The 268837-nt window shown below is 56.0% G+C and overlaps 14 protein-coding genes across 28 annotated transcripts; 7 read left to right on the top strand and 7 right to left on the bottom strand.

Moving 5' to 3' along the window:
• The first annotated feature begins 14677 nt into the window (after positions 1–14677).
• Positions 14678–72047, top strand: TNRC6A (trinucleotide repeat containing adaptor 6A). Of its 8 annotated transcripts, none has more exons than XM_068147038.1 (26): positions 14678–14865; positions 15591–15638; positions 18023–18058; positions 28354–28444; positions 30980–31001; positions 42373–42705; positions 47999–48046; positions 51837–54416; positions 55158–55322; positions 55489–55664; positions 56338–56418; positions 57032–57083; positions 58561–58703; positions 59045–59191; positions 59356–59493; positions 59972–60100; positions 60212–60286; positions 60534–60744; positions 64037–64168; positions 65807–65965; positions 66946–67086; positions 67994–68101; positions 68308–68526; positions 69195–69265; positions 69396–69535; positions 70213–72047. In XM_068147038.1, the coding sequence occupies exons 1-26, from the start codon at positions 14861–14863 to the stop codon at positions 70586–70588; spliced, it is 5826 nt and encodes a 1941-aa protein (XP_068003139.1). In that variant the 5' UTR covers positions 14678–14860; the 3' UTR covers positions 70589–72047. The 8 variants fall into 8 exon arrangements, with proteins under 8 accessions (XP_068003139.1, XP_068003138.1, XP_068003144.1 ...); XM_068147037.1 differs by having other exon boundaries at positions 68305–68526; positions 70213–72046; XM_068147043.1 differs by lacking the exon at positions 47999–48046.
• A 4616-nt stretch (positions 72048–76663) lies between these two features.
• LOC137445566 (collagen alpha-2(I) chain-like) lies at positions 76664–84067 on the bottom strand. Its single transcript, XM_068147407.1, has 11 exons — positions 83983–84067; positions 83084–83203; positions 81242–82945; positions 80950–81062; positions 80819–80877; positions 80540–80697; positions 80240–80402; positions 79974–80165; positions 78604–78831; positions 77425–77578; positions 76664–77228 (listed from the first exon to the last, which is right to left on the bottom strand). The coding sequence occupies exons 1-11, from the start codon at positions 84041–84043 to the stop codon at positions 77154–77156; spliced, it is 3027 nt and encodes a 1008-aa protein (XP_068003508.1). The 5' UTR covers positions 84044–84067; the 3' UTR covers positions 76664–77153.
• Positions 84068–85547: 1480 nt separating this feature from the next.
• Positions 85548–89593, bottom strand: NDUFAB1 (NADH:ubiquinone oxidoreductase subunit AB1). The gene is made up of 5 exons (XM_068147045.1): positions 89408–89593; positions 89187–89309; positions 88904–88991; positions 87419–87530; positions 85548–85717 (listed from the first exon to the last, which is right to left on the bottom strand). Exons 1-4 carry the CDS (start codon positions 89558–89560, stop codon positions 87439–87441), a joined length of 456 nt encoding a protein of 151 aa, XP_068003146.1. The 5' UTR covers positions 89561–89593; the 3' UTR covers positions 85548–85717; positions 87419–87438.
• A 759-nt stretch (positions 89594–90352) lies between these two features.
• PALB2 (partner and localizer of BRCA2) lies at positions 90353–100146 on the bottom strand. 2 transcript variants are annotated; one of them, XM_068147047.1, is made up of 13 exons: positions 100025–100146; positions 99880–99939; positions 99694–99778; positions 97366–99243; positions 95840–96651; positions 95179–95262; positions 94915–95076; positions 94373–94458; positions 93957–94118; positions 93671–93787; positions 93253–93340; positions 92127–92275; positions 90353–90744 (listed from the first exon to the last, which is right to left on the bottom strand). In XM_068147047.1, the coding sequence occupies exons 1-13, from the start codon at positions 100100–100102 to the stop codon at positions 90513–90515; spliced, it is 3993 nt and encodes a 1330-aa protein (XP_068003148.1). In that variant the 5' UTR covers positions 100103–100146; the 3' UTR covers positions 90353–90512. The 2 variants fall into 2 exon arrangements, with proteins under 2 accessions (XP_068003148.1, XP_068003147.1); XM_068147046.1 differs by lacking the exons at positions 95179–95262; positions 99694–99778; positions 99880–99939; positions 100025–100146 and having other exon boundaries at positions 97366–99561.
• Positions 100147–100262: 116 nt separating this feature from the next.
• DCTN5 (dynactin subunit 5) lies at positions 100263–105068 on the top strand. 2 transcript variants are annotated; one of them, XM_068147048.1, is made up of 7 exons: positions 100263–100354; positions 100516–100584; positions 101053–101171; positions 101566–101677; positions 102249–102351; positions 102547–102638; positions 104706–105068. In XM_068147048.1, the coding sequence occupies exons 1-7, from the start codon at positions 100307–100309 to the stop codon at positions 104724–104726; spliced, it is 564 nt and encodes a 187-aa protein (XP_068003149.1). In that variant the 5' UTR covers positions 100263–100306; the 3' UTR covers positions 104727–105068. The 2 variants fall into 2 exon arrangements, with proteins under 2 accessions (XP_068003149.1, XP_068003150.1); XM_068147049.1 differs by lacking the exon at positions 104706–105068 and adding an exon at positions 103280–104036.
• A 1502-nt stretch (positions 105069–106570) lies between these two features.
• PLK1 (polo like kinase 1) lies at positions 106571–112603 on the top strand. The gene is made up of 10 exons (XM_068147408.1): positions 106571–107083; positions 107194–107362; positions 107480–107624; positions 107943–108036; positions 108563–108782; positions 109159–109317; positions 109513–109586; positions 110082–110240; positions 110626–110808; positions 111851–112603. Exons 1-10 carry the CDS (start codon positions 106694–106696, stop codon positions 112055–112057), a joined length of 1800 nt encoding a protein of 599 aa, XP_068003509.1. The 5' UTR covers positions 106571–106693; the 3' UTR covers positions 112058–112603.
• A 560-nt stretch (positions 112604–113163) lies between these two features.
• On the bottom strand, positions 113164–126571 carry ERN2 (endoplasmic reticulum to nucleus signaling 2). 2 transcript variants are annotated; one of them, XM_068147050.1, is made up of 22 exons: positions 126469–126571; positions 123174–123291; positions 122805–122838; positions 122236–122308; positions 121845–121917; positions 121625–121747; positions 121438–121539; positions 120939–121200; positions 120753–120831; positions 120526–120676; positions 119364–119485; positions 118994–119167; positions 118256–118505; positions 117897–117987; positions 117239–117428; positions 116527–116626; positions 116233–116432; positions 115430–115577; positions 115210–115337; positions 114829–114952; positions 114429–114496; positions 113164–114357 (listed from the first exon to the last, which is right to left on the bottom strand). In XM_068147050.1, the coding sequence occupies exons 1-22, from the start codon at positions 126562–126564 to the stop codon at positions 114166–114168; spliced, it is 2898 nt and encodes a 965-aa protein (XP_068003151.1). In that variant the 5' UTR covers positions 126565–126571; the 3' UTR covers positions 113164–114165. The 2 variants fall into 2 exon arrangements, with proteins under 2 accessions (XP_068003151.1, XP_068003152.1); XM_068147051.1 differs by lacking the exons at positions 122805–122838; positions 123174–123291; positions 126469–126571 and having other exon boundaries at positions 122244–122790.
• A 1056-nt stretch (positions 126572–127627) lies between these two features.
• On the bottom strand, positions 127628–140258 carry UBFD1 (ubiquitin family domain containing 1). The gene is made up of 8 exons (XM_068147052.1): positions 140155–140258; positions 139704–139964; positions 139404–139612; positions 138233–138298; positions 137954–138059; positions 135490–135572; positions 132213–132635; positions 127628–130263 (listed from the first exon to the last, which is right to left on the bottom strand). Exons 1-7 carry the CDS (start codon positions 140177–140179, stop codon positions 132525–132527), a joined length of 861 nt encoding a protein of 286 aa, XP_068003153.1. The 5' UTR covers positions 140180–140258; the 3' UTR covers positions 127628–130263; positions 132213–132524.
• Positions 140259–140472: 214 nt separating this feature from the next.
• EARS2 (glutamyl-tRNA synthetase 2, mitochondrial) lies at positions 140473–149283 on the top strand. Its single transcript, XM_068147409.1, has 9 exons — positions 140473–140620; positions 142034–142189; positions 142631–142820; positions 143070–143542; positions 144301–144409; positions 145269–145422; positions 146517–146647; positions 147770–147905; positions 148800–149283. The coding sequence occupies exons 1-9, from the start codon at positions 140533–140535 to the stop codon at positions 148881–148883; spliced, it is 1521 nt and encodes a 506-aa protein (XP_068003510.1). The 5' UTR covers positions 140473–140532; the 3' UTR covers positions 148884–149283.
• Positions 149284–149373: 90 nt separating this feature from the next.
• GGA2 (golgi associated, gamma adaptin ear containing, ARF binding protein 2) lies at positions 149374–166069 on the top strand. 4 transcript variants are annotated; one of them, XM_068147413.1, is made up of 17 exons: positions 149374–149503; positions 150027–150111; positions 150755–150830; positions 151294–151392; positions 153361–153484; positions 155424–155527; positions 157069–157149; positions 157968–158105; positions 158958–159039; positions 160645–160764; positions 161483–161650; positions 161903–161958; positions 162217–162395; positions 163123–163292; positions 163940–164112; positions 164981–165091; positions 165673–166069. In XM_068147413.1, exons 1-17 carry the CDS (start codon positions 149470–149472, stop codon positions 165781–165783), a joined length of 1911 nt encoding a protein of 636 aa, XP_068003514.1. In that variant the 5' UTR covers positions 149374–149469; the 3' UTR covers positions 165784–166069. The 4 variants fall into 4 exon arrangements, with proteins under 4 accessions (XP_068003514.1, XP_068003511.1, XP_068003512.1 ...); XM_068147410.1 differs by having other exon boundaries at positions 163943–164112; XM_068147411.1 differs by having other exon boundaries at positions 150045–150111.
• An 880-nt stretch (positions 166070–166949) lies between these two features.
• COG7 (component of oligomeric golgi complex 7) lies at positions 166950–189180 on the top strand. The gene is made up of 17 exons (XM_068147053.1): positions 166950–167216; positions 168510–168658; positions 169136–169252; positions 169899–170067; positions 172480–172562; positions 173314–173436; positions 175347–175545; positions 177562–177689; positions 178594–178748; positions 180684–180800; positions 181296–181361; positions 182007–182193; positions 184036–184176; positions 184914–184997; positions 186699–186813; positions 187329–187472; positions 188864–189180. Exons 1-17 carry the CDS (start codon positions 167051–167053, stop codon positions 189028–189030), a joined length of 2310 nt encoding a protein of 769 aa, XP_068003154.1. The 5' UTR covers positions 166950–167050; the 3' UTR covers positions 189031–189180.
• A 3967-nt stretch (positions 189181–193147) lies between these two features.
• SCNN1B (sodium channel epithelial 1 subunit beta) lies at positions 193148–211579 on the bottom strand. Its single transcript, XM_068147054.1, has 13 exons — positions 211521–211579; positions 205959–206277; positions 204535–205153; positions 203047–203240; positions 201733–201836; positions 200891–201054; positions 200333–200440; positions 197398–197515; positions 196551–196626; positions 196336–196393; positions 195687–195748; positions 194849–194924; positions 193148–194766 (listed from the first exon to the last, which is right to left on the bottom strand). The coding sequence occupies exons 2-13, from the start codon at positions 206267–206269 to the stop codon at positions 194401–194403; spliced, it is 2256 nt and encodes a 751-aa protein (XP_068003155.1). The 5' UTR covers positions 206270–206277; positions 211521–211579; the 3' UTR covers positions 193148–194400.
• Positions 211580–220281: 8702 nt separating this feature from the next.
• On the bottom strand, positions 220282–232084 carry SCNN1G (sodium channel epithelial 1 subunit gamma). Of its 2 annotated transcripts, XR_010988393.1 has the most exons (14): positions 232041–232084; positions 231512–231842; positions 230402–230696; positions 229688–229881; positions 228686–228789; positions 228075–228238; positions 225194–225292; positions 224252–224369; positions 223724–223802; positions 223583–223640; positions 223183–223244; positions 222917–222992; positions 221748–222564; positions 220282–221683 (listed from the first exon to the last, which is right to left on the bottom strand). XR_010988393.1 is itself a non-coding variant. In XM_068147055.1 (13 exons), exons 1-13 carry the CDS (start codon positions 232069–232071, stop codon positions 222175–222177), a joined length of 2001 nt encoding a protein of 666 aa, XP_068003156.1. In that variant the 5' UTR covers positions 232072–232084; the 3' UTR covers positions 220282–222174. The 2 variants fall into 2 exon arrangements, 1 of the variants encoding a protein (XP_068003156.1); XM_068147055.1 differs by having other exon boundaries at positions 220282–222564.
• A 562-nt stretch (positions 232085–232646) lies between these two features.
• On the top strand, positions 232647–268345 carry USP31 (ubiquitin specific peptidase 31). The gene is made up of 17 exons (XM_068147057.1): positions 232647–233294; positions 247938–248075; positions 248490–248578; positions 249798–249890; positions 250989–251124; positions 252069–252213; positions 252944–253127; positions 253775–253886; positions 254463–254557; positions 254994–255071; positions 255785–255914; positions 256120–256239; positions 256410–256635; positions 257414–257572; positions 257956–258108; positions 259799–261354; positions 268257–268345. The coding sequence occupies exons 1-16, from the start codon at positions 232692–232694 to the stop codon at positions 261337–261339; spliced, it is 4002 nt and encodes a 1333-aa protein (XP_068003158.1). The 5' UTR covers positions 232647–232691; the 3' UTR covers positions 261340–261354; positions 268257–268345.
• The last annotated feature ends 492 nt before the right edge of the window (positions 268346–268837 follow it).

Consider the following 268837-nt stretch of genomic DNA (forward strand, 5'->3'; position numbering starts at 1 on the left):
AGCACTGAGAGAGAGAGCAGGGGAAGGCTGCTGCATTGCTGAAGCTTTCATTAAAATAAGATGAATTAAGTTTTGATTGCTGCACGAGAACAAACGAGTCCCAGGGCTGGCTGATCACAGGCTGCCATCGAGAGGGCTGGGAGAAGGTGTTTGCTGGTGGAATCGGTGGGGAGGGGGCTCTGCGGCCACCAGAGCCGCGGCACTCGCAGCCTGCTGCATCACAGCCCCCTGCAAGCAGCCCTGCTCCATCACAGCCCTCTGCAAGCAGCCCTGCAGATGCTGTGAGCTTGCTGTAAACGGAGAAATACCTGCCTGGAGGTGCCAGCTGCCAGCAGGAGTTCATGCCACCCACGCTGCAGACACTCTGCTTGCTTTTGCTCTGCCTTCCCGGGGTGCTGCAGAGGGTACCAGGGCTGGGCTGAGCTGCTTCCTCTGCAGGAGCATCAGCAGCTCAGGTAGAGCTCGCTGCTTGCTTTTATCAGCAGCAAAGCTGAGCAAGACATTCTGAGGAGTAAATGTCCTCCCTACCTTCCACCAGCTCTGGCTGTGCCTCTGGGAGCTCCCCCAGGGCTGCCAGGGCAGGGCATGGCTTCCCTTTTCCTAGCTCCGTGCCCGATGCCTCGGGAGGAGTTGGCAAAGCTGTAGATCAAAATGGCATTTATTGGGCAAGTGCCTCCCCAGGGACTCTCACCCTTCAGTTGTTTGTTGCATGCTGATGTGGTGCTCTGCCCTGTCTGTCTGCCCAGCTCCTCACACAGCCCTCACCACAGCACCACCCCGGTGCTCCCATTGCTTGTTGGCTTCCTGCTCCCTTCCCTGCCTCACCACAGCACCACCCCGGTGTTCCCACTGCTTGTTGGCTTCCTGCTCCCTTCCCTGCCTCACCACAGCACCACCCCGGTGTTCCCATTGCTTGTTGGCTTCCTGCTCCCTTCCCTGCCCTGTGGAGCCGAGGAGGGAGTTGGGTGTAATGAGAAGTGCCAGGGATGTGTTTTCCCACCTGAGTTACCTGTGGTGAAGGGTCCACCTTGTCCCACACAGCCAAGGGGTCTGGCCCCAGGTGATGTCCAGGAGCTCTCCCCACTGCCCAGGATGCTGTTTTCCCATCTCAGGTGAGCAGACATCCCTGAGTGGCCCTGGCATCCTCTGCATCATGTCAGTCTTGGCTGGCTTTAGCCCCTGCCTGATTTGGGTCTTGGGCAGGCAGACAGTGAAGGCAGGGGGGCTGCTTCCATGTTCTCACCCAGCAGGAGCCATTTGTGTGGTCTCAAGTTGCCCCAGGGGAGGTCTAGGTTGGACACGAGGAGCATTTTCTTCCCCTGGAGGGTTGTTGAGGCCTGGCCCAGGCTGCTCAGGGCAGTGGTGGAGTGTTCATCCCTGGAGGGGCTTCAGAGCTGTGGAGCTGTGGTGCTGAGGGAGATGATTTAGTGGTGACTTGGCAGCGCTGGGGCAAGGGCTGGACTCCAGGATCTTAAAACTCTTTTCCAGCCAATATGATTCTGGGAAGCTTTTGGGTAAGTTCCCTTCCTGACTCTGGGAAGCCTTCCATAGGATTTCTGTCTCAGCTTTAATCACTTTCTGCTGCTGAAGCGTTGGGAAGCTGTCGCTTGGTCAGGCTGTGAGGATGCTGGAAAGCCACTGCTGCAGCTCTGCTGCGGGCACCCGGCAGCCTGGCTGCTCTGCTGCGGGCACACGGCAGCCTGGCTGCTCTGCTGCGGGCACACGGCAGCCTGGCTGCTCTGCTCAGGCACACGGCAGCCTGGTTGCTCTGCTCAGGCACACGGCAGCCTGGCTGCTCTGCTGCGGGCACACGGCAGCCTGGTTGCTCTGCTGCGGGCACACGGCAGCCTGGCTGCTCTGCTGTGGGCACCCGGCAGCCTGGCTGCTCTGCTGTGGGCACCCGGCAGCCTGGCTGCTCTGCTCAGGCACACGGCAGCCTGGTTGCTCTGCTGCGGGCACACGGCAGCCTGGCTGCTCTGCTCCGGGCACACGGCAGCCTGGCTGCTCTGCTCAGGCACACGGCAGCCTGGCTGCTCTGCTCAGGCACCCGGCAGCCTGGCTGCTCTGCTCCGGGCACACGGCAGCCTGGCTGCACTGCTGCGGGCACACGGCAGCCTGGCTGCTCTGCTCAGGCACCCGGCAGCCTGGCTGCTCTGCTCAGGCACCCGGCAGCCTGGCTGCTCTGCTGCGGGCACACGGCAGCCTGGCTGCTCTGCTGCGGGCACCCGGCAGCCTGGCTGCTCTGCTCAGGCACACGGCAGCCTGGCTGCTCTGCTGCGGGCACACGGCACCCTGGCTGCTCTGCTCAGGCACCCGGCAGCCTGGCTGCTCTGCTCAGGCACCCGGCAGCCTGGCTGCTCCGCTGCGGGCACACGGCAGCCTGGCTGCTCTGCTCAGGCACCCGGCAGCCTGGCTGCTCCGCTGCGGGCACACGGCAGCCTGGCTGCTCTGCTCAGGCACCCGGCAGCCTGGCTGCTCTGCTCAGGCACCCGGCAGCCTGGCTGCTCTGCTCAGGCACACTGCAGCCTGGCTGCTCTGCTGCGGGCACACGGCAGCCTGGCTGCTCTGCTCAGGCACACGGCAGCCTGGCTGCTCTGCTCAGGCACCCGGCAGCCTGGCTGCTCTGCTCAGGCACCCGGCAGCCTGGCTGCTCTGCTCAGGCACCCGGCAGCCTGGCTGCTCTGCTGCGGGCACACGGCAGCCTGGCTGCTCTGCTCGGGCACATGGCACCCTGGCTGCTCTGCTCAGGCACCCGGCAGCCTGGCTGCTCTGCTGCGGGCACACGGCAGCCTGGCTGCTCTGCTCAGGCACCCGGCAGCCTGGCTGCTCTGCTGCGGGCACACGGCAGCCTGGCTGCTCTGCTGCGGGCACCCGGCAGCCTGGCTGCTCTGCTCAGGCACACGGCAGCCTGGCTGCTCTGCTGCGGGCACCCGGCACCCTGGCTGCTCTGCTCAGGCACCCGGCAGCCTGGCTGCTCTGCTCAGGCACCCGGCAGCCTGGCTGCTCCGCTGCGGGCACACGGCAGCCTGGCTGCTCTGCTCAGGCACCCGGCAGCCTGGCTGCTCCGCTGCGGGCACCCGGCAGCCTGGCTGCTCTGCTCAGGCACCCGGCAGCCTGGCTGCTCTGCTCAGGCACCCGGCACCCTGGCTGCTCTGCTCAGGCACACTGCAGCCTGGCTGCTCTGCTGCGGGCACACGGCAGCCTGGCTGCTCTGCTCAGGCACACGGCAGCCTGGCTGCTCTGCTCAGGCACCCGGCAGCCTGGCTGCTCTGCTCAGGCACCCGGCAGCCTGGCTGCTCTGCTCAGGCACCCGGCAGCCTGGCTGCTCTGCTCAGGCACCCGGCAGCCTGGCTGCTCTGCTGCGGGCACACGGCAGCCTGGCTGCTCTGCTCAGGCACCCGGCAGCCTGGCTGCTCTGCTCAGGCACACTGCAGCCTGGCTGCTCTGCTGCGGGCACATGGCACCCTGGCTGCTCTGCTGCGGGCACACGGCAGCCTGGCTGCTCTGCTCGGGCACCCGGCAGCCTGGCTGCTCTGCTCGGGCACCCGGCAGCCTGGCTGCTCTGCTCAGGCACACGGCAGCCTGGCTGCTCTGCTGCGGGCACACGGCAGCCTGGCTGCTCTGCTGCACCCCTGGAGAGCTGCCCAGAGTTTGGAGAAGCTGCTTCTCCTCCATGCTGAGCCTCGGGTTGCCCTGTCCACATGCGAGCTGCTGTGGATCCTTTATGCTCAGCCTGCTGCAGCAGATGACCCAGCCTGTGCTCCTGCCTGCTCCCACAGTGCAGAGAGCAGAGCAGAGAGCCACGCTGAACACCTGCTGAGGCCAGCCCAGTGCTCAGAGGCAACTCAAGGGCCTCGCCCCGGGTCTCCACCTTCCTGACTCAAGCACAAGTGCTTCTGGACGAGCCCTTTGTCCACCTTCACCTCCCAGGATAGCCCAGCTCTGGGGCACCCACAGGAGAAAGAGGCAGCATCTGGTCCTGCCTGTGGGTGCAGCCCCCTCTCTGGAGGTTCGGCTGGGTGCTGGAGGGAACAGTGTCCCTGTCTCTCGGCTCCTGTGTCTCCCGTGGCTCCCAGTGCATCCCAGCACAGGTCCCTCCTTGCCCCAGTTCGGCCGCCGCGTCTCCATGGCAACGCAGCTCTCCCTGCCGCAGAGGCGTGCAGGCATCCTTGGCTCTCCCCTTCCAGCTGCATTTGTATTCCCAGCCTTTGTCTCCTGCTCGGCTGGCAGCCGGCCAGGCCAGGCATCCATTTCAAAGCAGCCTTTGTTTTCCCGGTGAAAGGGCCGGTCAGAAGGACCTGGGCTTCAGGCAGGGCCAGCACACTTTGTTCCTTTGCCTGTCTCCCTCCCCAGCCAAGGTGAGGCTGCTCAGTGGAGCTGGCTGTTACCTGCGCCCCAGGAAAAGCCCCAGGGACAGAAAGCCAGCCTCAGGACCCGCAGAAATGGGTCTGCACCAGCTGCAGAGTGTCTGACTGGCAGGGGGAAGCAGCAGGGAGACATTTTCCTCCCTAACTCCCTGCCCAGAGATGTCCTTCCCCAGCCAGATGAGTCCTTCGTGGGTGTCTCCTCCCTGGAGCTGTTCAAGGCCAGGCTGGAAGAAGCCTTGAGCAACCTGGGCTAGTGGGAGGTGTCTCTGCCCATGGCAGGGGGTTGGAACTGGAGGATGTTTCTGAGGTCCCTTCCAACCCAAGCCATGCTCTGAATCTATGATTTCAGAGCCATCCTGCCCAGGGGGTCAGACACAGCTGCATTAGCTGGAGTGCAAACCCCAGGAGCTGAGATCCCAGCCCCTGGGCAGGGGCAAAAGGCTGCCTGGAGGGAAGGAGGAGCTCAAAGCCCAGATCCTGCCAGCAGCTTATTGATTCTTGCCTGCCTTGGCTGCCTTCTTCAAGCCTTGAGCTGCAGCCTGGCTGTGCAGCTGGCAGGGAAGATTTTGACCTCCAAGGCCTCATAGGAAAGACCTTTTGGTCTTGCTGAACCTCAGACAGGCTTCTAAGTAATTTGGTACATCCCTGTGGGGACATCTGAAGCGCTCTGGCACTGCAGGGCCTGTGCCACCTTCCCCTGGAGTCACGCTGCCAGCCTGGGGGTGTTTGCTATGTCCCAGCACAGGACTCTGCCCCTGTGCAGGAACAACTGAGGGCAGTGCTGTGGGCTTGCCCTCACTCCCCTCTCAGGCACGTGGGGCTCATGGGTGCAGGTCAGTGTCCCCAGGGAACCAGGGCAGAGGCACTGCAGGGACAGCTCAGCTCTGTGAGTAGCCCAGGCTGCTCTGAGGGACCAGCAGAGAGGCTGTGTGGTTGCTTGGTGGAGCACTGTGGTGGGTTGAAGTTATCCCCCCCAAAACCAAAACCAAAATTGCCAGACCAGCTCAGATGGAAGCAAATGAAGCTATATTTATACAAGCAAAACTACCACCTAGAAATATGGAATGCAATGGAAAATGTACAAACCAGACAATATTTGCAGGTACTTACAACTTATAAACAACACAAGAACCCCCCCTGGGCCAAACCAGGGGGTTACCAACAGCTTCCCCCTCCCTGCTCCCTTCCCCCCCGTACATAGGGCAAGAGAAAGAAGGAGAAAAGCAGAGAGAGAGCCTGTTAGTACTTAGCCACAACCAGAAATGCAGCCCAGGTCAGCAACAGCTAAGCAAAAGCCACCAGCTAGCACCTGCCAGAGTGAAGACATCAACAAGAGAGAGAGAGTTAGCTTACACAGCTAATTTTATCTTAGCTATCAGACCAATGGGATTGTTCAGACCTTATCATTGCTCTCCTTTTGCATCCCAATGGTAATTTATTTACATTCTATCACTGTGGAAAATTTTCCTAGGCACAGCCTAAAACTAACCCAAGCACCCCTGGGAGGTGGGGAAAGCTGCTCTGGGTTTGTACAGATGGGCAGAAGCAAACCCAGGCCAGCAGGAGCAGAGCCTGGATCAGAGAATCATAGAATTGTCAGGGTTGGAAGGCACTTCGAGGCTCAGCCAGTTCCAAGCCCCCTGCCATGGGCAGGGACACCTCACACTACAGCAGGTTGCTCACAGCCACATCCAGCCTGGCTGCAAACACCTCCAGGGATGAGGCTTCCACCACCTCCCTGGGCAACCTGTGCCAGGCTCTCACCACTCTCATGGGGAAGAACTTCTTCCTAACATCCAATCTGAATCTATCCATCTCTATTTTTGCTCCATTCCCCCCAGTCCTATCACTCCCTGACACCCTCAAAAGTCCCTCCCCAGCTTTCTTGTAGCCCCCTTCAGATACTGGAAGGCCACAATTAGGTCTCCTCGGAGCCTTCTCCTCTCCAGACTGAACAGCCCCAACTCCCTCAGTCTGTCCTCACTTAGACAGGGCTGAGGATTAAAGTCACCTTCCTCAGCAGTTGAACTTGTTTGCATGGAAAAGGGACTGGAGAAAGGCAGGGGGGTTGGAACTAGATGATCCTTGTGGTCCCTCCCAACCCTGACTGATTCTATGGTTCTAAAGCTGAGGGAAGATCTCATCAATGCTGGTCAGTACCTGAAGGGTGGGTGGCAGGAGGATGGGACCAGGCTGTGGCCAGTGGTGCCCAGTGCCAGGACAAGGGGTAATGGGCACAAGGTGGAACATCAGAAGTTGCAGCTAAAAATGAGGAAGAACTTCAGTAGTTTAAGAGGGATGGAGCCCTGGAGCAGGCTGCCCAGAGAGGTGGTGGAATCTCCATGTCTGGAGATGTTCCAAACCCGCCTGGATGTGCTCCTGTCTGACCTTCTCTAGGTGACCCTGCCTTGGCAGTGGGACTGGACTGGATGATCTCCAGAGGTCCCTTCCAGCCCCCACCATGCTGTGGTTTGTGTGCAATGAGCTGCAGAGCAAAACTTCATTTCAGTTTTTGCTCTTCAGGCCGGGCAGTGACCTTTGCAGATACAAACAAGGTGAGGTGCCCTGGGTGTTTGTGAGGTGTGGTTGACCAGGGCCATGTACAGCTGGGAGAAATGGGATCACAGGAGGTCAGAGCTGCACAGAAAGCTTCTGGCAGGTGCCAGCTGTGACCCAGACACGATGGCTGCTGGCAGTTGCCTCCCTGGCAGCACCAAAGTGACTTTGCATGAGGACACTTCCCCACCTGGAAGCAGTCCCAGGAGGTAACAAGGGCCAGAGGTCAGGCTGTGGGCTGTGGTGGTGCTCCATGCAGTGTGTCCTGCCCCTGTTTTCTTCACTGCAATTAGGAAATTCAGCAGCTGAATCACTTTCTGAAGCCTAAACCAGAGAATATTGCTGGCACAAAAAGAAACAGTGTGTGGCAGAGTAGAAATCGTTTGTGCTATTGTCAACGGGAAGTGCAAAAGGGAGAGGAGAAATTTTCTGCTAATGTGGTGCTGTGTTGAGAAAAGGCAGTTGCTGAGTTAGAGGATCAATAGGCATTGATTCCAGAGCAGCTCCCTCCTGTTAAACACCATGGAGAACAGCAGAAATATCCACAGACAGCAGCACCTGCCTGGGCAGGGGGAGAGCTGCCCAGCTGCGGGCACAGCGCTTCTGTGGTCTCTGCCCCAGGCCAGCACATCCTCCCACATCAACCTTCTGTGCTGCTCACCACTGCAGCTGCTCCCATCCCTCCTCCTGGCTCCCTGAGTTTCTCTGGAGCAATCCTGGAGGAAAGGCTGAGCTCTGCTGGTTGCCCAGGGGCAGAAGTCGTTTTCCTCCATGAGTTTGCACGAGTGTTTGCAGGAGTCTGTGGCAAATTCTGGGGGCTGGAGAATGGGAAGAAGAGGGAAGCACTTTTCCCTGCATGCTGTCCACATCTTCTTGCTGCTGGTGAAGGAGGACAGCGGTTTGCAGCTCCAGGGGCTCTCCAAATGGTGCTTCTCTGCTTCCTGAGGCTCTTTCTATTTATCAAAAGTCTACCTTTCTATTTAGCAAAAGTCTACAAACTAGCTGAAAAGAGCCATGCCTGGGAGGGGACAGCAGCCTGGGGGGGACTCTGTGCGAGCAGAATCAGCTGAGCCAGTGGCAGGGGATGCCCAGGGGGCACGGTGGGCAGAGCCTAACACTGTGGCAGCACCTGGAAAACGACCTTCTAAGAGCCACGGGTGTGATTTGCTTTTGAGGTGCCCTGCAGCCCAGGGAAGCCTGGAAAGCTCCCTTGCACTGCCCCACTTAAGGGAGCAGGGACTTGAGGAAGGTGGAAGTGGCTGGCTGCAGAGTGAGATCAGGCTCAAGGATTCAATTTTGCAGCTGGCAGCCTTCCCAAAAGCAGATCAGGGGCAGGCAAGTTGGACTGGCTTTAAAAGGCAGGGCAGTGCTTTATCTCTCATCATTTTTTGCTGATTTGAAGGGCAGGATTAAATTCTCATTTAATAACCCCAAGTGCCTGCTCTCCCCTGCTCTGCTCACCATGTGAGGGTGGTAATGCTGTAGAGGCATCAGGAGCCTGCAGGGGAGGTGCTGCATTTCCTGACCCCCAGCACAGATCTGCTGCTGCTGCTGCCACCTGTGCAGCCAGCACCGACTGAGCTGTGGAGTCTCCTTCTCTGGAGGCTTTCAAGACCCATCTGGATGCATTCCTGTGCAACCTGCCCTACATTCTATAGTCCTGCTCTGGCAGGGGGGGTGGATTTCCAGTTCTGGGCCCCTCAGTTTAAGAAGGACATTGAGACTCTTGAACGTGTCCAAAGAAGGGCAACAAGGCTGAGGAGAGGCCTTGAGCACAGCCCTGTGAGGAGAGGCTGAGGGAGCTGGGGTTGCTTAGCCTGGAGGAGGCTCAGGGGAGACCTTCTTGCTGCCTACAACTACCTGAAGGGAGGTTGTATCCAGGTGGGGTTGGTCTCTTCTCCCAGGCAACCAGCACCAAAACAAGAGGACACAGTCTCAAGCTGTGCCAGGGGAGGTTTAGGCTGGAGGTGAGGAGAAAGTTCTTCACAAAGAGAGTTGTTGGCCATTGGAATGTGGTGCCCAGGGAGGTGGTGGAGTCCCCATCCCTGGAGGTGTTCAGGAGGGGATTGGATGTGGCACTTGGTGCCATGGTTTAGTCATGAGGTCTGTGGTGACAGGTTGGACTTGATGATCTCTGAGGTCTCTTCCACCCTTGGTGCTTCTGTGATTCCATGATCTCCAGAGGTCCCTTCCAACCCTCTGCACAAGATCTTGCTTGCTGCTGGCCAGCTCTGCTTGGAAGGCAAGCCCAATGCTTGCTGTGAGCAGCTTCCACCTTGGTTGGTGTATTTTCCTCCTAATGAAGGTTCCTACAAAGCTCCAGATTGCTCCTGGATAGCAGGAGCAGTTGCTTTGACTCAGCTGAGCAGCAGAGTTGTTCTCCTGCCTGCTCCCAACCTTCTCACCACCACCCAAGCTCTTTTTAAATCCCCTCACTGAAGCCTCTCCAATGGCCAAGGAAAGGAGGCTGTCTTAGGTTTAGGGAGCCAGACAGATGCTCTTTACCCCTCCCCCAAAGGAGTACAAGAAAATGCTCCACAGGATTGGAGAGAAGTGGAAGTCCAAATGGAAGTACCATTCACAACTATTTATGCAAATATGAAATACACAAATCCACAGTCAAGCCTGGCCCAGTTCTTCAATCTGGGCTTACCACAGAACCTCATTAAGCCAAAGCTTTCCACAGCCTCCCCCCACAACCAGGCCAAACAAACCCCCAGCCCTCATACGCCCCCCGCCATACCTCCCGTACCTCCCTACCCAGCCCCAAACGATGCAGTAACAATTAGCTCTGGCAAGGTCTAGCCAGACCCACAAGAGCAGGGTGGCTCCCAGGGCCTATGTGCCAGCACAAGGCTCCTTTTCCCTGGCCTGGCAGAGCAGCTCCCCTCTGTTCCTGAGCCGAGTGCAGCCTGGCAATCGATCGGCGCTGCTCGTGCCAGCGCCTGCCTCCTGAGCGGTGATGCTGAACAGAACAGGCAGCAGAGGGTGGTGGATGGCAGATCCTCCACACCCCTGTGCCACCAGGAAAAGCTAGCCCTGTGCCTGCTTTCCCCCCACCCCAGACACCCAGCACAAAGTCCTCTCCAACATGTCTGCTTCCCAGCTCCAGGCTGGAGCCTCCATTTCTTGGGAAGCCTTGACAGCAAGCTGCAGCTACAGGGGAAGGGTGGAGGGGATGGGGAATGCTGAAATGGTGCCAGCTCCTTTTTAACTCTTTTCTCTCAGAGGGCTTCTCTCTCTCTCTCTCTCTCTCTCTCTCCTGCAGTTTATCCTCTTGCTCTGATGAGATGAAAAGCCTAATGAAAAAGTTAATGGGGAGGTGAGGAAGGGAGGACTGGGGTGTGTGGCAGGGGGCAGGTGGTGGCTGCTGTTGCTGGGAAAAGGTGTTTGGGGAGCAGTGCCCAGAAGGGCATGTTGACAGAGTGGTGAAAATGTAACAGCAGAGAGCCACCTGGGCAGCTGCCTGAAGGCAGGGCAGGTTGTTTGCCCTTGAGTAGCTTTTCCCCTTTCTTCTGACACCCTGGCTGACCACAGTGACATTTAGATGCACCGCAGAGGAGTGGCTGGCAGCCCAGCCATGGTGCCAGCAGCCCAGCCACGGTGCCGGCAGCCCAGCCACGGTGCCCACAGCCCAGCCATGGTGCCAACAGCCCAGCCACGGTGCCAACAGCCCAGCCACGGTGCCAACAGCCCTTAAATACAGTTCCCCACATCTCCTGCTCCTTCCACCCAGCTGCCACCACTCTTTGCATGGGTGATGCTCAACCTTCTGTTTCTTCTTGAAGGAAATGTCCTCCCTGCTTGAGGGGCCCCAGATGCAGCCAGTCCCATCTGTGTGAGAAGGTGGCTGAAAAGAAAATGTGAGGGTGGAAGAGGCAGGATCAGGATGTGGATGGGAGGAGATGCTGAGAACCAGGGGGTCAGTTGATGCAGCAGGTTTGCTGGCAGTGTTCAGGCAGCTGTAACACTTCCAAGGCAGAAGGGAAGCAGTGGCTGCAGCAGTGGAGTGGCTGGGAGCATGTGCATCAATAAAATCAGAGGCCCAGCTAAAAGAGTACAGGGATTTGACTGACAGGGACACAATACAGTTCAGCTGCCACAACAGGAGTACATCAGGCACTTATCAGCCTTTTCAGCTGAGGACAGACTTAACAGCAGCCCTCCTACGCTGAGGGTAGTGTCTTTACAGCCAGCTAAAGCAGGAGTGCCATGAATGAGATGCTGACAGGACACTGAATCAACTGTCAGGAGATAAAGGCTTTCAGTTACCCTCTCTGACATGGCAATGCAAACTTTTGACATGAAGAGAAATAAACAAGACCACAAATAGCTTAGGAGTTATTTATAGGAGCTGAGAAGCCCTTTTCAAATTGTCAGTGCCCTTTGGAGTGCCTCAGAGAGAACCCAGGCCCCTGAAGCATGTCTGTGTGGCCAAGAAGGATCCTGGGGTGCATTAAGAGGAGTGTGGCCAGCAGATCCAGGGAGGCTCTCCTCCCCTTCTACTCTGCCCTGGTGAGGCCACACCTGGAATATTGCATCCAGTTCTGGGCTCCCCAGTTCAAGAGGGACAATGATCTGCTGGAGAGAGTCCAACAGAGAGCTTACCAGGATGATGAAGGGACTGGAGCACTTCCCTGTGAGGAGAGGTTGAGAGCCCTGGGGCTGTTTAGTCTGGAGAGGAGAAGACTGAGAGGGGATTTAATATATGTCTATAAATATCTGAGGGGTCAAGAGGGAGAGCACAGGCTCTGCTCACTTGCACCCTGTGATACAACAAGGGGCAATGGATATAAACTACAGCACAGGAGGTTCTACCTCAACATCAGGAGGAACTTCCTCACTGTGAGGGTCACAGAGCACTGGAACAGGCTCCCCAGAGGGGCTGTGGAGTATCCTTCTCTGGAAGCTTTGAAGAGCCATCTGGATGTGTTCCTGTGTGACCTGTGCTGGATTCCATGGTCCTGCTCTGGCAGGGAGGTTGGACTCAATGACTTTCAGAGGTCCCTTCCAGCCCCTAACATCCTGTGAGCCTGTGTGCATGCTGTGTTATCCAGCTTCTAGGAAAAGGCCCCAAATGCCCTTCCTGGTTCTGCTGCATCGTCATCAATGCTCAGCTTTAACAACGCAGAATCATCTTCAGCTGGAAAACACTTTCACTCCATTCATGCTGGCAGAAAGACAGCTGCTGCAGCACAGAGTGCCAGAGACAGCTGCTCATCTGTGCAGGGCATGCATCAATCCCACAGGGGGATAAAGCAGTGCTTGGTTTTGCACTAGCATTAAGAGGAATGGCAAAGGCCCAGGGATACTGGGCTGGTAAGTGCTTGTGATAACGTGGAAGCCAGATGCAAAGAGAGAGCAAGAACTTCCCTATGCCACCAAAATCACTTTTCTCAGTAGCCCTTGCAGCAGCAGACAGCATGGTGTGGATTTCCATGTGCACAGCAGAAGGGAGCAAGGAAGAAAGTGCAGGTCCCCAGCAGTAGCCCAGGCACATGGAGCAATGACCACTCCCTGGAACAGTGGCTGTGCAGGGGGCTGCCTGTGGTCATCCAGAGCTTTAGAACACACCACAGCAGTGCCACTGCACAACCACCTCTGTGACAGGCACTGGAGCATGTGCCTTATGAGGAGAGAGAGAGAGATATGGGGCTTTTTAGTCTGGAGAAGACTGAGAGGAGATTTAATGCATGTTTATAAATACTTGAGGACTGGGGGTCAAGAGGGAGGGGACAGGCTCTGCTCACTTGCACCCTGGGATAGGACAAGGGGCAATGGATATCAATGGATATAAACTACAGCACAGGAGGTTCCACCTCAACATGAGGAGGAACTTCTTTGCTGTGAGGGTCACAGAGCACTGGAACAGGCTCCCAAGAGAGGTTGTGGAATCTCCTTCTCTGGAGACTTTCAAGAGCCATCTGGATGCATCTGGAGCCATCTGTGTGACCTGTGCTAGGTTCCATGGTCCTGCTCTGGCAGGGGGTTTGGACTTGATGATCTTTGGAGGTCCTTTCCAAACCCTAACATCCTGTGAGCCTCTGACAGTCATGCTGGGCACTGGAGTGACCCAGCCCTGGCACCAGACAGCACACAGCAAAAGCTAAGATCACTCAGTGAACATCTTAAAGGAGGTTTTGCAGAGCTACAGCTACAAGCATGATACAACCTCACTGCTGGGGTACCTGCTGTGGCACCAACTCCTTCTGGGTTACATTTTCAAGCAGAAACTCATCATCTGCATTCACTCTTTGATTACCAGTTTGCTAGGAGAGGTGCATTTGTGTCTTCACCATTTTACCCTCTAGGTGTTGGAAAAGGGAAGCAGAAATCAGCCACAGTGTTTGGAAGTGCAGGAACATTAACTGGAGGACGTTCTGCACAATGAGAGTGGTGAGACAGTGGAGCAGGCTGCCCAGGGAGGTGGTCGAGGTCCCATCCCTAGAGACATTCCAGACCAGATCTGATGTGGCCCTGGGCAGCCTGATCTAGTTGGGGATGTCCCTGCTGAGTGCAGGGGTGGGGTATGGACAAGATGACCTTGGAGGGTCCCTTCCAACCCAGGGCAATCTGTGAATCTGTGACTCAGGAGTTGAAAAGCTGTGTTGTAAGCAAGCTGCTGCTTCTGTGTTTTGTGCTGCTCTCTGTAGCAACAGTTTAAGAAGTTAAAACCACGTGAGATATTTAAGACCCTTTCCATGCCACCATTTATTCTGTGGGCTTGGATGAGGGAAACAATTGCACTTCCATGCCGAGGCATTTCCCGGTTCCCACTGCTGGCAAGCTGGGGCTGCAGTGGGCTCATGGTGACACCGTGGGGACACCAGCTCCACCTGCCCCACGGGGAAGTGCCCTTGGCAAGGCAAACCTGGCTGCTGCGGGGCATGTCTGCTCTCAGCTTTGCTCTTTCTTCCCACTACCATTCTTAACCCTCTCCCATTCCTCCTCTAAGTGGTTGCAAGGTTCTAGATGAGTTTCTGGGAGATTCCTCCCGAAGTCAAGCCCAGCAGCACGGCTGAGACATGCTTCGCTCTTCATCTGGTGTGTTTGAAGTTACAACCTCCCTGTGTGCTTTGGGGATTAAGCTGTTTGTTCACACAAATCCATTTCTAGCTAGGTTTGCAAGTGCTAGGTACTCCTCTGCTCCCTCCCTCGTCCCAATGAAGTCAAGGGGAGGGTAAGAGCAAGGCCTTTCTGGCTCGGTGGTGTTTACACGTTAAGGTTTCTTTTCCATCGGTGATCGAGCCCCCACAGCTCAGCAGAGAGCTGAGCATGCCCGCAGCGCCCGAGGCTCGGGGGAGCTGCCCCACGCAGGGCAGAAAAAGCAGAGATGGCTGCAGCGCCGTGCTCTGTTCCTGCAGCGCCTGGGGACGCGGCTGGTCACGCCTGTGGGGTGTTTGATGGCGGGGCGAGCGGAACCCCGTGTGTGCTCCGGGGATAAGTAAGAAGCACAGCGATGCCCGAGACCCAAGAGGGATTCCCCGGCCGAAGGGGTGGGCGCACCCCCGAAGGTCACCCTGCGGCCGTGCCCTGCCGCGGCAGCCCCTGCCAGGCTCGAAGCTCTCGGGAGGGGGCAGGGGGTGGCGGCGGAGGGGCGCCGCCGGTTCCGCAAGAGGGCTGGGCCGGGCTGGGCCGGGTCTCAATGCCAGGGCGCCGACGCTCGGCCATCCCCGCCCCGCCGGCGCGGCGGTTGCTAGGGCGCCATGTTGGGGCTCGCGGCGCCCCGGAAGCGCTGCTCGGGGCGGGGGTTCACTTCCGGTACGGCGGGGCCGGACCCGGCCGGGTTAGGAGGCAGGAAATGGCGGCGGTGCTGCAGCAGCAGCTGCCGGGCCCTCCCGCTCCGCAGTGCCGGGCCCAGGCCGCCTAGAGCCGCCGCGCCAGCGCCGGGCCCGGGCCGCAGCCTCGCCGGGCCGGTCTCCGAGCACTTTACATACATGAGGTAGCGGGCGGGGCCGGGCCGGGCGGCGGGAGGGGCGGGCGCCGCCGAGCAGAGGCGCCAGCGGGGGCCCGGGCGCCGGGGGCGGGGGAGGGGCCGGGCGCCGGGGGAGCCCCGCTCGGCGCCCCGGGGACGGCGAGGGGAGCGGCGGGCCGGGCTCGGCGGCTTCTCCGGTGGAGGGAGGCGGGGAACGGGCTGCGGCGGGCGGGCGCCCCGCAGGAGCGGTGCCCGCCCGGGCGGGAGCCGGCGGCGGGGACTCGCCCCGGAGCGGCCGCGGCGTCGGGCGCAGGGCAGCCTTCTCCCCGCGGAGCCGAGCCCTGACCCGCCGCGCTCGGTATTGTTCGCGGCTGCGGGGCTGGCGGCGCTCTGTAGCCGCCGATGCGGGCGGGCTCGGCGGGGCGCGGAGCGGCGGCTCGCTGCTGGGCTCGGAGCTGTCTCTCGGGCGAAAGTGATGCAGCAGAATCCTTGTCCTTAAAGTGCTCGAAAGGCTCCGGCGGAGGGTAGCTGGCGGCGGGGGCTGGCTGGCCTGGGCTGTGCTGGGCTGGGCTGGCCTCGCTGGCCCGGGGCAAACGCAGCCCTGGCTCTCCCGGCGGGCCGTGGTCCCCCCGTTTCCTCCTGCCGGCTCCCCAGATGGAGCTCGCTCTGCTTCTTAACCCTGCTCCAGCTTCATTTCTTGCTTTGTGCTGCATGAGTGTTGACATGGAAACCAACACCGCTTTCTGTTCCAGAGAATTGGAAGCTAAAGCTACCAAAGAAGTCGAAAGAAAACTAAGCAGGTGAGATGCTCATTTAAATTCCCTCCTACAGCTCAGGAGCAGAGTTGGCCCTTGGGCTAGGAATCGTTGTGGGCTTTATCTGCAGCTTTAATCTCATGTTAATTGGGAGGATGGGAAAAAAAAACAGAGCAGCAAAGCACACAAGCCCAACAGCCCAGCAGCCAGCCTGGCATTTGGAAGTGGCCTTTATTGCACAGGGCAACCTCTGCAGGCTTCCTGCATCCTGGAGCCTAAGCACCTTCTGGTTCTGCACAGTGACAACATCAGGCTGTGTTACTGGGGGGGGGTTGGGGGAAATAAGGCAGGTCTTTGAAGAGCTTATTCTGTCCTGAGTTGCAGGACCTGACTGAATGAAAGCTCTGGTTGGGTTCTTGGTTGGGGTTTTGGTTGGGTTTTTGCTTGTTTTCCTCCGTGGAGCTCAAGCCAATAACGTTGGGAGGGCAAGAAGTGGTTGGTTTGGGCAAGAAAGGTGCTTTGAACTCAGCTAAGCTAAGCTAAGCTCCACATTGCTCTCTAACTGCTAGGCCTTTGCCTCTGTTTTTCCCCCAGAGGTCAAGGTGGGGAACTTGCCCTCAGCCTGAGAGCTTTGTGGGGTGGGCAGTGCCTGTCTGGAAGGCCTTAGCTCAGGGGCAGAGAGTCAAGGGGGATGCTCAGCCAGGGTCCTGGGCCAGTGCTGGGTGTCGCTCTTGCCTTTGAGAAGTTCCTTCTTCTGCACCCCTGCTGTGTAGCACAGAGGCTTCTTTGCACCTGTCCACCCCTTCTGCTGTTTCCATTCCTGGGCTGGGGCTCTCCTCCTGCTTTCCTTTTGTGCCCTTTTGCACTCAGACCCTGCAGAGAGTGGGTATTTTTTTTAGGGGAGTTGTGTGAGGGCTGCTTGCAGTCTGCTGAAGCCCTGAAGGTGCCCAAGAAAATCAGCTTCTGGTACCTTGCTCTGAGTCAGACTCTCAGCTTCCAGCCTGATTGATTGCTGGTTGCACTGTGAAAACTGCTTGGCTCTCCCCTGCTGCCAGTGTGTGGTGGTTGTGGTGGTTAGTATGCTGAAGCATGGAGAGTTCTCTTCCATTCCCTAGCTGAAGTCCAGGGAACCCTTAAGATCCAGATGACTTGTGAGAGAGCACCCAGGTCAGTAAATGGCTTTGACTTGAAGAGAATGCTGTCAGATTGCAGCTCTTGAAGTCACCTCTCCCCCAAAGGTACCAAAGTGCTGTGTGAGGAAAGCCAAGCCAAGCCCAGCCATCAGCTCAGGGTTGCTGTGTGGAGAGCCCTCAGGGCTTGCTTGATGCCAGAAGGAATCTCAGAAGTGTTGCTCAGGTGGGCAGAGTGCAGAGCTCACAGCAGAGCTCTGGGGGGGTGTTGGGGAGGCAGCAGAGCCTCACACTGCCCTGCCCTTCAGAGGGATCTCCTGTCACACTGGCAGGCGTGGCAGAGGGTGACACAAGTGGCAGAGGAAGTGAAAGTAAACTCTGGAGCTGCCTGAGCTGAGAGCTCTGGGGGCTGGGGACAGAGCAAGGGTCACTGAGAAGGGCTGCTGTGCCTTGGGCCTCTGGCTTTGCTGCCACAGAGGAGGGGTTTCAGTGGAAAGCTTCCCAGCTGCTGTTGACATTCACCCACCAGGGGCTGCCTTTGAAGGGGCTGATGTTTAGTGAGGGACTTCTCCTCATGTAAGCACACAGCCTGCTAAAGCCATGGCATGCCAGCTCTGGGCAGAGCTGCCCAAGGGTTGTCCTGGTGAACTCCACAGGACAGGCTTCATCCTTCCTCTCTTCTCATTTAAAACCTTATGAAGCCCACAGTCAGGCTGGAAAGGGGCAGAGCTCTTCTCTTGGGAAGGGCAAACAGCCCCAGCCTGCAGCTTTGCCCCATCTGACGTGGCAGAGGTGCCTGGAGTGGAACTCCACAGGCTGCTGGCACTGCTCATGGCTGTTCTGAGCTCACCTTTGGAGTTCAGAAGTGCCTGGGCAGCAACTATTCTTTATCTCCCCAGGGATGTTGGGCCAGGCTGTGGGTTTGTGACAGGAGAAGTTACTGCAGCTCCTCCTGCAGCTTGCTTGGCCAGTGGGAGTGAATCCTGCTTTGAACTCAGCACTTTGCCCCTGGAAAAGAAGCTTCCTGTGCTGTGGTGTGGTGTGTTTGACTCCCACCCATGCCCAGTCCTCTGGACTCCAGAGTCAGTTCAGTGCCTGGTCTGTGAGGGTGGCTCCAGCAGCTCTGTTGCATAATGTGCCAAGTGAGGTGTCAGCTGTTTCACTCTGCCAAGCCAGGGCTGCCCCTGATCAGCTGGAGGAAATGCCAGAGGGGGATTTGGCTCCAAGCAGGGGCAGTAAGTGGCACCATGCAGTTCCTCTGCTCTCAGAAATAACCTGTCCATTCTGTTTGGTGAACAGGGCTGTCCTGCCTCATTTATGTGGAGCTGAGAGAAGGTAAAGAACTCTCTTTGCAATTCCTCCCTTGAAGAGTTTGCCTCTGCCTTCCCCATGGCAGGGCAGCTTCACACACTGCTTGCATTCACCTGTGTCCCACTTCAGAGCTTCCATCCCATCAGCTGCAGCCTGCCCATGCTCTGGGAGAGCAGCAAACCTGTTTTGTTTGCCTGAATCATGATTCCATCCATGTGTGCTCCACTCAGCTCCTGCTCTGCAGTTTGCTTACTTTGCCATCTTGGAGGAGCTTCTCCATTGCCACCAGGCTTTCCTTAAGTGCTGTAGAAGGATGGGATGGCTCAGTGATAGAGGCAGAGGCAAGCAGGGAGAAGGGGAGCTGTCTCTGTTGGTGTTCCAGCAGCTGACTCTCTGTTGGGGTTTTAGGGGGTTGCTTTTCCTGGGAAAGCTCATGGGGATCATAGAATCCTGGGATGGCTCAGGTTGGAAGGGACCTCAGAGCTCATCTGCTCCAACCACTGCTGAACTGAGCTGTCTGCAGGGACAGGGTGAGGGACAGTGGTTTGAAATGAGAGCAGAGCAGCTTTAGATTGGATGCTAGGAACAAGTTCTGCACCATGAGAGTGCTGGAGCACTGCAACAGGTTGCCCAGGGAGGGACACCTCTCAGCTAGACTCAGCTGCCCAAGGCCTCATCCAGCCTGGCCTTGAACACACCCAGGGAGGAGGCAGCCACAACCTCCCTGTGCAACCTGTTCCAGAGTCTCCCCACCCTTGTGCAGAAGAGCTTCTTGCTCAGACCCAGTCTAACCCTGCTCTCCCTCAGCTTCAAACCATTGCCCCTTGTCCTGTCTCTGGACACCCTCATGACAAGTCCCCCTGCAGCCTGCCTGTAGGATCCCTTCAGGTATTGGAAGGCAGCTCTGAGGTCCTCCCATGCCAGCAGAGCAAGAGAGGGGATTCTGCCCCTTGCTCTGGTGAGATTCCACTTCAAATGCTGTGTCCAGTTCTGGTGTCCCTGTCATAAGGACACAGAGCTGTTGGAGTGAGTTCAGAGGAGGCCACAAACATGATCCAAGGGCTGGAGCACCTCCTCCATAAGGACAGGCTGAGGGAGCTGGGGTTGTGCTGCTTGAAGAAGAGAAGGCTCCAGGCAGACCTTGGAGCAGCCTGCCAGAACCTGAAGGGGGCTGCAAGAAGGCTGCAGAGGGACTGTTTGCAAAGGCCTGCAGGGACAGCAGGAGGGGCAGTGGTTTGAAATGAGAGCAGAGCAGATTGAGATTGGATGTGAGGAACAGATTCTGCACCATGAGGGTGCTGGAACACTGCAACAGGCTGCCCAGGGAGGGAGCTGGGGCCCCATCCCTGGGGATCTTCAAGGTCAGGCTGGGCAAGGCTCTGAGCAACCTGATCTGCTGGCTGCAGGGGAGTTGGACTGCATGAGCTCTGAAGGTCCCTCACAACCCAAACTGTTCTGTGGCTGTTTAGTGTTGCTGCTGGAGTCTGCTGTATTTAGATGATAAAGCTCCTGGGAGGGAGGTTTGCCTTTTGCCTGCTCAGGGAGCAGTGAGCATCTCAGATGAGACTTCAGGTGGAGCTGCCAGGGAGATTCCCCCCAGAGCTGGAGCTCATTTCTTGGTGCTGGTGCTTTGAGCCATGCTTGGGCTGAGTTAGCTTCTGTGGTTGGGCCATGAGCAAGCTGCACTGGGAGTGGGAGAGGTGGTGGTTGGAGTCCTGTCACTGCACTTCCAGGGTGATAATTTAAACACTGAGGCATTGAAAAGCAAAGGGAAAGAGAAAGTAGCTGACACACATTTACTAATCAATTATTCATGGCAGTAATTGGTGCAGTTGTGAGCCTGGCAGCACCTCCTGCATGCACTAGTAGCTGGAAGGAATCAGCCCAGCCCAGCAGCTGGGAGTGAGTGGAGCTGGTGTGTGGCAGTGCCTGAGGCTTGCCTTGCTGCTGGGCAGTGTGCTGGGAGGGATTGGTTGGCAGAGCATTTCCATCAGCCAGCATCACAAGGTGCTGCCTGGTGCAGAGCAGCCCCAGAGGGGACCTGCTCAGTGCTCAGCTGAAGGCTGGGGGTGCAAGAGGCTGGGGCCAGGCCCTTGTCAGGGGTGCCCAGGGACAGGACAAGGGGCAGCAGGCACAAACTGGAACCCAGGAGGTTCCATCTGAGCAGGAGGAGAAACTTCCTTGGTGTGAGGGTGCTGGAGCCCTGCAGCAGGCTGCCCAGAGAGGATGTGGAGTCTCCTTGTGTGGAGAGCTTCCAGCCCCTCCTGGCCATTGTGGTTGCCCTGCTGGAGCAGGGTTTGGACTGGGTGATCCCCAGAGGTCCCTCCCAAGCCCACCTGGACCTTGTGCAGTGTACTTCAGAGTGCTGCTTTCTGTCTGATGAGCTTGGAGTGCTCTGTGTTGTGGCCTGCAGCTGCCTTGAGGGCAGCATTGATGAAGGAGTTGGAAGAGGTGTTTTTAATGCAAAATCCACATCTGCTGATTGATTTGTGGTCATGCTGGGGGGGGTGTGCATGCAAACAGAAGCTGCTGGCAGTTGTGTGCCCTTGCATCATTTCCAGACACTGAAGGAGCAGGGAACTCCTGTAGGTCATAACACAAGTTATCAGCACTTCAAATTCACAGCCACAGGCTGCATCAGGCTGGGAGGGACCCTCCAAGGTCATCTTGTCCCATCCCCCTGCACTCAGCAGGGACACCTCCAGCTGGAGCAGGCTGCCCAGGGACACCTCAAGGCTGATCTTGAATGTCTGCAGGGATGGGGCCTCAAGCACCCCCCTTGGGCAGCCTGTTCCAGTGTCTCCCCACCCTCACTGTGCAGAACTCCCTCCTGATGCCCAACCTAAATCTGCCCTGCTCCAGTTTCCAACCACTGCCTCTCATCCCATCACCACAGGCCCTTCTAAACATTCCCTCCCCAGGTATCTCCCTTCAGATACTGAAATGCAGCTCTGAGGTCTCCTTGGAGCCTTCTCCTCTCCATGCTCACTGATGGTGACCACCTGTGCCCAGGAGCTCTTCCTGCCCTCCCCTGCCTGAGCAGGGAGCTGGCAGCTGGCTGTGTGCCTGTGTGGATGCACTGCTGATGGGGAGGCCACAGGGACCAGCAGGAAGCCAGCCTGCTCTGCCCTCAGAGCCCCAGCTCCCCCAGCCTCTTCCCACAGCAGAGGTGCTCCAGCAGCCTGTCTGAGGGTTTGTGTGGAGCACTGTCACAGGTTGATTCCATCCTGTTTGCATCCACCCAGTTACTCTCCTTGCAGGCTGTGGAAGAGCCTTCCACTGCAGATCCCTCAGTGAGGCTCTCTGGCACTGCCCCAGCTGCAGCACTGTCAGTTAATGTGTCACCAGAGCAAGGGCAAATGCTGCCCAGGGTTTGGTTCTGTTCCCCAGAAGAGTTCTTGTGGCTATTTGGCTCTGGGACTGTTCAGAGTGGTTTGAAAAGCCATCCTGGGTGGGCACTTCTGAGTCTCCCTTGTGTGGGTACCCCATGTAGTGTGTGGGTAGAAGGTGAAGATCCATAGGTAGCTCTTCAGCTTCAGGCAGTGACACAGGGGCAGGAAAAGTTTGGCCACTTCTGTACCTGCTCCCCTTTGCCAGCAGCAAGGTGCTTCCCCTGCCTGCTGGTGCTGGGACCCATGTGGTGCTTGGGCTCTGGCCACTTCTGTACCTGCTCTCCTCTGCCAGCAGCAAGGTGCTTCCCCTGCCTGCTGGTGCTGGGACCCATGTGGTGCTTGGGCTCTGGCCACTTCTGTACCTGCTCTCCTCTGCCAGCAGCAAGGTGCTTCCCCTGCCTGCTGGTGCTGGGACCCATGTGGTGCTTGGGCTCTGGCCACTTCTGTACCTGCTCTCCTCTGCCAGCAGCAAGGTGCTTCCCCTGCCTGCTGGTGCTGGGACCCATGTGGTGCTTGGGCTCTGGCCACTTCTGTACCTGCTCTCCTCTGCCAGCAGCAAGGTGCTTCTCCTGCCTGCTGGTGCTGGGACCCATGTGGTGCTTGGGCTCTGGATGGGTTGGATGTGGAGGCCACCACAGCCCTGTCCTGCTCCAGAGGACACTGGGAGATGGGAGAATCCTTCCCAGCCCCAAGGCTGGAAGTGAGCTGCCTTCAGAGCTGTTCTAGCAGCATCCTGTGGGGCCCTGTGCCTTGGGGTGGCTGCTCCAGGAGCTCTGCTGCAGGGGCAGCTCCCAGCCTCAGTGCTTGGGGGTGCCAGGGAGTGGTTGTGCTGTGGAGGTAGTTTGGGTTGGCTGAGCCCTGGGGAACTGGCCTGGGAGCTGTGCCTTGTTGTACTTCAGTGCTGAAGTGTTGCTGAGTGCAGGTCATGGAGGAAATAAGCCCTGAGCTCAGGACAGCAGTGGAGTGCTGGGGCTGAGACCTTCATCCATGTCAGGCTTCTCCTCCTCACCATGATTTCCTCCTTGGGGGGCAGAGCTGTGGTGTTACTGTGGCACCCCAGGGTTTGCTGGTGTGTTAGCCCAGCACAGGGAGCACTGACAGCAGCTCCTGTGCCCTCCCTGCCAGGGAGTTGTGGCTGTGCTGGCTTCTCCTCATCTCTGAGGGAAGGACACAGCCTCAGTGTTCCTTCCAGCCCAGGTGGGTTTGGCAGTGCCCAGCTGGGAGCTTTGGGACTTCAACTTTCCTCCAGGATGACTCAGTTCAAGGTGATCTGCTAGCAGCATTGCCTGAGCTGGTGGCATTGGAGCATTGGGTGGCAAATGGAACCACACAAAGCCCAACCTGGCACTGGCAAGGCTTAAGGATGCTGGCTGCAGGGCAGGGGAGAGCCTGGCTGCTTGTCATTCAATGGCTTGTGGTGGTGACAGTCATCATCTGAAAGGCTTCATGTCCAAAACCACCCAGCATCACAAGGTGCTGCCTGGAGGAGAGCAGCCCCAGGGGGATCTGCTCAGTGCTCAGCAGCAGCTAGAGGCTGGGGCCAGGCTCTTGTCAGTGGTGCCCAGGGACAGGACAAGGGCCAGCAGGCACAAACTGGAACCCAGGAGGTTCCACCTGAACAGGAGGAGAAACTTGTTTGGTGTGAGGGTGCTGGAGCCCTGGAGCAGGCTGCCCAGAGAGGTTGTGGAGTCTCCTTGTCTGGAGAGCTTCCAACCCCCCCTGGCCACTGTGATCCTGGGCAGGCTGCTGTGGGTGCCCTGCTGGAGCAGGGGGCTGGAGTGGGTGATCTCCAGAGGTCTTTTCCAAGCCCAGCATGCTGGGAGGCTGGACTTCTGTCTTGCCAAAGTAGTAGCTTGTCCTGGAAGATTCAACCCCCCCCAAGCCCCCTCTATATTTGACAGCTGAAGGGATGGGTTGAGGAAAATGCTTTGGGGGTTGTTTTGTTCCCCTTACACAAACACCTCCAGCCCTGGAGGTGTGCAGGAGGGGATTGGATGTGGCACTTGGTGCCATGGGTTAGTAGCCAGGAGGTGCAGGGTGGCAGGTTGCACTGGATGGTCTCTGAGGTCTTTTCCAGCCTTACTGATTCCATGCCAAGGGGCAGTGGGTGCAGGCTGGAGCAGAGCAGGGCCCACAGGAGCAGAAGGAAAAAGCTTCTCACTGTGAGGCTGCTGGAGCCCTGCAGCAGGCTGCCCAGAGAGGCTGTGGAGTCTCCTGCTCTGGAGGCTTTCCAAACCTGCCTGGCTGTGTTCCTGGGTGAGCTGCCCTGGGTGATGCTGCTGGGGCAGGGGGCTTGGACTGGGTGGTCTCTGGGGGTCCCTTCCAACCCTCTGTGAGTCTGTGAGGGACCAGCTGTGCTGCTGCAGACACTTCCAGCACCCAGGCCTGATGGATCCAGTCCACCCAGGAGCAGGGTAGGGCCCCACTAAAGAACTCTGTCAGTTGATGATTTGCCTTTCCCTTGCTCCTCCCTGCATGGTGGTGTGTGCTGCAGGGTGGAGCTGCTGCTGGGCTCTCCACACAGCAATGCAGCAGGAACAGGTAGCAGCTGGTGAAGCTGAAGGTGACAAATGGCTGTTCCTCAAGGGGCAGCACTGGAACTGAGGCTTGTTTGGTGCACGTGCTGGGGGGGGTGGGTGGGATCTGATGCATCAGTACTGGCATTTGTTGTCTGCTGAGAGCCCCCTGCAGGCATGGGGCAGAATGAAGGAGACTGCTGCTTGCAGCTGGCAGAGGTGGGAGTTGAGGAGCTCTGCTCCAGGCTGAAAGGGCCTCAGAGGCACAGCTGAGGCTTGTGCAGTGGGAACAGGACTGCCTGCATTGAAAGGTTCTCTCCTGGGGGTGCAATGTGGGCAGGAAGGGCTTTGCTGTGTCACCCAACTGGACAATGAGTTCCTTCTGTAGCACAGAATTCTAGGATGGGGTGGAAAGGACCTCCAAAGGGCACCCAGTCCAACCCCCTGCAGGCAGCAGGGACATCCTCTGCTAGAGCAGGCTGCTCAGAGCCTTGTCCAGCCTCACCTTGAAGACTTTCAGGGCAGGGGCCTCAGCCACCTCCTAGGGCAGCCTGTTGCAGTGTTCCAGCAGCCTCCTGGGGCAGAACTTGTTCCTCACATCCAATCTAAGTCTGCTCTGCTCTCATTTCAAACCATTGCCCCTCCTGCTGTCCCTGCAGGCCTTTGCAAACAGTCCCACTGCAGCCTTCTCCTAGCTCCCTTCAGGTTCTGGCAGGCTGCTCCAAGGTCTGCCTGGAGCCTTCTCCAGGCTGCACAACCCCAGCTCCCTCAGCCTGTCCTCATGGCAGAGCTACTCCAGCCCCCTGAGCATTTGGGCTGCCCAAGGAGGTGGTGGAGTCACCATTGCTGGAGGTGTTCAGGAGGAGACTGGATGAGGTGCTTGGTGCCATGGGTTAGTTGGTTGGGTTGTGTTGAATGATAGGTTGCACATGATGATCTTGAAGCTCTCCTCCAACCTGGTCTATTCTTATTCTATTCTATTCTCATGGCCTCCCCTGGACCTGCTCCATCAGTTCCATGTCCTTGCTGTGCTGAGGGCTCCAGACACAGCACTGCAGGAGAGGTCTGACCAGAGCAGAGGGGCAGAATCCCCTCTCTCCATCTCATTCCAGTCATGGAGATTTAACACCACTGTGCAGGGGCTTGGAGTGACAGGATAGGGGCAGTGGCTCTGAGCTGGAAGAGGGGAGACTGAGACTGGAGAACAAGTTCTTTATATTGAGGGTGGGGGAGACACTGGGAGAGGTTGCCCAGGGAGGCTGTGGATGTTCCCTCCATGGAGGGGTTCAAGGCCAGGCTGGATGAGGCCTTGAGCAGCCTGGGCTGGTGCGAGGTGTCCCTGCCCATGGCAGGGGGCTGGAGCTGGATGAGCTTTGAGGTCCCTTCCAACCCAACCTATTTTGTGCTTCTCTGCTAATGGCAGCACTTGGCCTGAGCTCCAGGTGAGTTGTTTCACTGCAGGGGTTGCCTAGGCTCCTGATGCTGGTCTTAGAGAGGTCTCTGTGTGCTCTGGGCTGCCTTTGTCAGGGTTTTCTTAACCACATGAAACCAGAGGAATCACAGGCTGACAGTTGAGTTGTTTGATTGCTCCTGCATGGAACCAGCAAAGTGATGCTGTGGTGGAATGCTCCAGGGGTCTTGGTGTGTTGGTTGGTGCTGTCTGTCCTGTACAGGTGCAGGGTTCTCTTGTTGACTTGGCTGCAGCTGGGTTCTCTTGTTGATGTGGCTGGGGCAGGGTTCTCCTGTTGATGTGCCTGGGGCAGGGTTCTCTCTCTCGTTGGCCTGGCTGCGGCAGGGTTCTCTCTCTCTCACTGGCCTGGCTGCGGCGGGGTTCTCTCTCTCGCTGGCCTGGCTGCGGCGGGGTTCTCTCTCTCGCTGGCCTGGCTGCGGCGGGGTTCTCCCTCTCGCTGGCCTGGCTGCGGCGGGGTTCTCCCTCTCAGTGGCCTGGCTGCGGCGGGGTTCTCTCTCTCGCTGGCCTGGCTGCGGCGGGGTTCTCTCTCTCGCTGGCCTGGCTGCGGCGGGGTTCTCCCTCTCGCTGGCCTGGCTGCGGCGGGGTTCTCTCTCCCGTCGACGGGGCCGCCGCGGCGGGGTTCTCGCTCTTGTTGGCGGGGCTGTGGCAGGGTTCTCCTGTTGATTTGGCTGCTTGTCGATTTGGTTCCTGAGTCCCTCCTTCCTTTTTTAATCTCCAGGCCAGGTGCTGCTTTGCCCTCTGCCTCTGCTTGCTTTGTAGCCTGCTGCAGCAGAATGCTTCCTCAGTTGGTGCAGCTTCCCTGTGTGGCACTGTCACCTGTTACACAAACCCGGGCCCTGGTGGCTGTCTGCACTCCTAGGGTTCTTCTCAGGTGGTTGGAAATGCCATCAGTAACCTCTTGTTCTAGCCACAGCCCCTGGCAGTGCCCCATCCTGCAGCAGAGGTGGGGAACCTGTGCCCACAGCCCTTGCACAGCTTGCTGCCACAGTTCCTTCAGGTGGCAAGCAAGCAGGAGCTGGACTCTTTCCCCAGTGCTCCACAGCCTAGCAGGGCCAAGTTTCAGATGGGCTGGCTGCCTCTGGCAGCAGCAGCCTGGCCCTGGGTGTCCCTCCTGCTGAGGGCTGGCAGCACAGCCCTCCTCCTCTTGATGTGCACAGCCAGTGCTGGACAGCCCTGGGGATGGCAATCACCTGGGCTCAGGCTGCTGCTTCCCAGCCACCACTCTGGCTCACAGCTTGCTCCCTTCTTGGGTCCAAGCAGCCCTTGGAAGAGAGGCTGTCATGGGAAGGTGCCAGGAATCCCCACTGCACAGCCTGCTTGTGGTAGCGCTGCCTCCTGGGCTGAGCTGGGGCCAGGGGGAGCAGGGAGCTGCCCACAGGCAGTGCTGGGAGGTGGCAGCCCAGCAGCACATGGGAGCTGTGTCACACACAGGGCTGTGGGACTGGCAGAGGAGGGGGGCTGTGGGCTTGAATTCTGGCCATGGGAGGAAGAGACAGGACATGACCTTTCCAGCCAGGGTAGATGTGTCTCCCTCTCAGTGGTGCTTGAGGAAACAGTGTCCTCCTCCAGAGCAAGGCAGTGACTCCTGGCACAAAGGCCACTGGAGGTGGGTGGTGTTCCTGTGAGGGACGTTGGTTCCTGCTGACCCTGACCCTGCAGTTCCTCCTGCTCCCTGTCTTCACCTTCTCCCTCTTGAATTGCCTTTGCTGCAGGCTGTTTGTCAGCAGTGGAGCTGCTGCTGGGCTGTCTGCTTGGGCACAGAAAGCTTGGTGCTAAGGGAATGGTTAGGGTTTGTTGTCACTTCTGTCACTCATTGAAGGTGCCAGCCAAAGCTGTGCTCTGAGGGCAGAGCAGGCTGGCTTCCTGCTGGTCCCTGTGGCCTCCCCATCAGCAGTGCATCCACACAGGCACACAGCCAGCTGCCAGCTCCCTGCTCAGGCAGGGGAGGCCAGGACGAGCTCCTGGGCACAGGTGGTCACCATCAGTGAGCATGGAGAGGAGAAGGCTCCAAGGAGACCTCAGAGCTGCATTTCAGTATCTGAAGGGAGATACCTGGGGAGGGAATGTTTAGAAGGGCCTGTGGTGATGGGATGAGAGGCAGTGGTTGGAAACTGGAGCAGGGCAGATTTAGGTTGGGCATCAGGAGGGAGTTCTGCACCATGAGGGTGGGGAGACACTGGAGACATTCAAGATCAGCCTTGTTGTGTCCCTGGGCAGCCTGCTTTAGCTGGAGGTGCCCCTGCTGAGTGCAGGGTGGTTGGACAAGATGACCTCTGGGAGTCTCTTGCAGCCCAGAGCAGTCTGTGGCTCTGTGATGCAGGTTTCTGCATGGCTGCCCAGGAGCCAGAGTGGATGTGTGGCTGGGGGAACCTTTCACCAGGCTGGGCCCAAGTGCAGGAAACTCTGTGGGTTACAGCTTGCACAGACTGCATCAGGGAAGGGACCCTCAGAGGTCATCTTGTGCAACTCCCCTGCACTCAGCAGGGACACCTCCAGCTAGAGCAGGCTGCCCAGGGCCACATCAAGGCTGATCTTGAATGTCTCCAGGGATGGAGCCTCAGCCACCTCTGAGGGCAGCCCCTTCTCAGTGCTGGCTATGTGTGCCTGGGGAGCTGTGGGGGTGAGGGCTCAGTCCCAAAGCCACCACAGCAGGGAGAAGTTAAGTAACAGCTGAGTTTGTGCTGGCTTTTGAGTCAGGTTCAGGTCTGCTCCTTCCTCCTGAATCCTGGAATCAGGGGGCTCTCACACTGCAGCTGCTCCTGGAGCTGTCCCCCTTGTGCTTTGCAGTGGCAGTGCAGAGTCTCTGCAGGAGCAGGATCCAATTAGCAGGGGGAAGTCCCCCAGCTCCTTTTGTGCCTTTGTGAAATAATTGTCCTGAAATGAATCTTGAGTGTGTCTGGGTTGTACTGTGGGAGAGTAATGACAAACTGTGTGGTTCAGGGATTTAGTGCAAGAAGAGGAAGAACAGTTGATGGAAGAAAGGAAAAAGAGAAAAGAAGACAAGAAGAAGAAGGAAGCTGCTCAGAAAAAGGTAAGTGGAGCATGAAAGGGAAGCCTCCTGCTTCAGCACCAGGAGCTGCTGCTGCTGCTGCCCTTGCTCTCTGGAGTGCTTCAGGCTCTAAAAGCTGTGCCAGTGGTGCCCCCACAGCTGTGCTGGCTTCCTGGACAGCTCCTGCAGGTGCTCAGTGTTCTCCAGAGGTGACTAATGGGCAGTTGAAATGGTTTCCAGAGGGCAAACTTTCCCAGCCTTGGTGCTTGCATTGGCAGAAGAAAATGGCCTTTGTTGTTTGGTTTGAAGATGATAGCTTTGAGCTGTATTTTAACTGCCTCCCTTCTCTCCCTTCCTTCCCTTCCTTCCCTCCCTCCCTCCCTCCCTTCCCTCCCTCCCTCCCTCCCTCCCTTCCCTCCCTCCCTCCCTTCCTTCCTTCCCTCCCTCCTTCCCTCCCTCCTTCCCTCCCTCCCTCCCTCCTTCCCTTCCCCTCCCTCCCTCCCTCCTTCCCTTCCCCTCCCTCCCTCCCTCCTTCCCTTCCCCTCCCTCCCTCCCTCCTTCCCTTCCCCTCCCTCCTTCCCTTCCCCTCCCTCCTTCCCTTCCCCTCCCTCCCTCCCTCCCTTCCCTTCCCTCCCTCCCTTCCTTCCCTTCCCTCCCTCCCAAAACCACAAATGTTTTGTGAGCATGGAGGGAGCAGAGCTTTGCCTGAGGTGGGAGGGTTTGCTGTGAAGCACTTCCTAGGCTGTTCTTCAGGAGCTCTGGGGCCTCACTGATGTGCTGGTGGACTCCCAGAGGAACAGAAGCTGGAGTTTGTCAGCTTCATTTGTCAGGAGCTAAAGCAGCTTCTGTGGCCAGAGGAGGAGGAGGAGGCTGCAAGGATGCTTGGGTGCACTCCTGGTGGAGTTTAACCTTGATCCAAGAGAAGATAGCTCTGCAAAGCCATGGCAGCAAACAGCTGGGCTGGTAGAGAGGACATCCTAGTGCAAGTGTGACTGTATCTAGGTGGAAATGAGAGGCCCCAAGGAGAGCAGCTGAGGAGGGGTCAGTGGTAGAGAGGAGTTGAGGACAGGCAGAGCTGGCCATGAGCAGGGTGAGGGTGTTGTGTAAGAGGCCAGGGGCTTGATTTCTGCTTCCTTAGTCCCAGGGGCTGGTGCCCTGCTGGTGCTGGATCTCCTCAGAAGAGGTTCCACAGGCATCTGAGCCTGCAGCTATTTTTAGCAATCCCTAGGAGCATAAATAAAGAAATAAAATCTTCTGCTCAGGGCTCCTGGGCAGCAGGATCCTTTGCCAGCTTAAGGTGATGGAAGGGAGGGGGTTCTGTTGGTGTGCTTTGGGTTTCCTTAGGAGCAGGGAGGCCACAGCACTGACGAGTCACTGATGACGTTGCAGCAGTCAGCCCTGAGGTGCTGCTGGCTGAGTGCAGCCTGGTCTTACAGCACCTCAGGCAATCAACACATTTGGGTTACATCCACAGCTGCCTGGGTTTTTTCCCCCCTCCTTCTCACAGCTCTCATTGCAGGCAATCAGAGCCTAAGCAGTGGCACAGGGCTGCTGCATACTCTGAGCAGCTGCAGTGTCAGAGTGAAATGGGCTGTGCACAGCTACCCCAGTGGCTGAATTCAGCCACATCTCCTCTTGCTTGGGATGTGCTGTGTTTCAGAAGTGCTAAGAAAACTCCCAGGCAGGAAGATCCAGAGTTGTGCTTTTGAGAGGCCCTCTCTGAAGCACATTTCCTTTGTTTCAGAGCTGCACTCCCACAGCAGGAACGTTTCTCTCCCCCTTTCTGCCCTGTGATAACCTTTTACTCCAGCAGATCGCTCATCTTGGCCATATCCCAGGTGTACCCAGGGCAGTCTTAAAGCTTGAGGAGGGGAGATTGAGAGTGGAGATAAGGAAGAAATTCTTTCCAGTGAGGGTGGGGAGACACTGGGACAGGCTGCTCAGGGAGACTGGGACAGGCTGCTCAGGGAGACTGGGACAGGCTGCTCAGGGAGGCTGTGGCTGCCCCCTCCCTGGAGGTGTTCAGGGCCAGGCTGGATGTGGCCTTGAGCAAGCTGGGCTGGTGGGAGGTGTCCCTGCCCATGGCAGTTGGTGGGGGTGGGACTGGATGATCTTTGAGGTCCCTTCCAACCCAACCCAACCCATTCTAGGATTCTGTGAATCTTGGAAATGAAAAAACTTGAAGCTTTGCCTTAGCTCCTCCCAGTCTCTGAGTCCCTCCCTCCCCCCCTGCCCTCTCCTGCAGTATCAGTGGCGATGGCTCTGGGCTTCCAGGCACAGCTTGGAACTGCCTTCAAACATCTTCATTTGCAAGTTTAATTCAGGGCTGTTTCATGTAGTTATCTCTCAAATTAATTTTTGGGCTCCTCTACCGTTTCAACAGCTTTCTAGGCAGGAGAAATAAGAGGCAGGGGGGGGTGGTGAGAGAGGCACTTCTGAAGCAGATAATTAAATAACTCTGAAACACTTGAAAAGAGGAAAGGCAGAAGCTGCTCTCTGGCACATGTGGCTTTCTCTGCACCAATCACTGACACTTCTTTTTGTTTTTTTCTTTCTTCTTTCCCCCCCTCCTTCTAGGCCATTGAACAAAAAATCAAAGGTAAGTTACTTGAATTTCTATCCCTTGTGTTATTTCTGTGGGTGGAAGTCTGGTGAATCAAAAGGGCTCACCTGAAAGCTCTCCTCAACATCAAAAAGCTGGGCTCCTGGAAAACTTCAGCTGCACTTTCTGAGGCCACAAAAGGCCAGAAGAGGAATGGAGCAGGGTTTGTTTCAGGGCTTGGAGTCTCTTGTTCTTCCCTTTTCCCATTCTCAATGACATCCTGGCCTGCATTAGGAATAGTGTGGCCAGCAGGAGCAGGGAAGTCATTGTGCCCCTGTGCTCAGCACTGGTTAGGCCACACCTTGAGTCCTGTGTCCAGTTTTGGGCCCCTCAGTTTAAGAAGGACATTGAGACTCTTGAATGTGTTCAGAGAAGGGCAACAAGGCTGGGGAGAGGCCTTGAGCACAGCCCTGTGAGGAGAGGCTGAGGGAGCTGGGATTGTTTAGCCTGGAGAAGAGGAGGCTCAGGGGTGACCTCATTGCCCTCTACAACTACCTGAAAGGTGGTTGTAGCCGGGAAGGGGTTGGCCTCTTCTCCCAGGCAAGCAGCACCAGAACAAGAGGACACAGTCTCAAGATGCGCCAGGGGAGGTTTAGGTTCGAGGTGAGGAGAAAGTTCTTCACTGAGAGAGTCATTGGTCATTGGAATGTGCTGCCCAGGGAGGTGGTAGAGTCTTGATCCCTGGAGGTGTTCAAGAGGGGATTGGATGTGGCACCTGGTGCCATGGTCTAGTCATGAGGTCTGTGGTCACAGGGTGGACTCGATGATCTTTGATGTCTCTTCCAACCTTAGTGATACTATGAGACTGTGACTTGAGCAGCACCAGGCATATCCAGAGCACCCTGACTTCTTTTCCTTACTTGCCTTTTTCCTTCCCCTTTTTAGCTTTGGGCAATGCCCAGACACCCCAAAGTGTGCCCATGTGGAGATCCCACAGTGAGGCTGTTTGAAGCTTCATTTCCACAGGGTCCCAAGTGCAGCTGGGGTTGGGAGCTCTTGATGGACAATTGCTGTACCCAGTTTTAGCTACCTAGTGCCCATGGAGGCTCCATCCTGCTCCACCAAGGAAGTGCCTGAGAGCACAGCACAGTGTCTGAAAGCTGTGATGAGGATGCCCAGTGGCAGACTGGGAATGCTGCAGTCACTTTGAGTTGTTGTGGAGTGGAGATCTCCTCCATTGCCACCAGCTTCTGTAAAGGATGCTTTTCACTTTCTCCTTTCACTCTCCCTGCTCCTAAGCTGTTAGTTGGGATGTGGATCATAATTGCCTGAGTGTTCCCATGGAGTGCTGCTGAATGCCTGTTTTCTGGGGACATGGGCTTTCATTCAGTACTTTCTGGAGCAGTGGTGAAAACAGAAGCCTTGGGAGCCCTGTGTGGCAGAGCTGCAATTACTGCTGGAAAATCAAAAAGTGTTTGAAGTGCTGCTCTGGCATGAAGGTAATGAGAGGGTTGAGGGCATCCTGTGCTTGAGAAGAGGCAAGGGAACAAAGGAGTGACCATCACAGACTTGTGATTGAAGCAGCATCCTGGTTTGCATGTGGTTGAAATGGAGGAGGCAGGTTCTCCACATCACAAGTGGGCTGCTTCTGCTGCCAGGGCCTGCAGCACCAATTACAGCTGCCAGAGACACCTTCAGCTCTCATTGATTTCAGTGCAGTGGGGACTGCAGAGAGAGCACTTCACTGGGGGATGAGCAGGGTTTGTGTCTGCCACTGCTCTGCAGAGGGAAGAGGGCAGCCTGGGTTCTGTGTCTGGGGGAGTTCTGCTGCTGCTGTTCTGGTCGTGGGGTGTTGATGGCTGGAGGTGCAGGGAGCTGCTGCAGCATGGTGGCTGCTGCTGTTCCCATTGCTGCTGCCAGGCCTGGACACTCACATTCCATCTGTGCAGCCACCATGTGGCTTTCACTGGGCTGCCTTTAGCTCCTGGCCCTTCCAGCCTGGCTCTGGGCAATGAAATCAGTTGGGATGGCTGTCTCTAGGCACAGGTCTGAGTAAGAAAGTAAGTTGCTGGGGGGTTGTTATCATTAATCAATAGGTTTGGGTTGAAAGCTCTTTTGTCATGGAATTGCATTTAGAGGTACAGGTGAAGTGGTTGTTGGAGTCAGAGTCATGGAGTGCTTTGGCCTTGGAAGGGACCTTAAAGATCAGCCACTTCCAAACCCTTGCCATAGGCAGGGACACCTCCCCCTGGACCAGGTTGCTCAAGGCCTCACCTAGCCTGGCTTTGACCACCTCCAGGCATGGAGCCTCTCTGTAACTTCTCTGGACAGCCTGTTGCAGTGTTTCACCACCCTCATGGGGAAGCATTTTTTCCCATGTCTGACCTAAACAGAGCTTCTTCCAGCTTGAAGTCATTGCCCCGGTCCTGCCACTACAAGCCCTTGTCAGCAGTACCTCCCCAGCTTTCCTGGAGCCCCTCTAGGTGCTGGAAGACTGCTCTAAAGCCTCCCAGCCTGTCCTCTTAGCAGAGGTGTTTTCTTCTGTATTCTCCTGCCCTAAGGCTTCCAAGCTAATCTCCCCCACTGAATGGAGTGTGCAGGTGCCTGGGGTTATTCTGAAGCAATCAAACACATCTGAGAAGCTTGTGAGGCAGGCAGGTGGGAGAAGGCTTCATCCATTTGGAATGAACATCTGACCCATGTACTGGGAGCAGCCTGGCACCCACGTGGCACAGCAGGGACAGGCCTGCAAGAGCAAGGGGCTAAAAATAGCCTGGGGAGAGCAAGGCAGCCATGCTCAGTAGCACCTGGTGGTCATCTCCACATGGAGGGAAAATGCCTGCCTGTGCTAGGACTCAGGAGATCTTTGGGCTCCTTCTCTTCATTATTTTCACTCTCTGTTCTCAGGCCTGCTCTTTGACTGTTAAATTCCAGCTTTAATGCCCCACCATTGCTAATGGCACATTGCAGGAAGGGGAGCAGCAGCCTGCAGCTGTCACAAGAAGCAGAGGCTGGCAGGCCCGAAGCAGAGCAGCAGGGTCAGAGCCAGGACTCCCTGCAGCAGCTCCAGTAGGAGCAGAATTCCTTGCTCAGGTTGCACAGAGCACTGCATGGGTTCACCAGGGCTGCCTGCTTGTGTTCAGGATGCAAATGAATGTTTCATTAGCTTCCAAGTTTCCATCACGGTGCTGGCTTCAATAATTGATTCTGTGCATGGGCTGGAGGTAAAACACAGGAGTGTAGAAGCTCTGAATTATTCAGAATCAGCTTCCTTCCTTCAGAAAAGCAGCTGGTTAAGTGGTGGAGGGAGCTGGTGCCTTGGGTCTGAGCTGATGCCATGGGTCTGAGCTGATGCCGTGGATCTGAGCTGGTGCCCTGGGTCTGAGCTGGTGCCTTGGGTCTGAGCTGGTGCCTTGGGTCTGAGCTGGTGCCGTGGGTCTGAGCTGGTGCCGTGGGTCTGAGCTGGTGCCCTGGGTCTGAGCTGGTGCCCTGGGTCTGAGCTGGTGCCCTGGGTCTGAGCTGATGCCATGGGTCTGAGCTGATGCCGTGGGTCTGAGCTGGTGCCTTGGGTCTGAGCCTAGTTTGGATGGTTCCAAGGATCAGTGCTGGGCCCCATGTTCTTTAATATCTTCTCTGATGGTCTGGATGAGGACATTGAGTCCATCGCCAGTAAATTGGCAGATGACACCAAGCTGGGGGCAGGAGTTGATCTGTTAGAGGGTAGGAGAGCTCTGCAGAGGGACCTTGCCTGGCTGGACAGATGGGCAGAGTCCCAGGGCAGGAGATTTAACACATCCAAGTGCCAGGTTCTGCACATTGGCCACAACAACCCCATGCAGTGCTACAGGCTGGGGTCAGAGTGGCTGAGAGCAGCCAGGCAGAGAGGGACCTGGGGGTGCTGGTCGATGGTAGGCTGAACATGAGCCGGCAGTGTGCCCAGGCAGCCAAGAAGGCCAATGGCATCCTGGCCTGCATCAGGAACAGTGTGGCCAGCAGGAGCAGGGAGGTCATTCTGCCCCTGTACTCAGTTTAGGAAAGATGTTGAGGTGCTGGAAGGTGTCCAGAGAAGGGCAACAAAGCTGGGGAGGGGTCTGGAGCACAGCCCTGTGAGGAGAGGCTGAGGGAGCTGGGGTTGCTTAGCCTGGAGAAGAAGAAGCTCAGGGGAGACCTTCTTGCTGTCTACAACTCCCTGAAGGGAGGTTGTAGCCAGGTGGGGGTTGGTCTCTTCTCCCAGGCAAGCAGCACCAGAACAAGAGGACACAGTCTCAGGCTGTGCCAGGGGAGGTTTAGGTTGGATGTTAGGAAGAAATTCTTCATAGAGAGAGTGATTGGCCACTGGAATGTGCTGCCCAGGGAGGTGGTGGAGTCACCATCACTGGAGGTGTTTAGGAGGAGACTTGATGGGGTGCTTGGTGCCATGGTTTAGTTGATTAGGTGGTGTTGGGTGGTAGGTTGGAGTCAGTGATCTTGAAGGTCCTTCCAACCTGGTCTGGTCTATTCTATTCTTTTCTGTAATCAGTGCTGGTTTTAGCTAAGGCAGAAGTTGCTTCTGGAGCAGCTAGCAGTGTGCATGTGAAAGCTACACAACTGCCTTCCAGGGAAGTTATTGCTGATATTTTATGATTTTTTTTCCCCTGCTGTTCAGGACTAGGAATAAAAGTAGATAAAAGTGAATGGAAAAGGCAGTGGAAGTCACAAAGCTGATGGCAGAATGAACGCTGCTGCTCCAGGCAGCACCTGAGTGCTGTAGGACAGCGATGCACAGTGCCTGCCTGCCGTTCCTCTGGCCTTCAGATGCTCTAAACCTGCCTGCTTTTGTCCAGCTGGTTTTATTGCAAAAGGGAAGAGGAAGTTCCCAGAGCTTGGAGATGAACATACCCTTGAGTAGCTAAGTGGAAGGCTTCTGTGTTGCAGCAGCCAGCAGCACAAACTCGTGCTGCTCGTCCACAAGTGCCCTCCAAGAGCTCTTGTACAGCGTGTTTGGGAGCAAAGTAAGCATCACTTGAAAGTCCTTGTTTGTGGAGAACACTGGGGAATTGTCAGTGGTTGTGGTATGGCAAAAGAGGTATTTTTGCTGTGTTTAATGCCAGTGCTGTCAAAGTCCAACCAACCCTTCCATTTGCCCAACCAACCCTTCCATTTGCCCTGACATTCCCCTCCAGCAGGACGCTGCAAACCGCTCTGTGGCCACCACGAGCCAAGCGCTGAGGAAGACGCTCTCCAGGAGGAATGTTGGGGGTTTGGTTGTGCACACTGCAGCAGTCCTGGTGTGCTTCTGCAGGGTGGGATTGCACTAGGAGGTGAAACAGCTTTCTGCAGGCTTGACTCTCTGCACACAACTCCCCTAACACTAAGCAGGAGCGCTGATGGGGTTGGTTGTTCTGAGGGTGTCTGTGGAACAGAGCAAGCTGGAGCTGAGAGCAGCTCTGAGCTCCCCAGCTCTGCCTTGGTGGAAGCAGAAGGCACTGCTTTTATTGCAGGAGAGAATCATCTTGGACTCACTCACTGCAATGGAAAGTGCTTTAAAAATAGCTGGGTGTGGAACTGAAATCCTTGACTCACATTTCCCACCTTGGAAACTCGGTTTTCTCCTCGGCGGAGCAGAGCCGCCTGAGCGCACCGAGCCTGGCCGTGCCTGCTCCGCTGCGGGGGCTTTCCTAACTCTGCTTTTCCTGCTTGGAAAAACTCTTCTGCGAGCTTGAGAGCCTGGGAAGCAAACAGCAGAAGGAGCAGGAGGGCAGCGGCTGGGGCGGGGAGCGCCGCCAGGGAGCTCACCTTGGCGCGGCTCAGCAGGGGTTAACGCCTTGGCAAACAGCGAGAGAGATTTTCCAGAGCCGCTCTCCCGGCTTCCAGCTGCGGCCATTTTTCCAGCACGAAAATTCTAGCACCACATCTTCCCTGGGGCAGCTCGAAAAGCAAGCAGGCAGGCAGGCAGGCAGGCAAGCAGCCTGCCTCCCTGTGCCCTGCAGCATTCCAGCACTGACAACTCTTTGGGGCACGGCGTGCAGGGAGAGAGAGAGAGAGAGAGAGACTGAGCCGGAGAGAGACTGAGCCAGAGAGAGAGAGAGGCTTTGCAGAGAGCCCTTTGGAAGAGCTCAGCTCCAGCAGCGAGAAGAAACCTTTCAGTGACAGCTTGGGTGCTGCTCTTTGTGTGGTTTAGGAGGCGATTTGAGCTTTGTCCGCGGGGGTTTTGAGCGAGCCAGGAAGTGTTTTCCAGCTGCATTAAAAGTTCCTGGAGCAGCTGCTGCCTTTTTTTTTTTTCCTCCCTTTCTTTTTCCTTTTTTTTTTTCCCCTTTTTTAAATTTTTTTCCTTTTTCTTTCCTTTTTTTTTTTTTTTCCTTTCCTTGGCTGGGGAGAGCTGAGTCCTGGGCCCCCTGCCCCAGGAGGAGCTGGCAGGCGGCTCCTGAGCCGTAAAATGACACCATGCTGCTCCTCCATTTTCTCACGAAGTCCGCAGAGTGGGGAAGCAACACGAGTTGGAAGCGCCTGGCTCTGGAATCTCTAGCCCTCTAACTTCAGCCACCCCCCCCTCTCCTTGCTCTGTGGGTTTGCAGCAGGTTTGTTCTTTTCTGGGGGGGGGGGTGTGGAAAAAAACCCAACCAAAAAACCCAACCCAAAACCCAACCCCAACTCTTGTCCTGCTTCTAATCCTGGGAGCGGCGGAGGAAGTGAGCGGCCAGGGGCTCGCAGGCTGCTGGTGGTGTGTTTGCTGCCTTCAAATGACAGCTTGGTGCTGTGCAAGGGGCAGACTTCTCTGGAGCCACTTGCCTAGGAGAAAATGTGGCAGAGCCTGTGGAAGGGCTGTGGGAATAGGGATGTGTTAGTTAAGGCTCCGGAGGAGCTGTTGGGCCAGCAAATGTTGGGCGGGAGGAGCGGTGCAGCTTAGAGCTCCGTGGTGCCTGAGGGGGAAGCACCGGCGAGGGCATTCTGCTGGCACTTTGGTAATTGCAGCTTGCAGGTGAGCAGAGGAATGGAAATTCTGCAGATTCCCTGGAATCCCTGTGGTTTTTGGTCCATTTCTGTTTTGCTTGCTGGTAAAAGAGCTCCCATTTGCTAAGGAATGAAGAAGCAGGATGTGGGGAGTAACATTCTCTTAACCTGCAGCCTTGTGTGTGTGGTAGCCTAGGGGCTGCCTGGGTGGAAAGCAGCTGCTGTAGTTGCACTCTGGTGTGGTCTGAAGTGGTTGGATTCCCTGCAAGCCCTGTGCAGCCTTTTCTCATGCCCACTTTGCCCTAGCTCAGCTTCAGTTAGGAGGGAAAATCTGGATGTTGTGTTGCAGAGCTGCCCTCAGTGTGCTGCTGTGGCTCTGGATGTCCTGTGGGATGGCACAGGGAGAGGATTTCAGCTGAGAGGGGAGTTGTGAGTGGAGGAGAGCTGGATCTCTTCCAGTGCCCATGTTGGGGTGGGTGTTGTGTGCTGGGTTAACAGGGGCTGCTTTCCACTCCAGCTGACAGCACATAAAACCCTTTAAATCCAGTGTGCAAGGTTGAGGGGTGTCTGTGTCCAAGTGGTGCCGTTCCTGACTGCTTTGGTGGCTTGGTAGTGTCACGCTGGCAGCAGAAAGGGGCTGGCTTCTGCATGTGACTGTCAGCACCCCTCAGGTGTGGGCTGAACTCTGTTTGGACTTGTGCATGTGGCAGAGCTGCAGCAGAAGGCATGGACAGAGCAGAAAGTGAAGCTTTGGGCAATAGTGACACAGCTTGGGGTATGCAAAGAATTCCTCTGTTTTTGATTTCAGAGCCTGCTGCGGTGCCTAGGCCACAGCAGTGTGCTGAGGGCTCCTGCGTTCACTTGGTGACCAGTTCTGAGCTGCTTGCTGAAGCAGCCCCCCAAAGGCTAAGTCATTGCCAGTTCTTCCCATGCCTCTGAAACCAGGAGAAGCTGAAAGATGATGAGTGGAAGGGGGTTTGTCTAGGGCTTCTTCGTGGTTGTGAACCTGGGGGTTTGATTGGGGTTTGTTGTGGTGTTACATGCACCAAAACATTGTGCAGGGGATCCCTGTCTGTGCATGCAGGGAACCCGAGCTGCTGGCAGCTGAGGGGGAGGTGGTGAGTTTTATCAACCTGCCAGTTTCTCTCACAGCTTTTTGAACACCTTCTCTTCCCCCTGCTCCCTCTATTAAATTGATGGATGGCTTGGCCATGCCTCTCCTCAGCTCTGGCCTTCTTCACTCAGCTGTGAAATGGAGAGCTCTGGGTCACTGCTGGCGGGGCAGGGGAGTCAGCTGGGAGCACCTGAAGCTGGGGCTGTTTAGTCTGAGAGGAGACTTGATCAGTGTCTATAAATATCTGAGGGGTGGGTGTCAGGATGGAGGTGCCAGGCTCCTTTCAGTGGTGCCCAGTGATAGGACCAGGGGCAGGGGGTACAAGCTGGAACCCAGGAGGTTCCTCCTCAGCACGAGGAGAAACTTCTTTGCTGTGAGGGTGCAGAGCCCTGGCGCAGGCTGCCCAGAGAGGTTGTGGAGTCTTTTTCTCTGGGGACTCTTAGGACCCATCTGGATGTGTTCCTGTGTGACCTGCCCTAGGTGATGCTGCTCTGGCAGGGAATTTGGACTGGATGATCTCTGGAGGTCCCTTCCAACCCCTAACTTTCTGTGATTCTGTGAAGCAGGATCCTCCTCCTCTTCCTCACCCCTTGATGACCAAAGGCCTCTGTCTGGCCCGTGGGTGAAGTAAGGAGGTCTGTCAAATCTTTCCTGCTTCTCTTGAATAGCCTGAACACAAATACTCCATTCCAGCCCAGCTCAGATGGTGACCCCTGGGTGATATTCTATTCCATGCTTGTGCCTTTCAAAATGGGGAATGGGATGTTAGAGCAGAAATAGGAAGACATTCTGGTCCTAAGTGACATTCTGGTCCTAAGTGACAGTGCTCCAAAAGGGATTCCTTAAGCAACAGCTTCAGGAGTTTGTTTATTACTTTTTTTGTGCTGTGTTCAGGTGAATGCTGAATTCAGCTTCCTTCAGGGGAATGCTAAACTGGTCCTTAAGCAAATGTGAAGAGTTGCAAAAGGCCCAGAAGGGCCATTTTCAGTCCTGTGGGAACCACATCCCTGTTGGTGAAATGGGGCACAGCAGGGGAATGGTCTGAGGGTGCTGCTCCAAAGCCTCCAGGTGGGGGTGGTGAGATGCTGCCAACCAGCAAAATTACTCTTGAAAGTTAAACCAGCCTTGGAGCACCTGAAGTGTAGCCCCAGCTGTGCCTGGGAGCCACCACCCCAGTGGTGCAGGGCAATGGCTTTGCTGCTCCTGCCTGCCTCACTGTCCCTCTGTCCCAGCACACAGGCTCAGGCCTCTCCCATCGCTGTGGAGCAGGCTGGTGGAGCTGTGTCCTGAGCTTTTCTCTGAGGATCTCAATGGAAAACAAACGTGGGGATGACTTTGACCTGGGTCACTTCATCCCTCTGGCTGTAGAGGCCCAGAAGGGTGATGTTACTGTGGAGGGAGTGACCTGCACCCAGGAGGAACCTCTCTGTTTGCCACCAGAGGAGTAGTATTACCAAGCTGTGCCCTTGCTGTGGGCAGTGGGAGTGCCACACAGCTTCTACTGCTTTCCTTCAGGAGCTTCTCCAGCTGCCAGCTTGGTTTTGTGAAGCTCAGAGCACCTGGGTGGGTCAGTGCTGAGGGAGGGCACCGCCTTAGGCAGGTCATGGGACGTGTGGACATGCTTTGTATGGCTCTGTCATCCAGGAAAGCTGGAAAGTATCAATCATGTAAGAGGCTGGAGGTGCAGCTCTCCTGTCAGGGTGCTGGGGGGGAGTGGCAGGAGCACCAGGAAGCACACATCCAGTAGCTCCCAGTATTCCTTCCCACCTGCTGAGCCCAGTTACCTGCACCTGAACACCTCCATTCCTTGCACCTTCGCTTCTGCCCGGGGGGGAGGTGTTGAGCTGAGCATGTTGTGGTTTTCCCTTCATTCAGCATCTGATTGTGGGGGGAGGGGATGGCTCACAGCTGACCCCTGCAAATGCCATGACCTTCACCTTGCCCTGCAGAGGCTGAGCTGCCAGAGCTGAGGGGTGCTGTAGGGCTGTGCTTGGCACTGGACCAGTGCTGGCAGCGTCCTGCCAAGCTGTGCACAGGGCTCCCTGTGCTGCTGACTCTCCTGCTGGCAGCAGACTGGCTTGGGGGTGGGGTGTGTGTGGGGGTCCTGCATCTCTCTCTGCATGCTGGGGGCTTCACAGAGCTTTCTGTAGGGCCTCTGCACCTCCCTTTCTTTTGGGGCAAGAGCAGGACACATCTCTCTGGGTAATACTTCACTTTCCCACTGCAGTGAGGTTATGGGCTGTAGCACCTCAGTGTTTGGTGAGGGTTTAAATGCTGCAGGAGCCTGGCAGAGGGGCTGCTTTGCCTGAGAAAGGTGCTCAGAGCTCGTTAGCAGGAGCAGCCTTTAGCTGGGGTATCATAGGAGTGTCAGCAAGGTGGTTCTGCTCCCAGGGCTGTACTGCTAAAGCTGGGGGCTTGGGGAGAATTCACAGATTGAGAGGATTGGTTGAGTTGGAAGAGACCTCAAAGACCATCCAGTTCCAGCCCCTCTGTAATGGGAAGGGACACTTCCCACTAGACACCAGCTTGTTCAAGGCTTCATCCAACCTGGCCTTGAACACCTCCAGGGAGGAGGCATCAACAGCCTCCCTGGGCAGCCTGTTCCAGTGTCTCCCCACCCTCACTATCAAGAATTTCTTCCTAATCTCCCTTCTCAAGCTTCCATCCCTTCCCTCTCATCCTGTCACTCCAAGCCCTTATGAAAATTCCCTCCCCAGCTCTCCTGCAGGCCCTTCAGGTACTGGGAGGCTGCTCTGAGGTCTCCCTGGAGCCTTTTTTTCTGCAGGCTGAACAGCCCCAATTCTCTGAGCCTGTGCCCATAGCAGAGGTACTCCAGCCCTTGTGGCCTCCTCTGGACCCACTCCAGCAGTTCCCTGTCCCTCTAGTGGAGCTTTGGATGGGGAATGGGATAGAACCCGAAGCAGGACAGCTTCTGACCTTGCACAACCCAGACGTGCCTGCGGAGCTTTGCCTTAGCCCTGGAGTTCTGAGTGCTGGAGTTGTTGTTCTCCTTCCAGTGTCTGAAGGGGGCCTACAGAAAGGCTGGGGAGGGACTTCTCAGGATCTCAGGTAGTGATAGGACTAGGGGGAATGGAATGAAGCTGGAGGTGGGGAGATTCAGATGTGAGGAGGAAGTTCTTCACCATGAGAGTAGTGAAGCCCTGGAATGGGTTGTCCAGGGAGGTGGTTGAGGCCCCGTCCCTGGAGGTGTTTAAGCCCAGGCTGGTTGAGGCTGTGGCCAGGCTGATCTAGTGTGGGGTGTCCCTGCCCATGGCAGGGGGGTTGGAACTAGATGATCCTTGTGGTCCCTTCCAACCCTGACTGATGCTGTGATACTATGAATAACTTTGTCCAACTTTTTCTTTTTCCTGGGGGTGGGGGCAGTGCCAGAACAAACCAAGACAAGCTCAAGCCAGCCTCAGCCCCTCGCCTCTGCCGGCACTTCCCCAGTAACCAGCAGCAACAATAATGCCAAGCGGGCCCCAGCCAGCAGCCAGCAGCAGCCCTCGCCTCGGTACCCTCCTCGGGAAGTGCCGCCTCGATTCCGACACCAGGAGCAGAAACAGCTGCTGAAGAGAGGCCAGCAGCTGCCAGGCATCGCTGCAAACCTGGGAGCCGCTCCGAAGGGACTGGGCGGCCAGGCAGGAGGCGGCGCCGGCGCCAGTCAGCAGCCGGCGGCCAACGGAGAAGCGCCCAACAGCAGCAAAAAGCAGCCAGGTGAGCGGCGGCAGCCCGGCGGGCACGGCAGGGGGCGCTCTGGGAGCTGCCGGCGTGGGAGCCGCGAGCTGGAGCGTGGTGAGAGGGTCTCCTTAGCTTCATATGGGCAGCTGGAGCGTGGTGAGAGGGTCTCCTGTGTCCTTAGCAGGATGGGGAGCTGGAGCGTGGTGAGAGGCTCTCCTGTGTCCTTAGCTGGATGGACAGCTGGAGCATGGTGAGAGGCTCTCCTGTGTCCTTAGCTGGATGGAGAGCTGGAGCATGGTGAGAGGCTCTCCTGTGTCCTTAGCTGGATGGAGAGCTGGAGCATGGTGAGAAGGTCTCCTGTGTCCTTAGCTGGATGGACAGCTGGAGCATGGTGAGAGGCTCTCCTGTGTCCTTAGCTGGATGGAGAGCTGGAGCGTGGTGAGAGGGTCTCCTGTGTCCTTAGCTGGATGGGGAGCTGGAGCATGGTGAGAGGGTCTCCTGTGTCCTTAGCTGGATGGGGAGCTGGAGCATGGTGAGAAGGTCTCCTGTGTCCTTAGCTGGATGGGAGCGTGGTGAGAGGGTCTCCTGTGTCCTTAGCTGGATGGGAGCGTGGTGAGAGGGTCTCCTGTGTCCTTAGCTGGATGGGGAGCTGGAGCATGGTGAGAGGGTCTCCTGTGTCCTTAGCTGGATGGAGAGCTGGAGCATGGTGAGAGGGTCTCCTGTGTCCTTAGCTGGATGGGGAGCTGGAGCATGGTGAGAGGGTCTCCTGTGTCCTTAGCTGGATGGGCAGCTGGAGCATGGTGAGAAGGTCTCCTGTGTCCTTAGCTGGATGGGAGCGTGGTGAGAGGGTCTCCTGTGTCCTTAGCTGGATGGGAGCGTGGTGAGAGGGTCTCCTGTGTCCTTAGCTGGATGGGGAGCTGGAGCATGGTGAGAGGGTCTCCTGTGTCCTTAGCTGGATGGGGAGCTGGAGCATGGTGAGAGGTTCTCCTGTGTCCTTAGCTGGATGGGCAGCTGGAGCGTGGTGAGAGGGTCTCCTGTGTCCTTAGCTGGATGGGGAGCTGGAGCATGGTGAGAGGCTCTCCTGTGTCCTTAGCTGGATGGAGAGCTGGAGCATGGTGAGAGGGTCTCCTGTGTCCTTAGCTGGATGGGGAGCTGGAGCATGGTGAGAGGGTCTCCTGTGTCCTTAGCTGGATGGGCAGCTGGAGCATGGTGAGAAGGTCTCCTGTGTCCTTAGCTGGATGGGAGCGTGGTGAGAGGGTCTCCTGTGTCCTTAGCTGGATGGGAGCGTGGTGAGAGGGTCTCCTGTGTCCTTAGCTGGATGGGGAGCTGGAGCATGGTGAGAGGGTCTCCTGTGTCCTTAGCTGGATGGGGAGCTGGAGCATGGTGAGAGGTTCTCCTGTGTCCTTAGCTGGATGGGCAGCTGGAGCGTGGTGAGAGGGTCTCCTGTGTCCTTAGCTGGATGGGCAGCTGGAGCATGGTGAGAGGGTCTCCTGTGTCCTTAGCTGGATGGGCAGCTGGAGCGTGGTGAGAGGCTCTCCTGTGTCCTTAGCTGGATGGGCAGCTGGAGCATGGTGAGAGGCTCTCCTGTGTCCTTAGCTGGATGGGCAGCTGGAGCGTGGTGAGAGGCTCTCCTGTGTCCTTAGCTGGATGGGCAGCTGGAGCATGGTGAGAGGGTCTCCTGTGTCCTTAGCTGGATGGGCAGCTGGAGCGTGGTGAGAGGGTCTCCTGTGTCCTTAGCTGGATGGGCAGCTGGAGCATGGTGAGAGGGTCTCCTGTGTCCTTAGCTGGATGGGGAGCTGGAGCATGGTGAGAGGGTCTCCTGTGTCCTTAGCTGGATGGGCAGCTGGAGCATGGTGAGAGGGTCTCCTGTGTCCTTAGCTGGATGGGGAGCTGGAGCATGGTGAGAGGGTCTCCTGTGTCCTTAGCTGGATGGGCAGCTGGAGCATGGTGAGAGGGTCTCCTGTGTCCTTAGCTGGATGGGCAGCTGGAGCCTGGTGAGAGGGTCTCCTGTGTCCTTAGCTGGATGGGCAGCTGGAGCATGGTGAGAGGCTCTCCTGTGTCCTTAGCTGGATGGGGAGCGTTGCAGGGCGGTTTGGGCCCTCGCGGCATGAGGTCCGTGCCCACGTGTAAGACCTGGCAGCTGCTCCTCGTTGCAGTGCTCTAGAATAGGCTTGGCTGGTTGGGTACAGGTGGTGAAGCCAACACAGAACCACAGACTGAGTTTGGTTGGAAGGGACCTTAAAGATCATCCAGTTCCAACCCTCTTGGAATGGGCCAGGACACCTCCTGTTCGAGCAGGTTGCTTGAGGCCTCATCCAGCCTGGCCTTGAGCACTTCCAGGCTTCTCTGGGCAGCCCGTTCCAGCGCCTCGCCACCCCCATGGGGAGGAATTTCGTCCTACTGGCTGATCTAAATCAAACTTCTTGCAGTTTGTAGGCCCTCTGGAGCCAGGTACTGCATGGACAGCAGCTGGCTTGAGCTGGTTCCCAGCACATGTGGTTTGTGCCAGCTGCTGTCCATGCAGTCCCCAGGCCCTCAGAGATGACCACTGCTGTCTTCTCAGTTTCGAGTCTTGATCCAAATGATCATCCCAAGCACAGTCATGGTGGGAACCATCTTCTCTGCACCCAGTTTTGATGCACAGGTCTCACAGGGGAGGGTCTCACTTCCCCAGGGTGTTCTGAGCAGCGCCTCAAGACTGTGGTAGGTTTTTTAGTTCCTACCTGGAGACACAGCCAGGGTGCAGCTTGTTTAGAATGTCAGGATTGCTCTTTGTTGTTGGGTCAGAGCTGTCCTTTGTTCATCTACCTGAAGCTTAGTTGTCTTTACAGAATGGATCCAACTTTCCCTTTCTTCCTGTTTGAATGTAGTTGGCCTTTGTTCTTCTGGCCTGCTGTGCATTCTCTTCAGACACCCTTCCAGGAGCAGCAACTGTATCTGTTCCAGGGGGTTGCTGTGAGTGCCCCAGCACGCAGTGCTGCTCATCTGGGGGGGAAGAAGGGCAGGCTGTGTTGGGCTGGGGGGGGAAAAAACCTCCTTTTCTTTGTAGGGAGCTGGATTTCCCAAGGGATTTGCTCTGGAAGCATGCTCACACATGGTGGTTTGGACACACACTTGCCTAGTTTCTGGGGTGCATATAGCAGTAATGAGTGAAGCTGTTCCCACAGGCAGTTTCTTCTGGAGCTTTGCTGAGTGTTCCTCCAAAGGATTGGTTTCTCCACTACAAAGGATGGGACTCCAAACCCCTTCACCTCCAAAGAGATTCCTGGGAAACAGCCTGAATCTTTCAGGTTGTAGTTGATGAGCTGCCCTGCTTGCTGGGTCCTGGAGCAGCAGTGTTTGAAGTGAAGTCAGCAGAGCAGTGGAAACACTGCAGCCACGTGGCTCTCCAGGAATGTTTCTGATGCTGCTCTCCTGTGTTTATTTTTGTAATGCACTGGCAGGACTCTCCATTCCAAGAAGGAGTTTTGAAGTAGTCAGTTGGGTTGTACTGTGTCATCTTGTTCTTGTCCTGTGGACAACAGGATGCCCAGGAGCCAGCAATGTGCCCTTGTGGCCAAGAAGGCCAATGGCAGCCTGGGGTGGATTAGAAGGGCTGTGGTAAGTCTAGAGAGGTTCCTCTCTGCCTCTACTCTGTCCTGGTGAGGCCACATCTGGAATATTGTGTCCAACTCTGGGCCCCTCAGGTCAAGAAGGACCTCAGGGAACTGCTTGAGAGAGTCCAACACAGAACCACAGATGATGCTGAAGGCATCTCCCTTGTGAGGACAGGCTGAGGGAGCAGTGGAGCCTGAGGGGTGCCCTCATTCATGGTTATAAAGAGGTGCAGGGCAGTGTTGGGAGGATGGAGCCAGGCTGTGCTCAGTGATGTGCAGTGACAGGACAAGGGGTTTACTCCAGGAAGTGTCTTGTGCCTTGAGCATCTAGTGGAGATGTCCTGCTGCTGCCCTCCTGAGCTTCACCTGATGGCACAGATGAGCAGAGGCTGGAGGTGGTGGTGGTGGCACTCCAGCTGCAGGTTGTGTTTTCTGGATAGTATTAGCAGTTTGATCATGGAGTCGAGAGGCTGGGGCCAGACTCTTCTCAGTGGTGCCTAATGACAGGACAAGGGGCAGTGGGCACAAACTGCAGCCCAGGAGGTTCCACCTGATCAGCAGGAGAAACTTGTTTGGTGTGAGGGTGCTGGAGCCCTGGAGCAGGCTGCCCAGAGAGGTTGTGGTGTCTCCTTGCCTGGAGACATTCAGAACCCTTCTGGATATGTTCCTGTGTGGCCTGCCCTGGGTGATCCTGCTCTGGCAAGGGGGTGGTGGACTGGATGGTCTCTGGATGGCCTTTCCAAGCCCTATCATTCTGTGACTCTGTGATAGTCACCTTTCAGATACTCTCTTGTTTCCAAGGTGAAGCTTTCCCCAGTCTATATCCTCTGCTGATCAAACTGTGCTGCCAACTAGGGGTTGAAATCTACTCATTTAACAAGTCTCTGTGACCTGTTAAACCTCCCAGAAGACTTCTGGGTTACACCAGCCTTCATTTCACTGCTTTTGTGACCACCAGCCCAGTATTTTCTCAAGCTGGGTCCCATCTGCATTGCATCCTGCCCAGTTTTGCCTGACTGTGCTGGTGTGGCTGGGAGATCCAGCAGGTCCCTGTATGCTGCAGCCACCAGGCTCGACTGGGAGTTGAGGCAGCTGCTTGACTGGGAGTAGTTCTGTGGGTTAAAGAGTACCTGAGTTAGTTGAATAATATCATGGGTCCAGTTCTGGTGTCCCCAGCATAAGAGCTGTTGGACAAGTCCAGAGGAGGCCACAAGGATGATCCAAGGCTGGAGTACCTCTGCTGTGTGGATAGGCTGAGGGAGCTGGGGTTGATCAGCTTGGAGAAGAGAAGACTCAAGGGGGACCTTAGGGCTGCCTTCCAGTACATGAAGGGAACCTGCAGGAAGGCTGCAAAGGAGCTTTTCATGAGGGTATCCAGAGACAGGACAAGGGGGAATGGTTTGAAGCTGAGGGAGAGCAGGGTTAGACTGGATCTGAGCAAGAAGCTCTTCAGTACAAGGGTGGTGAGACTTTGGAACAGGTTGCCCAGGGAGGTTGTGGCTGCCTCCTCCCTAGGGATGTTCAAGGCCAGGTTGGATGAGGCCTTGAGCAGCTGAGTCTAGCTGTGAGATATCCCTGCCCATGGCAGGGAGGTTGGAGTAGATGATCTCTGAGGTCCCTTCCAACTGAGCCATTCTAGGATGGCAAAGCAGGGAGTGGTTTGGGGCTGTTCTCAAGGTGCCAGCTCACTGCAGTGACTCTCCTGTGACTTTCTTGCTCTCTGTTTTTTTTAGGCATGCCTCCCATTCGGGACTTGGTGAGCCACTCCCCTAACCAGTCAGGTCAGCTATTCCCATCTCACCCTTGGTTTGCTCTCCCTCTCTGTAGCAGTTCACTTCTTGCACACCACTGTGTCTGAGTTTGAACTGATTTGGTTTGTTCTTTGGCTTCTGTTTTTCACTGGCATGTGCTGTGTGAGTGCCTGACCTTCATTGTGCCATCACATCCTCCACTTGGCTTCACATTGTGGGTGTTTTTCAGTCACCTCACAACTCATCCCACAGCAGATGGTTTGGGCTGTGACACCTCAGCTTTAAAGGACTAAGTGCCTTCATGTCCCCTCAGTGTGGTACTGAAGGGATCTGTGCTGTGCACCAGGGACACCTCACAGCATTGTGCAGGATGTTCTGGACCTTTCTGTGGTGAATGTGGAGGTGATGCTGGGGGAGAGTAGCAGGGAGGTGGAGGCCTGTGTGGTGCTTGCTGGATTTGATTGTCAAGACCATTTGCTGGTGAACATTTTGGAGTGGATGTGCTGCCTGAGGGCTTGGGGACAGGCTGGATGGAATGAAACACTGCAGGTAGCACTGTGGCATGGGTGGCACTGGCCATGCCCTTCAGGCTGCTCTGGGCACCTTGCTTAGGAGAACATTTCTTCTTGCATCTCTTCTCTTTACCTTGAAGATGGACTGATGTTCAGCACTCCCCTCCCTTCTTTTAACTTGGCTTGAATTTGGCCACTGCAGGGGTGCTTGTTCCAGCACAGGATGGGGCCAGAGCCCTTGGTGGGGGAGAGAAGGAAGATGTGCAGCACCCCTTGTGCTGGGTTAGGCATGAGGGACACCACATCCTTGTCCTGGCACCTTTCCTGTCCTGCCCTTGCAGTTAGGAAGCCATTGTGGAGGCAGCTACAGCTACTTGTTCTTGATTTGGAGTGCTTTGAGAAGACAGAGACTTGAAGACCTTTTTCTCTTCCCTAGACAAACCATTCTGTGATGGTAACCAGCAGGTCTCAGCTGTTTGGGTTTGACATTTCATACTCAGGGTGCTTTTGAGCTTGCTTAGTAGAAGCTGCAAAGCTTCTTTACCTCCAGTGCATTTCTTCATGAGGAGCCATGGGATGGTAACTGACAAGGTACTGCCACTCTGGGGGTGCCAGGATGGGCTGGGGCTGGAAAAGGAGACAGAGGGGGTAAGGTTCAGGTATTCCTTAACTTACCCTTCTCAGTCCTGCTGGTTCTATGAGGCTGTGTGCAGACACTTCCAAACAAAGCAACCACCTTAGAAAATCCCTTCAGTTTCTTGCAGGCATCTCCTGGGGGGTCACTCCTAGCTAGAAGGCATTAAAGTGCTGCATTACAAGTTGCTGAGCACAACCTTCACAGCTCACTGGCACTGCAGATGCTCAGCTCTGTGTAAACAAGCTTGATTTTGGTTGGGGTTTTTGGTGCATGTCCAGGATTTGAGCAGCAAAAGTTGAGTTGCAACTTCTGAGTAGTCTGGGGGAGTAAGCTGAGTGTAGGCTGTTCCTGGCTTGTTTTGCTGTGCACCAAATGTTGTCAGCTGGAATTGTTTGCCTTTGAAGGTGTTTTTGTAGTGTCTGCCAGATCAGGAAAGTCAGAGCTAATACCTTGTGTGTGTGCTCGATGTCAGAAATGGATGGGGTGTGGAGCTTCAGCTGAGGATAGTCCTGAGCAGAGGCTCCCATTTCTGTCCAGCAGGAAAATGTTAGTCAGAGGAGGTTTGTGTGTGAGAGGATGAAGCTCTGAGTGCCTGGGAGTGTGAATCACCACTTGCTGTTTGTGTGTTGGCTCCTTGCAAACCCTGCATCTCCTCTGAAGCAGAGGCAGAGGATGTCCCTCAGTATCAGTTTCTTTTTCTCTCTTCTCTTGTTATGCAAATTAGGTTTCGTTTCCCTTCTGCCCCCGGCCTGGAGTCGTGGCCTCTCTCCCTGTCCCTCTCTCCACACACAGCCCAGGCTGTTGGCCATCTCTGTGCTTTGGGTTTGAAGCTGATCTCCTGTTCCTGGGGTGATGTTTGTGTAACCAACACTTTGGGTTCCTAGGGCAGCATTAATGCTGTTGATGCTCTCCTTGGTGAGTGCAGGCACCTCAAGTCTTGCAATTTTGGTTAAATGCCTCCCTAAAATAGCATGAAAGTTGAGCTCTTGGGGGTTGTTGGCATTGCTCAGGTACTGCAGGGTTTGTCCTTCTGAAAACATCCAGAAGCAGGTTCTGGGCTGTGTTCAGCTGAAGGTGTGACTCCCAGCTCTGGGCCAGGATGCTCTGTGGATCTCTCCTCCAAGCCCATGGAGCTGCCAGGCACTGTTTGTGCTATTGGGGTCCTTTCCTCACTCCCTGTTGCACTCTTCTGCACCAAGATCCTTGTTTCTCACCTTGTGGTTACCAAGTGAAGCTTAACTGTTTGCTTGGCTTCTCTCAAGCTCCCACCAGCCTGGTCACTGGAGGAATGGAATGGAATGGAATAGTATAGAATAGAATTAACCAGGTTGGAAAAGACCTCTAAGATTGTCCAGTCCAACCTACCACCCAACACCATCTGATCAACTCAACCATGGCACCAAGCACCCCATCCAGTCTCTTCCTAAACACCTCCAGGGATGGTGACTCCACCACCTCCCTGGGCAGCACATTCCCATGGCCAATCTCTCTTTCTATGAAGAACTTCTTCCTAACATCCAGCCTAAACCTCCCCTGGCACAGCTTGAGACTGTGTCCTCTTGTTCTGGCGCTGCTTGCCTGGGAGGAGAGACCAACCTCTACCTGCCTACAACCTCCCTTCAGGGAGTTGTAGACAGCAAGAAGGTCTCCCCTGAGCCTCCTCTTCTCCAGGCTAAGCAACCCCAGCTCCCTCAACCTCTCCTCACAGGGCTGTGCTCCAGACCCCTCCCCAGCTTTGTTGCCCTTCTCTGGACACCTTCCAGCAACTCAAGATCTTTCCTAAACTGAGGGGCCCAGAACTGGACACAGGACTCAAGGAGCTGTGGGTGATCCCCACTCCATGTGCTCATGGAGGCAGGGGCTTTGCCAAGATTCTCTTTTATTGTAGGATGAATAATGTTGATGTTGGTTACAAATGAATTACCAATTGACCAGAACTGGTGTGGTACTCAGCAGTCTGTCCCTGGTAACTTTGGTGTAAGCTTTCTTGCTTTGCTTCTGCCTGTTTGCTCCTAGATCATCAAGGTCATGCATCCCAGACTTGAGCAGCTTATTTATGGAGACAGCAGTGGTAGTGCTTGGGTAAATGAAAAGGAGAAGTTCTGGGCTTCTGCAGCAGCAGGACTTCAGGTGGCTCTGGGGGGTTTGTGTCTTGTTGCTGCTGTCTAGAAGGAGAGGGCTCAGATCCTCTGTGCCTCAAGCAGTGTCCTTAATGGGGGTGGCAAGATGTGTGTGGTCTGCTGCCACAGAGCAGCTGGCACTCCCAGGTCACTTCAGTGTCCTGCCTCTATTTAAGGAGGTCTTGGGTTTTACCTGGGTTTAGTTTGCAGTGTGTGTACCCTTTAGCAGATGCTTTGCATGTGCTGATGCAGAGTCTTTGTAAAACCCTCTCTCTCTGGCCAAAAACTGTCCCTTCAGGGGTGCTCCTTGGTGCTCTCTGTGAGAGTGCAGCTCTGCATGGTGTGGAGTGCTGGAGGTGATGTGTGGCAGTGTGCTGAGCTGCTGGACCTTTCTCTGGCACCTTCTGTGCCTGCAGCATCAGAAGCAGCAAAACCGTTCCTGGCTTAGTATCTTTATGCTTCCCCCTCCTCTCCCCCCCCTACTTCTGCTCAGTGCAGTAATAATGCCAAGTTTATAATAATGCCCTTGGACTTTTCCTTCTTCCCTTTAGATCTGAACCACAGTGGTCTAGGATCCCATTATGAAAATTCTCACTGGGGACCAGTCTCTTCGAACAGCGACTCCAGCACAAACTGGGATAAAGTTATTGTAGACGGCTCTGACAAAGAAGCATGGCCATCAATCACTGGCAGTGACCCAGAGCTGACATCAGAATGTATGGACACTGACTCTGCCTCTAGCTCTGGGTCAGAGAGGAACCTGGTGATCATGGCTTCAGGGAGCGCAGGTGGTGACGGCGAAGGCATTCGGAACGGCGTCGGACACGGTTCTCAGAACAAGTTTGTGGTTGGTAGCAACAGCAATAATGTGGGCAATGGAAGTATCAATGGGCCCTGGGGGTTGTCCCATGGAACCATAATAAGCACATGTCAAGTTTCTGTGGATGCTCCTGACAGCAAATCTGAAAGTAGCAACAATAGAATGAATGCTTGGGGCACCATAAACTCTTCATCAAATGGAGGGTTAAATCCAAGCACTTTGAATTCAAATGGCAACCATGGTGCCTGGCCTGTAGTGGAGAACAATGGACATGCCCTGAAAGGGTCTGTAGGGAGTGGTAATCCTGGCACAAGTATTCAGTGCAGTACCATAGGTCAGATCTCTACCAGTCAGAGTATTAGCTCCAAGGTGGGTGGCTCAGCCCATGGTTCCTGGGGAAGCCTTCAGGAAAGCTGCGATGCTGAAGTCAATGGTACAAGGAAGGTTTCATTCAGTGGGCAACCTCAAAACCTTAACACTGAAATGAATGGACCAAATAACACTAACTTTATGACCTCTAGTTTACCAAACTCTGCTGGTTCAGTGCAGATGAACGAGCTGCCCAGTAACGCAGGGCACGGGGCCTGGCGCTTGAGCACAATGAACCACCCTCAGATCCAGGCCTCCCCGGTTCCAAACGGCACTTCCATGGCTCACCTGAGCAACGGGGAGGCCAAGACTGGCGGCTCTTACGGTACTTCCTGGGGTGCCTACGGTTCTAGTTACTCTGGAGACAAATGTCCAGGCCCCAACAGCCAAGCTAATGGTGACACTGTGAATGCAACTCTAATGCAGCCGGGCGGCGGCGGGCCTGGCAGCACTAACTTTCAGCTCAACGGGAGTAAAGCAGGAGGGGTGTGGGAGGCAGGGCCAGGCGGCTCCCAGAACGTGCCCTGGGGAAGTGGAAACGGCGGAGGCGCCGGCGGGAGTCGAAGAGGGTGGGGAGGCCCTGCCCAGACCGGCGGCGGCGCCGTTGCCAACGGGGAGTGGAGCAAAGCGCCCAGCGGTCAGCACTCCGGCGAGAGCGCCGGCGGCAGGAAGTTTACAAACGGCTGGAAGGCTGCTGAGGAGGACGAGCTCAGCGGCCAGGGCCCCGCCGCTCCTCAGCTGCCGGAGCAGGGCAGCGCCTGGGCCAAGGCCGGCGCAGGGGACGGCGAGGGTAGTTCAGAGAGCACTGGATGCCACGAGGAGAGAGGCGGCGCGGAGGGGCAGAGCCGCGAGAGGAGGAAGGTCGACCAGCACGCGCTGCTCCAAAGCATAGTGACCAGAACTGACCTAGACCCACGTGTCCTCTCCAACTCGGGCTGGGGACAGACTCCGATCAAACAGAACACTGCCTGGGACACCGAGATGTCACCGAGGGGGGAGCGAAAAACTGACAATGGGACAGAGGCCTGGGGAGGCTCTGTGACACAGACTTCCAGCTCAGGGGGATGTGTGGATAGACCTAGCCCTAATAATAATGATACCTCATCTGTGTCAGGGTGGGGAGAGCCAAAGGCTGCCACAAGGTGGGGAGACTCCAAAGGGTCAAACAGCCAAGGGGGGTGGGAAGAAGATTCTGCTGCTACAGTAATGGTCAAGAGCAATCAATCGTGGGGAAGTGGCAAAGAGGAAAAGTCATCTTGGAATGACTCCCAGAAGATCAAACAGGGATGGGTAGACGGGCAGAAGGCCAGCCAGGGTTGGGCAGTTTCTGCCGGCGATAGCTGGGGTGAGAATTCGAGAAGCAACCATTGGGGTGAGTCGAAGAAATCCAGTTCAGGAGGTAGTGACAGTGACAGATCAGTGTCTGGTTGGAACGAGCCAGGTAAATCAAGTTCTGCTCCTTGGGGAGGGAATAACACAAACCCAAACAGCTCTGCAGCGTGGGATGAGCCCGCAAAGCCTAATCAGAGCCAGGGCTGGGGAGAGCCTCCTAAAGCCAACCAGCCTCAAGTCTGGGGGGATTCATCAAAGCAAATCAACTCTCCAGAATGGAACAAACAAGATGCTGGCTCTTGGGGGGCCCCCTCTGCCACGACCAAACCCCCGGGGTCGGGCTGGCTGGGCGGGCCAATGCCAGCAGCAGCGAAGGAGGAGGAACCCACAGGCTGGGAGGAGCCGTCCCCGGAGTCCATCCGCCGCAAGATGGAAATTGATGATGGAACTTCTGCTTGGGGTGACCCAAGCAAATACAACTACAAAAATGTGAATATGTGGAATAAAAATGTCCCAAACAGTAGCAGCAGTTCAGACCAGCAAGCACAGGTACATCAGCAGCTACTGTCTTCAAGTGCCATGTCTAGCAAGGAGAGCGGTTCGGGTTCTGGTAAGGCTTGGTTTTACGCACCTCTGCTTTCTCTTCTTTGTTCTTGCTTCAGTGGAGAGGATTGTAGCTGCAGGGTGGTGAGGGGAAAGTGCCAGTGAAGTGCTGTTTATATTTCTCAGCAGCAGCAATAGTGCTCATAGCCATTTTTATCCCAAGTGGAAGTGCTGTTGTAGTTTGAACAGCTCCAGTAATAACAACTGGACAGCTCAGCTGGAGCTCCGGGCTGTGGGGAGAGGGGAGGGCCTCAAATAGAACCTGAGGAGCAAAAGTGGGGGTTTCCATTTGATTCTAAACCAAAGAGCTGCCTCTAAATGAGAGAGAATGAAGGGGGGGTGGTTGTAGGTGGGTTCCAGATCAGCCTTTCTGCTCTTGCAGTTGTGGGAGCAGTGAATGGTGAGCCTGCAGCTGAGTCTGTGTGGTGGCCTGGAGGAGCTTTGTGCTCTCTTTTCCACATGTGAAGGGGAGCAGCTTAAATACAATGAGCAGCTCTTAGGAACTTAATACCTTAGACATTTCTCTTACCAAAATGCCAGCCCTTCCATGTGCCATTTGGATTCTTGCAATTACTTTTGTTACTGGAAGGGCTCCCAGCTGTCACAGTTCACACAGCAGATCAGTGCCCATTCCTGTGCCCTTTGTTGTGTGTTAGGATGTAGAAAAGGCAAAGCACCTGAGTCTCTCTAGACAGCTTGTTGGAATCCTGTTTAAAAACATGCCAGTAACTCATGCTGCTTTCAAAAGGTTGGGGAGAGCCTTCTACTCCAGCCACCACTGTAGATAATGGAACTTCAGCGTGGGGGAAACCCATGGATACTGGTACTAGCTGGGGAGAACCCATCAGCGATGCAGCGGGCACCTCTGGCTGGGGAAATGCTTCTCTTGGTCAACAGGCTTCAAATAAACCTGGTGAGTGCTTCCTGCATCATCTTTGACTAAGTGAGGATGGGGAAGTGAGGAGCTTGACATGATTGAGGGCTTTTTGTCTTGCACATGAAACCAACTTTGTGTTAAGGGCAGTTGGGTGCTACTGGAGTGTTAATGTGCCGGGTTGCTTTTTTTTTTCACTGCCCAGGGCCTAAATCTATGCAAGATAGTTGGTGTGGAGATGATATGCCATTGGCAGGCAATCGTCAGACCAGCTGGGAGGAAGAGGAGGATGTGGAGATTGGAATGTGGAACAGCAGTTCTTCACAAGAAGCAAACCCATCTTTGAACTGGCCACCATACATGAAAAAAATGCCCACAAAGGTAATCACAGAGTCACAGAATGGGTTGGGTTGGAAGGGACCTCAAGGGTCATCCAGTTCCAACCCTCTGCCATGGGCAGGGACACCTCCCACTCATCCAGGCTGCTCAAGGCCCCGTCCAGCCTGGCCTTGAAGGCTTCCAGGCTTGGCCCCCCCCCCACACTTCTCTGGATGACCTGTTCCAGTGTCTAGCCACCCTTGTGGGGAAGAGTTTCTCTCTAATGTCTGACCTAACTGGAGCTTCTTCCAGTTTGAAGCTATTCCCCCTCATCCTGTCACTCCAGGCCTCTGCCAAAAATCCTCCCCAGCTCTCTTCTAGCCCCCTTCAGGTACTGGAAGGCTGCTCTGAGGTCTCCCTGGAGCCTTCTCTTGTCCAGGCTGAATGACCCCAACTCCCTCCACCTGTTCTCATAGCAGAGGTGCTCCAGCCTCTTATTATCTTTGTGGGCACTCTCTGGATTTGTTCCCACAGTTCCATGTCCTCCTTGTGTTGGGGTGAAGACTGAGTGAAGCCTTCTGCACCACTCTCATTTCTGGAAGCTAGGTCAGAGCAGATTGCTGCACTCAGTGAAGCTCCACCAGTCTTTGGCCTTCATCCACAGCCCTTTGTGGTGTGCTGGAAGCAGCAGGTAGTGAACATCTGAGTCTCACAGGGATCTCTTTCTGTTTTGAAGGGAATGATGAAAGGTGGAAACAAGCATGATGAAACATGGATCAATCCATTCCTTAAGCAATTCACCAATCTCAGTTTCTCAGTAAGTATTTGCCTCAGCCTTGGCCTTTACTGCCTGCACCCAGTGCTGCTTTCCATGCAGAGCCTGAAAGGCTTCATTGCCTAGAGGTCACTCTCACTGTCCCTTGTCTCTTTACCCTCTGTCACCCATCCATCCCTCTTATTTGCATCCTCATTACAAAGAGCCTCAGTTATTGATCAAAAGTGGGGCTGGAGACACTGCCCAGGAGCTCATAGAATCCTTGAATGGTTTGGGTTGGAAGGGACCTGAAACATCATCCAGTTCCAGCCCCTGCCATGGGCAGGGACATCTCCCCTGGAGCAGGTTACTCAAGGCCTCATCTAACCTGGCTTGAACACCTCCAGGGAGGGGGCATCCACAGCCTCCCTGGGCAGCCTGTCCCAGTGTTCATCCAGCAGCCTGGTGGTTTACCTAACACTTCATAGGGATTTTGGTGGATCCCTGTTTGCAGCTGGGTAGCAACTAAAGGGAGAAAATGCTTTCAAATAGCATCTAGTTAGTTTCAAGAACTTACTTTATTTTTCCTTGCAGGTTTGCACTGAAATAGGGTGTAGGAATCTTTGTTTAAGCTTACATTATTGCTAAATAATTGTCATTGCTTCTATTACTGCAGAGAGAATCACCAGAAGAAACCATACAGAGCAATAAGATGGACATGTCTGGAGGTAAGAAGAGGAGAACCTAGCTGGGGGGGGGTTATTGGTTTCCTTTTCAGTCTCTCTTTTAGTTTATACACTGCATGTTGCCTTTAAAAAAACATATATAATGTCTGCAGAGCTGCCTATAAATGGTTAAACAATTCCCCTAAAAACCAGGAGTGGTAAAAAGGGAATAGAGTGGGGAAAAAAAAACCAACTGTGGCTGTGAGCTGCTGCACAGCTGCCTCACCTGGCTGCTGCAGTCACATCATCTGTAGGTCAAGCTGAGCTGAGCTGCATTAACCTGACCAGAAAGGATGTCTTCAGGCTGTGGTGGGTTTGTTTCATGTAGTATAAACATCTCAGTTACCTTCTGGACACCTGCACAAAAGAGCACATGGCTCAGCCTGGGAAACACACTTTTAGTTCCAAGAGCTCACTTAATACTGAACAGTTGTGTTAGAGATGTGTAAACCTGGGTGCAAAATGATCTGTGAGCAGGTTTGGGTTGGTTTGGGTCCTCTGTGACTGTCAGGATTCCTCTAGCAAATCAAACCCAGTAGAATTCTTTCATAGATTAGTAACAGTATCTCCTGATAACAGACTACTGAGTTCAAAGGAATCATAGCAATGGAGTTTTTCATGTAGTTGCACTCTTTGTTCCAGTTTCAAATGGGGTGTTTGCACTCTATTCCAGTTTAAAAGTGAGGCTGGAAAAGATCTCAAAGATCAGCAAGTCCAACCTTTATCTCAGCACTGCCAGGTCACCACCAAACCATGGCCCTCAGCACCACAGCTCCAGGGATGGGGACTCCACCAGTACCCTGGGCAGCCTGGGGCCAGGCCCTGACAACCCTTTTGGGGGAGAAATTTTTCCCAATATGCAGCCTAAAACCTCAAGACTGAGAGGAGATCTCATCAATGTGTATAAATACCTGAGGAGTGGGTGTCAAGTGGTGGGGCTCAAACTCTTTTTGGTGGTGCACACTAATAAGACAAGAAACAACAGGTTCAAGCTTGAACATAGAAGGTTTCACCTCAACGTGAGGAGAAACTTCTTTACAGAGAGGGTGACAGAGCCCTGGAACAGGCTGCCCAGGGAGGCTGTGGAGTCTTCTCTGGAGACTTTCAAACCCCACCTGGATGCATTCCTGTGCAGACTACCCTAAGCGATCCTTCTTTGGAAGGTGGGGTTGGACCCAATGATCTCTTGAGGTCCCTTCCAGCCTCTAATGTGCTGTGATACTGTAAAGCTCTCCTGGGGCAACTTGAGGCCATTTCCTCTCATCCTGTTGCCTGTTACGTGGGAGAAGAGCCCAGCCCCACCGCAGCCATCAGTTCGTGGTGTCTCCTCTCCCTTCCCGGTGGAGCCCAGAGAGTTCAAAGCTAAAGGGATGGGCTTTTAGTCTCAGGCTTGAGAGCAGGAGCGGTTCAACTCTTGCTGAGCAGAGCCTGGCAGAGGCAGTAAGGCCTGGCTGTGGCCCACCCCTGCTGTCCCCCCCAGGGTTACTGCAGGAGAAGCGGCTGGAGCTGGAGAAGCACGGGCTGGGCGCTGGAGATTACAACCGCGCGGTGGGGAAGGGCCCCGGCTCGCGCCCGCAGGTTCCCAAAGAGTCTTCCATGGAGCGCGGTCCTTACTTCGATAAGGTCAGTCTGGCTCTCGCTGCTGGGCGCCTGTGGGCACGCAGGGGCGATGCAGTTAGGCAGCTGTGTGCTCCTGGGCTGCCTTGCCTGGAGTGCAGAGGACAGCGCTGGGTGGGGGCGTTGGTCAGTGCCTCAGGCAGCTCTGTTCTCTGATAGCTAGCCACTAAACACTTTGGGTAGCCCCTTCGCGGTGCCGACGACTAACCTGATCTCTTTTGTTTTCTGCCTGTCTCCTGCTGGTGCTGGACTGTCCTGTGACTCTTCCCTTCTGCTCCTGGCAATGGTTTCTCCCTTCTGCTTGCTTGCTGGCTGGCCCTTGCGCATCGGTTTGTGTGGCCGAGCAGGATGGCATTGTAGCAGACGAGTCCCAAAACTTGCAGTTTATGTCCAATCAAAACCTGAAGCTTCCCCCTTCAAATAATGCACTACCTAACCAAGCCCTGGGCTCCCTAGCAGGGCTGGGTATGCAAAACTTGAATTCTGTTAGACAGGTAAGGCTGGGGGCACATCCTTGGCATGATACTGACAGCATTCGATGCCTGTTGGTGTCACATCCCGGTCCCTGTGGGGTTGAGGCCTGGTTCGTTCAGATGTGTTGGGGTGGGAAGAGCAGCAGCAGAGGTCTCTTGTCACTGACTGTCCATCTTTTCCCTAGAATGGCAATCCCAGTATGTTTGGTGTTGGTAATATAGCAGCACAGCCCAGGAGCATGCAGCAGCCTCCAGCACAACCTCTTAATTCATCTCAGCCTAATCCACGTGCTCAAGTGCCTCCTCCATTACTGTCCCCTCAGGTAATCGAGTCCATCAGACCTTCTGTGTGTGAGCCACCAGAATGCTGCCTCAGAGAGTGGGGCTTGCTTTGGTGGTGCTGGTTGTTTAAGTCTTTGAAGCCATGCTTGGTTTGGTGAGGATTTCAGAAACTGGACAGCTGTGGGCCAGATGTTCAAGCACTCCACATCTAGTATGAACATTTGAACATCAGGAGTTCCATCTAAACACAAGGAGGAACTTCTTTAGGTTAAGGGTGATGGAGCCCTGGAGCAGGTTGCCCAGAGAGGCAGTGGTGGAGTCTCCCTCTCTGGAGACATTCCAAACCCACCTGGATGTGTTTCTGTGTGACCTTCTCAAGGTGACCCTGCTTTGGCAGGTTGGGGGAGGGGGGGTGTTGGGCTGGATGATCTCCAGCAGTCCCTTCCAAGCCTCCCCTCCATTCTGTGAGGACTAGCTGCAGGTTGCTGTTGGTCACTCCTCCTCTGGCCCCTTTTGCAGGTTCCAGTATCATTACTGAAGTATGCACCAAACAACGGTGGCCTGAGCCCACTTTTTGGCCCACAACAGGTAGCCATGTTGAATCAACTGTCCCAGTTAAACCAGCTTTCTCAGATCTCCCAGTTACAGGTAAGCTAACAAAAGCCTCCTCGCCCTCTGTTGGGTTTGAAAGTCTTGAGTAGAGACTTGTGGCAGCCGTAGCTGTTCCTCCAACACCCACCACCACACACTGTCTCCTAGCGGTTGTTGGCTCAGCAGCAAAAAGCCCAGAGTCGAAGCATGCCTTCTGGTGGTCGTCAGCAGCAGGAGCAGCAGGTAAAGAACCACCTTCCTTTATTCACTTCCTCCTGGGCTGCCTTTCTGCTCACCGGTTGTGTTAAACGCGTCCCGGAGCGGCTGGGAGGGGTTTGACCGCCTTTGAAGGAGTGACTCAGCCTGAGGCTGGCCTGGGGCTGTGCAGAGGTGCACGGAGCCCAGGGCTGTGCTTTGTGACCTTCTGGAGAGGTGGAGAAGCTGCTTTGGTGCCTGTTGATGGTGGGACTGCTCTGTTCTCTTTTCCAAGGGTCGATCTCTTAGTATGCAGCAACAGATGATGCAACAGTCCCGTCAGCTTGATCCAAACCTGTTAATGAAGCAGCAGACTCCACCCTCCCAGCAGCAGTCACTCCATCAGCCCTCCATGAAATCCTTCCTTGAGAATGTCCTGCCCCACGCTACTCCTGAGCTGCAGAAAGGCTCTTCGCCAATAAATGCGTTCAGCAGCTTCCCTATAGGTAGGTTCTCTGTCCTCACAGCCTGCTGTGGCACAGCCTTGCTCTCCTTGGGGCCTGTCTCTGGGAAACAAGCAGCTGGAGAGTCCTCTTAGCACCTGGGGGGTTGGTGGCAGTGCTGGTTCCTTGTGGGGTGACCTGGTTACCTTTGTTGACCAAAGAATGTTTTTCACAAGGGCTTCTTTCACTGTTGAGGAGGGGAGGTTGAGACTGGAGATTAGGAAGAAATTCTTCAGAGTGAGGGTGGGGAGACACTGGAACAGGTTGCCCAGGGAGGACATGGATGCTCCCTCCCTGGAGGTGTTCAAGGCCAGGTTGGATGAGGCCTTGAGCAACCTGGGCCGGTGGGAGGTGTCCCTGCCCATGGCAAGGGGTTGGAGCTAGATGATCTTTTAAGATCCTTTCCAACCCCAGCCAGTCTGTGATTCTATGAATCCTTCTGTCTCCTTTTTGTCCTCTGGGTCCCAAGGGTGATCCAAAGTCCTTCTGCAGTTTGTATTCCCTAGAGCTGAAGGACTTTTAGAAGCAGAGTGCGCTGCTGTGGCCTCATTTCATTAGATTGTCAGATCCTTGTCAGTGACTCTGCAGTCACACAGGCAGAACAGACCCTGCATCTCCCCTCTGCTGGTGTCCAGGAGAGGAAGCTTTTAGCTCTGCATTTTTAAAGGTTGCTTATCTCATTCAGGCAAAAAGTCTGCACACTTCTGAGCACAAACATCTCCTCTTTCTTTCTCCCTACCTTTCCAGGCTTCTGTCCAATTTCTACTTCAGAAATTCCAGGCTTGTATATTTTCTCCTTACTTTAGGTCCCTTTTTAATGCTGTCCTGTACTTAGTACAGCCATGCACCATTTGCTTCCTGTTCCTTATCCTATTCTACTCCTCTTTGGTTTGCTTTTCTCCTCCATTGATCTGATTCTTTCTGCTGGGCTGACTCCCTTTGCACTCTCATTACCCTTTGTAGAAAGGTTTGTTTAACACAGACTGCTGCTGCCTTCCCCCTGCTTAGGGAGGATGCTGTGGAGCCAGTGGGTGGCTGCAGGCCCTGCTGCTGCACTGCGTGTGGCACCCTGCAGTTCTGCTTCTGGCCACTTCCTGCAGGCTGCTGCTTAACATTTGCTGCTGCTGCTGCTGCTGACTGGCATCAAGAGCTAGCTCCTGCTTTCATTCAGAGGGCAAGGCAGAAAACTGGAGTTTGTTTGGCTGTTGGGGATCCTATGTTAGGACTGAAGGAAGGGATATTTGTCACCAAACTTCCTGATGAGCACTTGCAGCCTGCCCACCCTGGGTTCTCCTGTGTTGCACTTCTGCAGTTGCACTGTTGTGTGCCACTGTTCAGTAGCTGCTTTCTCACCTTAATCATTGCCACGTTTCAGGAACCTGCAGTTTGTGTAGGGTTGCTTTGAGGTCCCTCAGGAACCTGCTACAGTGTGCCTCAGGCTTCTTTGGGATCCCTCTGGAGTAGTGCTGTAGTGATCTGAGCAAGTGGAGCCACACTCAGCCCACAGATAAGAGCTTAAGGGTAGAAACAGGAGATTTCTGGAGCTTCTTCACCCTTGAGTGACACACAGAGTCCAGAGGAGTGTTAGTAGCATCCTCCAAGTGCAGAGTGTAGTGGCCTAGGAGTGAGGAGAAGCTGAACTTCCCCAGCTGTCTTCTGGAAGATCTCAGAGCTTTGTTGTTCTCTCCACATTCTAACAACAGACCAGGAGACCTAGCAACAGAAGCAGGAGGTCCTGTTGACACGCTGGGGAGCTGAGCCTGTGGAGTGTCTATGGGTGTGTGTTCCTCAGAAGCAGAGATTGGGGGTGGGTGGAGGTCTCCAGCCAGCCAATCCTGCAGCCACATCCCTACCTCCTGTATAGAGTTCAGTGTTTCTCATCATAAGAATAGTCTTCTTCCACCAGACAGTGAGCAGGGGAAAACCTTCCACAGCTGGCTGTGAAAAATCCCTCCTGGGAGGGCTTTCACTGACAGATTCTGCCCAGGGACTGATGTTCAGCCCCCAGTCCACAGGTTTCAAATGTGGAGCCCTGGACAGAGGCCTGTGCCTGCCAGGGGGCTAGCATTAACCTGGTCAGCTGGCTGGGCCCATCTACCAGCTTGTCATCTTCCTCACTTTCCTTCAGATCTCTGACCTGTGCAGGCTTCTTCAGAGGCAAGGTTGCTGTTGTGCTGATTGCTGTGACAGCAGCAGAGTGCCAGAGAGAGAGGTGTCAGAAGCTGCACTGGGCTGACTTGCCCTGCTTCCTGTGGCAGCTCTTGGTTGTTGTTGTATTTCTCAAAACTCAGCTGTCCTATCCCTGGGCACTTCCTCTGAGGCTTCTCCAGGGGCTGCTTTCCTGGCATCAACCTTTGCTGGTGCCTTTTTGGCAGCTTCTGCAGCTGCTGCAGCTGTGGGCTCAGGAGCTCAGCTCAGCACTCATTTGCAGGGCTGTAAAGGTGTTCCTGGTAGATCTGAGAAGTTCCCTGGGTGGCCCTGGCCCTACATTGAAATCTGGGAGTGGTTTGGTGTCAGAAATGGAGTGAGTGGATCTGAAGGGCTGGAAATGTAACCAGCTCTGTTGTGAATGAAGGGCTCTTACAGCCCTGGAAGGAGAGCAGGTGTGCCAAAGCCCCACGTGTGGGCACGTTGTCCAAGGGCAGAGTAGCTGATCCTCACAGGTACTTGGGTTGGCATCATGTAGATTCTCTGGCAGATAAACTTGCTGGAGTACTACAGCTTGGAAAGGCCAGGGCAGGTTGGGTTTGTTTCCTCTTAGTGAGGCTTTTCTCCAGGGTGAGCAGGCTGAGCAGAGGAGGAGCAGCAGCATGACCTGTGCGGTTCACACCAAGTGCTGCTGCAGCTGTGCTGGTGAGGTCCAGCAGCTGGAGGAGCAGAACTGGGGTGGTGTCTGTAGATACTGACCAGGGTTGGGTACAAACATCCTCCTGCTGAGGAAAGTGTCTGCTGTAGGTGAGCACAGCTCCTGCAAGGCCAGAGCCCCTGCTTTGCACAGATGGGCTCAGCTGTGCTGCTGGCACATCTCCAGCTGCTGGCATTTCCTTCAACCTCCTCAGTGGCTTCTTCCTCTGACACCTTTGTGTGAAGACATCATCTGAGAGCTCTGAGTGCTTTGCATTGCTTAGCTTAGCTGCTCCCTGTAGCAAGCTGACTGTGTTTAGTGCTGGAACCTTTCTCCAAAGCAGGCTTGGAAGCATGAGGCCACCCCAGCAATCTGCTCTGCGCTGTTTGGGAGGACAGCAGCGGTGGCGGTGCTGGGGGTCTGTGTTTCTGAAGCTGTCTCTCTTTCCAGGAATGAACTCAAACTTGAATGTAAACCTGGACATGAGCAGTATTAAAGAGCCACAGTCTAGACTGAGGAAATGGACTACAGTGGACAGCATCTCTGTGAACACCTCGTTAGAGCAAAACTCCAGCAAACATGGTAAGCTCAAGCTGTCCTCAAGACGGTTGGACACTGCACAGCAGATTGGGATACTGCTGAGGGTATTGGGCTTGTTCAGACTGGAGAAAAGGAGGCTGAGGGGAGACCTGGCTCTCTGCAACCCCCTGAAAGAAGGCCATAGCCAGGTGGGGGTCAGGCTCTTCTCCCAAGGAACAAGTGATGGGACAAGAGGAAATGGCCTCAGGGTGCCCCAGGGGAGATTTAAGTTGGACATGAGGAGCAATTTCTTTCCCTTGAGCAGTTTCAAGGCCTGGCCCAGGCTGCCCAGGGCAGTGGTGGAGTCCCCATCCCTGGAGGAGTTTCAAAGCCATAGAGATGTGGTGCTGAGGGCCACAGTTCAGTGGTGACCTGGTCAGTGCTGGAGTAAGCGTTTGACTCAGTGATTTAAAGGTCTCTTCCAAGCCAACCATTGTGTGATGACACATCAGGTGTTCACCCTTAGTGTAGAACACAGGTTTGCTGTCCTCCAGGTCTGTAGTTGTAGCTGGGGTTGTTGTCTTGTCTGTGACAAGCTTGCTGCTTGTCTCCTGCAGCAGCCCAAAGCTGGCTTGAAGCTTACAGCAGTGATCTGATGAAGAGATGTAAGAGAACTGTGAGACACAATTGCTGTCTGGAAGGGTGGCTGCTGCCCCTTCTTTCACCTTAGTCTGGCTTGGAATGCTTCATACATGTGTAAACCAAGAGCTTTGCATTTCCTAGCTTGCTTTCCCCCCACCCTGCTGGTTTCTGGTGGTCTAAGGGGAGTTCTCTCTGTGTCCAGGTGTTCTGGTCCTGTCTGCTAGCCTTAGTTGCAGGTTTTAGTGGTGAATGTGAGCAGTTGAATTGGGAAGGTGGGGAGAGGGCAGAGAGCAGTAGCACTGCTGTGCTTCGTTGGAGAGGAGGTAGGTTTGAGTGCTCCATGGTTCCTGGCAGCAGTCAGGACTCAGATGACATTTCAGCTGTTTCAGTTGCTTGAAATCTCATCCAGTTAAATCTGAGTCTGTGGCACAAAGGTTCTGTGTCTAAAGATAGTCCCAGAGTGTCTCTGGGCTCCTGTTTCTGTCCACTCTTCAGATGGTTTGGGTATTTTTAGCTTTGCCAGCTGGTTTACTCTTGGCTTGTGCCTTGAGCATCTAGTGGAGAAGTCCTGCTACTGCACTTCTGAGCTTCACCTGATGGCACAGATGAGCAGAGGTTGGAGGTGGTGGTGGTGGCACTCCAGCTGCAGGTTGTGTTGTCTGGATGGTATTAGCAGCTTGATCATGGAGTCGAGGGGATGGGGCCAGGCTCTTCTCTGCTGTGCCTGGCAGCAGGACAAGGGGCAGTGGGCACAAACTGGAACCCAGGAGGTCCCACCTGACCAGCAGGAGACAATTCTTTAGTGTGAAGACTCTGGAGCCCAGGAGCAGGCTGCCCAGAGGGGCTGTGGAGTCTCCTTCTCTGGAGGCTTTCAAAACCCATCTGGATGTGTTCCTGGGTGGTCCTGCTCAGGGTTTGGATTTGATCTCCATAGGTCCCTTCCATCCCCCACCATGCTGTGATTCTCTGCTGCTCTGGCTGGGCCTGGGTTCCTGTAGCTGGAAGAGGCTTGCCTGTGTGAAACACCTGATGCTCCTGGCTGTTGTTTCTTTTCCCCAGGTGCTATTTCAAGTGGTTTCAGGCTGGAAGAGTCTCCGTTTGTCCCCTATGACTTCATGAACAGCAGTAACTCACCAGCCAGTCCTCCTGGATCGATTGGGGATGGCTGGCCCCGTGCCAAATCGCCTAATGGCTCTAGCAGTGTTAATTGGCCACCAGGTGGGTGACACCCGGGGGCCTTGCTGCCCAGCTCTGCCCTCCGGCTGCCTGGGCTCTGCGTGGGGAGGGACCTAGAAATGGCCTGCAGAGAAGCATGAAGGGAGGGTTAGAGCAGGGCAGGACTGGGGGGAGGCTGAGAGAACTGGGGCTTTTTAGGCTGGAGAAGAGCAGCTTGAGGCAGAGAGCTTATCAGTGCTTCAAGGGTGGGTATCAGGAGGATGGGACCAGGCTTTGTTCAGTGGTGCCCAGTGAGAGGACAAGGGGCAAGGGGTGCAAAGTGGAACATCAGAAGTTCCATCTAAAAATGAGGAGGAACTTCTGTAGTTTAAGGGTGATGGAGCCCTGGAACAGGCTTCCCAGGGAAGTGATGGGAGTCTCCTTCTCTGGAGACATTCCAGCCCCACCTGGATGTGTTCCTATGTGACCTTCTCTAGGTGAATCTGCCTTGGCAGTGGGGCTGGACTCACTGTTCCCTCCAGGGGTCCCTTTCAGCCTTCTTCCCCTCCCTTGTGGTGGAGTCACCATCACTGGAGGTGTTTAGGAAGAGACTGCTGGGGTGCTTGGTGCCATGGTTTAGTTGATTAGATGGTGCTGGGTGATAGGTTGGACTCAATGATCTTGAAGGTCTCTTCCAACCTGGTCTGCTCTCCTCTGCTCTCCTCTGCTCTCCTCTGCTCTCCTCTGCTCTCCTCTGCTCTCCTCTGCTCTCCTCTGCTCTCCTCTGCTCTCCTCTGCTCTCCATGACTCTGTGGAAGCTGATAGCAGTAGTTTCATTGTACAAAGAGAAGTGAGAGAGGTTTTTGTCCTGGTAAGATGGGACCAGAGAAACTCGGAGGGAAGTGGGTAAAGTAAGAAGCCAGAGTGTTAACAGTGCTGCAGAGGGCTGGGATCTTCAGGCTGTAGGAGAGGTGTTGCTTAGACAGCTGTTTCCTGTCCATGAAAACAAGCAAAATGAGCTGCTTCTCTGAATCTGTTCCTAGAGTTCCGTCCTGGTGAGCCATGGAAAGGTTATCCAAACATCGACCCTGAAACTGACCCTTACGTCACTCCTGGCAGTGTCATAAACAATCTCTCAATTAATACTGTGCGGGAAGTTGACCACCTCAGGGACAGGAACAGTGGTATGTGGGGTGCTGCCTTCTCCAGCTAGTGCTGTGTTTACTTGGAGATGGGTTTGCCTCCCCCCCGTCTCCTTGTCCAAACATCTCTCTGCGTGGCGGATTGGCTGCCGCGGAGCTCATCCCTGGCTCGCGCGCCGCCGCTCGATGCAGCGCCGCAGCTGTGGCAGGAGTGCAGCCTGATCTCATCGTGTGCAGGGACAGGCAGAGCCTGGCAGCCACTGCAGCAGATGGAGCTGCCTCTGCTTGCAGCCAGTCTAGGGGGCTGGGGGCTCCTGGCTGTGCTTCTCAGCAGTGTCTTCGACAGCAGGGATTCTGCCCCTCAGCTGTGCTCTGCTGAGACCCCCCCTGCTGCGCTGGGGCCAGCTCCAGAGTCCTCAGCACAGGAAACAGGGACCTGTTGGAGCAGGGCCAGGGGAGGCCACAGCACTGCTGGGAGGGCTGGAAGCTCTCTGCTGTGAGGCCAGGCTGTGAGTTGGGGTTGTTCATCCTGGAGAAGAGAAGGCTCCAGGAGACAGCCTGGTGGCCTTTCAGGACTTCAAGGGGCTGAGCAGAAAGCTGGGGACAGACTTTTATGCAGAGCCTGATGTGACAGGACAAGGGGGGATGGTTTGAACTAGAAGAGGGAGATTGAGACTGGGAAGAAGGGAGAATTTTTTTTACAGTGAGGGTGGTGAGACAGTGGCCTAGGTTGCCCAGGGAGGTGGGAGATGCCCCATCCCTGCAGCCATTCCAGATGAGGCTGTTCAGGGCTCTGAGCAACCTGCTGTAGTTGGGGATGTCTCTGCTGACTGCAGAGGGTTTGGATTAGGTGACCTTCAAAGGTCCTTTCTCACCCAGACCAGTCTGGGATGGATGCCTTTTAGTTCTCCTGCATTTGTGCTGTGAGTGACTGCTGTCTGTGTCCCAGGGTCATCCTCATCTTTGAACACCACGCTGCCTTCAACTAGTGCCTGGTCATCCATTCGTGCCTCCAACTACAATGTTTCCCTCAGCAGTACAGCACAAAGCACTTCAGGTGAGGTCTGCTGCCGTTGCTCAGAGCTGGTGTCTCTTCCCCTGCTTCAGGGGGGTGTTAAATGCAGCTCTGAGGTCTCTGCTGTCCCTTCCCTGGTGTCAAAGGGGCTGTCCTGAGTTCACTCCGGTTTAGCAGCTTTCATCTGTAGCCAGGTGCCAGTTCCAGCAGCACACTGATGGTGGTTGTCTCTCTTTGTCTTTCAGTAGCCAGAAACAGTGATTCCAAATCAACATGGTCTCCTGGATCAGTCACTAACACCTCTCTGGCTCATGAGCTGTGGAAGGTCCCTTTGCCACCTAAAAGCATCACTGCTCCGTCCCGGCCCCCTCCGGGGCTAACAGGCCAGAAGCCACCGTTGTCCACTTGGGATAATTCCCTTCGTCTGGGTGGAGGATGGGGGAATTCTGATGCCAGATACACCCCTGGTAAGATGTCTGCCTGTCTGTGGACAGCCTATGGGCTTGTTGGCAAGCTGGGGAGTGTCCCACAGGTTTGGTTGGATGATCTGTCACCGTCAGCTGGCATCTGGAGCCAGCGCTGGGCTTGCCAAAAGCAAAGGCTGCTCTCTACATCTTGCACTGCACTGCAGCAGATGTCCTCCTGGGTGGGAGAGGGAAGGGACAGGTGTGTGTGCAGTGGCAGCACAGGTGACACTCTGGACTGCTCTGTCTTTAGTATGAGCCTTGCCTCCATGTGTTAGGGGCTTAGGTGTGAACACCGTTCCCTGTTCAGAGCAGCCCACACCAGAATGAGCTCCCTCAGGGCAGCTCAGCTCAGGCAGGCTCCAGACCTGTCCTGAGCTTGCAGAAGAGTCAGAACAAGTCTCTTTGTATTCTGGCTTCATTATCTGACCTCTGGCTGCATTTCCCTCATCAAAACACTTCAGAAGGTAAATGAACAGAGGGGATCCAGACATGGAGTCCTACAGCATCCCCAAGCAGCCTTGCGATGGCTCCGGGTCTGCAGAGGCCTGGCCCCGCCTGGGGTTTCCTTTGCTGTCAGTGCTGCTGTTGGCTGCCATGCAGCTTCTCATGCTCTTACACCCAGTGTGCAGGGTGGCAGGGCATTGACCCCTTCCTTTTCCCTCACTCAGGTTCAAGCTGGGGTGAGAGCAGCTCAGGGAGAATAACAAATTGGCTTGTTCTGAAAAACCTTACACCTCAGGTAAGGCTGCAGGGTGTGGGCGGGCACGAGGCAGGCTGGCAGAGGGCTCTGGGAGCCCAGCAGCTGCCCTGTGCTGGAGCTGGGGCTTTGCAGGAGCTGTCCTCATGTCCTGCCTTGGTTTCCTCCTCAGATTGATGGCTCAACCCTGCGTACTCTGTGCATGCAGCACGGCCCACTAATTACATTCCACCTTAACCTCCCACATGGGAATGCTTTGGTCCGTTACAGTTCAAAAGAAGAGGTAGTGAAGGCACAAAAATCTCTGCACATGTGAGTGCTTTCTTCTGTATCCACCCTGAATGTTACAGAGAAGTGTTTGGTGGGGTCTGAAGCGCTGCCCAGGGCTGCTACAGGTGCCACATCCTTTGTCTTCAGGTTTGGGCCCCTCACTCCAAGAGGGGCTGGTGGGGCAGGTCCAGGGAAGGGCAGTGAAGCTGGGGGAGGGTCTGGAGAACAGGGCTGGGGAAGAGCAGTTGAGGCATCTGGGGGTGTGTATTCCGGAGTAAAGGAGCCTGAGGGAGGACCTCATTGCTCTGTACTACTCCCTGAAGGGAGGCTGCAGCGAGGTGGGGGTTGGTCTCTTCTCCCTAGCCTGAGGTGATAGAAGGAAAGGAAATGGCCTGAAATTGTGCCAGGGGAGGGTTAGGTTGGACACGAGGAAGAATTTCTTCACTGTAAGAATGGTCAGGGACTGGAACAGGCTGCCCAGGGAGGTGGTGGAGTCCCCATCCCTGGAGGTGTTCAAGAAACCTGTGGCCATGGCACCTGGGGATGTGGTTTAGCGGCCTTGGTGGTGTTGGGTTGAAGGTCTGGGCTGGAGGAGGCCTCTGAGCATCCAGTCTAAGAGTTCGGTGATCCTCTCCACGGGGCTTGCGGCAGGGGTCTGCTGGCCTGGAGGGGAGGGTGGGGGTGCTGCCAGTGTCTGAAGTGGCTCTCATCCCCTGCAGGTGTGTTTTAGGGAACACTACCATCCTAGCTGAGTTTGCCAGTGAAGAGGAGATCAGCCGCTTCTTTGCACAAGGCCAGTCCCTGACTCCGTCTCCTGGCTGGCAGTCTCTGGGGTCCAGCCAGAGCCGACTCGGATCCATGGACGGTTCCCACTCGTTCTCAAACCGTAATGATCTAAATCACTGGAATGGTGCTGGGCTGTCGGGAACTAGCAGTGGAGACCTTCATGGCACTTCACTTTGGGGGAGCCCCAACTATTCCACGAGCCTGTGGGGCACCCCGAGCAGCAGTGACACCCGGGGAATCAGCAGCCCGTCCCCCATCAACGCTTTCCTTTCTGTTGACCACCTAGGTGGAGGTGGAGAGTCCATGTAAAAACCTTCCCCCTCCTCCTCCCCCCATCCCCCCCTCCCCCCACCTCCCGACCTCCCTTTGGGTTTTTTTTTCCAGCTGAGAAACTGTGACCTCAAGATGTAACAAAGCAGCACTAATTTGGACTTCTCACCTACAGCCAGGGGGGGTCACCTGTGGAAACAGTTACCTTTCTGCACATTTTCCACTTTGTTTTAGCCCAAAACATATCAGTTTGAATACTTGAATCATGCAGGCCAATAGTATAATGTGAAAAGAAAAGACAAGACAAGACAAGAAATGCTCTATATTTACACTTCCAGATAGTGCTATCCGTATGAAACCGCTTGGAATGAGCTCATCTGTGGCTGTTCATCATGGGTTTGAGTCTTCTGGGGTTTGTTCTTTTTCTTTTTGGGGGTGGTGTTTTTGTTTGGGTTTTGCTTTGGTTTTTTCCCCCCCCCCCCCCTTCATGTGTTGGATTCCATTGTAGTTTGGTTTGTTGTTTTTTTAGTTTCTCTTTTGTTTTGGGGTTGGGGTTTGGGGTTTTCAGTTTCCTTTCGGGGGGTGTGGGGGGAGGGGGCGGGGGTTTTCGTTTGGGTTTGGCCGACGTCGGAGTTTTCTGAGCTTTGTACCTTTGCACTGAATGATGTCCTCTCTGTCCCAGTTGGCACCAGGGAGGGGAGGCAGCAGTTCATGTGTAAATGTTTACTCAAGGATGTCCCTTAACTTACAGGCAGTTTTGTGCTCTCTACTATTGCCTTGCTGTATTGCCTACCTTCTCGTGCTGTCCGTGGCGTTGAAAGATCCCAGTTCCCCCAGGATGCTGACCCAGCGTTAATGAATGAAAGTATTGCACCAGTTGTTGTTCTTCTTCTTCTTCTTCCTCTTGGGTTTTTTCCCCCCATCCTCTCCCTCCTCCCCCTCCCCTCTCCCCCCCCCCCCAAAACTTTGCTTTTATTTTTGCCATGTATTAAAGAAGAAAAAAACAACAAACAAAAAAAAAGAACCCAACCCACCACAACTAAAGAATTTTAGCTCTGCAGTTGAAAGTAAATGATTAAAAGAAACAGAAAAAAAAAACACCAAAAAAAAAGGAAAAAAAGGTAAAAAAAGACAAAAAAAAAAAGACAAAAATAGAACACAAAACAAAACTGTGGCCACAGCTGTGACTTTGCAAACCCAGCCTGCAAGCCAGGGGGGGTCCTGCACTTTCAATAGGCTTTCAATATTATTTTTGTTGTTGTTGTCGTCGTCGTTGTTTGGTTTTTTGGAGGTGCCTGTGGTTGGGAACCACCTCCTTGTTTACAGACTATTTTCATTTATTATTGTTTGGTTGGTTGGGTGGTTTGGGTTTGGGGTTTTGGGGTTTGGGGTTTGTTTTTTTTTGTTCGGTTTTGTTTTGGAGAATAAAAATAAAGAAGAAAATGTTTAAAAAAAAAAAAAAAAAGGAAAAAAAAAATGTTTACTCTTCCATCATTTAGAAAAAAAAACTAAATGAAAAGGCAAAAAAAAAAAAAAGAAAGAAAGAAAAGAAAGAAAAAAAAAAAATAAAGGTGAGTGAAGAAAAAGAGGAGGGGGGAAAAAAATGGTTAAAAAAAATAAATAAGAGAAAAATGGAAAGAAAACCACAAAAAAGAAAGGAGGGAAAGAAAAAGGAAAGGGACAAAAAAAGGAAGGAAAGAAAAAAAGGAAAGAAAAAAGAAAGGAAATTAAAAAATATAAAATAAAAAAAGGAAAGGAAAAAAAAGGAAAGAAAAAAGAAGGAGAAAAAAAAGGAAAGAAAAGAAACAGAAAAATATGAAAAATATTGAAGAAAAAGAGAGAAAAGAAAAATATTAAAGATTTTTTTTTAAAAGGAAAGCAAAAGATTTTAAAAGAAGATTTTAAGCAGAAAAGGAAAAGGGTTTAAAGAGAAAAGGAAAAGATTTTAAGCAGAAATGGGAAAGGGTTTAAAGAAAAGGAAGAGGGTTTAAAAAGAAAAGGAAAAGATTTAAAGCAGAAAAGGAAAAGATTTTAAGCAGAAATGGAAAAGGGTTTAAAGAAAAGGAAAAGGGTTTAAAAAGAAAAGGAAAAGATTTAAAGCAGAAAAGGAAAAGTTTAAAAAGAAAGGGAAAAGATTTTAAGCAGAAAAGGAAAAGGGTTTAAAAAGAAAAGGAAAAGGGTTTAAAAAAAAGGAAAAGGGTTTAAAAAGAAAATGAAAAGATTTAAAGCAGAAAAGGGTTTAAAAAGAAAAGGAAAAGGGTTTAAAAAGAAAAGGAAAAGGGTTTAAAAAGAAAAGGAAAAGATTTAAAGCAGAAAAGGAAAAAGGTTTAAAAAGAAAGGGAAAAGATTTAAAGCAGAAATGGAAAATATTTAAAGCAGAAAAGGAAAAGGGTTTAAAAAGAAAAGGAAAAGGGTTTAAAAAAGAAAGGAAAAGGGTTTAAAAAGAAAGAAAAAAAAAGGGTTTAAAAAGAAAAGGAAAAGGGTTTAAAAAGAAAAGGAAAATATTTTGAGCAGGAAAGGAAAAGATTTAAAGCAGAAAAGGAAAAAGGTTTAAAAAGAAAAGGAAAAGATTTAAAGCAGAAAAGGAAAAGGATTTAAAAAGAAAAGGAAAAGGATTTAAAAAGAAAAAAAAGGGTTTAAAAAGAAAGGATTTAAAAATAAAAGAATTAGGAAAAAAAAAGGTTTAAAAAAAAGGAAAAATTTAAAAATAATAAAAAAAATAAAAATTATTAAAAGTGTTTAAAAAAAAAGGAAAGAAAAATAAAACTATTTTAAAGAAAGATGCTTTTATCTCTGGGAATAATGAACAGTGTTTGGCCATGTCCTTTTTGGTTTTGTTTTTTTTGGTTTTCTAGTCCTGTATCCTAAATCAAAGAGCATGGCTCTCAGGAAAACCAGTTCCCCCAGCTGAACAAAACAACAGAAAAACGATAGAAAAACTGACCAAAAAAAATTTAAAACAAACAAAAAAATAATAAAAAAATATAAAATCAACTCCTTGTAGTTTGTAGAAAGAGAAACAAAACAAAACAGCTTAAAGAAAGACGAAAAAACACCAACTCGACTTTTAGCACTGATCGCTCTTATTGCTCTGTAAGACTTTTCTCTGCCAAAAAAAAACAAAAGAGACGTTAAAAAAAGAGAAGAAATCTGCTTGAAGCTCTGGAGTTTGACCGTTCTGCTTTCTTGTCCTTAGTGGTGAGTGGTGGTGGTGGTGCTGGTGGTTTGCTGATGATCTGTAGCTCCCTTGTCTTCCCCGCCCCCCCCCCCCCCCCCCCCGCCAATCCCCCTTTCCCCTCCCCTCCTTGGCCCCGCAGCGGCTCCGTTCCTCGCTCTCTGTGACTGTGTTGCCGTTAAACTCTGTCGTACCTTAAAAGCCCACCCGAACTATGCAGACTGTAACCAACCTCTGGGGGCTTGCAGCAGCCTTCGGGTTGGACCCCGACTCGGAGCTGGCTCTTGCAAAAGTGTAACGAGTTACATCTCCCTTTGTGTTTTCTTTTTTTTGGGGGGGGGAGAGGGGGGCTGTGTTTTGCCACGCAAAAGTGGGGTGGGGGTGGGGTTGTAGCTTTTGTTTGGGGGCTGTTATTCCCCCCCCCCCCCCCCCCCCCCCCGCCTCCTCAATGAAGCTTGGCTGGTCCATGAGCTTTTTCTTTTTGTTGGTTGATGTTCGTTTGGTTTTTTTCTCAAGACCAGGCAAGGGTAAAAACAAAAAACAAAATAATAAAAGAAAAAAAAAAAGGAAAAAGTTATAAAAAGACTAAAAAAAGAAAGAAAGAAAGAAAGAAGAAAAGAAAGGAGGAAAAAATAAACCCACCGAGCTGGACCAGCGCAGCACTCGCCATCATTTCATTGCCTTGATTCTAACTGTTTCCTTGTGTCTGACGATGCAAAAGAAGTCAGTGGCTTTTTTAACTGTTTACAAATAGAATGTGATTGTAAAATGTACAGTTTGGTTGTGTTTGGACTATGAAGTTTTGGGTTTTTTTTTTTGGGGGGGTGGGGTTGTTTTGGTTTGGGGTTGGGTTTTGGGTTTGGTTCTTTTTTCCCCCCTCCAGATATGAATAAAAAAAGACAAAAAAATCATGATGTTTTTGGCTGCTCAGCATAGAGCTGTCTGGTTTGGTCCTTCTTCTTGTTGGTGTTGTTCTCATGGGGCTTTTCTTTGTAGGCTCTTTTCTATGGGAAGATCTCCAACACACACACCCCCAGATGATACAGTAGCTCTGTTAGAATAGAGGAGTTTGGAGCCCAGCCCTGTGAGGAGAGGCTGAGGGAGCTGGGGTTGCTTAGCCTGGAGAAGAGGAGGTTCAGGGGAGACATTATTGCTGCCTACAACTCCCTGAAGGAAGGTTGTAGACAGGCAGGGGCTGGGCTCTTCTCCCAGGCAAGCAGCACCAGAACAAGAGGACACCATCTCAAGCTGTGCCAGGGGTGGTTCAGACTGGATGTTAGGAGGAAATTCTACACCGAGAGAGAGATTGCCCATGGGAATGTGCTGCCCAGGGAGGTGGTGGAGTTGCCATCATTGGAGGTGTTTAGGAGGAGACTTGAGAGGGTACTTAGTTGCCTGGTTTAGTTGATTAGATGGTGGTGGATGATAGGTTGGAAAAGATGATCTTGAAGGTCTCTTCCAACCTGGTTTATTCTAAGAATAGAATAGGAGTAGAATGGAGTGGAGGGGAATAGAATAAACCAGGTTGGAAGAGACCTTCAAGATCATTGAGTCCAACCTATCACCCAACACCATCTCATCAACTAAACCATGGCACCAAGCACCCCATCCAGTCTCTTCCTAAACACCTCCAGGGATGGGGACTCCACCACCTCCCTGGGCAGCACATCCCAATGGCCAATCACTCTCTATGTAGAATTTCTTCCTAACATCCAGTCTAGGTCTGTTCCACTCCCTACCTCCCTGAGTTTTGTTGTTTTATTTTTTTCTTCTAGCAAACCCCTGGTTTTATCCCAGGTGGCCAAGAGGGTCAATGGCATCCTGGCCTGCATCAGGAACAGTGTGGCCAACAGGAGTGGGGAGGTTGTTCTGCCCCTGGACTCAGCACAAGCAATAAAACTTCATGTAGACTTTTAAAGGTCAAATATGTGTTTTATCTCCTAGGCTGGAAAAACCCCGTGCAGTGCTACAGGCTGGGGACAGAGTGGCTGGAGAGCAGCCAGGCAGAATGGGACCTGGGGGCACTGGTTGGTAGTAGGCTGAACATGAGCCAGCAGTGTGCCCAGGTGGCCAAGCAGGCCAATGGCATCCTGGCCTGCATCAGGAACAGTGTGGCCAGCAGGAGCAGGGAGCTCATTCTGCCCCTGTGCTCAGCACTGGTTAGGCCACACCTTGAGTCCTGTGTCCAGTTCTGGGCCCCTCAGTTTAGGAAAGATGTTGAAGTGCTGGAAGGTGTCCAGAGAAGAGCAACAAAGCTGGGGAGGGGTCTGGAGCACAGCCCTGTGAGGAGAGGCTGAGGGAGCTGGGGTTGCTTAGTCTGGAGAAGAGGAGGCTCAGGGGAGACCTTCTTGCTCTCTACAACTCCCTGAAGGGAGGTTGTAGCCAGGAGGGGGTTGGTCTCTTCTCCCAGGCAAGCAGCACCAGAACAAGAGGACACAGTCTCAAGCTATGCCAGGGGAGGTTTAGGAAGAAGTTCTTCCCAGCAAGAGAGTTTGGCCATTGGAATGTGCTGCCCAGGGAGGTGGTGGAGTCACCATCCCTGGAGCTGTTTAGGAAGAGCCTGGATGGGGTGCTTGGTGCCATGGTTTAGTTGATTAGATGGTGCTGGGTGATAGGTTGGACTCAATGATCTCAAAGGTCTTTTCCAGTCTATCCTATCCTATCCTATCCTATCCTATCCTATCCTATCCTATCCTATCCTATCCTATCCTATCCACAGCTCTGCTTTATATTCTAGTGGAGAGCTCCTTTCCAGGAGGAGAGGAGAGCCTTAAGTGTGAAAAAGAAACGCAGCTTTGCTTTTTCCTTTTCTATTGGAGCCCCTTTGGGGACCCCCTTGCCCTCCAGCTGCCCAAACACTGCCCCCCCACACACACCCCATTTGTGCCCAGCTAGAGATGCTCAAGAGGACACCTGCAAAGGAGGAGAGCATTCTGGAAAATAAACTTTAATGCTGACAAGGTCCTGGTGTTGGAATCGATACCGCATTGCCAGGGACCGTGGCGGACGATGCAGCGGCGCTCACCTTGTGCCCGGGGGCTCGGCTCAGCTCAGCTCTGAACTGGCTGCAGGGCAGCAGCCCCTGTGCGTACAGGAGACATCCAAACAGCTCCCAGCTGCTGGATGTGAGGCCTCAGGTCTGTGGGCTGCCAGCTCCGTGTGTTCCTGGACACCGCTCTGTAAGCAACCAGCTCTGCCCACGCTGTCCCCGGCCAAAGCCTGGCTCCTGGGGGCTGCTCCCAACGTGGTGCTGCAAACCTTGGCAGATGGCCCTGGGGGCCCTGCCCGGGGTGGAGCTGACATCACACCTGCCTCTATTGTATTGTCCAAGTGTTTGAGATCCCTTCACCCAGCTTGGTAGGTGGAAGTAAAATGTGGTTGGTTTGAAAAGCTGAACCTTGTCCTGCCCCTGCCTCCAGGCCGTGGCCTTCAGGCCGTCCAGCTCCTCTCCAGGTTGCCCAGCTCCATCCCCTCGCAGTAGGAGTGAGGCCGCCTGGCTTTGTGCTGTGGAGAGAGAGGTTCTGTCTCATGCCACACGCCTGCTGCCCTCCAGCCAGGCTCTCAGCACTGCCTCTGAGCCTGCTGTCACCCTCCCACCATGCAGTGGCATCTGCACCCTGGTGCTGGAGAGGGTGGGCACGACCCTTTCCACCCTCCCACACCTACAGACCCAAAGCCAGGGCCCCAGCACTGCACTCACGGGTCGCTGCCTGGACAGCTGGTGGAGGAGGGGAAATGGTGTCCACTGCAGGGGCTCCATGGGCCAGCTCGACACCGAGATGTCACTGGCCTTCCCCGAGTCCACCATGGGGTCATTCATGCTGCTGGAGCTTGTGTCCCACTCGTAGTGGAAGCTGGGAAGACAATTAATTGGTCATTCAAAGAAGGGGGAAGAGGGCAAGAAAGCCAAGGTGCTGCTGCAGCAGCAGCCTGGGGAGCTTGGGAGCAGGACCCTGCTGGCAGGGCTTTGGTTCCCACGGGTGAGGAGCTGGCTGCTGTGCCTGGCTCTGCCTGCAAACGGCTCTCAGTCCCCAGAGCAGCACGGGCAGTTGCTCCCCAGCCATGACTGAGCTCCTGGCTTGCCTGGCTGCAGACTGGGAATTTCCAGGGCCCTTTTTCCATTTACACCCCTGGTAGCTGATTGTGAAACTCACACAGCCACAGTTTCCTGCAGATGTGAACCCTGCTCCCGTTAAACCAGCTCCCACCACACAGAGCTCCTGGCAGGGAAGAACCCACTCCTTTCTCCTTGCCCACCAAAGGACCCTGCAGCTTTTAAGCTCCTAGGTGCTGCCCATCAGCTCAGGGGGACCAGCACGTGGCTGGCAGTGGCTGCAAGGTGCAGAGGTGCCAGGCCAGGCTGTGGTGCCTCACAAATCCCCATGCTCCTCTGCTTACAGATTCAGGCTGCATTGGGTTGGAGAGGACCCTCCAAGGTCATCTTGTCCCAACTACCCTGCACTCAGCAGGGACACTTCCAACTGGATCAGACTGCCCAGGGCCACATCAAGTCTGAGTTTGAATGTCTCCAGGGATGGAGTCTCAACCACACCCCTGGGCAGCCTGTTTCAATGTCTCACCACCCTCATTGTGCAGAACTTCCTCCTGATGCCCAACCTAAATCTGCCCTGCTCCACTTTCAAACCATGGTCCCTTGTCCTATCCCCACAGGCCCTTCTGAGGAGCCCCTCCCCAACCTTCCTGCAGGTCCCCTTTGGATAGTGAAATGCAGCTCTAAGGTCTCCCTGGAGCCTTCTCTTCTCCGGGCTGAACGGCCCCAACTCTCCCAGCCCATCCCCACAGCAGAGGTTCTCCGGCCCTCTGATCATCCTCGTGACCCTTAAACCCCCCAGGCGCGGGGAGGGGGAGGTTGGCAAACCTGGGCTGGCGCAGCGGGCGGGCAGGCAGATCAGGGTGCTGCTGCTTGGTGCCATCGGCTGTGCCCGAGTCCTCCTGGCAGCCGCAGCAGCCGGCGTCCAGGACCTGCAGGTGAAGCAGCTCCTCCGAGGTGCTGAAGGCCGGGTTGTCCAGGGAGCTGGCCGAGGGCAGCCAAGAGCGCGACCAGTACTGCGCCGAGACATCGTCCAGCCGGCAGAACCGCCGGTAGCTGCGGGCACAGGGGGTGGCTGTGGCGGTGCCAGGGACACCGGGGCACGCACAGCTGCAGGGACTGCTCCACGAGCACGGCTTGCAGGCGTCCACCCGAACTGGCCAGCGCTGGGACTGGGTGGGGACGGAGCCGTGACACCAACCAAGGGCTGCGGCTGCTGGGGTGGTTTCCTCGGGAACGATCCCCACGGCCCCTTACGCAACACCCTGTCCTGGAGGGCAGCGGGGCCAGGACCGGGTGGCCCCCAGCCCAGGGGAGCTGCATTGGTGGGGCTGTGCTGGAGCCCAGCTCCCCACCCACAGCCCTCCCAGTGTGCCCAGCCCAGGCAGCTGGGACACTGCTCAGCAAACAAGTCCTGTGCTCTCCACAGGGAGGTCTCTGGAACCATGACAGGCCGAGAGGAACCAACCCCAGGCTGCCCCAGCGGGGGTTTGGGTTGGACATGAGGACCAATTTCTTGCCCTTAAGAGCTGTCAAAGCCTGGCCCCGGGCAGTGGTGGAGTCCTCATCCCTGGAAAGGTTTCAAAGCCACGGAGATGTGGTGCTGAGGGCCATGGTTTGGTGGTGACCTGGCAGTGCTGGGGTAATTAAAGGCTGGACGTGATGGTCTTAGAGGGAACTGTTCTGTGCATGGGCCGACAGCAGCAGAGTCCTGTGTCTCTCCACCACAGGCAGTGTTCATTGCCTCAGGCCACAGCACTCGGGCGCAGCCATGGCCCCACTTAGCCCTGCAGCCTCCATCATCCCTTTCCTGCCTGCACACCGGTTCCCTGTAGCCAGCGAGCATGCCCTGGGCACCGCTGGCACAGCCAGATGCACGTGGACCACCCATACCCAGACAGTGGCACTGCCAGGTCTCCACGAGGTGCTGGGGTCAGCCCCTCCTAGCCCCTACACGTGCTCCCCCCTGCCCCGACACCTCCTGCGTGCCGCTATCGGCCCCCGCAGGGTGTTTGTCTTGGCAGAGCTCAGCCCGTCCCAGCCCTGCTCCACACCCAGCCCCACTCCACACCCAGCCCCGGCCTTCCCTGAGTCCTGGTGGGCGCCACGCGTGGGGCCAGAGCTGCTGCCCACTGCCTCCCTCTAGAGCCACGCTGCCCCCTGCGCCCTCATGCCCCCCGCCCCCTCATGCCCCCCACCTGCTGCGGGTCTGGTCAGCCCTGGCCTCCAGCAGCAGCACCTTGAAGCGCCGGATAGCGACGGCGGCGATGACGGCGGCCAGGAGAACGATGCTGAGCAGGATGCCCGCGGCCATGCCCAGCAGGCTCTGCTGTGTCACTCGGTAGTCACAGCGCAGCCCCACGAACCAGAAATCGCTGCCAACGGGGCACCTGTGCCAAGGGGGAGCATCAGCTGCCGCGGGGGACAGCGCCTGTCACCCTGGGGCTGCTCTGGGGACACTCACTGGCAGAGGGGCCCGCGGCCCCGGGGGTGGGTGCAGATGCCATGGTTCTTGCAGTAGTCACGGTGGCACAGCGAGGTGCAGGTGGCATTCCTGCCCTCACTGACCACGCAGACGAAGCCGTCCCGGCAGGAGAAGAGCACAGAACAGGGGTCCAGCGGCCACCCTGCAGAGGTTGGGGGGGGGATCAGGCTTTGCCACCCCTCCCCACCGCGCAGAGATAGGGCCAGGCAGGTGCCCAGCCCCCGACCGGCCCCAGGAGGCTCTGGTGATGGCACAGCCCCATCCAGACCCCACACTCACCCAGAACCACGTTGCTCAGGACAGGGGCAGTGCCCACCACCAGCTCTGTCTGAGCACCACCAGAGCCCAGCACGGCATCGAGGAGCTCGCCCAGCCCTGGCACCAGCACCTGCTCTGCTGCGAAGAGTGCATCGTACTCCAGCACCACGCTGCCCTCCCTGCAGGGACGCCCACGATGTGTCTGGGAAGGCTCAGACCCTCCAGGGCCAGCACCCCTCAGCGTGAGGGTCCCCACGTCCCCCGTGACAAGGAGCATCCGGGGGCTGTGCCGGCACCCACCTGATGCCCGTCACCTCCAGCCGCAGGAACCCTGGCACCGCCGCGAAGAGGGGCGAGACCTGTGCAGGGGGGAAGCTGAGCGATGCGGGGCGGCCCCCGGCCCCCTCCCGGCGCCCCCGGCCCACACTCACCGTCCGGTTGAAGCTATGCAGCAGCCCCTGGCGCTCCCGGGACGCCGGGTCCCGCAGGGCGGGGACGAAGCCCATGTCCAGCACCAGCTCACAGGGGATGCGCAGGAGGGAGGCTGAGGGGCGAGAGGTGAGGGGCGGCACAACAGAGCCCTGCACTGCTCACCCCGGTGGCCACTACCAATGCTCCCCTATCCCCCCAGCCCCCCCCACTCCCCGCTCAGGCTGATGGCTCCCGGCTCCTCTCCTCCTCCGCGCAGTGCCCTGGCAGAGCGTCCCGGAGCCCCAGACCCACCTCTCAGGACAGGCGGCTGATCCTCCACGACGAACACCCGGGGCGCCGGCGTCACTCGCAGGGTGCCAGCGCCCGGCCGCCCTCCGGGGCTGCTCGATGGCTGCGCCGGGTCTGTGTCCCCGGCAGCTGAGGGGAACCCGGGATCCCCACGATGGGCCAGGGTGCCGGGGCGGTGGGTGGGCTGCTGGGGGAGCTCTGTCACCGCGGTACGCAGATGAGTTGGCGGCCCCCGTGTCAGCCCTGCCACATCCCCCCGCAAGACCACAGCGCTGGGCTCTGGCGTGGCGGCCCCCTCGTCCCCGCGGGGAGCTCGGATGGTGGCGGTGGTGACATCAGGAGCTGCGGCTGATGCCAGGGAAGATGCAGGCTGAGACGGAGCTGGCTGCTGGAGGGGCCCAGGGGCTGCTGTGGGTGCCAGGCTGTCCGGCTGCCAGCTTGGTGGGGCAGTCACTGCCCAGAGCCCAGCATCACCCACCAGGATTTGGGGGCTCTCAGCAGGATTCCCCCCTGAGCCAGCCTGGGGCAGCTGATACCCTGGGGATGGCCTTGCCACAGGGGTGCCCGCAGCAGGGCTGAGCCCCGGGACCCCTGTGGAGGGCTGTGGGGTGGGTGATGGGGGTGCTGCAGAGCTGTTGGTTGGAGCTGGCTGTCGGGACAGGGGCACGGGGGAGGACTCCGGGCTGGTGTAGGGCATCTTGCCCTGTGCCACTGCAGTGCTGCTGGGGGTCACCGAGGTAGGGGGCTGCCCTGCCATGGCTGGCAGCTGCCAGGTCTGGTCCAGAGGGACATGGCTGTGCTCAGGGGGACCCGTGGTCGGGTCCAGAGCTCTCTCCAGGCCAGAAGATGTCATCCCTGGGGTGCCAGCCATGGCAGTGGGGACAGGCAGCCCCGACCCCTTGCCTGCAGCTGGCAGAAAGGTTTTGCCTGTGCCCATGGCTGGCTGGGCTGTGCTGGCCATAGGACCCCCATGGCCACCAGCCCCCAGAGAGGAGTGAGGGGCAGAGAAGGGACCCTGCTGGTCAACATCCCCCCACGTGGGGCTCAGCACCCTTTGCAGTTCCCCTGCCACGGGTGACGTCCCCACCGTGCCCAGGGCAGGGCTATCGGCAGCTGGAGCAGTGCTCGGACGGGTCCCTGGATTGCTGCCACCCAGCAGGATGGTGGCACCCAGACCCTCCCCAGCCCATGGTTCTGGGGATGAGGGTCCGTGTGAGCCCCCCTGCCTATGCACAAGCCCTGTCCCCGTGGGGCTCCCTCCTGGCAGGGTGCTGGAGGGCTCCCACTGTCCCCCAGCAGAGCTGGGCACCGTCGTGAAGGATGGCAAATGCGAGAGGGTCCTCTGTGGGGCTGTGGCACCTTCTGCTGTCACATGTGCCCCAGGGGCAGTCCCAGGGGCAGACCCCACGGCAGGAGCAGTGCCCAGCTCCAGAGGCACTGGGGCAGGAGTTGGACGGTCGCTGCCCACAGCTGCCAGCTCAGCAGTGCCTGCAGAGAGCCCCAGGCTCTCGGTGGCTGTCCCCTCCTGTGCCACAGGCGTCGACCCCTCCCCACCTGCCCGGGGACCTCCAGGGTTCCCCTGTGGGCTGGGGAGCTCGGCAGTCCCGGTGTGAGTCTCAGGGGAGGGCAGCAGCTCAGTCTCTGTCCGCAGCTGCCCCACAGCCTCTGGTGTTGGTGCCTGCCCCGTGCCAGCTTCTTGCTCTGGATCTACAGTCAGACGCAGAAGGAGAGGGATGCTGAGCAGGGCTGACCGCAGCTGGCACCCCACAGGTGCCAGCTTGCCACTCTGGGCCCCAGCATGCCCAGTGAAAGGCAGCAGGAGGGACAGTCCCAGCCCGCTGGTACCTGTCTGGCAGCGCTCCCCCGTCACAGTCCCCAGGCGGGCACAGGGGATGGCAGTGCCCAGCGTGGGGCCCGTTTCACTGCCAAGACTGGGGCAAAGCCACGAGCAGCACTCCACGATCACTGAGGAGAGAGGGGAGTGGGCAGCGTGCACCGGTGTGGGGCATCACGCACCGGCACTGGGCACCGGCACCGGACACGCCCCCCCCCGCCCCCCCCCCCAGGCTGCGGGCACAGGCTGGGAGGCTTTGCACTCCCCACTGCTACCCGCAGGCAGCTCTGCCCAGGAGATGCTGGGGAGTCACCCAGACCCGGCTGGACTCCACCTGCCTGCATCCCAACAACAGAACCAAACCCAGTCCCACCGGACCACGTGCTGGGAGCGCCGGGATCGCCCTGGCCCAGCCATCGCCCGGCAGAGTCGCCATGTGCCGGCGCTGGCACCGCCAGGTCCCCGGGCAGGGCACCGCACCAGCGCCAGGCCGGTGCCGGACTGGTGCCAGGGCAGCGCCAGGCCGGTGCCGGACTGGTGCCGGGACGCCGGGTGCCCGCTGTGGCCCCGGCCGCTCTCCGGGGGGTGCGGGCGGCTCAGCGGGCAGCGGGGCCGGGGCCGCCCCTCTCCCCGCGGGCACAGTGCTCCCCGCTGCGTGCCCGGTACCCGCTCTCCACGGCCACATCCCCGCGGGGGGCCGCTGACGCCCACCGCAGCCCGCCCCGGTGCAGCCGGGGAGCCCAGCCCCGCCCGAGCCCGGTGCCGATACTGGCTCCGCCGCAGCCCCCGGACCCGGTATCTCCCACCGAGGCACCGTGCCCGCCCCGCCCGCCCTGCCCGCCGCGCCAGTCGCCCTCCCGGCCGTGCCGCCGCCACCGGAGGGGTGGAAGCGGCGGCCCCCGGTGCTCACCTGCGGCGGCCAGGAGCCGCGGGAACCAGGAGAACCGGAGCCGAGGCCGGTACCGCTCCATGGCGCTGCCGAAGAGGCGGCAGGAAGCCCCCGCCCGCCCCCGCTGCGGCGGGGCGGAGGCACCGGGGAGCCGCAGCCCCCGGCCCGGTCCCGCCCCACCGGTACCGGCACCGGCCCTGCTGCTCCACCCACCGGGCCCGGCGGCGTCTGCGGACCCCGGGGAGCATCGGGCGGGTCGGGGCTCGCCGGGCGCAGAGACCACTAAGGGACCCGGCCCCCATCCCTGGCCGCGGCTCGGAGCGGTCCCGCAGGGTCAGGCACCGAGCACCGGCACGGCGTGGGGCCGGGCCGCTCGCTGCTCCGCAGGCTTCCCACCGCGCTCCTCCAGCGCCATCAGCCCAGAAAAGCCCCCCGGGGACTGCGGGGCCTTGCCCCTGCCCCAGGCTGTCCCCAGGGCCACCCCCAATCCTGCCCAGCTCTGCCCCAGCCTGGCCCCATCCTCCTGCCCCCCACCCTCCATCTCTTGCTGAACACTGATCAGATCCCCTCTGGGGCTGCTCTTTTCGGGGTTCAACAGCCCCAGGGCTCTCAGCTTTTCCTCCTCACAGAGATGCTCCAGGCCCCTCACCATCCACTGGACTCTCTCCAGTAGTTCCTTATCCCTCTTGCACTGTGGAGCCCAGAACTGGACCCAGGACTGCAGCTGTGTCCTCAGTGGGGCAGAGCAGAGAGGAAGAACCTCCTGGCCCTGCAGCTGTGAGCAGCAGTGAGGAGCTCCCGGGGGCCTTTCTCACAGCGAAAGTGAAACTTGGCTCCTGGAGGCCAGGGCTGCCCTGGCTGGGAAGCCTCGGCACGGGGCTGGGGGGTTCAGAGGAGCAGTTCCAGGGGAAGCCCCAGGAACACCCTCCCCATGGTCTGGCCCCACAGGCTGCCCAGCAGAGCCAGCTCTGCCCTCCATCCTCTGCCGGCCCTGTTGCCGGGAGGAGCTGTTATGGATGACACTTCCTTGGCTGGCAGCACCTCTGTGACCCTGGGAAGTGTTTCTTGGCTCAGAGGAAAAGCTGAGCAGTGTTCAGATAGCACAGGAGTGAGTCTCAGCAGAGAGCCCAGGCACGGCTCCCATGTGGGGATGAGCTGGGCTCACAGCAACACCAACTGCATTCTGCTCCTGGCAGCAGGAAAAGTCCTTCCCTGCTCTATTTTCCATCAGGAAGGCAGAAGCCTTTCGACTCCCCTGGCTGCTTGCTCCCAGCAAGCATGGGGAGCAGAAGGGTGGATGATAAGATGGGTGGACACCACCCACAGTGAGGTCAGGGAGCAGTGGAGTGCCAGCAGCACAGGATGTGCTGGTGCTACTGACACACACACGAGGGAACAGCAGCAGGACGTGCCTGGAGCCCCCCACCCCTACCCAGCAGATGGTACTGCTGCCCCCAGGGGTGACAGAGCCCTGGCTATGCCACCCACCAAGGCCTGGGCATGCCTGGTGAGGGGAGCCACCCACCCCCAGGCACAGCAGCAGCAGCCACCCGCAGGATGGAAGGCAAAACACAGCCACAGCAGCATGGCCTGAAGGTGGTTTTATTCCTTTTTCTCTGGTTGGTGAGGAGGAGCTCCTCAGACAGTTTAAATACAGTGGCCATGCACAACTCTCAGGTGAAAGCAGCAGTGGGCAGCCTGTGCCCTCACAGCTTGCCCGCTGGCACCAGCCCGGCCTGGGTGGTGGAGACAGCTCCTGCAGAGACACAAAGGCCATGGGTCAGTATTCCACCAGGAGAACAACCATCTCAAGGCACAGAAGTGGGGCTGGGCAGAGACAAGATGAGCTGAATGCCAACCAAAGCCCCTGGGTCAGTATTCCACCATGAGAACAACCACCTCAAGGCACAGAAGTGGGGCTGGGCAGAGACAAGATGAGCTGAATGCCAACAACAGGCACAGGAGGAGATAGGAGGAGAGGAAATGGCCTGAAATGGAGCCAGGGGAGGGTTAGGTTGGAGAGGAGGAAAAATTTCTTTGCTGCAAGGGTGGTCAGGGATTGGCACAGGCTGCCCAGGGGGTGGTGGAGCCCCCATCCCTGGAGGTGCTCAAGAAACCTGTGGGACCTGGTGTAATGGCCATGGTGGTGCTGGGCTGATGGCTGGGCTCTTAGAGGTCTCTTCCAACCCCAACCATTCTGTGACTCTAAGGAGCCCATGGGCCCCTCACTTCCCCCAGCCTCTCCTCTTGGCACAGAGAGCAGCAGAGGGGCACAGCCCCCCCTCCCTGAGCGAGGAGGGGAGCGTGGGGGAAGCCAGGCGGCACACACAGGAACAAACAGGGCCACGGATGTGGCCTGAGGCCACTGCTCATTTCCCCTGCAGCCCCACAGCCCCTCTGAGCACTGCCTCCAGTAACCCTTTCCTGCCTGCTTCCTTCCCTGCTCCAGTGGGGAGGGAGGGAGGGAGGAAGTGTGGCAGCTGGGAGCTGTGTGTCACACCCCTCCGGAGGTGCCTCCCCACAGGCCCTGAGCAGCACAAAACGATGGACCTGCAGGATTCAGGTCAAGCCCTGGGGAGAGGCTGAGTGCTCCAAGGGCCACATGGGGAGAGATGGGAGGTCACCAAGCCCCACAGCCACCTTCTGACAGCAGATTCCTCAGAATTCCCAGCATCCCAGCATGCTGGGGTCGGAAGGGACCTCTGGACATCACCCACTCCAACCCCCTGCCCCAGCAGGGCACCCACAGCAGCCTGCCCAGGATCACAATGGCCAGGAGAGGTTGGAAGCTCTCCAGAGAAGGAGACTCCACAAGCTCTCTGGGCAGCCTGCTGCAGGGCTCCAGCACCCTCACACCAAGGAATTTTCTCCTCCTGCTCAGATGGAACCTCCTGGGTTCCAGTTTGTGCCTGCTGCCCCTTGTCCTGTCCCTGGGCACCACTGACAAGAGCCTGGCCCCAGCCTCTTGCTCCCCAGCCTTCAGCTCTTGCTGAGCATTGATCAGATCCCCTCTGGGGCTGCTCTTCTCCAGGCTCCACAGCCCCAGGGCTCTCAGCCTTTGCTGCTCACAGTGATGCTCCAGGCCCCTCAGCACTGGACTCTCTCCAGTACTTCCCTATCCCTCTTGACCTGGGGAGCCCAGAACTCCAAATGTGATCTCATTAGGGCAGCCACAGAGGGAGAGAATCTCTTCACCTGCTGGCCATCCTCTTCTTCATATCCCCCAGGAGACTATTTACCTTCTTGGCCATAAGGACACATGGATGGCTCATGGGCCACCTATTGTCCACCAGGAAAACACCCAGACTTCAGCCTTCCTGCTTGGAGAGGGCAGCTGTTCCAGACCTGCTGGACTCCCACCCACCACACAGCCACACCACGAGCTGCCACCTCACACCAGGCACCCACCACGTGCCATCATCACCCAGACACTCACAGGAGCACCTTTCTAACTCACCTGGCTTTGCAGAACTCTTCCTACTCATAGACATCCTTCTTATCTGCAATGTAATCTACAATCTCTTGTGGACACATCAACTTCTCTGCATCTCCATCAGGAATCTCAAAGCCTGGAAGCAAAGGCAGATGTTCAGCCCCACACAAGGGAAGCACAGCTTCTGCTGGCTCAGGGGCTGCTCAGAGCCAAGGCTGCAGCACTGCAGCTGCTTCTGCTTCTCACCACACTGCTGCTGCACAGGGGACCAGGCAGATGGGGCAGGCAGCTGGGCTGCTGCTGCTTTAAAAGCCACCAATGCCCTCCCAGAGCTCCAACAGCCATGGTGTGGGACAGGATGGGATGCTCCTGGTAGCTCCAAGCAAGATGAAACCTGAAACCCTCAGGTTTGGAGCCTGCTCTTGAGGCTCACAGACCAACAGCTCACACAGAACCACAGCCAGAGGACAGAAGAACAAAGCTCTTGGAGGTGGAACTGGTCAGAAATGGATTGGAGACAATGAAAGTTGAGGCCCCATCCCTGGAGGTGTTTAAGCCCAGGCTGGATGAGGCTCTGGCCAGCCTGATCTAGTGTGGGGTGTCCCTGCCCATGGCAGGGGGGTTGGAACTGGATGATCCTTGTGGTCCCTTCCAACCCTGACTGATACTATGATGATACTATGATACTAAAGTTCTTCTTCCTAGTCCTCAGGGAAGGAGAAGTCCACCCACAGTACCCAGTGATGGATTAAACACAGTGCTAGGAAATGCTCTGAAAGCTTCACATCTGCCCAGGCTTTAGAGTGACCAAACCCCAGGGGCTCCTGTGCCCCAGTGTGACACATCAGGCAGCCACACCAGAATGTCTCAGCTGTAGATGACAGCAAGAAGAAAGCCACAACAAATTAAAAGAGAAACCTGGAAGAAAAGGAAGGGGAAAAGTCCAAAATCACCTTTCCCCCCCAGCAGCATCAAGTGTTGCAGGAAATTCTGGTGAGGGAACATGTGGAATACCTCTGCTCTCACAAGGAGAAGCCAGGACCACCACAGCCTCACCCTGCACAGCAGATGCAACATCTGCTGGCCTCACAACACACTGCTGCTCCCACTGCCCCCCTCCCCAGCACCACAAGGGGTGATGCCCAGGGGGTGTGGGGAGGAAAGCACCCAGTGCTCCCAGGGGCAGACAGAGGCCTTCTCCTGACTCTGCTGGTGCCCCCAGCACACATTCCTGCTGGTGCTGCCCAGGCAGGTGGTGGAGTCACCATCCCTGGAGGTGTTCAAGAGGGGACTGGATGTGGCACTTGGTGCCATGGTTTAGTAGCCATGAGGTGCTGGGTGACAGGTTGGACTTGATGATCTCAGAGGTCTTTTCCAACCTTACTGCTTCTCTGAATGGCACTGTTTCCTGAGAGCCACACCAGAGACAAGCCAACGTGACTGCTCACATGGAGCTGCACCCCAGGGCTAGGCAGGAGGTGGTGGTGAGAAGGAACAACTCTGAATTACCAAATTCATCTTCCATAGCCATGATGATTTCCACTTGGTCCAAACTGTCCAAACCCAGGTCTTTCATGAAATGGGATTCAGCTGTGAGCTGGGGGAAGGAAAACCGAACATCATCTGGCTGCAGCCATTTCAGTGCAGCAGCAACTACCCTCACAACAGCCTCTCGCCTTCCCGGCCCCTCGCTGCCCGTCCCCTCCTCAGAGGCACCGGCTGCGCCTCCGAGCTCGGCCAGCGCGGAGCGGCTGCCCGGGGCCGAGGGCCCCCCGCCCGCGGCCCCACTCGCCTTCTCGGGGTCGATCTTGTCGTACAGCTTGAGGACGTAGAGGACGCGTTCCTTGATGTCAGACAAGGTCAGCGGCGGCAGCTCGGAGAAGCGGCGGCACGTCGGCCAGGCCGCCCGCGGTACCTACGAGAGACCGGGCAGCAGCTGGCGGCGGCGGGGGGCGGCAGACCGCCCTCCCCTCGCTGCCCGCCCGCCCCGGCCCGCCCCGGCCCGGCCCTCACCTGTGCTAGCAGCTGCGGCGGCGGCGGGGCCGCGCGTGGCGGGGCCTGGGGGCGGCGGGCGCAGAGGGTGGCGAGCGCGGCGCGGCGCGGGGCGGGCGGCGGCGGCCGGGGCAGCAGGCGGCGGACACAGGCCGAGAGGACACGGGCCGCCATGGTGACCTGTTCCCAGCGGGCACCGCGCCGCGACCGGCAGCCCCCGCGACCGGCAGCCCCCGCGGGACGCGGCCGCCACAGCCGCCACAGCGGCCCCTGGCGGCCGGAGGCGCACACACCGCCCGCGGCGCCTCGGGCAGGGCGGCGGGCACGGACCGCAGCGGGGCAGGTCACTGCGCATGGCACGGCTCTGGGCAAAGCCCCGGGTGCAGCACGGCTCTGGGCAAAGCCCCGGGTGCAGCACGGCTCTGGGCAAAGCCCCGGGTGCAGCACGGCTCAAGCACAGCCCCGGGTGCAGCACGGCTCAAGCACAGCCCCGGGTGCAGCACGACCCGCAGCGGGGCAGGTCACTGCACATGGCACGGCTCTGGGCAAAGCCCCGGGTGCAGCAGGGCTCAGGGCAAAGCCTCGGGCACGGCCCGCAGTGGGGCCGGTCACTGTGCACGGCATGGCTCTGGGCAAAGCCCCGGGTGCAGCACGGCCCGCAGTGGGGCAGGTCACTGGCATGGCAGGGCTCTGGGCAAAGCCCCGGGTGCAGCGCAGCTCAGGGCAAAGCCTCGGGCACGGCCTGCAGTGGGGCAGGTCACTGCACATGGCATGGCTCAGGGCACAGCCCCGCCCTGAGCACAGTTCTGGGCAAAGCTCCGGGTAGAGATGGCACAGCCTTAGGCATGGCATGCTCTCGAGCAGAGCCCACAGGCAAGGCCTTGGGCATGACAGGGCACTGGGATAATCCCAGCAAAACCCCCAGGATGGTATGGTCCTGGGGAGCCCTGGGCATGGCACAGCAGCAGGCACAGACTCATTCCAAAGCCAACAGTTTTAATGTCATTGCACACACCACAGAGCGCAGTAGCACCCTCCTGCTGCCCATCCCGACTCCTGCCCAACAGCCCCTGTTACCCTGAGTTGAAGTGCCAGGCTCCCCCAGCAGTGCCTGTACTCATCTCAGTCAGGCCACCCGCGGCCAGGGCTGCCGGTAGCGGTAGAGGCAGACGGTACCATCCTGCTGCCCAGCCAGCAGGCAGGCACCAGCAGCGGCCCAGCGGGCCAATGCCCAGTTTCCTGCTGGGCCTGGGGGCAGCAGGGCCGTGCACTGCCCCAGCAGCAGGTCCCAGACCACGATGGCACCCGAGGTCAGCACGGCTGCAGCCAAAGCGTCCTTCACGTCCCCCTCCAGGTACCTGCGGGCACACAGAGCGTCAGCCGGTGCTGGTCAAGGCTCTGTCACATACTTCCTGAGGGTGAGGCAACTGGTATAGGGATTTGAGCCAGCTGCAGGGAGCCAGGTTATGGCACCTGCTGTGCCTTCAGGACAGCTGGGGGTGAAGAAGGTCAGGACAACCTGGACAGCCCTTGGCACCCTGCACTGCCAGCCCAGCCCCAGCCCTGTTCTGGGCTGATCTCCAGCACTGTGGGCAGCAGGGGCAGGAAGGGGATTCTGCCCCTCTGCTGTGCTCTGCCGAGACCCCAACCTGGAGCTGGCCCCAGCACAGCAGAGTCCTCAGCACAGGAAACAGGGACCTGTTGGAGCAGGGCCAGAGGAGGCCACAGCAACGCTGGGAGGGCTGGAAGCTCTCTGCTGTGAGGCCAGGCTGTGAGTTGGGGTTGTTCATCCTGGAGAAGAGAAGGCTCCAGGGAGGCCTTCTGGAGGCCTTTCAGTGCTGAAAGGGGCTGAGCATAAAGCTGGGGACAGACTTTTGTTGTGACAGGACAGGAGGTGATGGCCTGAACTGAAAGAGCGAGATCCAGACTGGAGAGAAGGATTTTTTTACAGTGAGGGTGGTGAGACCCTGTGCAGGTTGCCCAGGGAGGTGGGAGATGCCCCATTGCTGGAACTGTTCCAGGTGAGGTTGTTTGTGGCTCTGAGCAATCTGCTCTAGTTGCAGATGTCCTTGCTGACTGCAGAGGGGTTGGAGTAGGTGACCTTTAAAGGTCCCTTCCCACCCAAAGTAGTCTGTGACAGTCCTCCCTCAGCCTCAGCACACAAAGTGCCCAACAAGCCAGGATGTCCATCCACTCGTTTTTGTGCACATCCATCACCTCGCTTCCTACGTCAGAGCATCCCAAGGCTGAGCCCTCAAGCCCTTACTCTTCAAAAGTCTCCTACTCTTCCTGCAAGTCATGGGAAGGAAAAGGTCACCTCCCTGCAGACAGCTGCTGAACTCAAGCAAGCTGCAGAAGCACAGCACAAAGGCTTAGCACACCTCACCCACGGACCTTGTCTTGAGGGGGTTGCCTGATGAACCCAGTCACAGCATTTCCACAGCAACTTTGGGGGGGGACACAGACAAAAGCAGCAGCAGCAGAGCACTGCTGTTTGTGAGCAGAGCCCCTGGTGAGGCCAGAGCACAGGGGTCAGCCCACAGCTGGGCTTGGGAAGCAGGCAGGAAGCAGCCAACTCCCTCACCCCATGCCCGCAGCCACGGATGCGGCCTCCTTATCGCCAGCGAGATGGCAGCTGGCTCCCTGCCAGCAGCACTGCTCTGCTCCTGGGGCAGTTCTCCCCCCCAGCACCTCACAGGGGTCACACAGCCAGCCCCAGCAGCGTCCCCCAGGTACTTGCCTTCCCCTGTGGCCCTGTGGGAGGGAGGAGGCCATCACCCCCCTGCTCCTGGCTGTGGTGGGGTTGAAGGCCAGCAGGTGGAAGGCAGGGTTTCCACAGGACTCACTCTCTTTGGCGTGGGGGTGACTTACAACAACAAACAGAAGGCCCTGGTACACAGAGGGGGGGGAAAAAAAAATACATCACTCAAAACAACAGCAGGAGGGGGGAAAAAAAAAACCCACAGAATTTTCCAAAGCTGAATTGCCAGCTTCTCTCTACAATCACAGCCCAGGGCACAGCGAGGCACAGGACAGAGCTGGTTTGCTTTCCTTATCAAATTAGATAACTAAGCCAAAGCAGCTGCTGACTGATAAGGGCTGATGCAATACAGCAGAATGACAGCTCAGGCCCCAATGGATTTGGGCACTTATCTTTCTGCCTGAAAAAGCTAAACCTGCTGGAGGATGAGAGGGACATTCCAAGTGAAATCTCTGGGCCTCACTCTAATCCCGAGGCGCTTGGAAAGCAGCAGCTCTCAGAGCAGCCACACGACACCCTGGGACAGATATTCCAGGGAAGTTTCCAAAGAGTCTGACACAAGCCATCATTATCAGGCAAGACATTCTTGTTCCCAGAGGTTAAAATGCCCACTGAAAACAGTCAAATCCTTGATAAACCCCAAAAATTTCCTCTGGGGATCACAGCACGGGGGGGAAGTGAGCAGCAGAGAATCGTGAGCAGCAATCTTGGTGCTGAGCAGCTCCGGGCCTCAGGGAGGTTAAGTAGATTACAACCACTTCCCATCAGCTTTCCAACAACAGCAGCTACCCACTGGGAAATGGAAGAGATTTCCCAAGCTTCTCAGTGCTTCCCACATGCAAGATGCTGCTGCTTTGGGCCACTCCTTGATGCCTCACTCTCATTGTGTTAGCTCACTGCAGCAGGGCCAAGGATTCCAGGTGGCCGCTGGTTAACCTATTTGCCTTTGAAATCTCTTCAGTGTATCTAAAGAGAGGTGGTGCTCTCCCCTCTAGAGAGCTGGTGCTTCACCCCCCTCCTCTAGAGAGCCCAGGCCCTCCAGTGCCCACCACAGCTGGCCAGTGCAGCACAAGCACGGCCCCCCTGCCAGGCTCCAGGTACGTACAGAGTCAGAATACGCTCGATGGCAGACGGAAGCTGGGTAGGAATAACCAAGGTGCATCTTCCTCAGGAGCTGGCCTGTCTTCAGATTCCTGCAGTTGGTGAAAAGCCAATTGCTGACTACATCTCCATCCTCTGCTTGTTTTCTAAGCACAGCAACACCACTACACGAGACAGGGGCCGCACAAACCAAAGCAGAAGGGGCCAAGGGAAGAGAGGTGATGCCAACGACTGTGACGCCCAAGCAGGAGGAATTCTAGCTGTGTAGCTCCCTCCCTGTCAGCCTGACTGCTCAGAAGTTAGGGACCTTTGTCAACTGCCATTCACAGGTAAGTCAGCAGCCCCCCAGCACCCCTCTACACCACCTACAGCTGTCACAGCCCCCCACATGCTGCATCCTTCAACGGCAAGGGAACACTGACCAAACGACGATGCTGTTCACTGCAGTGGTGCCAACCAGGGCCTCTCTCATCCCTTCCACTTCAGCAAAAGCCAGAACAGTTTCTTCAGGGGGCATCAGGGTCTGTCCATCTGTGCTCCTGAATGGATTAGCAAGGGAGAACAGGCAGTCAGAACAGTAAAGTACATGATCCATACTCAGCACAACTCCAGGAAGAAGAGGAAACTCAGCTCTTTACTACAGCTGGAACGTTTCCTGACTTGCCTTCTGCCTGCCACATGGAGACACTCCAGAACCAGAGGACTCACCTCCCTGTCTCTGTAAGTGACACTATTTCCACTTGCTGCTCTTGCATGGTCCTGCTGCTGCTGACCAGCCTCCTGTCCTTCAGCCCAAGAGCAGCTTTTATGGTCCCAGTTTTGACTACTGATTGCTTGAATGAGTCACTCTCAGCAGAGTAATGCAAGAGCCTGCACGAAGAGAGAAGCACACCTAATAACAGAAGGAAGAGTAACTCAGAGAAGTAAGCACAAAGGCAAGCAGTCTGCCACCCCTTGAGGTAAGAACAAGTCTTTAGAGTTGATTTTAGAAATCCCTCTCATATTTTCCAACTGTTAAAGCACCTGAAGGGGGTAGCAAGAGATAACTTGAGCCACTACACAAGAGGAGAGTTAAGCTGCAGCTTTTCAGGGTGCAAAAGGTTTGCAAGAAACAAATACAAAACCTTATTTCTCCAATCTCCAGCTCTCCCAGTGCTACACACACGAGATTGCAGGTGTCTGGCAGAGGAACAATCTGGATTACAGAGACCTGGGACAGCAAAACAGGAATGCAGTGTCAGCCACAACCTCCCTTTGACTTCACTTCCATTTTCTAGTGTTTCAAGCAACATGACACAGCAGAACTCAAATCCCTCTCCTTGAACAGCTGAAGCCTCTGGTGATTCTTTACCTAATTAAACAATCCTTGTTGGGTCAAGAGACAAAAGTGTCCCCAGGGAGCACAAGGGGAAAGAGCAGAAGCCAGTGGCTGTAGTGCAGCCACCATTCAGTACATGGAACACCTAATTGCAGCAGGAAACACACAGCCACATGAGCTGCTGGCCTTCTCCAGCAGCCCTGCAAATCTTCCTCCTCTGCTGCCTGATGGAATGAAAAAGTCCTGCTACCTATAGAACTTAACTTGGACCCAAGACTGCAAGTTCCTTGTAGATCTAACCCATGGGACAAGAAAGTTGCTCTATAGAAAGAAGGGTTATGTTTGTACCTCTCCAAGCTGCCAGGTGTGGACCTTTCCCCAGCAGTCAGAGGCCAGAGGCTTCCACAGGGAGACACAACTCTCACAAGCAGTCACCACACACAGCTCCCTGCAGCCAGCTGCTTCCCACCACGTGGTGCTCACATCCACGGCACAGGAACTCGAAGAATCCTGTCCAACACAAAGCCAGGGCTGGTGTTCATCTGACACACATGGTTATCCAACCTGGAGCTTCAGTCCCACCCACTCAACAGTTCTCTGAGGAGATCCCACCTTTAGCTTGGATACAAGCTGCAGGCTCTCCTCTGCAGGGCCATGATGCAGCTCTGCAGCCAGCTCTTCTGCTTCATCTGTCCTCTGCATGAACAAGTAAAGAATGAGGATAACTCAGCTTTAAAACTACATTCAGCACCTGCAAGAACAAGGCACAAGTGGGAATTCAGGCTGCATGCCCTGCCTAGCTGGAGAGCTGTGGCAGGAGCACCTCTTTCTGTACTCTCATGTCTTGAGAAAACAAGAAACCCCAGGCAAGGTATTTCCTGGTTTCACCTGAAAATTGTCTCTTAGCACCACTTTGCATCTCTCAGCCTCCAGAGAGAAGTCATTCCCTCAGCACCCCCCTGCATGTCAGTCATTTCACCTCCTTCACCAGCTCCTAGTTGAAAACTTCCCTTAAGGTCCCACTACCACCACGTGGGATCAGAAACTGTCCTTGTTCATACACACATTGCAGAGATGCCTGCTGCACTGAAACCCCAGATCCATCACACAGGACTGCTCTTGGGGGTCAAAAGATGAAAGCAAAAACAATGACTAAGTCAGCCAAAGGACAGCCTGCAGGGCTGGCCTGCAAAGAAGTCAGGGGAGGCTCTGGAAAAGGGAATTCACCCTCAAAATCAATGATGTGCTCCCCTTGGCAGAGGCCAGCTGTTACCTGCCCAGGAGACGCTCTGCAGGAGCTCTGCTGTTCATCCTCTGACAGCTGATCTTTCTCCAAGGCCACAACCTCACCAGGTTTATCATCAGGACCTCTTTCATCTTCTGAAGGAAACCTTGTGCCTTGTTCCTCCTCTTTTCCAGCAGATCCCACAGCACAGCTGTCCAAGGGCAGCAGGATGGTGGAGTCTTTGCACTCCCCATCACCCACAGCCTGGACAGATGCTTCTCTGGAGGAACTGGGGCTCACCTGCCAGGGGGGTGCAGAAGGGGCAGTGGGGAAGAGCTCACCCTGCACTGATGATAGGACAGCTGGGGATGCCCCCAGGACAGGGAAAATGGATGAGGAGATCTGAGTCTCAGGCTGGGTGGGAGCACCAGGCAAGACAGTCCCCATGGGAGTGAACAGCAGTCCATGGGTGGAAAGCTCCTTCCTGGAAGTTGGGCTTTCTGTAGGGGGTAACCTGGGCAATTGATGTGTGAGAGGTGAAACCAAATTACTTGTGGGAGTGTTCAGTTCTGGATTCATTTGTGCATCTTGCCTGTCCTCTGAAGCCACACTATCCCCAACCACACTAGGAACAAAACCCTCCAACCCATTCAAGGGGGAAGATTCTAATTTCTCAAGTTTTAGTTGTCCAAACTCCTCATCTGGCAGGTGGAAGTCTCTGATGCCCAGCTTGGAGGCCAGCCACTGGGGACTGCGGAAGGAGAAGGGAGAGCTGCAGGTACTGGAGTCCAGAGCAGGGAGGCCAAGGGAAGCAGGACCCTCTGAACCTGCTGGAAAGCTTAGTCCTCTTTTGCTGGCATCTAGACAAGGAAATGACAAGAACAGAAGAGAGAACATCACACCATGACATCACCAGGAACAAACCATTCCAGAATCCCTCACCCAGGGCCATTTCATCTGTTTAAACTAAAATAAACCAAGCTGTGCTCATCTTGGCACGTGGCAGTGGCAGTTTTCTGGCAGACACCACCCCCCACAACTGCTCTGCATCAAGCCTTCAGCTAAAACAGCATTGCCAACGCTGCCAGGACTGACCAAGCGCTTGGGCAGTTTGTTTGCTTTGGATTTCTCCCCACTCTCTCTTTCTACAACAGCCACAGCCCCTCAGGCTGTGGTGCTGCTCTCTGTAGCACTGAAATCCCCCCAATCACTGATGGGCAGATTCAGCTAGAGAGGCAAATTCACACTCATGTGCTGGAAAAAACAGCTCCAGCATGCACCAAAGATGCTGAAGAAGCTCCCAGCCCTGCTCCTCACCCATGCACTGCTCTTCACTCCCTGTCACTGTGCCAAGGCAGAAGTGTCTGGAGCTGTTCAAGGCTCATGGACACCACAATCATCTACATTAAAAAACAAACCCAAACCCACAACTCTTTTTTAAAGAGAGAACCCACATCAGATTTTGCTGGAGGAAAGGCCATGGCAAGGTGTGAAGAGCAGTGCCCACACTGCCTGGGAGGCTTCTCTGCTTGCTCCTGGGCTGTAGTTTTAGGAGTGCTGCCATGTGAAGGTACCTTTGGAGGCTTGGCTGGCTCTCTGCCTTGTGGAGGAACGTAGAGAGCGGCGTGGAGGGACAGGAATCAGTAGTGGCTGCTCAGCCCCACAGGCTCCTTCCATATGGTGATCCCTAACATGCTCCATGGGCTGTTCAGCAGCCTGACACACAGCTGCGTTGGCTTCCAGATCTCCAATGGGGTTGGGAAAAGTTTCATTCCCTGGCTTCAGAGAATCTCTGCTCTGAAGTGGATTTTGGAGCTGTTCTGACAGAGTCCTACAACATTTGCCAAGCTCTTGGCTTGCCCCAAGAGGATCAGAACCTGCCAGCTGTGCAGCACAGGTCCCTCCTGCCTCTCCAGCCCCAAGAGCTCCAGCAGCAGATGGCCTTCTCTCGTCTGAGGAGGGTTTCTCAAGGTTAGCTTCCCAGTTTTCCTTCTCACTCTGACCCTCATTTGACAGCAGACTGCTGCATTCCCCCGGTGCCAGGAGCTGCAAACTCCCCAGAAGCTCCTGTGACAGCTGCTGCACAGGAGGGCTGCAGGCAGGCCTTCTGCTGCCCTTCTGCCTCCGCTGCGATCGTCTGCGGTCTGGCTTGGCGCTGCTGGCGCCGCTCGGGGAAGCTGCTGCCAGGGAAGCGCTGCTGCCGCTGGACACAGGAAGCGACCCGTGAGGACTGCCTGCGTCTGCTGGCTCATGTTCTGCTGCACAAAAAGGCAATGGCGTCTCCACATTGGTTTCAGCTCTTTCCTGGGAGGGGAGATCTGAACTCACATCTTTCTGCTTGCCTTTGCTTCTCTGTCCTTTCTTACTTCTGCCCAGCTGGCTGAGGATCACAGCCTCCAGGTCCGGTTTGCTCTGGCAGCTGGACATGCGGCGCGTTGTCCTGACGTAGTACTCCACTGGAAACAGGAGTCCCTCAACCACAGTGCAGGAGCTCAGTGTGCTTTCAGCTGCCACCTCTTCCGGGCCAGAAAGCTTGGGCTGAACTTCAGGCTGTCGATTCCCTGGCAGTTCTCCAGCAGTGCCCGCAGAAAGATCTGCGGGAAAGGGATTTAAGCTCTCAGCGCCCCTCTGATTTCCTGGGTGGCTTTTGCTCTCATTGGTCATGGTGCTATCTCCATCAGAAGGCAGCACTTCATTTTCTGACATCAAATCCAAGAGCCCCTGCAGCTCTCCCTGACCCTCACACACACTCTCACCACCTGTTTGGTTTATTACACTGGAGGATTCTTTTCCTCTGTCGTCCTTGGTGTCGAGTAAAACAGAGTCTCTGCTCTCTGAACACGGCTCACAGTGATCAGCTGTGGGCACAGCACTGGGGGACTCAGGCTGCCAGCCATCCCTGGGTGCAGACAGGAACAGCTCAGGCACTCCTAGGTCAGTATCATCAGTCACATCTTGGGTAACGCCCAGCGCCGCCTCAGGAGGTGTGGAGCTGCTTCCTTCGCTCTGCCTAAGCGCTGTGCTGGAAGCACTGTCAGTGTTTTCCTCGGCCTTCAGGAGGCTGCTTTGCCTGAAGACAAGTGACTGAAGCTCCTCTGTCCTGGCCATTGGATTGCTCACTGCTCCATCAGTGCCGATGCAATCCACATCAGGTGCTGCTTCCCTTCCCTCCAGTACCACAGCCTTTGGCCGTCTCCTCAGCTTCAGCAAGCTGCTGGAGCTTTGGGGTTTCTTCTCCTCAGGGATAGGCCTCACAACTCCCCAGCGGAGGCTTTGCTGGCTGGGCTCTGAGCTGGCCTGCAGCTTAACCTCAGCCTCATCACTGGAGCAGTCAGGAAGGCCTTTAGACGTGATGGATGTTTGCTTCTCTGTGTCAGGATCAGAGCAGGCTTTAGTCTGTAACTGAGAGGTTTCATGCTTGTCAGCAGGAGGAGATACCTTATCTCTAGAACCTGTGGGAAAAATGTCACATGTGCCAAGTACTCCCAGCAAAGTCCTGTCCAAGAGAAACATCACACAGCAAATAAAAGGCAGTTTGTTAAGGAGGGAGAGAGTGGGGCTGTGCAATGGGGATCAGAGAGGATCGAGAGCTGAGGAGGACAAAAGCAGAGACGTGATTGCTGCTGATTCAGGAGCACTGGAAGGGCTGGGGGTGGGTTTGGGGACAGTGGATGTGGCAGCAGCCACAGAAAGGACAGCAAAGCAGAGCTCGGGTCTCTCTTCTGCTCGTTAGCGCGGACCACGGAGGCACAGAAGTGAGATAGGGGTTAGACTGTTCCCCCCCCCATGCCTCGCCCGGCCCCACCGCTGGCCGAGCACAAGGGCAGCACAGGGCGGCTGGCAGGGCCTCCGGGGATCCCCCTGACCCGCCCTGGAGCGGGCGGCCACCTGCCGAGTCCTACCTGCGGGGCTCCGCTCCTCCCACCGGCCTCCTTCCGCCGCCGTGCCCTGGCCATGGCTCCTGGCTCGCTCTGCTCGCCGTGCCCGCTGCGGACACAACACCGGCGCAGAGCTAGGACCGGCTTCCCGGTACGGCCTCCCGCTCCCGGCTGGGCCGAGCTCCCCCTGTCCCAGCCTGTCCCGCTCACCCGCAGCCGGCTGACGGTCTCGGTGTACTCCCTCCGCAGCAGCGCTAGCTTCTCCCTCAGCTGCAAGAAGACACAACGCACCGGGCTCGAACTGCCGCCCCGGGCACGCCGGAGCGGCCCCGCTGCCTCCCGCCCAGCCCCGCACCTTCTCCTTCTCGGCGCCACTGAGGGAGCCTCCGCCCGCCGCCTGCCCTGGCGCCTCTGAAGGTGGCGGTCCCGCCATGGCTGCGGCCCCCCGCGTAGCCGCCGGTTCCCTCAGGACCGCCGGTCCCGCCATGGCTGCTGCACGCGGGGAGCGCGCGGTACGTGGGCAGTGCGTTCCCATAGCGACCGAGCCGCCATAGGCCGCGGCGGCGGAAGTGACGTCTGTGGGCGGAAGTGACGTGTCGGAAGGCGGGAGTGGCTGTGCGGAAGCGGTGCAGCCGTCATGGAGCTGAGCGAGATGCTTTACAACAAGTCCGAGTACATCGAGACGGTGCGGGGGGCTGGGGAGTGCTGGAGGGGGCCGGCTGGGGTGGCGGGAACAGTTGAGGGGACAGGACCGGGCCCTGCCAGCCTCGTCTCGTTGAGGTGCTGGGGTGTCGGGCTGCGGGAGGCGACAGGGCCCAGGCAGTGACCCGCCCGTTCTCCCCACAGGCATCCGGCAATAAGGTGAGCCGGCAGTCCGTACTGTGCGGCAGCCAGAACATCGTTCTTAACGGCAAGGTAGGTGGCGAGGAGGGAGGGAGCTTCAGGATCCCCCCGCCCTGGTACCTCGCGCATTCTGGCAGCTCGGGTGGGTGGGAAGGGAGCGGGGCCGAGCCGGGCTGTCCCTGTCACCTCTTCATTGGCACCCACGCTGCTCCACTATCCGCTGACAGCCACTGTAGCTGCGAGGTACCAGAGCTCTGCTCACTAAGAGCACCAACAGGGTTGCTTTGCTGTGCAAGCAGATCATGGTCCTTTTATCCTGTTGGTGCTTTAGCCTTCCTTTGTGTCTTGGCTCACTTTGTGCAGCTTACTGGCCAGGACACAGCTGATGGCCCCAGGCTCCTTTGCCTTTGCTTTGTTCTCACTTTTCTTTTGACTAAAAGAAATAATCTCGCTGGAGCGGCCTGATCTCTGCAGAATTCTGCATGGTAACTGGTAACAGGGGTGGAAGCTGGAGCTCACTTGTCTCTTCTTCTCCTCCAGACCATAGTTATGAATGACTGCATCATCCGTGGTGACCTGGCAAACGTTCGGGTTGGCCGGCACTGCGTGGTGAAGAGCCGCAGCGTCATCAGACCACCCTTCAAGAAGTTCAGTAAGGGGTAAGAGGTTCCCTCCTGTTCAGGAGACTGAAGTGAAAATCCATACACCTACAAAAATACACCAGTTTGGCTGAGATCTGTGCTCCTTTTGCAGTGATTTGCAGAAATATGTCCCTCTGAAACTGCCTCTGCCCTTCAGCCCCTGGGAGGGAAGGGCTGGGATGTGTGAAAATAGAGAAGTGAAGGACATGTCTCACTTGTTCTCTGTTTATCCTCAATGTCTTCCTGTGGCTACTTTAGGTTGGCCTTTAGACACAGCTGAGGAAGAGCAGTTACTCTCCTAGGCACCTCTGTCAGTCCAGCTGGAGGTGGAAGGCTCCACAGTGTGATTTGGGCCTGATAGTGAGGTGGGTCAGCCTGGTGTACCCCTGAACAAGTAACTCTCCTGTCACAGGGTGGCTTTTTTCCCTCTGCACATTGGTGATCACGTCTTCATAGAAGAGGATTGTGTTGTCAACGCAGCCCAGATTGGCTCCTACGTCCACATAGGCAAGAACTGTGTCATTGTGAGTGCCATTTCTCAGTCTCTCCTTTGAACTCTGAGTACTCTTGAGGCTTTGTAACAGCAGCAAGAGGTCTCTGCACCGGCTGTGCTGTTTCTTCTCCTTTTCCTTCTCCACAGGAAACGATGCTTTCAGTTTGGCTTGTCTAAGGATAGTGGGTTCAGCAGAGTGTTGTGTGGAAAATCCACCCCATAATGTTGTCCCTCTGGCTGAGGGGGCTGTCTGGGGAAGGCCTCTCCCTGGAGTACAAGTGCAGCTGTTTGTCAATAGCACAAAATACTGAAGGTTGCTGGCTGCTAAGGCAGAGAAGGCTTTGCTACCTCACTGCATGGCTCAGGCTGTAGGCTGCAGTTTCATAGGCTGTGTTAGTGGAGAGCAAAGGGAAGGTTCTCCTCAAGAAAGAAAACAGTTCCATTCTGCTGGGAAGAACATTCTGCCAGGGTGATTCTTCCTGTGATCCCTTAGGCAGAACACGTTCTGAGCAGTTCCGCTTGCTGAAGTTCAGCTCCCTTCAAAGACTGAGTGCTTCAGCTTGTTCCTGATAAGTAGTAACTTTGCCTAATCCCTGGTGTAGGGTCGGAGGTGTGTTCTGAAGGACTGCTGCAAGATCCTAGACAACACAGTGCTACCTCCTGAGACAGTGGTCCCACCTTTCACCGTCTTCTCGGGCTGCCCAGGTATGTTGCCTCCAGCTTCCCTCACGTGGCAGCATGGCTAACATCATATTGCTGTTTTAAGAGAAGGCTGTGACAAACTTGCCTGCTGGCATTTAGTGCCAAGATGTGAGGATAGAGGGCTGGAGAAGTCAGCTTATTTCTGCTGTCTCCTGTGTAATGCTGATGGTCAAACTCTTCTTCTTCTTCTTCTTGCAGGACTCTTCACTGGTGAACTCCCGGAATGCACCCAGGAGCTTATGATCGATGTTACAAAGAGCTATTACCAGAAGTTCTTGCCTCTCACTCAGGTCTAGTAGCCTCTACCACCTTTCAGAGCAGTAAAGTCACACAGGAGCATCCTGGGGGCAGGGAGGGAGATCTCCTTACTGGGACCAGGGCATGACCCCTCCACTGGGTGTCCAACACTAACGGTCTGGCCAAGCCGTCCCTGGTGAAGCTGCTGTGTCCTGTTGGTTAAACTTTGTACACCCATCTGAATGTAACTCATCCCATCCTGTCTGAACTGTGCTGTTAAGTGTTCTAGAGCTGAGGAAGCTGATGAATTCCCTGCAGGGCAGCATCTCCTCCTTGCAGCTGGGGAACAAGGCAGTTGACAGCATCTACTCTGCAGCTTAAGTCTTTCATGCCAGCTCTGTTCCTACCCCAAAGCCAGGGGCTTGATGTGTACTGGAAGCAGTCTCACCCTAGTGCAGCAGTGCTGTGGCTGAGGTGTGGGTTATAGGCAGTTACTTGCCAGTGCTGATCACATCCAGGGCTTTCCTTTGGGAAAATACTTGCTCCTTTGTAGGCCTGCATGGGAGGTGGTTGGATAGGCTCTTCCTTTTTTCCCAGTGGACTGAGATTCTCTCCTGTAGGGACAATTCAGCATCCTGGGATTGACTTTAGGACTTCTGGCTGACATTAAAATCTTTCTATGCCTTGCTGACAGGACACTACTTAGCTTTGAGCTCTTCAAGCATACATCTGTCCTGTGCTCTCCTCCACCACCTTCTTGTGGCTAGTGCATGTTCTGCTTCCTGAATATTGCAGACCTGAAAGAGCCAAAGGGCTCTGAAAAGAGGATTTCCATGTCTCTCACAGAATTCAGTGCAGCAGAAAGTGGAGAATTCAAAGCGGAAACTGGAGATGGGGTGAAAGAAAGCTGCAGTTGCTTCCAGTTACTACCCACTGTGTGTATTTGCAGCAAGCCCTTTGGTGCTTCTTTGCATCACAAAACTTAAGAAAGAGAATCAGACTTGGCGGAAAGAGTGAACATTTCACTTTGGACTTGCAGTAGTGCAGGAATAACTCTTGCTGGGAGCAGCTCTGTGGAAGCTGCAGGCCACTGACTCTTGTGAGTCCCTGACTGGGTGCCAGACAAGTGGATCTGCCTGCTCTGGATGTGTTCCACTCAAGCTTAGCACTGTCCTTCTCTAGCTATTGAAAAGGGGGCTCCTGCGTGTTGTAGTGTGGCAGTGTGGGGCCAGGAGGTGTAATAGTTCTGTGGTAGGAGTGTGGCTGAGGACCAGCAGCCCTGGAGCTTGCAGCTGCTCTGTGTGATGCAAAGTGCTGGGACACCTTCAGTAGGAAGAGCCCACACGTGCCAGAGTGCGTAGTGACCTCTGCTCGTCCGATGTAATCCCCCTGACTGGTTTGTTTGTGTTTTTACTGTATGTAAATTAAAGCCTCCTCAGTTGTTCAAGTGACTCAAGGTTGTGACTCTTCCAATCAAACTCTAGAGTGAGGTCTCTGCTGTGCTGAGGCACATGGGCCACAGCCTCTTGGGCATTCTTGCAAGGTTTATGGAATAGAATGGAGTCACAGACTGGTTTGGGTTGGAGGAGACTAGATAGTGAAGCCCCCAGCAGTGACCAGGGACAGCTGCAACTAGAGCAGGTTGCTCAGAGCCCCAACCAACCTGATGTGGAATGGTTCCATGGACAGGGCATCTCCCACCTCTCTGGGCAGCCCAGGCCAGGGTCTCACCACCATTCCCTTTGGGAACATTGCCATCAGCTGTCTCCTGTGGCCGGGCAGCCACCTGTGTCAGTTCAAGGGGACTGTGTGTGCCATGTGTCTCACCTCAAAGTTTCAACACCACATAGCACGTTTCACTGGGATTGCTTGAGGAGCAGCCACATCTGGGCAGCATGGAGCTGGGTTGGGACAGGGGTGGGAGAAGGCTGCCAGGTTAAGGGATGTGAGTCTGAGAGGGGGAATGGGCTGGCAGCTGTAGAGTTCTGAGTGATGCCTTTCCACAATCCTCAGAGCTATGTGACTGCACCATTACTTGAGCTTTTCTTGGCCTGCTCTTCCAGCAGGCTGAGCCAACCTGACTGGCTGAATTAAACCCCTCTTCTGTTGTCTCTGTTAAGGTGGCCTCGGCCAGGGCCTAACACCAAGCCGCCACTGAAGATCTCAGGCACCCAGCACTGTTAATGTTCCTTAGCTTTGGCCACTTTGTCCTGTCCTCTGAAGCGTCCCTGTGACCTGGGCTCACCTCTACGCCTCTGCCAGCTCTGGAAGATGGAGAGTCAGTGGGTTGCAGCATGCTGCCCAGTTCCCCACGGGCCATTTCCTCCAGTGCAGCACACTAAACCCTGACTTCCAGGGGAGGCCTCTGTGTAGCCACAGTGGAGCTGCAGCTGCATGGGGTGGCATGGTCCTCAGGGAGGGAATTCCCAGGAACCCCCTTCCTTCAGGAATCCTGTACAAACACTGAGCACTCCAAACACCAACTCGCTGTTGTTGCGTCATCGATCCTGTGCGCTTGGCTCCAGTCGCTCGGAGCAGGGCTGATCATGGAATCCTGCTGTGGTTTTGCTTGGAAAAGACCTCTGATCAGCGAGCCCAGCTGTCAGCCTAAGACCACTGTGGCCATTAAACCATGTCCCCACGTGCCAAGTCCACATGTGATGGGCTGTGCTGCTCGTACCTTGGGACGTTCTCACGCACCGCTTCCTCCATCCCATGTCCACTCTGGGCTGTGAGAGGCACAGATCCTGATGGCTCTGTAGATTTGCAGCCCTTGGTGTAGGAACAGGCTGGGTGTAGGAAGGTGAGGAAGCTGCCAGATGAGTGGAGGCCACATGTGCTTGGTGTGGAGCAGATACCAGGGAGTGACAACTCAGCTTGTCCCTGTGGCTGAACTCTCTAAACCACCCCAGAGCCATGGATGGCTCATGTCACTAGCTGAAGGCCAGCTGGGTGGCAGCAGCAGCACCCACAGGTCCAACGCCTTGCCAAAGCATGGGAAGTGCTGGCCAGGACCATCTGTTCTTGTTAGCCAGGGATGAAAGAATTTGCTTTCACTGCTGGGCAAGGGAGGCCATGTGTGGTGAAGGCACTGTCGTCATCCTGGTGACAGCCCTGTGGATCACCTGTCCCTGGAGGCTGAGAGGCCAGGGTGCTGTCACTGGTGCTGTGCTGGTTTGGGTTGTTTTTTACTGGTGTTCTGCTGTGCAGCGAGACCAGGTGAAGTGCTGAGAGCATCCCACTGGCACTGCCCGTGGTGAGTGGTGTTGGGAGCGCAGAGCTCCGTAAGGCTGAGGCAGGCCTGGGTCACCGGGCAGTGCAGGGAGTCTGGGGAGAGGAGGCGGAGACACGGTTCATGAGGTCAGACACGGCCGTGTTGAACTGGGAAATGTCACCCTGGGTGACGAGGGAGAGGCTGAAGGTACCACCAATGGTGTGTGTGTGGGTTCCACAGAATGGAAATCAGCCGAGTGGGGCCTGGGGTGAACGAGGAGACCTGCTAGGGGTCTCCCCGCTCCGGATCCCGGCCTGGCTCCTGTCACCGGAAGCCGCGGGGAAGCGACCGGGCGAGTTGCAGCTTCTCTCCGATGACACTCACGTCGGGTACAGCCCTATCACGAGTGTCCCGACGCGAACCGCCTCTCGCCATGCGCTCGGGACCCCCCGCCGCTGTCCCGGAGACTGCGGGCTCCCACTTCTACCGGAGCCGCCTCCGTGTGTGCCGAGAAAGGGCCGCAGCCGGCGGGGCCGCGCCGACCCGGGCTGGAGCCGGCCCACGGAGCTCGCGCGCCCGCCGGTGGCCCCGCGCGCGACCCGCTCGCACCGGAAGCACCAGGCCGCGAGCGGCCGCCACCGGCGGCCCTGCGCGCACGCGCTCGGCGCTCCCAGCCCCGCCCCCGGCGCTCCCATGGTGCCCCGCGGCGGGCGGCGTGGATTTTAAATCGTCTCAGCCAATAGGGAGCGGCTGCAGGCGCGTAACGTCCCGGAGCCGCGTTTGAATCGGGCAGCGCCTGCCGCTGCTGCGCCCCTCTCTGCTGCCGCTGCTCCTGCCCCTCCTGCCCGCTCCCGGCACGCAGCCTCTTCCTCAGCACCCCGGCCTGACCCAGCCATGAGTGCGGCGGTTGGGAAGGCGGCGGCCGTGGTTCGACCTACGGCCGTGGTGGAGCCGGCCCGCACGGGCAGCTCGGCGGCGACCGGCGGGAAGGAGGTACCGAAGGTTCTGGTGGACCCGCGGACCCGGCGTAGCTTCGTGCGCGGGAGGTTCCTGGGGAAGGGCGGCTTCGCCAGGTGTTACGAGCTGACCGAGGCAGAGAGTCAGGAGGTGTTCGCGGGCAAGGTGGTGCCCAAGTCGTTGCTGGTGAAGCCGCACCAGAAGGAGAAAATGTCCATGGAGATCGCCATCCACCGCAGCCTGGCCCACCGCCACGTTGTCGGTTTCCACGGCTTCTTCGAGGACTCCAACTTTGTCTACGTGGTGCTGGAACTCTGCCGCCGCAGGGTGAGGGGCTGGGGCCGGGGGTGGGGGGCGGCGGGACACCCCTCGGGGAGGCGAGCGTGTCGGCTTCCCCCGGTACTGACCGTTCCTCCCGGTACTGACTGTTCCCGCAGTCGCTGCTGGAGCTGCACAAGCGGCGGAAGGTGCTGAGCGAACCCGAGGTACGGTACTACCTGCGGCAAACCATCCTGGGTTGCCAGTACCTGCACAGCAACCGCGTCATCCACCGCGACCTCAAGCTGGGCAACCTCTTCCTCAGCGACGACATGGAAGTCAAGATCGGTAGGCGCTCCTGACACGATGACCCACCGGCCCCACCGCGCCCCCTGGCTGCTCCGTGGCAGAGACCCCAGCCCTCTGGCCACCTCCAGTCATGCCCTATCTCCCTGTTTCTCCCAGGTGACTTTGGCCTGGCCACCAAAGTGGAGTACGATGGCGAGCGCAAGAAGACCTTGTGCGGGACTCCCAACTACATTGCCCCAGAGGTGCTGGGCAAGAAGGGGCACAGCTTCGAGGTGGACATCTGGTCCATTGGCTGCATCATGTGAGTCAAAACACCTCATGTGGCCGTGGGGCTGGGCAGTCCCTGTGATCATGGGTTCCTTGGGCCTTCTGGGTTTTGGTATGTGCCAAAGCTTTGGGTGTGCTGTCTCTGGAGCACCAGCCCTTTTGTCAGGGAGCACCAGATCCCAGCATTCCCTCTCTGGGGGCAGGAGCCAGGCACACACCACGTGTGTTTGTGCTCCTGCATGGCCGATGCAGAGTGCATTCCTTCTGCCAGGAAAACCCTGGGGTGTGCTTAGGATGGGGTCTTTCTGCACACAGACCTCATCTGCAATCACATTTCCTTGTACACATACAGGTACACTCTGCTGGTGGGGAAGCCACCCTTTGAAACCTCCTGTCTGAAGGAGACGTACATCCGCATCAAGAAGAACGAGTACACGATCCCCCAGGTATGCTCCTTCCTGTGGGGAGGCTCTTTCTGTACCTTCCTGACCACCTTGCAGCAATTCCTGGCACCTTCTACTGCACAGTCCTCTTTCCTGGCACTTAGTGGGCTCTCACACGTTGGTGAGATGGTTCCTGTTGTGCAGTGTTGGGAAGGGGAGGTCTCAGTTGGTGGAGTGACTCCATAGGGCCACAGCTTCCTCTTGGAGAACCAGCAGCTCCTCCATAATCCAGCAAAATCCCAGCTGGGCAGTTGGTATGTGGGGTTAAATGGGACGTGATCAAGACCATGAGGTCCAGGCCATGTCTCCAGCTCTCCCTGCTGCTGTTGGTATGGTTTTGCCACAGCTGATTTTTAGGCTTTGCCAGCTCTCTGTCTCTGCCCATTCCCTTTCCCCCAGTGTGCATCCTGCTCGCCTAGATCCCCCCAGGAGCTCTGCTCCAGGCACAGCTTCCCCCAGGTTGCCACACTTGCTGCCGGTGCAGGTCGTCCCCCTGAGCCTTTTCTGCCACCTGCTTGTGTCCCCTCAGCACATCAACCCTGTAGCTGCTAACCTCATCCAGAAGATGCTGAGGTCTGACCCCGCCACACGCCCCACTATCGATGAGCTGCTGAGCGACGAGTTCTTCACCTCGGGCTACATCCCCACCCGCCTGCCCACCAGCTGCCTCACCATGGCTCCCAGGTTCTCCCTTGCTCCCAGCGGGCTGGAGCTGAATGGGAGGAAGCCACTGACTGCTCTCAACAAAGGTGAGGGGTGGGACTGAACCATGGTGCTGGTGAGAGCCTGCTGGTGCATCCAGCACCATCAGTGGGGGGATGTGGTGCTGCCTCCCCACTTCTTCTGGGGAAATTGGAGCATTTTGTGAGTGAGGAGGGAGGTCTCCTTGCCCCAGAGCCAACACAGGGAGAAGTGGCAGCACTAGTTTTAATACTATGTGACCCTGGGCAGCCTGCTCTAGTTGAAGATGTCCCTGCTGACTGCAGGGGTGTTGGATGGGATGACCTTTGAGTGTCCCTTCTGCCCCATGAATCTACGGTACCTAACATCTCTCCTGTAGTTCAGGTAACTCTGGTGCCCTGAGGACCCTGCTCACACCTCTGTGTGCTTCTCTTTCCTGGCCAGGACCAGACAGCCCTGCACTAGAGAACCCGCCTGAGAAGGAGGATGCAGTGGGGCTGCAGGAGCTGGGAGATGCTGTGAACTGTCACTTGGCAGACATGTTGCAGCAGCTGACTGCGCTCAACTCGGCCAAGCCCTCTGAGAGAGCTATAGTGAGGCAAGGTGGGTCTGGGGACAATCCCACAGCTACTGCCCTCCCTGGGGAAGTTGCTTCTCTGTCTCTGAGAGACAAGCTGACCTCCATCTCAAACTGGAAGGCTGAGGGGCACTGTAGTAGCTGCTTGTCTGTCTTCTTGCCCTGCTGGGATGTACAGGGTGCTGTGAAATATCTTCTAACAGCTCCTTTTCTCTTTGCAGAAGAAGCTGAGGACCCAGCCTGCATTCCCATCTTCTGGGTTAGCAAATGGGTGGACTATTCAGATAAATATGGACTAGGTAAATAGCATGGGGCAGCACTTCAGCCTTGTCTGGCTTCTGAAGAGGCGGGGGGGGAAGTGTTGAATTGGGCATTGCAATGGTTTGGTTCTTTAATCACAGTATTCCAGGGTGTGTGTCCAAGATCACCACTAGGAATGTTCCCAAATACCCAGTGAATCCAGAGCAGTGGTCACTAAACATCAGCTCTGGTCACTTTAAGGTGGAAAATGGCTACCTGCTGTATGAGATGGCTGCTCTGGCTCCACAGTGAGCTCAGGTACCTGCTGAGGCAGCCCAAGGTGCTTCTGCAGCTGGTGATGCAGCAAGAGAATGACAAATCCAGTAAGGAAAAGTGCCCCCAGATCCCCCACAAAGAGGAGATTCTTTGACCTGGCAGGGAATCAGTGGGGTGGCTGTTTGGGAACCCCTAGAAAACCCACCCCTCTGCTGTTGTTTTTCACACCACCAGTGGTTCCCTGTGTCTGAAAGCCTCATGGCTCCCTTCTGACCTAGGTTACCAGCTGTGTGACAACAGTGTGGGAGTTCTCTTCAACGACTCCACTCGCCTCATCATGTACAACGATGGGGACAGCTTGCAGTACATTGAGCAGAACAGCACTGAGTCCTACTTCACTGTCAGATCCTACCCCTCTGCCCTCAACAAGAAGGTCAGTCCTGGGGACAGGAGCCCTCAGCCTGGGGGATGGATGCTCCTGGTGAGGCTTCTGCCATGCTGCTTGGGCTTTGGCAGGGTGGGTTCCAGGGAGAAGCATCTGCAAATTGGAGACGCTGGTGTTCTGTGGGCATCCTTAGAGCTGGTTAAAATGTGGCCCTAAGGCCAGACACTGTCAGCTCTGCTGGGTTCTACCTGAGGCTCCTTTGCGAGCAGCTTCATGGAGCTGAGCGCTCACAAGGCTTGCACATGGCAGAGGCTGTGCAGGAGTGCCCACAGGTGTGCAGTGGCACCTCTGGCAGAGGGGATGGTGCCAGCAGCCCCTGTGGGTGGGTCCTGCTGGGCCTGCCTGCTCACAGCCCTTGCCACCCTCCCCACAGATCACACTACTCAAGTACTTCCGCAACTACATGAGCGAGCACCTGCTGAAGGCGGGCGCCAACATCACGCCGCGGGAAGGGGACGAGCTGGCACGGCTGCCCTACCTCTGCACCTGGTTCCGCACCCGCAGCGCCATCGTCCTGCACCTCAGCAACGGCACCGTGCAGATCAACTTCTTCCAGGTGAGCCTCTGCCCTGCCAAGGCTGCCCAGGGGCTGGCTCTGTGGGAGGGCAGGACCTGAGCTGGAGCTGCCCCGTGAGCTGGGCACCGGGAGGTTCCTCATTCCCCCTGCTGGTGCCAGCCACCACTCCTTGCTCAGCAAAGGGCTCTGTCCTTCATTCATAGATCCATAAAATGGCTTGGAAGGGGTCTTAAAGCTCATCTGGTTCCAACCCCCTGCCATGGACAGGGACACCTCCACTAGACCAATTTGCTCAAGGCCCCATCCACCTCCAGGGAGGAGCATCCACAACCTCCCTGGGCAACCTGTTCCAGTGTCTCACCACCCTCACTGGAAAGAATTTCTCCCTAATCTCCAGTCTCAAGCTGCCCTCTTCCAGCTGAGATCCATTGCCCCTCATCTTGTCACTCCAAGCCCTTGCCAAAAGTCCCTCCCTAGCTCTCCTGCAGCCCCCTTCAGGTCTTGGAAGGCTGCTCTAAGGTCTCCCTGGAGCATTCCTTTCTCTAGGCTGAACAAGCCCAAGTCTCTTGGCTTGGCCTCACAGCAGAGGGTTTCCAGCCCTCCCAGCATTGCTGTGGCCTCTGCTGGCCCTGCTCCAACAGGTCCCTGTGTCCTGTGCTGAGGACTCCAGAGCTGGCCCCAGCACTGCAGGGGGGTTTCAGCAGAGTACAGCAGAGGGGCAGAATCCCCTCTCTCCCACTGCTGTCCCTGCTGTAGGGATGCACAAACAAGCAGAATGCAGAGAGATGAGGAGCCAGAGAGGGACTCAATAAGACAAGAACTGTTTCCCAGCCAGAAAATGTCAGCCCCAACTCCCTCAACCCTAGGAGAGGTGCTCCAGCCTCTGCTGGTCTTTGTGGCCTCCTCTGGCCCCACCTCAGCAGCTTGATGGGAGGCTGCTGCACAGGCTGAGTTGGCCACTCGCGGTGCTTTGCCGGCGCACTCCTGGGTGCCCCCGGGATGCCCCAGCTGCCGCCCTAGATGGCTCCCCGCGAGCCAAGGCGGAGTGCTCCGGGGATGACTGCGTGTTGTCTCCCCACAGGACCACACCAAAGTCATCCTGTGCCCCCTGATGGCTGCCGTCACCTACATCGACGAGAAGCGAGACTTCCGCACCTACAAGCTGAGCCTGATGGAGGAGCACGGCTGCTGCAAGGAGCTGGCCACGCGCCTGCGCTACGCCCGCACCATGGTGGAGAAGCTCCTGGCTTCCAAGTCTGGCCCCATCCGTGTCAAACCCACCGCTTAGCCCTTGCTCTTCAGGGACTTGAACATCTGTCTGTGCCAACCTGTCCTGGCTGTGTGGATGAGGGGGACTCTGGTGGAGCCTCTGCTCGTGTCATAACCTCCCCTCGCGGCTGGGCTCCGCTGCTGGTTCTGATCCAGCTGCCACAAGGAAGCTCCTGGTGCTGTGGGGGACAGCATTGTTCATTCTGACTGTTACCCAAAGGGTTTTTGTTTCCCCACTCCTAACAGTCTGGTTTTTAATTGCATCCACAGTTCTTTTTCTAATACTCCAAAGCCTGATGCCAGCACCGAGCCTCTGGTGTGAGGCTTCTGGCCCCTTCTGTGCTTTGTTCTCTCCAGAGGAGAGCAAGGACTATCATGTAAGTTATTTGTGTGTGGCCATGCTCCTGCTCCAGGCCTCTGTTTCCTCTTGTGGATGTTCAGGTGAGACCTTTTAAACAGGCCCAGGGTGAGACTGAGCAATTAGCCTTTTACTATTGAAATTTATCTACCTGGAACCTAAACAATTTTGTATATTGCATTACTTGATTAAAGATTGTTCACTGCAGTGCCTAACCTGGTGTGGCTCTCTTCAGCTTGCAGGGAGGGAGCAGCCCCTCACCTCTGGCTTCTCCTCCATGCAAGAGCTGTCCTCATGCTGTCTGATTGCCCTTGGCTGAGCTGAGCCCTGCCCCACCTCATCATAGAGCAGATCCTGACAGGAGGTTACAGGTTAAGCTTAGTTGAGAGATATTTAGCTGAAGGAAAGAAAGGTCTGTGAGCTGTCAGAGCTATGCTGCAGCAGGGCAGACCTTGGAGGTGTTGCAGGAGGTGTGCTGAAGCTTTCAGCCTCACTGTCCCATGTCCTCTTTCCCTGTCTTCATTTACTACACAAGATGCTCACAACTGTGACTACAGAATTAGTAGGAGACTTTAGCAAGAGTCCAGTACCCTGCTCTGTGTCCTCTCCCAGTGCTCCTCACTGCCAGCACCCTGTGGTGCTCTAAGGCCAGTTTATTTTTAAGCAGACAAAGCTTTTTAGTGTTTTTTAATCACAGTTTGTATAAAATGTTCTAGGCCAGCCAGTGTTCTGAGCCCCAACCACATACAACACCCCCCCCCGCCCCGTCCCCCCTTCCTTGTGTAGCAACTTCCCCAGCACACAATCAAAATGTACAAAATCATTGCTGCTCTAACAAAGAGCTCCAGCTGCCTAAGGCCCTGGGGGGTGATGCTTCTGGCTGCTGGCTTCTGTGAAATATGCCTGTGGGGATGCTTGGAACCAGAACACCCATGGGACACCTGCTCTGGGGCAGCAGGAGTGGTGGTGGGAACTGCAGGCACAAGAAAGGGATTGCTGAAGGAGAGGTTCCCTGCCTGTGTGTCCTGGGCTGACTGCTCCTGAGTTGCTGCACAAGCTGCTGGGGGCTGCTGGGCACAGGAGCTCTGACCTGGCATGATCACAGGCTCCTGCTCACCACAAGGGAGAAAAGTCTCAGCCCAGCTGAGATCAAAATCTTCCTTCTCAGGATGGTGCTGGGGGTCCCAAGCCTCAGCCCTGATGCACACAGCAGGTCCAAGCCCTGAGGCAGCTGCACAGAGCCACCCTGCTCTGCCTCAGCACTTGCTGGGCTCCAGTGTCAAGACTGCATCAGTTCTGGTCAGGAGCAGGTTTGACACTGCTCAAAGAGCTGCTTTCCCAGGAATGTGGCTCAGGAGGATGCACAGGACCAGGCTTCACTGCTGCCTGGTGGAACCTAGCTCCATCCAGCTGCCCTCAGGAGAACAGAAGGTGCCTTTTCTTCCTTCTTCCCAACCACTGTGTCCACCACTGGGAGCTTTCCTTCTCTGACACAAATGCCTCCTGGATGCTGGGTCAGACTGTGAGTGGTTGCGCAGGGGAGTACCCAGAGGGTCCCTCTTTGGCACAGGAGACCTCAGGTGAGAGCCCAGTGCCACCCTATGCCCACCTCTTCTGGACCTGTACCCCATGCTGGGTGACCAGCTGTTCCTGGAGCTGTCCCCACCTCACCCCACTAAGGGAGAGAAGGACACTAGAGAGTCCAAGGGGCTGTGGGTCTGGGCAGGGAGGAACAGCCATGCAGGTGCCATCCTGGTGTGTGTCCATGGTCACATGCCATCATTCCCTGGTCCCTGGCAGTAGTAGGGCTGGAAGAGTCGCTCGTGGGCACAGACCCTCATGGCCCCGTGCGTATGCAGCAGCAGCTGCGGGAAGCGGGAGGTGAAGTACTGCACAAAGCCATCGGGGACAGAGCCCAGGGCTGCCCTGACCTCGGCTGGCAGCTCGTGGTAGTGGTGCTTCTGCAGGAGAGAGAGGGGGGTGAGCAGGGGTGGGGGATGCTGGGGACAGGGGGGAGCTGGGGTGGCCCTACCTTGTTCCTCATGGCCCGCAGCAGGTCCCGCACCGAGCCCCCCTTGTAGGTTCGGAACTTCCTCAGGTCTGGGGAGAGCAGGAGAGACGCTGAGCGAGGCAGGGTGTGGCTGAGCCAGGGGCTGCCAAGGCCCCCTTGGTGCCAGCCCGACCCTGAGCCCTGGCAGTGCACTGGCAGGGCAGAGTGAGCACCACAGCCTGCAGTGAAGCCGGGCACTGCTCTGCGCCCCGGCACGAAGCCTGCCACGTTTACCCGGCCTGGTTTTCAGCTGCCTCCTGCCCCGTGAAAGGCACCAGCCTGGGAGTCCCAGCTCCACGTGGGAGGCAGCGGCAGGATCGGGCTGCGGCAGGGCCGGGCTGCGGCAGGGTCAGGCTGCAGGTGAGGCTGGCCCCACGCTCACCTGTCTGCAGGGGGAGGGAGATGTGCATCCTCCAGTTGGTCCTCACCACCGCCCGTGCCCCCCGCTCCAGGGCAGAGACCATGGGCCCCTCGGCAGGCTCCCTCTCGATGCGGTCACTGACGTCCTGCATCAGCAAACGCAGGCAGCACGGGGGCTACATTGCTGGGCCTCACCCCGTGACACCCCATCCAGTGCCAGGGAAGAGAGCCAGTGCTGAGGCTGCACAAAGTGGGTCTGGCCCTGACCCCAACCCCAGGGAGCCTTCCACCCCTTCCAAAATAGCTCAGAATGAGCACAGTGACCCAAACAGGACTGTTCCCTGCAGATGGTTTACAGAGCCCCTGGAGCACACCTGCATGCCCTGATGGTGGGACAGCTCACCTGGAAGAACTGCAGCTGCTTCTCCTGGCTCCAGAAGAAGGGGTGCACAAGGACCATGGGGGCCGAGGGCCGGCGCTGGGGCTCAGGGCTGATCATTGCCGCAATCAGCTCTCGAGCAACAACCTTGTCTGTAAGGAACAGCACAGCAGGGAGCTCACCCCCAAAAGGGCCCTGGGATCGGGGCTTCCCGTGGGCACCTGTCTGTGGGGCAGTGTCTCACCATGAGTTTCCTCCTGCAGGCAGCTCAGCTGGTAAGAGCCCGCCAGGATGTTGGCCTGGCGCCGCAGGCTGTCCCCGAACGGGTGCTGCCCCTCTGACACCACGTAGTAGAAGATGCAGCCAGCTGAGAAGATGTCCACAGCACACGTCTGCGAAACACCAGCGAGGAGATGAGCCCCTGGCAGCAAAGGGCAGCAAAAGCTTTCACCTCCCACTTTCACTCACTGATGTGAGCACTTGGTCGCTGGCTGGGGCATGCCTCATGCCAGGCTCCTGCCTGCCCTGCTTAGTGCTGCCAAGTGGCTCCAGACCAGGGCTGAGGGTTTCAGAGGCACAGACAGAAAGAAGGACTCCATAGTCAGATGGACACACCAGGGCTGCTGGTGTCTCACTCAGCTCTGCAAACTGACCCCAGTACAAGGGCATGTGGACCATGCTGCCAGCACCAGTATGTGCCCTGCCAGGGACCACTACAGCAAGTGGCTGCCAGCAGGAACAGGATTCTCTGTGCTAAGTAGCTGAGAAGATGTCAAGGGCTGAGCTGCTAAGCCAGCAGAGGCTTCCTTCAACCTCCCACCCTGGCTTTCCAAGGACTGCAGCCAGAGAAGATGCTCCGTACCGAACAGAGCTGGGCATGGAACCCATGAGGGAGGTCCTCAGCACCTAGGCTGGATTTGGCTCCTGGAGCCTTGGTCTGATTTGTGCGTTTCAGCAGCACGCAGCAAGATCGCTGCCAGCAGAGGGGACTGTCACCGTGGGCTCAAGGAGCGCCCGAGGTGAGGAGAGCATCCACAGCTGACTGACCGGGTTCTCCTTTGGGGCCTCCTGCAGCACCTCAGGAGCGATCCAGCCCTCGGTGCCAGGGATGCCCGAGCGGAGGCTGAAGCTGTGCCGCCCCCTCTGCAGCTTCTTGCAGAGGCCGAAGTCCGAGATGACAGCTCGGATCTGCCCCTGGCGGTTGGGGACAGAAATGAGGATGTTGCAGGGCTTCAGGTCACGGTGGACTAGAAGAGAAGGATGCAGGGTGTCACCCAGCAGGGCTGGAGCAGGGCAGGGCTCTGCCTGCTGCCCCGCACGCTGCCAGCCCTGCCTGCTCACCGATGCTGAGGGAGTGGAGGTGTGCCAGCCCCGACATGGTCTGGCGCAGCACAGACACCGGGTCCAGGCCGCGGCGGTCGAAGCTGGGGCTTTCCACGTACTGCAGTGAGGCAGAAAGAGACAGGCTCAGGCCTGATGGAGTGGGCAAAGAAGGCAAGGCTTGCCCAGAGAGACTTTTCAGTCTCTAGGCTGGCAGAGGTTGAAGGAGACAAGCCCATGGTGCCCTCACACCCCACAGCTTTTGCCCTTCTTTATGGAGAGGTGAATGGATGCTTCTCTCCCATGCCAAGCCTCTTCCCAGCAAGGGAACAACAGCTCTGGCTGATGCCAGGGCTTGGAGCTGCCATGTTCCTCCTGAAGGTAGGAAAGCAGGGGCAGGGCCTTGGCTGGCATAGGAGCAGTGCTGCTGCCAGCTGCTTGGCCTTTCCAAAGCACCTTGAAGCCTGCCAACCCCCAATCCCACCCATCCCCTCTGAAAGCTGGGAAACAGATTGGGAGCAGGACTGTGTGCCCATGGCCAGGAAGGAACCCCAAAGAGGGCTTCCAAGCCAGAAGCTGCCGGCTGCCAGCCCTGCCCACAAGCATGCACAGCTCCCAGCTCCCGTGGGCACACACAGTGCTCTGCTGCCAGCAAGGCCCTGGGGACTGAGGTGACAAGACAGGGCCGGGGGACAGCCTGGCCTGATGGGCACCCCCGCGGGCCCGTGCCCACCTGCTGCAGCGTGGCGGCGCAGAGCTCGGTGGCGATGTAGTGGAACTGCCGGTCCCGCTCGGTGCAGAAGTAGCGCACCACGTGCGGGTGCTCGTCCGACTCCCGCAGCAGCTGCACCTCGCGGTCCACCAGATGGAAGCACTCGGGCAGCAGCCGCTTCACGGCCACCTTCCGGCCGTCGAACTGGCCCCTGCGTGGAGGCTCGGCGGTGGTGTCCATGCACGACCCTCCCCAGCCGGAGCAGAGCCCAGTGCTGGCAACTCAGGGTCCTCAGCCTGGGTCACCTTGGGGTGACTCTCAAAGACAACGTCCCCTTGCTCCATGCTCTGAAAGGGGCTCGGCCAGACCCAGGGGAACCTTAGGAGGGGCTGGAGCTGCTGAGGAGTACCTGGAGCAGGCACAGCCTAGCTGCCTGAGAGCTCAGTGCAGGCAGGAGGGGAAGGGGGCATAGTGTGCTGGTGTGGGGGGACACCTGCCGAAGACAACGAGCCCAGCTCCCAGACGGCTTTGATGAGGACCGTGGGAAGGAGAAGGTGGCAAGCCATTCTCAAATGCCCCTGAACCAGCAGCTTCCAGCCAAGGAATGAGCTGCTGGAGCTGTCCTTGTGGCTCCTAGGAGAGTGGTATGAGGGCAAGGCACCCCAGGGGTGCCACTCACCTGAAGACAAAGGTTCCTCCAGCTCCATGTCCCAGCACGTCCTTGGGGTTAAAAGAAACTTTCCCAACTACAACCATATCTGGTTCTGCATCTGCAGAGGAAGAGGGACAGAGCCACCCCTCAGCCTGTGAGCCTTAGCCCTATACAGGGGACACCCAGACCTTTAACCACCTGGCCTGTTCCTTGGCCCTGCTCTTGCAAGGCTTTTGTAGCCCAAGGTGATCCAGGAGCAGATCTGTGTGCTCCCCATCTCAGCTGGGCTGCAGCCCTCTCATCTCTGGGGCATCTCTGCCCCAGCTTTGGGTGACACATCCACAGACAGAGCCACTCACCCCTTGCCTGTTCCCCCCTGCACACACCTTCAGCAGCTGCTGGGACATCTGGATCTGGGCTGTCCAACCCATTAGGCAGGTCCTTCAGATGATCTGAGTGGCTGGAGCTCTGAGAGACCTGTGAGAGGCTGCCCTGGCCCAGCACCAGCTCCCTGGGCTCTGCAGGAACACTCTCTTGAGACACCCTGCCTGGGAGCAGCTTCTCTTGCTGCTGCTGCAGGAGCTGAATCTGCTTCTCTAGCTGCTGCTGCTGTACCTCGTGCTGCTTCTGCAGCCTCTGGAACACAAACCAGGGCAGCACTCAGCTCCTGTGCCCAGAGCAGAGCTGGGGCACAGGCAGAGCCAGGCACAAGCCATGAGTCTGTGCCCTGGCCAGCCTCAGCTGGGTACCATGAGCAGATACAAGACAGCACAGGAGCTGCAGGGCTTATCCCACCCATGGCACTGATGTTTGTGCTACAAGGATGGGGAAAAAGGGAGGTCCCAACCCTTCACAGGATCCCCAAATCCCAGCATGATGGGGTTGGAAGGGACCTCTGGGGATCAGTCCAACCCCCCTGCTCAAGCAGGGGTACCCATAGTGGCTTGCCCAGGATCACAATGGCCAGGTGGGGTTGGAAGCTCTCCAGAGCAGAAGACTCCACAACCTCTCTGGGCAGCCTGCTGCAGTGCTCAGCACCCTCACACCAGAGACATTTCTCCTCACACTTTGGTGGAGCACTGTTAGAGCTCCTGCAGCAGGCTCCTCCAGTGGCCACCACTCACCGTGACCAGGAGGAACAGGATGCCCCCACCCAGCAGAACTGTGCCAATGCCAGCCAGCACCAGCTCCCAGGTGCCAGCCTCGGGGTACACCTCCATCTGCTTCGGTGCTGGGTCCAGCTGGGAGCGCTCCTTGCCACGCAGAGCTGGCTCCTCCAAGCTGCTTGGGGCCAGGAACTGCAACACATGCCAGGCATGGATGACACCAGAGGGGCAGATCTCAAGGCACTCAGGTTTGGGACCCCTTCCCCATGCTACCCCATGCTGGGGACCCACAGCTGAGCCCCAGCCCTTCAGTAACCCAGCACTGCCTGAGGTGCTTCCCGGTGCCAAGGTGGGGCCCAGCAGAGCTCCACCACTCTCCACCACTCACATCATCGAACATGGTCCTGGCAGGAGGAGCCCTGAGGATGATGGTTTCCGTGGTCTTCCTCAGGTTCTCTGGGAAGGCTCGCAGCATCGTGGTGTGCACCACAGGGGGCAGCTCGTGGTGCCCTGTGGTGGGAGGAGAGTGAAGACAACCATCAGGGGATCTCTGGTCATGGTGTCATGCCCTCATCTCCCCAGCATCCACGTGGGCTAAGCACACAGCTCTGCTATCCTGGAGCAGTCCTGCTGCTCATGGGACACACAATGTCATGGCTGCACTTGCTGGCTACATCTGCAGAGAGGGGCACCTGGAGCAGCAGCAGCCAGCAGAGAAATGCTGAGGGCAGGAGGCTGACTGTGCCCCTCTGCCTCCCTCCCATGACCCTGAGACACCATCCCGACTTCCAAACACACCACTGCATCCATCACACCTGTGACAGCAACCATGGGGTGGGGAAGGGTCACAGTGACAGCAACCACAGAGTAGAGTAAGGAACCCAGAGCCTGCATGCCAGGCTTGGTGTGCAGTGACACACCCACAGCAGCCCTGCTTCAAAGGGTCCCCTCGAGGGGAGGGGACAAGGATGGGCTGCAACCAGCCCAAGCCAGAGTCACCACAGTCCCCAGGAGTGAGTCACAGCCTCGGTCCATTTACCCCAGTGAGCAGAGCAGGTGGGGCTGCTGCTACCCCAAAACACACTGGCAGCTCCCTGGGGCACTCCATAGGAGCAAAGACACAGGGAAAGGCCTTGGCATGGCTCCAGCTTTGGAAAGATTCCTGAAGGCAGCCTGAGACCAGAGAGACTCCAGGCCCCTCACACAGTGTCACTTGCTAAGCACTGAAACTCTGAGAGGGTGTTGCAGAGCCAGGAATCTGCTCCTGGGAGTCAGGGACCCACTCTTGGGAGTCAGGAACCTGCTCCTGGGAATCAGGGACCCATTCCTGGGAGTCAGGGCTTACAAAATGCTACAAAAGCTGCTGCTGATTTAAACACTTCCAGAAGTGCTTGGCCAGCTCTCCCTTGTGGTTGAGACCTCAAGGACAATGCTGCTGCTTTTCTTTTCCCAGGCCAGACTGTAAATTCCATGGATTCACAAGGAGTTCAGCTGCCTAGGGCAATGGAAGAGCACAGGGATAGCCTGGGCTGCCCACTGCCGGTGCTCACCTATGAGCAGCCACTGGTTGCGGGGCGAGGCGATGCTGCCCTGCGGGTACTTGACTTCGGTGCTGGGCGTGATCTCGCACTCCCCCGACTCCCTCATGGTGACGTCGTCGGTGGTGGGGCCGTCGATCCTGGCCAGGGTGATGCTCTGCGGCTGGGGACCGACAGCTCGTGGAGCAGCGGCGGCTGGCAGCGGTGCCCGCGGCAGCCGGCCCCGAGAGCAGACTCACCACCAGCGCCACGCTGCCGTGCACCAGCGAGGTCAGGGCGTAGAAGCTGGCGGCGTGCTTCCCCACGTAGAGCGCTGGTCTGCAAGGCAGGGACAGGCATCAGCCCCTCCATTCGTCACGGATCAGGGCAGCCCGGGCGCCGGCAGGGCCGATGCCACCGTCCGCCGGGGCGCAGGGACCACGTACAGCAGCTGGGTCTTGGTGGCGGAGAAGTCCTTCAGGGACTGGTAGCTGCCCTTGAGGAGGTGGATGTCCTGCGAGTGGAAGGTCAGGTAGCGCAGGGTCTCCATGGCCAGGTTGAGGTGCGGAACGCGACGGAGGCTGTCCTGGTGCCACAGGTAGATGCCCACCACGGGCGAGCCGTAGTTGTGTGCCCACAGGACCTCGCCGCTCTCCTTGTCCAGCGTCACCAGCAGCCCGTCGCCGCTCGAGGCGAAGTGTGCCATCTCTGGGAGGAGCAGAGGGAGCTGTCCGGGGGGGCCCTGCCACAGCCCTGAGCCCTTCCCTGCTGCTCTGCTCCCAGCAGAGCCGTGCCCAGCGCAGCAGACTCTTTTCCCAGCGGTTGGCATGGCCAAGACCCGCTGGCCACGCCAGCACCTCCCTGGGTCCCCGCACAGCCGGGGTCCCGCAGGGAGAGCTGCCTCCTGTAGCTCCCCTGGCTGCCAGGAGCCTGGTGGCCACTCACTGTAGTGCTGGCACTCCTCGCAGAGCGGGGCCGAGTAGTCAGAGAAGGTGGCATTCCAGCGCAGCTCCCGAGACTTGGTGTCGTACATGGTGATGACATACTCTGGGGACCACAGCAGCGCTCCACGTCATGCCCAGCACCCCGATCCTGGGGCTGGGAGGGCAAACCGGGAGCGGGGCTGGCTTACGGGTGCGGCCGATGTAGAGCAGGGGGCTCGACGGGCACAGACCGTCCCAGGCTTCTGTGGAGAGAGTGGTCTGCTTCTCTCCTGACTTGGGGTCCACGATGAACCAGGTGTCCTGCTTCTTCCCTGGGAAGGAAAATGCAGTGACCGTGAGTCCTCACAGCCCTGCTGTCTGTCCCCAGCAGCCCAGCTTCCTGCCGTGTCGCCTCCTCGCTCTCCCTACCGGTGTAGAGGACACCATCCGAGCTGCGGCACGGCGAGGACTGCACCAGCTCCGGGATGGTGAACGGCAGCTTCTGCAACAGACAGCGGTGCGCATGTGGGGCAGAGAAACCTCCCCAGGCTGCAGCCTTCCTGCCTTCAGCAGTGGGGTGGGAAAGGAGAGGCCCCTGGGACAGCTTCCCCCTCCTCCCTGCCTTTACTGCTCAGCCCAGAGCAGGACAGGACAGAGTGGTAGGGAAGGGTCCCACCTGTGTTTGCCCCACACCCACTCAGCTGACATCTTCCGGGAGCCACCAAAGGCCCTGTGTGTCCTGTCCAGCAACTCAACCTGGACTCCCAGCCCAGTGAACCCCAGGTTGTGTGTGGGGGAGGATGCCCACAGCCCCACTGACCATCAGACCTTCCTTGTTTTTTCCTCCCAGAATATAGAGGCTGCCATCATTGGGGTCTGGAAGGAACGCAGGTCTGGAAAGGAGGAGAGAGGAGGGTGAAACTTGAGCTGGGCATTGCCAAGAGCTGAGAGGAGCTGTCCTAAAGAGCCACCCTCAGCTGTTTGCTCCAGGGAACCCTCCAGCACTGGATCTGGTGGGAGATGACCTCCTGCCCTGGTCAGCACTGTAACTCCCCACGGCTGTCAGCAGTGCTGGCTCCATGTCCTGCCTGCCCCGGGGAGGCTGCTCTCCTGCCTCCCCCTGCACTTCCAGAGAGATTTTCCCCTACTTCTCTCCTATGCTTCTGTGTATGGTGGTGCTGTGAGCTTCTGGGCTGGCTGTGGAGAGGCTGCAAGCCTGCGGCTGCTCATCACCAGCTACAGGCTGGGAGGGTCACTGCTGCGAGGTTCCCTTCTCCTGCACTGGACCTGTTGGTTCATCAGGGCATCGTGCACCTGCAAGCAGCTCCTGCCCAGCCCATGGGCTGCCCTCCCTGAGGCAGGCACCCTGCCCAGGGGGAGGACACTCACTCTGCCACATAAACAGGCACCTGCAGAATGGGATCTGAAAGAGAGAGCAAAACACAGCCGTCAGCCTCGCTCCCCAGGCACAGGACAACGTGGCACTGTGTGCTGAGCACTGCCTGAGCCCAGCTCCACAGATTTGCATTTCACCCCCAGAATAGGCACTGCCACTAGTGGGGATCTGCCCCACCAGCTGCTCTGCTCCCCTACACCCGTGCTGGGCCTTGAGCTGCAGCTAGCAGCACCCCAGAGCTGAGGAGCTGCTGGCCCAGAGCACAACAAGCAAGAGCCAGGCAGGAAGGCATATCCCCGACCTCCATCAGGGACAAATCCAGGGAGCCAGGCTGGGAGCCAGCACCCCAGGTCACTACTCACCATCCTTCAGGGTCCATTTGATGTCACCAGTGCTCTTACTCACAGCGTGGAGGTTTCCATCCAGCGTGGAGATGAAGAGCAGTGTTTCTGGGACAGTCACAGCACCACCTTTGAGGCACTAGGGACAAAAATGCTGCCCTCAGAGCAAGGCCAGGCTTGGGGACAAGCCACCGTGACCTGCACCATCTCAGGCAGCCCAGCACCCCCTGCACCCAGCACACCATGGCAGCAGTCTGCGGGAAAGGGCCCCAATGTCCCTTCTCATTCCCTTTCCCTTTCCCTTTCCCTTTCCCTTTCCCTTTCCCTTTCCCTTTCCCTTTCCCTTTCCCTTTCCCTTTCCCTTTCCCTTTCCCTTTCCCTTTCCCTTTCCTTATCCCATTCCTTTTTCCTCCTCTCCCCTGGGATGAGCTGCAGCCTGGCTGCTCCCAGCCCCAGCTCCTGAAGCCTCTCCAGAGGTGACTTGAACAGCCCAGCCTCGGGCTCCTTCCGGAAGCAAACGAGTTGGGTGACTTCTCCTGCCAGAAACACAGCCACTGCCTGTCCTGGCCTCCAGAGCTGCAGCTCTCAGCTGCCACGATGTGAAGGCAGTGGCTGCAAAGCAAGGTGGGGAAGAGGAGCTGCTGCTTCCGCATGCGGCCAGTGCCAGCTCAGCCGGGGCACACACGCCAGCCTCACCCCGTCAGCAAACAGGGATCTGCAAACAGCACGGGCACCCAAACGGCTTCAGGTGGAAGCAGGGCTGGAATGGCTGTCCCCAGTGCCAGGGAGCAGAGCAGGGCCTGTCCCCAATGCCGGGGAGCAAAGCCGGGCCTGTCCCCAATGCCGGGGAGCAGTGCAGGGTCTGTCCCTGAAGCCGGGGAGCAGAGCAGGGTCTGTCCCTGAAGCCAGGGAGCAGAGCAGGGTCTGTCCCTGAAGCCGGGGAGCAGAGCAGGGTCTGTCCCTGAAGCCAGGGAGCAGAGCAGGGTCTGTCCCTGAAGCCGGGGAGCAGAGCAGGGTCTGTCCCTGAAGCCAGGGAGCAGAGCAGGGTCTGTTCCCAATGCCGGGGAGCAGAGCAGGGTCTGTCCCCAATGCCGGGGAGCAGAGCAGGGTCTGTCCCTGAAGCCAGGGAGCAGAGCAGGGTCTGTCCCTGAAGCCGGGGAGCAGAGCAGGGTCTGTCCCTGAAGCCAGGGAGCAGTGCAGGGTCTGTTCCCAATGCCGGGGAGCAGAGCAGGGTCTGTCCCTGAAGCCAGGGAGCAGAGCAGGGTCTGTCCCCAGTGCCGGGGAGCAGAGCAGGGTCTGTCCCTGAAGCCGGGGAGCAGAGCAGGGTCTGTCCCTGAAGCCAGGGAGCAGAGCAGGGTCTGTCCCTGAAGCCGGGGAGCAGAGCAGGGTCTGTCCCTGAAGCCAGGGAGCAGTGCAGGGTCTGTCCCCAATGCCGGGGAGCAGAGCAGGGTCTGTCCCTGAAGCCGGGGAGCAGAGCAGGGTCTGTCCCCAGTGCCGGGGAGCAGAGCAGGGTCTGTCCCCAGTGCCGGGGAGCAGAGCAGGGTCTGTCCCCAATGCTGGGGAGCAGTGCAGGGTCTGTCCCCAATGCCAGGGAGCAGTGCAGGGTCTGTCCCCAGTGCTGGGGAGCAGTGCAGGGTCTGTTCCCAATGTCTGGGATCAAAGCAGTGACCATCCCTGATGTCAGGAAGCAGAATAGTGCCCAGACTCCCCACTGGCCACGATGCAGAAGCCAATCAACCATGTGGGATTGCCCAAGGGATATCCTTGGGCATGCCATCCCCTGGCAGCCCCCTTGCTGCCCTGTTCCCTGCTCTGTACCAGTTGGCAGAGCCTGAGCCAGGCACAGCTTGGCCTGGAGATGCACCAGCCTGAAGAGCAGCGATCACCCTGTGCCATCTGCTGAGCAGGACCTGGTGGTGGTACCAGCCCAGCCACGGCAGAACAGGGCCAGGAGACACATTGTCCTCTGAAATTCCACCAGCTCCAACCACACAGACAGCAGCCTGCATGGGTGCCAGGCTGTCCCCATGCCAGGAGCACCCACCAGCTCACTCCTGACACACCTCACATCAGCCCCTCTGCTTCAAGCCCAGGTTTTTTATCTGCCCTTCTTGCTTAATTTTCCATTGAGGTCGCTGGGAGATCTCAGCTCTTCCCTGTCGAGGGCACGCAGTGTGGCAGGCAGAGGAGAGTGGCTGCTGCCCAGCTTCTCCAGCACTGTGCCAGGCAGGCTGAGGCTGGCTGTGGGGACAAGGCTGTCCAGGAGCTCTGGTGCTGGGGACAGCTGCACCAGGGAAGCAGAACTGAAAGCACCGAGCCCCTCCGGCCGCCCAGCTACAGCAGGCTGTGGGCTCTGCTCTGCCCTCTCTGCCACCTCTTCTGCAGCTGCTGGTGTTTTAGTGACAGGGCACTGGGCCACAGGCCAGGCTGCCCAGCCTGCTCCCCACGCACCACCACGAGTGGAACTGGGAGCGCTGGATGGCCGGGAGCCGCCATCACCTTCTCCTCTGTCCCAGGCCAGAAGCGTTGGCTGCTGTTCCCATGGGATGTTCCCCAGGATTCCCGAGGCTCTCTCCATGCCAGCCTGCAGCCTGCGGGGATGCTGCTGAGCTCGGAGTGAGATGTGGGCTTGGGGCGTGCTTGCTGCCCCAGTGACGGGCAGGGGGGCAGCTAGGCACAGAGAGAAACACGGTGCCAGTGTCTGCTGCTTCCTCTGCCTGAGCAGTGCTACCCACGTCTGCCAAGCCCACCCTGGCACACTGCCCTTGCCGCGCGAAATGCCACCGGCTGTGGGAGCTGCCGTCCAGCTCCCGAGGGCACCACGCTGCCAGGCTCTGTGGGCAGGAGCAACGGGACCTCAGCTCAGCCCCAGCCATGCTGAAGGTGCTTTTCTGAGCAGAGCTCAAAAACCTCTGCCCTGGGCACCTCCATCACGCTGCCAACACCACCTGCCCGTGCAGCCACGGGACCCCACCTGCCACCACCCCGACAGCCCCTTCACCCCACAAACCACACTCTCCTGGGTGCCAGCCCTTCTGCACTCGCCGAAGTCTCTCACCCACTGCCAGCAGCAAGACGCTCCTGCCCTTGTCTCCACGCTCTGGCACCCAGGGTATGGGCGCCCACTGCCAGCTGAGACACAGCGCGGTGCCCGCGCTGACACACCAGGCACTCTCAGGGCACCCCCGTGTCCCCCCCCCGTGGGGCACACACAGGGCACAGCCACCCGCGCGTACCCAGGCTAGCACCCGCAGCTCCCGCCAGCGGGCACCGGCACACCGCCACCCCAACCCCCCGGGCCGAGCCCAGTCCGTACCAGTGCCGGCAGCGGGACGAGCAGCAGCGGGACCAGCAGCCCCCGGAGCAGCCCCCGGAGCAGCCCCAGGCGCAGCGGCGCGGAGGGGCCGCCCATGTCCCGGACATACCGGGGCCGCGGCGCGCAGGGTCGGGCCGGGCCGGGGCGTGAGTCAGCGGGGACGGGGCGGATCCAGGATGCGGGTTCCTGCCCCCCCCAACCCCGTACCCGGCCTGGCCCGGCCCCGCGCAGCACGGGGGGCGGACACGGGCTGCACCCTGCGACCGCCCGGCATCTGTCCCGGCGCCCTCCGGCCTCCTTGCATGAGCGCCAGGACGCATCGCCCCCTGTGTGGCATCTCCCCCTCTGTGACATCTCCCCCTGTGCGTGTGGCAGTGTCCCTATGTGTGCCAGCCCCACCGCGGGGAAGCAGAGGCTCTTCCTTGGGCACCAACCCACTTGAAACCATCTTTCAGCCTCACTTCAGTGAAGAGCAGGGCACTGAGCTCCTCCACAAGGGATTCACAGCTGGGTCCACCCTCTCCCCTCCCGTGCCGAGTTAGGGCACGCTCGGGCATCACAGCAGACAGGAACTTGCCCTTTTGCACACCATTTAGCAGAGATTTTGGGACTTTATTTCAGTGCTAGAACTCCTGAACTAGCTCAGACCTCCTGGGGGCATTAGGTGGGGGGGTGAGGAAGTTCCTGAAGCCAGCAGTTGAACACCAGCAGCAGCTGAAGAGCAGCAGCGTCTGCCAAGAGTTACACAGCCAGGGCTGCCGGAGCCCAGCGGAACAGCTTCTCCTCAGCACCTGCCTCTGGGGCTGGCAAACACAAGTGGAACCGGTGACATCACAGCAGGTTGCCTCCACGTGTGACTCGGAGCTGGGCATGCTCAGCACCCCCGGGACAGCTGCAGCCTAAAGCAAGCTCATCTGGGGCTGGAGGAGACTCAGAGCCTCTTGTTGTGCAGCGGGGCACAGCAGCAGCACCCTCCCCGCCCTGGCAGGGAGGCACCCATGGTGTCTAGGGGGGCAAGGAGCAGAGTTTCCTACGTGCTCCTCCTTCCAGTCACCTCGGGGCAGTCATCCCCAACACCCCCCTCCCCCCCACTGGCAGCTGTCCAGAGGGAAGGAGCTCACCCTGTGCAGCAGGCTGAAAGACACCGACACAGCAACACTTAATTATCAAATTTTAATTCATGACTAATCTTACAGAACAAAACAAGAGGAGAACCAGTTCAGGTGACACAAAAAAAAAACCCAAAACAACCCAGCAGTGCAAATCTAAGACTACATATTCATCATCTGCCCTCCCCTGGCAACAGAGGAGTTAAACACCCCCCTACTCCAAGGCCCTGCCTCACTCCTGCAGTGGACACCAAGAGCTGAGGCTTCAGAACACAAACCCAGAGCGAATGGCTCAGAAGACAGAGGACACACAGAGGAGTTCCATGAGCCACAGGAAGCTAAGCCCTGGCTAGAAGGTCCAATGCCACGTGGTTCATACCAGACTTGCCAGGGCTCTCCTGGCCCCCCTCCCAGTGAGGAGGACATGGATTACCACAAGATGCCAACAACCTAACCCTGCTGAGTGGCAAAAGGCTGGAGTGCAAAATGGGAACAGTTCCACTGGGGAAAAAAATAATCAAGTTACAGACAAAGAAAAGTAAACAAAAGGAGGAGTTTGGGGCCAGCCCTCACTCTGGTGCAGAAGCCTCATGGCCCATGGTTGAGGGACATAGTGGTGGGGAAGAATGGAGCAGACCACCATGATATGGCAGCTTGGCAGGGTCCCTGTGAGGGGACTGGGTCTCTTTGGCCCTTGGCATGTGAAGAAGCAGCAGACAGCAGCTGCAGGGCTCAGCAGGCTGGCTGTGGGTTGCTGGTTGGAGCCTGCTGGCTGTCAGTGGGTCCTGACCTACTTCTCTTGAGTTCTGGTCACTTTTTCTCCTCCCTCATCAGAGCATCCCCACTGCAGTTACCCAGCTCTCAGCACCCACTCTCAGGCACACAAATGATTCATTGACTTTCACTTTGCTATGAAGAGCTTGCAAGTAACACAAGACTTTCATGCCAGACCCAGGCTCTGCTCAAACCCAAGCAAGGTCTGGTGATCCACCTGTGCATTCCTGATGGAACACCAAGCCAGCAGCTGGTTATGCTTGGGATGCTCAGAGAAGGAAGAGTGAATTCAGGACAAGGAGAGAGGGAACCCACAGTGCTGGGCATGGAGAAGGGAAGGGCCAGCACAGGAGTGAGCTGTGACCCTCAGTGCCATGGAAGGGCATATGGAGAGCTTGTTGCTGCAGCAGGACCTCTCCCCAAGGAGGGCAGTGAGGGGGGAGATCCCAGCTTTGTCCTGTGCAAACTCACATTTGCCTTCTGGGTGTTTTAATCATAGAAAGCTTTAGGTTGGAAAGGGACCTCAAGGATGACCTAGTTCCAAACCCCCATGAACAAACCCCAAGCACTCAATGCAACTACATAAGAGATTGTCCCCCAGAGTGCCCACAGGGACTCACCCCCACACACACAGAGCAGGGAGATGAGCTCCCCTCAGCAGAGACCCTCACAATGGAGTGGAACTGAAGTGAATTTGTGCACAAGAATCACCAGATGTTACCACAAACTTCTGATGGGACATCTTGGATGCCCAAACCAAACCATCAGCCAGCTCCAACCACTGGTTATATCATCTGCACTTAAGGCTGGTGTCCTCCTGAGGGCCAATCACCAGTTCCTCCCACAGCTCCCTTTGTTAGGCTGAATCTGCCCTGCAGACCACCACAGACACTGGGGAGTCCCATCCAGCACCAAGGGAGAGGCTGGCAAAGGGCAACCAGCCAGGCAAGGAGGTGGTGTTGTGTTAGATATTAATGATCATTAGCTAACAGTAATAATTGCCTTGGAAACATCACTACAGAGCAGAAGATAAAGCCCCACCTCACTCTGACACAGAAAGGACCTTGAAAGCCCTGCTGCTAAGTTCAGCTGGAGAGGTCCCAAGACACCAAGGAGATGAAGCCAACAAGCACCAGTTGAGCATTTCATGGAAGCAGCACTTTCTGTACCTTGATTCCCATGTTGCAGAGAACACGAAAGGGAAAATTTCCTGTTTCAAACCCAACCAACTGGAAAAGAAGCCCCTAGACAGGATCACATTCTGTTAGTTTAGAGCATTTTCTTCTCCTGCTCTGCAAACCAAGGGGTTCTGTAGTTGGGTTTCCCTTGGGATGACCAACTGCACCTGGCACAGGACACAGAGAGTTGACTGTGGGGAAGGGGCAGAAGAATGCAAAACCTGTCCCTGTTGCTCTGTGTCCACAGATCCTGCCTCAGGTCCCTGCTCTCAGCATGTACTCACCCATCACTGCACCAGCACAGCAGCCACAGGGTAGCCTGGGTAGCAGCTGGCACTAAGACACCTCTGCTCTCTCATGGAGCAAAGGAGAGACCAGGGAAGGGAAGTGCAATGTGAGGGGATGCAGGGCCAGGCCCAGGCACGTGAGAACTGCCAACCACAGGAGCAACAAGACAGCGAGTGCAAAGGGGACCCCGAGTGACACAAACCCAATGTCACTGGTTTTCTCCATGCTGCAGGGTGCATTTCCAGCAGGCACTGAAGGTGGGATTCCAGCCTCACCCAGGAGTGTGAGCTGCAGCCCATTTGTGGGTTTATCTCCAGCTAACTCACAGCAGCTCTGCTGCCTGCACTCGCTGGCTCTGCACCTCGCTGGGGCCTTTCAGGAGAGCTCCTGGCTCAGCACCTTGGGTTCAGGACAGACTGCTGGTGGCTGCACACAAAGATCTCAAGCTACAAGAGTAACAAGCACCTCACTAGTTTGTAGGTAAGGTATGAAACCCCTTTGGAGGTCATATTGCATGAAGGTTCTAACTGGAAACACAAAGCAGAAGCTGCTCGTATTGCTGTCAGGAGCCCACAGGTACACACACCCCAAGGGAAGGCCTCTCCCAGTCCCTCAAACAGAATACAAGTTAAATTACTGCCCCTCTGGGAGTTTGCACCTGCTGGGTTTCAACTGGGCTCTTTCAATAGACACATCCTGCATTAAGGCTCCCACAGGGCTGTCTCTCCAGGGGCTCCCCAGAAGGTTAAGCTGCTCGGCCGCAGCAGCACGAAGCCTCCAGCCTTCCAGGAGAGCAGCTCTGCTGGAGGGAAGGTTCACAAGGGGCAAGACTGATTCAATCTGCCTGCACCACAGGTCAGGGCTGTGCACCCCTCCAGCACTGAAAGGCCCTTTCAGAAAACCTGAGGTAAATGGCTTGAGTGGCTGGGGCGACAGAGGGAGCCGAGGCCAGCAGTGTCACTCCAGACAGGACCATGCAAGGACCTCCTGCAGCCTTAGGCTGGATAGAAGCTGAAAGGTGACTTCAGTTGCAGATCAGCTGCTGGAGGGAGACTCTAAACTGGGTAAGATTCACTAAATATGATCACTCTCCATGTTCAAATCCAGGTCACAAAGGACTGCTGCAGGTATTTAGGATCCAGAGCAGCATCTGAGCATCTCCTCCCTGCCCCAGAGAGAGAAGGAAGCTCTCCCTGGAGATCTGCTCCCACCACACAGCATTACACAGCGTACACCAGAGTTCTTTATCAGCCAGACAGGATTGGTGTCACCACAGCTGCACAGCCCCCTGGACTGCAATAGGCATAAGCAGGAAAATGCTCCTAAGATATAGCACCTTGGGGCAGGAGGCAGAGCAGGAGCAGGGTTAGGGCAGGCAGGGGGGGAACCACCAGCAGGGCATGAAAGGGGAGAGCAAGCAGCACTGGGTCACTGCAGATAAAACCCACCCACAGTGGTGTTGACCTGCTCCAAAAGTGCTGCAGCCTGTACAGCCCAAGAGCAGGGAGTGCACCCAGAGCCCCAGGTACAGCCCAGAGCAGGGGGTGCACCTAGAGCCCCAGGTACAGCCCAGAGCATGGGGTGCACCCAGAGCCCCAGGTACAGCCCAGAGCAGGGAGTGCACCCAGAGCCCCAGGTACAGCCCAGAGCAGGGAGTGCACCCAGAGCCCCAGGTACAGCCCAGAGCAGGGAGTGCACCTAGAGCATGGGGTGCACCCAGAGCCCCAGGTACAGCCCAGAGCAGGGGGTGCACCTAGAGCATGGGGTGCACCCAGAGCCCCAGGTACAGCCCAGAGCAGGGGGTGCACCTAGAGCATGGGGTGCACCCAGAGCCCCAGGTACAGCCCAGAGCAGGGGGTGCACCTAGAGCATGGGGTGCACCCAGAGCCCCAGGTACAGCCCAGAGCAGGGGGTGCACCCAGAGCCCCAGGTACAGCCCAGAGCAGGGGGTGCACCCAGAGCCCCAGGTACAGCCCAGAGCTCCTGATATGGACTAAAGAGGTGAAGTAAAAAAAAACAACCGCCAAACAAACCAACAAAAACCAAAGCAGGGCATCTTTGGGTTAAAGAAAAGCACCCCAGACAGACAAGGAGACTAATTTTGCTCCCACCACAGAGTGGAAGCTGAAAGCAAAGGGCCAGCAGGATATGGCTTTACTGAGCATCCAGTTTGCATACTGTTTGGAGCTGATTGTTAAGACCAAAGAACGTAACCCCAACCCCAACAACTGCTTGTGAAGTTCTCAGTCACTGAGCAAGCCTGGTGCTTGGAACTGAAAGGCTGGGAAAACATCCAGGTTTTGTTCAGAGCATGTGTGAAAGAAAACCCCAACCCCAAGCCCACCCAAAGAATCCTCCAGGAACACATTGCAAGGTTCTTCTCTTCACAACTAACCTTGGAAGATCAGCTCTCAGCAGATGTATCACACAGGGTACTTTGTGAATGAAGGTTTATTGATTTCCATCCATTTGCTTTTAAATAGGGTTGAAGCTGACTGCAGAAAAAAGGGGATGGTGAAATTTTCTCTCTTTAAGTTAAAAGTAAACTAAGGGTGAAAGAACATCACCTCTGGCTCCCCCTCAGCGCCTCCTGCAGCATGGGTTAGGAATGAGTTCCAGGACTGCCACATCCAGGGACGTTGGAGGCCTCTCCCAGCAGTGTCCTTAGCTCTTGTGCCATGCTCCTGTGCCAGAGGTGAGCGTGCTTTCAAAAGTACTGCCACTTGCCCAGCACCGTGTCCTTGATTGCATCCACGTACTGAGTGGGCACCCAATAGACCCAGTAGTAAGAGGCTTCTGTTGGGCCCAGCTGAAATGCCTGCAAAGACAAAGGTGACATTCACCAAGGGGGTGCAGAACAGCTCCTCCACCACAAACCTCACCAGGCTGTGGTCCCTGCCCCCTCCTTCCCAGGCCCGCAGCTTGCCGCAGTTATCTGGGAGGAGGTTAAAAAGCCTTCCTCAGAGAAGAGCTGCAAAGCAGAAGTGCAGAGGATGAGCTCTGTCCTTTCACAGAGCAGCAAGGAAAGCTCCTGGCCAGCTTCAGCAATGTGAGGAATTTAGTCTGAAAGACAGAGTGTGCAGCACAACTCAGGGTCTGTAAAGAAATCAGAGATGCACAGAATGGGTTGGGCTGGAAGGGACCTTGAAGAGCATCCCTCATGCCACAGGCAGGGACACCTTCACAGGACCATAGAATCAGTCAGGGCTGGAAGGGACCACAAGGATCACCTAGTTCCAACCCCCTGCCATGGGCAGGGACACCCCACACTAGATCAGCCTGGCCAGAGCCTCATCCAGCCTGGGCGTAAACACCTCCAGGGATGGGGCCTCAACCACCTCCCTGGACAACCCATTCCAGGGCTTCACCACTCTCATGGTGAAGAACCTCCTCCTCACCTCCAGCCTGAATCTCCCCACCTCCAGCTGCATTCTACCTTCTACTAGACCAGCTTGCTCAAGGCCACATCCAGCCTGGCCTTGAACACCTCCAGGAAGGGAGCATCCACAATCTCCCTGGGCAACCTGTTCCAGTGTCTCACCACCCTCACTGGAAAGAATTTCTCCCTAATCTCCAGTCTCAAGCTGCCCTCTTCCAGCTGAGATCCATTGCCCCTCATCTTGTCACTCCAAGCCCTTGCCAAAAGTCCCTCCCCAGCTTTCCTGCAGCCCCTTCAGGTACTGGAAGGCTGCTCTAAGGTCTTTCTGGAGCCTTCTCTTCTCCAGGCTGAACAAGCCCAACTCTCTTGGCTTGGCCTCACAGCAGAGGGTTTCCAGCCCTCCCAGCATTGCTGTGGCCTCTGCTGGCCCTGCTCCAACAGGTCCCTGTGTCCTGTGCTGAGGACTCCAGAGCTGGCCCCAGCAGAGCACAGCAAAGGGGCAGAATCCCCTCTCTCCCACTGCTGTCCCTGCTGTGGGGATGCACAAGCAAGTAGAATGCACAGAGCTGAGGAGCCAGAGAGGGACTCAGTATGACAAGAACCATTTCCCAGCCAGAAAATGTCACGGGATTCCTCTTTGGACACCATGTCCTATTGCCATGTCAGCACACATCAGAGAGGAGCTCCATGGCACACCAACAACCTCTCTTCCTCCTCTGGGGCAACAGTTTATTGTAGCATGTTCTGAAGAGGCCTTTTTCTTACAGGGGTGATCACAACAATCGAGTGTTTGGGCAAAGCCTGGCTGAGTGCCCTCCTGCAGCCAGTCTGAAGGGGTAACATTCCCCCCAGTAGAAACAGCCTCATGGAAGGAGTTTGCTGCAGCATGGAAAGTTAGTTTGGAGTCTCACTTTGGAGAGCAAGGCCTCAAAAAGCCCCCCAGGTCATAGAATTGTCAGGGTTGGAAGGGACCTCAAGGATCAGCCAGTTCCAACCCCCCTGCCGTGGGCAGGGACACCTCACACTACAGCAGGTTGCTCACAGCCACCTCCAGCCTGGCTGCAAACACTTCCAGGGATGAGGCTTCCACCTCCTCCCTGGGCAACCTGTGCCAGTGTCTCACCACCTTCATGGGGAAGAACTTCTTCCTAACATCCAACCTGAATCTACCCATCTCTAATTTTTTCCACCCCCCCCCCAGTCCTATCACTCCCTGACACCCTCAAAAGTCCCTCCCCAGCTTTCTTGTAGCCCTCTTCAGATACTGGAAGGCCACAATAAGGTCTCCTCAGAGCCTTCTCTTCTCCAGACTGAACAACCACAACTGTCTCAGTCTGTCCTCATAGGAGAGGTGCTCCAGCTCTCTGCTCATCCTCGTGGCCCTTCTCTGAATACCTTCCAGCACCTCCAGATCCTTCCTGTACTAGGGGCTCCAGAACTGGACACAGTACTCCAGGTAGGGTCTCACCAGAGTGGAGCAGAGGGGGAGAATCACCTCCCTGACCCTGCTGGCCACACTTCTCTTGCTGCAGCCCAGGATGTGATTGGCTTTCCGGGCTGCAAGTGCACATTGATGGCTCATGCTGAGCTTCTCATCCACCAGCACCCCCAAGTCCTTTTCTTCAGGGCTACTCTCAAGTCAGTCACTACCCAGCCTATACTGGTGCTTGGGACTGCCCTGCACAGCTCCCTTCCTAAGGTGCTGCTTTTCTTGGCCCAATCCTAGTTGTGCAGAAAATTACATATGGGAAAAGTGGGAAAATTACATATGGGAAAAAGTCTATACAGAGAGAGTGGTTGGAATGGGCTGCCTGGGGAGGTGGTGGAGTCACCATCATTGGAGGTGTTCAGGAGGAGACTGGATGGGGTGCTTGGTGCCATGGGTTAGTTGTTTAGGTGGGTTGGATTGGTTGAAGGGTTGGACACGATGATCTTGAAGGTCTCTTCCAACCTGGTTTATTCTAAGTATTTCTAAGTGCTCCAGCAGCACATCCTTTTTTATTCCCCTCAACCTCCAGCAAGGGCCTGCTGGCTATAGAAACATACCAGAAATCCAGCTGGGTGCAGGGAAACATCAGGGACATTAAGAGTCAGGAGCCACACCAGGGGTCCCAGGTCAGGAGCTATGACATACCACCCAAAGCGCTCAGTGCCTGCCTGAAGCCAGCCCAGAGTGCCACCCAAAACACTCATACTGTACCTCCACAGCCCCACCACCCCCCAGAGAGGCTGCCCCAGTTGGAGAGCCTCCCTCTGAGCAGAATGGGTGCAGCAAAGGGGAGCTGTTACTCACCATCATGTGATAGTCCTCGTGGCCTTCAATGGGTTCACTCACCACGTTTTTAATGGACCCCATGGGTAACTTCTCTGTTCTCTCTGCAGTCAAATGGATCAGCTGTTATTTCTGACACACCAAGCTGTGTTTCACATCCAGTTCAAATGCCACCTCTCTCATTTGCAAAAGCTTCCCAGGCCAGCAGTCTCCTCCCTGGGTGAGCTGTGGATACCTACTGCTGAGAAGCTCAGCTTCCACCTCACCACCCCCCAGCAGACACATTGGGAATTTAAAGCAATCCAGAGCTGGACCACACAGCTCCTCAGCATCACATCAAGTCCTTCAGGGCACCTGATTAAGGCCTGAAGTCAGTGATGGGCAAACCCTGGCTTTGTTTTATGTTTTGCCCCCAGGAACAATGCTCAGCCCAGCAGGATCACTCAGAGCTGCTCCAGGTGGGAGAATACTGAGGCCTGGCTACCATAGGTTACACCAAGCTCCACAGAAACAAGGCTGACTGAAGAGAGGCTAACTAACCCTCTAAAAGCCCAGCCCTGCTTGTACCCTGAGGCAGCCAGATGCTACAAAAGCCCAGGGCAGGAGCTTTTAATGAGTAAACACAGAAAGAAAAGGAGAAAATGAAGCAAGAGGTGAGAATGACACAACAGAGCAATGCCAGCCAGGGGGGGACCACAGGGATGACAAAGGTTATGGTTCATGGCAGAACTTTTCTGTCTCTTCTACCCTCACTGCTTTCTGAAGACTTAACTCCAATTCCTTCCTTTCAGTTCTAGCTTTCAGTGCCAGCTTAAAATTATCTTCTTGGAGGCGAGACAGAAAGCACAAACACTGCACAAAGGAGAAATGGAACCACGAGCTCCTCAGACATCTGTGTGCTCAAAAGAAGCAGCACCTGACTGGAGAAGGCACAGAGGGAGACCAGCTTAGTGATGGTAATGACAAAGATTCTCTCCCTCTGCTGTGACACTGCTGACTCCCAGCTACTCACACCTAGCAACATTGATTCCCTGTGACAAATCTGCCTTTGCCCTCCCTTGCTCTTCACAAGTGTCTCAGAAGACAGACATCCATGGCTCCATGAAAGTGACACACAGCAGCTGAGAAACATCTGCCTGTAGCTAGTCCCAATGTACAGAGTGACTGAGAAGCACAGGAGGCTGTGGTGAAAGAAGCTGTTTCACCTTTCCAGGGCCAGCAAGTGAAAACTAGATCAGCACCCAGCTGGTTTAACCCAGCCCTTGTGTGCTGGCACCTGCCAAGGATTCCTCAGAGCAGGAAGGAGTTTTTCCCCACAACAGCCAGCAATTACATCCATCCCTCAGAGGAAGCAAGCTGCTGCTGCTGCTGATTTGGGGAGGCAGGGAAACAGGTTACAGGAGAGGCAGGTGAGCACAAGAAGGATCAGATTTCACAGCTCAAGAAACACTCATCCAGAACGCTGCAGAAATACCAAACCTGAAACTGCTCTGGTTGCTGAAGGAAGAGGATTAACCACCCAAACACACAGCATGCATTCAGAGCACACTACCAGAGACAAACAGATCTGCCTGCCCAGCCTAGGGAGGGAAAGCCCCCAGAGCCTTGCTCCATCACTTAGCCAAGGGGAAAAAAACACATCTGTGCAGCTGGTACTGAAAGAGGTTTACAAACCAGAAAGACCTCCACTCAAGTCTGTCCTACAAAGTGAAGGGCAAAAACCTCTGAGGTTTCTGCTTACTTTGGCAAGAATGCAGCAGCTGAAGGTGCCCTCCAAAGTGAGCATCACCATCCAGTTAGGTTACTTTACTGGGCTGTGACTCCTCTTGCTCACCAGCAGAATATTCCCCACCCTGGTCACACCACAGCAGCACAGTTTCCCTTGGGGCCAAGGGGCTGTGGAAGATGTCCTTCAGCACTGCACCTTATCAGCACAGCACTTTCAGCTCCTCTCTGCACCATAAACTGCTTCCTCTGCACAGAGCAGATGCCAGAGCTTCTGCAGCTGCACCCCAAGGAAACAAGGCACACAAATAGTTTTGTTTAGAAAGCCAGATAAGGCAGAGATGCCAGCACTGCTCCTTCTCCTCCTGGCCCAAAGACTCCCTGTTGAGTCTCAGCCAAGTCACCAAGTCTCTGTCTGGTGCTGGCACCACACCAATGTTTAAAGTGCTTTTGAGATACGCTGGCAATGCTAACCACTGTCCTTTCCAGTTGGAGCTGTGAACAGCAGACTGGCAGTTTAGCTACTGGCACAACTGAACTCAGGCTTTTCAAGAACAGAAGCAAACTATCAAGTAAGATGCCATGAGCTGGGAGAGCAGCAGTTGAGAAGAGGAAGTAAAGCACAAAAGTTCTGAAGTATTGCGACACCACCGTCATCCCTCAGAGACGATTCAGGCACACCAGAAGCCATTTCCAGGCCACACAATTCCCCTGCAGCCCAGGTAGGAACAGGTCATCTCAGACCTGGAGAGGTGCTCACCTTTTGTGCCAATCCATAGCTGGTCTTGCTCAAGTTTAAAGGTCAGTCTCACTTTGCCCCCTGACTTGTTGTACATGCCCGACAAGGGCACAGTCGGCAGCCGCTCCTACAAAGAGGCAACACAGTGAGGCAGGGGAAAGCCACATCCCCCGAGCTCTGCAAGCCCAAGGAGGATTCCTCTTCCCACCTGATGGCTGAACTAGCAAAGCAAGGTCTCAAAGCACCATACAGCCTCTCTCCCCTGATCCTGACAACGCCTTGGGGTACTGATTTCCTTACCTGAACACCTTTCACAGAAGGCATCACATCATCAGGTTTTCCTTTATCCAACACTTTCCTGTGTTGCTACAACAGAAGAACAGAAACTGGACATTACAGAAACACAACAGAGCTTTTCCAGTCTGCTTCCAGCTGCCCCTTCACCACATCCTGACAGCACCAGCTGAGGATTATTCAGTTATTTATCACATAGGAAACAGAGACATTGCAAAGCTACCCGAGTCGAGTCTATGACAGCCTTTACAGCACAGAACTGAATAAACCTCTTGAGGGGATGCAAAGGGAAACATCTCTTCTGGAACACACACAAACAGATCTACAGGAAAATGGAAAGAATCCCAGGTCCCACTTCAATATTGTCCACACTGAACCACAGAGCTGGCATTTGGCAGGACTGTTTTCACTGCTAGAACACTTGACTGTTAAGGACAGAATCCCTCCACCTCTGACAGTGCAGTATCCTGCTACAGAGCAGCACAGATCAGAGCAGCAGGAACTCAGGAGACCAAACCCACAGCCTGGAACTTGCTGAGCCTCTTCCACCAAAGAGCACTGACAGTGAATAGGAGCTGTGACCAATTACAGAAAGCCAAAGCACATTTCACAAAGGCTGAGCAGTGGTGCTGCACTATTTCAGTCTTACCCAAGCTTATTTGGAGGAAGGTACAGGGCCAGCAATACCTCGAGCTGAAAATCCTTTACCTTCCCCTCAACACTGCATCACAGCCACCAAGGCAAGGCTGACTGCACTGCACCTCCCTCCCTGTTTGGAGGCAGCCCTTGAGGATGTGAGAGGAGCACTCAGGAACATCTCTCTCGATGCTCATTTCAAAGGCAGTTTTTGGAAATCAAATTCTCTCCTGCCATCAAAAACCGGTTTGGTTTAGGTACAGCTAATTCAGACTTGTGTTTGAGCTAACAGCCAAGAAACATTTACCATTTTTGGTCTGCAATGCTAGGCTGTGCCTGGCACCAGCACGAGCAGTGTCCTGCAAAACCTCAGCCTCCACTAGGCTACAGCTCTGCTGCTGCTAGAACTCCTCTCACAGAGCCCATCAGCCCTCACTTAGCTGTCACAAAAGCCCCCCAGCCCGCTCCCAGGAGGAGCAGGACCCCAATGGGGCCGCAGCGAGAACCACGCACGCCCTCCAGTTACTGAGATGCCAAAAACCTTTTGTCTGCAAAGCGGCTCCTTTTTATTCTCCTCAGCTTTGACCTCCTGCTGAGCAGCGTCTTTGGGGGTATTTACTGCCAGCACGTCGTTGATCGTGGAGCCCACCACCATTATTTTCGCTCCGTTCGTTATTTTGATTTCCCGCAAGGTTTTCTCCTCGGGTAGCAGTCCCTTGAACATGACTTTCTGCATGGCAGGCGGGAGGCCTACGGGGCAAGAACACCGATTAGGAGCCGCCCGGGCGCGGCGGGAGGCACGGGCCGGGGCAGGAGAGGCGGCGGCGGCAGCCCCACAGACCTGTGAGCGAGTGGATCTTCTGCTTCAGCTCGGCCCCCGTGCTGTCCAGGCAGAACTTCACGTCGTACTTGTTCTTGTTCCAGATAACCTTTAGCTCCACCAGCTCCTTGCCGCTGTCCGCCTCGCCGCCGTTGCTGACAGACGCCGGCGGAGGATCTTGACGCTCCTCGCCCTCCGGAGACCTCCCCGCCGCCGGCGAGCCGCCCTGTCCGCCACAGCCCAGCGGCAACTCCTCCGCCTCCATGCCCGGCTCCTCGGCACCTGGAGACGAGCGGACAGGAAGAGCCCGGCCGGCGGGAGGCTGCCCCGGCCCTCCCCACCGCTCCCGCCCCTCCGCGCCGCCCGCAGACCGCCCGGGGCTGGCTCCCCGCCCGCCGCCGGCCCGCCTTCCCGCCCCGCCCCGCCGCCCGCCGCTTCGCGTCGCCCCGCCGCCGGCACCGCTGGCTCCTACCATCAGAGGCGGCGGCGGCGGCCATGATGATTGTGTACAATCCGCCGCGGGGCACGCCGGGAAACGCCCGCCGCTGCCGAATGGACCGCACGGGCTCCCGTAGCCCGGCCTCTTCCAGCCCGGTGGGCGGAGTGGGCACCGCAGGCCGCGCCCCCGGACCCCCGCGGAGAGGGGCAGGGATGGGGTAGGGACGTCCCGGCCCTCCTCCGAGCTCTCACCGAGCGCCCAGACCCCGCCGTGGCGGTGGCAGCGCCTCCCGCGCTGCCGGTGCTGCTCGGCGGGAAGCGACTCCTTTAAGGGACGCTCCGCCCTCGGCCGCTGCGGGTCCGTGGATTGGCTGAGCGCGGCCGGGCGGAAGCACGCGGGCGGCGCGGCGGGATGGCGCGAGCCCTGCGGGCGCTCCAGGGCCTGGGGCCGGAGCGGGGCCAGAGGGGGCCGCGGGTGCGCTTCGGGCCCAGCCCCACAGGTAACCCCGGGGCCTCGCAGGGCCTGTGGTGAGCGGACACAGGGGGATGGTTTGAGCTCAGTGAGGGAGGTTCAGCCTGGAGAGAAGGGACAGCTGTTGGATACTGCGGGTGGTGAGAGTCTGGCTCAGGTTGCCCAGAGACATGGGAGCTGCCCCATCCGTGGAACCATTGCAGGTCAGGTTCTGTGGGGCTCTGAGCAGCCTGCTCTGGTTGCAGACGTCCCTGCCGACTGCAGGGGAGTTAGACTCGCTGAGCTTTATTTAAAGGTCTCTTCCCACCCAAACCAGTCTGTGATCCGTGATTAGGCTTCCAGATCACCCCAGGGAGCGCATCCTTGGAAGCCGTTACCGGTAACTCAGTTCCATAGCAAGGTGCACAAAGGCAAACGGTGTCTGTGCAGCTCTGCTCCTCCCCCAAATTAGCTTTTGTTACTAGTTTCCCTTACAGGTAGCACTGCCCCTCCAGCTCATGTTTACCTCAGCAAGTTTGCTGATGACACCAAGCTGTGTGGTGCAGCAGACAGCTGGAGGGAAGGGAGGCCATCCAGAGGGACCTTGACAGGCTGGAGAGGTGGGCACAAGCCAACCTCATGAGGCTCAATAAGAGCAAGTGCAGGGTCCTGCATCTGGGTCGAGGCAATCCCAGGCACAAATACAGGCTGGGCAGTGACTGACTGGAAAGCAGCCCTGAGGAGAGAGACTTGGGGGTGCTGGTGGACAAGAAGCTCAACATGAGCTCTCAATGTGCACTTGCAGCCCGCAAAGCCAATCAGATCCTGGGCTGCATCAGGAGAAGTGTGGCCAGCCGGTCAAGGGAGGTGATCCTCCCCCTCTACTCAGCCCTGGTGAGACCCCACCTGCAGTTCTGGAGCCCCTATTACAAGAGGGATGTGGAGGTGCTGGAAGGTGTCCAGAGAAGGGCCACAAGGATGATCAGAGGGCTGGAGCACCTCTCCTATGAGGACAGACTGAAGGAGTTGGGGCTGTTCAGTCTGCAGAAGAGAAGGCTCCGAGGTGACCTAATTGTGGCCTTCCAGTATCTGAAGGGGGCCTACAGGAAGGCTGGGGAGGGACTTCTCAGGATGTCAGGTAGTGCTAGGACTAGGGGGAATGGAATGAAGCTGGAGGTGGGGACATTCAGGCTGGATGTGAGGAGGAAGTTCTTCCCCATGAGAGTGGTGAAACCCTGGAATGGGTTGTCCAGGGAGGTAGTCGAGGCCCCATCCCTGGAGGTGTTTAAGCCCAGGCTGGATGAGGCTGTGGCCAGGCTGATCTAGTGTGGGGTGTCCCTGCCCATGGCGGGGGGGTTGGAACTAGATGATCCTTGTGGTCTCTTCCAACCCTGACTGATACTATGATACTATTAGTGAGCCATACCTAGGGTCACCTCCTCTGCCTTCCCCATGACAACAGGGTTCCTGCACCTGGGTGGCCTTCGGACTGCTTTGTACAATTACATTTTTGCCAAGAAACACCAAGGGACCTTTATTTTGAGGGTGGAGGATACAGACCAGAACCGGGTGGTGCCTGGAGCTGCAGAAGGAATAGAAGATATGCTGGACTGGGCAGGTATTTACAGGCACCTTTCATTTTTCACTCACTGAAAGATTCTCTTCTCTTTGGTGATTAGCGGTACTTAAAGGGGAGTACCTTGTGGGCCAGTGTTTCAGATGGTTAATTAGTTGAAACATTACTTCCACTGCTAGGCATCAAGAAAGTCCTAATGGGAGTGTGGTTTATAGTAGAAATAACTGTCTGGGCTTGGTTTCCTTGGGAGAAAGTGGAATAAGGTCCACGTTTGTGGAAGGGGCCCCAATGTGCAGTTGTAACAAAGGTCTTGTGTGGGAGAGGTGTGGTTCCCTCAGCAGCTTTGTTGCCCTTCCCTGGACTTGCTTCAACCCCTCAATGTCCCTCTTGGAGTGAGGGCCACGTTCATTCAACGTGCTGCCATGGTGGGCTTCACTCTGCCTTTGTGTGGGGTTTTGAAGCCCCACTGTGGTGCTGTTTCAGGCATTCCCCCTGACGAGAGCCCTCGCCGTGGTGGTGCCTTCGGACCCTACCGGCAGTCGCAGCGCCTGGAGCTGTACCAGAGGGCCAGCAGCAGGCTGCTGGAGAGCGGTGCTGCCTACCGCTGCTTCTGCACCCCGCAGCGCCTGGAGCTGCTCAGGAAGGAGGCTCTGCGCAGGCAGCAGACCCCACGGTAGGATTCCCTGCCCCTCGGGTGAAGCCCTGTGCTGCAAACCTGCACAGCAGCAGGGCTGTGATCTCACCCACAGAGAGAGCCTCAGCGGGGTAGTGACCCCACTGAGGTAGAGGAGGTGGTGGTTTGGCTGGGCACATAGTGGGCAGGTTACAGCTTATGGTTTGGGGGTGGATTTAGAGTTTGGGGAATGCAGCTGTGGCTCATGGGGCTGTGCTGACCTGAGCCCTTTGTTCTCCTTCCTCGCAGGTATGACAACCGCTGCCGGCACCTGACGCCCACGGAGGTGGCTGAGAAGCTGTCGCAGGGCCTGGCCTGGGTCGTCCGCTTCCGGCTGGAGCAGGGGGTGGAACCCTTCCAGGACCTGGTCTATGGCTGGAACAGGCATGAAGTGGCAGAGGTGGAAGGGGACCCGGTGATTCTCAAGGGGGATGGCTTCCCCACTTACCACCTGGCAAACGTGGTGGACGATCATCACATGGGCATCAGCCACGTGCTGCGTGGGGCCGAGTGGCTGACGTCCACGGCCAAGCACCTGCTTCTCTACAAGGCCTTTGGCTGGGATCCCCCCCAGTTCGGTCACCTCCCACTGCTGCTGAACAAAGATGGTGCCAAGCTGTCCAAGAGGCAGGGGGACATCTTTCTGGAGAGCTTTGCTCGGGATGGCTACCTGCCAGAGGCCCTCCTGGACATCATCACCAACTGTGGCTCTGGATTCACAGGTGACAGGCTCGCGGACGCTTCTTGCTGCTGACTGTGGCAAGGGCTTGGATTTTGGTGGCCAAGAGCTCTGACAGGGCTTGAAGGGGTCAGGAAAGGGCTGTCAGGTGGCCAGTCTGCCACTGAAATGCCACCAGGGCTTCTGCAGAGCTCCTGTGAAAGCCTGGGCGGGGTGGTGGGACAGTGAGAAACTTTCTGCCTTTGGGCAGCCATTTAAATTGAGTCTGATGCTTGTTGGGTTCCCAGCCAGCACAACACTCATCTCAAGGTGGAGCAACTCTGTGAACTCTTGGGAAAACTTGGCTTTTATGGTTAATAACTGTGTGTGTGTGTCCTCCATGGCTCACACTTCTTGTTTAACCTGAAGGACCTGGAGATGGTGATTCAGTTGTTGCTCTTGCTGTGCACAGATCACAAAGTAACTTGTGTTTCGGGCACTCTGCATGGGAATGAGACCTCTCTGGGGTGGTGGAGCCTCCTGGCTGAGTGTCTTTTGTCTTTTTGGCTGACTGATGCAGGGGGTGTCCCCCTGGAGAGCCAAGCAGAGCATCCCAGTGGTCAGTTGCTCACCAGTAGTTAGCAGGGGAGCTTAGGGAGAGGGCTGCCTCCGGTGTGTGCCTGTTGCAAGTTCCCTCCTGTTTGCTGAGGTACATCCCTGCTAGCACTGCAAAAAGTGGCTGTCCTGTGTCACCTCCTCCTTTGCTGTGCTGCTTCTCAGCCCTGCCCCCAGGGTTGAGTCCCTTGTTGGGTTGTTTTGCAGAGAAACGGATGGGGAGGACTCTGGAGGAGCTGATCTCACAGTTTGACATTGGCAGAATCACAACCCACTCTGCCCTGCTGGACCTTGAAACCCTCCCAGAGTTCAACAGGTACCAGAGGCAGTGGTGATGTGGAAATGTGACAGCCAGCAGAGCAATGAGGATCCACTCCTAGCACCTAGCTTTGTATGGAGAATTTTTGGATCAAGCATGTCCCCAGTGCAGTATTTTGCTGTGCTACACGATTCTTCTTACAGCATTCCTGCCTCCTCCCCTGGCCTGTGCTAGGGCAGAGGTGCTGGGAGCACTGTAAAACCCTGGGAATAGAGTGGAATAGAATTAACCAGGTTGGAAGAGACCTTTGAGATCATTGAGTCCAACCTACCACACAACACTATCTAATCAACTAAACCATGGCACCAAGCACCCCATCCAGTCTCTTCCTAAACACCTCCAGTGATGGTGACTCCACCACCTCCCTGGGCAGCACATTCCAAAGGCCAATCTCACTTTCTATGAAGAACTTCCTAACATTTACCCTAAACCTCCCCTGGCACAGCTTGAGACTGTGTCCTCTTGTTCTTGTGCTGCTTGCCTGGGAGAAGAGACCAGCCCCCACCTGGCTACAACCTCCCTTCAGGTAGTTGTAGAGAGCAACTCCCCTGAGCCTCCTCTTCTGAAGCTGGTGGGTGGAGCTGGGAGGATGCCAGATTTAAAGTAACATTTGAGGAGAGGTCAGGCTGCCAGCAGGTTCTTCTGCCACTGCACTCCTGTGCTGTGGGATGTGGTGCTGCTGAGGGTTACCACTGCTCCTGCTCACTGTGGTGCTAAGGTCTCTGTGGTGGAACCTCTGGGGTTTAGTGCTGCTTTTGCCAGTTTCACAGCCTCCCTTGGTAAGTGCTGTGGGGCTGGGCTGCCAGCTTCAGTCCAACCCGAGGCAGCCCCAAAGCAGTTCTCTTCTGTGTTGCAGGATCCACCTCAGCCGGCACATAGAGAACGAGGAGCTGAGGCAGAAGCTGGTCAGAGAGCTGCAGCTGCTGGTGGAGCAGGCCTATGGGCATCAGCAGGTGGAGCAAGAGGTTCTGCAGAAGGAGTACATGGAGCGAGTCCTCCTGCTGAGAAAAGTATGGGCAGGGGCAACATTGTGGCACCAGACTGGGCAGCTGGGCTTTGGGGCTCTGAGGGAAGGCCTGAACCAGGTCCTGGGCACTGCTTTGATCTGAGCTCTGCAGCCTGCTCATGGCTGTTGCTGCCAAGTTCCAGTGGCCATGTGCCTGCTGACCCCCAGGGCCTGGTGGTAGAGTTGGCTGGCCTGTAGGGATGGGCATGGTGGATGTCCTGGTGGCCTTGGCAGAGCTGTAAGCTCATCCATGCTTTGCCGAGCCAGCAGAGTCCTTTGGCAGAGGGAGGGCGTGTCCCTGCCATGGAAGTGAATCCTGGCATTGTAGGATGTCTTGGAAGACCTCTCTGGTTCCTCAGAGCTGGACTGGGGCAGGTCAGCTGGGGTTTTGTGTAGGTGAATTGTGGCAATCTCCAGCTGCACTTCTGGAGCCCAGCTGGCTCGTGGTGGGAAGGTTCAGCAGCCAGGGCCCTCCTGCCAGGAGACTGCTCACCTTTAGGTTTTGCTGAGTGGGCAGCAGAAGCTGTTTCTGCCCTGCTGCTGCTCCGCTTTAGAGGCAAAGCCAACCCAACCTCTTTGCTGAGCTGGGCAAAGCTCTGGGTGGTTCGAGTGGTAGGGTTTGTGCACTGAGGGCCTTGGGCTTCCTTAAATAGCAGAGTGGGGCTGTAAGAGGGACAGAAGATATGGTGGCTCTTCCCAGTGCCAGGAGAAGGGTGAACCCAGCTGTTTCCTAGTCAGACCCTGGGATGCTGCTCCGGCACCTCTGTGGGGGCTGCTCTAGCGTGAAGGCTTCGCTGCAGCAGCAGGGTTGTGGCTCATGTGACTTATCAGTGCCTGTGCAGGGTGGCAGATGAGGGTGGTGAGCCACTTCCCTCAGCCAGCTCTGAGTCAGCCCACACATGGGGTGCAGCAGGGGTGCAGTCCCTCTGGGCTGCTTTGTGCCCCTGCTCCCAGCAGGGTGGAAGATTCAGCTCCTAAATGTCAGCTCTTTGTGTTTCCTCCCGCAGCACAGGGAGCTTGGACCTTCTGAGCTGTCTCTGAAGTCCCAGCAATCAGTTGGCTTCCCCACAGCCCTGGCACTTTGCTTTCTTTCTCCAGGGTCACATAAGTCTCCTGAAGAACCTGGTGGCCTGTGATTATTCTTACCTCTGGGTCAGGCCCTCAGTGTCCCGAGAGCAGCTACAAACTATTTCTGCAGAAGCAGAAGAAATAGGGAAGCTGGTCCTGGGGTAAGTGCCTGCTCCCAGCTAGCTGCCTGCCTGCCTGCTCTGGGCTGCTCTGCTGGCCATAGAATCCCAGGCTGGGCTGGGTTGAAGGCACCTTTAAAGCTCATCCAGTTCACCTCCCCTGCAGTCAGCAGGGCCATCAGGTCGCTGAGAGCCTCAGACAATCTGAGCTGGAATGGGGATGAGGATGGGGATCTCCCACCTCTGGGTGTTGGACATGCTCACAGTTCTTGTTTAATCTGCTCTACTTGGGGATGTGCTCCAGTTAATAACTGCTCACAAGTTCATTTGGTTTAGCTGAAAGGCAGTTTGCCAGTGGGAAAGCTCCCATCAGTGCTCTCAAGCAGGAATGATCAGGTCTGGGTTTTGTAGAGCCCCAGAGTCCGTGTGCCAGTGTGACACTAATGAAGCCATGGTGTTAGCAGGGGTTTCCTCTGCCACCTGACTTCCTGTCACATCAAACTGAAGTGAAGCCCTGCTAGGATGACACAGTCCTGGGACAGAGGGCTTGGAGGAGGGGCTGGGTTGCCAACACACTTCCCTGCTGCCCTGTGGCCCTCTCCACACCTTGCAGCTGGGCAGGGTGGTGTGTCAGATGCCTTTCCAGTTCACATCTCACATCTGGAGTAAAGTGAGCCCAGAAAACCAGTTTGGGGAGTAATGAAGGTGGCATTGTCTGCAGAGGGAGCTGTTCTGTCCAGCTCTCTATAGAGCTGGCTGCCCCAAGCCATTTGTCCAAGTGGTGATGGTGTCAGTGCCAGAGCGTTCCCTGTCTGTAGGGATCATGGACAGACATTCCCTGCCTGCAGGACAGACACTCCTTGTCTGGAGCTGTACCTCCAGCTGAGCAGTATCAGCAATGGCTCCTGCAGTCCCACCTGCCAGCCTTGGAGGAGGGTCCCAGGGTACCCAACCAAGGCCACAGTGAGCAGAGGGAGCTGGTAGTGCCCTGGCACAGGGCAGAGTGAAAGGCAGGAAGGTTTGCCTTGAATTGCTGCTCCTGCTGCCAGAAGGTTTTGCACAGCCAGACTGAGGGCAAGGGCAGAGTGAGTGCAGCTGTGGAAGGTGTCAGCATTTCTGGGTAGGTACCTTGGGTTCTGTGTAAGGACATCTTCTCTCCTCAAGGCTCCTGGCAAGTCAGGCAGTGGCTTTGACTGTGGAGGAGTTGAACAAAGACCTGAGAAACCTCCAGAAGCAAACCAAAGAGACCAAGTACAGCAGCATGATGCAGCTCCTTCGCCTGGCTCTCAGTGGGCAGCAGGTAAATAATGAACCTGCAGAGCCTGGGACCCTCTTTTCACAGCAGCTTTGTGTCTGGTAGCAAGATGCTGGGGATGGGGCACCTCCTGAGACCTGCCATCAGGGGCTGTTGAAGTGAGTGTGGAGGGAAGAGCTGTGCCTGAAGGGCAGAAGCTGTCAGAGCACAACTCTGCTGGTCACAAGGGTGAGCAAATCCTCTGGACCAGCTGTGAGGAGTGTTGGTGAAGGTGGTGGGTTTGGGGCCAACCCAGGTCACAGGAGTCAGCAGATCCTCTGGACCAGCTGTGGGGAGTGTTGGTGAAGGTGGTGGGTTTGGGGGCAATCCTCTGAACCAGCTGTGGGGAGTGTTGGTGAAGGTGGTGGGTTTGGGGGCAATCCTCTGAACCAGCTGTGGGGAGTGTTGGTGAAGGTGGTGGGTTTGGGGGCAATCCTCTGAACCAGCTGTGGGGAGTGTTGGTGAAGGTGGTGGGTTTGGGGGCAATCCTCTGAACCAGCTGTGGGGAGTGCTGGTGAGGTTGTGGCTTTGGGGCAAATCCTCTGGACCAGCTGTGGGGAGTGTTGGTGAAGGTGGTGGGTTTGGGGCAAATCCTCTGGACCAGCTGTGGGGAGTGCTGGTGAGGTTGTGGCTTTGGGGCCAGCCCAGGATTTTGCTGCTTTTTCCAGAGGTCAGACCCTGAGGTTCTTCAAAGCCTGATCCTAACTTAAGCTCAGGCATCACCCCTCCTGACTAAGTGTGAGCACGCTCAGCACTTGGCTGCAGGAGAGGAAGCCCCAGCCCCCTGCTCTGAGCTGACTGCCCCAGCCCTGGCCTAAGGGCAGCCTGGCAGCTGGCCCCTGGTGCTGCACACGTGCTGCGAAGTTCCTGTTTGTTCACTGACTTCTTGTGTGCTTTCAGCATGGCCCCAGCGTGGCAGAGATGATGGTGACCCTGGGACCCAAGGAAGTGAGTGGGAGAATCCACAGAGCTCTGTCCAGCTAACAGGAGTGACACCAAGAGCCAGCCCCCAGCCTGGCAGGGTGCAGGCAGCTCCTGGCAGTGTTTGGTCTCGGGGTGGCTCTCGGAGCAGACAAGCTGGACTCGGGCCGGGCAGCTGCCACCGTGATCCTTCCAGGTGTGTCCAAGCAGAAGCACTTTGTCCTGGAGAAGAAAGGAGATGGAGGGACCTCAGCCTGTATTTGGTTCATCACCTGCAAGCAGCCTGCTTTCCAGCTTGGGAGAGAGAGACCTTCAGCAGTGTTCAAATCCAGCGTGGGTGGCCAGCAGGCGGAAGGCTGTGCCTGGCAGCAGCGCGGTGCTGTGTCTGCTAACCACCAGGCTGGAGAAGACTTTTTGCCCCTTTTTGGACAGTTCCCTTTGATTTATTAAATTCCCATGCTGAGTTTGGAGTCTGTGCTGGCAGGGGGAGGAGCAGCCAGGGTGCTGGGGTGTGGCTGCGGAGGGGGGTGGACTCGTCACCACGCCCACGGGTTTCAATTCCGCGCCACAAAACCTCGGGTGGGAAGCCCACGGTGAGAAGTGGCAGGGTGGAGCAGAGTGGCAGAGGGTGGAGCAGAGCTGAGAGGCCATGGCTGGCAGCGAGGAGCTGGAGCTGTGGCTCAGTGAGTGGGGCTGGGGGGCAGGGGGGGCACCGCTGCAGGGTCTGGAGCCGCTGGAAGCAGCCCCTGCCGGGTGGGCACCGCAGCAGCTTCAGCTCGGGGGGGAAGCCAAGGGAAGGTTTTCTCCTCAGTTTAGCTGTGCCTTGGGATGGGTTCTTGCAGCTAAAGGGTGAACTCTGCCTGTGCTCCCAGGGAGATCTGCAGTCTGATGCTGGGAGAGCTGCCTGGGGATGGTCTTTAACAGTTTCTCATGCTCTATGCTAAAACTGCTGCTCGTTGGCCCTGCTGGCACTGCTTCCAGCACCTCATTTTGTGCCCAGCTTTGACTTTCTGCACTCAGGACTCAGTTTTGGGGCAGGCTTTAGCTGTTTCCTCCTCCTCCTCCTGCATTCCTCTATTTCTGCCTCTGACAAAAAGCCCTGAAGCAGCTGGTGGCAGAGCAAGGACTGGGCTGCTTCCTGCCTTGTGCTCCACCAAGGAGGGTTGGGGTTTTTTCTTTCTTTATTGATTATTCTCCCTGTGTAAGATAAAGCCACTGACCCAGGTGTCCCTGAGGAAAACTGGGAATTCATCCAGCAGTTCTGTGACCGGGTGAATGCCAGCACAGAAGGGTAAGGCAGACAGATGGCTCTTTGTGTTCCCTCTGGGCTCTGTGTCTGGCTCTCAGCTTCTCTCCTGGCTGTGGGGGGAGTGGGACCTGGGAGGAGCCTGGAGAGGCAGCCAGGAGTGCTTGCTGGGCTCTGCTGCTCCCAAGAGTCGAGATGTATATGGCAGAGGGTGATGTAAGGAATGGGCTCTGGCATCCACCGAGGCAGCAGGTCCTGCCCTGCTGTGGGGTTCTGCAGGAAGCCAGCCCTGGGTGAGCTGAGAGTGGCCCAGGAGATCTCTGCTGGGACTTCCCCAGCTTCCAGCTGACAGCCAGAGCTCTGGGGGAAGGAGCAGGGACTGATTAAGCAAATGAGCTGTCAAAAGTTTAGGGACAGTCTCTTTAGAGCTGTGCCCCACCAGCAGCAGGCAGCAGGCTGGCTTGGGCTGTGTGCCAGGCCCCAGCCTCTCCCAGCTGGCTCCTTCCTTCATGGCTGGAGGCCAGAGCTGGGGTCGGTTCACCTCTCACCCTTGCTGTGTGTGTGGCCCAGGCCAGGGCTGTGGCAGAGGAAGGGTCTCTGGTGCAGCAGGCTGTGGGGCTGGCAGCTCTGCTGATGACTTTCCCTTGGGTACTGCTGCCTTGCCTGACTTGCTTCTGCTGCTCCCCAGCCCATCGCTCGCTCTGAGGCTGCTGGCACATAAAATCCAGTCCCCACAGGAGGTGGAAGCTCTCCATGCTCTCACAGTAAGTGCTTGCACCTGCCTGCAGAGGCAGCAGGGACCTGGAGGCAGAGTTTGGGGGTGCAGGCAGTGGAGCTGCCACTTCTCTTTGATGTCTCTCCCTTTCAACGTTCCCTTGCACAAGGAACACAGAAGCCAGGCTGGGAGGAACTGCTGCTGCTCCTCCCCACCTTGCTCTGCTGAGGTGTTTCAGTGCTCTGCAGCTCTTACTGCTTGCCCTCTGGTCCCACCACAGGGGCAGGAGCCCAAAGGTTATTGGTGATGGAGGGAACAGAGCAGATGGCCTTAAACATGCAGCTTGAGAAGGTGGGATGAAGGCAGAGAGAGAAGTTCTGCTCCTCAGCTTTCTCATTACTTGGTGGCTGCAGCACCAGAGACTCCTATTAGTGCCACAGTGGCAAAGGTGTTCAAAGCTGCCCAGGACCTGTGTATACAGCTTCTGTTCAGTGCTGTCTTCTTCTCTGCAGGTGCTAGAGACCTGTGTGAATAACTGTGGGGAGAGATTTCACCATGCAGTGGCCAAGTTCAGGTTTCTGAACGAGCTGATTAAAGTGCTCTCCCCAAAGGTAGGTGGCTGTGGTGGCACAGCCATTGCAGCTGGGACACACTGCTGATTTCATCCTGGCCATGACAGCTTGGCATGGATCTCACCCAGAAGTAGGGCAGGATTCATGCTGTGCCTCTTTCTGTGCACAGCTTTGTCCTCTGCTGGGATGGCTGGGGACTCTAGAGGAGCCTGAACTTGTTCCTGTGCCTCCTCAGTCTGTGGTCCTTTTGCCTTCCAGTGACTTACAGAGCTTTGGTGGGGGAAGTGGCAGAGGACAGAGGTCTCAGGAGCTGCCTAGAGCCTTTCCCATGTTTTCTGTCCTCAAACCCTCGTGCTCAGGCTGCTTTCCTCCTTGCTGTCTCCTGCCAGAGTTTGGATCCTGACCATGGGGCAAGATCAGCCTAAGTAGTGCCAGCAGGAACCAGACTTCAGTTGTCCCTTTGCAGCCCATCTGGGCTCCTGCTCAGGTGTCCTGGAAGCCAGGCAGAGGACCCCAGTCCCCAGGAGTAGCAGCCCCAAGGGAGGGGAGGCTGGCAGGGCTGTGCTGTGCTGACACTCACCATAGATTCATTCCATATAGTCAATACATTGACTGCTGCTCCCTGCTGTGGAGCACATTGCTTCTGAGAGCCACCACTGCCTCCTGGGAAGGGAAGCAGCCATCTGTTTAGTTTGAGAGGCTCAGAGTGGATGCTCTGCCTCCCTGGGCAGTGCCTCCCATGATGGAAAATGGAGCCCTGCTTGAGCTGCACCCCTTGCTCCTCTCTGCAGGAAGCAGCAGGTCTGGGACTTTCTTAACCCCCTCCTCAGCAGATCAGGAATCAATCTCCCCTCCTGCAGGCTGCATTTTCCATGACATCACCTTGATGGCAGAGGTGCAGAAAGCTGGCTTCAGAGGAGTGCTGAACCAGCAGCAGAACCTCTTGGTGCAGGCTGGGTAAAGATGGCTCAGTAAAGCAAGGAGGTTTGAAGGATGTCTCCCCACAGTTGTGTTGGCTGTTTGGACAGGTGTAAAAGGCCTCATCTTTTGGAGGTCTGGGTGGGTTTTATCCTTCTTCCCACTTGCTGCTCCTCTGAGCCTATTAAGTGAGATAAACCAGAACAGCTAGAGGCTGAAGACAAGACAGGACAATAACTTTGGTGTCTTGTGGGCTTCAGTTTTCATCTGCCCAGCTCTGGCTGGGGCAGTGCTGCTGTGTGCAGTGTGGGTAGTGAAGGGAAGTGCTTACAGCCAAGGACTGAGCTGTTGCTACTAAAACAGAGCAACCTGGTTCTGGATTCGCTGACCAGGGACATGGAGCTGCTCAAGCTGGCCCAGAGGAGACCACAAAGATGATCAGAAGCTGGAGAACTTCTCCTCTGGGGACAGGCTGGAAGAGTTGGGGCTGCTCAGGCTGGAGAAGTCTCCAGGGAGACCTTAGAGCAGTTTTCTAGTACCCAGAGGGACTAGAGGAGAGTAGGAGGGACTTTTGACAAGGGGTTGCAGTGACAGGAGGAGGGGCATGGCTTTGGAAGAGGGGAGCTTGAGACTGGAGATTAGGAAGACATTCTTTCCAGTGAGGTTGGGAGACACTGGAACAGGCTGCCCAGGGAGGCTGTCGATGCCTCATCCCTGGAGGTGTTCAAGGCCAGGCTGGATGAGGCCTTGAGCAGCCTGGGCTGGTGGGAGGTGTCCCTGCCCATGGCAGGGGGTTGGAACTGGATGAGCTTTGGGATCCCTTCCAACCCAACCCATTGTGTGACTCTCTGAGGAGGTTTGCAGTGGGTTCAGGCAGGTTTGCATTGCACAGTTCTGTCACTGTCCCCCAGCACCCCCTGTGTGCACAGCCCCAGCCAGGCACAGCTGACAGTGCTGTGAGCAAAGCATTAGTTCTCTGCACACCCCCAGACTGGGGCCAGACCCAGCTGCTCTACCTGGCACTAATCCTTTGGATTCCAACTTATTTTTTTGCCTTGCTTTCCCTTTTTGTTTGGTTTTTGTTCTCAGTACTATGGGACCTGGTCTTCAGAGCAAGTCAAGTCGAGGGTGACAGCAGTGGTGTTCAGTTGGACAGTCTGGTTTCCTCAGGAAGTGAAAATCCAGGAGGCTTATCAGATGCTGAAGAAACAAGGTTGGGTTCTGTTATTTCAGTTTCCTTTTTAGCTCTGCAAGTCACAGGGTTTCAGACCACAGATAGCTGCCCTCTGGGCTGTGACTCAGCTCTTTCCATTAAACGCTGTGTGAGGAGCAGGGGACAGGGCCACCCCCCCACTAGGGCTGGCTGGGGGCTTGAGGGTGGATGGAGCTGTTTAGAAACAGCCTTACAGGGGCAGAGCCCAGGCTGGCCTCCTGGCATCTCTTAAAATAGAATTAACCAGGTTGGAAGAGATCTTCGAGATCATCAAGTCCAACCTATCACCCAACACCATCTGATCAACTAACCCATGGCACCAAGCACCCCATCCAGTCTCTCCCTAAACACCTCCAGGGATGGGGACTCCACCACCTCCCTGGGCAGCACATTCCAATGGCCAATCTCTCTTTCTGGGAAGAACTTCTTCCTAACATCCAGCCTAAACCTCCCCTGGCACAGCTTGAGACTGTGTCCTCTTGTTCTGGTGCTGGTTGCCTGGGAGAAGAGACCAACCCCCTCCTGGCTACAACCTCCCTTCGGGTAGCTGTAGACAGCAAGAAGGTCCCCCCTGAGCCTCCTCCTCTCCAGGCTAAGCAACCCCAGCTCCCTCAGCCTCTCCTCACAGGGCTGTGCTCCAAACCCCTCCCCAGCTTTGTCTCCCAGAGCTCACCACAGCTCTGCAGTGAAAAGGTGCAGGACAAACTCAGGGTGATCTCTGCCCTGCAATATGGACTATGAGAGATGGGTTCACAGAGACCCTGAGCCAGCTTTTCCATCCATTCCATCACATTTCCTGGCTTACTGGTTTTGTAAGCCAGAAATGTGTCCAATCCCCCCTTGATACTCCAGGTAAGAGGCTTCATAGCCTAGCTAAGGCCACAGTGCTTCCTGTGGGGGTTCAGGGCAAGGAGGCAGCTTGCTAGATGCTTCCCACCAGGTTTGCTCTGTGCATCTCTGAGCATCAAATAGCTTTGCCAGCCTTCCCCCAGGGCCTGCTGTGGAACTCTTCCTCACCAGCACTGCCTCACCTTCCTGCAGAGGCTGCTGCAGGCTCAGCACTCCCTGTGGCACTGGTGAGTGCTGAGCAGGGGTGCTGGGTGCCCTCCTGCCAGGCAGCTCTCAGGCATCTTCTGTGTGGTTGGAAGCTGCTGCTCTGGCTAGAGCAGAGATGTCCACAGGGTCACTGTTGGCATGAAGGGCTCTTTGGTTTTTGGCTGTGTACTGGAGTGCTCTTGTGGCAGCCCTGGGTGCTTGGAGCTTGGCACTGGGGTGCTCCCAGTGCTCTTGTGGCAGTCCTGAGTGCTTGGAGCTCGGCACTGGGGTGCTCCCAGTGCTCTTGTGGCAGTCCTGAGTGCTTGGAGCTTGGCACTGGGGTGCTCCCAGTGCTCTTGTGGCAGTCCTGAGTGCTTGGATCTTGGCACTGGGGCGCTCCCAGTGCTCTTGTGGCAGCCCTGGGTGCTTGGAGCTTGGCACTGGGGTGCTCCTGTGGCAGTCCTGAGTGCTTGGAGCTCGGCACTGGGGTGCTCCCAGTGCTCTTGTGGCAGTCCTGAGTGCTTGGAGCTTGGCACTGGGGCGCTCCCAGTGCTCTTGTGGCAGCCCTGAGTGCTTGGAGCTTGGCACTGGGGCGCTCCCAGTGCTCTTGTGGCAGCCCTGGCTGCTCCCAGTGCTCTTGCTCTGGGGGAATTCACCCAGAGTGAGCTCTGCACATCTGTGTTTTATTTTCCACCCAGAAAATCTCCCCTGGCCCATGCTCAGTTCAAGGGGGAAGGGAAAGACTCTGGTCTGGGGGTGTGCTGAGGGAACTCCTTGCTGCTGCTTCTCACTGTCTCAGGTTCTGGGGAGAGATGGAGGCAGGAGGTGCCCAAGCCAATGCACCTTTGGGCAGTGGTGCTCAGCAGCTCAGGGGCCACTGAACAGATCCTGTTACCCATTCCAGGGATTGTAAAAGAAGACCCCAAGCTGCCAGAAGACAAAATTTTACCTCCCCCTTCTCCAAGACCTCAGAAGTCTATTTTTGACACAGATGAAGAGAAATCCAAGGTAAACTTCAGGGCCTTCATATGCACCCCTCTGCTTTGTGCTGCTGAGAACACAGGCCCAGGTGGGTTTGGGAAGCTCTTGCTGGTTCAGAGAGGGAATCTTCAGAAAGCTGCCACCCCTCCCTGCTGCACAGCAGCCACAGAGTTCTTTGATGCTTTGTCAGAAAGTTTTGCTTAGCCAAAAGTACAACTTTCCTACAGAAACCCATCAGTGACTACGAAAGTCTCCCAAGGGAGGCTTTCGCCAGGTCTGGCAGAGGTGCTGCAGAGCCAGAGAGGCCCAAACAAAGTGTGGAGACAGCTGTGGGAGGCAGCAATGTAACCTGGATTGGGCTGTGGGACATGAGCCCACCTGTTTCCAGGACTGTGACACCAGTGGGTGTCTCTCAGTGTCTGCTCCATGTGCTGTGTGCCTGGGGACAGTGCTGCAGCCCCCTGCTCGCCCCGCTGCAGCCCCCTGCTCGCCCCGCTGCAAGCCCCCTGCTCGCCCCGCTGCAGCCCCCTGCTCGCCCCGCTGCTGCCCCCCTGCTCGCCCCGCTGCTGCCCCCCTGCTCGCCCCGCTGCAAGCCCCCTGCTCGCCGCGCTGCAGCCCCCTGCTCGCCCCGCTGCAAGCCCCCTGCTCGCCCCGCTGCAGCCCCCCTGCTCGCCCCGCTGCAGCCCCCCTGCTCGCCCCGCTGCAGCCCCCCTGCTCGCCCCGCTGCAAGCCCCCTGCTCGCCGCGCTGCAGCCCCCCTGCTCGCCCCGCTGCAAGCCCCCTGCTCGCCCCGCTGCAGCCCCCCTGCTCGCCCCGCTGCTGCCCCCCTGCTCGCCGCGCTGCTGCCCCCCCTGCTCGCCCCGCTGCAAGCCCCCTTCTCGCCCCCCTGCTCGCCCTGCTGCAGCCCCTGCTTGCCCCCCTGCTCGCCGCGCTGCAGCCCCCCTGCTCGCCGCGCTGCAGCCCCCCTGCTCGCCGCGCTGCAGCCCCCCTGCTCGCCGCGCCGCAGCCCCCCTGCTCGCCGCGCCGCAGCCCCCCTGCTCGCCGCGCTGCAGCCCCCCTGCTCGCCCCTGCAGCCCCCTGCTCGCCCCGCTGCAAGCCCCCCTGCTCGCCCCTGCAGCCCCCCCTGCTCGCCCCGCTGCAAGCCCCCTGCTCGCCCCTGCAGCCCCCCTGCTCGCCCCGCTGCAAGCCCCCTGCTCGCCCCGCTGCAAGCCCCCTGCTCGCCCCGCTGCAAGCCCCCTGCTCGCCCCTGCAGCCCCCTGCTCGCCCCGCTGCAAGCCCCCTGCTCGCCCCTGCAGCCCCCTGCTCGCCCCGCTGCAAGCCCCCTGCTCACCCCGCTGCAGCCCCCTGCTCGCCCCTGCAGCCCCCTGCTCGCCGCGCTGCAAGCCCCCTGCTCGCCGCGCTGCAGCCCCCTGCTCGCCGCGCTGCAGCCCCCTGCTCGCCCCGCTGCAGCCCCCTGCTCGCCCCGCTGCAGCCCCCTGCTCACCCCTGCAGCCCCCTGCTCGCCCCTGCAGCCCCCTGCTCGCCCCTGCAGCCCCCTGCTCACTGCTGCCTGGTGCTCTCCCCCCACAGCTTTTAGCAAGGCTCCTGAAGAGCAACAACTCAGAAGACCTGCAGGCTGCCAACTGCCTGATCAAGAGCATGGTTCAAGAGGTAGGAGCCCCAGGGGTCAGAACCTGTGTTTGCAGCCAGGCAGAGGGGAGGGAGTTGGCAATTCCACTGTGGACAGGGAGGCCTCTATAGTGACCCCCACAGTGCTGCCATCTCACTGGTATCAAAGGGACCAGCCAGAGGTGGTGGTGGAACCTGGCTGTGGCTTGTCTCAGCTGAAGTGTTGGAGATGCCCCAGGGGAGGGATGGTTTTCAGTGCTGGGTGTCCCAGAGTTACTCTGTGGGGTTGTCTTGGATTGCTTCCCTCAGACCTGCCATTGCCAGGCAGAGGGAGCTGTGTGGTGTGACTTCCCCATGGGAGTGGGAGCCTGGCTGCAGTGCTCCAGGAGAAAGCTCAGTTCCCAGGTGGGGAACAGCCCCATCTGCACAGAGCTGCCTCTTCTCCTGTGTGGTCACCTGTCCTCTGAGAGGACACCCCAGTGCCTGCCTAACCAGGACATCTGGCCTGGTTTGATGAGATCCCTGCCTTTGGTTGGAGAGTCTGTGCAGCAGAGCCACCAACTCCCAGCTCTGATTCTGAGTCTCACTCCTGCCTGTGGTGAAATGAATTCCCTAAGCACCAGCACCCTGCCCAGGGTGCCCTGAGGAAGGCAGGAGGTGTCCATCTCCACCCTTGGCAGGCTGGTGTGGTGCAGCTCTGATCCTGGGGTGTCTGTAGCTCTGCTGCCTTCTGCCTCCCCTGCTTGCAATAAGATGGGAGGGGAAAGGAGCTCCTCAAGGAGTGTGCCCAGAGTGCTCCTGCCAGGCACGGGCTGTATCAACCAAATCCTCATCTGCTCTTCGTTCACTTTCCATCAAAGGAGCAAGAGAAGTCAGCCAAGGTGTCCAGAAGAGTGAGCACCATCAGGGAGGTTTCTGAGAAGGTTCAGTGCATGGGGGAATTTCTGGAGGCCCACAGGAGACAGGAGTTATCCAGGCCTGACCAGGAGGCTCTCCAGGTGAATGCTCTGCTTCCTGCAGAAGAGGTTCTCCTGCCTGTGGCTGGGAGGACCCAAGGCAACAGGATTCAGGGGGCAGGTTTTGGCCAGGTTGGCTGCTCCTCTGGTGAGGAAATGGCTCTTCCTCCAACAGGGGAATTCCCCTGGCCCCAGGCTGGGTTAGGTGGGTGTGATGGGATCTGACCAGAAAAGCTCAAAGCTGTGGATTCTTCAGCTTCTGATCCCAGGGGTTTCTGTGATTGCCCTTTTCCTGCCCAGAGTTCATTGTTCTGCTGCTGTCAGTGAGTTAGGAAGTGTTTGATGTCCCCAGCAGGGCTGCCAGGGCAGCTCTGTGGCCTCCAAACACCTGCAACCCCATGGCAGAGTTTGGGAGTCAGCTGCTGGTGGGAGGGCTGCTGCTGTAGATGGAAGAGACCTGGCTTTCAGACTGAAAGAGTGGCTGCCTCTCTGCCTCCTGCCTTCCTCAGACACAAAGGAGAGAGCTGGAAGCAGCTCGGCATTGACTGCTGGTTGTAATGCTTCCCTCTGAGTGCTGTGAGGGAGCTCTTCACTCCTGGCTGCTTTGCCTTTTAACCTGAGCCATTTCACAGGGCTCTGTCTCCCAGCTGTGTGTGTACAGAGGGGGTGATTGCTGAGGAGACACCAGCAAAGCCTCCTTGTTCCACTGCCTGCCCTCCAGGCCACTGTGGCTTTGAGTGCAGCAGCAGGCAGCGCTGGCATCCTTTGTGTGGGCCTGGGCAGAAGGTGCATCTTCTTCTTCTGGGGGTAGCTTTCCTCAGCTGATCATGGTGGGAGGGAAGGGTGAGAGTTGCTGGGATCTCCTGAGCCTTGATGTGAAGTTTCCTTGTACAGACTCTGCTCCAGCACGGTGAGAAGCTCAGGCCCCTGCTCTTCCGCCTGGCCAGCGAGGCAGTCGACGATGAAGAGGCTCTAGGTAAGAGCCAGCTCTGCCCCTGCACTTCCCTGGGGTCGGTTTCTGCCTTTGCTTTGACAAGTGGAGTGTGCCCTTCCTCTGAGAAGGCAATGCTTGGGCACCTGGCACCTGCTGGCAAAGCTTCCCACGTTCCCCTTTAAAGCATGCCCATGGCCTGTGGCACAGCCCTGCCCCAGACCTCTCTCCACGTTTCACTTGGGGCACAAAGTTAAGCTGAATCCAGGCTCTGCCAGCTGAGGTTCTCCAGAGCCTGGGGAATTCTGATGTTCAGGGAGATTAAGAGTTTTGAGCTCTTTTCTCTCTCTTTCTTTTCCCCCTCCTCTTTGCTCTCTCTCTCTCTTCTTTCTTTCCTCCCCCCCTTTGCTCTCTCTCTCTCTCTCTCTCTCTCTCTCTCTCTCTCTCTCTCTCTCTCTCTCTCTCTCTTCTTTCTTTCCTCCCCCCCTTTGCGCTCTCTCTCTCTCTCTCTCTCTCTCTTCTTTCTTTCCTCCCCCCCTTTGCTCTCTCTCTCTTCTTTCTTTCCTCCCCCCCTTTGCTCTCTCTCTCTTCTTTCTTTCCTCCCCCCCTTTGCTCTCTCTCTCTCTCTTCTTTCTTTCCTCCCCCCCTTTGCTCTCTCTCTCTCTCTTCTTTCTTTCCTCCCCCCCTTTGCTCTCTCTCTCTCTCTTCTTTCTTTCCTCCCCCCCTTTGCTCTCTCTCTCTCTCTTCTTTCTTTCCTCCCCCCCTTTGCTCTCTCTCTCTCTTCTTTCTTTCCTCCCCCCCTTTGCTCTCTCTCTCTCTTCTTTCTTTCCTCCCCCCCCTTTGCTCTCTCTCTCTCTTCTTTCTTTCCTCCCCCCCCTTTGCTCTCTCTCTCTCTCTTCTTTCTTTCCTCCCCCCCTTTGCTCTCTCTCTCTCTTCTTTCTTTCCTCCCCCCTCTTTGCTCTCTCTCTCTCTCTTCTTTCTTTCCTCCCCCCCTTTGCTCTCTCTCTCTCTTCTTTCTTTCCTCCCCCCCTTTGCTCTCTCTCTCTTCTTTCTTTCCTCCCCCCCCTTTGCTCTCTCTCTCTCTTCTTTCTTTCCTCCCCCACTCTTTGCTCTCTCTTTTCTTTGTTTCTTTTTTGAGGCCTCTCTACAGAAATTGATGCTCTCCCTGCCTATCAACACAGAAGGGAGAAAATTCTTCTCATTTCTTAAGTAACATATTGAGGAGGGTCAGCAGCAGAGACTTTGAATTCCAGTTGTGAAATTCAGCCCTTCCCAGAGGACCTCATTTCAGTCTTGGTTTAAGCCCTTGACTGAAGTGATGCCAACAACCCCAAGAGCTGAGCTGTGCCTCAGACTTTCCATTCAGCCAGGGTGGAGCTGGATTACAGACCAAGCAGCCTCAGAAAGCTTGTGGAGAACAACCAAGTGTGTGAGAGATGGCAGGAGCTGAAGGGCTGAGAGACAGGATGGGAGTTCAAAGGGACCTGGAGAAGTGAGAGGCCTGAAATCAGCAGATGTGCAAATATGAACAACTGGGCAGAGCTTGGGGCAGGCTGCTCCATCAGACTTCACCTCAGGCAGCTCTAGATGCACTGTGGAGAGTGGAGCTGACCCTTGTGTCACAGCTGGTTGGTTTCTCCTGTCTTGCAGCTGACGTTCTGCAGGCCAGTGAGGAGCTGACGCAGGCGCTCAGACGCTGCAGGCAACTTCTACCCAGCCAGGAAAATGGTGGTGGAGGAGCTTCAGCCACCAGCTCTGCTGATGCACCAGGTCAGGAGCCCCCTCCAGCCTTCTGCTCCTGCAGGGAGTATGTGAGTGGGGTCTGGAGGGGAAGAGCTGCCCAGAGGGCAAATGTGGAGATGAGCCTGTAAGACAGGGGCACTGGCACATGGCCACCATTTGCTGGTACGTGGGGCCAGCAGAAATGCTCCTGGAGTTCCTCACCTCCTTGTCCTCTTGGGGTGCTTGTGCCCATAGGCACAATGCCCCTTCCAGGAGGGCTCTCTCATAGAATCAGAGAATTAATGAGATAGAGAGAATTAACCAGATTGGAAAAGACCTTTGAGATCATCAAGTCCAACCTAGCACCCAACACCATCTGATCAACTAAACCATGGCACCAAGCACCCCATCCAGTCTCCTCCTAAACACCTCCAGGGATGGGGACTCCACCACCTCCCTGGGCAGCACATTCCAATGGCCAATCTCTCTGTGAAGAACTTCTTCCTCACCTCCAGCCTAAACCTGCCCTGGCACAGCTTGAGACTGTGTCCTCTTGTTCTGGTGCTGGTTTCCTGGGAGAAGAGACCAACCCCCTCCTGGCTACAACCTCCCTTCAGGGTGTTGTAGACAGCAATAAGAAGGGACCTCCAGAATCCTTCAGTTCCTGCCCTGTCATGGGCAGAGACACCTCACAGTAGATCAGGTTGCTCAGAACCACATCCAGCCTGGCCTTAAAACCTTCCTCTCCTCTCTGCTCTTTCCAAAGCACCCCAGGCAGCCCCGAGGCGCACCAGGAGCTACACACTGATCGACTTCTCTGAACTGGAGAGGACCTCCCAGGGCCCTCCAGCCCAGTCTGGGAGCAGAGCCACCACTGCCCGCCACAGCAGCACCAGCTCTGCCTGCCTGCTGGAGGAGCAGCTCCAGGCCTTGGGTTTGTAGCTGCAGTTCAGCACAGCGTCCCCCTTGCTGCTGGGGCTGGGGGTGGCTGACACACACAGCACATGGGGATCTAATGTTGGTCCCTCAGAGAAAGGAGACCCCTGCAGCTGTTGCCATCTCCTCAAGCATGTGGCTTCCTCCTGGTGTGAGGCTGCAGTCAGACTGCTGCTGGCCACAAAGGAAGGGCCCAAGGCAAACCCTTCTTTTCTGTAACCGATCTGTGGCCTTTTGACATCTTTCTTAGGTCTCAGCAGCTCTCCTGGTGCACAGAAACCACCACCTGATTTTGGCTCAGCAGAGGTGAGTGCTCCTCACCTACTTTAGTCCATAAAGTGCCAAGGCCACAGATCAGATGTGAGTCTTGACCTGGCTTTCTGGGGCAGCCTTTCTGACTCCTCTGTGCTCTGAAGGGAAGCTGGGACCCTCCTGCTTTGCAATGAGCTTCCTGTGCAGTTTGCAGCCAGACTAAACATTTGTGTCTCTACTATGAGCAGTGTTGTTAACCCCAAGATCCTTCTCAGAGGAGCAGGTCTGATTTTTGCTGTTGCTGTCCAGCAGGAACCTGAAGTGTCTCACTTCTTTGAGGCTGGTGCACACAATGGATATGGTGCTGCTCCAAGTGCTGTTCAGACACTGGGACTGCAGGAGGGCTGGGAAGAGAGCTCTCCAGAGAAGAGTGAGCTTCAGAGCCTGGCTGATCAGCTGTCTCCACCATCCCAGACCAGGCCATTGTCCTTGTAAGCAATGTGCATGATACAGCCTGGCTTTGCAGATGAGGAATTCTGCTTTATGGCAGAGATTCAGGGAAAACTTTCAGCTCCAGCTGCCTGCTGAGGGCAAACTGTCCAGCCAGACATCAGCTCTTGAGCAGCAGCTAGGCCCCTGTTAACTGCACTGTGTGGAACTGACCTCCCAGGGGTCAGGAACTTGGTGAGACAAATCCCATAGCTCAGTGACAAGTGAGTCTTGAGGAACAAACTCCTTGCAGTCAGGTCTTTTAACACCCTGTAGCTCAGAAAATGCTTTCCCAGTTTTCTTCAGCCTGTGCAGTAGTTTCTAGGCCTCCAGGGGAAGCCTAACAGGTTGTGAACCAAATTCTTACCCCCAGCTCTTCAGAGCAGATGCTCATTACCCAGTCTGCCTCAATAGAAGCCAGGAAGGTTATGGGAGAGTCCCAGCTCCTTGCATTGTCTTTGAGCTAGAATTCACTCTAACCTCACTGACTGAAGCTCCAGAGAGTCTGTCTGCAGGGAAAGGAGACTTCCAAAGCCCTCAAACAAAGAGTCTGTCTTAAGAAAGCTGAAACAGCAGCTTCTTCCCTGTGAAACAGAGGCAGGTTTGGGGTTTCTCAGGAGCTCAGAGAGTTTAAGCTGGTGGAAATGGAACCACAGACACAGCAGAGGATGGTATAAACCACATCTGTTCCCCAGTTAATGCAAGCTTCCTACATGCCTCTCTTTCCAGGGATTTATCAGCAGTGACATTGCCCTTTCCAGCTCTTCCAGACAGGTCAAAGGCAGATACTTCACCCTCCAGCCTAGGCTCCAAGCTGAAGCCTGCTGTCTCTTTGCATCCAGCTTCCCATGGTGCTTCTCTGGAAAACCTTTTTGTCCCTTTAATTTCAATTAAACCAAGTAAGTGCAATGATTTCTGCTTACTAGAGGCTTACTGCAGCAGAGGAGCAAGCCAAGGTGGCCTCATGCTGTGTGGGCTGGCTGGAGAAAAGTCTATAAAGGACTTGATGTGTTGGAGAGTTTGAGCTAAGGATGGTGCTGTGGAAGTGTCCTTGTCCTCCCTGTTCCACACTCAGGAGCTTCCTGCCCTGCCTCAGAGCAGGACAAGGATCCTGTTAGGAGGACTGCAGAGTCTCAGCCATTGCTCCTTTGGGAAGAGGACAGGGGCAGGGACATTTTGGCGTTCAGGCCCTCAAGTGAAGGCTTGGAGTGGCTGTCTGGAGATAGCCAGGGTGGGTTTACCAGGCAGTGGTGATGAGAGGCTGTCTCTTGTGTGCTGAACAGCTGCTGCTTTGCTCCTTCTAGCTGGGTTGGATTCATACCTGACATCTGGCTGGCTTTTAACATCTGAGCTGCTAGTCCCACCAGCACCTCTAATGGAGACAGTCAGTCTCCTTTCTCTGCCTTTGAGGAGCTCTGTGCTGCTTGGCCTGAGTGTGCTGGGGGAAGGAAAAGCTCTGTGTGTTTGTGTTCTGCTGTCCCTTATCCTGCCCCCAGGAGAGGTGGGGAGGGGGTCATGCTATGTCTGATGCTCCTCTTGTCTCCAGCAGGCAGGATCTGCCCCCTTACTGTGTATGACAGGAATGGGTTCAAGGCTATGCTCCACTTCTCCAGGGAGCCAGCCCCTGGCCGCCCGGACGTGCTGGTGATGGTGCTCTCCATGCTCAGCACAGCAGCTCAACCCATCCAGGACATAGTGTTCCAGGCTGCAGTCCCCGAGGTGAGAGGCCTGTGATGAGTAAGTGGCACTCCTCGGAGGTGTTGTGAGGAGAAGGCTCACCATTTCTTGCATAGGAATTGCCCTGCTGATTGAAAACTGCATGGCTTGCTGTCCCTGAACAGGGAACCTGGTGTGGTGCTGGGGCCTGTGGCCCTGGTGCCTGTTCCACAGAGTGTGGCCCTGGCCTTGTGACAGCTAAAGAAGCCTCCACATGTGGTGCTTTAGCCTCCTGGGTAAAGCCCTCCTGCCTCTGCATGGGCTGGTCTGCCTAGGAAGATCTGGAGCATGTCCAGAGAAGGGCAGCAAAGCTGGTAAAGGGTCTGGTGAGGAGCAGCTGAGGGAACTGAGGTTTAGTCTGGAGAATAGGAGGAGGCTGAAGGAAGACCTCATTGCTCTCTATAACTCCCTGAAAGGAGGCTGGAAACAGGTGGAGGTTGGCTTCTTCTCCCTAGTATCATGTGATAAAACAAGAGGAAATGGCCTGAAATTGTGCCAGGGGAAGTTTGGGTTGGAGATTAGGAACAATTTCTCTCTTGCAAGAGTGGTCAGGGATTGGAACAGGCTGCCCAGGGAGGTGATGGAGTCACCATCCCTGGAGGGGTTCAGGAAATGTGTGGCCATGGCACTTGGGGACATGGTTTAAGGGCCATGGTGGTGTTGGGTTGAAGGCTGGTCTTGATCTCAGAGGGCTTTTCCAGCCCAAGCCATTCTGTGATTGTAGAACCATGCTCTGCCTCCAGGAGCAGGCTGTGACAGGCACTCTCCTCATGGAAGGCCAGCAGCTGCCTGACCTCTTTGCCCAGCTCTGGTAATGCCCACAGCCCTTCCTCAGCCTGGACCAAGAAGTGCTGCTGTTGTTTTCTTTCAGCCCATGAAGATAAAGCTGCAGCCAGCATCAGGCTCTGCTCTGCCAGCCTTCAGCCCCCTGCTCCCACCTGCCCTGCTCTCCCAGGTCTTGCTGCTCTCCAACCCACACAAGGTCTGCATGGTGCTGAGCTTGCTGGGGGTGCTGGAGGGGCACTGCAGGGGGTGGGTGTTGGTGTGAAAGGTGGAGAGAGTGCTTTTAGTGGGGAGGTGACTGGGGGGTACAAGAGGAGTCTGGGCTCTGCTGGGAAGATGCTTTTCCCACTGGAACAGAGCTATCATCTGAGGGTCTGAGCAGGCTGTTGCTGCAGGGGCCTGCAGAGTTCTGCTTCAGTCCACCTGCAGAGCTGGCTCCTGACAGACACTGCAACTGCAGATGTTTGCAGCTGGTGGAACATAAGGCCATCCAAGGCCCAAGTGCTGGTGGCAGCTCTGCTGTATTTGTGATGCATGAGGCTGGAGGTGGTGTGTTGCTGGGAAGGTTGGCCAGGCCTAGGGCGCCAAGCATGCCCTTGCAAAGGTCTCCCAGTTGTTGCTCCTGGCTCTTATGAAGGTCTAGGACTTGTTCTGTGCAGAGTTTGTGCACAACTGAAGCATTGTCTCCCCTTTCAGAGGGTGATTCACTGCAGCAAGGCTGCAGGGGCCCAGGAATCAGCAGGCATGATGTGTCTGTGTCTCTTCTCCCTCCTCTCCCAGGCTCCCATCCGACTGAGGTACCAGCTGGCCTTCACCCAGGGCCTGCAGCCCTTCAGCGAGGTGGGAGAGGTGACCAGCTTCCCAGAAGCAGAGCTCTGGGGCAGGAGCTGAAGTCCAGCAGCCTTGGACACTGCCATCATGCCTCACTGGGGAAGGAGGAACTGTGCTGGCCTGGACCCCATCATGGCTCCTTTCCTCAGGATCTGCCATCTTCTCATTCCTTTTGGTTTCTGCACTGGTGTCAGGAGGAAGGAATCTCAACCAGGCTGCTCTTCTCTGGCCTCTCTCTAGCTGACCCTGCTCCAGAGCCCAGGGACCCTTAATGCTTCTTCCTTCCACATGTTTCCTGCTGCTTTCTGGGCTATTTTTTTTTCTCTCCCATTAAATCTTGAATTAAAAAAAAAAGAAAAGCAAACCTCCCCCACCCCTCGGCCCTCCCCCACCCCTCGGCCCTCCCCCACCCCTCAGCCCTCCCCCAAGCCTGCTTGGACCCAGGGCAGAATCCCCCAGGGACCTACCTCCCCTGTTTTCACTGGGCCCCTGAGGGGGAGAACTGGGCTAGCAGCTGGGCTACCAGGACTTGGGTGGTGGTAGTTTACAGGGAAAGGCACAAAGTGGAGTGAAGAGAGTAAGGAGGGGGAAGGCTTTGAGGCCAAGCTCTGACACAATGCTGCCGAGTGTCACCAGCTCATCCAGGCACAAGCCCCACAGCTCGCCTGGCACTGGATCCTTCCCTGGGGCTCTGCAGAGCTCGGTGTGGTTCTGGGGAGTGCACTTGAGCTGGATGCCTTTGGTGACCGCAGCACCGCAGGGCTGGTCCGAGAGCTAACTCGGATGGGGTTTAGCTAAGGCCTGGGCGGGGTGAGGGAGAATGGCGTTACTTTATTGCGGGGTATCACCGCGCCAGGAGGAGAGGTTGGGTGTTTCCCGGGTGCAGTCCCGGAGCACTCTCTACGACCCCTTCCCCCCCGGCTCCAGCGGTGGTCTCAGTGCGAGTTTGCCCGCACGGCTCCACTCTCGTTGTCCGCAGTCCCGCCGAGGGTCGCATCTCCCCGGCCGTTAAACCGGCGTGTCGGTCAGGCCGCCCCGGAAGGCGGTGAGGGCTCCGTTCCGCGGGGCCGGCCGAGCTTTGCCGCCGCCTGCCCTGCCCGGTCCGAGCCCCCCGCGCCGGGCTGTGCGCCGGGCTGCGTGCCGCGCGTGCAGCGGCGCCCGCCGCGAGCCACGGCAGGCAGTGACGCGCGCGGGTACGGCGGCCGGCGGGGCCCTGCTACGGTGGCCGGCAGGGGCCCGTCCGCGCGTTTCCGGGTTCGCTGCGCGGCCGCTGCCGCCGTGGCCGCTCTGCCCCTGCGGGTTGCGGGGCCGGGGCCGGGCGGCGGCGATGGATTTCTCGCGGTTCCTGTCGGATGACTTCGAGGTGAAGAGCTGGGTGAACGCGGCCTTCCGCGCCGTGCAGCAGGAGGCCCCGGGCAAGGTGGACGCCCACGCCGCCACCCTGGTGATGAAGCTGCAGCTCTTCATCCAGGAGGTCAATAACGCCGTGGAGGGTAAGGCGGGCGGCGGGGCCGGGACCCCGGGGGCGCCTCCCGGCTGAGCCGTGAACGTCTCAGGCAGGATCCGGTGTGTGCATTCCTCCTGTGCCTCCCTCCCGCTGTAGTGCAGTGCTGCCGGCGTGTCCTGACAGGTCTGTTCCGAGCACCGGGAAGCAGCTGCCCCGGCTCGGAGGGGTGTAGCTTGGGCTTGAGGAACAACTTCTTCCACTTGAGGGCTGTCAAGCCCCGGCTCAGGTTTCTCAAGGCAGTGATGGAGTCCCCATCCCTGGAGCAGTTTCAGTGTTGTGGAGATGTGGTGCTGAGGGACGTGGTTCAGTGGTGACCTGGCAGTGCTGGGGTAAGGGCTGGACTCCAGGATCTTAAAGGGTTAGAGTAGAGTTAACCAGGTTGGAAAAGATTCGAGATGATCAAATCCAACCTGTCACCCAACACCATCTCATCAACTAAACCATGGCACCAAGCACCCCATCCAGTCTCTTCCTAAACACCTCCAGGGATGGTGACTCCACCACCTCCCTGGGCAGCACATTCCAATGGCCAGTCTCTCTTTCTATGAAGAACTTCTTCCTAATATCTAGCCTAAACCTCCCCTGGCACAGCTGGAGACTGTGTCCTCTTGTTCTGGTGCTGCTTGCCTGGGAGAAGAGACCAACCCCCACCTGGCTACAACCTCCCTTCAGGGAGTTGTAGACAGCACTAAGGTCTCCCCTGAGCCTCCTCTTCTCCAGGCTAAGCAACCCCAGCTCCCTCAGCCTCTCCTCACAGGGCTGTGCTCCAGACCCCTCCCCAGCTTTGTTGCCCTTCTCTGGACACCTTTCAGCATCTCAACATCTTTCCTAAACTGAGAGGCCCAGGACTGGACACAGGACTCAAGGTGTGGCCTAACCAGTGCTGAGTCCAGGGGCAGAATGACCTCCCTGCTCCTGCTGGCCACACTGTTCCTGATGCAGGCCAGGATGCCATTGGCCTTCTTGGCCACCTGGGCACACTGCAGGCTCATGTTCAGCCTACTACCAACCAGTACCCCCAGGTCCCTCTCTGCCTGGCTGCTCTCAGCCACTCTGTCCCCAGCCTGTAGCACTGCATGGGGTTTTTCCAGCCTAGAACATAAAACACATACTTGAACTTTAAAAGTCTAAATGAAGTTTTGTTGCTTGGTGTTTTCTTGGTTGGTTTTTTTGGAGGGGGTTAAATGTTGAATATTAATGTGTAAGACTTTTGAACACCTCTGGCTTCCCTGTCAGGCTCCTCAGTCCCTTCTCACTGCTCCCCATGGTGTTCCCACAGAAACAAGCCATCAAGCTCTCCAGAACATGCCCAGAGTCCTTCGGGAAGTGGAAGTCTTGAAGCAGGAGGCAACCTTCCTGAAGGAGCAAATGATCCTGGTGAAAGAAGATATCCAGAAGTTTGAGCAAGACACAGCTCAGTCCATGCAGGTGGAGCCTTCTTTTACTGTGGGTTCATCTGCAACTGGTGAAATTTTGGGTTCTAGGCCTGTTCATAGTGAGCAATCTGATGAACTCAGGGCAGACAAAACCACTTCTTTTAACGTTAAACCAGTAGGAAGTTGTGACACAGCCCAGGGCAACCTGCAGTTCCTTAGGGCAGCCCATCAGGATTGACTTCAGAGTTGCTGTCACCTGGCTGGGGACACTGATTTCTGCCTGTTGGTGGCTGGGGTGTGTGGCAAAGTGGATACTGAAAGTCCAAAGCCAGAATTCGAGCTGAGCTTTGGTTGTTCGCCTTTGGAAGTTGATTTAACGTCTCAAGCTCTCATCTCAAGCTGCCTCCTTCCTCTTTCTTTTCACCCAGTTGCTAAAATCCAAGCCCCAAAGCAGCTCTCATGTTCTAGATCTCCACAGCAATCATCTTCTAGGCCAACCTGCAGCATGAGTTATGCTTTTGTCCTTCAGGTGCTGGTGGAGATTGACCGAGTGAAGTCCCGGATGCAGCTGGCCGCCGAGTCCCTTCAGGAAGCAGACAAATGGAGCACCCTAAGTGCAGACATTGAGGAGACCCTGAAGACACAGGTGGTTACCCTGTTCTTCTGGGGCTCTGGCCTTCAGCTTTCCAGGGAAACTGCATTTCAAAGTAGGCTTTGGAAGGGCCTCCTGTGAGATGGCATTATGAGATGCTGGAGCAGGTTGCCCCGAGTGGTGGTGGCTGCCCCCTCCCTGGAGGTGTTCAAGGCCAGGCTGGATGAGGCCTTGAGCAACCTGGGCTGCTGGGAGGTGTCCCTGCCTGTGGGTGGTGTTCCTGCCTATGTCAGGGCAGTTGGAACTGGATGATCTTTAAGATCCCTTCCAGCCCATTCTATGAATGTACCCAAAGGGGCTACAAGAGAGTAGGAGAGGCTTTTGACAAGGAGGGGCAATGGCTTTGAGCTGGCAGAGGGGAGATTGAGACTGGAGATTAGGAAGAAATTCTTTCTATTTAGGGTGAGGAGACCCTGGGACAGGTTGCCCAGGGAGGTTGTCAGTGCCTCATCCCTGGAAGTGCTTAAGGCCAGGTTGGATGAGGCCTTGAGCAACCTGGGCTGGTGGGAGGTGTCCCTGCCCATGGCAGGGGGTTGGAACTGGATGAGCTTTGGGCTCCCTTCCAACCCAACCCATTCTGTGCCTGGGGCAGGGCTGCTGTGTGAGGCTGTGTGGTGAGGGGGTGCTGTCTGTGGTGCAGGACGTGGCTGTGATCTCGGCCAAGCTGACAAGCATGCAGAGCAGCCTGGCCATGCTGGTGGACACCCCAGACTACTCTGAGAAGTGTGTGCACCTGGAGGCGCTGAAGAACCGGCTGGAGGCCATGGCCAGCCCGCAGATCGTGGCTGCTTTCAACTCCCAGGCTGTAGGTCAGTAGCTGTGGGTGAGCCTCTCCCTTCACTGAGTTCAGATGCTTGGCAGGGAGAGAGTGGTGTGTCCTGTGCTCCTGCTGGTGCAGCTGGGTGCTGTGAGCTGCTGGGTGCTCTGCAGCTGCCTCTTTGATCTTCCTGCAGTTTGAAGCTGTGGCCACTCTGGGTGTGTAGGCCATGTAGATGTGTGGAGTGGAGGAGCTGAGGCAGTGCTCCTGCTGTCGTAGTTCAGCTGTGCCATGGATGCTCTCCAAGGGGGAAGTGCTGCTTCAGTAAGCAGAAGGCCTCTGGTTTTGCATTATCAGAGTGCTGCTGGGCATTTCTGTTTCTGCCTGGTTATAACCAAGAGGGAAATTGCTTTGGAGAGGTTCTGACTCCTCACTGCCTGGTAGAAGCAGTGTCATAAACTCTCCTTTAGAGAAGTTGTCTCCTTGGGCTGTTCCTTGTGCTCTTTCCCTCCCCTACTGTCACAGTACTTCTGAAAAACACTTGTTGTGGTTGTTGCCTCTCATCTGAGTCCTCCTTGAGGTCCCAGTGAGGGGCTGGGGCTGCCCCCTGCTGCCCACCAGCCTGCAGTTCTTGTCCATGAGGGCACAGTGCAGCAGAGGCTGAGCAGCTGGAGGAAGCAGAGGAGAGAAGAGCTCTGTGCTGTGCTGCTAATAGAGGTACTCCCTACTCTGCACAGATCTCTCTCTTCTCTCTCCTGATGCTCTTCTGGCTTTTCTTCTTTGCACAGCTTCCTTGGCACTGCCCATCACCTTCACAGCAGGTCCCACACTGTCTTTTTTCTGCTGCCACAGTGCACTGCCCTTCACAGACAAGGCGCAGGATGGTGTTTTGGGACATTTGTTCTGCTTGGGCTGAGAGCACATTGAGTATTCCCTTGCTCTGTGAGTTTTCCACCAAATTAACCCCAGGGCTGCTGTAGGAGGCCCTTTGCTGGGGCATTCAGAGTCATTCCCTTCCAGCACTGTTTGCATCTCTGTGAAAGTCTGGTCTGGGCACATGGAGACCTGGGCTTTCTTTCCCCACTGAAGTGAGTTGCTCTGCTTACTGTGAGGTTGTGTTTTATCTTGAGTCCAGCTGCTATAAATGTGATACAGGTCCATGGACATGTACCCAGAGAGGCTGTTGGGTGACTGCCACTGCTGGAGGGCACTTCAGGTTACCTGGTGTCCTAGTTTCTGGGTCCTGTTTGATAAACCCAAGTGTCATTACCAATGCCTCTAACCCCAGGTGTATTTTGTGGACAGATCTGTAGTCCTCCCCTTGGAGTACAAACCAGACTCTTGAGGAGCCTGGCTTTCAGAGCTTTGTGTCAGAGGTGACTGCACCATTAGTCACCTCAAGTGGTGAAAGCCAGGCTGAGGACTTCGTGGGTGTGTTTTATAGGTAGCAGCTTGTTTCTGGTAAACAATTCCTTCCTTCTAGGAAAGGGGTTGGAGTGCCTGAGAGCAGCCAGACAGAAAGGGACCTGGGGGTACTGGTTGGTAGTAGGCTGAACAGGAGCCAGCAGTGTGCCCAGGTGGCCAAGAAGGCCAATGGCATCCTGGCCTGTATCAGGAACAGTGTGGCCAGCAGGAGCAGGGAGGTCATTCTGCCCCTGTACACTGCACTGGTTAGGCCACACCTTGAGTCCTGTGTCCAGTTCTGGGCCCCTCAGTTTAGGAAAGATGTTGAGCTGCTGGAAGGTGTCCAGAGAAGGGCAACAAAGCTCGGGAGGAGTTTGGAGCACAGCCCTGTGAGGAGAGGCTGAGGGAGCTGGGGTTGCTTAGCCTGGAGAAGAGGAGACTCAGGGGAGACCTTAGTGCTCTCTACAACTCCCTGAAGAGAGGTTGTAGCCAGGTGGGGGTTGGTCTCTTCTCTGTAGCAACCAGCACCAGAACAAGAGGACACAGTCTCAGGCTGTGCCAGGGGAAGTTTAGGCTGGAGGTGAGGAGAAAGTTCTTCCTAGAGAGAGTTGTTGGCCATTGGAATGTGCTGCCCAGGGAGGTGGTGGAGTCGCCATCCCTGGAGGTGTTCAGGAGGGGATTGGATGTGGCACTTGGTGCCATGGTGTAGCAGTCATGAGGTGTTGGGTGACAGGTTGGACTTGATGATCTTTGAGGTCTTTTCCAACCTTATTGGTTCTGTGATTCTGAAATGCTCTGCTTTGTCTGTCTTGAGTGCTACATTTGCTGGTGAAGAAGGTAAGTTTGGGGAGTTCAGTCCATTCCTGTGTGCTGCTGTTGGTGTCTGAGAGTGGCCTTTAGGTGGCTGTGCTTCTGTTTGAGCAGAGAAGCAAGCAAGAGGTGACAGTGAGTCCTGTACAGGCCGTTGTGCATTCTCCCAAGAGAAGAATTCTCCCCCTCAGGCTCAGTGCTCACCCTCAGCTTTTAGTCTCTTACCTGCCTCTTCTCTTCTTCTGTGTAGAGCAGGCAAAAACCTTTGTTAAAGTCTTCACCGAAATCGATCGGATGCCCCAGCTGCTTGCTTACTACTACAAGTGTCACAAGGTCAGTACCGTGGGAACGCCTGGGTGTGGGGAATTCAGGCTGGAATCCTTGCTTGGCCTGGGCTGCAGAGGGAGCTGCTGCATCGTGTTTTACCTTCCCTCCTGGGAGGAGCGTGGGACCTCTTCTCCTCCAGGTTTCCTTCTCTGCCTTCTCTCTCTGGCTCAGAGCAGCCTTGGCGACTCCCAGGGAGTGATTCCCGGTTCAGGGCTTTGTGTCCCTCCTGCAGCAGACACAGGAGAGCTGAGTTCTGTTTCTCTGTGCCTTCTGCTGTTGCTTTGCTTTCCTTGGATGTGGCTGTGTCAGCACTAACTTGATTGCTGCAGCTTGCCAGCTCCTGCCTTCTGTAAACTCTTTTTCAGGTGAGATTAAAAGTTGGAATTCCAGACAGTTCTGGAGCCATAACCTGATCCTCACATTTCTCTCATGACTGTGACTTTTGAGGATTAAGTTCAAGGCTGGGGCTTGCCAAGTATTTCAGCTATGATGTGGAGGTATCAGTTACAGTCTCATTTTATGAGTAAAATACCAATGTTAATTAAATCTTTGAGTTGAGTCAGAAGCCTCCAGCTTCCTGCTGCAAGCCCTTTCCTTCTGTGCTGCTGAATGACAGCAGAATGCTGTGCTGAGGAGTGGGCAAGGAGCAAAGGTGGGCAGTGTGTTTTGGCATGGGGAGCCCCTGGTTTGGCAGGGCAGGAGCCAGCTCTGTGTGCTGCCTGTTCTCCTCTCAGGTTGGCTCTTTTCCCCCCTGCAGGTGCAGCTGGTGGCAGTGTGGCAGGACCTGTGCCAGAGTGACTTGAGCCTCCATCACCAGCTGACTGAGCTGTATGACACCCTCCTTGGCAGCTGGCACTCACAGCTGCAGTGGGCATCACAGGTGCAGTGACTGTTTGGTACTGGTGCAGGGGTGGGAGACACTGAGCAGACCTTCCTGATTGCCACAGAGCTCAGAGCAGCTTATCAGTGCCCACTCTTTGTGCCTTGGCAGGGCCTTGCAGCCTGCTTTGTCTCATGTCCAGCTCCCCTAGACAAGGTTTCATTTCTGCTGCTCTACCACCAGCAAGGTTGCTGTGTTATTGACATCAAAGCTGCTCTATCACTTTCATCTCTATCTTAAGTTCAATGTAATTTGTTGGTGTTGCAAATGTGTTCTGTTGCAAGACATTTGAAATGCCTGAGCTGCTTTATCACTTGGCCTGGAGGAAACCCTCAAGGTCATCTTGGACTGATCCATGTCACTCCCTGTAAGATATCTGAGGGCTTCTGCTGTCACCCCCTGCAGTCTGTGTGCTTGTCTGTCCTGCCAAGAATAGCACAGGACCCAAACCAGTTACTGTCCTGTAGTGCAATGAAGAAAGAAGCTCATAGTCTTGAGCCTGTAGGAGGTTTTCATCCATGAAGGGTAAGAGATTCTTATCTTCATAGGCAGCCTGGTGCAGGCACCAGGGCTGTGCTGCAGAGGAGCTGAGGGGTTTCCTTGCAATGTGTTTTTTCTGCCCAGTGACATGATGTGAATGACAGGGCAGGTGGCAGTTTACAGTTCCACAGAGATTCTCTGGGCTGGGGATTGTGGGAGCCAAGTGGCACATGGGGCAAAGCTGATGGCACTCAGTCTCTTGTGCTGCTTCTGCTCTCTGGAGAATTCCTGGGCCTTTCCCACCATGATTCCAGCTGGCAAAGCAAATGGGTGAGAAGAGCTGGCAAAAACCCCAAACAAGCCACAGCAGAAGGCTGTAACACAGTTGGTGCTGGTGGAGTCGTGTGGTGCCCGTAGATGAAAGGCTCCCAGCTGGCTGCAGTCCCTCTGGCCTCCCCAGTGCTGCCCCCCTGCTCACCTGAGCAGTCAGTTGGCTCAGGCTGCAGCAGCAAGTCCCTACAGAAGAGCCTCTTTGTGTTCTACCAGTGGAGGTGTCTTTTCCAACACTCCTGTGTAACCTGAGTGCCCTGCTTTCAGAGCTTCCCACATTACTGCAGTGCCTGCCTTCTGCTGAGTTCAGCTTTGCACCTCTTCTCTGTCTTCTGGCTCTGTGGGTGCTGTATCCAGAGCAGTGAATTGGTGCTGCCCTGGACTTTTGTGAGCAGGCTCTCCTGTCTGCTAGCTCAGTGAGGTCTTACCAGACCTCTTTAGGGATTTTTTTTTAACCCCCTGTGAGGTTCTTCAGATTTGGTTTTGTTCCTTTGTGGTTGGGAGCTCATGTTGTCTGAGGAGTCTGTGATCTGGTAGTGCACAAAATGTCACCACCTTGGTTTGCACATCACTGGCTCTCACCACTAGGCACTTACAGGTTCTTTAGTAGAAAGAAGCACAAACCCAGCACAGTTTTCCCTGCTGCCCGTGAAAAAAGGCCAGGTCAGGCTGCTGCTGCTGCTTCCTCCCAACTCTTGATCCCTGTCTCTCTGCTGACCCCTGCAAACCTGTCTGTCCCTTGGTTTGAGTAGCCCAGGTCTCTGTGGCAAGGTGATAAGGGAGGCTGCAGTGGCCATGGCTGCCCCAGGAAGGGTGCTGCTTGTGCAGGCTGCTTCTGCCAGCAGGGCAGTAGCCAAAGGGTGAAGGTGTCAGCCCCTGGACAGGCAGAAGGACAAACAGATGTGTTGCTGAGGGACATGGTTTAGCAGCAGACTTGGCTGAGCTAGGGAATGGTTTAAAGGCCTGGGATTCCAGGAGCTGCTCAGGGTGGAGTGGGACAGGCTCTCACTGCCTTTGAGGCAGGGAGGTGTGGTTTGGCTGCGGTGGAGCTCTCTGGAAGCTGTCTGCTGCCTGGGCTAGGAGCCTTTCTGCTACCACAGGTTTTCAAGAACCCCCATGAAATCGTGACTGTGCTGCTGATCCAAACTCTGGGAGCGTTGGTGCCTTCCATCCCTGTCTGCCTCAGCACTGCCCTGGAGAGAACAGGCCAAGAAACCAAGCTGAGCAAGCTGCTGGAGCTCTACGGCGCCACCGCCCACTTCGCCAGAGGGCTGGAAGTAGCCATGCTGCCAAACCTGAGTAAGGCTCTGCCCTGCAGCTTGTCATTCTGTCCTCTCAGCTCCTCTGCAGAGCTCCACTGGGGGCTTTTGTTCAGCTGTAGGTGGCAAGAGGGATTCTCTCCTCTGCCAGGGATTTTGTTCAGCTGTAGGTGGTGAGAGGGATTCTCTCCTGAGCAGCGAGGTGGCATCTGCACCTCTGTGTATCTCACACTGCAGGTACACAGCACTGGAGGAGCTGGCTGGAGCCCTGCTGAGCACACTTGCTGTCAAGGGTAAATAGTATCTAGCACTCTGCCTTTTACAGGCACTGCTGTTTCTTCTAACAGATGAGGACGTGGCTCTGGGGAAGCTACCTGCAAAACCCCTTGTGAGGGATCACAAAGCATGAAAGTTGAGGAGTTTCCTGGAATCAAGTCACACCTTGCTGAACAAGAGGAAACCTGCCTGAGAGCTGCAGCCCTGGGATGCTGACAGCTCCTTTTGTAGCTGCTCTTTGTGGCTTTTTGTTTGAGCCAAGTGAGAATTCAGGGCCAGGGATTCCTTTTCAACCCCTTGGTAGTTCAGTCCCTAGCAGCATCCCTGGTGCTGGACTCGAGATGTAACCTGTGCTTTCCTTACCCTGCAATGTTTGTGTTCTCATTTTGGTCATGGCTTGGTGAATAATTCCCACAAACCACAAAGCAGGGAGGTGCTGTGTTTACACAGCTTTCTGCCTGACTTGAGCTGTTGGCTATTTATAGTCCTTTATTAATCTGGCAAGGCCCCTTCAAAGGCCAGGGCACGAGAAAATCCTAAATGAACTCTAATGGAGCATTCCTAATGCTGTTTCCTGCCTTTGGTTCCTCATAACATTGTCTGGAGCTATTGAAATCCAGATTCTTCCTTGATCATGGAAATGAGGATCTCTGGGCAGACTCTGAGTGTCTCTGTGCCTTGCTTTTTTTGGTGCTGTGACAGCAGCCCCCTGCCAGCCATTCCCTGGCCTTGGCTTAGCTGCATTTGTGGTTTGTCATAGAAATAACTGAAGAGGGCTTGGGAAAACCCTGTCTGAGTGTAGAAGAGCTGCTGAACTGTTAGCTGAGTGTGTTAAAACCCAAGCCAACCAAAAACCTGATTTCCCTCTTTTGTGCTGGGGAAGATGTTTGGGAAGAGAAATGTCTCAAGAATGGGAAGGCCAAGTGAGTCAGCAGAGCAGAGACAAACCAGTTCCTATGTGTGTGGATGTGAGGGGAGGATTCAGTTGTGATTCATAAGGATAATTGAGGCTGGAAGGGACCTCAGGAGATGGTCCAGTCCAACCTCCTGCTCCAAGCAAGGTCTGCTGTGAGGTCAGTCCAGTCTGAGTTTGACAATGCCCAGGCACGGAGCTAGCACAGGCTGTGAACAACCTGCTCCATGGCCTGGCTGTCCTTGGGCTGTAAAGGTTTCTCCTTACAGCCAGGACTGAAAGGCATCATGGTATGCTGCTAGTCTGGGTTTGGCAAAGCTTCATGATAACAGCTGCTGGTGGCCAGTTCTGATCTGAGGAATTCAGACCTGCTCTGGGTTTAGGTTTGCAGCTCCTTGCACTGAAAGGCTAACCTCATGGTCCACAGTCAGCCCTGCCTGCTGAAGCCCAGGAGGCAGCAGTGCTGAGTGAATTGGGTTGGTGTCAGGTGTTTAAAGCACAGCCCAGGCTTTGTGATAAATGAGGACTGTCCCTGTTGAAGCTGTGGCAGTGAAGTACTTCACCTCTCCAGTGGATTCGGGACTTGCCTTCTGCCTGGAGGTTGGAATGTTGCACAGCTGTTTGTCAGCCAGGCTGTTTTGGAGCAGTGAGTGATCATTTTCTTGAGGCACTTGTGGAGGTAGAACACCTTGGGTTTAGGAAGCAGGTGGAGATAATAACCTGGGTGTTGAAAAATATCTCTTGAGTTGAGCCTGAGAGCTGCTGGGCCACCTTCCAAGCCGGTGTGGGAAACCTGCTGTAACTGAGCAACAACTGCTGGGAGCAGCAGTTCATCTGTTTGTAAACTAAACATCTCATTCCTTGTAGAGGAGCAGAACCTGGTGAAAGTGACAGAACTGGTGGATGCAGTCTATGGTCCATACAAGCCCTACCAACTGGAGTATGGAGACCTGGAAGAAGAGAATCTCCTCATCCAGATCAGTGCAGTGCCCTTGGTAATGTCCCACTCGTTGTTCAGCCACCCAGGGGGAGGTGTGGAGCTTCTCCTAAGCACGGTGGTCTTTGTCCTGGTGGTTGCTCCCTTTCCTCCCCCAGGCTTTGGCACTGTGTCTTCTCTGCAGAGAATTCTGTGCTGTCTGTAATTTTATATGAAAGAAATCAGTTCAGCAGCCCCACCAGGCTCAGCAGCCCCTTCTTCTTCTCCCAGTGACCCACACTGTCTGGATCTGCTGGAGCATTGACCAAAATATGGCTGGCACAGGATCCTGGAATGGGTTGGGTTGGAAGGGACATTAAGGATCATCCAGTGCCAACCCCTTGTCCTGGGAAAAGACAACCCCAACTAGACCAGGTTGCTCAAGGCCTCATCCAACCTGACCTTGAACACTTCTAGGCTTGGAGCCTTCACAGCTTCTCTGGGCAACCTGTTCCAGTGCCTCACCACCCTCATGGGGAAGAATTTCCCCCTAATGTCCTCTCTCAGTCCAGCTTCTCCCAGTTTGAAGCCATCACCCCTGGTCCTGTCACTCCATGCCTTTGCACAGGGTCCCTCTGCAGCTCTCCTGGAGCCCCCTTCAAATCACAGAAGACTGCTCTAAGGTCTCCCTGAAGAGCCTGCTTCAGGTTCAGTAGAATTTATCAGGAACAGGATCTGGGGAGGAGAGCCCTTTCTGTAGGCTCTGGTGCTGGCAGCAGTGCTTTCCCTTACAGCCCTGGTAAACAGAGGCTTTGGCAGCCTGGCTTTGGGTAGCAGCCACCTCGCAGGAGGGTGGAAGCTTTGTTCTCGCTTGAGTGTTTCACAAGATCGGAGGATACTGAGAGAAGGATGCGTTACACAAGATGTCTTTTCTCCCTGGAAGTGGAGTCAGACTGAACTTTGCCATTGTTGTTGTTATTTAGGAGCATGGGGAAGTGCTTGACTGTGTCCAGGAACTGAGCCACTCAGTCAGCAAGCTCTTCAGCCTGGCCTCTGGAGCCATCGACAACTGCGTCCAGCTGACCGATGGCCTGGGAGCCTGTGGCCTCCTCAAGGCCCTGAAGGCTCTGTTCACAAAGTAAGGTGCTTGCAGTGACTCTGCTGCCTTATCCTAAGGGAGTGACAAGGCAGTCTGTGGGCAGGGTGACTTTGTGCATGAAAAACTGAGGGCAGAAAGCGTCTGTGAGCAGCTGTGACCCACTGATGGCCCTCCTGCCGCTTCATCCAGGCAGGGACTGTTTGCTAGGGGAAGGTGGAAGCTCTGATGGCTACATTGAAGACTTTTCTCAGCTGTTTACTACTTGGGCTGAGTATTCATCTTTAGTAAGCACTTCTGGAGGTGAAAACACTTTTCCAAACCAGGCTAAGACAAAGACAAATGAGGCTGATGAAAGTCAATCCCAGTAGGGAGATGCTGGGACAAGCGACCTCGCCTTCAGAGTTTACCTGGAAGTGCCAGATGCTCCAGGGAGTGGGGTTCACTCTAAGTTCTTGTCTTAAATCCTGACTGCCAGCCTGTTCAGGTGGCATTCCAGTACTGGCTGCCTCCTTGTTCTTTCCTGATACCAAAAGAGCTGCTCACAGGTTATAAATCAAGCTGCTCCCGCAGTGCCCTGTGGGAAGGGGGAAAGGGGAAGCTGACTGCTTTGAGCTCACAGCTTTATAGGCAATTACAGCCTGACTGCCTCCAGCTTATGGGCATTATCTGGAGGGAAAAAAAAAGGAGGGGGAGGCTGTAGAAAACAAAATGTTCTCCTTTTTATCCATGTTCTCATCTGGGGAGTAGCTGGGAAAACAGATTCATAAGATTATGGTTACTGGAGTAAGGGCCAGGTGATGGAGTAGCAGTGACCCCATAAAACCTTTTTCTGGTGTTTCTTAGGAGATTTGATTTAGTGTAGTGGTAACAGCAATACTTTACTCATAACTTCTCTTGGGAGTGGAGATCTCCTAGTGAACTCCTGTGCAGCAAAGTGAAGTGCACAGATGGGCAGAATCCAGCAGCATGAGATTTAACACATCCAAGTGCCGGGTTCTGCACATCGACCACAACAACCCCATGCAGAGCTACAGGCTGGGGTCAGAGTGGCTGAGAGCAGCCAGGCAGAGAGGGACCTGGGGGGAGTGGTTGATAGTAGGCTGAACATGAGCCTGCGGTGTGCCTAGGTGGCCAAGAAGGCCAATGGCATCCTGGCCTGCATCAGGAGCAGTGTGGCCAGCAGGAGCAGGGAGGTCATTCTGCCCCTGTACACTGCAGTGGTCAGGCCACACCTTGAGTCCTGTGTCCAGTTCTGGGCCCCTCAGTTTAGGAAGGAGGTTGAGGTGCTGGAACAAGTCCAGAGGAGGGCAACAAAGCTGGGGAGGGGTCTGGAGCACAGCCCTGTGAGGAGAGGCTGAGGGAGCTGGGGTTACTTAGCCTGGAGAAGAGGAGGCTCAGGGGTTACCTTATTGCTCTCTACAACTACCTGAAGGGGGGTTGTAGACAGGCAGATGTTGGTCTCTTCTCCCAGGCAAGCAGCCACAGAACAAGAGGACATAGTCTCAGGCTGTGCCAGGGGAGGTTTAGGTTGGATGTTAGAAAGAATTTCTACACAGAGAGAGTGATTGTCCATTGGAATGGGCTGCCTGGGGAGGTGGTGGAGTCACCATCACTGGAGGTGTTTAGGAGGAGACTGGATGGAGTGCTTTGTGCCATGGTTTAGTTGATTAGGTGGTGTTGGGTGATAGGTTGGACATGATGATCTCAAAGGTCTTTTCCAACCTGGTTAATTCTATTCTCTCTGCTGCTCTGGAGTGTCTCTGTGTCTCAGCCTGAGAGGGCTGTGGCTGAGCAGTTCTGCACACCCCTGCATCTGGACTGGGACAGGAGGATCTCTTGTAAACCCTTTCCCTTTTCATGTTTCTGGTTCTTGTTTGTTCCCTGGTAGAGACCAAATGAGCAAGCTGCAGGAGTGCTGCTCTCCAGCCTGCTCTCTGATGCTGGTGCTTGTCTCTTCTCCCCTCCTCCTGGCAGGTACACGTCTGACTTCACCAACACCTTGCAGTCTATACGGAAGAAATGCAAGCTGGATGATGTCCTCTCAGAGTCCCTTTTCCAGGAGGACTGGACTGCATTCCAAAACTCTGTCAGGTAAAGGGGATTCTTTTTTTCACCTGGCCCAGAACTGATTTTTGTGTCCAAGAGGAAAGGGAATGACTTGGGGGTCACTTGGCACACAGTTCTTGGCGCAGAATGCGGGGCTGTGCTCACTTAGCTGCGGTGCTGCTGGGAGCGGTGCTGGTGGTGCCTGGCTTTCAGGTTGCTGCTGTGAGGTTTCCCACTCTGGAGCAAGGCTGCCTGTTACTGTCACCTGAAACAGCAGCAGCCCTTAGACCTTTTCCCAGTGACACTGAGCTGGCCTTAGTCAGGCTGGCATGAAGCAGCCTGTGGATGAGGCTGGTGGGCAAAACAGTTCAGTTATCAGCAGGGCGCAGCGTTAGCGCCTGGCAGAAGTGTCCCCCATGGGCTGTGGTTTGGTTGTGGCAGTCTGTGATGACTTGACACGTGTCTGAGATGGGGTGGGGGTGGGGTCTGGTGTTATCTGCCTCCAATCTCACGACATGTTGTTGTTTTGTTCTTTCCCAGGATAATTACTACTTGTGGTGAGCTCCTTCGTCAGTGTGGAGACTTTGAGCAGCAGCTGGCCAACAGGTAAGCACCAGTGCCCTTAATTCATGAGCTGTCAGTGCCAAGCTGAAGGAAAACAAACCCTGAGGTACTTTGGTTGCGTAGAGCATGGAAGGAACACAGAGTCACTGCCCCTCCTCATCTTCTGAAACGTCAGAGACAGGTCACAAACTGTCCCACTCCGTGGGTGCCCCCTGACACTCGCAGGGATCCTTTTCCTTGGGCACTCTGCTGGCCGGGGACTGCACTGCCAGGCTGGGGGCAGGCAGGCATTTCCCACCAGATCCTCACCCCCTCTGTGGCACAGGACATGAATCATTTGCTGCAGCGACTCTGGGTGTGCCTACACTGATCGATTCCTTGTAACCTGAGGAGGGCTGAGCGCAGGCAGCAGGCAGCTCTTTTGTTGCTTGTCAGCGGAGCACTGCTCAGCCTCCTCTGCCTTGGAAAGCTTTGGTGAGACTTGAGAGGCTGCAGTGCACCTGAGGCTGGGCTTGTGCTGTGTTTGCTGCATGTTCTGAGAGCATGATCCTCTCTTCTTCAGCTCAGCATTTGTGCAGTTAGGAGCTGCACAGTACATGTGAGAGCTGGCTGTGAGCAGTGCCTGCCCCCAGTGAGTAATCCTTCCCTTGAAGGGGCACAAAGTGATTTCTGTGTACTTCTTTGCAGGATTTTATCCACTGCTGGGAAGTATCTCTCAGACTCCTACAGCCCTTGCAGCTTTTCTGGCTTCCAGGATGCCAGCTCTGCAGAAAAGAAGAGCTCAGTGAGGAATCCCTGGCAGGAATACAATTACCTTTTGAAGGAGAGCCCCTCTGAGTACGCCAGCCTCATGGAGACACTTTACAGTCTGAAGGTAGCTCTGGTGCCTGGAAGAGCAGGATGCTGTCACAGGATGCTGCTGGGCCCACATTTGGTAGCTGAGACCTATATTTCCCTGGCAGCTGATGATGTTTTCATCCCAAGCTGCAGCCCTTTGATGGGCAGTGTTCCAGGTCTTCCACAGAGACACTGACTAATCCACAGAGAGATGAAATTTCCAGACCCAGGGGATCTGGACTCCTTCCATCTCTGCCCAGGTCTTGGCTGTGTTTTGTGAACAGGTCCCTATCAGTTCAGCTGAGGGACATTTTGTCACAGTACACACTGGGAAGGTTGTGGTGAAGCTGACTCAAATGCTGGAGCCCACACAGTGTCTCACCTACACTGTGCTGCCATACCCATTCCAAAGTGTCCTGCAGGGCCATCCATGGATGCATCTGTGAGCAGGGTAGAATGGCTCCAGTTATCTTCTTGGGCATCTAAGTTCTGTTTGCCATTGCTGGTCACATGCAGTGGTCGAGTCAAGGTTGTGAGTTCTGAACATGAGCCAGCAGTGTGCCCAGGTGGCCAAGAAGGCCAATGGCATCCTGGCCTGCATCAGGAGCAGGGAAGTCATCCTGCCCCTCTATTCAGCACTGGTTAGGCCACACCTTGAGTCCTGTGTCCAGTTCTGGGCCTCTCAGTTTAGGAAAGATGTTGACTTGCTGGAAGGTGTCCAGAGAAGGGCAACAAAGCTGGGGAGGGGTCTGGAGCACAGCCCTGTGAGGAGAGGCTGAGGGAGCTGGGGTTACTTAGCCTGGAGAAGAGGAGGCTCAGGGGAGACCTTCTTGCTGTCTACAACTCCCTGAAGGGAGGTTGTAGGCAGGTGGGGGTTGGTCTCTTCTCCCAGGCAAGCAGCACCAGAACAAGAGGACACAGTCTCAGGCTGTACCAGGGGAGGTTTAGGCTGGATGTTAGGAGGAAGTTCTTCATAGAAAAGAGACTGGCCATTGGAATGTGCTGCCCAGGGTGGTGGTGGAGTCACCATCCCTGGAGGTGTTTAGGAATAGACTAGATGAGGCACTTGGTGCCATGGTTTAGTTGATGAGATGGTGTTGGGTGAGAGGTTGGACTCAATGAACTCGAAGGTCTTTTCCAACCTGGTTAATTAATTCTATTCTATTCTGTCTGATGTCTTCAGAACATTTTCCTTTCTTTTTCACTTCCCTGCAGCTCTGTCATCAGTGTTAAATGCTTGACTCTAAGCTTTTGCTAAACAGTCAGGTTCCACAGGTCCTCTTCTTACCTTCAGCCCACACAGGAATCACTTAGCTGTGTCCCTTCAGCAGCAGGTATCTTCCCTGTAGGTTCCTCAGTGTCCAGCCTGTACTGGTGCCTGGTATGGCTGGAATGTGCTTCTGATTCTTTCTCCCCTGTTTTGGGGAGCAGTGTGCAGCTTCCACCTTCAGCAGCTGGGTGGAATGGAGCATCCTACAGGACAGGAGCTGTGCCACTGCAGAGGAAAGCTCTGCCCTGCCAGGATGGGGTAATACAGACCTCGCTAAGGGTGAGAACAGAGCTCCTCTGTGGTCACTTTGATGGCCTCTGTGTAAACATGAGAAGAGCAGATTTAGGTTGGATATTAGGAACAAGTTCAAGGTTGGATATTAGGAACAAGTTCTTCACTGTGGGGGCTGTGGATCACTGGAACAGGTTTGCCCAGGGAGGTGGCTGAGGCCCCATCCCTGGAGATCTTCAAGGTGAGGCTCAACAAGGCTCTGGGCAACCTGATCTAGTTGAGGATGTCCCTGCTGACTGTGAGGAGGTTGGACTAGATGACCTTTGGAGGTCCCTTCCAGCCTGGACTATTCTGTGATGCTGTGTCTCTGTGTGGTAGGAAAAAGGCACAAGCAACCAGAACCTGCTGGCCTCTGCCCGCGCCGCCCTCAGCCGCCTCAACCAGCTGGCTCACCACCTGGCCTTTGACTCCGTGTTCCTTCGCATCAAGCAGCAGCTCCTGCTGGTTCCAAAGATGGAGGTGAGTAATGGGCCCATCAGCTGAGCTGAGCTGGCAGGATTCACCCCTGCCATCCCTCAGGGTGGAGTACAGCTCCTGTTCCTTTCAGAATGCTTCCCTCTGGCCCTGTGAGCGGCGCTCAGTGAAGGTTCATCCACAGCTGTGCTTGCAGGCTCTGGTGGCTGGTGGAGAGGTCACTTTCCCTGCCTGTGAGCATGTGTTTCCACAGGGAGCTGTGGGGAGGGGCTGTGGATGGTTGGAGCTGAGGGTGGGCAAGGGAAGCAATTTACTCCCCACCTATGTTCTGCCCTCTAGAAGTGCTTGAGCACTCCCAGTTAGTATTGCTGGATGCTCCGTACTCAAGTGCCAATAGACTCCAAGCTCCACAAAGTCATAGATTCATGGAAAAGACCTCAGAGATCATCAAGTCCAACCTGTCACCCAACACCTCATGACTAACTAAACCATGGCACCAAGTGCCACATCCAGTCCCCTCCTCAACACCTCCAGGGATGGTGACTCCACCACCTCCCTGGGCAGCACATTCCAATGGCCAACAACTCTCTCTGGGAAGAACTTTCTCCTCACCTCCAGCCTAAACCTCCCCTGGTACAGCTTGAGACTGTGTCCTCTTGTTCTGATGCTGCTTGCCTGGGAGAAGAGACCAACCCCCATGTGGCTACAACCTCCTTTCAGGTAGTTGTAGAGAGTGATAAGGTCTCCCTCTCCTCTCTCATTCTTCACTTTTTCCCTCCCAGGGTTGGAATTCTGGTGGCATTGGTGAGACCCTGACAGATGACCTGCCAAACTTCAGCCTGACTCCTCTGGAGTACATCAGCAATGTAAGAGCACACAGGGGTGGTCACTGGGAGCCCAGTGCCTGGGGAGTCCCTTGGGTGCTTCCTCGGTGTTGTGAGAAATCCTAGCATTTGTTACAATTGGGGGTGGGGTGGTGCAGCCCTCATCAGCTGGGTTCTGCCATTCTCTGTAGCTTCTGTGAAATCCCTGACACCTGGGGGAGCAGCAGAAGGCCGTGGGGAGGAGGAGGAGGAGGGGGGATGCAGTGCTTGCGGTGTGACCCTGGGGTGGGCAACGCCAGCTCCCCTCTGCAGTGCTGAGTGCTGAGCGTGGCTTCATTACACAGCTCATGGAGCAGAGGAGGTCCCGATGTGTGCTGCAGTGATTTAATCAAGCTATGAAATTTAGAAAGCCTTGAGCTCTTGCCCCTCTAATCCCCACGTGACTGTGGTGGTGTCTCTTGCTGAAGGATAACAATGAAACCTTTCTGGCAGTGGAGGAGGAGAGGGAGCCCTTCATTCCTCCTGCCTACACATTCCTCCCATTCTCCTGCTTGGTGTTGCAGGCTGCTGCCAGATTTGCAGTTCAGATATTCCATGTCAGCTGCCATTATTATTTCCATCCAAAGCATACACTGATAAGCAAACTTTTTATGTTCCTTGCATCATACAGGGAATGGATTTTTCAAGGGCAGGCTCCAACCAAAAGCTTCTGATACTCTGCTTGCCTCTGGCTTATGGCTTAGCAATGGTTACACTCTGCATTAAAGCTTTTCTGAAGAGAGAGGGATGCATAGCAATAGGTAGAGAGTCAGTTTGTGGGACAGTTTCATCATGGGTAGTTTGGATTCAGCTATCTGAGAGGCTTCCATGAGGTTTAGAAAGCTCCTGGGCAGTGTGTGAGGCAAAACTTCAAGGGAGGGTTGCTGCTGACTAACACCATTCACTGAGAGGGATGTGGGTGGTTGGTTAAGAGACTCCATCTGCTCACCTGCCCCCTTTCACTGCAAGTTAAAGCTGAGATGTGTGACTGAGGCTGTGAGGGATCAAAGGACATTTCTTCTGTCCAAGGCAAAGAGGAACTTCAGGAAATCTCTGATACAAAGCATTTGCTTGCTGACATCTTTTCAGTTCCACCCTTTCCCTGCCGTGAGTGATCCCCGGGCGGGGGCTGAGGCCAGGCTTTCTCCGGGGTGGAGCTTGGAAAGCAGCTGATGTGGCCTGAGTGCAGGGTGGGTGAGGAGAGCTGAGGAGAGGCTGTTGATGCTTCGTGGGCAGGCAAGAGTGTTCTGAACTGTGCCTGACCCTAGGAAGAGCTGTGGCAGCAGATAATCCTTTATCAACAGTGCAGTGTTTGTTGTGTCCTGGAGTCCTGCAGCTCAGGCTCCCTAGCCTTCTGTAACTCACTGCTGTATTGTCACTTGTTTGTGGGTTCCTTCTACAGCTCTTCTGGGGGCTTCAGAAAACAAATTGCCAGGAACACCTCAGAGATCAAATCTTTGCTTGGAGCAGCAGCTCCCTGGGCAGGTTTTTGTTAGCATGGTTGTTTCTGTAACTGGTTCTCTGACCCGGTGAAAAATGATCTTCTGTACAGAGTGTAAAGGTGAGGAAAAGCCAGTTTGGCTCTGAGCAAATGCCAAGCTCATCCTTCTGCTTTCAGGAGTGGATTACTGCAGGTGACCCCTTTTCTTTAGCAGCACTTGCTTCACATTTGTTCAGTGACTCAGCTCTCTGCTTTTATTCCAGATTGGGCAATACATTATGTCGCTTCCTCTCCACCTTGAGCCGTTTGTCACTCAAGAGGATTCTGCTTTGGAGCTGGCGCTACATGCTGGGAAACTGCCTTACCCCCCAGAGCAAGGTAGGCTGACACCAAAGGCTTGGAGAGCCTGGGGAAAGCCTTCTGGCACTGCCTGGGTGTGATGTGGTGTGGTGGCAGGGCTGTTGGAAGTCCATTTCCTGTGGTGTGGTCATGGTGGTGCTTGCAGGGGTCTCTTGGTGGTACTCAGGAGGAGCCCCTGCATAGTGAGTAAAACACTCTCAGTTTTGTTCTAACCAGAAGTGTTAGCTTGGTCCAGGTAAGTTCAGTGTCCTTAAAACTGGTTTGGATGCAGGATCTGGAGTAGGAATATTTCAGATTTGGAGCAGTATTTAATACCCTTGGTTCAGGGAGTGCACAGGAGGTGCTTGGGGTCAGTGCCCAAGCTCTGGAGGGGACACTGAACCACCTAGCCTGAAAGACTTCACAGGTTAGCTCCCGTGGCTTCTGCTCCTCACCAGCCTGCCAGAGCAGCTGGGAGTACCTGGCAGCTTGCTGAGCAGGGAGCCCTGCTGCAGGTGTGCCCTCCTGCCAGCTAACCAGAGTTTTGTGCCCAGGGGATGAGTTACCAGAGCTGGACAACATGGCTGACTACTGGCTGGGCTCCATCGCCAGGGCGACGATGCAGACGTACTGTGAGGTCATCCTGCAGATCCCAGAGCTGACTGCACACTCCACAAAGCAGCTGGCCACTGACATTGGTAAGCTGGCTGCAGCCCTGGGCCTGCTGCTGCACTGTCCTACAGCACATTTAGGGACACTGCAGCCTGGGTTCCTCTTGGTCTGGGACCCAGCCTGGTGAAGTGGTTCACAGCTTCTCTTCTGCAAAGTGTTCTGTCACAATGCCCCTTGGAGGGGTGACTCTGGTTGGTGCTCCTGCTTCTTCACACCCTCGTGGCTCTGGCTGTGGAAGGCAAGGTCCTGGGCTGAGGATTTCCCCTCAAGCCATTCTTAGCAAGAGATGCCTGCAGAATCTTTCCAGCTGTGGCACTGCTGCCAGCGTGTGCCACACAGAGGTACACGGCAGATGCCAGGCTCTGGGGAAGTGCTCTGGCAGATTCCAAAGGATCAGCTTCCCCTGTGGTTAACTTCCCACCCTGCTGGTGACCTGGAGCTGCTGGTGACCAAATTACTGTCACACAGAGGAATTCTCAGCAGCAGAGTGGGAGGTGGTTGGCACACTTTGCTCAGCTCTGCCTTCTGCCACAGCATCCAGAGTGGCTGAAGGAGGGCTGATGGAAGGTGTTGGGGAAGGTGTCCCTGCAGGCTGTGGAGGAGATGTGCTGGTGAAGGTGGCACCTCAAGGTCACTGCAGCTTTTGTAGCTGCCAGTTAGTCCTTTTCCTGCTGTGGATCACGAGTGCTGATGTCATTGTGGCCAAGCTCAGGAACAAGGACGCAGACAAATCTCAGCTCTCTTGAAAGCCTCAAATGGTGGTGACCTCAGGCTGGACCTTTGGGTTTGGCACTGCTGGGAACCAAACCAGTGGGTTAAGGGCTGGTGCCTGCATTCTCCCTGCCATCCTCAAGTCCCCATCTGACTCTGGGTCAGGGAGCTGGAACTGCCTCCTGCCGTCTCCTCTGCAGGACTTCCCAGCATCGCTGCATGCTCTTTGCCTTTGGAAGCATGATTGTGATCTTGTGTCTGTGACCAACTGCCCTGAGGGGGTCCTGTGCAGCCACTGAAACGTGGCAGAACCTGTCCCAGTCCTCTGAACAAAGCAGTTGTCCGAGCACCATGGTGTACAGCAAGCCAAAAAGCCACCCCTGAGAACCATGAAGGTTGGGAAAGGTCTCTCAGATCAAGTCCAGCCTTCTCCCCTGCATTTCTGTGACCACTAGACCATGTCTCCAAGTGCCATGTCCACACATTTCCTCAACACCTCCAGGGATGGTGACTCCCCCACCTCCCTGGGCAGCCTGTTCCAATGCCTGACCACTCAAGAAGTAGTTCCTCCCAGGCAGTGCCACCAGACCCCAAACGCTGTGCTGTGTGCTGTGGTTTCCTGCTGGCAGAGGCATTGTCCAGCAGCGCTGAGGAGCGCAGGGTGCCTGTTAGCCACTCAGAGCTGTGTTTGTGCTTGGCCTTGCAGATTATCTCATAAACGTGATGGATGCCCTGGGCCTTCAGCCTTCAAGAGCCCTGCAGCACATCGTGGCCCTGCTGAAGGCAAAGCCAGAGGAGTACCGGCAGGCCGCCAAGAGCCTGCCCCGGCGCACAGCCAGCAGCATCGCCGCCATGCGAGGCCTGGAGTGGTAGCTGGGCTGGCCCTGCTGCTGGGCACCTCAAGGGATGGACTGTTGGGGCTGGTTTTCCCTCCCTGTGAGCTTTGCCAGGACAGTGGCAATGTCTGTGGGGACTGGGGGAATTTCTTTCTGAATCACTTTTAATAAATGCCTTTGTCTAGGACGAGCTTGTTCCACTTGCTGTGTTTAGGAATGAGGATAAAGAGCAGATCAGAGGGCTGGAGAACCTCTGCTGTGGGGACAGGCTGGGAGAGTTGGAGCTCTTCAGCCTGGAGAAGTCAAGTCTTCAGGGAGACCTTAGAGCAGCCTTCCAGTACCTGAGAGGGCTACAGCAGAGCTGGTGAGGGACTTCTGACAAGGGCTTGGAGTGACAGGATCAGGGGCAATGGCTTTGAGCTGGAAGAAGGGAGACTGAGACTGGAGATTAGGCAGAAATTCTTGACAGTGAGGGTGGGGAGGCACTGGAACAGGTTGCCCAGGGAGGTTGTGGATGCCCCCTCCCTGGAGGTGTCCAGGGCCAGGTTGGATGAGGCCTTGAGCAACCTGGGCTGGTGCGGGCGGTTGGAACTGGATGATCTTTGAGGCTGCTTCCAACCCAACCCATTCCATGAGCCTATCAGTCTGTGTCCTACAGCCAAGCTCACCAAAGATTCTCTGGATGACCTTGAGTGGGCTGAGCAGTGCAGGCCTTTGACTGGCAAGGCTGTGCTGATTGCTGGAGAGTTCCTGCTGCGCGGCGGCGAGATGAGTGGCTCCGGCAGAAAACTTAATCAATCCTGAATCTCAAATTATGGGGTAGGTGCAGCAAAGATGGGCTGATTGGAGGCTGCTCTACCTGCAGGCAGTCCCCATTGCTCAAGTCTGTCATTACTTGCCAAGTCAAGAAGGACAGACTCCTCAGGTAGGAGATGGGGCATGAGCAAGCTCAACCCTGAAAGCAGAACCGGTTTTGTTGGTTGCTCCTTGTGCCATCGCTGTTTGCTGCTGAAAGCTCCCAAGTGGGGAAGAGATCTAATGGAAGTTTGTTAAAGCTGGGCCTAAAGAGCTCTGTAAAGCTCTCATCTGGCCTCTGCTTGCTGAGGAGAAACTGGGCAGGCTACAAAGGTGCCCCAAACCTGGCCTGGTGGGTGAGACCTCACAAGCAAACCCTTCTGCTTTGGAGGGGACAGAACATTTTCCCCTGTGGCTGCCTCTGCAGCTTTCTCCTTTACCACCAGGGAAATTAATCTTCTGGCTGTGTCCTTTGCCTCCTCTTCTCTTAGCTTGCTTCAGGCTGTTCTAACCAGCATCCAGCTCACTCCACAAACCCTTCTCTTTGCTTTGTGGTTTTCACCCTGTCAGCCCCTGTCTTTGGAGCTTCTGTGGCTGCTTGTCCTGCTCTTGGCACTCTTAGCTCACTGTGCGCTCCCTGGGGTGACTGCCTGGCTGCCACAGCTGCTCCTCCTCTGGGCAGTCTCATGTCTGGTTGTCCCTCCAGAACCTTCCCACTGATTTGTGTGTAAGGTGCTGCTGCAGGCTTGGATTTTACCAGTGCTGCATTTTCCTGAGGGAAATCAGGTTCCTTTGCTGTTCTCAGGTGGACTTTGGTGATGTCTTACTGCCCAGACAGCAGTCTGGGGAGACGAGGAGAGCAGAGGTGCTTCATGAACAGTTGTGGGGGTCTCTGGACTGTCTGGGGCCAGGATTTTCAGGTAGATGGTGCTCTTCTGTTTTCAAGGTATGAAGAATCTACTAAAACCAATCTCCAGATGAATTGGCAACGTGCTGCTGTGTGGAGCTGGGACTCCTCAGGCTCTCACTTGGCTGTGGTTTGTGAAGCCTTTGCTGTGCCCAGTCCCATGCAGTGCTCGGCCGAGTCTTCCAGTGGCTGCAGCGCTGCTGCAGCAAGGAAAGCTCCTTCACACAGGGAGGCTGATCTGCAAGCAGCTCATCTGGGGGAGAGCTGGTACTGAGCTGGTACAGAGCTGAAGTACCTCAGACACTTTGCACCTTTATGAGTCGTCAGACGCCCTCCATAAACCAGCTGTAACTGGACTGGCAAACTGTCCCTGTCCCTGCCAGAGAACATCCTGTTCCCATGGTGTCAGACGGGTGAGCCTCGCTCTGGCTGCCTCTCCCATCCTCCTGTCACTGGAAGGTGAGGAGTCTTGGGGCAGTTCCTTGCCTGCTCTTGTTGCATTTCACAGGGCAAGCGTCTGGCTCTGGAGAAGTTGTTCCCTGATGCATTTGTTCCCACCCTGCACATGAGGGAGGGGCGGTGGGACTCCAGTCGTGGAGCTGAAACCCAGCACACCACGGCTCTGCACCACTCTCCTGATCCTCAGCAGCAGCAGATACCTGCAACAGGCTGAGAAAGGGCTTCCCAAAGTGTTTCATCAGTTTAGGAAAGATGTTGAGGTGCTGGAAGGTGTCCAGAGAAGGGCAACAAAGCTGGGGAGGGGTCTGGAGCACAGCCCTGTGAGGAGAGGCTGAGGGAGCTGGGGTTGCTTAGCCTGGAGAAGAGGAGGCTCAGGGGAGACCTTCTTGCTGTCTACAACTCCCTGAAGGGAGGTTGTAGGCAGGTGGGGGTTGGTCTCTTCTCCCAGGCAAGCAGCACCAGAACAAGAGGCCACAGTCTCAAGCTGTGCCAGGGGAGGTTTAGGCTGGATGGTAGGAAGAAGTTCTTCACAGAGAGAGAGATTGGCCGCTGGAATGTGCTGCCCAGGGAGGTGGTGGAGTCCCCATCCCTGGAGGTGTTTAGGAGGAGACTGGATGGGGTGCTTGGTGCCATGGTTTAGTTGATTAGATGGTGTTGGGTGATAGTTTGGACTTGATGATCTCAAAGGTCTCTTCCAACCTGGTTAATTCTATCCTATTCGGTTTTTAAAAGGCGGTTAAGCTTCTTGTCAACTGAGTCTTTGCCACCTGAGATGGGATAATGGCTGTAAAAATCCAGGTATTGGAAGTAAGAGAAAAATCAAAGCTTAGCTCTAAGCTGCCTTCAATTCTGGAGCTAATCTGAGCATTCTGGAACTCATTAATTGAGTCTCAGAAAATTAAATCTCATCAAATATTCTGCACAGGATCCTCTTGGAACTGTGCTGCAGCAGCAGGCCAGCTGCACAGCAGTGATTCAGGGTTTGACTGGGGCAGCATCAGCCACATCCACAGCAACTCAGCTGCAGATCACCCCAGAGTTCCTCAGTCCTGTTGTTGGTGATCAGCAGCAACCAGACCCCCCACTGCCAAGGGGAGATCACAGGCTCACAGGATGTTAGGGGTTGGAAGGGACCCTTGAAGATCATTGAGTCCAAACCCCCTGCCAGAGCAGGACCATAGAATCTAGCACAGGTCACACAGGAAGGCATCCAGATGGCTCTTGAAAGGCTCCAGAGAAGGAGACTACACAACCCCTCTGGGCAGCCTGTTCCAGTGCTCTGTGACCCTCACAGTGAGGAAGTTCCTCCTGATGTTGAGGTGGAACCTCCTGTGCTGTAGTTTATATCCATTGCCCCTTGTTGTATCACAGGGTGCAAGTGAGCAGAGCCTGTCCCCTCCCTTCTGACCCCCAGCCTTCAGATATTTATAGACATATATTAAATCCCTTCTCAGTCTTCTCCTCCCAGACTAAACAGCCCCAGGGCTCTCAACCTCTCCTCACAGGGCAGTGCTCCAGTCCCTTCATCATCCTGGTAACTCTCCGTTGGACTCTCTCCAGCAGATCATTGTCCCTCTTGAACCGGGGAGGTGGAGGGGCCCTGGGCAGGCTGTGGCCCAGCAGCTCTGCACCAGAGCAGGGAAGGAGCCTGGACCCCCTCCCCGCTGCCCGGGGCACCGTGCCCAGCGGCTGGCGTTCCCAGGCGCGTGATTGAGCCACACGATCAAGTTTCCTCTTGAGGTTTCACAGAGGTGCCTCAGCAGGGCAGGTCCTGGGGGGCTGTGATGAGCTCCTGGCAAAGCCAGGGGCTGGGACCAGCCCCTCTCAGCCCAGCCCTGTGGGAACCACTAAAGCTCCTGACTATGCTCAGGACTTGGGGGGTGAGCTCAGCACCTCTCCTTCTTCCCAGCCCTCAGTTTCGTGCCAGCGCCGGGCTGTGCCTGCTGCCAACAGGAAACACAAAGGCAACTTCTGAATTAATTTATTTATTGCTGAGTGGTGCTGTTGACCAGCCTGGCACTTCCTCCCCACACCTGGACCTTTGTGGAGCCTGGAGTATTTATCTCCAGCACACACAGCTGTGCCCACCCCTCCGCAGCAGGCGCAGCACCTGCGGGCTCCAGGAGCTCCGTTTCCTTTGCAGTTGTGACCTCAGGAGTCACAAGTGGCTTGGGTCCCACCCCAGGGGTCACAGCACACTCTGTGCTGTGTCTCAGCATCCACTTGGCCATGGCTACACATGCCCTACCAGCATGTCCTGACCTTGCCCCAGCACCCCCCCTGCCTCACTGTGGTCCTTTTCCTGTTCCTTGCCCTGGAGCCTGGCTGCAGCCCTGCAGAGTGGGCACCACCCTCCTCTTCTCTCTGGGAAGTACTTCCCATTCCCATGGGCTGATCTCCTGTGATTAGATCGTGGTGCTGATGTGCAGAGCTGGGGGGGTGCAAAGCTGGATGTCCCCTGGCACCCTGCACTGCCAGCCCAGCCCCAGCCATGTCCTGGGCTGATCCCCAACAGCATGGGCAGGGAGGGGATTCTGCCCCTCTGCTGGACTCTGCTGAGACCCCCCTGGGACCAGCTCTGCAGTCCTCAGCACAGACAGGGATCTGTTGGGGTAGGACCAGAGGAGGCCACAACAGTGATTTGAGGGCTGGAAGCCCTCTGCTGTGAGGCCAGGCTGAGAGAGCTGGGGTTGCTTAGCTTGGAGAAGAGAAGGCTCCAGAGAGACCTTCTGGTGGCCTTTCAGGGCTGAAAGGGGCTGAGCAGAAGGCTGGGGACAGGCTTTTGTGCAGGGCCTGTTGTGACAGGACAGGGGATGATGGTTTGAAAGTAAAAGAGGGAGATTGAAACTGGAGAGAAGGAATTTTTTACAGTGGGGGTGGTAAGAGCCTGTCCCAGGTTGCCCAGAGAGGTGGGAGATGCCCCATGTATGGAACTATTGCAGGTCAGGTTGTTTGGAGCTCTGCTCCAGGTTGGGAATGTCCCTGCTGACTGCTGAGGGTTGGACTGGATGTGCTTTGAAGTCTGTGATCCGTGGTTCTGTGATGCTAAGGCCAGGACCTGATGCCCACCCTGGGAGGTTTTTACAGGTTTATTGGAGCTTCTCAGTGAGGAGTTGGGAAGGGGGCTCAGCCGGGGCTCTCGAGTTCCTTCCTGACACGACAGGGAGCAGAAGATGACCCAGCAAGTGTCAGCTGGGCGCAGCGGTGGCAGCCTGGTGGCCCACGGGCGGTGCCAGGCCGTGCTGCTCACTCGGGCTCGGTGTCGCTGTCGGGACCGAGGGCGTCGAGGGGCTGCACCCGCAGCGAGTCGTAGTTGGGTGGGGGGGTGCCAGGCTCGGGGGGCAGCTCCTCGCCCCTGGGGAGGACACCCCCGTCCTCGTGCTGGAAGCCAAGGTTGGTGTGAGCTTCCACCAGCTCCGACACCGTCGGGGGCGCGTCGGGGTACCGGGCCCGCGCCCGCCGCTGCTTCAGGCTCTTGCACCAGCCGATGACGTTGATGACGGTGATCCAGAGCGAGTCGATGATGATCTCCCCGAACTCGATGAGGCACAGCACCGAGCCCCCCATCCAGAATCCAAACTGGCCCCCCAGGTTCGACAGCAGCCAAACGATCTGCGGGAGGAGCAGAGTGAGGCGAGGCGGCCGGGCCGGCCCCGCAGCGCAGCCCGGGCGGGAGGCGGCGCCGGGCACTCACCGTGGTGGCCGCGGACTCGGAGATGGTGCGATAGTTGTACTCCTGGAAGTAGATGTTCAGCTTGATGATGCCGTTCCTGTGAGGGACAAAGGCAGCTGAGTGCAGAGCCGGGCCGTGGGTATCCCACACCTCTGCTCCCAGGGACAGCCTGCCCAGAGCTGCTGGGTGCTGAGACCCCTGCCTGGCAGGTGGAAGAGGTTAAGAAGTGCCAGTGACTGCCAAAGCAGGAGAGATGTGGCTCTGAATTTCTTCCTGAAGAAGCACTTGAAAGCTTCTTTGGGGCTGTTTGCTTTGTTTTTTCTAGCTGCCCTGGCTGTGTAGAGGAGCCCTGGATGCTCCTCCTGTCCCTGCTGCGTGGACAGAGCAGCTGCATGCTGGCCAGGGGCTCAGCAGGTATGGGGCAGCCAGCACCTGTGAAACCATTCCCTGCATCTCTCTGTTTTTTTTCTTTGGGAAACCCTCTCCTCTTTTCCTCCTAATTCGGGGTTTAGGTTCTCAAAGGGTAACTCAGCAGCTACCCTTATTCTGGTGCATCTTCCCCCGACAGCTGCTGCTGTTGGCAGATCCAGACCTAAGTATGCAACCCAGAAGGGGGTGCTGCTGTTGACACTGATTGTGACTTAACTGTGTGTCTGACCCAGCCTGTCACTGGCAGAGCGGGGCATACACATGAAGTGTGTTTCAGGTTTGCTTTATCCATCTCCCAGCCAGTCATGAGCCAAATCTCATTCTCCCTTTGCTCTAACCCAGGTGTGCTCCAGCCTGGCCCCAGGGTCCGTGGCAGCCTCATGTCAACAGGCTCACCAGAGAAGATGACTTGGTTGTTGCTCTCCCTTACCTGTCCAGAGTCACATTTGTTGACATATCCCTTTCATAAGAAAGAATATGGAAAATCCAGTCCTGGGAAAAGAAACCTGGTTCAGACACAAGTGGAAGGATCCTCCCTGAGCACCTGCTGGGGAGGAGATGCCATGGAGGGTGCCCCCTCCTGTCCCATGCCCTGGCACTGGAGTCTGTGTGCACCCTGAAAAATGGACAGCTGAGCAGGGAGATTCTTGCTGCCTGGGCACTGGCCCTGAAAACATGGAGTGATTCATGGCTGAGAAAAGGCAAACACTGGTGACCCTTTCAAACCAAGGAACCTTAGAGCTGCATTTCATTATCTGAAAGGAACCTACAGGAAGGCTGGGGAGGGACTGATCAGAAGGGCTTGTGGGGATAAGACAAGGGGCAGTGGTTTGAAAGTGGGGCAGGGCAGATTTAGGTTGGACATCAGGAGGTTCTGCACGATGAGGGTGGTGAGACACTGGAACAGGGGTGTGGTTGAGGCCCCATCCCTGCAGACATTCAAGATCAGCCTTGATGTTTCCCTGGGCAGCCTGCTCTAGTTGGAGGTGTCCCTGCTGAGTGCAGGGGGGTTGGACAAGATGACCTTTGAGGGTCCCTTGCAGCCTGATGCAGCCTGTGGAGGTGTGAATGGGGGTTACCTCTGAGGCTTCAGAGGGCCAGTCTGCCATGGAGATGGTCATCTTGTACTGCGTGTCGCTGCAGGGAGGGAGGGAGCAGGGCATTAGCATTGAGAGTTGCCCCTTCTCAAGCCAATGGAGCTTCAGTTCTGGTGCAGCAAACCAGCCCTGTGTGACTTGCTGCCCTTTTGGAAAGGTCAGGAGCCAGCAGCAGCCCCAAAGGGCTCAGTACTCACTTGCAGGTCTCCTTACAAGAGTCAATGCAAATCTGTCTCTGCTTTATGCTTGATCTCAGGGAGAAGTAGCAGTATGCTGTTGAGTGAAGACAAGCATCCAAAGTGTCTCTTTAGACAGGGACCCCTGCACAGGATTATCTCTGTTTCATCTGACAAAGTCAACACTTCAGCAGGAGGCAGCTGCACAGCCTGGCTCTCGTCCCCCCTGAGCTGCCCTCCCTTGAGAAGCTCAGGCATAGGGGGCAGACAATGCAATAATTAATTAACATTAATGGATTTGTCTGCAGATGGTTCCTGTGGAGTCACCTTGCTCAGTGGCAGTGGCTTTGGCACAGCCCTGGCCAGCTGCAGGGGCAGGAGGGTGGCTGCCAGCTGGAGCTGCCCTCACCAAGCTGTGCCACCAGTCTCTGCCTCCCCACAAGCTTCTCACGGGAGCCCATTTCCCCTGCCCAGACCAGCCTGGTTATGGACCTCAACTCCCCAGGCATGGAGGCCTGGAGCATAGTTCATAGAAACACAGAATAGTTTGGGTTGGAACCTTAATGATCATCTAGTTTCAACCCTTTCTCTCTCCCATCGCTACCCCAAGGCTCCTGTTACCTTCTTGGCTGGATCCAGCCATCAGGAGAGCCCTGCCCTGGCACAGTGTGGAAGCTGAGGTCCCTCAGCCCATGGCCAGGACCATGATTTCTCCCCTCTCTCCAGCACTGTCCCAGACAGCCACATGCACTCATCACATGGGCTGAAGCCACCCACCCTTGGCATTTCCAGCAGGACATGGGGGCCCTCCATGTCCCCCTGCCAGGCCCTGCCGAGGATGTGCCGTGAGTCTTGGCCACGTTCTTACCCCAGCCTGGGTTATTGTCATTGTTGCAGTAGTTCACCCCTTCAGGTAAGGGAAACAGGTAGTGCCCACAGCCACAAATCTCCACCATGTGAATTTGGAAGCAGGAACGCAGACAAGCCTAGCGAAAAGGAAGAGGGAGCTGCTTAGGCATGGGCTGGAACACCCCCTGCCCACCTCTGCTGCTGGGGTCTGTGCTGGCTCTGAGGGATCTTTTGTTCTCATTTGGAGACTGTGCACAGAGAAACCTGAAGGGAGGGAGCAGGTGCTGCCAGAGCCCATCCCTGCTCTGCACTGAGCATCCCCATTATGCTGGGAGCCCAAGATGGGTCACCCCAGCTTTACTGTGCTGAGACCAGGCTACAGTTTTCTTTCTGGTGCATACTGACTTCTGTTCCTGCAGTTTTAAGGCCCATCCTGCTGGTGAGCTGCCTGTGGGTATGTCACAGAACTTGGTGCCTGCTCACAGTGCAACGACCAACTGGTTATCTCTTAAGCATTTTGGAGCTCCATGGAAGTAACTCCAAGTTTGCAAAGGAGAATCAAAACGTTCTGCTGAATCTCCAGCCTTTGTGTGGAACACTGGCAAAGGGCTGCTCCATGCTTTGAAGCCACAGCTCTTAACAATGCTGCAACATAAAGAGCAGGTTTTAGGACCCTGAAGGCTCTCATCTGTGCTTCTCGCCTTGAAAGGATCACAGCTGCCGCCCACGAGCCATGAAGTTAATGATCCCAGCCTGGAGAGGGACTCTGGGTGAAGCACTAGCGAAGTCTATGAGAAGATAATCAGATTTAGCAGCTCCAGCTGGGCAGAACAGCCAGAGAATTCCTGTGTGACCTGAAGCACTCCCGGAGCTCCCTGCAGTCAGGGAGTGATGGAGAGCCTGGTTTAGCTGAGAGGTCTCTGAAGTGGACTCAGAACCAGGCAGCATTTAGCAATGCTGAAGCACTAATGCAATCGTCTGGAGTATTTGCTTAACCCTTCTCCAGGCAGCTGAAAGCAGAGTGGCCCAATTGTTATCCCTGCACAAAGGCAGCAACAGAAAGTCCCCTGCCAGCCCAAAGCCTGCTTCTCTGGGATGGATTTGTCAGGCTTCTGCAAATAACCCCCAGATCACTTTGGATAGTTCCTTATTGATGTTCATCCTCCAGAAAGGCTTCTCCCCACCTAGCACAGCCTGTTGCCAGTTCACCAGGGCTGAGGGGTTACACCCTGGGTTTCTGCAGGTTTCAAGTTTGCAAACTCAGCTTTCTCAGCCCAGTTTTAAAGTTCAGGATGAGAAATGGCTGAACTCCCTTAAGGAGGAAAAGATGTGAAAGGATCACTCAGGAGTGGAATCTCTCCCCAGTCTGCCTCTGCCACCAGGGATCAGCAGACCAGGAGCTGCTTTCCTCCTGAGAGCAGTGTCGTGGCTGTAACCAGAGTGTGAAGTTCTCCAGACAGCTTTTGCCCTCCCCAAGCAGCAGGAGCCAGCCTTGCCCATGGGAAGTGGCACCTTGGAGCTGCCAGTGGATGCTGTGGAGGGAGGAGCTCAGGTGCCCCCTTAGGCAGCACTTAGAGCTGCGGTGAGTGCTCAAGATGCCAGAGCCCAGGGAGGTTGCTCTCGTGGACATGGGTAATGACCAGAGCCTGCCCCTTGCTGGTGGATCTGCTCATAAGGAAAAGATTTCAGCCAAGCATGGCAATGATGGGGAACAAAGATGTCCTGAGAGCTGAGACTGATATGAGCTGCCTGAATGACCTGGCACGAGCAGCCTCCTCTGAAAGGAGCAGAAGTGCTCTGCAGCTCCAGGGGAGAGGAGCAGCTAAGGCTGCTTGAGGAGCCAAAATGGGGGAAAGCCTGCTACACTGGTGGATCTGGGGGGGCTGCAGGGCCCAGGCACACACTGCCCTGCTTTCCCCAGTGTTCAGAGTGATGAGACCCCTCCACTTTGGGGAGCAGAGCTCTGGGGTGAAGAGGTACAAGGAAAGGACCAGCGTCAAACTGCGCCCAGCTGTGGGGTTAAAAATATTTGCCCTCTTGTCTGGCACTTGGCTGGTAGGTCACCCACAGCAGGGTCACAGCAGAGCTCCTGGGTCTTTGCTGTGTTTCAGCTTCTGAGAAAATGACAGAAATGATGCACAAGCCCTATGAGGAGAGGCTGAGGGAGCTGGGATTGTTTAGCCTGGAGAAGAGGAGGCTCAGGGGAGACCTTATTGCTGTCTACAACTACCTGAAGGGAGGTTGTAGCCAGGTGGGGGTTGGTCTCTTCTCTCAGGCAACCAGCACCAGAACAAGAGGACACAGTCTCAAGCTGTACCAGGGGAGGTTTAGGCTGGAGGTGAGGAGAAAGTTCTTCCCAGAGAGAGTTGTTGCCCATTGGAATGTGCTGCCCAGGGAGGTGGTGGAGTCACCATCCCTGGAGGTGTTCAAGAGGGGATTGGATGTGGCACTTGGTGCCATGGTTTAGTAGCCATGAGGTGTTGGGTGACAGGTTGGACTTGACGATCTCTGAGGTCTTTTCCAACCTTATTGATTCTATGATTCACCATTTTCTTGCTCTCAGAATGAAACAAACCTGGCTAAGGGCATACCATCTGCTGGTGCCCTTTCCTGGCCATGCCGTTTGGTGTGAGATGAAAACCAAAGACCCCACTGAACTCTGGTGCCAGCCAGAGCCACCTTGCTTCTCTTTTGATGCAAGTCCTGATGCCAGCATTGCTGGGTCTCTCTCCTGCAGTCCATGCTTGTTTCCACTGCATCCATTGGGATTGTTCCCAAACCTCTCTGTTCAGCCCCCAGTGTGGATGGATAGAGGGAAAGAAGGTTCCTGTGTCTGGCTGCTGCTGTCTACTTCATCACTGCTGCTCCTCCAGTAACGCCCCTGCTAGTCAAAGATTCTGGCTGCTTTGGTGGCCCTTCCTCAGCAGCCTGGCCTGGTGCAACCCCAGTGGTACCTGTATGGAGTAGGAGGTGTTGTACTGGCTGTAGAGGTTCTTCACTGGGACATCAGAGCCGTTGTTGGTGCAGTCGCTGTAGGGGTAACCCATCCGCTCCAGCTCATCCTGAGGGGAAACCAAAGCACCAAATGTTACCTCCCCTCCTCAGGGCCCTGGTGCCTGCTTTCTGGGACCTCTCCAATTCCTGTGGTCCCTCCTGGCTTGGAAAATACCAAAGCCTCGCTGTTGGCAGAGCTGAAGGAGATGCAGCCCGTTGCCCGGGGCAGATCGAGGCAGGTGGGGGGTGTGCAGGAGCAGTCTGTGCTCACAGGGCACCTTCTGCCGTGCTGAGGGAAGAGGGAACAATGACCTGAGCTCACTGTTTTGGCTGCAATAAAGCACTTAGCCAGGACACTTACATAAAAGCCTCCATAAACCGCCGCAGCCCGCAGCCAGCGCACACCCTGACTCTTTTGGTTTGAGCCAGTTCAGCCGAGGCTGGGAGCAGGCTTGGTGCCAGGCCCATCAGATAACATTATTCTCCGAGAAGCTGCTGCAGAAGAATGCCACACATACCACCAGCACTCCGATGGAGGTTTCTGTCCCAGGCATGGCGTAGATGCCCTGGTCCTTCAGGAAGGGGAAGCTCTTCTGCTGGTGCAGCATCAGCCTGGCCCCAGCTGCCGAGGACAGGTAGGGGATGTACTCTTGCTGGCTGATGTCCAGGATTAATTTCAGCCCTGGGACAGCAGACAAAACACTCAGAACAGGAACTGTACCCAGGGGTGCAATTACCTGGGGACTTTCAAACCCAGCTGGATGCATTCCTGTGTGACCTGCCCCAGGTGACCCTGCTTTGGCAGTGGGGTTGGACTGGGTGACCTCTGGAGGTCCCTTCCAACCCCTACCATGCTGTGATTCTGTTGTGAGTCTCTGAGGGAAAGGATTCTGTTTGCTTTTCATCAGGCACAAAGACCTCCATCCTTGGGGGAAGAGCCAGGTCTGGCTGCTGTGTCAGCCTTACCTGTGCAGAAGTGCACCAGATGAGGAAGCACAGGATGGAAATGTCTGAGTGAGTGTCCAGACACTGCCTCAGGGTTTGGCTATCCAGATGTTACCCTTCTGCAAAGTTAACATCTGTAGTCACCTTTCTGGTTTCTGGGTGGCATGCTTCCTTTTAGGGAGCTACAGAATCAGAGCCATGGAGTCATTTTGGTTGGAGGAGACCTTCAAGGTCATTAAGTCCAACCATTAACCCAACACTGCCAGCTCACCACTGTCTCCTAGGTAATTACTCCTCCCAGCTGCAGTGCTCCAGAGCCAGAGATGGTAAATCTGTGGCACCTGACTGAAATGGCCACTGAGGGACAGAGCAGTTCCCAGCACCTCTGCTCCCTCCTCAGCAGAGCCTCTCTTACCAAACTCAGCCCCGGGGTTGGAAGAATTCAGAGCCTCTTCATCCATGCCCCAGTTGAAGATGTAGCAGTTCCCATGGTCTGGGTGATAGATTTGGGTGAAATTCCTGGAAGAATCATGCAGACCAAACTCTAACTCCCGGGGAGGACAAAGAGTTGATAGAATAATGACTGAGATGCATCTGGTGGGACTGGTGCTCTGGGACTCACTTGCAGGGGGATGCAGCTTCAGTCAGTCTGCTGCTGGGAAGCAGCAAAGCAAGGCACTGGTGTGTGCAGAGCCACAGCCAGCAGGAATGGTGTGAGTTGGGGTGGGAGTGATCTGTCACAGGGGCAGAGAAAGGCTAGAGCTGAGCTATGCAGATGGGTCTGGCTGCTGTCACAGCTCCTTCTCTGAGACCAATCCCCTGCAGCTCTCTCTGCAGGAGGGGCAGGAGTCCCCCAGCCCTGAGGTGCTGCTCTGCCCCCCTTCCTCAGAGCTGGCTCTCTAAATCTGATGTGCTCAGCAAACAGCAAGGGCTGAAGGGCATTTCCAGAGCCTGTGTGAAAACTGGAGCTGCACTGCACTACTGGGGTACACTGGGGTTGTGCTGGGGTACACTGGGACTGCACTCTTGTGCTGGGATGTGCTGAACATCACTGAATCCCCTGGAAAGGTCCCATGGGTGCTGTTAGTCTGGGTGTGCCACAAGCAGAATGGTACAGCCCAAATTAAACCTCACACCAGCACTGTCTCAGAATAACCTGTTTCAGTCAGGGTCACTTCCAGAACCCTTCTGGGAAATGCTGTTGGAGTTAAGGCCCAGCAGAAACATTTTTGTTAGCTGTTGAAGGGAAGAGGGAAGAGGGGAGAGGGAAGAGGGAAGAGGGGAGAGGGGAGAGGGGAGAGGGGAGAGGGGGAGAGGGGAGAGGGGAGAGGGAAGAGGGAAGAGGGAAGAGGGAAGAGGGAAGAGGGAAGAGGGAAGAGGGAAGAGGGAAGAGGGAAGAGGGAAGAGGGAAGAGGGAAGAGGGAAGAGGGAAGAGGGAAGAGGGAAGAGGGAAGAGGGAAGAGGGAAGGGAAGAGAAGAGAAGAGAAGAGAAGAGAAGAGAAGAGAAGAGAAGAGAAGAGAAGAGAAGAGAAGAGAAGAGAAGAGAAGAGAAGAGAAGAGAAGAGAAGAGAAGAGAAGAGAAGAGAAGAGAAGAGAAGAGAAGAGAAAGAGAAGAGAAGAGAAGAGAAGAGAAGAGAAGAGAAGAGAAGAGAAGAGAAGAGAAGAGAAAAGGCTATGCTGCCTCCAGCACCCCGTGCCAGGAAAGGCTCCGAGCTGGGGGGGCACCTACTTGTAGTTGCAGGGTTCTGCCCCGTAGAGACAGGCCAGGATCATGTCCTCTGCCTGGTAGCCCATCCTGATCCTGTCCTGCAGGGGCACCTTGGAGAGGATGCTGGTGCTCTGCAGGATGTACCACTCGGTCACCGCCTGCGCCGCGCTGCTGAAGTTCCTGTAGGTGCAGTTGTCGGAGCCCTGATTGCTGCACTGGGGACACAGGGCAGGCAGGGCTCAGCCCATCCCGTGGCAGGGGGCGTTTGGCCTCTCCCCACAAGCTCAGCATGATGCCAGCCCTGCCTGCTGCTCCCTAGGGAAGAGAGCTGTGCTGGAGCTGCCACATCTCTGCGTGTCTGTAGCCAGGGCCTCCCCCGAGGAGGCTCCCCAGCTGGGCAGGCTCCCCCAGCCAGGCAGGCTCCCCAGCTGGGCAGGCTCCCCAGCTGGGCAGGCTCCCCAGCCAGGCAGGCTCCCCAGCTGGGCAGGCTCCCCAGCCATCCCAGTGCCACCTCCACAAGCTCACAGAAAATGGCACTCTGGGGGCAGGGCTAGAGCTACCCCAGTTTCCAAGACCTAGCCAGGCAGGGAGAGTCTTTGAAGCCTCTGTGGGAGCAGAGGATGGGAGGTCATGAGAGCACCCTGTGCCTCTGCTAAGGATCACAGCAGGAGAGGGGCAGTGAGCTGCAGCCTCTCCCCAGCATTTTGGGTGCCAGACCCAAGGAACAGGCGAAGGTGGCCAGGAGCCTGCGTGGAGCAGCCCTGTCCTGGCTTTCCCCCAAGGCTCAGCCTGCAGCAGGGCTGCTCTGGGTGACCCCAGAGAATATCCAGCAGTGTCCTCTGCATGCCAGGCAGACCCCAGCAGTCAACACCATGCACAGCTCCATTAGTGCCCATTACAGCCCAGTGCTTCCAGTATGTCTCTCAGCAGATGCTGATGGACCTTCTGGTAGGACTCTGTCCATATCCCTGCTGCAGTGAGAGGCAGCAGTGTGCTGCCAGCCCCTTCTCCATGTGCTGCTGTGTTTACTGGTGTCATGAAACTGCCTCCAGTTCACCACAGACCAGCCTGGCATGGCTCCTTGCTGGGTTTCCTTACACCTAGAGGGGAGCATGTTCAGGATGTGGTGCAGCTGCAGCCCCTGCTGCAGGAATCTAGCAGCTGCAGTGGGGTCTGGCTGGGTGCCTGAGGGCAGCAGAGCCCCTCTCAAGTTCTGAAAGCCCTCACTATGCTGCCTTCTTCAGAAACCAAACAGCCCTGAAGCCTTGCAATAACCACCATAACCTGCCATCTGCCCACGGGCTCTGTGTGCCCTGTGCTGAGGGTGCTGCCACCCTCATGGGCTGCTCCTGGTCCCCGTGCAGCTGGACCAGAGCTCCAGGGCAGAGCAGCCATGAGCAGCTGGTGGAGAGGAGATGTTGAGCTCCATGATGCATCCCTGCAAGGGCAGCCAGCACTGCCCAGTTCTCAGCCCTCCCTGTCTGCCTCCCACCTGACCCTGGCTCTCACCAGCTTCACTGCCAGCTTGTACTTCTTTTCTTCTGTTGTTGTGTTGGATGAGGCAGGTGGAGCAGCTGTTTGGTTGTTCTCAAAGGTTTCGTTTCCCTCAAGGGTCTGGTGGTCCCCAGCGGTTTCCTTGCCCACAGCAGGCTGCTTCCCCTCAGAGGTTTGGTTGCCCCCAAGGGTTTGGTTGCCCCCAAGGGTTTGGTTGCCCTCAAAGGTTTGGTTGCCCTCAAAGGTTTGGTTGCCCCCAAGGGTTTGGTTGCCCTCAGAGGTTTGGTTGCCCTCAAAGGTTTGGTTGCCCCCAAGGGTTTGGTTGCCCTCAGAGGTTTGGTTGCCCCCAAGGGTTTGGTTGCCCTCAGCAGTCTCATTGGCCACAGAGGTCTGTTTGCCCACAGTGGTTTCCTTGTCTCCATCAGCCCAGTTGTTCTCAAAGATATCCAGGATGATGGGGTTGTCTTTATCGTGCTCATCAATGAGGACCAGGGGTATCTGGTACCAGAGAGTCAAGTTGAGTGGTGGGGAGGGGTTCTCACTGCTGTTCCCTGGTGTGGGCTGCAGGATCCTCTCCAGAGCTGCATCAATGAGCCTGTCCAGGTCTTTGAGCAGATGCTTCACCTCTGAGTACCTGAAGGACAAAAGGCAGTGGTGTCAAGGTGGTGGCTTGGAACTTCCTGGGGACCTCAGGTTGCTGCCTAAAGATATACTGGAGGAAAACAGGAGAGCAGAGTATGGCAGCTCAGACATGGGCATCCCAGCAGCAGCAGCTGGGTGGCAAAGCAGCAGGAGGATAAGCAGAGCGGGGCCCTGGTGAACCTGCTGGTGTGGAACCAGCTGGCTGCGTGTCAGGACCTCACTGCAGTTTACACAAAACACCTCTAGGAAGCAGAGAGAAACCAGCCCTAGAGCAACCTGTGTGCTGGTTGGAGCATCTTGCCTGGGGCCACACTACTCATGGGTGTAAAGTCACAGCAGCTCTAGCAGAATCAGCTCCTGCTTCGGGGTGGCAACGGAGGTCTACCACAGAGCTCCCAGCTGATACCACTGTTTGACCAGCTCTCAGTGGTCAAGCAATAAGAGGCACTTTGACTGTGGGGAAGGAGGAAGGAATTTGTGGGGAAGGTTAAGAAGCTGGGCTGGGCTGTGACAAGTGAGCTGAGCTCTGAGCTTTCCCCAGGCAGGAGGTGGTGACCATCATGGGCCTGAGGGATGCAGCCATGAAACCCGAGCAGCCCTCAGGCTCTCCAGCCCCGCGCTGCACCTCAGCTGCCACCTCCACGCTGTCCTCCTTTCTTTGGGTTTAGTGCCCCTTGGTGAGTCCATTGCTGGTTCCAACGTGACCACTGGGACAGGAACACTCAGTTCCCTTGCACTCAGAGCACGGCTGGGGGTGTTAAAGCACAGCTGGGCCAAGTGGGCAAACAAAAGCTTACTTGAAAGGGTTGGCGTTGCAGACCGTGACCGCAGGGAACTTCATGGTCTTAAAGCCAATGGAGAGAGAGGAGGTGACATTGTAGGACAGGTAGGTGTTGATGAGGATGCCCCACTGCCAGAAGACCAGGGAGGCGAAGAGCAGCGTCAGGAAGAACCAGATCAGTTTCTTCTTGGGCCCCTCTTTGATGATGCGCTTGGGGCCGTGGGTGTTGGTGTTGTCGCAGTACCAGACCAGCAGCTCCTTGTAGGTGTAGCCAGGGCCCTTCTGCAGGCGGTGCAGAGCCCGGACAAAATACTTCTTGAGGTTCATGCTGCTGACTGCCAGGGCACAAAAGACACCAAAAGAGCTGTGTTGAGAGGCAGGCATTGTGTGGCACCAAGCACACTGGCACCTGGAGCAGTTATGTGATGGCTTGACTATGGTTTTATGACCCAGGAGAACCCCCTAGAATAGTAGAACAGTTTGGGTTGGAAGAAACCTCAAGATCACCAAGTCCAGCCCTTAATCCAGCACTGCCAGGTCACCACTAAACCATGTCCCTCAGCCCACATTTCCAAGGCTTTGAAACCCCTCCAGGGATGGGAAGATAAGAAATCCACCACTACCCTGTGCAGTCTGGGTCAGGTCTTGACGACCCAGGGAGGTGGTGGAAGCCTTGTTCCTGGAGGTTTTTAAGGCCAGGCTGGATGTGCCTCTGAGCAACGTGAGGTGGCCCTGCCCATGGCAGGGGAGTTGGAAGTGGATGATCCTTGAGGTCCCTTCCAACCCTAACAATTCTATGATTCTATAACCATTTTGGGGAAGAAATTGATCCTCATGTCCAAACTAAACCTCCTCCGATACAGCTTGAGGCCATCTGCTTCTGGGGTCCCCACAAGAGCCCAGTGACTGGGACCTGCTGGCTGTGGTTCCTGCTGGCTGCAGCACAGCCCAGTGTGACTCCCCCAGGACTGGCCTGCAGGTGTTGCAGTGACTGACCAGGAGAGTTTTGAGGCAGCACCACAGTCTGTTGTGTGTCTGCAACACCTGAAACCTCTGCCAATGCTGGCTGGACCAAGCAGTGCACGCAGGAGCTGCATCAGGTGGAGCTCAGGCCACCAGCACTCTGTGCTCCACCAAACTTCAGACTTCTAAGATTTTCTTAGAAGTAAGCAGAGTGCCCCAGGCTATCAGAGGGGGCAGGGGAGGAGGACCTAGACCCATCAGCACCTTTCCCAAGACCAGGAATGCAGCTGCTGGGATCTGCTGCCCACCAGAGGAGGGCCGAGCAATGGCTGTTTTTTTCCCCCCCGAATTCCTTTGTCTCTCAGATACCATCGGAATGCTCCTCGCACTCCGCAGGGATGCTGCATATTTCACATTCACATTGGGAGCAAACAGAACGTTTTGTGCTGCTGTTTGAAGGTGAGAACTCGAGTTACTAAATCATAACGTCCCCAGGCAGGATTTCCCAACAAAGCCCAGTCACCTGCCCAGGCTCTTCAGATCTAAGCTGGGGGGGAACAGGGCTGAAGATTAATGCTGCGTGGAGCTCAGCCTTCTGGCAGGAGGGGCAAGGAGATCAGCTGGTGATAGCTCCAACACAAACCTGCCCAGCAGAGCAGGGACCACTTGTAGGCAGCCTGCTGAGGGGTCAAAGGGGAGCTGAAGGCTGCTCACAGGCTTCTTGGGGGCAGCTGTGTCCTTACTTAGCCTAAGCCTGAAGGTAGCACTGAGCCGTGGCCTTCCTGGCCAGATGTGCACTGTCTGCTGAGCAGTGCACACAGAGTGTGCTTACAAGCCCAGCAGATTCTCTGATGTCTCACTCCATGATGCAAGGAGAGATGATTTTCACTGCACACCACATGATGTGTGATGTTAGACCTGGCTTAACACCACAAGGTCTCCATGATCTCCAAGATCTCAGGGCAGGCCCTGTTAGTGAATGGAAGGGTTTTGTTCTCAAAGGAACACCCATGAACATCCTGGAACTTGGACTTTCCACACCTCCTGCACCATCTGGACCTCCTGGACCACCCAGACCCTCAACTTCGCAGCCCATCCTCAGCTCATCCTCCATGAACTTGTGCCCCAGGGCTTCCCACCCACAGCTGCCTGCGGAAGGGTTTATTCACTGACGGAGCTCAGGTTGCATCAGAACTTGTTGGCTTTGGGCAGGACTCTTAAGAAACCAAGAGCAGTGACCTGAGCCTTGGCTTCATTGCCCACAGCACAAGAGAAGCTATGAAACCCATGTGGCTGCTCTGCCCAAGCCTCCTCCTGGGCAGCTGACACAAACCCACCTCAGGGCACAGCCCCAAGCCTGGGCTCTGCCCTGCACCATCAAATGCTCTGAAACCCCTGAGCCAGGCAAACCAGTAAAGATGTTCTATCTTTTAAGAAATCCAGTGAGAGATTCAGATCAGACTGAAGGGGAACCACACCTCCACTGCACTGGGCAAACCGGCCTGGCCCTGTGTCCTGCAGCCACCACTTGCTCTGCTGCCCCTGGACCGGGGCTCCTGCCGAGGACCTGAGCTGCCTCTGGAGGCTCCAGTTTGTCGTAGGGACCTGGGTGGGTTCTCAACGAGCTGGTACTGCTGGAGGAGGTTATGTTGTTTCCTGAGGCTGAATTTTAGTTGTTTGTTTTGTGGGGTTTTTTTCCCTCCTGATGCTAATGCTGAGATAAAAAACACATGGGGGTGAGGAGCACACAGAGGGTAAAAGCTCCACTCCCAGGCCTGAGCACAGGTAACAGTTCCAAACAATTCTGCTGCTGCTTTCTCTCTGCCCAGGGTCCTGCAGAAGTCATCAGCTTCTCCACCCTGATTTATTTCCACCTAAGCACCTAACCTGGGGTGCTCTCTGCAGAGCTTGGGCTGACACGAGGGGAAGGAAGAATAGCTCCAGAGCAGCTTTAATCAGAGGCTGGAGTCCTTCTGCCTCATTTCATCTCCTCACCAGCTATAAAAAAAACGGTGCTGAGGGGCACCATTTTCACATAGTTTAAGCTAGAGCCAGGCCATGCAGTGGAAATAAGATGAATCTAGTTTTTAGGCACTTTTGAAGCTGATTCAGGACAGTTCTTGCCCCATGTCAAAGCTACAGGAGCTGTTCTTTGCAAGCTCTGCTCCGTCCCCCAGCCCCGTGAGGCACATGCAGGATGCATGCACACAGGGACAGGGGTGAGGACAGGGAGGAGAGGCATGGGGGTGGGCACAGGGATGAGGATGGGGACAGGGATGACTGGAAGAGCATTCTCTGCTGTGGAAACAGGGATCCCAAGAAGAAGCCCCAGGTTCACAAGGCGTGCTGGCATTGCAGCCAAGTGGCCAGTCGCAGGTTTTGCAGGGGACATGGTGTGGGCTCAAGTTTACTGCTCCTGCAGGCTTTGGAACAGCCCTTCGGTGAGGAGCTGCCATTGAACAGAAACTGCACTGAACTCTGCCTGGGGAATTTTTCTCCAGCTTTTTGCTGCCTTTCATATTTTTCCCCTACCTTTCTTTCCCAAATGTTTCCAGAATTCTTGTTTCCCTCTCACTCCTGAGCCGGTGTGTGCCTGGTGCCTTTCCCAGTTGGAAGCCAAAGCCCCTGTTGTGGGGTTTCCTTGCCCCAGGCACTGAGTCTCAGCTACTCAGGGTTGTGTTGGTACCAGTTTTGGAGCCAGCCTGAAGCCTGTCCTGCTCTCCCCCATCAGGAGGCTCTACACATGGAGCAGAGAAGAGACAGGTGAGGGACAAGAGGCACCCTCCATTGGTACATGGGTAATCCCTACCCCCTCCCCAAGCCCCACTGCAGAGAAGGGAGTGGAGGCTGTGGTGGGACAGGAGCTGAGGACAAGCTGAGGAGGAGCTGGGGACTCTGAAGGTGCTTCCCCCACAATGGGAACACAACCTGGTTCTGGCTGGTAAAGGACACTCAGGGCAGTGCCATGGCTACAAAGCCCTGTCCTGCTCTGCTGCCCTCGAATCCCCTGTCACTGCCATAGGGCATAGAGCTCAAGGGCTGGACATTTGGCAGCTCCCAGCTGCTGCACACTGGTTTTGTTTCTTGTTTGGCTGGCCAGCCTCCAAGGCCCTGCTCAGGAAGGGGAACAGCATCTCCAGCTCCTCTCCATTTTTCACTATCACGCTTCTGCCTCCTGGGCAGGTGGTTCTGGGGAACCATCACTGCTTCCCTCACCACCCCCTTGCTTCTGAGCTCTGCCCTTTGCCAGCACACTATGGTCATCTCCAGTGAGTGTCAGGAGCTGACCACGAGAGCTCTGTGGTGCAGAGTGCCAGTGCCTTTCCTCTGGCACTGCCCACATTCCTGTGATGGCCAAGGCCATTCTACCACTGACCTGCTCCAGGTTCTAAGGTGGTTTGCTCTGTGCTGTGGAGGAGGTGTCCTCGCTTCCCCAGCAGCCTGGCTCCAGCCCTGCATCACCCCAGCATCACCCCGGGCAAAACTCCTCTGCCTGACGGTGAGCTCAGACTCCCAGGTTACGAAACGCTGCGCTGGCTGCCTCGCATCTCCCTGTGGTTTTCCAAGGGCAGGTGCCACTTACAGGAAATAAAGGCACCAGCAAAACTCAGCACACTCCTGGCAGCTCCGGGGTGGCACCCTACTGCAAAACCACTCCAGCACCACCAGGCCTGGTGCTGCAATTATTCACCACTTTCTCTGCTGGGACTCACGGGAGTCATTCCTCTGATCACAGATGCTCATCTGCCTGCTCCTGCCCAGCCTGAGGAAAAGACCTCATTTTCCTGGAGCACACATCTCTGCTAGCTAGTGGGATTCCTGCAAAGTCGAGGATTTTCTAGTATTACATCACAACTTTACAGCTTGGCAGTGGGAAAAGAAAACTGACCTGTGAGTGAGCAGCTTTGCTGCTGGGTGCGAGCAGGGCATGGCCACCACACACAGCTGCCCGTGGTGCTCTGCTCCACACAGGCACCCCTGGCTCTCTGATCCCAATGGCAACGTGTGCAGCACTCAAAGAGTCTTTACAGGCTGGAGTTTGAGATATCATTTCCCTGCCTTTTTGTTCCATATGTCCAATTCTCCATCCCTTCCTCTCCTGCCCGGCCACCCGAGCCCTGAAGGCACATCCTGCTCTCCAATCCTGACAGGAATGTGTACAGCACTCGAAGAGTCTGAAACTTTAGATATAATTTGCCTGACTCTTTTTTCCCCCTGTGTGTTAGATGCTCCATCCCTTCCTCTCCTGCCTGGCCAGTTGGATCCATGCAGCCACCTCCAGTTCGCTGATCTCGACAGCACTCTGTCTGGAATTTTAGATAGCATTTCCCTGAAGTTTTTGTTCCACGTGTTGGAGTCTCAATCCCTTCCTCCCCTGTCCAGCTAACTCTGTTTTTTTCCTGTTATCTCTCTCTCAGTGCTCTGCAGTGAGGCTGCTGTCCCGGAGAGGGAGCATCCTCTCACCGGGAGCAATCTCCCTGTCCCTTCGGCTCCGCGCGGTAGTCTTAGGGATGCCCAAGGGAGACCGCACTTAGGCATCTCTCCGGCCGCCGCCTGAAGCCGAAGGGACCGGCCAGCCCCTCTCCCCGTTTCCCCCTCCCCGGTCCCCCCGTACCTGCCTCCGGCTCAGCTCCCGCAGCGCTCCCCGCCGAGAACCGGCCCCGCCGCCTCCCCCGCCCCGGTCCCGCCTCATCCCGCCCCTTGTCACTTCCAAACCCTCCCTCCAGCCGGGCTCCCTCCCGGCTGGGCCAGGTTTGGTGGAAACCCTCCTTGATTTTCTTCCCAGCACTTTTAATTCTCTCCCTACCAAATCGCAGCAGCTGCTGCTGCTCCTGCCTTGGTCCTACCAAGACCATCCATGCCATAAACTCCTCACCATGGCATAAAACCATGACATAAAACCATGACATAAAACCATTCCCACTTCACAAGATTCTGGGGGAGGTGTGGCTCCATCCCTTCCACGCTGCTGCTAAGAGAGGCACCCAGCTCCTCGTTTTTCCCTATGAAAGTGGCACACATAAGAGAAGGAGCATTTGGGCGCCATAGATGGGATGTGCACAAAGAATCTTGGAATCAGAGAATCGTGAAATCATGGAAACACAGCCTGCTTTGGTTTGGAAGACACCTTTGAAGGACACCTAATTCCCCTTCTGCAGTCAGCAGGGACATTCCCAAGCAGAGCAGTCACTTGGAAGGTGCAGGGAGAGTTCTAAAGCAGGTCAGGGTCTGGTGCCATGCTGCAGCAGTTTGTGGTCTCTTTCTCAGTCTGGTTTGAGGTGTCCTGGGTACCAGGACATCACCTCACTGCTTTGGCATCATCCCTCATGCCAACACCCCTCCTGTCAGGCTTTTGACATGATTTAATAACTGCAGGTGAACCCTACCAGTATCCCCAAACAGGTTTATAGCCCTTTGTGGAGAAGATCTCACTTTTAAGAGCTCCTATTGCCTTTTAAAAGAAGAAGATTCTACCATATTTTTATCTAGCACACATTCCCCCCCACCCCCACCCCCCAGCAGCTGTGTTTACTGTCAAGCCTGCTGTTGGGCATCTTTCCTGGCACTGTTTTGTACACCATCTCTCTCCACTGCAGGCTACATAAGATGTTGATGCTCAAATAGAAGGAGCAGAGCTCAGCCTCCATGGCCCCAGCATCTGAGTCTGAGGTGATGGTCTCTTACTATGAGAAATGAACTGGGCTTCCATCAAATCATCATGGAAAGGTGCAGCAGCTTCTCTCTCTGCTTCTAGGGTTGGGGGTGAGTGGCCAGGAGCTCTCGGGAGCACTCCCCAGCCTTGTCTGTGAGTTTCATGGTGTTTAGCATGCAGTTTCTGGTGGATTTTATGACTTATCTCAGCATCACCTCTTGCATGCTAATTCCTGGTGATCACACAAATAATCACATCACTCACTTTACTGTGAGGGTGCTGAGCCCTGGAGCACGTTGCCCAGAGAGGTTGTGGAGTCTTCTTCTCTGGAGAGCTTCCAAAGCCACCTGGCCACTGTGATCCTGGGCAAGCTGCTGTGGGTGCCCCTGCTGGAGCAGGGGCTGGGCTGGATGATCTCTAGAGGTCCCTTCTAAACCCTTCATTCCCTAATCCCTCACAGGGAAGATGGAGAGATGCACACCCCCCATGTATTTTCCACATGTTCCTATGCTGGGGTCTGCATGCTGAGGGGTGGGATCCCTGAGCTCAACACCACGGTACAACCACGGGTCAGAGGTGACACCTTGAGCATCTTGAGCGGCTGTAGGAGTCATTAACTGCTCACCACAGAACAGCAAACACCTATAAACCTCCTTGGAACTATAAATCAGAGCAGGGCATTGTAAAAAGCAGCAGCTGCCTCTTGCCCAGAGAGGTACCTGCAAGTTCTTGCTCAGGCAGGACTCGGTCAGACCTTCCCAAGTGTCCCTGTGTTCCGTTGTTTGGGAACAAAAGGGATTTTCAATGGCAGGAGGGGGCCTCCTCCCACTCTGCCCGCAGTGGAACACAGGATGGTGTTTGAACAGCCCTTCCAAGTGAAGCTGGAATGAACAGGTTGGATGGGGAGCACCAGGACTTACCCTGCTCCTCACCCCCGTCCTGCCAGGGTAATTGCCCTGCCCGGGTAATTGCCCTGCCCTCGCTACTCAATACCCTGGAGAATGTCTGGTCCCAGCACCAGCAGCTCCAGGGCTGAAAATAGAGCAGGCTGCATCTGCCAAACATCAGTTGTAGGGACAGATGACCTTGAGCTTGGCTTTCTGTTGTCTCTCCCACTTGCTCCACGAGAAAGTTTATTCCATAAGCAAACACCTCCTGCTAAAAATACAGCTGAGGAACCCCATGGGAAGCTCCCTGTCCCCAGGCGTTGCGCTGGAGCAGGGTGTTGGGCTGGCCTGGTGCGCTGCTGACAGCAGCTAAATACAGCTGAGACACTGGGAGCACTGGGCACAGCAGCGCCCAGACTGGCACCAACCATCTCATCTCAGTGTTTGGAAAATACCAGGAAGGACTAAGTCCAGCTGGTAAAGGGGGAATAGTTGCATGGTGGATTGCCAAGGTAGCTGCCAGGGTTTCTTGGCTGGATTTTGGGGTTGTGTGTGAAGCTAAGGAGCAGAGGTGCCTGTGCCAGAGCCCAGAGTGGGAACCCAAGGACAGCTCTGCAAGGAGGACATCACCCCAAAATTACAGCCCTGTTAACAGGAGCAAGGTCAGGTCAGCAGAACAAACACCTGACTGGTCCATATCTGGTTCTGTGTCATTCTGCACTGCTTCTGCCCATCCATGTGGTGGGTTTGGGGGGGGCATCCTGGTGGGGTCCAACCTGGCACAGCCTTGGTGACCACGGTCACGCCTGTGGGTACTCCTTGTGCTCAGGGTTTTCATAAGGGTTTCATGAGGGATTTCATGAGGACAGGTTCCTGTGGCTCCAGAAGTGGGAATAAGGCCATGGCATCGCTGCCCTGTGTCACCTGCCTGGCCTCCGACCATGTCCCTTCTCAGGTAGTCTGTTTCCTAGCCCCGGTGTGGCATAGCTTGGCCTCCTGCCCTGCCCACGGCTGACATCCACTAATTAGACTATCATTAGCAGGAGGTGGGGGTTCTAGGTGCTAATCACTTGGTCACGTCTGCAGGCTGGCTCCCATCTCGGGGTTCACAGCAGCTGTGCCATGAGGGATGAGAGTGCCCCTCCCCATCTCTTCAGACCCAGTTTCTCCTCTGCTCTGCCTGGGCACACAGGGCAGCCCTCCTCCCACGTAGAGTGCAAGAAGGATGGTTCAGCACATGAATTGCCCATTTTATAGTGTGGCTCTCAGAGACACACTGTCCCTAAAGAGAATAATTTGGTTGTGCCCCAGTGAAATCGGCTGGGTGACAGCGAGCACCTCGCCAGCCAACCCACGCCCGGAGCCGCTGCAGATGAAACCCTTCTGCTTGACCTGTGTTTGCGTTACAAAGATCAGGCTGTAAAACCCAGACTGGTTTGGTTTTACAAGCAGCAGCAGAAGGGAGGGAAATGCACCCCCTCCAGGCTGCCTTCTGGCATGGTGTGGGTGTCTGGTAGCTGTGGTCTACACAGGCAAGAGAGGGGCTTTGTGGGTGCTGGGGCTGTATGGCCAGGGGTTAGGTACCATCCAGCTGCTCAATGCTGAGAGCTGCTGGCGTGGGATGGGAAGGAGAGGGCAAAACCCATCTTGGGTGCAGCTTCTTCAAGTCTGAGCATCCCTGGTGCTGACCATGGAATTGTGACTTGTCCCACCAAGGCCATGCTTCCCGGGGTGGGTGGCACCAAGCGGCTCTGGGCACGGGACTGTGGCGGGCTGCATGCTCCAGCAGTGGTTTGTCATTTCCCCATCAACTAATTGGTGTGACAGGTAATTAGCTGCACCCATTTGCCTTCCTGCCATAGAAGTTTCCTGAAAAACATAACCTGCCTGCCATGACTCCAGCACCCAACCATGCGGTGGCTGCGGGTGGGGACGGTCCCCGGGGGTGCCAGGCTGCCGTGGCACAGGCTGGGGAACGCCAGCACGGCGCCGGTGGGGCTGAGACATCATAAAGATCTCTATGGGCCCACGTTTTATGGTCCTCTCCCATGTTCTGAGGAACATGTGCACTATTTGGTGACCAATGAGTTTACAAGAAGAGCAGGCAGGGGGTGGCTGCCTGCCCTGCTCAGCCGGGGAACAGCCTGTCCTGGTCAGGATTCGTTGTGTAAACTTGGGTGAGAAGGTCTTAAAACCCCAGCAAGGAAGGTGCTGCAAGAGGCGTTGTGAAAACAGGGTGATTCACCACGGCCCTGGCCAGCACCTGCATGCAGCCACACTTGGTGCTGATTTCATCTCCACGGGCACCAAAGCTGCAAGGGTCTGGTGAACACACACAGGGCTTCCATCTCCAGAACCACTCCTGGGCGAAGCACCTGAGTGGAAGGGGACAGGAGTGGTCCCACGGTGTGCGCGGTGGGGCTGGGCCTGTGGCTGCAAACCCTGGGGGCTGGCTCTCCTGGGCAGGGCCTGCCCAGGGTGACACTGCTGCATGTCACTTGTTCCCACAGACGCTTCACTGGCCAGGATCACCTCCTGTGCTGTGGGTCACAGAGTCACAGACTGCATCAGGTTGGAAGGGACCCTCAGAAGTCAACTTGTCTGACCCCCCCTGCACTCAGCAGAGACACCTCCAACTAGAGCAGGCTGCCCAGGGACACAACAAGTCTAATCTTGAATGTCTCCAGGGATGGGACCTCGACCACATCCTTGGGTAGCCTTTTCCAGTGTCTCACCACCCTCATCGTGCAGAACTTCCTCCTGATGTCCAACCTTAATCTGCCCTGATCCACTTTCAAACCACTGCCTCTTGTCCTATTACCACAGGCAATTCTAAACAGTCCCTCTCCAGCCTTCCTGTAGGTCCTCTTCAGACATTGCAATGCAGCTGAAATGCAGCTCTAAAGTCTCCCTGGATCCTTATCCCCTTCAGGCTGAACAGCCACAACTTTCCCAGCCTGTCCCCACAGCAGGGGTGCTCCAGCCCTCTGATCATCATTCTGCTGCTCTTGGGACTGCTGCCTGGTGAGGAGGCTGCCAGGGTGAAAATGCCATCCGGGGCAGCACATGGAGAGCTGCACAGGGCTGGCAGCCCATCTCCATGCCCAGAGGCTCGAATCCCAGTAGGAATGCAGATTCCACACGGCTGCTTCTGTGAGGAAACCAAGGCAGGAGCGTAAGACTGGGGCAGACAAGGTGGTGCAGAAGTCACAGGGAAGTGCCCGAGCAGGGCTGATGATGCACGGGAGGACACCACACCAGGAGTATGCTGTCTGTGGCCCCGGGGACAGGCGCAGTTCCCTGATTACACCTCGGGCTGTGCCGCGAGCGGCCCGGGGAGCAGCAGGGCTGCAGAGTCAGCACCCCGAGCCTGCCGCAGCTCCCGTCTGGCTCAAAGGGAAGAGCCCCGGTGCAGCACGGCTGGGGCTGCTGGATCCCGCTGTGCCCATGGCATCCCACTTGTGCCCGTGGCATCCTGCCTGTGCCCGTGGCATCCTGCCTGTGCTCGTGCCACTCTGCACTGTGCCACAGGGATTGCTGGTGGAGACCCTGCCCACAGCCACCACAACCCCATAATGCTCCCAACATCACCACTGCCACCACCCCCTTCCCTGCCACCCCCTAGTCTCTGGGGCCAGTGCATCCTGAGCCCCCAGTGCTCTGGAGAGGAATGAGTGTGGTGTGTGGGGTGTGTAGAATGCCCCCTCATGTGCTCAATGGTGGGATGATGGAGCCTTTGCTCTGGGGAGAAGGGGAAAGATGGAGAAAAAGATTTCATATGAAACCCCAAGAGACCGGGATGCCCTCATTGACAGAAAGGGTCCATTCAGCGGTGATGTGGTTGGACAGTTGAAACTGTTGCTTCAGAAAGCCCTAAGAACCCTGTGTGTGCCCTGCTGAGAGCTGCAGATCAGCTCCATTTGAGGACAAGGGTCCGTGTGGCCGGGGACTGGCAGGTGCATCCCGACACCCAGTAGCCCAGTGAGGAGCAGCTCCAGGCTCCTCATGCACAGGAGGGAGGGTTCTGGGCTGGCACTGCTCAGCCTGGCCCTGGCTTTCTTCTCTTCTTCCCGTCGCTGGGCATCGTTCAGACTCAGCCTGACTGGTTGCTGCCGGGACCGGCCCCTCTGGAGTCACCGCAGGAGGCTTTGGCCAGGACTCTGCACCTCCCAGTCCGTCCTGTTTGCAGGGAGATGCCAGCGTTGGGATTAGTGCTGGGGCCGTGTCATGGCGTGTCGCAGCCTGTCACAGCTCACCTGTGACTCACTCTCACCGAAACCGCTCCGGTGCTGCCGCGGCTCGGCCCGGCCCGGTGCTCGGGATGCTCCCGTCGGCAGCTCCAGGAACTGGGACTGCTGGAAAAGGCTCCCACAAAGCCCTGGGAACAGGCCAGGCAGGCGGGGATGGCTCAGAGCCGCTGCCACTCGTGGGGAATCCCTGTGGGGAGCTGCCTACCCTGGCTGCATGATGCCCACCGCTGTTGTGTCACTAAGACAGGCAGTGGGACCTTGAAGCCAAGGCACTGAGCTGGCACAGTGTCCCAGCCTCCTGGCGCCTTCTGTGCCACACAGCCAGCCATGGTCTGAGTCCTGGCAGCAGCCCTGTGCTGGGGCTCTGCAGCTCGGAGCAAAGGGAGGTCACTGCCTCCTGTCCAGAGCTCTGCCTGTGGCTTTAGTCATCGGTGGACTGCTGGGATCTGATGGCAGCTGCAGCCGATGGTGAGGTGGCACCAGTGTTCCAGACCTCATAGCTTCAGCCAGGCAGGAGGCATGGGTGGGCTCTTGTGGGCAATTTTTGATCTCTGGCTGGAGAAGACAGCTGCAAAGCTGCCACTGCCCTGCCAGCCCCTTCCTGGGTGTCTGCAGGAGAAGCCTTCCTCACTGAGCTGCAGGGCCAGCTCGCCCTGGCCTGGAACTGAAAGGGTGAAGTGAAACAGGAACGACCCTCAGCCCTGTCCTCCCCCACGGCTGAGCCTCCTTGCAGGGCACAAGGGGCTCTGATCCTGAAAGGCTTTTCCATAGGCATGTGCTGGAGATGCCTTTCCCCAGCCCAGCCCCATTTACATTAATGAGGCATTTAGCTCCCAAACTAGTTTGTGGACCCCTGAAATGCCATCGGCTGTAAAGGGCCCAGGCAGCCTTTAACCCACATTTTGCTGGGAGCAGCTTTGGGCTGACATCCTGGGTTACTGCACCCCATGGGGCTGGGGGCTGCTGTGCCTTGTCCAGCTGGGGTCGGGGTGGGGCTGGGCTGTCTTAGATGAGTTTCCCAGGGAGTCATTTTTCATTGTCACATCTGGGCAAGCTTTTCATTCTGGCTGTCTGGGAGGTTGGGTGCTCATATTTTTCTCTGGATTATCAAATGGGATTCTGCCTGACAGGAAAACCACCCACCCACTCACCTATCCACCCATCCATCCATGTATCCATCTATCCATCCATCCCTGAATCCATGCATCCATTCCTCCATCCATGAATCCATGCATCCATCCACCCCTCCCCCCCTCCTGTGTTTGGCTGTTCTTGTCTTTGACTCACTTGTGCTCTCACTCTTGTGCTGACTCTTTGTGCCAGTCAGGAGAGCATAAAAGTTGGGGTGAGTCTTGTTTTCTAGCCAGGAAAAGCCTTTGCACAGCAGTTTGGATTCTCAGTAGTTCTTAAGCAGCAAGTCCTGCTGTTGCGCTGGACCATGGCCATGGTGAGGTCTGGTAAAGAGGCAGAAATATCCCAGGGCTGGGAGATGAGCTGGGGGTCCCATGCCTGGGGCTGGCTGGGCTCCCCAGCAATCTCCTGGGAAGATTCCCTGTGGGAAGTTCCCCACGGGAAGAGCCCATGGCTCCCACCCAGCCCTTGGAGCAGCTGCTGCAGCCGTGGAAGAGGAGATGCCTGCCACTGCCCCACTGGTTTTACTGCCTGTTCCTGTAAACCCCAAGCTGAGTTTCTCAAATGCTTTGAGTTTATGATGCTTAGTGTGTGTCAGACCTGCTTCTCATACCATGCTGGGTAGTTGCCTGTGCTGGAGATGACTCAGGAGTGCAGCAGGGTTCAGTATCTAATGCATGAAGTAATGAACTATGAAGTAATCTCTTTCTGTGGGTGGCTTTCTGCCTCCCGAGCATTATTCATACCAGGAGAAAAGGTGCTGACCCTGCCCTGAGCAGCAGATGCAAAAGCACCTGCAGAACACCTTCATCCCAAATGTTCATTGCAAAAGGTGCCCAGCAGGAGCCACGCCCCAGGGTATGGACTGCAGAGCCCTGGCAGCATGCTGGTGAGGAAGGAGCTGGCTGTAAGGCCTGGTCTAGCTCTGAAGATCACTGTCACTTCCCCCACTGCTGTGGTCAGGACAGCTCACCCCTGTAATGCAAAGGGGAGGTGGCTCTGGTGGGCTGCTCTGGTGTCTCCAAGTCTGTTCTGCCACTGGTGCAGGTGGGGCAAGTCCAGCGGAAGCAGGGTGGTCAATATTTGGTGCTGTGTTTAGAGAGGTGATGGGAACAGGCAGGGCTTGGCTCTGAGCACCTCATCTTGGTGCATTGCAGATGGGGCTCCAGAGGCAGAGCAAACCAAATTCTCTCCGCTGCAGTCTCCAAAGGGCTGACCAGGAGTGGAGTTGTCTGAAGACACCCCAAGTCCCAGCGTTCATTGCCCCTTTGTTGGTTAATGCTGCTTCCTGAAAGGCATTTTCTCTGCACTGGGAGCATTTAACCTGTTTGCACTCCCAGCTGCCCCTGGCCTGCTCTGTGGAGGAGCCTGGGGCAGGCACAGGCAGGTCCCACTTGCCAGCATGGAAAATGATGACCATACTGTGGCTTAAAAACAGGAAAAGGAGCCAAGCAGTTAGTCAAAAATATATCTTTATTTCTTAAAGTTTAGCATCCATTTAAATAATTCAGTTAAAATGTTTTATTGCACATTACAGAACCTGCCTGGATCCTCACTGTCCTGTCTCAAGGCACAGAGAGGCCTCCTCACACACATACACAGAGGCTCTGAGCCACTCTTGTCTACCAACCCCCAGGCAGCCAGCCCGGTGTGGGCTATGCTCATTCTCAGCAGCTACTCAGAGTGCTGCAGGCACCTAGGAACTGGCTACAATAGGAAAGAGCCAGGTGCAGGGCTGGGAGCCAGGGGCTGGGCACTATCACCCCAGCTGGGTGCCTGGGGGGGCTGTCCCCAGGCATGGGCACAGGCAGCAGCCTCTGGCCTGCCCATGGTGCTGGGAGGCTCTGGCAGTGCAGTGCAAAGGGCACGGCCCGGGGCAGAGGAGGCAAAATCAGGGTGTGACAGAGAACCCTGGAATGGAGGGGGTGTAGGTAAAGGGGGAGATGTACTGGTGAGGCAGGTGTGACTTCAACCACCTCCCTTCAGGGCCATGTGTGGAGCCTAGTGCAGTTCCAGCTGCTGCAGGCACCTCCCCGGGCACTGCCAGCTCTGAGAGGTGAAGCAGGCATTGCAGGAGGGGAGCAGGAGGTTGGGCAGGAGAAGAGCAGCCAGCTGGTTCTGGGGCTCTGGGAAGTCCCCCATGGGCAAGGCCCTGTGCTGTGTAATGAGCTCCTCTGAGGTTATGCTGAATGGTGGCTTGAGAGGTGTAAAATGAGCCAGGCTGGAGTAGGCAGCTCCTTACTGCCATCCGTTCTGGATTCCACACCCTCTGCAGATGACTCTTTGGGTATGGCTTTGGTTCTCCTGCTCCAGCACCTGCAGGCACCTCTGTGGCTACCCTCACTTCTCATCTTGGAACAGAGCTCCTCAGGCCCTCTTAGAAATAAAGTTCCTAATCAAAATTCAGCTCCAGAGCTTCCCTTTTCCCCAGCCTCTGTCATGCCCTTTCCTCCAAGGTCCTGCTGCCCTCCTGAGAGCCCCCCAGCCTTGCCCCCAGCTGTGCCGTGCTCCAGAGAGCCTCCAGCATTAATACTCAACATGGGACCAACCTTCTGCTGTGGTGCAACTCCTGCCCACGTGCAGTGGGTGTGTGCAGCTGGCTGCTATGTGTGCCTGTGCCCGGGGAGAGCCCAGCTCAGCACCATGCCCTGCTCCAGCCAGCAGCCCTGCTGCGATCAGCTTGAGATACGATGAGAAGTCCCTCGTGTCCCCGAGCCCTTGGCTTTCGTGTCTGAGCTTTGCTCAGAGCAGCTTGGGCCTCAAGTTCAATCCCTGGGTAAGGGCCTGACCCGACAGCCCTTCAGTGCTTGTTTGGACGCGTGCCCTTCACCCCTGGGCGCGAGGGTCCAGCCCCCACCTCTCCTTTGGCAGCAGGGTGGGTGGCTGAGCGAGGTCAGTGCCGGCCGGGCTCCAGCCCCCACCTCTCCTTTGGCAGCAGGGTGGGTGGCTGAGCGAGGGTCAGTGCCACCCGAGCTCCAGTCCCCACCTCTCCTTTGGCAGCAGGGTGGGTGGCTGAGCGAGGGTCAGTGCCACCCGGGCTCCAGCCCCCACCTCTCCTTTGGCAGCGGGGTGGGTGGCTGAGCGAGGGTCAGTGCTGCCCGGGCTCCAGCCCCCACCTCTCCTTTGGCAGCAGGGTGGGTGGCTGAGCGAGGGTCAGTGCTGCCCGGGCTCCAGCCCCCACCTCTCCTTTGGCAGCAGGGTGGGTGGCTGAGCGAGGGTCAGTGCCACCCGGGCTCCAGCCCCCACCTCTCCTTTGGCAGCAGGGTGGGTGGCTGAGCGAGGGTCAGTGCCACCTGGGCTCCAGCCCCCACCTCTCCTTTGGCAGCAGGGTGGGTGGCTGAGCGAGGGTCAGTGCCGGCCGGGCTCCAGCGTGTCGGGCAGCTGCTCGCTGAAGGCGCTCTCCAGCCGCAAAGTGCTGTAGTTGGGAGGGGGAGTCCTGGGCAGAGGGCTGTCCTGGGGCAGCGGCAGGCGCAGGGCGGTGTTGAAGGTGGGCAGGTCCTCGTCGAGGCAGACAGGGTTGTCGTGGCCCTGCCTCTCCAGGTCCGCAGCCTGCGGAGGCTTCCCCGAGGGCTGCCTCTTGCGGTCGTTCCACCACTTCTTGGCCTTCTGCCACTGGCGCCGCAGCACGATGGAGAGAGAGTCGATGAAGAAGACCTCCACGATCTCGATGACACAAACCACAGAGCAGCTCATCCAAAGGCCCAGCTGGCCCCCGAAGTTGGAGAGGAGAATGACGACCTGCAGGAGAGGAGAGCTCGAGGTTAGCAGCTCCTGCAGGTGCTGCTGCAGCACGAGGGGAGGCTGCACCAAGCTGGGGCACCCAGGGTGTGATGTGAGAGGTGTGCTGGGTCTGCCTCTGCTGCCTCATTACCATACTCGGTGCTTGCTGCAGGCAGCCTGAGGGCATCCCCTGAGGGCAGGGATTGGGACTCAGCAGTTTGGGAAGTGGCCACGAATAGATGGGTCACAGAGGGCAGGATCAAGCACCCCTGAGCGCATCACCTGAGGGTGTCCCTCTCTCAATGGAACCTGCCTGGAAGGAAGAGCTGCCTCTTGCCAGAGGTGACAGGGAGCTGCTGTGCTCACTTACTGTGTTGGCTGGGTTCTCTGAAATGAATCTCTCGTTCAGGTCTTTGTAAAACACCATGAGGTTCGCAAGGTCCGTCCTGAGGAGACACAGGAGGCAGAGGCTTTAGTAAAACAATAACATGAAATGGACTGAAAAACTATGCCAGTAACCAGTTGGACCAGTAGGGCTGGGCCGCTCTAAGGGAGCTTTTTCCCCAATTGCCATCATTAGGGCTGCTGAGATTGTATCTGAGCTGGAGGTGCAAGCTACAAACACATGGAACTTACTTGTTCAGCTTCTTGTTGAGTTTTTGCCCTTTGTCCCAAGAGAGAACTCGAAGCATCCAGTCCTGGGAAAAAAAACAACAGAGAATACTGCTCTAGCTGTGTGAGCTTGGGATGGAATCCCCTGGACAGGGAGCTGACTTCAGACCAGCCTGGGTGGCAGAAGGGCGTGTGTGACAGGCCAGTGTTCCCCAGGAGAGCTCCCAGCCCACAGCCCAAGTTTTAGTTTAAGGGTGTGTTCCTGGAGGAGAAGCCTTGATGTGGACACTACAGACTGAGCCTCAGCAGGAGCATCTTTGAAGTGCTAAACAAACACCCTAGAGGCTCCCTGCTTCAGTGCTGAACCTCTGGTTTATTTAGTGCCTTGTGCTGCTGTCACAGTGGAGCTCAAGCAGGAACCAACCTCTGAGACAGTGGATGGCCACTGGGCGATGCTGGTGGTGAGCGCCCACTCCTTGAAGCTGCAGAGAGAAGCAGGCTGTCAGTTGTGAGCTCAATCACCCCCCCAGGCAGCATTTCAGCTCTGGTTGTGAGCAGGACTTACCTGCAGGCATCTTTGCAGATTTGCTGGCAGCCCAGCTGCTCCTTCACGAACTTCTCATGCAGTCTGTAGTAGCAGTACACTGCAAGGAGGGAGCAGGAGGTGTGTGAGAAGCCAGTAAGAAAAGGAACCATCTTTCTGCTTCCTGTGCCTGGCTAGGGTGTTCATGGCCTTTGTGGCCATCACCTGCACGGTGGGGATAAAGCTATTTACCCTAGAAACATTGCAAAACACCCTGAGAAGTGGTTGCCACTTGCTCTGGGCACAATCAATTGCCTCACATGGTCAAGTCCTCCACTTGACACTTGTGCTGTGCACAGATGAGCAATTAGGACAAGTGTCAGAAACAAGTCAGTCTAAGCTCTAGGCTCTGCAGTGTGGAGTCTGCAGTGGGCTGAGGCAGGTCTGCTGTCCCCAGCATGCTGTGTGGCTGGGGAGGGGCTGCGTGCAGGCAGGGCTGTGCTGAGCAGGGAGCTGGCTCACAGTGGGTGGGTGAGGCACATGCAGTTTGGGAGGTGTGGGGACACTTACTCCAGTTAGGGTTTTTCTTGTAGTTGCAGTACTCTGCCCCAGCAGGCAAGGGCTGGGCGTACTGGGCACAGCCACACGAGTCCACCATGGCCTTCTGGAAGCAGGAGTGCAGGCAGATCTGAGGGAGATAAACCAAGAGCTGGTGTGTAACAAGCACAGGCTCCTGCACCTCTGCAGCACCAGGGTCCAGGTTTGCATGCACCTAAGAGCATCCTCTGCTTCTAGCAGCAGCAGCAGTAAGATGGGAGCCCCATATCCCTGGGCCTTCAGGCTCTGTCACCAGTGGACCCAGACATAGGCAGTGCCATGCAGGGTTCAGGCTCTAGTGCAAGAAGTGATAAAATCCTCTCTCCTGAGATCATGTCTGTGTGCTCCTACTTGGCAAGACATCACAGCAGATTTCAGGTACAATACCCCATGAAATGAAAGTCCTGCCTGGGCACAGGCTCTGCAGCAGCTGATGTAATTACAGCTCCTCAAAAGGAGAGTGGCAGAACAACTGACACCCTCCAAAAGGACCCAATTACAGAAACCATGCAAAATTACTGGAAACTTGCTCTGCAAACAAACATTCTGCTCTCTGGACACTGATTAGATGGTATCTGTCACTCCTGGAGTCCTAAAGGTCACAATTTCTGGCTTCAAGGGTTACTAAGCTGCAACATTTACTTGGCCAATATTTTCCAGTCTCACATTGCTTGAAAATTGCCTAATGAGCTAATGTTCTCTCTTTATCTACCAGGGTGCCTAAGGGAACTTCAAACATAAACCACTTGGGAATAAAAGTTGGGCTTTTCAGAAGTGCTGTGGCATTTTGCATCAGCAGTTAAAAGCAGCGAGCTGTGCCTGGGCTGTCTGCAGCCTCAGAGCCCGAGCTACACAACGCTGCCAAGCTTTTTCATGAAGGCAGTTTTCAAGCACCTGATGAAATCCCAGGTTTACCTGCAGTGAGTAGCTCTTGTTGTAGAGATTTTCCACTGGTATGTCTGCCCCAGTCTCTGTGCAGTCGCTGTAGGGTTTGCTCAGCTTGCGAGACCGAGTCTGAGAAGCAAAGAGAGAGCAAATGTTGGCTGTTAGAGCTGACAGAGAAACCAAAGAGGCAGTTCATCACAACTCTGGGGCTGTGGGTGATGGAGCAGGGTGAGCAGCCTGTTTATTGTTTGCCATCTCAAATAATTTGTCAATCACTTATCAAAACAAGGGCAGTTTGTCTGCAGCATCCACTTCCCAAGCACCGCTCTGGCTGGATTGCCCTGCAGGAATGCTGGGCTGCTATAACCCTGGCAGGGAGGACTTTTCACAGGGACTCATTCATATGTATGTTTCCTCTTGTTGCAAGGTCCTAGAGGCTATGCATGGTTTCTCCTGGATGTGTGTGTTTGGAGGGAAGAGGGCTGTTGGTTGGGGGAGTTGGTTTGTTTTGTTTTCTGTGAGGCCCCACACCTTCCCCAGCTGCTGCTGCACTTGCTGCTCCTGTTCCCTGTGTAAAGCAGCACTCGAGGCTCCACTAGTGCTCAACAGTACCTCTTCAATACCCCTCTACACCAATGGGTTGTATCTCCCTCAGGCCTCCTTGCAGGCTTTGGCCCTTCCTCTCTGCCCAATGCTAACACCTTTTGCTGTCCTGCAATCTCTGCCCAGAGAAGGCTCTGAAATGCCCAAGTGCTGTGCCTGCAAGGTCTGCTGCAACCTGTTATGGGAGCCCTCAAGTTCAGGAGACCTGGTTCAAGTGACATTGCCTGCTTCCTGCAGACCTCCCCCAGCCCTGAGCACTTGCTGCAGTCATCATCCACTCTACAGCAAAGAATGTGGCCTGAGAGCACAGGGCCTGTCACCCATTTCAAAATCCATTCACCTGTCTTTCTCCCCAGAGGTTAAGATCGGGGCTGCAGGAACCTAGGAAGTGCCTGCTTAGCTTTAAGGCATAGGCTATGGGTCTATAGGTCACTGAGGTCACACCTGACAGCATCACCTCTTCTGTGTGCAGCAAGAGAAGGCTGCAGGCACGTGTGGTGCAAGGCAGCTCTTCCAGAAAGATGCTGAAATCTCCTTGGAGGGAACACAGGAAAACCTGAGAGAGATTAGAGATGGATTGCTTCTGACAGCTGAATGAAACCTGCTTGTAATGTGCTCCTAATTTCCACAGACAATCCAAGGCCAGGACCACTTTGCCTCAGCCTGCTGCTGCAGCAGGTGACAGATCCTTTGGGTTGAGTTTTTGTTTGTGGGTACCTTTTACTCCTCCAACAGCTGAGTTGTTCATTCAGGTACTGAAATAATTCCCAAACTAAATATTTAGCTAAAGCACTGAAACTCCTCCCAAGCAATGCCTTGTTTGCATTCCAAACATCTTGGAGCATTTCTGGAGGCGGGGAGTCCTAGCACACAGCAGAAACAGAGCAGTGAGAACCCAGACACTGACGTTGGCCCTTGGGCACCGGCGGTGACCAGGCTCAAGCTGTGCTGTGTCGGATGCGGGCCCAAGGACTGATCCAGCACCTCAGAGGTGCAGCCCTGGCCTGGCAATCATGACTGTCCCATGGCAGAGCCTCTCTGCAGTCTCCCTTTACTGGCACAGTGATCAGCAGCTTTTGTTTTGAGTGCAGAAGCTGCATCCAGCTTCTCCTTTGGCTGCTGCACGACGTTGGGATGCAATTGGATCACTTCCTCATGCCAAATCTTTTCAACACAGCCACTGAGCTATGCTCAGGCTTGGGTGTTTTCTTTTATAACTCTATGCAACAGCCCAGATCTACTGTGCCAGGAAAGTGTAACACTAAACACTGAGACTGAGACTGCCTGAACAGTGTAGCAGTTAAAAGGAAACAGCCTAGTGAGCCTTGGCCTCCTTCACACCGTCCTAGCTCTGACACCTCCTGTTTACTCTATCCCCACTGGTTGGATCAAGAAGCTGCTGCCCCAGTTTTCCAGACAGCTGGAAGACAGTTAAGTATGTGCACGTTTTAAGACCATCAGACCTGGTTTTAATGTCCTTTCCAATGCGTGGGCTATCTAGCAGGTATCTGGCACACCCAGCCAGGACAGATAAGCCAGCTGGCTGAGGCATCTGACCCTACCCTCAGTGAAGAAAAGGCAGAACTGAAACGCTCACTTAACAGCCCATCCAGATGAAAGGGGAAAACTGGCATGCCCCATGGCACTGCCCTGCCATGGGAAGGAGCCCCTTGGGTCAAATGCCTTATCTTCACTGCACGAACTGGGGAGATTTGGAGCTGCAGCTCTCCCTGACCTTGCTGAGGCGAGATGCTGGTGAAGACACCACAGCCCACATGGGTTTTTCACAGCTGGAGTGGCAAGAAACCCAGCAAAACAAGACTCACACCCTCAAAACTAACTGTTTTTAGGTGGTTGTGCTGCAGTCATCTCTGTGGACCTGACCCTGATGAGGGTTATTCAAAACCTCTTTCCTCTTCCCCCAGAACCTGTGTGGGATGCAAACTCCTCTGGTCATTGCTAAAGAAAAATGAAGCCCCTGACAACATATTTAGGTAGCTAAGGAGTTTGCTATGAAAACAACACAAAAGTATTCCCTGGAAAGCCAAGGTGTTGGAGAAAAGGGAGGACAAACTCAGTAGCTATTTGGTCTATAAAACCCTGATCTTCTAATAGCCTCTGCACAAAGGAAAGCTTTGATCAGAAAAGGGCTATCAGAGGGCTTTCCTCGGGGCACTTCAGCTGCTCAGTTGTGAGGTTTAAGACACCTTCCAGCTGCTGGCCACGTTCAGACATCACACTGGTTCTACTTCCACCTGCTCTAAGGGAATGGTGCCCTGCACCCAGGAGGGAGGCTACTGTCACTCACAAAGTGCATCCCGATGGAGGTGGCTGCTGCCGTCTCGATTTCGGTGCCGATGTCTTCAATGAAGGGGTACTCATCCTGGTCATGGACCATGATCTTGGCCCCTGTGGATGTCACCAGGAAGGGGTTGTAGTCCGCCTCGTCTATGTACAGAACCACCTGCAATCCTGGAGAACAGAGACAAGGCAGGAGCAGAGTTACACCAGAAGCCAAAGACATTTCCTCCCGGTCAGGGAGGGCAGCATAGTTTATTGAATGTTATCTGGCCTCAGGCAGAGCTGCAACAGTCAAGCAGAGCTTTGCAGTGCTAAACTGAGACACTTGCAGCAAGCAATGTCCCTCCATGGCCCCAGGTACAGCAAACAAACAGAGTCTGTGTAGAGCGCGGCTGAGAACGACTTCAAAAAGTTATATAACTGGGAAGCAGCCGTTTCAGAGGGAAAACATTAGTGATGCAATGATGTTATCTCTGTATTCCCTGGCAATGGTTTGCACTAGTTCAAACAAGCACTTCCCCAATCAGCTGGCACATCTAGAGCCAACACATCAATCACCCTCCAGCAGGATCCAGTTCTCCCGGCCGCTCATTATCTGAGGGCTCCTCCGCTCCTCACCGTACTCGCTGCCGCCCGTGGAGGTGCTCAGGACCGTCCCGTTCTCACCGCTGTTGAAGGTGTAGCAGTTGCCATGCAGGGGGTGATGGAAGCGAGTGAAGTGCCTGCAAGACACCAAACGGCATTGCCTTGTGGTTTTAACTGCGGGAGAAGATGAGCAGATGTGGGCTTTCTGTTTTGGCAGAGAGAGAGCAGGACCAGCCCCTTCTTCCTTATGGTTTTCTTCCCAAGCAATTTATCTGACTGAGAAGTGAAAACCTTCTTGGCATCCTGAAACCACAGGGGAATGCGAGCTGGTGCAACAGCATCAGGAAAAGAAACATCCATGAGGTTCCCATGTGGGGATGGGGGGTGAGAGGGTTGGGAAGCAGATTCACAGAAGTAGCAGGAGGGTGGCAGCTGAGGGGACCGAGTCCTCTTTCCTTCAACAGCCAAGTGTCCAAAGGAACTTGGACGTGTGTATTTCAGCAAGATGTGACAGCCACTGTCACGCAGGGGAGGCTGAGGACACTCCCTCCTGACTCAAGCCCATTCATGTCCTCCCTGTGAACATCCCCTCCCACACCACCAAGAAGAGCTGTTAGGCATTTGCAGGACCACAGACACAAGCAAAAGGCCTCTAGCAAGGAGAGTCACAGTGCTTTGTGCACAGGCATACTGCTGAATCCCCGTGCAAGCACAACCTCATCCCAGAGCTGCACGGGGGAAATCCTGCCTCCACCCCAGCACGGAGCGGGGAAAATCCTGCTGCCAGGACACACAACCACCCCGCTGCCACAATCATGAGCACATAGATTTGACCCTGCCAAGACCCATGGCTTCATCTGCAATGGGTTTATCTGAACTCAGCAGAACACCAAGAGAAATCAAAGACACAAACATTTCAGTTCATTTTAACCTGGAAACTGTTCCTGCTGGGATTCAGCAGGTATCAAACAATTCCAGCATATTACACACTTGGAAACAAGCTGCCAAGCTGGCAGGCATGCTCTGTGCACTGACCTTTTGTCACAAGAGAGGCCATCAAAGAAACATGTCAGCAGAAGGTCGTCAGCAGAATAACTGGCCTGTTCTTTAGTCTCCAGGGGAATCTGTGCCATGATGTTCATGTAGTGCAGCTTGTACCACTCCTGGATAGCATTGACACCAGAGCTGAACGTGTAAAGTGCACAGTCACTGCTGTTGTTTGCATCACACTGAAAAGGACAGAGAGAAAGGAGCATTTCAAGTGAAATGCAGTGATATCTTCTACAAGGTAATTGTGATACTGGTTCTCTTCCACAGTAACAATCACCTGTGGAGTTACAGTAGCATAGAGGGACATCAAAGACCACTCATGTAGGGCTATGTGATACAACCACATGTTTCAGGCCCAAAGGAGAGGTCAAAGAAGGCATTTAATTGATTAGATAGCGTTGGATGATAGATTGGATTTGATCTCAAAGGTCTTTTCCAACCTGGTTTATCCTATTCTCTTCTATCCTATTCTCTTCTCTATCCTATTCTATTCTAATGTATCTGGGCACACTTCAAGAAGAAGAGAGCTGGAGATGAGTCTGCAGGCAGCTGTAGAAGCATGAGCAGAAGAGCAGATGGTGTGCAAGTCACTACAAAGCCACCTAAGCAAGCAACAAAACTGGTTGGAGGGATAGCAACCCAAACCATCCCTTTGCTACCACACAAGGAACTTGCTGGCCAAGGGAGCGTGACACTCACCAGCTGAAAGCCGATGATATCATTTGAATCCCCAGAGTTCACTATGGATGAGTCCTTGTGGAAGACACTGCCCTCTATTTTCCTCTTCTGGCCACTGTGAAGGTCAGTTGCTGTCTTTGTGAAGTCCTCAAACTTCACCAGAGGGATCTGTTTGAAGAAATCACTCCCGGTGCTGTTCCACTCATCCACCGAGCGCCGCACCTTGGACTTGCCCTCTGAGAAGCCATAGAAAGTCTCCAAAGCTTTTTTTGTCTCTTTGTCCAGTTCAGATAAATAATCTTTCATGGAACTGTACCTGTGTTGGAGACAACGTGGTAAGTGACATCCCACCTCACCTCACCACCCAGCTCCAGGCTTTCACCCACGGCACTGTGAATCTCTGCTCAGGGCACAATTCTTTGTCATGGGCTCCATCTCTCTCACCACCACATCAACTGACACTGGGTGGACAGACACAGCAATGCCCTCAGATCTTAGAGGAAAGAGCAAAGGAAGCAGAGCAGACTGAAGCACAGAGAAAGCCCTCACAGACTCCCAGGCTCCTTGCAGGTTGTGTTAGCAAGCCCCAGGAGGCAGAGCATGTGGAAGTGAGACTTCTGCACCTGTGCCAAGAGACATGGAAGAGATTAATCATCTGGAGGGACCAGGATGGAGAGTTGGCAGCAGAACAGACATCCACGTAAAGTGCGATTTGACAAGAGAAAAAGTAGCATTGATTGATAAAGCCAGTGTATCCTGTAAGGGAAACAAAGAGGCAACAGTGACAGGTGTTCCCTCTCCATCCCTCAGGAGATGGTCTTTACAGACCTGGAACTGTGATCCTAGGGAAAAAGAGAATTTGAAGAGAACCAGGGAGCTGACCAGGGACTGTCTGGAGCAGAAAGCTAAAGCCTAGCTCAGCAAGAGAAGCATGTGATTGTAATAACCCACACGTGTCTGAAGAGCATCAGCAGGGGAGGATCGCTTCTCAAAGTGCTGTAGAGGGAAAACTCAAGTTTGGGGAAAGTGTTGAGGAGCAATAATAGGGTGCAGCAGGATAAGCTGGGGAAGGGGTTTGGAGCCGGGCTGGGTTTGGCCGAATCTGAGGGCCCCCCTCACCTCCCGCCTTACTTGTAGGGGTTGATATTGCAGATGGTGACGGCGGGGAAGGGCAGCTTCTGAAACTGGACGGTGACCGAGACCGAGGCGCTGTAGTAGTTGAGCAGCAGCTCGGCGCACTGCCAGAGGATGAGCCCCACGGCGCTGAGTGTCAGCAGGATCCAGATGAAGCGGCGCAGGCGACCGCGGGACACGACGATGCGGCGGCAGCCGTGCGTGTTGGTGTTCAGGCAGTACCAGCGCATCAGCTCGCTCAGCGTCGGCGCCTGCGGGCCCCGCACCGGCAGCGTCCTCTTGATGCGGGCCGTGATCTTCTTCCCGGGAGCCATGGCACCGGCGGCACCTGCGGGGAGACGGACCGGGCGGCTGAGCGCGGCGGGACGGGATAGCGGCGGGGGCTGAGCCCTCCTACCGTGTTAACCCCGGAGATGAGCCGTGCGGCTGCCAGCGGTGAACCGGCACCCCTCACCCCACCCCGTATTAAAACGGCCGGTTTGCGGGGAAATCGCCCCGCCGACAAAACCCCGTCGCGTCGCCTCACCTCGGCCGCCCTCGGGGCCTGGCGGTGCCATGCTGCGCTCCCGACCCCGGCGCCGCTGCTGATGGCGGGGCGGGCGCCAGCCCCTGGATCTACCCCAGCCACCCGCCCCGCCCCGCCCCGGCCCGCCTCGGCCCGCCCCGCCGCCGCTGCCCCAGCTCCGCGGCCGCGCAGCGCCACCCCATGGCAGCCGCCGGGGCTGACGGGAGCGACTGGACCTGTCGGGCATCCCCGGCCGGGGCACTGCGAGCCACAGAAAGCGGGGAGCTCCGCGGTGTCGGCGGGGGTGGCACGGCGCGGGGCCAGCTCACTACCCGGCGCCGTTTGGCCACAGGGGACGAAGTCGGGACTGAGACGGAAAGCGACCAAGAGGAGAGCGGGGAGGACGAGACGGGGGCGGGACTCCGCCCGGGCTCCACGCCCCGCCGCCGTGCCAGCATAAAAAATGGCGACTCTGCGGCGGCGTCTGCCCGACGATAAGATGGCGGCACGGTCACGTGAGGGCGCGCCCCGCCCCGCCTGCTGCATGGCGGCGCCGTGAGGCAGCGAGACCCGGCAAGCCCCGGCGGCTGCGGCCCGGCGGGCGGGCGGGCGGCGATGCGGCGGCCGGCGGGCTGAGCGGCCGGGCGGGGATGAGCGCTGCGCCGCGCAGCCATGTCGCGGGTGAGCGGCTCTGGGCCGGCCGGCAGCGCCAAGGAGAAGCGCTCCTTCAGCAAGCGGCTGTTCCGCGGACGGGCGGCGGGCGGTGGCGCGGGCTCGGCCCCGGCGCCCACCACCGCCTCCCCGACCCCGTCGGGGCGGTCGCTCGGCGGGTTCATGAGCCGCGTGCTGAAGACCCTCTCCACCCTCTCGCACTACAGCAGCGAGCCCGAGCCCCGCGGCCCGCACGCCCCGCGCCTGCCCCCGCCGCAGGCGGCCGGCGGCCTGGGCAGCTGCTTCCCGCCGGGCCCGCCGCGCAGCCCCGAGCCCCCGCCGCGGCCCGCCGGCTGCACGGAGGCCGTGCCCGGCGTGGCGGGGCTGCGCAACCACGGCAACACCTGCTTCATGAACGCCATCCTGCAGTGCCTCAGCAACACCGAGCTCTTCGCCGAGTTCCTGGCGCTGGAGCAGTTCCGCGGCGGGCAGCCCCCCGCCGCCCCGAGCCCCGCCGCCGACGGCCCGCCGCCCGCACCCGGCGAGGTCACCGAGCAGCTGGCGCAGCTGGTGCGGGCGCTCTGGACGCTGGAGTACACCCCGCAGCACAGCCGCGACTTCAAGGTGAGCAGGGCCCCGGGCCGGGGCGGGGGGGGATGGCTGCCTCGGCCCTTCGAGGCAGGAAGGCCAAGCGTGAGGCAGCCACACCTGCCGGGCCTCGCTCTGCTGACACCGATGCTTAAGCACCTTTCCTCCACCGCGCAGGGACGGCACGGCCTGTGGGTGCCCCTTGCCTGGCTGTAGCGCTCGATGCCGGGCTCGGTGCAGCGTGCTGCAGGCTGCTGTGCGAGCGGTCAGCCCTGCCCGTGCCTGCGGTGCCAGCAGAAACCCGGTGTCCCGGTGTCACAGGGGCCACCTGCCTGTCCCGGTGGCTAAGGCGCGGAGGGGCCTGCTCGCTGGTCCAAGCACTCCCAGGGTGTGGAAGCCCTCTAGCCTCACCAGCAGTGTGAGAGTAGCTCTGGACAGCTGCTCCAGCTTCCCGGAATCCTGGAGAAGCAGACCTGGCAAAGCAGGCGTGCAGCTGCCCGTGGCCTGGCCAAGCGTGTGCCCGTGCCATGGCAGTCACCCTGCGCGTCCCCGGGGCGAGCACCTGCCAGCGGGGCAAGCACCTGCCAGCGGGGCAGTGCCGCTGCCGTGCTCACCGCAGCCGGGAGGGCTGGTGGTGGCTCTGCTGCCTGGGCTGCTGGAAGTGTTCATTTTGCTGTTTCATACCACTGGTGCTGCCGTTAGAAAAGTTACAGCTAATTGTGGTGGTGCTGCTGGAGCCAGCAGCTGCGAGCGTGCACGGGAGGAGGCTGCTGAGAGCCCTGCCTGGCAGCCTCCCTTGGGGGCTTGGGCTGGCTTAGGGAATGCACTCAAGGAGTAAGAGAGTACAACCTCCAGTTGCTCCCAACTGGTGTTTAACGCTGCGGTGTTCTCGCCATGGAGCCCTGGCTCTGCGGTTCAGCCTGGCATTGCCATCTCCTGCCCTGCCACGGGCACTGTGTTCACCTCAGGAAGGGTTGTGGCAGAGGCCATGGTTGTTCCACCTGCGATTCGAGAACATCCTGCAGTGCTTTGGGATGGGATAAGACCCAACTGCTCTAGGAGCCCTTCTAGGCCTACCTTGCTTCTGGAAACAGTAAGAGTCTCATGAAGTTTTATTGTAATGGGGGTCGCCTGGCAGATAAAACTTTGGCTGTGTGAGAGAATGAGAGTTGTGGCTTCCACACCCCTAACTTAAAAGGCCTTTGCTTTAGGGGAGTCTTTCTGGCAGATGAGTTGGAGAGAGGATGCAGAGATCCATGAAATGCAGTGAGAACATAATTCACACCGTCTGGGGCTGCCTCTCCCTGTTCAGGTGGGGCGTGGTAGTATGTAGAGACCACAGGCTGCCCAGGGAGGTGGTGGAGTCACTGTCCCTGGAGAGGTTCAAGAGGGGATTGGATGTGGCACTTGGTGTCATGGTCTAGTCATGATGTCTGTGGTGACAGGTTGGACTTGATGATCTTTGAGGTCTCTTCCAGCCTTGGTGATGCTGTGTGTGATCTGTGCTCTGGCACATATCAGTATTGGAGAGGCTTTGAGGTGTCAGCAGGCTCTAGCATCCTCAATTTGGGCTGATGCATGGCTGCCACCACCTCCAGTGGCTTCTGCATGTTGCCAGGCTGTGGTGTCCACCTTGAGCTGTGTCCAGGTGGGGTGTGCCCAGGGCAGCCTGGCTGTTTGGCTTGGAGTGAAGGTGCCTGCCCTTTCTCCAGCCTGCCTGGTGCTGCTGGGGATCATGTGTGCCTGGGATGTTCTCAGGAGCTCGTTGGTGGAGGAGCACTCAGGGAACTGCTCTGCTGTGACTTTGGTGCGTCCAGTCCTGGCAGCACCATGGGGCACTTGCCTTCATCCTGACCCCTCGCTGCTCTGGAAGTGTTTTGGCAGGGAAAGAAAACCTAGGGTTTCTCCTGAGTGACAGCAGGAATAAAAGGCTGCAGAAGCAGGATTGTCTTTGGCCAGCATGACTGGTAACATCCAAAGGAAGAGCAGACCATGTTCTAGGCTGAGATGTGCTGTTTGTGCTGATAGGAGTGACAGAGGGAGGACAAGAAGCAGGTTTGTAGATTAAATAAAAGCCATGTTCTGAGGGGGGTTAGAGTGAAGCTCTGCTTGTTTGCCAGCCTCACTGACAGTAAGAGAGAGCTTTCCTGCTCCTTGGGGACATAGCTGGAGCCCATCAATCTTCTGCCTGCCAGGTCCCCTGGGGGTTGTAAAAAGCATCTTGCTAAAGGGAGATCAGGCCCTAGCAAGTCTTGCTCAGTGCTGCACAGCATCAGCAGCCCTCATCCTGCTCCCAAGGACTTTGTCATTATGTCAAGTACCCCTCTGGTTCCTCACAGGGGTCAATTACTTTCAGTCATAAATTAGGGCCTCTGAAGACAGTCAAGAAGCCTTGAACCTGCTTTACACTCAGTGTTCTTAATTAATTGTTTTGCAGCAGCAGATTTGCACAGTTAATGTAATGATGCAAACAGCAGCCTTAGATTTGGGGGAGGTGAGGGTCGGTGTTTTCATTCTGGGAAGTGCTGCTTCTCCCCTCAACAAGGCTAACTTCTTCCCAGGCTTGCTGTGCATAGAGGGCAGAACACCCTCAGTCCTTGTTGCTTTAGGGGTTCTTGAGGGTGAAAAGTGTTCTCAGGAGAGTGGTGCTGTGCTTTCCCTCCCACAGTGCCAGCCATTGGCAGTGGTATTTCTTTGGTAGTTGCAGAGCTGTTTAGCTGCCATGCTCAGAAGTCTGAATGTGTTGGGGGGGGGTTGCCTTTTTTTCCTCCTTTGATAATGACTACAACTGGGCAAAGACACTTCCTGGCTCCTCAACACTCATCTGCAGGCACTAAGTATATTTTAGGACAAGGGATAATACAGATCCTCTTATAGCTGGCTGCTTTGGGATTGGGGAAATTCTTCTGTCTCTCCCAAGTCCTTGTAGGCAGAGGACTTTGAGGGGTGAGTTTTGAGGCGCTTCAATGTTTGTTCTTGGTAGTGTTTCCTCTCTTTTTAGGTTGGTCTTTGAGCAATAACCCTTTCCCAGGGGCTCATGAATCATGTAGAGCTGCTGCTGAAAACAAGAAAAATGCCATTAAACCCTGAGGTTTGTGTGAAATGGTTGGGTTTGTAGCAGCAGGGCCAGGAGAGCCTTGCAAGAGAGCTAATGCACGGCGAGGGCAGGTGAGGTGTTCACCAGCCAGCAGCTGGCACAGCACTCTGGGCAGGTCTGCTCAGAAAGAAGGGACCTCTGCCAGTTTCTGCATTTGAAACCTGACATTTCTCTCTGCCATCATGATTTATTTTTTTTTTCCTCCCAATAACTTTTATTTCCCAGCCTGCAGCACAGACCTGTGCAGAGTGCTCTCTAAAGTAATGGCTCATCCTCGAGGTGAGGATCTGCTGTGGGAAGGGCACCAAGGAAGGCTCTGGGAGCATTTGCTCTCTGTGGCAGCAGCAGAAGTGTAGCTGAACGTGTGTATCTCCTGCTGTGGAGGTGTTTGCTGCCCAGAGTCCTGGGCTTTGCTTGCTGCAGGTGCAGGAGGCTGAGTGAGCAGGAGGTGAGGAACATGGGGTAGCAAGCGGTGTTCATAGAATCAATAAGGTTGGAAAAGACCCCAAAGATCATCAAGTCCAACCTGTCACCCAAGACCTCATGACTACTAAACCATGGCTTCAAGTGCTGCAGGAGCACTGGGAGGTGGCTGGGGAGCAGGAGGTGTGGAAGGTTGTAGCAGTAGGAGAAGGTCAGGGAAGGGTAGTCTGGGACTGGAAGCAGAGGGGTTTGGTTCTTTGGGTAACAGCCCAGGAGCGGGAGGAGAAGGGAGTCCCACCAGCCTTTCCTGAGGAGGTGATCCAGGATGTCATGGTGGGGGTGATGGCTGGTGGTGTTTCTCTCTGCCTTGGGTGACTTCCCTGTGGCTCCTGTGCTCAGCTGCAGTTTGTTTAACAATCTTTTTCTTCCGATTGCTCGCCAGCTTTTATTTTCCTGCCTAAACAAAGCTGCTGCTTTCATAACAGGGGCCAATATTGCAGCTTGTGCTTCCTCTTTCCCCTTTGTGATGGTGTGACAATGGTGACAAACATCTATTGTATAAGCAGTGGCAGGGCTTTAGGCTTGTTTTTTTCCAGGGAGCTGTCCCATTCTGCCTGCAAAGTTCCTGGGAGTGTCAGACAGTGAGGACAGAGCAGCCTTTGTAGTGGGGAATGGGGTCTGTGACGCCCAGGGGTGATGCTGAGGGTCTTAGGGGAGAAAGATTTTCATTTAAAACTAAACTGGGCTTGAAAAGTTGTGTGTGCTTACCCAAATCCTCCCCCTTTGCCTCGGAGGTCTGGTCTCCTGTGGATGATGAGGCTGTTTGGAGGTTCCCTTTGTGGCTGAGCCAGTTGCACAGTGAAGCATGTCGGTGTGACAAGACCCTTTGTGTGGCAGAGCTTTTTTTTTTGCCCTACAAGATGCAGACTGCCTTATTTTTGGGGCCTGCAGTGTGTACAGCAAAGCCATAACCACTTGATTGAGTTGGATTATCAGAATTAGATCTGGACCCAGAAGGAATCCCTGTTAGAGCAGGGATTATTGTGCTGCTTCCAGCTCTTGTTTATTTGCTTTCAACCCTGTGTTTACTGTCAGGTTGCACAGTGCCTGTGCAGCTCGTGCAGCTCCAAGAAGCTTGTGTTTTGGAAATGACCTCGATGTAAACATTGTGCTTAGGACAAGCAATCTGTCAGCTTCTGATTGCATCTCTGGGAGTTGATAAGGAGCTCCTGAATTATGAAGGAACCCCTGCAGAGTACTGACGTGCTCGGCGCCTTCCCCTCCCGCCGTGGGTGGGGGGCTGCCGTACTCGGCAAGGGCTGCTTGGTGGTGTTTGGGCATTGGAAGCCCTCAGTCCTGCCCCTGTTGCTGGCAGCCAGCAGCTCTCCCCCTCTCTGAGCCCTGGTGCTTTGCTAACGGGGCCAGTTGTCTGTGAAATGGGATCTCCTGCATCACATCCAATTATCCTGCTCTCTGCCTAGAGCAGCAAGATCCTGGACAGCGCCGACTGCTTCTGCCTAAAATATTTCTGGGGAGAACAGCCTGTCCTCCCTTGGCACAGAGGGGTGGGAGAGTGGCCTGTGAAAGAAGAGTGCAGGACCCTTCCCTCCTCTTCCCTTATCTCTCGGTTCCTAGAGTTTCAGTTCCTGTGTTCATCTCACAGGGCTTGGATTTGGGCCAGCTAAGGTGGGCTCTCGAGGTGCCTGTTCCAGTTCAGTGCAGTGGGAGCCCTGTGGTGGGGAGACTCAGAGCTGCTGTGGCCTTTGGGATTGGCACACTTTGAACAAAAAGCCACTTCTGCATTTTCTGCATCGTTATCCTGACCCTTCTTGACACGATGGGAAAGTGTTTCTCTCTTCCCTGGGATCACAAAGGTCCTTGGCAGTCCTCCCACATTAGACTTTGCTTTTTCTGATGTTAATGATCAATAAGCTACAAGGCCCTTGCTGTGTAGGGTTTGGTTGGTTGGTTTTCCTTTGTATTTCCTTACAGTTTCTTTACTTCTCCTCACACACATGAAGCCCCTGAGAAGGGTTTGCTTGCCCCCCAGGATCCTGGTTGCTTTCAAGCAGTGGTCTGATTCACCTGTCCACTCCAAAGGCTTCTCTGGGATTTCTGGTTGATATTTAAAGCTTTGATCTGAGTAAGTGCAGCAGAAGGCCAGGGGAGCAGAGAGCTGAGCTGCAGGGGCCAGAGGTTGGAGGCTGAGGGCGTTCTACTGGAGGAGAGGCAGAAGCGGTGTGCCTGCTCGTCTCCAGAAGTCCTGGAGGTGGGTGGAGGGAAGGGAGAGGAGGAGGCAGGGGAGGAGACCCTGACCTAGAGCAGTTCTGTGGCTCTGGGCCTGGTGGCTGGCTGGCCCCTCTCTGGAGCTGGGTGGGTGATGGCACATTGCTGCCAAAATGTGATCTGCTGAGCTGTGAGGTCCTTGCTGCCACGCTGCCTCCACACACATACGAGTGGTGGAAGCATGGAGTCTGAGCCATACCTGGCTGCTGTGGAAGGGGTGGTGGAGTCTCTGCTCTGCAGCAACTGGGTCAGGTCTGTGCTCTGTGCCTAGCTTTGCCTGCTAGCATTCAGGAATGGCCTTTCCTGATGCCAGCAAACCCATTTGTGCCTGGGTCTGGAGTAGTGACTGCTGCAGGCACTGCTTTAACAAACTTCTGCTCACGAGTGCAGAGCATGAGGAGGCTTGTCTGAGCAGTCAGGATCCATCCCTGTCTCAGGGACTTGTGCTCTGACCCTGGACCTGAGGGAGCAGGACACAAGTCAGTGGCTGGAGCACAAGCTCCTTGGGCTCCCCAGCTTCTCCTCTGCCCCAGCACTTCTTGGCTCCCCTTGACTCAACAGCTTCACACTTCTGGCACTGCCCTGCTCCTTCTTCCCTCACTCTTTGGAGTCCCACTGATCCCTCTGCTAGCAGAGCAAGAAATCAAAGTCTTTTTGTAGAAGGAAATCGATTTCTGCTGTTTGTGAGGATGATCTGCCCTGGCAGCCAGCACTGACTCCTGGCAGTGCCTCCCAGCAGACGCCACCACGCTCCTGGAAGGGCCAGGGAAAGAACGTGCCTGTTTGGGAGTGCAGCAGCCAACAGCCATCTGTGTCTGGCTCCCTTTCCCCATGGGACAGGCTGAGGGTGCTGATCTGCAACCCCCTGCCCATTCCAGTGTGCTCCATGGTGCTGGGCAGCTGCCAGTGCTCTGCCCGCTGGTGCCCGTGTGGAGGAGGGAGCGCTGTGTGTGCCTGCAGCAGCCTGGAACGTGTTGCCCTGGCAAGCTTCACTGTGTCCTTAGGTGTTGAAGAAAGGTGGTTAATCAGGATTAACTAAAGCTTCAGGCAGGGTGAGAGTGGCTGCTGGCTGAGGACAGATGTCAGGCAGGGGTCAGTGGGGTGGTGCCTCCTGCCCAGGCTCGTTCAGTGCATCAGAGAGTCCCCTCTGCTCCTGACACACTGCACTCTGCCATGTTCCCCTCGGGTTTACCTTCTTGAAGTGTAATAAATGCCTGTGCTTGTTTTCCCCTCCATGGCAGGCAAGGGGTTGGCTGTGCAGGAAGCTGTTCTGTGCCAGCCCTGGGCACAACTGCTGCCCTGGGAAGCACCGTGCTCTCCTGTGGGAAGCTGCCTCTGGAGCCTGGCATCTCTGGGATCCTCCACTGGGCAAAAGAGGAGCAGCCTGGCTGCTTTCTGACCTGCTGTCTTCAAAACTCCTCTTTTCTGCCTTTAGGAGAACTGTAGTAAAGCCTTGCCAGTGGAGATCTCTTCTGTCCCCATCTGAACCAGCCCCAGGGCTGGTGCTGAGCTTGGGGGACCTCCATGCACAGGGAGATGCTGTGGAGGCTTTCTGCCACCAAATGCCAGCTCCTGTCAGCGAGGGTGGGTTGCTGGATGCTGCTGCTGCTCCAGGGAGGCAGCCAGCATCATAGTGAGCCTCTGTGGAGTGGGGAGGTTCATTGCCCTGGGTCTGCCTGCTCTTTTCTCTGCTGTGTGCAGCCTGCAGCAGCTGAGCCAACATGTCCCAAGTGCTGGAAGCCGTGCAGGTCTGTTGGCAGCAGCCAGCAGCAGGGCTCTGCCCAGAGAGAGCATAATGGACCCTGCTGGCAGTGGCCCTGCTGGCACCTTCAGCTAGGCAGAGGATCACTGCTGGCCTTGGCTTTGTCCCCAGCCTGGGGATGAAGAGAAGATCTGAACTGCCCTGCTCACAGGTATTGCTTTCCCCAGGAAGGAACTCTCAGTGGGGAGGGAGGAACTGCTAGGAAGGACTGCAGGGAAACTTCTCTGCTGTGAGGATGCTGAGCCCTGGCCCAGACTGCCTAGGGAGGTTGTGGAGAGATTCCAACCCCACCTGGCCATTGTGATGTTGGGCAAGCTGCTTTGGGTGCCCCTGCTTGAGCAGAGTGGGGGTTGGACTGGGTGATCCCCTTACAGCCCCCACCATGCTGGGATTCTGTGTGTGGTGGAGGGAGCCATTTGCATGAACCTCTCCCATGGGATGTCTGCTGCACAGGCTGCCCAAACACAGGACTCTGGGGGTTTAAAAAATGGGGGTGGGAGGAAATGTGGCTGAGTCCTTACTTGGTGCTGCTGAGAGACAGGCAGAGAGCAGCCTTTCTGTCCTGCTCACGTGTGTCATTGTCAGCTCCCTAATGAGCTGCCCTCATCCCTTCACCGACAAAACCCTTTCCACAGCTGCTTCCTACCAGGGACACCCTGGAAAATAGCAGTCTGACATTTTCCCTTCAGTTGTCTTTGTGATCTGAACAAAAACAGCAGCAGAGGGGCCAGGAGTTCAGCTCTGTTTGGAGTTGTTTATTGCATCTAGTTAGAGCCATAGCTGCATGAGCATGAAGCTTTCCTTGGGCTGATGCCAACCATCCTGCTGTAAATCTGCTCTGGGTGGGCACTGGTTTGGTTCGAGGCTGCTTGCATTAGGGGGCAGAGAAGTGGATGTGGTGAACAGGAAATGCTGGGGGGGTTCCCCCTCTCTTCTGTTGCTGCCTCTTCCATGCAGAGTGCTGTGTGCCACTGCTTGCACACCTAGGGAAGGGAAGGTCACCAAAAGGTTTGGGTTTGGAAGGGACCTTAAAGATCATGCCAAAAGATCATGGCACCCCCAGTCCTGGGCAAGGACACCTCCTGCCAGTCTGGCTTTGAACACTTCCAGGCTTGGAGCTTCTACAGCTTCTCTGGGCAACCTGTTCCAGTGGCTCACCACCCTTCTTCATTCCTTCTGCTGAGCTCTTTGGGGCTGAGCTGAGGAAAGAGGTTGGAGCTGGGCAGCTGTAAGGCTCTGGGAGGGGGCTTCAGAGTCTGCTCCTGGTGTCTCACGTTGGAAACAGCTGCACCAGAACGATTCCTGACTTGTTCTTAATACCCTCCAGTGATGGATGGAGGCTGTTTGGGTGCACCACCTATACTTACCACAGAGCCAGATTAGGGGCAGTGGATTAGAGGCTGTGGGGGGTTGGTGGATGTGCTGGGTTTAATGTGGGTTTGTGTTCCTTAAACCAATTGCTTCTTAACTCTGCATCTGCAGCCAGCTGCAGTCACTGCTGCTTTCCTGCAGTGGCTTCAGCATCAGCAAGGCCAACAAAAGGAGGTGCTGCCTTCTCCTGATGAACCAAGAGAAAGCTGAGGGTTAGGGATTGACTTCTGCCTGCCTCTCTGTGAAGTAACCTTTCTGCAGCCTGGGTGGCTGAGCAGGTGGGGGTGTCACTGAGCAAGCCCAAGAGCCAGGTGCTGCACTCTGGCCACAACAACCCCATGCAGAGCTACAGGCTGGGAACAGAGTGGCTAGAGAGCAGCCAGGCAGAAAGGGACCTGGGGGTACTGATTGACAGCCAGCTGAACATGAGCCAGCAGTGTGCTGAGGTGGACAAGAAGGCCAATGGCATCCTGGCCTGGATCAGGAATAGTGTGGCCAGCAGGAGCAGGGAAGTCATTGTGCCCTGTGCTCAGCACTGGTTAGGCCACACCTTGAGTGCTGTGTCCAGTTCTGAGCCCCTCAGTTTAGGAAGGACATTGAGAGACTTGAAGGTGTCCAGAGAAGGGCAATGAGACTGGTGAGAGGCCTTGAGCACAGCCCTGTGAGGAGAGGCTGAGGGAGCTGGGGTTGCTTAGCCTGGAGAAGAGGAGGCTCAGGGGAGACCTTCTTGCTGTCTACAACTCCCTGAAGGGAGGTTGTAGCCAGGTGGGGGTTGGTCTCTTCTCCCAGGCAAGCAGCACCAGAACAAGAGGACACAGTCTCCAGCTGTGCCAGGGGAGGTTTAGGCTGGAGGTGAGGAGAAAGTTCTTCCCAGAGAGAGTTGCTGGCCATTGGGATGTGCTGCCCAGGGAGATGGTGGAGTCACCATGCCTGGAAGTGTTCAAAAAGGGATTGGATGTGGCACTTGGTGCCATGGTTTAGTAGTCATTGTTGGGTGATAGGTTGGACTTGATGATCTCTGAGGTCTCTTCCAACCTTATTGATTCTATGTTGCAGTTGTGGCCTTGACTGAGCTGTGGGTGTCACCTGGATTGTGCAGTTCCAGGCTAAGCTGAGAGGTTCAGGGTGGGTGATGGTTAATGATGAGCTGCTGCTTGCTGGCTCTGCCCATCAGATGCTATTGGAGCTGTTCAGCAGTGTCCAGGCTGCCTTGCCAGGAAGTCATAATCCCAGTTACAGCAGAGGGCTGTGGGGGACACCAGCCATTGTTCCTACAGCCACTGGCCTCAGCCTGGGCAGCAGGCCTGGCTTTGGAGCTGGGGAAGTGTGAGGGGCTGGATTTGGTTGCTGAGACATCTGAGTGGAGAATGTGCTTGAGGTGTTGCTGGTGCTGCTCTTGGGGTGTGCAATTGAGTCAGCATCTTGACTTCTGACCGGGGACTGACCATGCTCTGTGGCACTGACTGCTCTGCACTGCATGCTGGCTGCTCCTCCTTCACACCCTGCCTGCCTCCAGCTGCTGTGCTGCCTCCCAGTGCCCTGGGTGGAGGGACATGATGTCTCAGAGCAGCAGAAGCAGAGGTTCCAGCAGCACCAGAGCCGCTCAGGAAGTGAGTAATGCTGGGAAGGCACTGGTGGTGCTGGAGTGGTTTAGCAGCAGGGCAGCTTCCCATGAGGGAATTGCTTCTGATGTTTGGTAGTGCTTCCTGAAGCACTTCCAATGCCTTGTGATCTGTCTCCACAGACAGCTCCTTCTCCTTGGTCCATGCCTCAGTAAAAGCCAGTGAGGGTCTAGACTGGAGTGCTGTGCTGGTGAGACTGGGAGAGAGGAGATAAACACTAGCAAGGGTTCCTGAAGTCTTTAACCCCTCACACCCTCTTCTTACTGGAAATTGCAGATTCCCTTCCTCCTAGGACTAGTGGAGACCCTTTTATCTTCAGTTCTGTCTAGACTAGGACTTAGTGGGCTGGTAGACCCTGATGGCTATCTTCACTGAACCAAACTGGAGCAGAGAAAGCAGCCAGCTCTCAGCACTGTGCACTGATGCTGCCTCTTAACACCTGGTGCAGAGAGCTGGTGGGGAGGATGGGTTTCAGCACATCTTTCTCTTGGCCAGCTCACTGCTGAGAAGAATGAGCTTGGTCTTGTGGTCTGAAAGTGCCCTCAGTGGGGTGCTGGACAAGGTCAGCTTGGTGTGCTGGGCTGGCCCAGGGGCAATGGGCAGCTGGACAAGGCAGGTGAAAGGCAAGAATGGCACTATGGAGGCAGGGAGGGCAGGCCTGGAGCACAGATAGAGTGAGGTCACCCCTTCAGACTGAGCCAAATCCTCTGCTTCACACTTCAGTGCTGGATTTTCAGCCTGGAGTTTGACACAGCAATGTAAGGGCTAAATTGGCTCTTCAGTGTGCAATGCTCCTGAGCAGGGATGACATTGCCAAAGGGATTCTCCACCTCTGTGTCTTCAGTTCTTCCCTGCACCTTGCTCTGGGTGTGTTCAGCTAACCACAGCAGCTCCCTCAGCCTCCTCTGCTTGCTGCAGAGGGTTGGGATAGTTTGGAGTGTTGTTTTTTCCCCTAGTTCTAGGTCATGGAATGGGTTGGGTTGGATGGGACCTTAAAGATCATCTAGCTCCAACCCTTTGCCATGGGCAGGGACAGCTCCCACTAGAGCAGGTTGCTCCCTGTTAAGTGTTGGGGTCCCAGGCCAGGCTCTGCAGGTGTTCCCTGGGTTTTCATGTGCTCACAGCTTGGTGCCACAGGAGTCCTTCACAGTGGGGGGCAAGAGGTGTTTCAGGTATCTCCAGGCCAAAGAGGCCTCTGAGGAGACTTAAAGTTGATTTTTTGCATCATATTTTGTCACTTCTGTCCTGCTGAGGGATCTTGCCTTGCTCAGTGGTAACTAGAAGCAGAGGAGGGTGTGTGGTGCTCCTCTTTCAGGGACACTGCACTGCTTAGGCCACACCTGGAGTCCTGTGTCCAGCTCTGGGCTCCTCAGTTTAGGAAAGATGTTGAGGTGCTGGAAGGTGTCCAGAGAAGGGCAACAAAGCTGGGGAGGGGTCTGGAGCACAGCCCTGTGAGGAGAGGCTGAGGGAGCTGGGGTTGCTTAGCCTGGAGAAGAGGAGGCTCAGGGGTGACCTTCTTGCTGTCTACAACTACCTGAAGGGAGGTTGTAGCCAGGAGGGGGTTGGTCTCTTCTCCCAGGCAAGCAGCACCAGAACAAGAGGACACAGTCTCAGGCTGTGCCAGGGGAGGTTTAGGCTGGATGTTAGGAAGAAGTTCTTCATAGAAAGAGTGATTGGCCATTGGAATGTGCTGCCCAGGGAGGCGGTGGAGTCACCATCCCTGGAGGTGTTTAGGGGTGCTTGGTGCCATGGTTTAGTTGATCAGATGGTATTGGGTGATAGGTTGGACTTGATCTTGAAGGTCTCCTCCAACCTGCTCTGGTCTATTCTATTCTACTTAATCCCTGAGTCCCTACAGGAGCTTCTTGTGGTTTTCCCCAGTAAGCTGACCTGCAGCTGTGTCCTGAGCACCAGGCAGGGCTGTGCTCACCCCCAGGGCTGCAGAGGTGAGAGCTGGATGAGGACTTGTTCAAAGCTGTGCTTCCCTGTTTTGTGTGGAGTGTGCTGGGGGCTGCCAGGCAAAGGGCAGCAAAGCCTTGTCAGAAGGGCTGCACATCTGTAATGAGAGCAGATTATTTCTGCTGACCCCTATTTTCTGCCTTGAGGCAGGTGGACAGATTAGAGGATAGAGTGTGTGGTTATCAGGCCTCTCCTGTCTCCTTCACCACCCTCCCCTCCTGGTGACCCCATTTTCTGGAAAGATAAAGCAGGCAGCCCAACCTTATTTCTCAGATCTGTTGCAGAGTCTGATTAGAGACACCAGGAGCTGTGGGGCCATGGTCTGGCCCCTCTCAGGGCTCTGCTCTGCTGCTGCCTTTCCCTGGGGCTCTGGCCCTTGCACCTACTGCCTGGTCTCTGTTGGTGCTGCTGCCCCTTTTGGGGGACCCTCCTCAAAGCAGGTTTGGGTCTCATGTAAGCAGCTCTCTGCCCCTGTGGGTGTGCTGAAGGAGGTAGGTGCAGGATGGCTTCTCTTGGTGGGAGTGTGCAGCATGGGGGGTTGAGGAGTGGCTGCACAGCTGCAGTGAGCTCTGCTATGGGCCTGCTCCTCACAAAGGGAAGCCTGGGACTGAATGTGGTGAAGACTGCTGAAGGTGGGAGCATGGGGATGTGTTTGAATGTCCCACCTGCCCCATGAGCAGCTCCTGGCTGCAGCCTGGTGCCTCCTTGGAGGAACAGAACATGCTGGTGTCTGCTGCTCAGGAAGCAGCCCTGGCTTGGCTGCTGGAGTCAGCCCACCAGTGCATGCTGCTCCAGGGAGTGTTCCTGCTAAGTGTAGGTGCCAGTGCCTGGCTCCTGTCCTCCAGAGCTTGTGCCATATCCTCTAGTGATGAGTGCTGGCCAGCCATTTGGGTGTTGTGAAAGTGAGATCAGAGAGCTGGAGCAGAGGAAGCACTTGCTGATGTCGGCAGTCGGTGGGGGAGATGCCCTTCCAAACCCTGGTGTGGGAGGAGCAGGAGATGTCCTGAGAAAGGGCCATGTGTGACCTGGCTGGAGGGCTCAGAGCAAACTTCAGCATCATGAAAGGCAAAAGAGCTGCAGGGCAAAGGGCAGATTTCACTTGCTGGGGAGCTTCAAGCCCTTCCTGTCTGTGTCCTGAAGAAAATCAGGTTTGAGCGAAGCCCTGAGGTGAGAGAGCTCTTCTGGAAAGGCAGGAGTGCATCAGATGTGTTCCCCAGGCTCTCAGCATCCATTTGAAGCAGTGTAGTTGACCATCTCTCAGCTGTGGCTTGGCTGAGCCCTCCCTTGGTTGGTGTTTGGTGCAGCAGCACCCAGCCTGTCCTGTGTGACTCTGACGTTGGTCACTCTGGTTCCTTGTGCTTGCTCCCCCTCAAGGGAAGCTGCAGCGGCCTGGCTGGGACCATCCTGCCTCCCTGTCTGCAGTGCCAGGGCAGGCTGTGCTCTGCCTGCTGCTCTGCCCACCCTGAGCAAGCTTTTTCTGGGCTATTTAGGGTGAGCAAGTTGGACACTTGCTGCCCTGGGGAGAAAGTGCCACAGTGACTGCCCTGCCCCTGTGTTTCAGAGGGTGCCTGAGGCAAAGGAGGTTTGCTCTGGCTGCCTGGTGCTGGGAGCTGTAGCTTAGCACTGAGCACCTGCATCTGGTTTGGGGGAAACCTCAGGAGGGAGCTGGGCAAGGCTGTGTGGGTGTCAGGACACTAAATGCTGCTTCTTCTTCTGTTTGAACAGAGCAGATTTTGAGCTGAGCAGGTTCAGACCCTGTGACATGTGGATGGGAGGGATCCAAACCAGCCTCAGCTCTGTGTTAGTGTGGGAGGAGAGCCTGGCGTGAGCTAGCCTTGCTCTTCTTGACTTGTCTGAGGGTACTGCATGCTTGGAGCTCAGAGGAGATGAGCAGCAAGTGTGCCATGAACACCTCTGTGGGAGGGGTGGTTCTGCTTCTCCTGACCCCTGCTGTAACCCCTCTGCCCTGCCCAGTGAGACAGCAGCAGCTCCCCTTGCCTGTGGGCTCTCACACATGACGGCACCTCCAGGCCTGGCCCCGGGTGCTGCGGGCAGGCCACGGCCCACCCAGGGCTGGGTTTGGGTGTGCTGCCACCTCTGGGGGCTTGGGCAGGGCTGGAGCCTGGCCCCCATGGCTCACAGGCTGTGTGTCTCTGCAGAACATCGTGTCCAAGAACGCCATGCAGTACCGTGGGAACGCCCAGCACGATGCCCAGGAGTTCCTGCTGTGGCTTCTGGACAGGGTGCACGAAGACCTGAACAACGTGGTGAACTACAGCAGCATGCCTCCACTCAAGGTAGGGCAGCTGGCTGGGGCAAATTCTGTTCACAGGCATCTCCCTCTGGGCTTTTCAGCTCCCAGGGTTCAGATGGAGCAAAAGCTTGGGTTGAAGTAGTTTGTTTCTGGCCCTTTTGCTAAGCCCTGGTGAGTGCTGCCCAGTGCAGCTGTTGGTGACTGGCCCTGTGTGGCTCTGCCAGAGCTGTGGAACTCTCATCAGCTGCTGGGAGCTGCCTGCCTCTGCTGGGCTGCCCCATGGACCCCACTTTGCTGCACAACCACCCTGTGAGCATAGCAGGCTTGACCATTAAAAACCTTGTGACCTTGTTCTGGTGAGCTTGGGTGAGGAGGGCACAAGTTCAGCCGGGAGCCATCTGGTGTGGTGCACCTGAAGGTCTGGTGCTGCTCCTAGGGTTTGGTTCTTCTCTTGTAGCCACCACTGGAGGATGATGTCCTACTGGAGGGACCAGCCTTTCCAATCAGCAGCACTTTTGTGCAGGAGCTCTTTCAAGCCCAGTACAGGTAGGATATTCTGTACATTGGGTGACCCCACTACCGTTCTCCCCTGGCAGTGGCTCCCAGTACAGCCAAGAGTGGGGGCAGTGAGTTAATGGCTGGATCTGAATTCCTGCTCCATGAAACCTATCCTAAGGACTTGCTCCAGAGGAGGGGGAGAGCAGAGGGTGTCACTGCTTCAGACTGGGTATATCCAGTGAAAATCTCCAGTGTGTCCCTCTGCTTCACCCACCCTGCAGCATCCTGAGAGCCAGTCAGTGCTCGTGCAGCAAAGCCTCAGGACAGCACAGTGCTCTGAGCCTTACCCTGGCTGTGGGAACCTGTGGCAGGATCTGGAGGTGCCTGGAGGCTGCTGGGGAGTTACAGATCCCAGGTGGATCTCGGGCAACTGGCAGAGTTTCTGTTATCTGGCACTTGGGAATTGTGAGCTGAGTCTTTTGCTGTCCCTTCAGGGTTTTCCCAGGAGTCTCACATCCTTCCTGGGAAGTGAGTGTTCTAATTTCAGAGCTAGCACAAGAAACCAGCCTGCTTTGCAGCCTGCTCTCCAGTGCTCTCTGATGGCTGGGAGCTGGGCTGATGTAAGGGTTTTAATTGCTGGACACTCTTCCCTCCCCTTGCCCCTTTCCCTTGTGGAGGAATCTCACCCCTGACGTAAGGTGCAGCTTCATGCTGAGCTGAGAGCTGTGTTCTCTGGAGCTCTTTCCCCTCCCCAGTAAGAGATTACACACCCCCAGGGCTGTCACCAGCTCTTTCCTGTCACCTCCCCTCAACACAGAACCCTCCTAGCTCCTTCTGTTATGGAGCTGCTGTGGGCAATTGCTGCTTTGCATGGGATGTTTACCAAAAGCCAACCTGGGTGACTGCAGTGAAGGCTTTTCCTGGCCTACCCTGTAATGAGCTTTGAGACTGATGGCTTTAAAGGGCTCTGGAAGCCAGGAGCCCTTGCTGACAGCAGCTCTGTGCAGGGCTGCTCCTGCTGGAGAAAGGAGCAGGAGGAGGCAGGCAGGTGGTGGTGTGGTGGCTTCACAGGATCACAGATGGGTTTGAGTTGGAAGGGACCTCAAAGCTCATCCAGTTCCAACCCCAGGGACACCTCCCACTAGAGCAGCTTGCTCAAGGCCTCATCCAACCTGGCCTTGAAGACCTTCAGGGAGGGGGCTTCCCTGGGCTACCTGTTCCAGTGATGAAAAGAAGTGTAACTGCCCTGGTCTGATGCCTGTTCTAGGTCCTCTCTGACCTGCCCTCATTGCCAGAAGCAGAGCAACACCTTCGACCCTTTCCTCTGCATCTCTCTGCCGATCCCGCTGCCTCACACCCGGTATGGAACTGCCTGCCCTCGGGGCTGGCTGCTGCCTCTGCACATGGTGTAGGTTCATTTGCTGCAGCAGGAAGAGAGGAGTCAGCAAAATCTCTCTGCAAAGTCTGTTTAAAAAGATAGATAGGAGCATATGGGGCTTTAATGTTTTGCTTTTGCAGGTAAATGGGAGACTGGAGCTTTTCCCTTGTTTCAGAATGCCCTCCTCACACCCCTCCCCCCCACCTCCCCCTTGACTTTCTGTAGGATTAATTTTTGATTCAGGTAAACAAAATGTTTTGCTTTTGCCTTGATTTACAGAGTGCTAAGATTAAAGAGGGAGGCAGGCATGAAGCACTTTTTAGCTTGCTTTGGAACAGCCTCACTAATCGCTCCCAAGTTCAGATAGTGAAGTTTAAAAGCCTCCCTGCAACACATTCTGCTGCTTTTGAAAGGCAGCTGTTGGTAATGAAGAGGAGGGGAGGGGGAAAGGAAAGAAAAGGTTAAAAGTTCAGACTGAAGGCAGAGGTGCACAGTGAAAACTCCTCCTTGTCTAGATAAGCAGCTCCTCCAGCTGATGGTTTGGGTGCACAAAACTTGCACAAGTTCAAGAAGCAAAGGTAGAAAGTAATGAAAGGATGCATTAGATGTGGCTGTGCCACCTTTGGCTCAGAGGTGCCTGCCCCAGCAGTGAGTGGATGCTGGCTGGGCTTTCTCCATCCCTGGCTTGCCCCGCTCTCCTGTGCCAGAAGCAGGGCTGAGTCTTGAGGGGCAACCTGGAGCTGCTGTTCCCTGCAGTGCTCTCAGAGCTTTTTAAAGTGCTGCCTCAGGCTGTCCAAAGATGCATTAGAGGATCCTGGTTAGACAGTTCCAGTTGCCTTGCCACCAAGAGTCTGATTTCTTACTTTGGGGGAGCAAGTGGCACCAGGCTGTGTGGTGAGAGGGGAGCCTTTGGGGGGCAGACACCAGCCTGGCTGCACCTCGGTGTGACTCCAGTGTCAGGTGGATCCAGACTGCTGGGAGGGTGCTGTGGCCATGGGCAACCTGGCTGCCCCCAGGTTGGGCTGCTGCAGGGCAGTGCCCCACGTGCCCAGCCCCAGCAGCACCCCATGCTCTCCACAGGCCCCTCTACGTGACAGTGGTGTACCAGGGGAAGTGCTCTCACTGCATGCGCATCGGCGTGGCCGTGCCCATCGCGGGCACGGTGGCCAGGCTGCGGGAGGCTGTCTCCTCCGAGACCAAGATACCCACGGAGCAGGTAAGGGGCTGCTCTCCTCACCCATGTGCCCTCCTCTCAGCAGGAGGCAGGCTGGAGGCCTTCATCCCCTGTTGGGTGTGTGAGAAGGGAAGTTGAGTGCCCCTGGTTGAACAGCTGAAGCAGGTGGTAGCAATTGGGGTCAGGCTATTCCCTGCCCCTTGGCTTTTTGAAGCCTGGTGGTGCTGGGTGCAGACCACCTGCCTGACCACACAGTGGTTCATGCTTGCTGACCATGAGGGAACACAACAGACACCTATGGGGAATCCCTCTGCAGGAGGAGCTTCAGGAAAGCTGTTGGATCCCAGCAGAGCCTTTACCCCGGTGTCTTTCATGGCATCCTTTCACCTCTTCCTCGCTCCTGGCTGAGGCCAGGATGCTTTGAGGAATCATGGAGTCAATAAGGTTGGAAAAGACCTCAAAAGATCATCAAGTCCAACCTGTCACCCAACACCTCATGACTACTAAACCATGGCACCAGGTGCCATGTCCAGTCCCTTTTTGAGCACCTCCAGGGATGGTGACTCCACCACCTCCCTGGGCAGCACATTCCAATGGCCAACAACTCTCTGAAGAACTTTCTCCTCACCTCAAGTCTAAACCTCCCCTGGCACAGCCTGAGACTGTGTCCTCTTGTTCTGGTGCTGCTTGCTACAGAGAAGAGACCAACCTCCTCCTGGCTACAACCTCCTTTCAGGTAGTTGTAGACAGCACTAAGGTCTCCCCTGAGCCTCCTCTTCTCCAGGCTAAGCAACCCCAGCTCCCTCAGCCTCTCCTCACAGGGCTGTGCTCAAGGCCTCTCCCCAGCCTCGTTGCCCTTCTCTGGACAAGTTCAAGAGTCTCACTGTCCTCCCTTGGCAGAAAATTCCTAGCTGAGAGACAGGGCAGCTCATCTGGAGCAGGCAGGGGTGGCTTAAGGGGTTCTGGCTTGCTCGTGCTGGCTGCAGATCGTGCTGACAGAGATGTACTACGACGGGTTCCATCGCTCCTTCTGTGACTCTGATGACCTGGACACCATCCACGAGAGTGACTGCATCTTTGCCTTTGAGACCCCCGAGATCTTCCGGCCCGAGGGCATCCTCAGCCAGAGAGGTGAGGCCCTGGGCTCTGCTTGCTCTGCACCTCAGGTGACCAGGGGAGGAGGCTGGTTTGAGAAAAAGAACTACCTGAGAATCCAAGCCCCCCCCTCCAAGCAGCTGATATTCTGCTGTATTGATTTCAGCTCTGACTTTGTCCAGACTCATTCCAGCAGGTTTAATGGTGTTGTCAGCTGGGAGCTTATCAAGCAGCAATGCAGCCTCCTTCCTTTCTCTGGCCAGGCTGGCTGAATGTGAAATCTGTTGTCAGCTTTAATTTACAGACCTGCTAGGGACCAGATGAAGCCACTGAAATTGTGTTGTTTAAAATCAGATTGCCAGTGATGAATAAAGAGTCTGGGGAATGAACAAACACCTTCTGTGCAAAGCTCAAACCCCTCAGCTCCTCTGGCATCTTCCCCTGGGTGAAAGGCAATAATTGCATCTGGAGTAGATGGAGGATAATCAAAGGCAGATTTTATTATTGGGAGTAACAAGTGGAGTTTCTGTCACTTGAGCTTTTCCTGTGGGCAGACAAAGCTGTGAGTGCTGTGAACTCAGTTAGCTGAGCACTTGCCTGTCACTTCTGTCTGTAAAGACACAGTCACTGTGAAAAGGAGCTGCTCTGAAGCCTTCCTCCAGGGGATCAGAATGGCCTGGATCCTGTTCTGCAGCTGAAGGAGGGTCTCTGGAAGGGGGCACCGGGGCACTAACAGCTTCCTGTTTGCTCTCCCCTCATTTCTCAGGAATACATGTGAACAATAACCTGAATAACTTGAAATGTGGCACTGAGCACTCCCGAGCAGCAGCTTACTCTCAAGGAACAGGGAAGTCTGGAAAACTGGAACAGTCCTCCACTAAAGCAGCAGCAAGTGACAAGATCGTGCTGCTGGTGTGTAACAGAGCGTGCACTGGACAGCAGAGCAAAAGGTGACTGGCAGCAACACAGCCAGAGCTCACTTCTGGCTGCTTCCTTAATTGGCTTGGCTCTCACTGTGTGGTGGAAGCAGAAGGTGAAGGAGGGACAGCTCCTAGAATGTGCTGATTAAAAACGTTAATGAATGTAGCAAAACGTCCCTGGTGGTGGTGAGCTTCCCTGAGTCCAGTGGTACTGGAGTGGGGCATGCTGACCAGGCTCTGCCTAGAGCTGTCTGGTTTGGGGAAGCAGGGGTCTGGCCAGATCCTGTGAAGGGTGGAATTTTCAGCTGGAGTGCAAACAGGGGCAGGGGGAGGTGTGGAATGGCAGCGGCAGAAGAGTGGCCACCGCGAAGGTATTTGTGCCTACTGCAGACTGAGAGCAAGCTCAGCCAGGAAGCTTGTGCCACAAAGTTACCCCAGCCACGCTGCAAAGCTCTGCAGCCTGGAGCAAGCTGCTGGAGCACAGAGCAGGGCACTCTGCAAGCACTAGCAGAGCAGCTTCCCTCAAAGCTGAGCAGCTCTGGAGACAAGTTTTCACCTGCCTGGTGGCTGGGCAGTTCCACCCAGTGTGGGCCAAGTGAGGAGGAGAGAGGCAGACTTGGAGTTTGGGGGTCTGACTGCTGAACAGAGCAATCTCTCACTGCTACTCCTTCCTGTAGGTTTGGCTTGCCCTTTGTGTTGCACCTGGAGAGAACAATTGCTTGGGATATCCTGCAGAAGGAGATTCTGGAGAAGATGCAGTATTTCCTGCGGCCTGCAGCCTGCCTGCAGGTGAGCCCAAGGGTTGCTCTCTTCTGAGACTCCCAGCTCTGGGACATAACCTCAAGAGGAGGCCAGTTGCTTGGAGTGCTGCACACCCTGTCCTGAGGGTCTGCCCAGCCTTTCTTTGTACAATAATGTACCACTTTGGTGTGCCACCTCTTTGTCTGTTTGCTGGAAGGTGCAGGTGAGGTCAGACTGAGGGGATAAAGAGATTGCATGCTTCACTTCCTTGGCCCTGGGGAGTACTTGAGGATTAGTGCTGCTGTCTGCACTGGAAATCCACTGCTTGGTGGTGTTTGCCTGAAAGAAAAGCTGAAAGCTTGCTTAGTGACTGCATGCTCCTGCTGAGAGCCCCCTCCTGGAGCAGAGAGGTGACAAGGGGAGTGCTCTCTGGTCATCACTATTGGGTTACAAAGCCCCAGTGGCTGTACCTCAGCCTCTGCTCTATTTGCTGTGGGCATATCTGATGCCTCACACATTTGCTTTCTCTTGTACCAGTGTTCAGGATCAAGTGTGTGCCAGCCAGTGCTAAGAGCAGCTTTGCCCCTGGTTGAGGGGCACTGAGGTGTCTTCTCCCTGTTGCAGGTTTGCCCATTCAGCCTGCGAGTGGTCAGCGTGGTGGGCATCACCTACTTGCTACCTCAGGAGGAGAGGCCTCTCTGCCACCCAACAGTGGAAAGGTGAGTTGGTCCCTGCTGCCTGGAGTGGGAGAGCTTTGCCAGCCAGGAGCTCGCTGTGCAGCCTTGCAGGGAAGGGACAGTCTTGGTGGGGATGTGTGAAGGAGTGTCCTCAGGAAGCTGTGTGAGGATTGCTCAGCTGTGTGGCAGCCCATCTGGAGTCTGTCTCCTCAGAAATGGAGAACTGAGTGAAACTATTACTCCCCTAGTTTTAGTTTTCTCTTTTTTAATGACTGTTTTTCATTGGAAAGGGTCAGGGTGGGCTGCCAGCTGTGCTCTGCTCTTTGCTGTATCAATTCCTCTTACCCCTCTGCAAACTTGGGCTGTGCGGGAGTGGTGAAAGGATGAAGGGCTGGTGGAGAGAAGTTACCTACATGTAACAGAGAAGGTTGGTTGCAAAATGAAAGGTGATGCAACTTCTGTCTGCTCCTCTCTGCAGGGCACTGAAGTCATGTGGCCAGGGGGGAACTGCTCATGTGAAATTAGTGGTGGAATGGGACAAAGAGACTAAAGATTAGTAAGTATGGAGAAGAAAACCTTCAAGTGTGTTTGCCTCCAGAATGATGCTTGTGTGAATTGTGCACCCTGCAGCAAACATGAGACCCCTCAAACTCTGCTCTATGCTCTGGCCCTGGTCTGCAGGGATAAACTGGAGCTGGGAGCCCTGGACTTCCTACCAGTTGGAATCCTTTTCTCTGGAGCTGGAATTTAACACTATGGAGTAGGCATCTTGCCCAAGGCTGCCTCCCCACAAATCATACTGGTCTGAGAATGTTTGTGGGCAGTGAGTAGCTTTCTCCATCTGAGAGAAACTGGAGCAGGTGCACACTGAAGCTGTGTACCCCAGTGCTCAGCTGTCTGTGTCCAGCACTGGGGCCTCCAGCAGAGGAGGCAGCGAGATGATCAGAGGCTGGAGCACCCAGCTGTGGGGATAGGCTGAAAGAAATGGGGCTGATAAGGTTCCAGGGAGACCTTGGAGCTGCATTTCAATATCTGAAGGGGACCTAGAGGAAGACTGGAGAGGGGCTGTTTAGAATTGCCTGTGGTGACAGGAGCAGGGTAGATTTAGGTTGGACATCAGGAGGAAGTTCTGCACAATGAGAGTGGTGAGACACTGGAACAGGCTGCCCAGGGATGTGGTTGAGGCCCTGTTCTTGGAGACACTCAAGATCAGAGTTGGCTGCTGGGCAGGGGGTTGCTGTCCTGGTAAGTGTCTTGTCTCTGGTGCAGCTTGTTTGTGAACACAGAGGAGGAGTACATCCCCGACTCCGAGAGCGTCCGCCAGCAGAGAGAGCTTCACCACCAGCCTCAGACCTGCACTTTATCCCAGTGTTTCCAACTGTACACCAAAGAGGAGCAGGTAGGGGCAAGGCTGGCCTCAAGGCCTGGCTGGGTCACAAGCTGCATGAGTTCCTGTCCTCAGCAGAGCAGCTGGGCTCTGCCGACCAGTGGTGGCAGATGGGTGCAGGGGTCAGTGTTTGCCCTGGGTCAGTGGAGGAGCAGTGGTGCAGTGGAGGCTCCTTGGACTTGGAAAGCTAACACCCACTTGTGCCTGTGCCCTGTAGCTTGCCCCAGATGATGCGTGGCGATGCCCACACTGCAAGCAGCTGCAGCAGGGTAGCATCACACTGAGCCTCTGGACCTTGCCTGATGTTCTCATCATACATCTCAAAAGGTTTAGACAGGTAAGACTGGCTGCAGTGCTGCTGGGGACTGCTGCTCAGCCAGGCAGTGACCTGACTAGGCCACCTCTCCAGCCCCACCTGTTCTGCAGTTCCTCTCTTGGGCTTCTGTCTTTCCCCAAGCACAGTAGCCTGGCTGCCACTGCAGCTCAGGTTGTCCTCTGCTTACACAGGAAGGAGACCGAAGGATGAAGCTTCAGAACATGGTTAAATTCCCCCTGAGTGGCTTGGACATGACTCCTCACGTCGTTAAGCGCAGCCAGAGCAGCTGGAGCCTGCCATCTCACTGGTCACCCTGGAGGAGACCTTATGGCCTTGGAAGGGATCCTGAGGACTACATCTATGACCTGTATGCTGTCTGCAATCATCATGGCACCATGCAAGGGGGACACTATACAGGCAAGTACCCTGCAGCATTCCTTTCAGAAAGGAAATGGTTGGGTTCCTCTATCAGTGTCCAAAACTGCTTGATCTTGCTTGACCAAGGGGCCTGGCCCAGCAAACCAGGGCTGGCTGTGTAATACCAGAAGAGTAATTCTTGTGACTGTGAGGAATGGAACAGTTCCTGTTGACCTCAGATGTCTTACTGCATGTTTTTCTCTGCTATTTTTGTTTTCCTTCAGAAGAATGTCAGTGGCCTTTCACATTTCTGGCCAATCAAGGCAGAACTTCTGCAGTTGTAAGAGGCTGTTACTCACAGGAAGCTTTTGTATTTCACCTGTGTGCGCAGCCAGTTCATGAAGTCCTCTTTGCTTGTTCAGTAGCTCCCAGAGCAGCCAGAGATAGACAAAGTGACTTGGTTCTAGGATTTGTGTGGCTTGACACAGCAGCCCAGAAAATCTGTCTGTTTTTTTCCCTCTGACATGCTGTGTGCTCCTGACTGGGTTCAGTCAGAAGGAGATTCACTAATGGAGGCAGACTGCCACCCAGTAACAGAACATGAAGTGACTGGAACCACCCCAAAGGATGAGATTCTGTTCTGGGCAGTGGTGCTAGACAGAAAATATGAGCTGTTGATTGTATCCTGGTGGCCTCAGGCCTCAGTCTTGCCAGTCAGGCTTGGAAGAGTGTGTGTTGTGTGCTCCTGAGTTCATCATCAGATAAGGTCACATTAAAGTTCTCCTACAGCAAACCTAGAGGAGTGATGAAGGTCTAACAGCACTGTGCTTCCTCTCAGCATATTGCAAGAACTCAGTTGATGGCCAGTGGTACTGCTTTGATGACAGTGAAGTTCAGCAGCTGTCTGAAAATGAAGTCTGCAAGCAGACAGCTTACATCCTCTTCTACCAGAGACGCACAGCCATCCCCTCGTGGTCAGCCAACAGCTCTGTGGCAGGTAAGCCCCACTGGCACCAGCAGTGGTGGTCCTTTGTCTTCCATGGGTATGTTGTGCTTCTGCCCTGCTCTGTTTAAGCCCCCACTTTCTGTCCCAGCACCCTGAGGCATGTCCCAGCTGTGAGAAGCTCCCACCTAACTCTGCTAAGGCTACTTGTGGCCAAGAGGGGGAAGACCCCTCCCACCCCTTGGGCAGTGCTGCTCAGAGCTGCCCTTGTCCAAGCCATGACATCAAAATGGTGTTTGGCCCCTTCCCTCCAGCAGCCCAGTGTCAGCTGAACCCAGGGTGTGCTGGGGCAAGCACAGGTGTTTGGTGACTGGGTCTGGGTGGCCTTCCAAGGTGTGGGTGTTCTGCTGCTGATGTGTGTGCCTGGCTCCTTGCAGGCTCCACCAGCTCCTCGCTGTGTGAGCACTGGGTCAGCCGCCTGCCCGGCAGCAAGCAGCCCAGCATCGCTTCGGCGGCCTCCTCGCGGCGCACGTCCCTGGCTTCGCTCTCCGAGTCAGTGGAGCTGGCTGGGGAAAGGAGTGAAGATGATGGTGTGTATCCCTGGGGGGACACTGGGCCATAACCCTCCTGCTGCAGGATCCCTGCTAAGGTAGTTACAAGGGTCAGTGACTCCCACGGGTGGCGGAGGCAGGCACTGTGTCGGGAGGAGCAGATGGGGCCTGGCACAGGTGAGCTTCTCTCTGGTATTGAGAGGATGGAGCTGAGCAGGGCAGGAACCTTGCAAGGAAAATCAAATCTCAAAAGGGTCAGAGCCTTGTCCAGCCTCTCCTTGAAGACCTCCAGGGATGGGGCATCAGCTACCCTTCTGGGTAACCTGTTGCAGTGTTCTGCCACTCTTCAGTGCAGAACTTGTTCCTAACATCCAAGATCAATCTGCTTTTATTTCAAACCATTGTCACTCATCCTGTCCCTGCAGGCCTTTGCAAACAGTCCCTCTGCAGCCCTCTTGTAGCCCCCTTCAGCTACTGGAAGGCCACTATAAGGTCTGCCTGGAGCCCTCTCTTCTCCAGGCTGAACAACCCCAGCTCCCTCAGCCTGTCCTGTTGATGCAGGGAACCTCTTCACTTCCAGCTGAGAAGAGCACAATGAGGCTTGCCCTGCCCCTTCTCCCCAGCTCCCTCAGCCTGTCAGCCTCTCAGTCAAGAACTTCTTGTGCCTGTGGGTTTTTTTTCGCTTGATTTTTCCCAGCAGCACCTTTGCAGAGGCACTGATTGTCCAGATGAGGAGATAGTTCTTTGTGTGTGCAAAGAGCTGCTTGGCCACTGGCTTTGCCTGGTTCCTTTCCCTGGTCCCTTGTAACTTCTGAAACCATGGAGCTTCCTGGTCAGTCTGCAGCAGTTACAAGAAGTCAGATCTAGCCATAGGAGTCAGGCTTCTGGAATTGAATAGAGTAGGGAGCTGCTGCTCATCTAAAGAGGCAGCCTGTTACACAATGGTGTGAGAAATACTCTTAACATAGAAAACTCTTTTTCTGAGAGCTGATGAACTCATTGCTAGTGTCAGGGACTTTCAAGCTGCTGCTCAGGGATGAGAGGGAAATCTGGATTTTCAGTTGTAGACCTCAGAGAGATATTATAGACCTGCAAGAAAGACATTGAGGTGCTGGTATGAGTCCAGAGAGAGGCAGCAAAGCTGTTAAAGGGTCTGGAGAACAGGTCTGGTGAGGAGTAGCTGAGGAACCTGGGGTTCACCCTCCTTTCAGGTAGTTGTAGAGAGCAACAAGTGAGGTGGGAGGCAGTCTGTTCTCTCTAGTAACAAGTGACAGGATGAGAGGAAATAGTCTCAAGGTGCACCAGGGGAGGTTTAGGTTGGACATTAGAAGAAAGTTCTTCACCAAAAGGGTTCTGGAAAACTGGAACAGGCTGCCCAGGGAGGTGGTTGAATCCCCATCCCTGGAGGTGTTTTGAGGAGGCAGAGATGTGGTGCCGAGGGAGATGGTTTAGCCTTGCTAGAGTTATGGAAGGGTTGGACTGGACAATTGGAAAGGTCATTTCCAACCCAAACAACCATGATCCCATGAATTACATCTGGGTGGCTGCTGGCTGTTGAATTCTCTGTTCAGTTTTCACACAGGAGCTGTGCCTGCAGCAGGGGTGTGGAGACAGGCAAGCGTGTGGTACCCGGGAGGGCTGTCAGGCTCTGCTGGGGAAGCAGTGCCCGGGGTGGGGCGGCCCAAAGGCAGCCTTGGCTTTCATCCTGAGGCTGTCACTTTCTCTGCAGGAGGCTTCTCAACTCGGCCCTTTGTCAGAAGCGTCCAGCGCCAGAGCTTGTCCTCCAGATCCTCTGTCACCAGCCCGCTGGCCGTCAGCGAGAACGGCGTCCGGCCCTCCTGGTCCCTCTCTGCGAAGCTGCAGCTGCGCTCCAACTCCCCGTCGCGCTTCTCTGGAGACTCCCCCGTCCACACCTCTGCCTCCACCCTGGAGAAGATCGGGGAGGCTGCTGACGACAAAGTCTCCATCTCTTGCTTTGGCAGCCTGAGGAACCTCTCCAGCAGCTACTTGGAGCCCTGCGAGGGCGGCCGGCGAGAGCAGAGGACGGCTCGCAGAGCTCCTCTGGCTGTCATGGAAGGGGCGTTCAGGGAGGAGTCCGTGGTGAGGACATCTAGCTCAGACCTCTCGGATGGCTGCAGCAAAAGCTCTGCACAGCCAGACAGGAGTCACCCTGCTCTGGACCCTTTTGACAACAACAATCAGATTGCCTTTGTTGATCAGAGTGACTCTGTTGATAGCTCTCCAGTCAAAGAGGTGAAAGGCCCCAGTGGGGCAGGGCTGGCTGCAGAGAAGGCAGATGGCACCCCTCGGAAGGGTCACAGTTCCAAGGGGGTTTCTGAGCCAGACAAAAGCTTAAGGAAGGGAAGGACGGTCTTACCCAGCCAAGAGACCAGAGGGTCTCGCTCCTCTCCTCCACTAAAGACTTCCCAGAAAGTTTCCCGCTCTAGAAGCAAGACGGACTCGTCTAGGGCCAGCGGGAGACACGGGTCACCTGCTCCTGCTCAGGCTAGGAGGGACCATGGCACAAAGCCCCTGGAGGTGGCTGCCCCATCGGTTCAGCAGAAGCAAAAGTCAAGTTCTTCTCCATCTTCCACAGCTGCCAAGAAAACCCCATCAGGCTCATTGACTAAAGGCTCTTCTGCTGGGAGGAGCCGGACTTCGGAGCGAAGCCTCAGCAGGGAGGGCTCCAAGATAAGCCTGGGGTCAGATAAAACGAGCGTGACCAGCAGCTCCAGAACGAGCTCCCCACGGATCAGCCACTCCAGGAGCGACAGCAGGGCGGTGGACAGCAAGCACGTGCGGAGCTCCTCCATGGCCAGCCTGCGGTCCCCCAGCGCTGCTCCGCGCTCGGGGCTGAAGAGGGACAGCAAGTCAGAGGAGAAGGGGTTGTCCTTCTTTAAGTCAGCCTTGAGGCAGAAGGAGACCCGCAGGTCAGCAGACCTGGGGAAGACAACCATGCTCACCAAAAAGGCGGGCGGTGGCGGTTCCAAAGCGGGCAGCAAAGCCATGCTGGAAGACAAAGCGGAGAAAGGCAGCGTGCCGGCAGCCCCTCAGAGCAACGCCAGCGTCACTGCGAAAGCAAAGCCGGCCCCCAAAGAGGCCACCCCCAGCAAACACTCTCTGCTCTCCACTCGCAAGTCCAAGTCTTCCCAGCTAGATCCCGGAGTCCAGTCTTCTCCTGCCGGCGGCAAGCAGTCTGCTGAGAAGCCGCTGAAGAAGTTCCCTTCCAGCATGCAGGTGTCTGTACGGCCTTCTCTGGAACCTCAGTGAAATGCTGCAGCCCAGGTGTCTCTTCTGCTGAGCAGCCGATGTGCTCTGAGCTCTCGTGTGTGTGTTCCGTGCCTAGCGCCTGTCGCGAGGAGAGGTCGGCTGCGAGCCGTCAAAGCGCCTTTGCTGCCCGCACCCCCAGCGGCCGCGGGCAGCCCGGCTGGAGGTGTGGCTGCAGCTGCCCCACAGCTCCTCTCCGCAGAAAATACGACGGCTGCCCTCGGAGCCAAGCTTGGAAACCCGAGCCCCGGCGCTCCTGAGGCCGGGGTGCTTTGTGGAGCTGAGAAACCGGTGTTCCTCTGCTCTTGTGCTGGGCGGGCCCTGTCCACGCTGCTGTATGGCCTGGTTCTGAGCGGTGGAACCTGGAGAGACTGCTGCTTCTTTATGCTCCCTCTCCCTGCTCCCCTCCATCCTTCAGCTTTCTAAAGGGCAATATCTCAACACTAATGTTGTTTCTCAGGTATATACTTAGCCGGTATAGGAGGGACTAGCATTAGTGGATGGACAGAAAGGTACCTGTGTGTCTGTGTGTCCTTGTGTCTGTGTCATGGAGCTCATCTTGCATTCCCACAGCAGAAAGAGGGTTTCTTTTTCCCATGAAATGTAACCTGCATTTTTTTGTTGCAATGTCTACTGAGAGTTTTGCTCTGTCCATACCTAAGGCAACCTCCACCCTGTCCTCTCTGCTTGCTTTCTCTCTCTGTATCACAAGACTAAGTGACGGAAGTCACACAGCAGCAGCTGGGTGCCAGCTCCTCCTTACGCTCGGCAGGAGCTGGTGGCAGTGCTGCAGGAGAGCTGTCTTCATGCAGCCATGCTGTTAGGACCCTCTTCAAGCTCCTGAGCAGAAGCATTTCCTAACGTGCCCAGATGCTTCACCCAGTGGTGTGAGTGCAGCATCTGTTCCTTGTAGGAGCAGCCTTGAGATGAGCCAAGTGTCGTCATCTCTGCCTTCTATGAGCATGCTTTGAGCAGGCCTCTTGGTGTGGGTTGGAGGGGCTGTAGCAAACCCTTGGGGAGCAGTTTCACCTTCTCCAGAGCTCTGTGACTTCCCCTGCACTTGTCACCTTCCCCGGGAGGCCTGGCTGCCGTGCGAGCCCATCCCTGCTCCTTTGGATGAGTCTCTATCAGGGTTCAAACACTACATCTGGTGATGTCTTTGTTTACATGCCCTCTTACAGGGGAGTTCCTCAAGTCCTCTGAGTGCTCTCAAAAGGTGGATTCCTCAAGTCCTTTTATATAAACGTGGTGTAAGTTCTTGTTAGTTTGGTCAATGTGCTGCATTTCCTTGCTGTACAGCTGCAGTCTGTCCTGGAGGCTGTGGCAGGCAGCAGCTGGGCAGTGTGCTGGGCACGCTTCTCTTCTGAGCAAGATCTTTGCCTGTTATAGTATTGTGTGGCAAAGCTTCTCCAGGCTTGGCTTGTGGACAGATGTTTGTACATTTTCTGTCAACATAACAAACAGCCCTCAAACATGTAGTGACTCCCAGCTGCTCTGCTTCACCTCCTCTCTGGAGCTGATGTGCTGATGCCCTGGAGGAAGCCTTGCCCCCCAGCTCTGCTGGGCACATCCCTGCTCTGTGATTGGTTTTCATAGCTCAGCTCCAAAGCAGCAGGCTCTGGAGGGAGGTGTTCTGGGGGGTAGCTGACACCTGGGAGGAAAGGCAGCAGGTGTGTGGAGCTGAGCTGGGGGTGACCCAGAGCTCTGGGCAGGGGTGTGGTAGTGAGCCCACCTCCACACTGACCCTGGCTCTGTCCTGGTGATGCTCTGCAGTGCTTCCCTTTGCCCAGCCCAGAAACAATGCCAGTGGCCTGCACGTTCCACCAGCGTGCTGGACTCTGTGCCCTGGACTCTGTTTTGAGACCCAAATGTGACCATCTTGGTGTGTTTCTTCTCCTGGGGGGCGCTTCAGCCTCATTTGCTGCATCAAGGAGCAAAGATTGCAGTTCTGGCTGCTTAAATGTACGACTGGGATTAGTCCTGGATTATTGTTTGTAATATCCAGCAGAGCAGATGAGACTTGCTTTACATGGCAGCACTTCAATTCCTCCCCAGAATGTTGCTGTTGAAGTATTTGTTTAAGGCTTTATCTGTATTAAGGTCTTGCACTGTGTTGGCTCTTCTCTTGTAACAGCTCTCCTAGCCAGAATGTAATTCTGCTGGCTGTGCTGGCTTGGTTTGGTGTCCTTTCCTAGACAGGACCTACTTTGCTGTGCATTTTACCATGGGATGTTTGTGAAAGGTTATTTTTGCCAAATGACATTTGCTTTCCATGCCATCATTCACTGGAGAAGTTTAAAGTGGAAGCTGGAGTGTGTGGGGTTTGAGGCGATTCTGTTCCTGTATTGCATGCCTGGAGTGAAGGAAACCTGAAGCTGTGGCTGGATGGGGCTGTTCAGGTGAACACCAGTTCAGTGAGTTTGATAGGATGAGAGGAAATGGCCTCAGGTTGTGCCAGGGCAGGTTTTGGTTGGACACGAGGAACAATTTCTTCCCTAGAAGGGTTGTCAAGGCCTGGCCCAGGCTGCCCAGGGCAGTGCTGGAGTCCCCATCCCTGGAGGGGTTTCAAAGCTGTGGAGATGTGGTGCTGAGGGCCATGGTTTAGTGGTGAACCAGCAGTGCTGGGGTAAGGGTTGGACTCTGTGATCTTAAGTCTCTTCCAACCTAAACCATTCTGTGTTTTGATCTGGGGCATGGGAAGGGTCATTAGAGCTTCCATTTGGATGAGATGGGAGGTCCTGGTGTTCCATCAGCTGAGGTTCAGAGCAGACAAACCTCTGCAGCACCATGATGGGCACTGATGTCAGCTCCAGCTCTCTCTGCTGTGTGTGCTGCCAAGCTGGGTTTCTCTCTGTGCCTCTGCAAACAGCTGCTCTGCTGCCAGGGAGTAGGCAGAAGAGGCTGCACTGGCAGTGCCCTCTCTGAGGGCAGAGGCAATCCTGCTCTTCTGTGGTTGGGGTGGTGTCTGGCTCAGGAAGGCTTGACTTGGGGTGTCCTGAAGCAAAATGTTTTGGCTTTGCATTGGACACATGGCACAGAGCAGGAGCTGCAGGCCCTCTGTGGAGTCCTTGACAGCCAGTTTGGAAAGCAGCTGTTTGCTGCCTCTCTGCTTCTCTGCCTCATGGTGCCACACATCTCCAGGAGGCTGGGAACCTCCCCACACAGGAGTGGGCTGCAGGGTTGGGCCCAGGCCGCAGCGATGTTTGTTGTGGGGTGAAGCCCCTGGCTCCCTCGGTTGTGTCCAGTGAGTCTTTGCAAACTGAATGTAGGTCCCTGCAGCCCCAGGCAGTGAGCAGGGGCAGAGCACCACCGCTCTGCCCTCCTGGCTTTAAGGCAGGCTTGTTTCTTAACCCTTTTCTGCACACAAACTCCTGTCTGTGCCTGTTGTGTTGTCTGAGTGTAAGAGTGTGGCTCCAGAGAGGATCTCCCAAGTCTTGCTGCCACCACCACTATGGCTTTGGATACTGATCCCTAGAGCTGTTGAAGGCTTTCTTCTGAAGCAGCCATTTGTACATGGTCACCTCTCTTCTTAAAACTCTCCTTTGGCTTCAGAAGCTCCTGTGCCTGGGCAGTAGGTGGGCTCTGCCCTACTCTGAGGGTTGCCACTGGTCAGGGATCTCCACCTGCCCCGGAGTGGTGGCATGTGGGGTCTGGAGGTGTCATGGCTGGGCGTTGCAGTGGGACTCCAGGTCTGCTTTGACAGTCACAGACAGCTGTGGCACACGTGGAAGAACCTGTGGTGTGGCTGTCCCAGCTCAGGGTGGTGGAACCTGGGGCCCCAGCACTGATCACCTGGCACCAAAGGTTTAGAGCAGCCCCACACTGGTGAGAAATGCCTTGAAAGGGGAGGGCCAGCACTGTCCTGTGCTCAGAGCTCCAAGGGAGAGTGGGCTTCAAGGCTTGGAAGGCTTTGTGATGTTTCCAACCACCTGTGGGTTGCACTCACCTGCACTGGCCTCGTGTTTCCTCCCCACATCTCTGGTCTGACCTCTTCCTGCTCCTGGGCTTGGCCCTCGGGGTGCAGGAGAGCAGCACCTTCAGCCTAGGGCTGGATTCCTGCTGGAGTCACCTAAAGAAACGACTTTCACCCTCTTGGGGCAGCGACTTTGGGAGAGTTGTTTAGCAGAGTCTGAGTTCCAAGCACATTTTTCACCGACTGGTATTCGGGAGGCACCTTTTGAGTTGCATTAATCACCTCTGGTAGACAATTTGGTGCCTGCAGTCCTGTAACTCATTAAGTGTCTCTCACTCTGGGTGTATAAATTGTTAACCCTTTGGAACTTATCAAATATGGCTGAATAAAAAATATTAAAAAGGAATAAAAAAAACAACCAACAACAAACAATAAAAAGCTTAGGGTAGAAAATTAGCAGCTTGATTACAGCACACCTTAACTGCTCCGTCAGTGCCCTCCTCCCTCTTAGCTGCAGGGTTGTTTGCTTTCCAGAGCTGAAGCTCGAGCATGAGCAGAGCCCCTGCCGGGGTGCTGGGGCAGTGTTGCATGGCAGACCCCCCCCCGCTGTCCCCGCTGCATGCCCTCACTAACTATGCAAAGCCCCTGATGAGCTCCCCCCGCGCCCGTGGGCGGCGCTGCTCCCAGCCCCAGCCCTGCGTCCCGGCGCGGCCAGGAGCATGTCCCTGGGGCCCTGCTGCTTCCTTTGCACATCTGGAGCCTTTCCTTTGCAGCACTCGCGTTACTGACAAGGCTGGAGTGTAGCTCAACACAAAGGGATCCGAAGGTTGGCATGAGAACAAACTGGGTTTCTGTTTCCTATTGGGTTTTTTTTTCCTTTTCTTTAAGAGGCAAGCCCTGGGCAGGGTCTGTCTGCAGCTGCCCTCTCCCCTGGGAGTGTGGTGGCACTCTGTGCTGTGGCTGCCCCTAGCTGTGTGAGCACCCCCAACACGAGCTTGTGTTCAGGCTCTGTGCCAAGGGAGTGGCTCCCAGTCGTTGGGGTGCTGTGCCCATACTGCTAATGGGGTCCTGCCAGCCTGGGGACTGCCGTGCCAGGCTGTGGTTGCCTGTAGGTGACTGTGCTTCCTGGTCATGCTCTGAACCCCAGCTGTGCTGGCATTTGAGTCGTGGTCTTCTTCATCCACAGGCCCCACCAGGGTTGCTGTCAGTGTGGTGTGGCCAGATCCTAGCCTGTGGGGTGGAGTGGGCAGCTGCCTGCTTCAGAGCAGCACAAAGTGTTGGTCCCAGGGTCTCTGCTGTCCTCTGTGCCCTGTGGGATGCCACCTCACAGCAATGCTCTGGGTATTGGGCAGGTCTTCAGCCCTGCTCCTCCAGCAGGCTCTGCCCTGTCCCCCTCGCTCAGCCAGCACAGAGAGGGTTGGGAGGCGGTCGGAGAGGGCTTGGAAACAACATTCCAGATGATTTACTTTTGGGGTTGTGTGGGTTTTTTGTTGTTGTTTCTTTTTCTTTGTCTCTTTGTCATTTGCCTCCTAATCCCAAACAATTTGGCAGTATCTGATGTTAACCTGTGGAGGGAACTGAAATTTAGTTTTAATCTGTGGTGAGAGGTGCCCCTGTACTCTGCACTGGTTAGGCCACACCTTGAGTCCTGTGTCCAGTTCTGGGCCCCTCAGTTTAAGAAGGACATTGAGACTCTTGAATGTGTCCAGAGAGGGGCAATAAGGCTGGGGAGAGGCCTTGAGCACAGCCCTGTGAGGAGAGGCTGAGGGAGCTGGGGTTGCTTAGCCTGGAGAAGAGGAGGCTCAGGGGAGACCTTATTGCTGCCTACAACTCCCTGAAGGGAGGCTGTAGCCAGGTGGGGTTGGTCTCTTCTCTCAAGCAACCAGCACCAGAACAAGAGGACACAGTCTCAAGCTGCACCAGGGGAAGTTTAGGCTGGAGGTGAGGAGAAAGTTCTTCACTGAGAGTCGTTCACCATTGGAATGTGCTGCCCAGGGAGGTGGTGGAGTCACCATCCCTGGAGGTATTCAAGAGGGGATTGGATGTGGCACTTGGTGCTGTGGTTTAGTCATGAGGTCTGTGGTGAGAGGTTGGACTTGATGATCTTTGAGGTCTCTTCCAGCCTTAGTGATTCTGTGACAGGGCCCACACGGGGGTTTCTTACCCAGAGCACCGTGCAGCAGCTGCTGTTGGGAGCCGCTGCAGGATGCCTGTCAGGTCTGGGGGGTTAAGGGACTCTTCTGTTGTGGTTTGTGGTTTTGTCCAAGGTGATAGCACTTGATTTCTCTGCAAACAGCGGGGTTGGGTTTGGGTTTTTGTTTCTTTATTTTCAAGGCACAGATTAAAACTAAGTGCAGACACCAAGTCCCCTTCCCTCTAGGCCCTGCAGCACAAAGGCATCACGAGAAGGTCGGTGTCAGGTCCGTGTGGCGTCCGTGCAGTGCAATAAGAAACCCTTTTTAGGTGCTACATTGCCTTGGGTGGGGTGACACAAGGGAATACAGGCTACAAGCGGCTTAGATGATCTTCTTGTGACCTGCCAAGCCCCCATTTGTACAGATATTGCTCACCAACTGTGCCTCACCATTGGTTAAAATTGAATTTTAAGCCCTGTTGCGAAGCGCGGCGTCTCCCCGGGGCACGCTCTGGAGGCTGGGCGCTGGAGCAGCCACAGCTGGGCCGCCTGCACGGCCACACCACTGCACCCCATCCTGGGACGTGGGGCTGGCCCACACCTTTGATAAGTCTCTCCTGTCTTTTAATGTTTTTTGAGCTTGTACAGAGATCTGGAAAGCAGGCTGTGTCTGTGCTTGGGGGGTTGAGCGTTGTACCATAACCTTTAAATTATTTGAGGACAAGTGCATGAGACTGTGTCAATGCCTTTTTGTTATTTATTTGTATGTTTTATTATTCCAGGTGTATGCACTTTTAATATGCAGAATTTCTATTTTTTATGTTTTAGACAGACAGACAGACAAACAAAAAAAAATCCATTTTTTTCTTTCAGAAAGAAGAGTTTGACTATGAGGAATTGGAATTCAAGTGCAAAAAGGGGAATATGTAATAAAATACAATAAATTTATTACTAGGCAGCCAGCCTCAGTGAGAGTTTGTGGTTTGTTTGGTGTTTTTTTCCCCCCCCCAGCTCTGCACCATCACCTGGCAAGGGGGGTAGGGGCTGCACACACATACACTCCCCCTCCCCCCCTCCTCTGGGCTTGCTGTGTCCCTGCCCTTGCAGGTCCTGCTCCCTTGTGCCAGGGGTTGGGCTGGGTGCTTCCCCTGTGCCAGGCACTCCTGGGGCTCAGCAGGGAATCCCTTTTCTTTTCCTTGGGTTTGTATCAGCCTCGAGGGTGAGCTGTGGTTCTGCATCTCATGCCTCATTGGGTAAGTCGGGGGGCCTCTGGTGCCGTGTTCACTGTGTCCCTCGACAAGCATAGGGATGGGAGGGGAGGCAAGGGCTTGGTAACCTCTGCATCCTGAACAGGGCTTCTCTCTGCTCCTCTGTTCCATGAAAACCTTGGAGGCCTTTGGGCCTGTGTGCTGGGGAGGTGGGGGCCCATGGGCTCCTACCTCACCCCCGTCTTG

This window comes from Melanerpes formicivorus, unplaced genomic scaffold (genome assembly GCF_026170545.1).
Source record: "Melanerpes formicivorus ecotype bairdi unplaced genomic scaffold, bMelFor1.0.p_v2 SCAF_14, whole genome shotgun sequence".
NCBI classification, from domain to species: Eukaryota; Metazoa; Chordata; class Aves; order Piciformes; family Picidae; genus Melanerpes; species Melanerpes formicivorus.

Coding starts and splice junctions, on each gene's coding strand:
- USP31 (XM_068147057.1), top strand. CDS start 232,692: ATGTCGCGGGTGAGCGGCTCTGGGCCGGCCGGCAGCGCCAAGGAGAAG. Junction 248,579..249,797: donor CTCTTTCAAGCCCAGTACAG/GTAGGATATTCT, acceptor TGCCTGTTCTAG/GTCCTCTCTGACCTGCCCTC. Junction 258,109..259,798: donor GGAAAGGAGTGAAGATGATG/GTGTGTATCCCT, acceptor CTTTCTCTGCAG/GAGGCTTCTCAACTCGGCCC.
- PLK1 (XM_068147408.1), top strand. CDS start 106,694: ATGAGTGCGGCGGTTGGGAAGGCGGCGGCCGTGGTTCGACCTACGGCC. Junction 107,625..107,942: donor TGGTCCATTGGCTGCATCAT/GTGAGTCAAAAC, acceptor GTACACATACAG/GTACACTCTGCTGGTGGGGA. Junction 108,783..109,158: donor ACTGACTGCTCTCAACAAAG/GTGAGGGGTGGG, acceptor TTTCCTGGCCAG/GACCAGACAGCCCTGCACTA.
- NDUFAB1 (XM_068147045.1), bottom strand. CDS start 89,560: ATGGCGGCCCGTGTCCTCTCGGCCTGTGTCCGCCGCCTGCTGCCCCGG. Junction 89,310..89,407: donor CGCCGCAGCTGCTAGCACAG/GTGAGGGCCGGG, acceptor GGTCTCTCGTAG/GTACCGCGGGCGGCCTGGCC. Junction 87,531..88,903: donor GGCTATGGAAGATGAATTTG/GTAATTCAGAGT, acceptor CTTTGCTTCCAG/GCTTTGAGATTCCTGATGGA.
- PALB2 (XM_068147047.1), bottom strand. CDS start 100,102: ATGGCGGGACCGCCACCTTCAGAGGCGCCAGGGCAGGCGGCGGGCGGA. Junction 96,652..97,365: donor AGCCAGCCAAGCCTCCAAAG/GTACCTTCACAT, acceptor TTCCTTGTCTAG/ATGCCAGCAAAAGAGGACTA. Junction 94,119..94,372: donor CTGGAGATTGGAGAAATAAG/GTTTTGTATTTG, acceptor CTCTTCGTGCAG/GCTCTTGCATTACTCTGCTG.
- DCTN5 (XM_068147048.1), top strand. CDS start 100,307: ATGGAGCTGAGCGAGATGCTTTACAACAAGTCCGAGTACATCGAGACG. Junction 100,355..100,515: donor AGTCCGAGTACATCGAGACG/GTGCGGGGGGCT, acceptor TTCTCCCCACAG/GCATCCGGCAATAAGGTGAG. Junction 100,585..101,052: donor ACATCGTTCTTAACGGCAAG/GTAGGTGGCGAG, acceptor CTTCTCCTCCAG/ACCATAGTTATGAATGACTG.
- GGA2 (XM_068147413.1), top strand. CDS start 149,470: ATGGCTGGCAGCGAGGAGCTGGAGCTGTGGCTCA. Junction 155,528..157,068: donor CAGATGAAGAGAAATCCAAG/GTAAACTTCAGG, acceptor CTCCCCCCACAG/CTTTTAGCAAGGCTCCTGAA. Junction 161,959..162,216: donor CTGATTTTGGCTCAGCAGAG/GTGAGTGCTCCT, acceptor GCTGTCCAGCAG/GAACCTGAAGTGTCTCACTT.
- LOC137445566 (XM_068147407.1), bottom strand. CDS start 84,043: ATGGAGCGGTACCGGCCTCGGCTCCGGTTCTCCTGGTTCCCGCGGCTC. Junction 78,832..79,973: donor GCTGACCAGACCCGCAGCAG/GTGGGGGGCATG, acceptor CTGTGCCCGCAG/CTACCGGCGGTTCTGCCGGC. Junction 77,229..77,424: donor AGCTGTCCAGGCAGCGACCC/GTGAGTGCAGTG, acceptor CTCTCTCCACAG/CACAAAGCCAGGCGGCCTCA.
- TNRC6A (XM_068147037.1), top strand. Junction 56,419..57,031: donor TCACCAATCTCAGTTTCTCA/GTAAGTATTTGC, acceptor CTATTACTGCAG/AGAGAATCACCAGAAGAAAC. Junction 60,101..60,211: donor CTCAGATCTCCCAGTTACAG/GTAAGCTAACAA, acceptor ACTGTCTCCTAG/CGGTTGTTGGCTCAGCAGCA.
- UBFD1 (XM_068147052.1), bottom strand. CDS start 140,179: ATGGCCGCCGCCGCCGCCTCTGATG. Junction 139,965..140,154: donor CGCCGCCGCCGCCTCTGATG/GTAGGAGCCAGC, acceptor GCTCGTCTCCAG/GTGCCGAGGAGCCGGGCATG. Junction 138,060..138,232: donor CTTCTGTGAAAGGTGTTCAG/GTAAGGAAATCA, acceptor GCCTCTTTGTAG/GAGCGGCTGCCGACTGTGCC.
- COG7 (XM_068147053.1), top strand. CDS start 167,051: ATGGATTTCTCGCGGTTCCTGTCGGATGACTTCGAGGTGAAGAGCTGG. Junction 178,749..180,683: donor CTGAAGGCTCTGTTCACAAA/GTAAGGTGCTTG, acceptor TCCTCCTGGCAG/GTACACGTCTGACTTCACCA. Junction 186,814..187,328: donor GCCTTACCCCCCAGAGCAAG/GTAGGCTGACAC, acceptor TTTTGTGCCCAG/GGGATGAGTTACCAGAGCTG.
- SCNN1B (XM_068147054.1), bottom strand. CDS start 206,269: ATGAACCTCAAGAAGTATTTTGTCCGGGCTCTGCACCGCCTGCAGAAG. Junction 196,627..197,397: donor TGACAATAACCCAGGCTGGG/GTAAGAACGTGG, acceptor TTCACTCAACAG/CATACTGCTACTTCTCCCTG. Junction 195,749..196,335: donor GGCCCTCTGAAGCCTCAGAG/GTAACCCCCATT, acceptor TTCTTTTCCCAG/GACTGGATTTTCCATATTCT.
- ERN2 (XM_068147050.1), bottom strand. CDS start 126,564: ATGGGCGGCCCCTCCGCGCCGCTGCGCCTGGGGCTGCTCCGGGGGCTG. Junction 117,988..118,255: donor TGTCCCAGCAGCTGCTGAAG/GTGTGTGCAGGG, acceptor CTTCCTCTGCAG/ATGCAGAACCAGATATGGTT. Junction 115,578..116,232: donor AGGCCCCAAAGGAGAACCCG/GTCAGTCAGCTG, acceptor GGTGTTTCGCAG/ACGTGTGCTGTGGACATCTT.
- SCNN1G (XM_068147055.1), bottom strand. CDS start 232,071: ATGGCACCGCCAGGCCCCGAGGGCGGCCGAG. Junction 223,641..223,723: donor ATCTGCAAAGATGCCTGCAG/GTAAGTCCTGCT, acceptor TTCTCTCTGCAG/CTTCAAGGAGTGGGCGCTCA. Junction 223,245..223,582: donor GGCCATCCACTGTCTCAGAG/GTTGGTTCCTGC, acceptor TTTTTTTCCCAG/GACTGGATGCTTCGAGTTCT.
- EARS2 (XM_068147409.1), top strand. CDS start 140,533: ATGGCGCGAGCCCTGCGGGCGCTCCAGGGCCTGGGGCCGGAGCGGGGC. Junction 144,410..145,268: donor ACCCTCCCAGAGTTCAACAG/GTACCAGAGGCA, acceptor TCTGTGTTGCAG/GATCCACCTCAGCCGGCACA. Junction 145,423..146,516: donor GAGTCCTCCTGCTGAGAAAA/GTATGGGCAGGG, acceptor TTCTTTCTCCAG/GGTCACATAAGTCTCCTGAA.